Source organism: Lampetra planeri, chromosome 5, assembly GCF_965212315.1.
Source record: "Lampetra planeri chromosome 5, kcLamPlan1.2.h2, whole genome shotgun sequence".
Lineage (NCBI taxonomy): Eukaryota > Metazoa > Chordata > Hyperoartia > Petromyzontiformes > Petromyzontidae > Lampetra > Lampetra planeri.
Window position 1 is genome coordinate 14,109,674 of NC_136111.1, and position 285,247 is coordinate 14,394,920.

A 285,247-nucleotide genomic window follows, 5' to 3' on the forward strand; every position below is an offset into this window, starting at 1 on the left:
CAATTTATTCTCATTCCATTCAATAACTCTAGTTTAGATACAGCATATACGTGCGTGTGTGCCGTGAGTGTAGGTGCATGTGTATGTCTGCTCCTGGGATGTGTTGAAATGACCTTGCCATTGATTGCTGTTATAACGAACACGCCCCAGTGGAATTGTTGTTGTTCGCACATTCTCTCGCTCAAAAACATAAAAGTGTCCACGTTTACTGACACGAGGGGAGGAGCATATACATACTGATACATGCATCGATTGATTCGCACCAACAACTATACGTACAGGCACACCACGCACGCAATCACAAATAGATATATCACTCTATAGCCTTTAACCAATTGTTGGGCAAAGTGCTGTTAGCGAGCACTGATTAAAGCCAAGACGGCACACCCAGGATTGTGTTTGGTCAGCACAACACCCGGCCGCCTTTGTCTCCCCAGTGCTGATGCATACACACCGCACCAAGCACTCTTTTTATGCTGAACCAACATCGGGGGAGGCTCAGTGACCGGTTCAAATATTCGTCACTGGTATTGGTCGTGACCATGCATACAAAGACAAAAATCCCCCGTATAGCCTCAACAGGCTGTTGGGGCAAGTGCTGTTAGTGAGCACCTGTGAAGGCCGGCACAACACACGAGGGGGGTGGCTGGCCAACATCACGCCCGGCCGCCTTTGTCTCCCCAGTGGCGACGTTTACACATCGCGCCAGGTACTCATTTGAGGCTGAGTCGACCTAGGGGAGTCCCAGGACCGGTTCAGATAATCGTCACCGGTGGCGGCCGTGAGCGGGAATGGAACTCGGGTCGCTGGGTTATTTGCGCAGCGCGCTAATCGCTACACGATCGCTTTACACTACTGCACACATATATACACGGTGACATCCTCATATTAACGTCCCAACACATTAACTTCACTTTTCCTAAGGAAGGAAAATTGTGCTGCAGAGTACGAGAATGAGCAATGCTGAAGGGTTGCGCTGGGCGCGGCACAGGAATCGGGTCCATCGGCCACGGTGAGCCAACGACCGGCGGATTGGAGAGCCGCTCTGGCCGGTAGAAGCGACTCTGCCTCGGCCAGCAGGGCTGGTGTTAGTGAAGAGGTGACTCATGATTATTTGGTTCCTTCGGTAAAGTCACGTCGTCACGTGGATATAAAAACAATTATAATAAATTAAGTGAATAAAAACCAGGCTACATTCTATATTATAGACTGCCAGTACACTTACTCCGATTAATAACCATGCTAGTTTACATGAGTGGTTTTTAAAAATACAATGTATTACGTTTATTACTCATAGCGTGAACCGACCGCCACTGCATCTGGCTATACACATGCACTCTACTGGTACACACATACAAAGACACACATTCCTCCGGTTGCTGTTAGCGAGCACCGATTAAGGTCAGCACGGGACACGAGGGGTGGGTTACCAGCACCACGCCTTTGTCCTCTAGTGGCGGTGTTTACACTTCGCACCAGGTACTAATTTTAGACTGAGTCGGCATACACACAAACATACAAAGATCCCCCGTATAGCCTAATATACCGTTGGGGCAAGTGCTGTGTGAGAGGACCTATGAAGGCCGGCACGGCATTCACGTGCGCACGAAAAGTCGCATCTATTTGTGTTCGGTTTCCGTGACAACATTTTAAATATAGACAATTTCCTTTCCTTCTTCTATATATAACACAAACACCATCCGTGTTTATATATAAGCTCGTGCTTTTTTATGTAGCAGACGCTGCCAATTATATACACGTGGAACAAGCTATAACAGCCAAGCCCAAGGTTTTGGGCAACACGTCTTTCATTGCTACCACTTAAAACTGGTCCAAATTTAGTTTCTATTGCAATTATAGTTTAAAAAAATAATCAAATTTTGCAACCAGTGTAATGTAACGAGACAAAAAAATCAACTATTCGGAACTCTCACATCAAGTCAATGTATTCAGAGAATGGTCGCAAAATCTGCCACCAAGAAACTGAGTGAAGTCACTTCAATAGGCCCTACAGAGAGTCGTGATAGGGCCCTACAGAGAGTGTGATTGGTGCCCCTTTGCTTTATTTATTTTTTATTTTACATGGCCATTGATGCTATATGTGCTTTGTTGTTCCACACCTTCCCTTTCCAAAATACATATTTTTTTACACATCTCCAATTACCACGGTTGGCTATGTACAAAAGAAGCTCAACACACATAACATTTCATTTACACAAACACGGTTCATAATTATAGTTTGTACGTGGCCCAGTATGGCTGGCATGCGAACGGGGTTCAGGCGAGAACAGAGTGGTTGGAGGATTCGTGTGTTCTCTCCACAGTCCCCTGCCCGATCCCATCACCCCAGCCCCTTGGTGATCAGCGAAACAGTGGTCGCCCCGACAAATTCTTACACTGCCTTGCTACGAAATCACCAGGTGTAACTTTAGATCTGCACCCAGTTGAAGCTTGTATAACTAACATGCTCTATATATATTTGGCTCAGCTATTGTTGTTGTCTTTATAATGACATTGTGCATTACTGTAATAGGAGTAGACTAAACATCCCAATATAGGATGACAGAGCTTGGGCAATTATTTACAGCGCTAATTTTGGCTGCTGTGGCGCTTCCCTGTGGTTTCCTGAATCTCTGAATAAGTTTCTCTCTCTCATGGGGTAAACAAAATCCGTACACGTTACACATTCTACAAAATTATTGTTACATAAGTATAGTGGGCTCAAACGGAGACTCAGACGTACTCTTGGAGGCAACACATTTATTAACACCAACACACTAACACAAAGGGGTAACTGCTCCTTTACCAGATAACAACCTATGGTGGTGGTCCACCAGGCTAACTACACTAAATACACCGGGAGTAGCTACAATCGACAGGACCCCAGCTTGGGTCCAGGTCCACATGTTGGTGACTGTTCTCCGATGTCGAAAGTAGAACGTAGACTCTTCAGGTTAACAACAGTACCCGGTCCCACTGGGGGCCCGGCTTATATCCTGTGTGGCGGGGCTCGCTCCGCCCCGAGCCACGACCACCTTCTCGAATCCTCGAGGAGGATCTCCAACTCGACACGTGACCACCCCAGCCCCCCTTTGGGGTCCCCTGTTAGACACCTCCGGTCACGTGTCCTCCGGGGTCAACCAGAGTGCCATGGCCCCTTGCAACCCCTTTCCGTGGCCGGCATCCTCGCACCTATCCTGTAGGGGCTGACACTGCACGCAGCGCGTGGTGCCATCCATTGCTCTCCGTCAGTGCTCCCTGAGCCCCGCTCGGGCCGGTGCTGCATCCACCTTCAGTGGTGTCTGCGGTGTCACTACTCTTAGGTTTTTTCGGTAAATGTCACGTAGGTAAAAATAAAAAAATAATAAACATTAATAATAAACCTAATAGAAATAATAGAAATAAAATAATAAATCACGACGTTTCGGAGGCAACACAAGTCTCCATCATCAGGTGGGACCGTCACAGCTGAATGTACTGTATTAAGTGAGGAAAAAAATCCAAGAGACAAGCCCTTAAATACAAGTTAAGGGGGGGGAGGAGAGGCTTGTCTGAATGTGGTAGCCAGGGGTATGGCCTTGATGGTCCTCGGGAGCGGGGCTAAAATAGAACAATGGTGCACATCGGCTCATGGTTGTGGCCGGTGTTAGCTGATAATAAGCATAAAAGCAGTACTGTTAAACGCTGGGGATGTCAACACTCGGTAAAGTAGAATAGTACCTGTCAGATAAGATGGTACAAATATGTGTAGTTAAATCGTTTTTACATGGTCGCTACTTCGCGCGCCGTGCCTCTCCCAGGCCGGCTTCACACAGTGACATCCAACGATATCACTACATAAGTAATAATAGTAATTAATTGTTACTGTTTGAAAAAACCTACTGGATCTGACGATAACAAAGAAGCGGGACAGATTGTTGGCTCAAAATGAACAAACTACTGTAGATCACTAAATGTTTACACACAATGATGAACACAACCATCATGGTTCTGTTCTAAAATGGCGACTAGAAGAACTGCAAACTCATTAAGTCTCTTAGCGCACATATCCAAATTGTTTACGAAGTTATGGGGAATAGGATAACGAACAGATCAGAAGCGAAAGCAACCACGGAAACAAATAAGGGTTTAGGAAACGGTTCTTCACCATCTAACCACATACAGTGAGTGACTACTGTTAATTCTGGAAGAAAATTATGAATTTCAATTCTCATTGTGCCTAGTCTTTGTAGACTATAACAAAGCATTATAATCAGTCGTGTTTTGTAAACGCATGTTCTGTTGACAAAAACATAATCGCCACACAAAGATTACATGATGAAAGTACCAAGATGGAGTAATGCCACGATGTACGTCTCCCCCTCTCATGCCGTTTCGCAAATACGTCGTCACTTTATTAACACCACTACCTGATTTACGTCGCTTTAACCCACACTTACGTCGATGACAGCATCCGTTCTTTCTCGTTTCTGTCGCATCCGCCTTCACCTCCACTTACCCTGTACATTGGTTTGATTTACTTTGATTTGAAGCGTTCGTGACTACAGGAATCCATACTCTTTGGTTCTTTCGGTAAAGTCACGTGGGTATTTTATTTTATACCTACGTGACTTTACCGAAAGAACCAAAGAGTATTGATTTACTTTGTTTCGATTTTAGTCGCACATTTCCGGAATGCATCCCCAACGTAAACCGGGGCATTACTGCATGTAGTAAAAGGGGAGTGGGGCAATGTGAGACGCTTTGTCCAGTCTTATTCACAGCGACATTAAACAACAATTTGTGAAAATATATAATTTGGAAACTAAGGTATAATACGATTGGAGATAAATAATAACCATCTCAGATTGTCTGATGGCGGTCATTTGGGGCACCATGATGGCAAGATGTTAACTACCTCGCCTGGTATACAGGAGGTCATGGGTTCGATCCCGACCCTGACGCCTGCTGCTGTATATTTGGAGTTTGCATGTCTCTCCCCCGTGGTCCTGTGGATTTTGCTCTGGGTCCTCAGGTTTTTCCCTCCACATTTAGAAACACGCTTTTAGAGTATTTGGCTGCTATACATTTCCACGTGATAAGCCACTTCGTTAAACTATCATTTGTTGCCAGGCCGCTTCTAAAAAAGAGCTGCATAGCTCAGTGGGCCTTACCTGGTCAAATACAAATAGTTATAACATCCATTGCAAATGTACTGCAGGACAAGTTTAGAAATACAGTGTTTCCAAATCTATAAGTTTCAGCAACAGGTGTCCAAATACATCGATAAAGCTGGAATAACAACGACCTGCGGCTGGTTATTGCTAGTAGGTATTGTATATGGATACTTTGACTATAATGTGCTGGTTCATATATGACATACAGGACCCCTACTGCTGTTTTCTATAAATACAAACACGGCAACAAAAACACGCGCCTGTCTTCACACAGCTTTGTTTTGAGAAGAGCGATGTGAACGGATGTGAAATGCAACTCCCAAAAGAAGGGGGCTAGATATAGGCTGTGCGTGTGTCAATGCGTGCGTGTGTCAATGTGTGCGCGTGTCAATGCGTGCGTGTGTCAATGCGTGCGTGTGTCAATGCGTGCGCGTGTCAATGCGTGCGCGTGTTAATGCGTGCGCGTGTCAATGCGTGCGTGTGTCAATGCGTGCGCGTGTTAATGTGTGGGCAGCGGTGAGACGCTCCGCTACGAACCCGGCGATTCGGGTTCGATTCCCGCTCACAACCAACACCAGTGACGATGATCTGAACCGGTCCTGCGCCTCCCCTAGGTCGACTCAGTCTCAAACGAGTAACTGGTGTGGTGTATAAACATCGCCACTGGGGGGACAAAGGCGGTCGGGCGTGGGGCTGGCCACCCACTCCTTCGTGTGCCGTGCTGGCCTTCGCTAACAGCACTTGCCCCAACAGTCAATGAAGGCTATAAGGGGGATCTTTGTCTTTGTTGTGTCAATGTGTGTGGGCAGTGATTGTGCAACGTTTAGCGCGCTGCTCTGCGAATCAGGCCACACCGTCCACCCAAGTTTGATTCCCGCTCACGGCCAACATCAGTGACGAATATCTGAACCTCTTCTGGGACTTTCCTAGGTCAACGGAGCCTCAAATGTCTACCTGGTGTGGTGTGTAAACATCGCCACTATGTACTCCAAGTACACACATTGGAGAAAGGCAGTGAGGAGAGACGCTCCAATGCTTTCTCCAGTTGGGGCCAGTGAAATAAATGGGCATATTTTGCCAATAAGATAATCAATGGTCACGAATGAGAGCTATGTTGCTGGTAGCGTGTATGCATATACATTCGAGTACAGTAAAACCTTGGATTGCGAGTAGCTTAGTCTGCGAGTGTTTTGCAAGACGAGCAATTTTTTTTAAAATAAATATTAATTTGATAAACGAGCGAGGTCTTGCAATACGAGTAGTACGTATACGCTTTGTCTGCCGAGCGTCACGTGATCACCACTGATATACGAGTGCTTTGATATACGAGTGCTTTGGATTACAAGCACGTTTCCGGAACGAATTATGCTCGCAATCCAAGGTTCTACTGTATAGCTTTGAAAAGACTGTTGGGGCAAGTGCTGTTAAACAACACCGAATAAGACCTGCGCTGAGTACGAGGGGGTGGGTCGCCAACACCACGCCCGGCAGCTTATGTTTACGCACCGCACAAAGGTTATCGTTTAAGGCTGAGTCGACCTAGGAGAGGCCAATGACTGGTTCATATATTCCCCACTGTTATTGGTCGTGAGAAATTAAGTAAATTTGCTGGGTTCGCAGCTAACCACTGCGCCACCGCTCCGCCAAACATGCCTTTTGAGTGTGTGTGTGTATGTATAAGGTAGTATGCGGTAGCACACAAAATAAGGAAACGGCTGATCGTAAACAATAGTTGCTAATTTGAATGCAATCACAAGGTTATACACAATGAAACATGTGCGTTTATTTCACACAATACCACCATTCCAGCACGCGCTCTATCATTCGTAGCCCAATTGTACAGCACGCATGCAACTCGATGGGTTCCCACAGTTATGCCACCCTTCAGTGAACCTCAATAATCCTGAAGGTGCTATTATAGTGCGTCAGGATTGAGAAATAACACTGCACCATAATAATCTCCTTATCAGTGCCCTACCGTATTACAGACCAATTCAGACCTCATTGGTCACCCCCGTGCCCTTATAAACCTCAACGTTCATCCTACAAAGTCCCATCACAAAGGAAAAACACAAATAGACAAAAAAAACACTTTTTTTGCCCGCATTGAAACGGCTGTACGCCGTGTGGACCTGAAAACTCAATTTCCCTGTACAAGAATACGGAGTAAACCGTATGGGGTGACAGGTATGGAACCATGAGATTGTTAACGGCCCCTTTCAATAATTAATTAACTTAAAAAAGTGCAATGTCACAATTAAATAAGTAAAACTTGGTTCATTATCCCCATGGGTCATTGTTGTGTCTGGCAGCACCTGTAAAAGCAGATCATCTCTATAAGTGTGGCCTGTTGTTAAACGCACACACTACTACGGTTACAGGCAGGAGCCGTCCACAAGCACAATCATTAATTGTTGTGTTTATAATTTGCATTTGCAGTCGAATCGTACAAAAGCGCATGCGCCATCACGCAGGATTATGGGCAATAAAATCATATCGAGTAGGAACCCGCGGATATGTACGCTTTATCAATTGGTATTCATGTTTTATACATCGGAATATTTTAGCATCTTAATGAATGTAACATTTTAGCAGTAAATGTATTGTTTAATATTGTATTTATTTTAGACATTTCTTTTTGCAATTCGAGTTTTCCACTCCCACGTCTCCTGACTCCCCGCTCACATGAACCCCGACGTTGCGTGACGTAATCACTCCACCTCGCCGGTGTAGCATTACGTCATTTACCCGCCTCCCCAGCGTCTTTCGACGTCATCACACCGCTCCCTCACCTCCCCGTGTGTCGCGTGACGTCATCGCCCTCTCCTCTACCTCGCGTCTACAAAACCCCATTCGCTCCCCTCCGCGTCTCGAGTCATGTCATCTCCCGACCCTCCTCACAGCCTCACCCCCAAACGAGCGTCACGTCGATCTCCCCAACAGCCCAATTTCTATCTGAGGTCAAATCCGCCACTCCCCGTTACATCAGCCCAATCATCCCCTCTCCTCCACTTCCACGTAACCCAGCCTCCCCCCCCCCCCCCCCGAACATTTCCCACTTGGCCAATTTTATTTTTCCCGGTGCGGTTACAGAAATACAAACGAGAGTATTTACGAGAATAGTTTTTTTACCCTTTTATCTGGCAACAAAACTGACACCCTTTTTTACAAGGAGTCATGTTTGCATAGACCACAATACCTGCAGTCATAATGCAAACAAAAAACACAACTCTGATAATGTATGCACTGTCCTTGAAGTTGATTGGTCCACACCCGAGGCAGCTTTCCTTAGAGCCTAGTCTCACATGGTGTTGGACCAGATGACGCCATTATGACTGCAGGTATTGTGGTCAATGCAAACATGACTCCTTGTAAAAAAAAGGTGTCAGTTTTGTTGCCAGATAAAAGGGTAAAAAACCAATTATCATATTTTTTACTGGCAAATGAGGTTCCAATGGTGAGAGTATTTACTATATGGAGATAACTGAGACCGATTGAAGAGCATGAAACGTGGTTGTCCACCAGACATAGATTCAGAGTCTTCCCGACGTGCACCGATCCACGTGACGGGACCTTTCTCCACCCGGGCCTTTGTCAGCGTGCGAAATTGTCCCACATACTCAGCATCTGCTCCACACTACGCCGCTGGATTTATGTACCGCCATTCACCCAGGGGACACACACGACACCAGGATTTCCGTCTCCCAGAAGATATTTTTAAAATGAGAATTAATGGCCAATGCGATCCACAGCACAACTCCCGCTGCTCAACAGGGCGTCTTATGCAATGCGACCCTCAATGCTGCACACAGCCCACACTCGGCGCATTACATAATGCGACTACACATAGGGCAAGCTGCAACTCAAGACCAAGCACATTTTACCCTTCTACTACTCGATGCACAACCTGCGAAACAATTGCCATTGTGTGACGCACCACTATACACCAAAGTAAATGCATTTGCCATTATTCCACTGGTGGTGGTGGCTGTCCATCTCGATCCCCAGTGAAACACACGACAACTTGGTCTCTATTGGCTTGTGAAAGACCCAACGCCGAAGATCCCTGGTTTTGATCTTCCACGAAGCTCATGGGCGCACCCTAAACGGCATCTGCACAAACCATGGCAGATACACATAGCCGATGCACAAATGTATAAAATAAAACTCTCCAGTGTGTAACTGTGGTCATTCAGAACAGGCCATACAACACTTAACGATGCAATGCCAGATCCACAAATGCGAAGGAAACATCACAGAGATATACTTCGCTGCTCCTGACGTGGTTGTCTGGCTTTACCACCTGGAGTTGTTGCTCTGTATGTACATCAGCCAAACGAAAGAAGAAGATTGACTGTTGAAAACTACCAGGAAGAATTCGCTAATTGGTTGCAGCTGGGTGTTGGTAGCGTTGTTCCCTTCTGACACCAAGGGGACATAGTTGAAGTTCATGGTTGTGGCTCAGGCAGCTGCTGTGGTTAAACGAGGTACACAGTCCAGACCTTCCCAGAAACCTAGCCTGACGGAGGAGACTTTGCCAGCTATCTGATAGAATATCCGGTATCCTATTCTCACTGACGACAATATCCCATGGCCAAGAATGAGGAGATTATCACCACAGCGTCGACTTGGAGGTTTTCAGACCAGTTCAATCCCGCAAGGGTGAGTGGTGGGTGGAGGTTGCTGACTAAATGGAAACTTTTCACTATACTTAATTGTACTTCAAATCCATAAACACACAAAAAAGTTGACTGTGACAATCGTCTGATAGTGTGTTAATCTTGATTTGAAGCTTTCACGACTGCAGGAATCCATACTCTTTGGTTCTTTCGGTAAAGTCACGTAGGTAGAAATAAAATAAATCACGACGTTTCGGGCGCAACACAAGCGTCCGTCATCAGGTGGGAAAGGATGGTCTGCTGCTGAGGCAGACTGTTTAAAAAAAGTGTGTTAATCACAATGACTGTCATATCGTGAAACGTAATATCATATCGTGTCGTGAATAATATCACTGCAACCCTAACCAGTAAACGAATTATTGGGTGTTATCAGTGATACTTGCGTTGGCACTGCTGCTCAAGCACAAATAAAACAAAATGAAACACGTCGGTGAATAACGCTGCCTTAAGAGGAAAACATAATTAGTTGACTTCGTTTTGGGCAATGACCCTTCTTCACAAATGTGCTATGAAGAAGGACCATTGACCGAAACGTCACCTATAATATATTTTCAATAACTGTATTATGGTGGCACGTTTCCATTATGCAAATAATAAAAATTGTCATGCAGTTAGGATACAAAACACCAGGACATCTCTTTGTTAACTTGCTCTGCCCATCTTCGGAGGTTGACCTGAAATTAGCACCTTGTGTGACCTGGTCAACATCATCACCAGAAAGACAAAGGTGGCTATGAATGCATGGGGTAACTACCTCCTAATGTGCTGAACAGGGGCTGGAAAACAGCAGTGTTTTAAACAATGCACTTGTTTACATAACACACGCGTGCACACACCAATTCTTGCTGAAACACAAATGAAGGAAACCAGCATTTCTAACACAATAGACGTTTTAAAGCCTTCGTCTATATAACAATAACAGCAACCACAGCTAATAGAGCAACCTCAGTAACGCTTAACCTGGGAATCCGCTTTACCATTACAATAAAAACACACAAAGGCACTGAGTCTCTCACTCTCGTGGGGCTCTTAACGTTCGAATCAAAGCACCAATAGCCTCAGAGGCGCTGGGTTCAAGCCCCGTGTCTGCGTATTTCTCTTAAAGTGATGATCATAATAGTGGGAACACCAAGACTGAGCGAGCTCCTCTGAGATCAAGTTCTCGTTTCGGTCCTTGGGATTTTGGGTGTTTCTCTCCGTGTATATCTATCAGGATGATCATAATAAATGGATATAATCGGGCACTGAATCAGCATATGTTAATCAAGAAACAAAAAAAATGTAAATTTAACAGGCCCCAAGGTGTAAAGTGCAGTCTTCAGCTTGTATCCATTCCATAATGCCTCTCTATTTGTGTGCTATGAAGAAGGGCAATTTCCCAAAACACTGCGTATGTTTTCATTTTTAAAAATGTCTTTTCTTGTGCACAATTGACAACGCACAATCATCAAATAATTTGTTTCATAATGGCTTTATTGGGACACTGAGCCAGCACATACAAATATTTTTTTTCAAGCCTTGAAGTCGGGTGAAATCCTCTGTCATGCAACTCATGTGACCAAATCGCCTTGAATACACCAGACCTTGTTGGGTATCAGAAGTCTGGGTGAGCCCAATTCATACTTCGGAGGCTGCCTGGGAAAACCAGGCGATGGTCCTTTGAATTGTATCTACTTGTATGCATGGAGTTTCTCCAAATAGTCCAGTTTCCTGTCAGATGATACACACTTACGAATAAAATTTACTTAATATCTCAATGCAGGTCTCTCCTGAAAAAGTATTGGGCTTTCTTGGATAAAGGGCATTACGTTATGTATTATCAAAATGGCTGTAAAGTAGCACAAATAAAATGCCTTCCGCAGCGTCAGCCAACATAACTGTAAGACTCTGAGTGCGAAATAAAAGATACATTTTCTTTTTGGGGTGGGAAAAAACCGTGAAGTTGGCCACAGGTTGTGTGGCAGGAGGGGTCCTCATTCCTGGGTAGCGGCGCCGTTTTCCGCCCATTTTTGTGAGGGGGCCCTGCTGATTGTGTTGGAATTCTCCCGAGATGGACCCAGTCTTACCGGCAATTGTGTGTCCCTTGATTGTGTGCCGGCAACACGTGTATACACACACACGTACATATTCTCTCACGTACAGTAGTAAGTAGGTGTAGGCCTGTAGGATTGGTGCAGAACATCATGAAGCACATGCCCTATCACATATACAAACACATATATCGTATGCAACATTTGATTTCCGTCACCACATGCTCAGTAAACGTGGAACTTTTGGCCAACGTTGTTCAACGGTTCCAACTACCTTCCAACGTTAACCCAACGTTTATTTGTTTACTGGGTGCACACTCGGCTTGTCTAATAGCATACACACTGTATTTAAAGTACGGTACTGTATACACAAATCGTATCTGATGCAAATACGAATGGTGTTCTAGAAGGGCTAGAAAGCTAAAATATCATGCAAATATAATTTAGTATATGTTTTATCATTATCGTCATCGTCAACAGCCATGGTTTATCTACTGCTGAATGAAGGCTTCTCCACATTGCCTTCATCATAGACTTGCAAGGCCACAGTCCATCTTGCACCATGGCACCGGAGGGGCCGCTGTGGTTCCCTCTTAGCACGGGACCAACAATTATCATAATAACAACAATAATTAGTACCATTGCTATGAGTAAAATAATGACATAGCTATAATAGTCATAAATAATATCCGTTACACGATTACCCATGACTCCTATACATTGAGGGAACCTTCAGGTCCGTAAAAAACTCCTATTATATATCAGTGGCCCCATTATTTATATTACAGTATTCTCAATTATTCACTATTTCCCCCATAGTGGAGGGCTTCCAATTATGTGCAAACGTTTTGCGGTTAAGAGAAGGTGTGTGACTTATTTGTGATTTGCATGGTGCATAAAAAATAACCCCATCCATCTGTGTACAGAGACACTGATACACTGACACTTGATGCTCAAAGCATGCAAAGCAGCTCTACTCGTGCACACTTGTGACACACAGCCAACACACACACGGAGACACACAGAGACACACACACGGATACTTCCCCCCCCCCCCCCCTCTGATCACTTTTTCTTATTGCTCACCATATCTCTTCCCTCCCCCATCTCCCACCCCTATCCCTGGGAACATAATGAACACACGTAACATTGATGTCATAATGCTCCAGAAAAACTATGTCTTAGATGCCCTACATGCAAGTCGCTACCACATATTTGGATACAACCTGATGGCGAGCCACTACCACCCAAAATAAAGCTTGGCCATGTACATTAAGAACACTATCACAGAGGTATACACCTTCCCATCAATTGAAAGATTCCACCTACACTACCAGCATCTAGATAGCAGAGCTGCACATCACTAACGTGTACAAAGCTCCTAATTCAAAATGGCCAAGGCCAGCAACTACCAAATGCATCAATCCCAGGCCTATACGTTGGAGACTTTAACAGCCACCATAGTATGCGGGGCTATGCAGTAGATCAGGTCAATGGCAAAGACCTCACTGGATGTTTACTGAACATCTGCACCTAGTTTTCGATCCCAAGCAGAAATCAACTTTCCACTCTGCTCACTGGCAATGCGATTACAACCCAGACCTCACCATCGTTTCAAAAGATCCAAGTGGGAGCACACTTTACGTATCCCGGAAACTACTCCCAAGCTTCCCCAAAAGTCATAGTAGGCCCATTATCATTCACATTGACATCGAAATCCCTGTGATTGTGTCAAAATGATTACCAAGGTGGAACCTGGTCAAAGCTGACTGGTACCATTATAAGGATGCTGCAGAGAGGGTGGTAAGTCAAATTCCTGCGAGACCGGAATGCTATCACCGTTTTGTTGGCCTCTGTACTGCAGCCGCCAAGAAAAGCATTCCCCGAGCTTTCCAGAAAGAATACACTCCCCGCTGGACAAAAGAGACCCAAGATCTGCTCATACAGTACAACCAGTCGGGCAACCCACGGGTTGGAAAGGCCTTGTGAGAGTTTATAGACTCAGCCAAACGCCAACGGGGGATTGAGTGCGTTGAAGACCTGAACTTCACACTCCATCCACCGTACCTGGGACCAACTACGACAACAGGGTGCTGCTAACACAACAATACCAGACCGCAAGAGTCCTGCCTAACTCAATAGCCTCCAAACTAGTGTAGAACACAAAAGGACTGCTCGACAAAAAACATCAAGAGATCGATATATTGGCAATTACACCAGTCAATGACCTCAAATCCCCACCGCCATCAGCACAGAGGAAGTGAGAGAGGGTCTGACTCCAATGAAGAAAGCCAAGGCTACCAGCAGCGATGATATCCCCCGAGAATTCCTCCATAATTAAGGCCCTAAGGGACTTCAATGGTTGGCAAAACTCAATGCATCCCAAAAGCATGGCGGGAGGTGATGGTCATTGCCATACCCAAACTAGGCAAGCCTACCAATGACCCAGGAAGCTATATGCCGATATCACTCCTGTGCACGACCTATAAACCCCTGGAATGCATCATGCTGCGGAGAAGCAGACCCCTTGTCGAGTCAGTGATCCCTGAATAACAATCGGGATTCTGGCCTAGACGCAGTTGCTGTGAACAAGTTTTGGTCCTTGTGACACACATCGAGGCCGGATTCCGGAATAAATCCAAGGCTACCAGCAGCGATGATGTCCCCCGAGAATTCCTCCGCCTTTGTGGAATTGTCATCAGCCTACGACACGGTCTTGATTAAGGGTTTCATGCTGAAGCTCGCAAAAAACATTCCCTGCCTCGAAACAATATGCCTGATATGGATGATGCTGAACAATAGGCGACTGCTTGCCTGTATGGGCAACAAATTCAACTCACCCCATTTCCTTAACAATGGATTGCCACAAGGTTCAGTACTTGCGAAAATGCTTTTCAATGTCTATACAAGTGACATGCCATCAACCGGGTCACACAAATTTGTATGTGCGGATGACCTTGCCCTGGCAACGCAAGAAGCCACTTTTAACAACATCGAATCCACTCTGAACCAAGACTTAAACACCACGAGGGAATATTTCAGGAAATAGAGGTTCAAGAAAAATCTCCACAAAACAAGAGTCATTGCATTTCATCTTGATAATAGCAGCACCAAGCACACTCTAAAAGTGACCTTGTGTGGCAGCACTGTGACAGGACCCCACTACAATCTATCTCTGAGTGACGCTGGACCATACACTAACCTTCCACGACCACCTGAAAAAGGTAGCTGTCAAGACCAATGTAAGGGTCAACCTGGTCCAGAAGCTGGCAAGCACAAGCTGTGGAGCATCAGCACAAGTACTACGGACATCAGCGATAGTCCTTGTGTACTCTGTAGCTGAGTACTGTGCACCAGTGTGCACACTCGACTTGTTGATGTCCAACCGAACACTGCAATCTGGTGTATCACTGGAACCCTCAAGTCGACCCCATCACCCTGGCTGCCTGTGCTGTCACACATTTCTCCCCCACCCATCCGCTGCGACCCTTGTGATCACTTTCAGTCACGCAAGCCTTTTTGGACCCATACGCTTAACCTTAAATAATGCGAGTTCAACCCCGATGAAGCTTGGAGAGCTTAATGTAGTTCCAAGAAACTCACAAACATATTTATTGTGAAAGACCCAACACAGAAAATCCCTGGGTTGTATTTTCCACGAGGCTCATGGGCCACCCTAAAACCACATCCGCACAAACCATGGCATATGCCGATACCTGATGGACAAATATACAATTTTAAAATCTCGAGTGTACGACTGAGGTCATTCAGAACAGACAATACAACTTATAATGACGCTTTACCCGATCCACAAATAGGAAGGAGACATCACAGCGTTACACTTCGCTACTACTGACTCGGTTATCTGGCTTGACCACCTGAATATTAAATTGTAGTTGTTACTCTACATCAACCATATGAAAGAATAAGAAGAAGTTCATTAAATGTAGTTTGTAAATAGCTTTCATTGCTATTAACTTTTCTGTTATTTCGTAAACATTTTTGAAGTTAAATATTTAAGAAAACAAAAGAGCAACGATAGTCACGATACAACGATATTGTGTTACCCTGTACCTTATGCTGCACATCTCCTTATCGCGATAACCCCAAGGTGCAATTATGTCGAATAGTGGATCCGTCAAAATCGACGATTTACGATCTATGCAACTTATATGCTAATTCAAAGCTAATCTGGGCACAAATAGACAAATACACAAGGAGACGGGATGTACGAGTTAAACAATACCAAAAAGCGAGCATAAACGAGACATGCCATAGAAAGACGCTATAGACATAAACCCCCTTTATTAACAAAATAAATAAGCAGACAATACACCTCCGTCACATATATTTGTATCTCGCCCAAAAAACATGTAAGTATTTTTTGACACATCTCCACCGGCCACAGCACCTTGTGGGAGTGATTACTTTGTCAGCTGCATTTGCTTTACTGTGACGAAACTCTCCAGGTGTAGGGTCTGTTTCGACGTGAAATGTTTCATCAGTAGAGTCGGTGATTGCTTCAACCAACTGATGGGAATCGTGACTCGGTCGGCGTTGTTTGACGGGTCGCCTCTCTGCGTGGGATTGGGAGTCGTGGTGTGCCGGGTGGGTGAGGTGCCCGGGCGTGTGCACGGGAACACAGGAACACGGGGAAACGCGTCACGTTTCCGCGGCGCATTTATACGGGGATAGCGGGCGTGCGTGTGCGTGCGTGCGGATTCCCACACATCTCTCACACACAAACAGCCACGAGGCGAGGTGCCGTGGATATCAAACACACACACACACATACAGCAGAGGGGGTTGGGGAAGATTTGGAGAAGGAGGTAGAGGGACACACGAGCGAACGACCAGAACGTAGATCGAAGAATATAGAAGACAGAGAAAGGGAGCGTTTGCATAGGGAGATGCAGAGATACACGCGCATATACGACAGCAAAACATACTTAGAGAGACACGGACAAGCGTGAACGTGCTGGTGAAAGATTGATAATGGATTAGTATGGCTAACTTTAATGGGACTTGGTCACAATAATCCGATATTCACACAGAGACACGTACACACGCATGCAGTGTTTACTTAACTATTATATACCTTAACAGACTTACTCAGGAATACGTCTTGTTCATAGTTCTGTTGTACGGTTACACGTGTACACACTACGACACGTACGCGTATACAAACTAATATAACTATCAAGGAAAGAACATCGCTTGCCATCATAGAACCATATATGCGCAATTTACAGATCTGACGGCACATAACTACACACACACACCTATACAATTTAACACAACATTTTGCAAATATAAAGTGCACATTATAAGTTATTGTACGGTATTCGCATATTTTTCCAACACCTGCACGTCCGACACCTGTGTATTAGCTGTCTATAGTTCCACTGCTCCATTGGCTATGTAGGGCAAGGCTGTGTGTATAATTGCAATCAGTGTATGTTAATAAAGAGTGTATCCGCATTCGTATTAAGAGGCGGTATAACACTGGGGCCTGCGGCTCTCGGCCTGCGGTCACTGGAGAGATGACCGCTATGTTCCTCGCGGTCGCACTCCTCGCCTGCGTCTGCACACGTGAGTAGATCGATCGCTGTGTACGCGGGGCATCATTCATTCATGAGCACAACGGCGCAGTAATTGATACGTAAACGCTCATTAATTGGCTGAAAACATCTTAATATATCGGGACCGCAGAGCTTCAGCAATTGTTGTAAGCCTGCTCACCGCCTGGCTGCTGCCTTCCCACTGATCTGTAGTTCCTCGCGCCTCCGAGTAATTATCTCTCCTTGAGAGCGAGCAAATTCCGTGTGGCGCGTTACAAGTTGACATGATGATAATTATAATGATGAGGATAATCCAATAAATGGTTAATGTTGTCGCTTTCAAATGCGTGGGGGCGGCGTTCATGTTTCACAGTTATGGACATTTCGCATATAAAACGTCACTTTTGACTCCAAACAAAGCAGTATTAATTTGATCGACCACACGTAGGCATGATGGCTAAGTCAGCGGCCCCTGACCGGGATGAAAACTCACATTTGTGATCACACTGGACAGTATGGCAATGGATTGTTGCATCTGTCTATAACAGCCACCTGGAGTCGTGCCTTGCGCATTCTTCGAGTGCCAATGGGCTCTTTCCTGGTCACACATGAATACATCAATAAATATATAATATTATTACTCATGTATATGTCCAAGTATCTAAAGGCAGGACCCTCTCTCCGAAAGAATCTCGAGACTCGACAAGACTTTTTTTCTGGCTAAGCTAAGTCAGCATAAAATAAAATACGCGTCGGCCCTTTGTTAAGCCATTGCGGGGTGAACGTGTTTCTATACCGTGTCGGTCATGGGGGGTTGTGAGCAAACGTTTCAGTTGAACGTTGACTGTTGACCGACCACGCCATGAGAATGTGGAATTTCCATAACTTGGTCAGGACCACTAATTGAGATAAACGCTGCGTCACACAGACTCATTGGAGCAGGGAGACACTGGATATTCAGTTAATAGATAATTCTATGTCACGGGAATGGTACCAATTAAAGTATGCTTTGCTTTATTTGCTGATCCATGTATTACTCCCCAGGTAACCACCCGTGTAAATGTGAAAGATGTGTCTTGATGGCTTCTGCACGATCTAAAATATAACTGAGAATATTGTATATAATATGGGTACATTTTTACTAATAGTAACATTCTGGAAGCATGTATTCCCTTCAGGTTTATGAGTAATATTGTTACACTGAACCTAAATGAACGAGCGCAATTGACCCAAGGTTTGAATAGTAGCGTTTTCTATCTATACGTACTGCTGTCGGATCAATAATAACAAGTTCTGTATTGGATAACGCAAGGGTTCTGTCGGATCAATACTAACAAGTTCTGTATTGGATGACACAAGGCTTCTGGATCAGCTTTTTTTTTTATTCTATATTGGATTGGACGAAACGAGTGTTCTGTATCGATAAAAAGTCATCGTATGAATATATATATTTTTCCATTTCAAAGTTAATACAGCCTTGATTACTGGAGCTGAGAGTCCATGGAGGGGAGTAGAGTGAGGTTAGAGGGCAGAGGTAGGTAGGGGTGAGTTCATGTAAGAATATTACGGTGAGTTTGATCTTGAAATGGATTCTGGATTGGGAAACAGTTGGGGGACTGGATTAAACTAGAAACTATTTATAAAAAAATGTTTAATTTTATTTTAGCAGGTAAGGCCCACTGAGCTAAGTAGTTATTTTCAAAAGCGACCTGGCCACAAATGATAGCTCAACGAAGTGGCTTATCATTAGAAATATATAGCAGCCAAATACCCGAAACCCATGTTTCTAAATGTGGAGGGAGAAACCGGAGGATCTGGAGAAAAATCCACGTGACCACGGAGAGAACATGCAAACTCCAAATATACAGGCGTCAGGGTCGAGATCGAACCAAAGCCCTTCTCTATACCAGGCGAGGGAGTAAACACATCGCAACCAAGGAAGATGATCGGGGTCATGTGGCTATCTCGTTTATGGGACAAGGTTAAAAGTTTAGCCGCAGATTTTTTGTAAGGCAATGTAATTGTTTACAATTCTGATCCTTTTTGCTGTTGTTTGACCACATGATTAATTATACATTGCTCAGTTTTTAATAACCAGGTCTACCTTTAAAAATAGACTTTTAGTCTCAACAGGTTCTCATCTTGTTTAAATAACGTATCTGATTTTATAGACATTTTTTAAACAACAGGCATATCTGCAAAGACGGATTTTTGGGTCTGCATTCATATGCGCACAGTTAATTCAAAATCTATGCCACACCCTAAAATGATTCAGTGCATCAAAACTTTAGTTGTACTGTTAATGACCCATCATCACCATGTTGGGACTAAACTCAAGGGCACAGGGTCTCTGGACCATATTTTTGAATCTCAAAGAGACCGGACTTCTGGATTGGTGTCTTTGAACTGACTATTAAGAAACTATTCTTAGTTTTTTTCGGTAAAGTCACGTAGGTAAAAAATTTAAATTAATAAAAGTTAAATAAAAATTAAATAAAAATCACGACGTTTCGGAGGCAACACAAGCTTCCGTCTTCAGGTGGAACCGTCACAGCACGATTGCTGTAGACGGAAGCTTGTGTTGCCTCCGAAACGTCGTGATTTTTATTTTATTTTTTATTTTACTTTTATTAATTTTAATTTTTTACCTACGTGACTTTACCGAAAAAACCTAAGAATATGAATCCTTGCAGTCACGAAAGCTTCAAATCTAGTATTAAGAAACTGTGGAGCTTTCAGGGCATTGGCTCAAGACTCAACTTCTGGTTCCGTTCGAGCCCCAAATCAAAGTGGTCTAATGTCCCCCAAGTCCCTCGGGATTGTTTGGGCGGTGCCAGTAGAATGTAAATGTTTTTTTAGACAGGAGCCTGCGTCTCCTAACCTTGCATTGATGTTCCCCGATGTTTTGAAGCCTCATCTAAATCTGGGGTTATGGTGCAAGACTATACATCCTTCCGCATTCTAATTGGGCGTGTTATTGGTCTAGGGAGGATAAACGCTTCTTTTGCCAGCCATTGTGTAACCTTCATCTGCTCATTAAGTGTTAATCGTGCAAGGACACAAACAGGCGTACCCAAGGAGTAGGGTGCTCGTTTATTCATCCTATAAAATGTTGCAAGCGACTGTCAACCACTGTCTCTGACTGGCACCGTTCTAGGCTTTTACAAAAACAGGGGAAAATGGCAGACATGCTCATAGACTGTGTTTGGCATAATTCATATAGGCCAGAGCAAAAATTGGTTCCACCTAAGATAGCAAAACTTTAGTCTTACCGATTTATTTATATGGCCAATAAGAGTGGATTATTTGATAACCAACTCATTTCAAATGGTTTTACATAATTCACCGTTATTGGCCACATAAAGGAATTGTAACCACTAAAGTTATGTTACCCTCAGATGGTACCAACAAGTGAAATATCTGATCTGGGCTCATGGAATAATACTTTTCCCTACAAGCCATCGCCGCCGATTTGATCACTTTATCGATTCAGGGACGTGATAATTTTCTTTCTACATTGTGATAAGTGATCATTTGTGGCTTCAGGGGTCATGTGAAACAATTAGTGTACATAGAAAAAAATAGACCCTTAAAGCGATTAGGTATGTGTGTCATGAGCGTAAGAATATATATGAATCTATTGATCAATGCATTGTTACACCCCTACTTGTGAATAATACTGGTAGGAACCTCCTGGTTACACCAGCCCACAGGGGATTATTGTGTCCGTCCGTCGTGCAGGGAGGGGCTGGGTGGGGAGTGAGGGGCTGGGTGGGGAGGATGGGGAGGGGCTGGGTGGGGAGGGTGGGGAGGGGCTGGGTGGGGGGTGGGAGGGGTGGGGCTGGGTGGGGAAGGGCTGGTCACCCCGTGGTGCCCTTATAAAACTCAACGTTTAACCTACTCACGTCGGCTTGTGCCCGCCCTCACAGTCGGGCATATTTGCGGAATACACCACGCCGCCGTTGACCCTGGCCATTGAAGGAGCAACCCAACGTTCCTACTCCCTCCGCAGGAATGTGTTAAATTAATTACAGTTTAACCTCGGAGCCAAGAGAACCAAACTCTATCCATTGATAGATGAAGGCCTCCCTCAGCTGCTGCCTAACACTGATAGACCCTACACGTGGTCTTATTTAATCGCTCATCCTCTGCAGTGGATGTGCTCTTGGGTTCCTGCCTTTGGCTGTCATTCAGTCGTCAGTCTCAAACTTTGGCCGCCATTTCTTCTAGCAGCATGACGTGCCCAACCCCATTTACTTTTATCAACAGAGAATAAAATGTTTCATAGGTTCTCTAATCCATGCGTTCGTCTCTATGTCGCTCAGTGTAATTACAAGCATGCTCATCTCCACGCTCATCTGCGCACTTTGCTGCTGTTGTTCCATTTTCTTTGTCAATTTCCGTGCTTCTGATTCATGCACCTTGGCAGGTTCACAAAGGTTTTAGAGCAGCATAGGAGTGGAAATCCTCGCAGTATATACAAAGAAATCTGAGCGATTAAAAATATACGGAGGTATGGCCTTAATTTGATGGGTTATGCTTGCTGAATCTATAGAGCTCTGACCAATGTAGTAGGTACCTCTCTCCCAATTCCCGTATTTCATGATTTGAGTAGTATGTATCTATGTATGTTCCAAACATACAAAAATTACCAGGGGTCTTTTAACAGAAGAAAATAATTTAGGATACACATTTCTTCAAGCAACTGCTCGGCATGTATGTGCCATTGTCTGAAATGTTGTCTATAATAATTTATTTTATTTTCAGGCCACAGTGTTCATGACAAATGTGTTTTCTAGGCATGTATTTATTCACCCCCCTCCCCTCTTCCCCTACCCTCCCCCACTAACCTTAACCCTTCCTTCCAGAGATTCCATGAATTGTTAAGAGTTGTAGTCATTATTAAATTGGAGAATTAACATTTTGCAAAGGTCATCTCATTTCCATTGGCATTTTGTTCTCTTATTTGTGCAAGTATTATTTACATACATCTTTAAACTAATACACGCTCGTAGGAATACATTTCAGTCAATGAATCATCACGTGACTGTAAAACTACGTTTTAAAACAAGACAAGAACAGAGGGGGGACACATTAAATCCCTGGAATAAATGCCTCCCCCCCCCCACCTTGCTCTAGACAAATTGAACAATGAAACCCCTGCGGTGAGTGATAACTGTGGTCACCCGGCAGAACAGAACCATGGAACATAACGACTCAATGCCCAATTCACAAATATGAAGGCGTCATCACAGCGATACACCACTCCAGTACTCTTGACCCAATTGTCTGGCTCAGCCACTTCAACGTAAACTTAGTTGGTGCCCTACGTCAACATCAGCCACACGAAGAAGACAGATCAATAGATTCCCAATGAGACCCATGGACTCACAACTACTCTTAGACTCAGCGATATCTATAAATGCATACTGAGACCCATGGACTCAGAGAGAGAGAGATATGGAGGCATCATCACAGCCATACACAACATGTAGAGGATTACCACTGTAGTCTGCGCTCCCTCAACAAAGGAACAGCAAAACTACACCAACTCTCTCCTTGTAGTTGCTAGCATACATCGACATTGGCATTTAGTTCCCGAACATATAGCCGCCATACGCAATAATAGAAACCTGCCGCAATAATTTGGCTCAATCACTTCAACGTAAAATTCTTGTTTTATATCAACATCAGCCACTTCAATGTAAAATTATTGTTCTATATCAACATCAGCCACTTCAATGTAAAATTATTGTTCTATATCAACATCAGCCACTTCAACGTAAAATTATTGTTCTATATCAACATCAGCCACTTCAACGTAAAATTATTGTTCTATATCAACATCAGCCAAACGAAGAAGACTCTGGAATGCCAGGTCATTGAAAAGAGCTCGTGGATGTCCGTGGGCTCTTGGTCACCTTGGTTATGTAAAGGACAGTGAACGGCACAGCGGGGGGGGGGGGGGGGTTGTGGGTCAAGATAGGGGGTTAGAGCCTCCTCTCTGACTCTCTTTACATTTCAAGTTCCGCGCACACAATGGCTGCGAGGAGAACGCTGGGGGGGGGGGGTGGTCTGCATGGGAAGGAAGGGAGCCCCAATGAGGAGGATATCCTGTCTCGGGCCGCTCACACGCGCGCTCGCGTGAGCACGCGCACGTACAACAAAGACAAAGGTCCCCCGTATCGCCTTGAACAGACTCTTGAGGGGGCAAGTGCTGTTGTTAGCAAGCACCGATATGAACACTGATACGGCACACGAGGGGATGGGTAGGTGGTCAGCACCAATGATCGACTGCCTTTGGCCCTCCCCCCGCCCTCCACCCCCCGTGCTGATATTTACACCACACCGAAAAAGTGGTACTCGATTAAGGCTGAGTCAACCTAGGGGAGACCCAGGACAGGTTTAGATATTTGTAACCGATGTTGGCTGTGAGCGGAAATCGAACTCGGGTCGCCGGGGTTCCTAGCGTCGTGCGCCAAGAGCCACTGCGCTACCGCTCCTCACTTGGGTGAGAGTACAAACGTAGCAAACACGTGTGTGCATGTGCACGTCCACGTGTCAACATGCACACACACACACATGCACGTATGGTTGTACACACGAGACACAACTGGAAAACGTAGCAGAATATGTGCACAACTTGGCCAGATATTGAATGTAGGCCGAAATAAAAAAAAAAGGTTAAATAAAGGGGTGGATTACAAGCAAATTGTTGTTGTTGATGATGATGATGAAGTAACATACCATTGTTCTTATAGAAGAGAGAGTAATATTGCAGTGTACTACCTGCGATTCTGACACGCGGTTCAGAAACACGGCAATTCATGAAAAATATGGAACACAAAGTGAAAAGTGCACAAAGCAGCATGGAGAGACACGTACTTGGAATTACATTGAGGCATAGAAAGCGGAACACATGGTTTCGAGAACATAATGCAGGTTAATGACATCTTCATGACTTTTTACAAATTGTGTGCAGAACACGTGGCTCAAAATGATAATGGCCGACGGTAAAAGAATAATAACTGGTTGACAAGGAATTGTATGCATCAAAAAGTACGTACACCATGGAGATGGAGTGATAATTAGGTGCTGGTGGTTTATTACATCCCAGGATCATGAGAGCTGGTGTTGGGTTGGGGAAGGCCTTCATCCAGTAGTGGATTGACCATGGCTAATGATGATGAAATTGTTATTATTTAGTTTGTTCATTAAATGTAAATGTAAACACAATTTAGTGATTCTCTTCTTGTGTATGGCGGCAATATGTTCAGGTGCTAAATGTCACTCAACGTCTTCAGGCTACAGCGAGAAGGCTTTATCAGTGCGTTCGTGTAGTTTTGCTGTTCCTCATCAATTTAAGGAGCGCTGTAAACATTGGTTTACTATATGGTGCATAGTTTGGGTTGCACGGCCACAATTGCAATGTTGCTTAAATAAATGACTACTTAATGTTTTTTTTCAGTTGGCCGGACTTTCCCCGAAACTGGAAAGCCGTCCCTCCAATGAGTTGAGCTTCCACAGGTTTGACTGTACTGCAAAAATGGCTGAAGTGGAAATGTCATTCTAGCAGGAAATTTAAGGAATGTCCCAGTAAACGTGCAGCATTGGGCCACCAACTTGTTGGTCCAACATTTCTAACCACATACCAACGTTGGCCCAACGATACATGCTTATTGGGATATGCGCGTACCGAATTTGTAAATGTATTCCTTGTGTGTGTGTGTTTTTCACAGTCGGTGCCCATTCCCGTCCACAAAAGAGCCCAGTGATTGATTTACCCTCAGATGTGTACGTTACGGAGGTCGGCAAGAAGATTGAAATCATGTGCAGGTGTGAACAAGTGCGCACATGTGCTACACACACACATGCATCTGAAGAGTATTTTGCCACTGACGTTTGAGTTTATTTTGTTTAACCAGATGAGAACTTAACAGCCCAGGGTGAGTCTTATTTGCAAGAGTGACCTGGGACATTAGTCTGCCAGTAGAGGGGGCGATGATTTGCTATAATCCCAATTGAGTTATTTTATTATTATTTGAAAGGCCATGATATGATAGGGCAAACTACTTGCCTATTAAAAACAAGGCCAACAATGTCAGCTCATCAAAAGCAATGCAGTCATAGAGGGACACAATTCCAGGCAGGGATCGAACTTAGTAACTAGAGAAGTTTCAGTTTCATTTATTAGGTACTAGCTTTCCTACCCGGTTTCGCCCGGGACTTGGATTCACCACGCCCGGCCGCCTTTGTCTCCCCAGTGGCGATGTTCACACACCATACCAGTTACTTGTTTGAGGCTGAGTCGAACTAGGGGAGGCCCAGGATCGGGTAAAATAATCGTCACCGGTGGTGGCCGTGAGCGGGAATCGAACTCAGGTCGCCGGGTTCGTAGCGCAGCGCGCTAACCACTACACTACAATGCGTTACGCTGCCACATGCGCGGGTCACGTGACAGATGTGACGTCACAGCTCACTTGCCGTGCAAAAAATGTATGCATTATTGAGCTCCCCCCCCCCCCCCCCAAAAAAAAAAAGTGTATTTTTATAATGTTTGCATGGTGTACAGTCTGGAAAGTACCCACATGGCAAATTTCCAGTTTGTTGCATGTCGGGAAGTACGCTAAACATTTTGAACAGACACACATAATCACAACTTTGCCTTTTATATATACTGTATGGAGATAACCCTGTGAGCCATGCGGCTCTTGACTCGGGTGCAACCGCAACAAAAAAGACATGAAGTGGGGCGGGGGGCGCCGTGTTTCTCGTGCAGTGGCCGTGGTTCCCTTGCGTGGTCGGGCCCTCTTGGCTCGGGTGAAAATGCGAGTTCGGATGTGGCCGGGTCGAGATCGCCGTCAGGGTCGTGCCCGCGTGGGTTCACACGCTGCGTGGCGCTGCTCGTCCCATCCGCAAGAGTCGAGGACACGGGCGCTTACACCTGCACGCAGCATGGGAGAGGAACTCGTAAACACAGGGCGGCGAAAGTGCATGTGTACGTAGCAGGTACGTTACCGACATTCCCGTGGACAGTGCTCCTGATGATGATGGTGATGGTGAATTGTAAACGGATTATGTTCATGTTGCTTGTGAGTGTGTAATTTGGGATTTTTTTTACAAGGCAAAATGGTTCGCTTTTACGCAGGTCAGCAGTGCCCAAGAAAGTGATTGGAGTGGATTGGTGAGTTCTGGATCACTGCTTTATTTTCAATTCTATCAGGCGCAGAGAGATAAGAACGACGTGGTTCACCCCAGATATCACAGCACCATCACAAATTCGACCTAATTTGTGCTTTGTATAGGCATAGTCATAATTGTGCAGAGTTACAGAGACTCTAGAACGGAAAATAAAGCCAACCGTCTTCAATGCCTCCTTAGGTAGAGTATTAAACTAATCTATTCATGACTTGATAGTTTTACAGTTTAGTTTAAAATAGCCAATCCACGACAGGTCAGGTGAGATTGTTTTGGGAAGCAAATTCATGGTTTTACTTGGCTGAAAATAATATTATTGAACACAATGGGAGGAAATGCAGTGGTATTGCGTGACATATATGGCTGGGATTTTTTTTAGTTGAATGTGACCAGGTTTTTGAAAACTAAAACTATTTTTATTTTACCAGGTAAGGCTCACTGAACTATACAGCTATTTTCAGAAGCGATCTTGCCACAGATGATAGCTCAACGAAGTGGCTTATCATGTGGAAATTTATAGCAGCCAAATACTCTAAACGCATGTTTCTTCATGTCGAGGGGAAAACCGGAAAAAAATCACGTGACTACGGGGCGAACATGCAAACTCCAAAATACAGACGTCCGGATCAGGATTGAACCCACGACCTCCTGTATATCAGGCGATGTAGTTCACATCTGGCCACCTTGGCGCGCCAAGCAGGAATAGTTTTCAATGGAGAGGGGAGGGGCGGAGAGCTCATGTTCTTGTACGTAGTGGCGGTCACGTTATTTGTCAAGAAGCAAATTAATAGGCATTTAACGATGGATTGATACACAGATTAAATTCGATTCTTAACTTGATGATGAACGCATTAAATTGTGTGTATGAGAATCGATTCCACTTGATCCAGTTGAAATGTTAATTAAATTCTGTTACACTTAGCCTCATGGAGTGAACACAACTTGCACAACTGAGACAAAACAAAGAGAGAAGCAATACAAATGAGATGGTAAAAACGAGACGAAATCATGAATTTTCTTACAGAATTGCAACCCTGAATTATGATCATTAATCCCATAACTTTCCAGTTATGCTGATGGAATTGATATTGCAATGGTGTTATTTGTGTTGTTAATGTTGAAACTAGCTTCATTAGCGATAGTGGTAATATGTTTTATTGTGTTGATAGTGGTGTTGTGATAGTGGTGTTATTGATAATAATATAATTGGCGATGTTTGTGATGATAATGATCTTGATGGTGGTGATGTTGGTGAATGGTGCTGATGTTGATGGTGTCGATGTAGATAACGTTGGTGGCTGGGGGAAGATTGATGTCGAGTGTCGTTGACGGTGGTCATGTTAACTTCGTCAATAGTGAGGGTTCTTGGGTCTTTAGTGAGGGTGCTGACATTGGCGTTGACGTGGCTGTTTGAGAGTATGAATCCTGATCATGTTGATGGTGATGTTGAATGTTGTTATTATGAATGGTTTTTCATGTTCATATTAAGGTTGTTGATGGTTTTGTCGATGTTGATGTAGATCCAATTCGACAAGTGCTCCCTGATAATGACATCACAGTCGTATATGCGCGCAAGGACCAATCGGCGCTCATCCCGTGCCGTGCAACTCACCCCGACTCAGAGCTTACGCTAATGCAGGTGACGTGACGCGTATTTACGCACGCATACATACACATGTGTTAGAGCCAAAAAGCAGAGTAGTACAAGTATGCATGCAGGCATACGCGTTTCAAACAAAAGGCAATGTCTCCCTGCACCAATAAACATGGGATGCGCACACGTCTGTTTTGGAAATGAGTTCATGTGGGAAATTCCACATTCCTATGGCAGAGGATAGTATATGACACAATGGTCGTATTTGTTAAAATCGTTTTCCATTATATTTCCAAACTTATTCCATAGGTGCTGTCGACGTCACGTCTTGAGACAAATCCGTTTGGAATGCTCACAGAGCAGTGCATCGCCCTTTGTTTTGGAGAATGGTTCCGCAGAAGGAATATCTGAGATATCCCTTTATGATCCCTTCAATAACCCTTTGTTATGCACACAATAAGGAAGCCATTTCCCACATTCACTGTTATAGAGAAATGCTGCCTGCAAAGCAGTCAAACCTACTTTAAAAAAACATAAGATTTTGTACATAGCCAAAATAAGTCAAAACCCTAAATTGAATAGAAAGGGTTTTTTTTAATCATGGGTTTACTGGTGGCTGTTTTGAGACCATCGACTTACTCCACTTGAGAGCTTTGTTTTTTAGTCACAGGTGGCTGAAATTTGGATTCGAACCCGTGATCTGAATGCTGCTGGCTTAATGTTCTGACCACTGAGTTACCCTGCCACCTCTGAATTGGTCCCATTGTGTATTCGGAGTTTATTTTCTTGGTTCTTTCGGTAAAGTCACGTAGAAGGGAAATAATAAAATAATAAAGATAAAACATAATAAAATAATTCTCACGACTACAACGCAAGCAGCCGTCCTCAGGTGAAGAATGAAACACCACCAAGCTTGGAGCGTATATTTAAGCTGGGTTGGAGGGGGAAGAAGAGCGCCTTGACAAAAGAATTTGCATATCAAGAGGAATTTAGCATATTTATGGAAAATGGTGTAGGAGGTGGGCGGGGGGTTTCAAAGTCATATTATGCCCGTGCATTATGCAGGATTAGCAGCATCAAAGGGAGGGGATAGGGGGTAGCATTAACAAAGGGAAGGAATGTTAATAGTATGTAGCTGCAGTTACTAAACCACCACGTAAAAAACTAAAGTATAAACTACATAGTATCATCAGTATACTAAATATACTCTCCAATAAGCTGAGCTACTAACATTAAGTAATACACTACAATTCTATGTCGCAAAAAATATAATATGCTTCCAACTAAACTTTTTTCTCTTACATCACACGGGTCTACCCGTACTATATACTACCATAGACAAACTCAACATTTAATTATATACTGTATTACTATACACACTCTATACCTTCGACTATAATATTACCCTAAGTATTATTCTACCCACCCTACTGTATACCACACTGCTGTATATTCACTATACAATTACGATACTGTATATTACCTTACACATTGTATTACACATTACAGTTTTATACTGTTTATACAATCTGCTATACACTATACCATTGACCGTCGCGTGAAAGATACCAAGAGGAAGCAACGAAATATGTCAATGGGAGAGTGGTGATAGGAGACCTGCAGCGGAGCAAAGAATCCATTCCCTGTGGAGAATACAAGATATATAGTCAATGCCAGTGAGTGGACTGCGGTCTGAAAGTCACCGTAAACGTGAACACAATCAGTTAAGATCCGAAATGGTTTATTACGTCCTTCCAATGATACCGAAAGAACCAAGAAGATGAATCCCTGCAGTCACGAAAGCTTTAAATCGAAATATTCGGAGTTTGCTTGCCAATAACATCTGGCAACCCAGCAGTATTTATTTCACAACTGTGACTGCTGATGAGATCCAGAGTGTTGAAACCTATCCAGCGTTTGGTGCTTAACAAATTATGTTGTATCATGTTGTACTTCCTACATGCCAATGTTGAGGGCTGATAGCCACGAGAAGGCTTAAGGAGAGAGAGAGAGTTGGTGTAGTTGTGCTATTCCTTCATTGACGGGGCACAGGCTACAGTGGTTTACTATATTGTCCATAGTTTCAGTTGCATGACCACAATCGCACTGTGACTTGCATATGCAATGCCCATAGCCTGATGAACTAAAACATATGCATTTTTACGTTTATTTATGAACAGCACTCTTTACAAAAAATACATATTTTATTTACCATAATGTTCCACAACAGTGCATCTTTTTTTTTACAAATACGTCCAAGACACCCACTCATGCGTATAACTCCTCGCCTCACTCGGGTTTCCAAATCTCACAGCTCTTCCCAGAGAGAGTACTCCCTGTCGACGGGACTAATGTGCGTCTGGACCGGGGTCGTGGGTTCGAGATCCGGAACTACTCAGGTCTCTCCCTCAACTTCAAGTGTGCGGCAACGCGTGGAGGGCAAACCCATCCGTCGGGGATGGTGTTCCTACAGTTCGTGGGTGCGTGCCAACATGCGCCTCTGAGTGTGTGTGTGTGTCCGTACGAATTCTCTACAACACTTATCTCAAATGGTCTCAATAGTCATGTAACCACAGTCATGATCGTGCTACCATTATGATTCAAGAACCCAAAATAACGTAAAGATGAGGCAATGCAGCAAATATAAACAACAAAAATCTCTTCACAAATTGCTAATTTTGTTTTTTGTTAAAGGACGTGATCTGACCTTGTCTGACTTCCCTATTTATATATATGCGTATGTTGGTCCTCTCTTCACGTGACCTTCGTGTGCATGTTGCGTGTTTGTAAATTGATTGGATTAATTCTAAATATATTTTTAGGTTTTAGTTTATGAGACCGTGGGTGACTGGATTGATTTTTACTGAGTTGAATGTTTTTTCATAGTTTACAGAGGTCAGGTGCAATGGTACTGTAACTGAAATTCGTTGGTCTATTACAGAATATGATGAGGAGCATGTGTTTGGTCCACGGTAGTGAAACAATTCCTAAACCCTGCGTGTTCGCCTAATAACTCATACACGTGTAGCCTATGCAAATGTTGTTCAGCCGCATAAGTGTAGCATGGGCTGGCGGAGTGAATTTATTCGGATTGGCAGGACCTGGATCAGTAATGTCAGAGTTAGACCCTGTGACGGAGACCCTTGAATGGTGCAACTGGGAAGATTTCGGCAACTGGCCTCCAGCAACAAGAAGCAGGGAAGCTGCTAGCGGTGTAAGATGCATTGATTAGTCAATTATCTCATAACATCAAATTAATCTCATAACATCAAATTTTCAGCTCATGTACTCAGCTCATGTGTCTAGAGATCAACATTTTCGCATCCGTATGTTGTTCATGTCACCCCTTCAGCCTCTAGTGGTGTTGTGCAATAATGGATGATTTAATCGCATCGTGAGCCATGGTCACTGGAGATCGCTAAATCAGTCTGCTTTGTGACCTTCCCCTGAGCGAGCCTTCACTGCTGCACTACCCCTTGAAGCAAAGCACACCTGACACAGATTTCTAGAGATGTTGCCACCACTCGTTAATAAATGACCGCCGTTGACGATGTTTTGTGCGGTGCAGGGAAGATGTTGTCCATACGCGTGTCGGTGGAGGGTGGTGGTGAGCGGGCTGTCGGTGAGAATCTGACCGTCACTTGTGAGGTCAGGACGGAGCCCAACGTGAGAGTGAAATTCAGCTGGGACTACCCGCGCCGCTCGGTAGGAATATATGCACACACGACCGGAAAACTAATTATTGCGAATTTTCACAAAGGATCACGAATTTTCACACTTTCTTAAACTTTTAACGAACAACATTTCTCGCAAATTATTTAATTGCGTAAAACCACAGCATGATCATGCCGAACTATACCCATTTGTGAAATATAGCACTTTCGTGATGGCTTCGTTGTATTGGAATGGCACAAATATCACTATTAGTAGATGGCGAGTAAGGGCAAATCAGAAGAGGCCTTACCCCCGACTAACATAATCTAAACCTCAAAAACATTTTGAAGACTTTGATTTTCCCGGGTAATTATTCCATACTATTCTTGCATATGATAGCAATACGTTCAGGAGCGTCGATGGCTGCTAACTGGGAAAAGGCTTCAGGAGAGACAGTCTGCGTAGTTTTACTATTCCACATTCGTTGAAGGAGCACCGACTACAGTGCTTTCCTATGTAGTCCACAGTTTGGGTTGCATGGCCACAGTAGATATGTGTCACTACGACTACCACTACACCGGCTGAGTAGCTCATTTTAAGGGGCGTGAATGGGTGGCGCGACCGGAGAGTGCGATTGAGGAGTGTGTTGGTCGCGCGAGGCAGGTGAGCCGTGAGGTGGTCACGCATCAGATGATGAAGAAGGTGTACGAGGATTTCTACTTCGTGGCGACACTCACCCTGCAGAACGTGCAGATGGAGGATGCAGGGGAGTATGCGTGCAGGGCGGACGGTGACGACAATTACATGAAGAGCAAGAATGTGGTTGTGTATGGTACGTGTGTGCGTGAAGGTGACAGCACTTGTCCTAACAGTCTGTTAAAGGCTATATGGGGGGTCTTTGTTAGTGTGTTGGGAGCGGTAGTGTAGTGGTTAGTGCACTGCGCTATGAACCCGGCCACCCGAGTTTGATTCCTGCTCACGGCCACCAATACCAGCGACGATTAAATTATCTGAACCGGTTCTGGGCCTCCTGGAGATTGACTCTTGCCACAACATCGCTAACTTCGAGTTGCCCGGCGCGAGTTACAGAGCCTTTGGCATGGAGAAAAAAAACCGAGCTTCTCCAATGCCTTTTTTATCCAGATTAGTAACACAGCCATTTCATAACAGATCGGATGAGAATGTTGTGCCAAGCAGATGAATGTTTTTTTTACGATGCCTTAGAATATTATTGTTAAAGACGATTGGAGGCATTAAAGTTGTGGGCTGGCTGCGATGACAGGTGTATGTTGGTCTAATTTTGGCCATTGCTATCCATCCACTCAACTGGTCAAGGCCTGATTCATGACCTCTCATCAACACACCTGTGTTATTTTCCCTACAGTGCCTACATTTGTCTGTAACTCCCCCCCCCCCCCCCATCATGATTGTCTGCATCGCTCTAAAAAGGATGCGTGCGCTCTCGCTGTCCGTAATTGCAGAAGCGCCGTTCTTGAACGTGTCATACAAGGGAAGTCCACACTTGGAAACTCGGCTGGGCAGGAACAGTCCCCGCATGTCCATTCACGTCCGAGCCTACCCCCCTCCTGTGCGCATCACCTGGTGCGGGACCGCGCGGACGCATTGATGCACACACACACACGCACACACGCACGCACACACACACACGTACGCACGCACACACGCACACACACACACACGCACACACACGCACACGCACACACACACGCACACACACACACGCACACACACGCACACACACACGTACGCACACACACACACACGCACACACACACACGCACGCACGCACACACACACGCACGCACACACACACACGTACGCGCGCATGCACAAACCATTTGAGATAGTTTCGAACCATTTGAACCGTAACCGTTTCAATCGGTATTTGGTTATCCCGAACCGGACCATACCATAATTTGATTCAACACCTAAGTCACTGCATCGCGTGCTTTCAGATGTCCTTCTGCAGCCATTTGGAACGCTTTTTCTTCCCATATTAGGAAGCCACTGGAGCGATGCACTTTTAAATATAGATTGAAAACGAATTTCTTTAGAAATGCTCTTTGTGTTTAGTTTGTTGTCCTGTCCCCCACGCCTCCAATTAGCACGGTTGGCTACATATAGTGCGAAAAAAGTTAAACATACATACCTCGTATGGATGGTAGTACAGGAAGTGTGGGTTTTGTGCCTGCGGATATTTTAGTGTTATCCCCGTATAAGCATGGCGTTTTTTTACCTCCTCACCGCATGCAAAAATCTCCTTAAAACAAACTGGCCGAACATCCCAGGGTAGGACCATCCCGAGAAATAGTTTTGGGACTTAGAATACGTCTACATTATAGACTGCCAATACGCTCACCAGCTTAAAACCAGGCGACAGTCTACATTATAGACTGTCATTACTCTCACCAAGGTTAAGAATCAGGCTACAGTCTACATTAGTGATTTCTTTGTTTTTATTCTTTTTATTAAATTTGGTATAATTTTTATTCACTTTCTTCTTATTATTATTATTATTATTATTTTTCTATCCACGTGATTTTATCGAAAGAACCAAAGAATAGGTGACAAAGCCTTTGCCATTGCAGCACCAAAGTTTTGGAACAACCTTGTTTCCTCCCTGAACATCGTAAATCTTCTGAAGCAGAAGATTAGTGCTGGATATAATCACATTTGCAAATGTGATTTGTAACTCTGAAGGACTGTGTGTTGTCTTGGTGTGGCCTGAGACTGGTTTTCTTGTTGTTATGTTTCATTGCCCAAGCTTGCATTATGTGTTGAAAAATCGGCAGGAATGTATTCTCTTATGCAATTTGCACTTATATGCTTTATATTTATTTATTTTAAGTGACTTGCTTATCCTTTCTCTTCTTTGCACTCCTGCCGTTTTTTTATTGTTTGTTGTAACTTGCTGACTTGTCTCTACTGGAAATTTGTGCAAAAAGAGCTGTGTCGCTCATCGGATTTCTCCAGGATAAAGATTCTGATTATTCATTGTCATTGGCTAAGGCAATCATTTTGGACCACCATGGATCTTCCCAGTCTCACACTGTCGGATTACCCGGACGAAATTGGTGGTGCAGGAGCAATATTATCTCGTGCTGCTACTGTGCAGCGTTATGGATCATGGTGGGAATAAAATAATTAAACGGACGTATATCTGTCTGTGCACTTGGAAATAGCATAACAAGGCTATTTCTTGAATCCTAAATCTCGACAAGAGCCTGCGTGACAAGTGTAAATGTACACACGGTAATTGGGACATCGTGGCGCGACTGTCGCGCTCCCACAGGCAGCGAGAAGGCTGGGCCCTCTGGCGAACAATCCTGGGTCGTGGCAATCTCTCGCTCACGATTGCCGAGGTCACGGAGGCCGATACTGGCAAGTACACGGTGACAGTGGAGATGGCAAGAGGTGCCCTGAGAGAGACGCTCCCCTTCAGCCTCTTCGTCAATGGTGAGAGAGCGTGCGAGTGTCTGCCGCGCCTGCGTGCTTCACATTGGCTCAAGGGGGCAGATCAAGTAAACCTCTTTCATCGTCATCATCATCAGCAGCGATATTTTATTTAAACAAAGTAAATACCTGTTGAGATTAAAATTTCAAATTTCTGGGCCGTAAAGTAACACAGCACACATCTAGATCCCAGTTGTGTTTCGATGCTATATTAAAACATCATACATGGAAACAATCCCAAATCACAGAAAAAACGTGTGTATTAAACATGAAGTAACTGAAAACAATGCTACAATTAAAAAAACCTACATACCTCAGGTTTTCAAGCGGTGCAGAGGTTAGTTCACTGCAGTGATAAATGCAAATGATCGTACTTGGTGCTGGTCAAATCGCCACTTTGTGCGCGTCGTGCCGGCCACTTTAAGTGCTCTCGAACGGCGATTGCCCTAACAACATTAGTGTGATTCTAGATTTGAAGTTTTCGTAACTGCAAGGGCCCATACTCTTTGTTTTTTTCGGTAAAGTCACGTAGGTAAAAAATAAAATAAAAATTAAATCACGACGTTTCGGAGGCAACACAAGCTTCCGTCTTCAGGTGGCACCGTCACAGCAAAATGACATTATTGTGGCTGCACGGGAGGGATCTTTGTCTTGTGTGTGGGGAGTGGTGGCGCAGTGGCTAACGCACTGCACTATGGACCCAGCAACCCGAGTTTGATTCTCGCTAACGACTTAAATGAGCACATTGCGCGGTGTGTAAACCTCAGCACTGGGGAGACAAAGGTGATCAGATGTGTCGCTGCCCCCCCCACCACCACCCCGTCGTGTGCCGTCTCAGTGTGCTCGCTCACAGCACTTGCTCTAACAGCAGTCTGATGAAGTCTATTCTTTGTCTTCGCAGTGCCCCCCAGTATACAGGAGGCCCTGTCCCCGAAAGCGCACCACGTGCACGCGATGGGCCACATGCAGTCGCTCGGGTGCACTGTGTATGCGACCCCGGCTCCGGACATCACGTGGTCGTGGCAGCCCTGCCTGCAATCGGAGCAGTGCGTACACACACACACACGTACACATCAACAACTGCCGTTCGGTGACGTCACCACCGTACCTGTGCCAGGCTAAGTGCACCTTGAGGTCTCGTGATGTGAGTAAGGCTCGCTGCTGGCAGGAAGTCACGGGACGTGGCCAGGTGTTATGGGTTGACTGACTGAAATTACTGGCAAATAGGCCACCTGTGCTTCCGACACGCACACGCTCGGAAACAAAGAGAGAGTAGCCACAAGGCGAGGTGCATATTGAGGGCGTGCATTGGGTGAGAGATTAAGGTGGCCAGACATCGCACTGCAGCCACACCACCACCACCACCTTATATGCCATGCCAGCCTTGATAGATCCCCCTGCAGTTACCCAAATATACACTCACACATCACACACATACGGAGGGCTACGTATAGTCACCCGTGCTTATGAACACTCGTTTACATCGTCGTCATCCTCAACACGAGTGCCTTTCATTACACACAACGTCAAAATGCGCATTGGCAGTCATGAGAAACGCACCCACTCACAAATACACGAAGACAAACATCCCTCAATTGAAGGCCGGTATGGCATGCGAGGGAGGGGGGGAAACCACGTCCAACCACTTTTTCCACCCCAACTGCTGAAGTTTACACAGTAATTTGAAGGCAGAATCGACCTAGGTGAGGCCCAGTACAGGTTCAGGTATCACACGCTGTTGACGTTGATCATGCACGGTGCACTAATCAATGTGCCGCCGCTCCCTGGCTCACAAACATACGCATGCTCAATCGTATTTGTACACGCGAATGCGTGCGTGCTTGCGTTTGTTATACGCATTTGCCGCATCAAACGGAAGCTGAATGTCATGGTAATGAGCCGGAGGGCGCGTAGCCCTTCCACTCGCATCCCCTCCGTGTCTCGTTAACCGGACACATCTCATTCCCTCGCTCACCTCCGTGCACTCCACTCCTACACGACGCGATTTTCTCCGTCGCGGACGTAATCTCCAGGAGGGGTCGATGCCCATAGCGTGACGCCTGCAGCCACACATGCAGTCAATCAATGTCCTTTATTTAACTGGATGAGGACCCCGTACAAATTGCAGTTTCGTACAAAACCGGTGGCAAAATGAGACGTGGTTTTGTTTTGGTTTATAAATACGCAGGTTATGACTTTTCTCGCAAAAAAAATTCAATCGACATACATTTCACAGATTGAGTACAGTATCTGTCTATGCAGTCACATTGTGGGCCGTGGACGGATGTGAGAAGAAACTGGCCTGGAGTGAGACATTTTGGGGTTTCTCACAATGTCGCTCGCAATTTGTATTTCTGTGTTTCCCTATGGAGGTTCTATGACGGTAAAAACGTGACAGACGGGAGTTGATAGTAGTTTATCTGCATGTTTACATCACTTTTCTAAACTTCATCCGACTTGCCCTCAGTCACTTGGCACGCAATTTTGTGGTGATAATGCATAAAACGAGAGGCAGAATTTATGCAGGTGGACAGTGCCCATGCTTGATTAATGGGAGGGCTTCCTGTTGATATATAAACAGCGGTGGCGGTCGCAGTATTGTCAAATAGGCATGCAACAATTGATCGATTATAATTAATTTGAACGAGTATGATACAGGATCGAATCATATGTGTTAAGAATATATTAAGTATTGCTTATGGAAACTATATGCACATTGTATGCTAAGTTTAACATTTATACTGATGAAGCAAATGAGCCAGTGAAGAAATACAAAACTTCTTAAATCATATTGTGACCCCGTACAGTGGCAAGCCATCGATTCTCTGTGGAGGTAAATTGGAATATGCCTCCAGTGTAATTTGGGACGAGCACTGGATTAGAGCAAAGGTGGTTAGGATTATGATTATGGTCGTAATGTCGACAGCAGATGGGCTATAGGTGTCTGAGGTCGGCTTCATAAACCAAATCAAGGTTGCAATGGAGTCCATGTCTCCCTGGGTATTAGTCCTTGGGCTTTGTCCCAGTTTTGGACTTTGTGACTGTGGGTTACAATGAAAGTAGTGATGTACTTTACAGTATTTACCCAGAAAAAGACTAACTGAGCTTATTTATTCCACGAATTAGTGTTTTTGTATGTGGAAAGCAACCAGAGTACCTGGAGAAAACCCGTGCAAAAGAGTGTATACCACTTAAAGCTTCACACAGATTCCAAAATATATTACTGTACGGTCAGGTACTGCCATCTCCTAGCCACCTCGCAGCCCAAACCTACACACATCTGGTATTCCCAGTCAGTCTCACATACTAGCCAAGGTCAATCTGCTTCGATTCCAGGATCTGAAATTATGGGGCACATTCAGACATATTACGTCGCGGTTTTGTTTAAATGTTGGAATGGTGCCTTACGATATTTTTGCCTCTCTGAGATATTAACACGTCCGTGTCTCCAAGAGTGACTTTGTCTCCTCGAATGTTCATGCCTCTGTTACAGTTCAAGTGCCTCCATTATGGATTTAATGGCGTATGTGTGTGTTTGTCTCTGGTTTATATTGGACATATGGTATATGTGAAGGTTTATTTCCCTTTGGGTGGTCCAAGGATGTCTCTCTTGTTGCAGGCAGCACGTGTGCCACACCAGTCCGATGGCGTGGCAGAATGTGAAAGTGTCCAAGGAGGTGTCCCCGTCCCATAATCCCATCGCCAGCATCACGACAAGCAGCATCATCCTGCAGGGAAAGAACAAGGCATGATGGGAAACCGTTTTGTGAGACGGATGGGAAGGGAGGGGGGAGTGAGAGAGAAGTGAAAGTCAGGGCAGGGAGGGCTATAGAGAGGGGCAAAAAAGAGTAAATTAATAAGAGAGGAAGAAACAGGAGGGGTAGTGAGGACAGAAAATCTGATCATAGAAAAATAGAAGGGAGACAGGAGGAGTATCGAGAGGAAGTATTGGCAGACATTTTAAATCGAGGACACAGCCACCAACCTGTTTCTCCGGTTAACAGAGCCATTGTGAGATGCTCATTTCATTGATATGCATTTAATATTCCCATTTGAGCCATGTATTCTATAGCACAATAACGGTACTTACGTACAATAGTTAATCTAAGGAAGACATTTATCAAGTGGGAGATACAGAAAATGCTAATTAGAGCTTAAGGAAACAACAGCGAAGAACATACATGGAGGCAAAGAGGGAGGGGAGAATGATACAAATAAAACAATGATTAACATAATGCAAATATATTATTTACTATTTGTACACATATATCCTCTAGTGTTGAATTTGGGCTAATGGCGTGAATAATAACTGTCGAAAACAAGACAGAAAATATAAAAACAGTCCAAGCGAGGTGGTAAAAATTAGACGAAAATAAGGAATTATTTAAACTCGTGAGTCTGAATCATCACAATTCATTGAATCGCTTGGTGGTAGAATTGTTATTGGCCTACTTTGCGGTCCTTGAGACAGAGTACGTGGTCTTTTTTTGTCCAAGAAAATCTGTGTGAGAAAAAAAAATGCCTTTAATGTTGTTCACACACTGCATTTGCACAAACAGTTTCTTAGGTTATTCTTCGGTCATTGCCAGTGTGCACGCGTGTGTGAGCGGTAGTGCAACGGTTAGCGCGCTGCACTATGAACCGGGTAATCCGCTTTCGATTCCCGCTCATGGCCAACACCAGTGATGATTATCTGATCTGATTCTGGGCCTCCCCTTAAATGAGTACCTGGTGCGATGTGTAAACATCACCACTGAGGAGACAAAGGCGGCCAGGCATGGTGTTGGCCACCCACCCCCTTGTGTGCCGTGCCAGCCTTCATAGGTGATCGTTAACAGCACTTGCCCCAACAGTGTGTTAAGGCTAAATGGGAGATCTTTACCTTTATCTTTGTGTGTTTCAAACAACACGCAAAAAGGCGTGAAATGTGAGTGTTGCATGTGAACGTGTGTAATTGTAGGTAACTCATGTGTATGAGTTAAAGCTGTGGACATGCTAACGAAAATGTTGCCAGGCGTCATCACCAGCATTGCCAATGAAAACAGAGTTATTTTAGTGTGTTTTAGGGAACAATGATTCGTCTACAAAGCATACAGACTTGCGGAGTAGTGTTTATCCTGTCTGTCATCTCATTGCAAGTTGCCATCCCATTGACCTGCACCTCTGATTAGCACGGTTGGCCATGTAGGGTGCGAAATAAATTCCAACATACATACATACATACCCACTCAGGGGAGCAGCGATCATATTTTTCCAAATTTGGGATACGAATTTTTTTTACCAATAAAAAATTATGCAGCAACTATTACCAGTAATGATTATTGGAAATGATTGCCCCCAAAATTGTCTTCGTGTATTGTGGTCTTTATGACACAATGGCATTTTCCTATTCATATGATCAGCCTGGTCTGCGGGTTCGATTTGGGTACAGACGGTGAGCGAGCTTCTCATCTCCCGAGCCTTGGTGTCTGGGCGGTACCGCTGTGAGGCTCGTAACAAGGTCGGCAGAGTTGCTCACGTTAACGACTTCTTCGTTACAGGTGAGCGATTGTGTCTCTCTCACCTCTCTCTCTTCCTCCCGTTTTCCTCCGGTCTCCATCGCTCCGTCAACTTCCCACTGCGCACAATTATACTTTTCCGTTAGGGTATATGTAAAGTGGGTGTGTTAAAACATTTAGAACTGAAACCATTTTTTTTTTCATTACAAAAAAAGGCAACAATTGACATATCGTGTAAAGCAAGAGATGGCATCTTAGAATCGCTCGGCCTGGGCGCTGGGACAACATCGCCGAGATCCTAGGTTTAGATGCGGGCAGTGACACCAGTTTAAGGCATGCGATCGAGAGGTGATCACATGTTCTTACAGATCAACCTCAGCCAACAGAACATTGCATCATGTCAGGGAATGTTGTCACGAGCTGATGCTGCACAACTCCTTGAGAGTAATTTCAGTGGGCCTCTCATTCCCAATACTTGAAGGGTCTCTTTCACGCTCCGCAAAGATTATCTGCTGCAAGGGGATCATCCAACATAGGCCTCAGATCTGGGCAAGGCTGTACCAAGCAAAAACTAAACTTCAAGACGTTTTTCGGCTGCCATTGATGAGTAGGCTAAGGCTTCCAAGCTCCCCACAAGCAGAAACCTACTTTAATGGAAGATGAAACTTAAATAATGAAATGTGTATTATTCCTGTACATCTTGGCTTATAATTGTGATTATCATCTGGGCTGTCTGACACAGGAGTCAAACGTCCTCAACGAGAAAATGCATTTACAGCTGTGGAAAAGTACTCCAACGTCGCTCTGGATTGATGCAACCACAGTGCCATGTTGAACATATGGGAGTAAAGTAATGGTGACTTGAATAGATTGTCATAATGATGTCCTTGACCGTCACTTTAAAGTATTTGTTCTCATAAATAAAGCTTAAAATTCAGTTTTAAAAAACCGGGGACGCTCTTAGTGTCGACAAGGTGAGAATTATGTTTTGTTTTTCAAGTTGTGGCTTGGTTTAATCATGGGCAGTCATCTTATTTTAGATCCAGGAACATACTGTAGCAGGGCTGGTTGGATTTTCTGACATGGAAATTATGACTGATGCAGCCACCTCTGACCGAGTGAAGTAAAGAATATTGATGATGATGCCTGTACGCGTGCCTGCTTCTCATCCTCCTCAGACATCCCTGACGGCTTCTCAGTCGGGCCACGTGAGCGCACGGTGGAGGAGGGAGACACCATAACTTTGCGCTGCTCCGTCAATCGATTCGTCTTTCTGACTCCGTCATGGAAGAAAAAAGTCCTCCACGCCCATCACAATAGCACTGCCTCCCCTAAATCTTCCAAGTCCTCTTCATCATCACAACCACGACCATCGGCAGCATTGAAACGTTCAAAATCTAAATCATCTAAATCGCCCTCATCAGCAAAACCGTCAAAATCTTCAAAATCAAAGTCTTCACGACGGGCATCATCGATATCAAAACCATCATCATCATCACTACCCTCGCCCTCACCATCATCACCATTGCTGTCTGCTCTGCATGGAAAACAGAAGAATGTAGACTCTGGACCGGCAAAGACCGCGGTCAAAGGCAAAAGTTCCCGCACGAGCCTTACAGAGGCCTCACCTGCTACAACGGAGAGGCTGGCAGCAGTAGGTGGAGGCGCACGTAGGGGCTCTAAGCTGCTTTTTTTACGCGAGGCCGAGACCGCGGCGGCTGTCATCGATGACCACGCACCCTCAGTTCGGCGGCGGCGGCGCAGTAGCAGAGTCGTAGGTCCGACGGGAGGATTGGTAGCCGGTGGAGGCTCCAACCGAACCGAAGCCAACAGTCGTCGACCGCCAGAAGGTGGTGCCATCTCTTCGACCGACGTTGGCTGTAGAAGCAAGAAGAGAAGCAGCAGAAGCATTGCCAGAGGCAGTGCTCGTAGCAGCAGCAGGAGCAGTCAAAGAAGCAACGGAAGTAATGATGGCACTACTCGGAGCAGCAGTAGGAGCAGAAGCAGCAAAAAAGAGAGTTCTCATAGTAGGAAAAGCAGCAGAGACAGACACAAGAGAAGCACAAGCAACGTTCGTGGCAGGAGCGCAGTGAAATACGAAGTTGATGATCATTACGATGGTGGTGGTGGTGGAGATTATGGTGTTGAAGAGGTAGATCACAGCGATGAGGAGTTTATTGGGGGAATGGATACAAAGATCGAACGTGGAGGGTTCCCACAGGGAAAGTTTCTCCTACCGAGGCTGAAAGGAAGACAGAATGTGAGTCATGATAGATGTGGTCCCAATTCCAAAAAAATCCAAAAATTTCGTCCGATTGGAGTTGCAAAGACTGGAAGAATGGATGTTGAGCGAAGAGGTGCAAAACATTTAAGTAGCGTTTCTGTCATTGCCAGCGAAGATTCGGCACGGCTAGGAAAGCGACTGAGACGGGAGGCTGCAGACAGTAGCATTAGCAATTCTTCAGAGTCCGATGTCTCTGGCACTCAAGCTGACATGACCATTGATGGCACTGATGTTGATGCTGCAAGCAGCGAGGATGACGATAGAGATGAGAACAAAGGTGATGGTGACAATATTGGCAACAATCACTGGCAACAGGAGGGGAATGCAGACTCAGGACAACACCTTCGAGAAAATAATGGACTTGCCAGTGATCTTAGACAAAAGCCTTTACATTACCATGATCTAGAAACGGGCGCGTCAAGACAACTTTTTTTAGGCGATTTGCAAGACAACAGAGATAATGGTGGAGGTGATGTTGACAATGATGATGATGGTGGTGGTGGTGATAATGGTGATGGAGTTGATGACAGTGATTACGATGAGGATGAAGATTATGAAGATGATGATCATCATCATGATGGTGATGTAGTAGAAGAAGAAGAGGGAGAAGAGGGAGAAGGAAACAAGGATGAAGGACTGCCTAAAGACATCGGGGTCCAGCTGGACCCCGAGATCTGGAACGCGACGGCGATTCGCCGCCTGGTCTTGGTGAACGTTACACGCGTGCACGCGGGCGTGTACGTGTGCGCGGCGCGCACGCAGGGAGGTGCCATGCGGCACACGCGCGCCCACGTGGTGCTGAGCGTCACGGGTGAGTGGTGCACGTGAGGAGGGAACTCGTCGATTAGATCAGTTCTCGCGCTCGCGACGCGCGTGTGGAATCAATGAATTGTGAAACCGTTTTGCTCGATTTAAGCGAATTCTGCGTAGACGACGTGACATTTAGGATAATAGAAAGGGCAAATATGTACAGGAGAGATTTAAAGAAAAGAAATAGTGTAATATAATAATCAGATGTAAATAATGAGACAAAATAATAATAATATATGCTTGAATCAAATTGCAATCCCAAGTCATATGCTCCATTTATTGAACCTATTAGTTTCCACTATTCTTAGCTCGCAGGCTTGCTCTTACCATGGTCCATGTGTATACACACACACACACCAATAAACCCATACTTTATTGCTGTCAGTTAATGTAAGCTGTAGGCAATTAAAACAATGTTTTAAAACATAATCCATTCTTGAATTAAGTTGTGACATTTTAACGAATCGTGAGAGGTGGGTGGGGGGGAGGCACAATTGTCACACGCTCAATAATGATTATAATGCTGCTGCAATGTCCGGTGTGCTTCGTGACGTCCCAACATCCCACGTGCAGTTTGAATTTCTGGGGAAAATACAGGTGTCTACCACCACACACACACACACCTGTGGTATAAAACACGAACAAATATTTGCATTTTTTTACACCTCTATTTTCTATCACTCAACATCTTGATTCTGGCGAAAGGGGCCCGTCGCTATCCGACGTGCCGTTGACTTTGTAGAAACGAACATGCACTTGATACAGCTGTCGTGGCTGTGACGGTCCCACCTGAAGACGGAAGCTTGTGTTGCCTCCGAAACGTCGTGATTTTTATTTTATTTTTTATTTTACTTTTATTAATATTCTTTTTTTACCTACGTGACTTTACCGAAAAAAACCTAAGAATATGAACATGCAGAGAGCTAAAGGCGGATCTGTGCTGATAAACGCCTCTCTCCCCTCGACACGGACAGCGGCATCGGCGCCCATGGTGCTGTCGAACCTGTCGGACGTGCTGGTGAGCGCCACCAACGGGACCCTGCGTCTCCACTGCCAAGTGTACGGGGTCCCTGCCCCCCGCATCACTTGGTATCAAAACAGACGTTCGCTCCTGCACAACTCAGGTAAACGCTACCCTCCCGTCGCTGCCGCTGCTGCTGCTGCAGCTGCTGTTGCTCGGTCTAATTGCAAATCTCACCATGTTGTCTTTATCTCAATTGCTCAGGATGGTATGTCTATGGCTTGGCTCAGGTTTGGCTCTGGCTCAAGAGAATCGGCTCAAAGCTGCACTTAACTTGAGTCGGTTTACTTTGGCAAGTCCCTGGCGTTCTCAGGATTTTCAAGAGCTGAGCCAAGCCATGACTGAGCCGTTGAGTCATGCGTCTTTGGAAGCAACTGAACGGCTTAAGCCTGAGCTGAGCCTGAGTGTTAGACAGAGGCCGAGCCAGAGACTAAGAACACGACCCAAAGGAGATGCTCAGCGTGTCTGCGGAGTTGAGACGCAACAGCTCTGCCACGTCTAATTTACAGGAGTGCTGCTATCGGACCTAAACCGGACGCTGGAGGTGCAGAGGGTGACGAGCGAGGATGAGGGGGAGTACACGTGCGTGGCAGAGAACGCGCACGGGCGAGCGCTCACGAGCGCCTACGTGCGTGTCCAAGGTGGGTGGTGGGGGGGCATTGGGGTGGGCGCGTGCGTGTTTATGGCATTTCTGATTAGCGCTAGATTGTGGTAAATTACGTGAAAAAACTAATTTAAATTATATAGATTGTTGTCTAGTTAATAGTGACTGGGCTAAAAACCATCAGCTTGCTACACTCGAGAATTTGTTGAATCATGAGTTGCTGGAATGCTCTGAATTGCTGATCCCCCCTGGCCCTTCACCTACCGGTGCTTGGATTGAATAACGGTTTTATATCACAGAGTCGCTTACTGCGTGTGCACAGGGGGGGTGGAACGCTCATCTCTGCAGCTCGTGGTGCTGGTTTGCGCTGGAGTGGTGGCCACGGTCTTCTGGGTGCTGCTCACAGTCTTCATCCGAAGGATGAGAAGGGTGCGCCACACATGATGCATTCATAGGGAGGAAACAATCCCCCCCCACTCCGCCCCCACCCCCACCCTCCCCCACCCCCTGTTACCGTGTAGCCATATAGACCATAGGGGTAAGTACTGCTAGGGAGCATGGAGAAGACGCATACATGGATTCAAAAAAAATATAGAGGAACACTTGGAATAGAGAGCATGCAGCAGGTTAAAGATGTAATTCGAACTGTAAAAAAAGTGAGTGGGTTTGGGCAGGATGAGGGCATAATGGTATTTATGATGTGGCCGTGGGCGATGATACTGATGCTGATGTCGTGGGTAATGGTACTAATGATGTGTCCTGATGTCGGCGGTGACGTGGCGCAGGCCCGTGGTACAGACATGAAGGCTGGGTATCTGTCCATCATCATGGACCCTGGGGAGATGTCCCCGGGGAAGCAGAGTGCGCGTCTCAGTTACGATGGCAGCAAGTGGGAGTTCCCGAGGGACCGACTCAAGATGGGTACGTGGCACACACCACAGGCCTCTCTCTGTCATGACGATCGTCATAGTCCTGTAAACACCTCCAAGATACTTGATTTGAATTCAAGATGCACATCCATTATTAAGTCAAGTTCGCAATTGTAGCAAGTTAAAGATATCAGCTTCATCACTATGCCTGCACATTGTGTATTTTTATACATTTTCATGTCTACGTTAGGAATTGAACGGACATATTGGAATACATTCTAATCTGAATTTCAACTGAATTCAAGTTGAAATTGTATTGTTATTTTGTTTAAAATAAAAATAAAAACATTACAACGTGCAATAATGTATGTCCTGAGAATACTTCCAACGGAAAGTGACATTAATTAGGCACTCGACTGCGTCTGTATCCGTCTAGGGGTGACCCTGGTATGGCTGAAATGCAATGTGCCACCTATGATCATGGGTGGGAATGGAACCCAGGATTCAGGGATTCTAGAGTGCCGTGCTAACAGCTCTCACTCCATGATAACTGTTTGAACTCACATCATCATCAGCTATGATGAATCCACTGCCGGATGAAGCCCTTCTCAAGCCATCACAATTTCACGGTCTTTTGTTGTAACGATCTATCGAGCATCGGCACATCAACTGATTTAATTGCTACCGATCTCTGCAGTGGACGTCCTCCTGGGTGTGTTCCTCTCACCATCCTGCATGGTGAAGTATGGTCAAATAAGCCCCAGGGACCGGCATGGCATGGGGAGGCCATCATCTAGCAGTGGATTGATAAATGCCTGTAAATTATAATTTATGTTTAAATATGTACTGTATTACTTAATGTATTATAGTGCATTTACTTTAAATCCACTGGTCTGCAAATTTACCACCAGATCTAGAATACTCATACCGAATCATATCAGTCAGCTCTGGCAATGCCAGAAAAACTTTTTATTAGCTCCATATATACACATTTTTATAGTTATTTTCCCAAAATAATACATGTTGGTGTGGCCCATATTCCAAAATGTAGATATTTCAGAGTTTTGCTAATTGTAAGCATACTCGATAACATTTGTGTAACAATTTCAGCTCTCTCGCAATCATCTATATTAGCCCGTGAACCAGAGAAGAACCAGGTACCCCCTAAGATATCTGAACTTTAGTTGCACCGATGTATCTATTTGACTAATCAGACTGGAGTGTTTGATAATCCCACTCATTTAAAATCGGTGATTACATTATTCGCTGTTGTTGGCCTCATCAAGAAATTTGAACTACGAAAATCATGCCACCTTCAGTTTGTACCGACAAGTTCAATATCTGGTCTGGGTTCGTGGACTACGTGCATATCTAAGTATTGTGGGTTTTTCATGGACATGCGTGCATTGAATGGCAGGGAAGACACTGGGACACGGAGCTTTTGGCCGAGTGGTGGAAGCCTCAGCGTTCGGGATTGACAAGTCCTCCACCTGCACGACTGTGGCTGTCAAGATGCTAAAAGGTCTGTGAGGTTACGATTATAGAAACCAACATGTTGTGGATTTGCTCTCCAACACACCGGTGTGCTGTACTAGTAACAAATTGGCATGTTCTGTTTACGTGACAAACCTTACTAATTGGCCGTGTCGGGTGGTGGCGGGTTTAACGACACTTTTATATTTACGCGATCTCACCCAAAAAACATGTATTATGAATATTGGTCTCGAAAGCCTACGTGTTAAACAGACACCAATATCCTAGTGTAAAATAGAAATCTGCATGTTAATTAAATAAAATCAATCCAAAACACCATCAGCTGCTGATGTAAAAAAAAACAGAACAAAAATATGTGATCTTTTCTGCCAATTTAATTCAAAATCTCTTCTGTGGCCTTACACAAGTAATAGTATCATGGCATGCAGCGATGTATCCTTCCAATATAATTTGGTCAATGCACTTATAATACATGTGTCTAATGAGGAGCATACATTTTTTAAATGATTGATTTAAATCATATGCAAACGATATAATCTTACATATAGGGTGATACAGCAAACTGAACTGTCGAGATGGGACGAACAAACATGGAATGGTAAAACGAGATGAACAATAATCCACTCTTGAATAAAATCATGACTTCAATTCGTGAAACTTCACAGACATTTTTTAGGATGGAAGTGGTGAGGCGCAAGTGACTAATTTTATACACCTCAATAATAATTATAATTAGTAGAGCCTCTGACTAAAACAGATTTTGATTTGAAGCTTTCGTGACTGCAGGAATCCATACTCTTTGGTTCTTTCGGTAAAGTCACGTAGGTATAAATAAAATAAATCACGACGTTTTGATCGCAACACAAGCGACCATCATCAAGCGGAACTGATACAGCAGGACAACTGCTGATCGAAACGTCGTGATTTATTTTATTTTATTTCTACCTACGTGACTTTACTGAAAGAACCAAAGAGTCTCAAACAGATTTCTAAAGTTACTGGGTGTGTCGCCCATGGTGTGTGCAGGTGGAGCAACTGCAAGTGAACACAAAGCCCTGATGACTGAACTCAAGATACTCATCCACATCGGAAACCATCTCAATGTGGTCAACCTCTTAGGAGCGTGCACTCGTCCAGGAGGTGACTCCAACACAGCTCCGTGCAAACGCGACGGGTGGTCTGGGAACCATAATTATGTAGCGGCAGTTATTTGATGGGGGCCTGCCTGGAAATACCAGGTGTTGTATCTTCGGATGGCAAAGTGGTTGGGAGATTGCAGTGGATCCTTATATCCATCTGCACAGAGATTTTAGTTGTTACCCATTCGTATGTGTGGATTATATCCACGCATATTTGATTAACATCCCAATGAATAACCCGCTTGAAAGAAGTCTTGAACTCAGGTTTCAGGTTTAGCTGGAAGCTGCTTGCGAACGCAACTTTGATTATTTCTGTGTTGTGTTCTCTGATGTCTCATTCCATTCTTTTCCAAGTAGTTTTACATAGTCGTGTGTATGCTCTCTCTTGTTTGGCATTATCATCCGTTTTTATATCGTTTAACGTATCTCCTTTTATTAAATTATTCCTGTTTTATATATTTGACAATTACAGGTAGTTCTCGCAATCTCACGAATGCCATCACCAGGTTTTTACTGTCTACTTTACAATGAACACAGTGCACATGTTGAATATGCTTATGGATTTAATCGTGTATTGTCATCATGGTTACGTTTTGGTATGTACATAATTAATTTTCACATTCCCTCCACCCTCAAACGGCCTTACCCGTTGAAATATATTCTGAATTGTAAGATATATTGAAACAAATATTGTGATACAATTCATTTACGCAGTATAGTTATGATATTTTTGTAGGAGATATTTGAAAGATAATAATGATAAAATCGGCTGTGGTTAGTGAAATGATCGCTGATGTTGTTGATTGTGTCTATGGTTATAAATGTGAGATGACAATGATATTGGTGGTTACAGGCCCTCTTATGGTTATAGTCGAGTACTGCCGCCACGGAAACCTGTCCGAATACTTGCGTGGCAGAAGGGACTCGTTTCAGGTGATGAACACACTCACGACTGTCGCCGTCACCATCGTTACCACGTGTCCGTCATCATCACCATCACCATCATCAACATAACCCTCGTGAAGCTCATCAGTTTAATCGCTAACATCGCATCACATATCTTTACGACAATCAAGCGATAAAATAAGGAACATTAATCATAATCATCATCCATGTAAAGTTTTTAATATATACTTTTTATATAATCAATGGCAACTTTGATTCATCGACCTTGAATCACAGCCTTAAATGCACTTCTAATCAGAAATGTTCATGTGCAACATGAACGTGAATATAAATGCCGCCGGAAACACGATCTGAAGCACAGCGTTGAACAAATCACTGCACCTAAACACAAACCCGAAAGATAAACGTAGCACACATTTGAATTAGACACGAACACAAAGCACGGGCGGATCCCTGAACACAAACTTAAAAATCACGAGACATTTAAACATCACGAAGTACAAACCTTACCACAAGCTAAAGAACGACAAACAAAAACAACCTTGCAGCTTCAGGGGAACTCTTCATATGAATGCAAGCAATGGCAACACACCTCAATGTAACTCTAACATTAGACCAAAATACAGGTATAGTAATTACAAATTCTACAATAAACATAACTTCAACACAAATGTAAGCATGAACACATTAAACCTGTGTTGAATAAAACCCATTCAAAAACCAATTGAAGCTTTGACACAAACATAAATATATAACTCATCACAAGCACATATTTAAATACGCAAAAATCAACACAAGTACAAATGCAAACACACAAACCAATGACAACTTGAATTACAAATAAGACATAAAAATGATAAGCCATGTAAATGAGATGTTAAAATGACCAACAATTTTTTTTATTCTTAAAATATATTTTGACTGTGAATCGTCACAATTCATAGAATTTCAGTTGATTAATATGTATGTGCCTATGCTGCATGTGGTTTAATCCAAGTATACACAATTACTAAATTAATATGATATCAGTGATGGACTGCACTGGCTATGTGGTACGAACACACAAGTCAAATTGGGGAGGTTGCATTAAAACAGCACGTGGTTTAGGTTTGTATTCTTTACTAAATCAGCTTAAATGTAAAATTAGCATACCGTATTCATACAAATGTTTACATATTCTAAATTAGCGATTTTCACATGCATGATTCGATACAATCATTGTAAGCGTCCAGAATCGACGAATCGTTATATTTTCGCTGACTCAAAATGATGACCTCTGAACTCTTCTGGCGCAGAGTGACACTGGCCCCAAGCGCGCAAAACATGGGAAGCGGAACGGCAGTGAGAAGTCCGACTGGGAATCCCGCGCTCAGCTCCACGATTCTGGCAAAGCGGCACGACCTGAAGCAGCACACGATCGTCGCCACGACAAGAACGCCTGCTCCATCATTTGTGAGGAGACGGGAGGCTATGTGGATTTGCCCCCGGCTGCCATCGCTGCAGACTCCGACGACGGGATGCGCTCGTCTCCTCCCCAGCCGCGCAGTGTGGAGGCCTGGTCGCGACTCCAGGGTCGGTGCGGCTCCTCATCGGAGGAATCGGAGCAGGCAGAGTGGAGAGGAGAGGGAACTTCCCGTGGCCGCGTCACCTTGACGGGTGCTGCGCCCGACGCGATGCGTGGCACGGGGAAGCGCGAGCGGGGCCCTGATCCGCGGAACTTGCCGTCGCTCGTCGGCCGCCCCACGGGCGACGCGGAGAAGAAGCGGCTTCACAGTGTGGCCAGCTCGGCAAGCTCAGCCAGTTCCGGTTTCGTGGAAGAGAAGAGCCTGTGCGATGTGGACGAGGAGGCTGAAGGTGATAGTGTGTGTGTGTGTGGTGGGAGATGTGGGATGCGAAAAGGGTTTGGGATAGAAGCGGTCAACAAATCTATTTTGGCTCCACGCTCTAATGAGCCTGGCTGAGCGCTCATCTCCGTTGACGATCCTGAGGAAGTGGTGGAATTTTCACATTCTTATGGCAGGTGCAAGTCTCTGTGCAGAACGACTTGCATTGGCTTCCCAGAAGTTGGTGTTCATTACCCTGACTTTGCACAGATGGCGTTTAGACTATTTCCACACAATATCCCAAATGGTCTCTAATGTCCGTGTTACAGTGGCCGGCCCAATCGGATTAATGACATCCATGTGGAAATTAACAGATGGCTGTAATGGCGATTTGAACCCTTGACTTCACGACAAGTGGCTATGTGGTGAGCAATCTTAACGGTCAGAACTGCCGGGCTAATTTTCACAAGAGCCATATGTGTGTGCTTCCAGACTCAGACGATGAGCAGGTGAGGCCACTGACGATGGAAGACCTCCTGGCGTACACATTCCAGGTGGCTCGAGGGATGGAGTTCCTGACATCACGGAAGGTAAATAGAAATCCTGGATGTTATTACCATTTATTGTGGAGTTATTGACCAGAGATTAGAAGGTCTTCTTTTGTCCTGAAATTTCATCTCCCTGAGCAGCATTTACTTTTTAGGCACTGACCTTGAAACCTAATCCAGTTAAATCAGGTCTTGAAGCACTGATTCGTAAACTTGGTCTCCCAGATCCAGGTTTCAAGAGATAGATATTTAGACACTGATAATTAATTGTGGTCTGGTGGAGTCAGTTATTCAAATAATTATAATGAAAATAGTCATCTGGGGCTGAATCTTGAAACCTAAACTCAAGATGCTGAACCTAAATGCACGTATTAGAAATTACTGAGAGATAGCCAGATGGATGAGGGGTCAGAGCTCTGAACTGGCAGCGCTGAGGTCCAGGTTTCAGCTGCCCGTGATGAAACCGTGTTATCAAGTGTCAAGAGTTGATAGTCTCCAGTAAATATAAATGTTACATTTAGATTTTCATTTAATTAGGATTATTTCAGTTCTTATAATTAAAAATATCAGTTTTACTAGGGTGTGATAAACATTTATTTCCGTATCAGTGGGAATGTGTGCCCTATAGAGTGTTGATACGAAGAGATAACTTGAAGGAATTTAAGTAGTCGGCTTGTGATATCACTTTCCATGGGCTGTTATTTCTAACACCGTGTGATGCACTACCCAGCAAGTGTTGCAAGTGGACATGTTTGCATCTCGTCTCACGACGGTGAATAAGCTTGAAAGAGAGAATAAAACATACATTGAACAAAGTCCCGTACCACGTGCTCAGTGCATCCACAGGGACCTGGCAGCACGTAACGTTCTGCTGGCCGACAACGGTGTGGTGAAGATCTGCGACTTCGGGCTCGCCAGGGACGTGTGCAAGGACCCTGACTACGTCCGCAAGGGAGACGTACGTCTATTTTTGCGCTGGACAATCAGAGTTACAGCTCAGTCGTATTATAATAATGTTAGACTTTGTAACCTGCACAGTTTTTTCGTTCACCCTCTAAACTAAAAATGTTTTTTTTTTACCAGATGAAACCCACTAAGGTATTAGTTCTTTTTCAGAGGCGACCTGGCCGCACATGGCAGCTCATCATTGTGGCTTATCATGTGGCAGCTAAAACATCTAAATGCATGTTTCTAAATGTGGAGTGGTAAAACAGGAGGAATGGGAGAAACATCTATATGACCACAGGGAGAACATGCAAACTCCAAATAAACAGGCATCAGGGTCGGGATTGAACCAACAACCTCTTGCATACCAGGCGAGGGAGACATCTTGCCGTGACAGTGTCCCAGAAAGTGAATAATCACAGAAGCGGTTAACCGACATACGATTCATCTTCTTGGTTCTTTCGGTAAAGTCACGTAGAATGGAAATAATAAATTCTACGTGACTTTACCGAAAGAACCAAGAAGATGAATCCCTGCAGTCACGAAAGCTTTAAAGCGACATACGATTGTTTTGCATTACATTTTCATGCGATGAACACTCTTTGCAGAGAATATACGAGCTACGCACCTAGTGTGGACAAAGAGGCCCAGTGAAGTGACTTCAGAAGTAGTTCCGTGATGTCTGCTTTCTGGAATTTCCTCTGACGCAAGGTGGTGCACCGCTAGCTGCGAGAGTTTTCAATGAAAATGTATTCGTCTTGTGATATCACGCTGCTAATGCAATCGGAAGGAATATCCCACAGGAGGACCATTCTGAAAAATATAAATGCATATCTCTGGGAATAATTACATAACAAAAAAAAATACAATTCAACTTGATATATATGTACAAATGAAGCCATATCTATAGACGCAGTGCAGGAGTTAGACACTGAAGATGTGTGCACGTGTGTGTGTGTGAAGGCCCGACTTCCATTGAAGTGGATGTCCCCAGAAGCTATCTTCGACAAGATCTACTCGGTGCAGAGCGACGTCTGGTCCTTTGGGATTCTCAGCTGGGAGATTTTCTCACTTGGTGAGGAGTCTCGTGTTATCCTCACCGCCATTAGCACCACCATTAGTATCGTTGTCCACATCATCACCAGCTGTTTCCTTCCACTGCTGGATGAAAGATTTGCTTTGCTGTAGCCAATTATGTGTTCTATGGAGCTGTCATCCATTTCCATGCCCTATCTTATCTCGTGGGACTTGTACTATGCCTTATCAGGGATGCAGAGCCAGCCAGCACTCTTGAGTCTCTATTGACCTGAGTTGTCAGAGCCAGCACCCCTGCTTACCTACGTTTAAGTCATAGGACTCATGGGGCTCATAATGGCCATGAGTGAATAAGTGAGACTAAAAGTATGATGAGCAATTTAATATGTAGACCGAGCAGTTCAACTGATTAAATGAGCTTGTGAACGAGTGCTAAATCTGTGTTTGGGTTATTTAAATGAATAAACGTGGGAATACTGGATATCAGCAAAGTTAAAAATAGTGAAGATATAAATGAGCAGGAAACATTGATTGGGTTAGCCTAACAGAGTTAAACGAAGATGAAGCCCAACAAACACACCACTTATCTTGTAGTTGCTCACATAGCATCTGTGTCCCAGTCCACAAGAGTAAAAAGCTTTGTTAATGATACTAAAGATTATAAATAACTACACAAAATAGTTTTCATTCACCAAGCTTAACACTGACATTAGACAGTCCAGGATACATTTCAATGAATGAATGAATGTGACTTGAATATTTCACGTATAAGCTAATAAGTGGGTGAATGTGTCACTATGAGTGAACAAGTGAATGAATGAGCATATGCACTACTTCTCGTCCACAGGAGCATCTCCATACCCCGGTGTTCAGATTGATGAGGAGTTCTGCCGTCGACTCAAGGAAGGGTCGAGGATGAGGGCTCCGGAGCATGCGGATGAGGACATGTATGATGCAGGAGCACACACACACACGAACACGCTCACAGACACACGCACATTAACGCACACAACACAGCAAGCACGCGTGCGCACCAACACAATTCGAATCGGCCACAATCATACCATGCATATAATGATTGGTGTTTCAGTCAACAGACTATTTTTTCATGAAGAGGGCCAACGACATCATGACCATATCACCCTGAATGCACCAGAGCTAAGCAGGATTTTGAGTCTGCTTGTGACTCCCGGTGTTATGGACACGGGCTGCGAGGTGACCAGCAGATGGCAGTGTAGCAGTGGATTTTTTAAAATCCAATTTCCAATGTAAATAAACTTTCATCACTACACTTGAAAATGTGCCCGGCACTATTGTTAGAAAACACATGGCATGCAAACACATATGTGGAATATGCACACCAATATATACGTGCACACATGAACAGCCAACAACTCTGCAAGTGACACGTGAACAGAGGTGATGATAGGTGTTAGTTGGAGTGATGTTGATGCTGGTGTTATTTTTAATGGTGATAGTGGCCGTGGGTTGTGATGGTGTATATGGAGATGTATTGTAGCCATGACATAATGTGTGCCTACATGGCATAAAATGGAACGAGTGGAATAACCAATGGTAGGCGATGTTGAATTTTATTGATGTTGATGGGTTGGTTGTGATGGATTATAATGTAGTCTTGTTGATGTTATGGTGGTGATGAAGATATAATAACGTGCTTGACGGGGTACATGCTCTAAATTCGAACAAAGGAACAGCCCACGTTGGGTGATGTTTGTGTGGATGTTGACCTATGTTGATGGGATCGTTATGTTGGTGTTCATGTTGTGGTGGTGGTGGTGGTGGTGATGCAGCTATAACATCATGCGAGCTTGCTGGCGCGCGGACCCACGGGAACGGCCGGGCTTCTCCGACCTCGTGACAGCGCTGGGTGACCTCCTGCAGACGCGGGTGCAGCGAGTGAGCAGCGCATCACAATTGAACCCCTTCACATCTAAACAAAGCAAATACACGCACAGACCACTCCGATATATGGTAACGCACTGGCAGTCTAATGTCAGTGTCTCATTGCTCAAATGAACAATAGGGTGACACTAATCTCGATTGTTAGCATTATGGCAATTGTGAAAATTGCACATTAACTGAACCATCCATAAATTGACAATTGTTGGCTTATTTTTGAAGTTTTTTTAATCAACTTAAGGCTAGGATTAGGTTTGACAGAACGAATTGACACTAGCTGAGGTATGAACTTGTAACATGAGCAATGGGGAGCCTAAGGTAGGTGTTTAGCTGGCCACATTATGAAATTGTGTGCCATGCTCGCCTAAATAAGTAGTTGCTTGCACACGTGTTGTTGTAAAGAGCAGTGATGCAGCAGTTCGCACATTGTGTGACAAAACCACGGAGTTTGATTCCTGGCCACGGCTAACACTCGTGGCGAGTGATATCTAGAATTGATTATTTTCATCCCCTTGATCGACTTGGCCTTAAAAATTGTATCTGGTGCGGTGTAAACATCAGTACTGGGGACACAAATGCGGCTGGCCATGGTACTATCCACACCACCTCAACGTGTGCCGTGTCGACCTTGATAGGTGCTTTCTGATAGCACTTGCACCAACAGTCTATGAAGGTCTTCTTGGTTCTTTCGGTAAAGTCACGTAGAATGGAAATAATAAAATAATAAAAATAAAACATATTAAAATATTATTTCAATTCTACGTGACTTTACCGAAAGAATCAAGAAGATTAATCCCTGCAGTCACGAAAGCTTTAAATCGAAGTCTATGAAGGCTACAAGAGAATATTTGTGTCTGCGTGTATGTGCGTGTGTGTGTGTGCAGATGGGCAAAGACTACATCCCACTCTGCGTGCAGCCCAGTCTGGGCGGGGATTCTGTCCTCTCCCTGCCAATTTCTCCCAACTCTAATCTAGGGGACACATCCTTTGAGTTCAACTATGACAACCTCCCTGCCTCTTGGTGAGATGACTCCTCGCCTCGAACGCTAAACCCACGGTTTCCCAGACAACAATCTTAGGAACACACCATGTTTGCAAGGCCTTCTCTGTTCAACTTCAGATTGAGCTGTTTCATGATGCACACACCTGATGACTGGTCAACACACCCAATGTCATGGAGAGAAAACCGATTCACAATTTAGAGGGCGCCAATTGTGTGTGTGAGGACATTTTATGTGCTTATCAACTATCAATCACGTGCAGCTTGTAATGACTTTGTATATAAATGGAGAAGATTAGTGAACATGGAAAGGTTTATTATGGTTGATTGCCAGGACAAGAGTTTGGGAAAATGTCCTGACCTCTCCTGTCACCCCAGAACTGTAAACTACCCGTATTATTACACCTTTAATGGCCTTTCAACTAAGCCACATTACTCTACAGTATGGTCAGATGTGCATCATGACAGAACAACTAAAACCCGTTGCCTTGGTAATTCGCTGGACTATGGGTCACAGCCGCAGGCCTTAACCACGAAATTATATAAAAATACTACAGAGTACACCCCTACGTACACAACTATTCTCATTGATTGAATAATACAGGTTAGTTGAACCCTGGGCATGGATGTCATTCGAAACAGCCGATACATCTCTCTCAAGGAACCTGAGAGATTCCCATACCGAAATATTTGCTTTCTTGACTCCGAGTTTATATCTTGGATCTTCACCTGTTTAATTGTGCGTTACTTAGCCTTCAGTATTGTCCGTATTTGGTGGCTTTCACCCATGGAAAGTGAATACTGGACACCCAACACTTTGAAGAGGATGTGACACTTGTCAAGGGATTGGGGGGAGGACCTTAAGGACTTCATCTTCAAATGCGGACCCTCCCCTGCCCCCTCCCCGATTGCTCTGGGATACAAGAAAGGCTTTTCATCTCGGCAGAATTATACCTTTTGGAAAAGGAAGGCTGGCTAAAGTCATGAAACTGGAACTTCAAATAAAAAATGCATCAAGAAATTAAGATATGCTTGGCAAAGATCAACTGTAAAGAAATCGTCCTACTGCTAGACCACAAAACTGCCCATGTGATCCACAGGGCCAAAGTTAGGGTTAGCATTCCGACAGAATATCAATTATAAGTTTAGTGACTTTAACAAGTCGGACTCCCTCATTGGTAACTTTGTGTGTGGATGTTTGCGTGTTTTTATATTGAGTAGCTTTGAAGGTGGGGAGGTGGGTGGGTGCATGACATCCCAGGATTTCGATGACCTTACCATGACCTTTGACTTCCCTCCTTGCACGGTGAGTGCAATGCATGCACTCTCTCTTACATTTACATACAATACATTTTAAGATGGTCGTGACTGATTGGCTGACGTAAATCCTCACGATTTTATAGAGTGCTAGAAAGCAGATATATAGTTGACTTTTATGGAAATACATTATTTCCATAATTTCTGGAAATAATGTATGAGAAAGTGGCTAAAAAGGCCACTTCAAATATTTTTTTGGGAGAAGTCATCGTGAGAATTCCTCAATGGATTCTTTGCCTCGTGACACTGATGGCACAATTTTGGATAACACCAAAAATTACGATTCTAAAAAACCTGCCAGTGATTACGTGGGTTGAATGTATTTGAACATTATTGGTGCTACACCGGTGTGTGGTATAAAAAAAAGAAACATATTCGCAATATTTATTTATTTCATTTATTTTGTCACGATTCACAAACCCGTTGAGAAAATATTGCAGGGTGCGTCAAAATCAGCTCTCATGATGCCGAAGCAGTCCGAAAACGAATGTTATGAGCAGCTGAACACAAAGTTGCACAGTTTGTTAACGTATAGCACCCAGCCTGCTGTCGATTGGCTCCGTGTTTTGACTCGTGCCCTAGAGAGATTTGACTCTTGCTCTAGACTTGGTCGGACGGTTTGGGTTAGGTTAGGGTTCGAGAAATACGAGCACTGACCTTTCATGAACAATTCTGCCTATAATGGAAAACCTGGTCCTTAAATAGCATTTGGTTGTTCACAAGAGATGTATATTTTTAATGATGATGGTGGTGGTCCTGGTGATGATGTGTGTCTCAGGGTGGTTCCACTCCCCCCCACGGCATGGGGTGGAGCTCGGGGGAAGCGGGGTCCCAGTGCGCACGGTGAGAGCCTGGTCCCCTGCACCCACTGCTGGGAGGTCACTTGGAAAGGGTGCCTGGCATTTGATTTCATGAGTATTCTAAATTTGGCAATAAACTCAACACATTCGTCAATGACACTATGGCGTTAAAAGAAAAACTATAATACTGAAGTTTCAGGCTACGGCCCTTTATGGCACATAGAGAGTCCAGAGAGATAGAGTGGATAACCAGGGTTGGGGACTGCATTTTACACCACGGGGCCTGATGAGAATTCTATTTGTTTTAAATACTTGTTATCATTCTTGATGATGTTGATGCTCATGACACTGTACGGTTGAAGTTGAAATTATGTTATTCATGAGATTACATTCAAATTACGTATGTGAATGTCATGATGATTCTGCTATTTAATTATTATGATTTGTTGATGATTCTGATTGTGTGGTTCAGGCCAGGGCTGTGCGAGTCCGCTCAAGGCCTGCATGTGTCATCCTCATCCGCACCATCGGGAGCTGGGGACCCCGTTGGAACAGCTGGGAGTCCATCCGCTCCACTCTACGTGGCCGTCATGTGACCTACGTCTCGTGACTAATGTCATTTGCCTGGCATCACGTGACTCACATCACTCGAACACTGTAATCTGAAAAGCATCCTGATCATGGCATGTGACTGGTGCCTGTCACATAACGGCTTCTTGTGTTGGTGCAATTCGTCACTTTGTTCCTTAACATTGCTACAGGCTATATGCAATCAGCATCACCACCACTGTTATTCAATATCAGAAATGAGAATTGTCAACTGTTCCATTACGTGTCATGATCATGTTTGCCATATTCCATGATCATTGGCATATCATCATCATCATTGTAACATCAATGCAGTAAAATCATATACATTCTTGTCATCATCCCTGTTGAGATATCATCATCATTGTAATTACATCATAGCCTATGATTTCTTCATCTAGAAAATAATATCAGTTGTTAAATAAATACTATCACAACCACCATCATCATATTGACGATCATTTAAATGGTTATCATGTTATTTAATGCAACATATTCTCTTGATTTCCACCATAGTTATCATAATTAATGTTACATCTGTTAGGCGCATTTAAACCTTAGATCCCAATGTCCCATTATGGAAAGGAGGGCATAAACAAAATTAGCGTAAATGGCCAGAGCTCGGGCTAAAGGCCAGTTAAAAGAGGTGGGTTTTCAAGACAGACTTAAATAACTCTAACGACTCTGTCTTTTCACCAAAGTCCAAGCATAGTCTGAGAGCTGCACTGGTAGAAGGCGATGACCCCAGGAAATGAGCCTTGACCTAGGAGCATTTAGAATAAGGCAATTCGAAAATCTCAGGGACCTCGTTGAAGTGTAAAAATAGATTAGTTCCTGCAAATATTGTGGGGCTAAGCCATTGAGAGCCTTGTATGTCAGCAGCAGGATTTTATAATCCACTTGATAGTTGCATGGTAGGCAATACAAAGACAAGAGAGCAGGTGAGATGTGCCCATGACATGGTGTGCGCGTAAGGACTCTCTGAACAAGGTGGGGTCTGCCTTACTTGGAATCTCGAATAGTAATGCGTTGCAGTAATCAAGTCGGGCGAACACAAACGCATGAACCAGTCTCTCTTAAAGTCATAGGGTCAGGAAATGACGTGGCTGGGTAGTATTTCTAAGGTGGAATAACGAAGTTCTAATCACCCTAGATACATGTGCATCAAAGGACAGAGACTGGTCAAACTGAAAAACAAGATTTCTGACCTGTGATGGGCAGACATCGTGACCACCTATTTACAAACGTGGCAAACCAATTTTTATGTATTTGCAGAAGGGATCCAATATGTCCATAGTTTTGTTGGAATTTATTCAAATAAAATGTGGCTGCAACCAAGATTTCACTAATTCTAATGTTGTAGACAATTCAGAAACTGGCATTGCAGAGTTAAAGCCTAACCGGATGTAAATTTGGGTGTCATCAGCATAACAATTCGATAAGCCTAAATGTTGTAGCAGAGTGCCCAAAGGTGCCTTGTAGGCATAGACTAGTGAGGAACCAAGTAATAAACCAATCTAATTAGAGATGTAAAGCAATCCATCGTGATATAGTGCATACGTTTCTATAAATAAGAGCAAACCCACCTTAAAATCACCATTAAGTGTTACAATCACTCGAGAAGGACCCCAGAGTTAACATCATCACCACCATTACCATCCTCTAGTACTCCAGTGTTTACAAAGATATCCTCATCATAAAAAGAATCTCAATAATGGCTGTACCGTGGCGATTAGTGAGCACCTCTAAGAGGCTTGGGGTAAAGCGTGGAGCCGATGAGCCAGCTACAATGAGGTCAACACTGAGCGTCTATGTCAAAGCATGGCTGTGATTTTGAGTTCAAATCTTGGGGCCATGGTAGGTTAATGTGCTGCCATCTCCAAAATCATCATGAGCTCAAGTCTGCAAGTCATAACACCATTGGCATCACCACTAACATTTACAAGCTTTGTATGACCATCGTCAATTGGAGAAGTAAATTCTGACCTTTAACAGAAAACATAGAAACTGCATATATGGTATATCATGAAACAGATTATCTAGATATATGTATTTCCATCAGTGGCAAACATGGATTTAATATTTTAATTTCGCATAGCAATTGTATTTTTATATAGGGAAAACGATGATTTTGTGTCAAAAACTATCAATGACTGTAACAGCTGACTTCAGTTGGTATCCACCAAACCAATTATGGATAAGGATCCTCTCTCAGGAGGCTCGCAATGGCCATGTTGGGGCACTGCATCAGCACTCCTTCATGAACCTGAATTCAAATTCTGGGGTGGGTGTCTTTCTCAGAGGGCTCACAATGCCCATGATAAGGGACAAATTAAACACATCTGAAGACCTGGGGTTCAGGCCTTTGGAATTGGGTTTCACTGTTAGGACCATAAAGGCCATGTTGAGATACTAAGCCACCAGGACTGTGACTGCATTTTCATATTTAAAAATTACATTTATAGTAACTTGCGTAATAACTGTACCTAGGGAACTAGTGAAACCCTGGTTAGCGGAGGGCGAGTCCGAATCAGGCTTGCTGAAAAATCCGACTAGCTGCAAATACAATGAACATCAAAATAATATATACATATAATACCTAAACAATTGTATAACCTATACACTATATCTAAACATGAATGCTTAATACAATTGTGTTTTTAATGCTAGATATAAAAAATAAAAAACAAAAAAATAAGTCAGCACTGTAGCTATAGTGTATTGTGCTGCAGAGTACTTACATTTGAGTTGTGCCAATATCCTCCGAGAATTTGAAACAATCAATACAAAAATGGAGTGAGAGAAAGAAAGAGATAGACGGAGTGAAAGAAAGCAAGAGACGAGAGTTATAGAGAGACTGGCCAATGGGGAGATATGTACAGCAACAAAATCCACGACCACCTATTTGTACTGCAGGTGGCGTCGGAGGCTGATTTATATTAAAACCTCGGCATTGGTCTGGCGAAGTGCAAAATTTTGCGAGCCAAACTCCGACTCGCTGGGGTTCTCCTGAACTGTTTTCCAATTCTCACTTACAATCTCTTTGGACTCTCATCTGGTTACATAAATGACCAACAAATGATTACCAAATTCAGTTTTGTATGCAAACTATTTACTTATGTTACATGTTGTTCATCAGTAGTTGATATATTTTTATATATAATACAGAGATATTTGTTTTATCTGAGTGTAGGCCTTTGACACACTGTGAAACACTTAAAAAAATATATTAAAGTTGTAAAGAAAAACACGTTTGGAAGTGGATGATTTGCAAACTAATTCTTCGACTTGACAAGAGGGTTCGTGAAACAATGTGTCTTCTGAGAGGCGGATCTAGGGAAACACTGACAAACAATACCGTTGAAATTTCGATTTAAAGCTTTCGTGACTGCATGGATTCATCTTCTTGGTTCTTTCGGTAAAGTCATGTGACTTTACCGAAAGAACCAAGAATATGAATACCGTTGAAAGGTTAAAAAAGATAAATTGCAAAAAAAAAAACCGAAATACAATCATGACCAAAATATTCTCTTTCAAAATAAAATTGCTATTTTAAACAACATTCCACTCTCAATTATTCCGTTAGTTATTAAAATTGCACCACTTGTTACAACTTGTATTTGAACCCTGGTGACATTCACGAGCGTAGGCCACATACATTCGAAATAATTTACTGACGATTTATAACTATTCATAGTTCTTTACAGAAAATCCTCAACTCATTCTCAAGCGCCCTGCTCAAAATGTTTTGCCATTTCCTCTATTGTATGGAATTATTTATAAAAGTATCACTGCGTGTTCCGCAAACCTCAGTTCCTGAGTGCCAATTACAGGCATGTGTCACCACAATACTGGCTCAACAATAACAATATCCTGACAAACCAACAATGGCACTGGTTCACCTTGAAAAAGTGGATAATACATCTCAATGGCTCTTGCATTGTAAAGAAATGCATCAGCAGTGCATGAGCTCTCTCTACCTCTCGGTAGGATGTGCTTATGCCTCGGCAAGGTAAGGTAATTTACCCTTTTTACCGGGTAAAAGGGTAAAGATGTCGACATGCCAAGGGGTAAGGTAAAGGGTAGGGTAAAGGTAGCTCGGAAGAATTACCCGGTAGGGTAAAGGTAGCGCGAAGTATTACCCGGTAAATACGGTACCTTGTTTACCGCTAGAAGCTCCGTGGCGCAGTCCGTGGCCTACATTTAATAACTAATATTAAAACAAACTTTATTAAAAACACGCTTTTATGAAATGTACTAGTAATTAAAGAAATCCACGACTCCAGGAAGTGACCCTGAAGCTCGCCATAACGTAAGGGGCCGTGGCCAATTACAGTCAACGTCAGTTGAGCGTGGACAATTAGACCTAAGCCGAAACATAACATAAAAAAGAATGTTTAAAAACATATAAATGTTTAATGATAGAATATAGTATTGTCATCAGTATGACCTAAGTATACCAAGTGTGCAGTCGGTACCACATTAAAAAGTGGGTAAAAGTTGAGTTTCAAGATTAGAGGATACAACAACAACAATAACGACAACAACAACAACAGACAGAGTGAGTTAAAAGAAAGCGCGTAAAATTGGAATAATCGAGAGTATTTTATATGAATAAAGCGCTCTACCTTATAGCATTTACCGTTATAAACCTTGTTCATGTGTAGTAGTTCCCTAGTAATTACCCTGTAATCGGGTAATTTGTATGGGGTAAGGGGTAAAAGGTAGGGTAAAGGTAGGCTCGTTGTTTTTACCTTTTAACTTTTACATTACCTTGCCGAGGCCTAGGTGTGCTTACATTGACTGCGCAGTTTCACCATCACTTTCCGTTTTCTTCCTGCCTGTCAGTGGCAGTATTTCTCCCTCTATGAGCAGTAGCATCCCCAACTCTGTCACTTTATCTGTTTCTCCCTTCACTTGCCTATGATTTATCTCTGTCCCACTCACCGTCTCTCGCCTTTCTCCTTCATTCTTGCAAATCGAATGCCTTCTGTTTCTAAGGCTCTCCCCATGATTTCTCCCCTGTTATTTCTCACACTCTGATTCTCTTCCTCTCTGTCAATAGCAACAGAGTATATCCCTTCTCTCATACCAACCCAACAGTCAGTAGAGAGCTAGGTTAATACTGGTAAGAACCTCCTGGTTCCACCAGCCCACAGGGGATCATTGTGTCCGTCCGTCCGTCGTGCATCCAAATATGGGAGGGGTGGGGCTGGGTGGAGAGGGGAGGGTGGGGAGGGGCTGGGTGGGGAGGGAGGGGCTGGGTGGGAAGAATGGGGAGGGGCTGGGTGGGGAGGGTGGGGCTGGGTTGGAGGGGTGGGGCTGGGTGGGGAGGGGAGGGGCTGGTCACCCCGTGGTGCCCTTATAAAACTCAACGTTTAACCTACTCACGCCGGCTTGTGCCCGCCCTCACAGTCGGCCATATTTGCGGAATACACCACGCCGCCGTTGGCCCTGGCCATTGACCGAGCAACCCAACGTTCCTACCAGCTCCCTCCGCAGGAATGTGTTAGTGTCCACCACTTGTCTCAATCTCCGAGGTCAATTCTCTTGGACCTGACTCGTGTGCTGTTGTTTTTACCCTTAGAATACATACCTTTAAATACTAGGAGAGAACCCGTTGCTCTGTAATGGAAAATAAAAGACAGCTGTCATGTCCATACTCTTCTCACAATCCTATACTTGGAGCATTATAAGTAATCTGCTTTTTAGGTATTGTGGAGTTTTTTTTTTATTCTCCAGGATTTAAAGAATAAACTGGCAAAATAATTGCATAATAGGAGCACACATGTAAAGGTTTAGGCAATTTTTATCAACCGAGCCAGTCTTCACTGTTCATTACTCCCACCTTTTCAGTTTCGCTGTTATTAAATGTCTTCCGAACTTCTTCCGCCATTTCAATTAAATGTTTAGCCAGTTAACTCAACTCGTCATGATAGGGTAGAGAGGAGCCCAGCCAGCAGCCAGCCGGAAAATTCAAGTCATAGATTATTATTAATTATATATTTTAGTCCATTAGCCGACTGGTCTTCCAGCCAATTGTCATAAAGCAGCATTTGTTTAAGCAAGGACTTCTTGCTTAGAAATGCCTTGAACCACAATTCTGCACATTAATGCCAAATGACAATTGGATACAATCTTGCTTTTTGTGTTGAATATTGTCCCGTTATTTAGTAGGAGTAATGTTTCCACTCATATATGCTTTTCTGTTTCTCTCTTTGTCTCTGTCTATCTCATTCTGTTTTCCAGGGTCTCTCTGTCTGCCATTCCATCTTGTCTTTCTAAACCAAGAGCAATTAAATATTTAAAAGATTCCATCACACCACCTGCTTATAAAAGCAGAAGTTGTGGCCTTAAGCAATACATTAATTATTAACAACAGACTCCCAGTGTCACAACAAAGTTCTCTAATTTAACCCAGGCATATATATACACACATACTCGTGTTTTTTTTTACATTTATTCATAGTAGCTGGCAAATACATCACAAAAGTAGATAAACAGTGCAGTTAAAAACAACGGTTCAGGCGAGTGCAGATGTGATATCAAAACATTCGTAAAATTAAAAGTGACACAATTTGAGTTGGAACTCAACAAACAACCTGGTAACCTGGCCTGACCTCAGTTAGAGTTTACACTGACAAAAGCCTCATTAAGTGTATGGATGTCACTGTTGTGTTCAGCATGTCCTTTCTAAAAACAACTGGTCGTGAGGGAGAAGTGCAATTTTTGCCACTAGCTAAAGGTTGCAAAAGGTGAATTTCAAGCTGACTGGTGCCATTGTGAATTCACAGCCGTCAAAGATGTCAGATTGTGAACACATCTAGCCACCAGATATTTAACTTCTTGATACCACCTGAAGTGGCATAACATAAGTAATTCCAACTTCTTTATGTGGCCAATAACAATGAATTATGTGATAACCATTTGAAATGCGTGGGTTATAAAAAATAGTTCACTCTTATTAGCCGTAAAATAAATGGGTTAATAAAGATCTACCTTAAGTGGTACCTATGTCTGCTCTAGCACACGGACTATATGGATTGACTTGTTATCGACGTCGAAATGTAGAAGTTCCAATACATTTTCTTGGTTCTTTCGGTAAAGTCACGTAGAAGGGAAGTAATAAAATAATAAAAATCAAACATAATAAAATAATTCTCACGACGTTTCGGCCACAACGCAAGCAGCCGTCCTCAGGTGAAGAACAGGGCTGTCGGAAAGACAGCGTCTGAAACAGACGCTGTCTTTCCGACTGAGGACGGCTGCTTGTATTGTGGCCGAAACGTCGTGAGAATTATTTTATTATGTTTTATTTTTATTATTTTGTTATTTCCCTTCTACGTGACTTTACCGAAAGAACCAAGAAGATGAATCCCTGCAGTCACGAAAGAAGCTTTAAATCGAAAATTCCAATACATTGTTCGGTGCTGTTAACGGGAGCAAAGCACCACCTGTTTGAGGGTTGGGAACTCGCGTAGATTTTGTTTTTATTTCGTTTATGTTCCGTACATACAAAAGCCGACATTATGGTCAGCGTGCACACGTATACAGATCATGCATACTTCCCAATACTGTTATTGTGACCTTGGCCAAGTTATCTGTTCAGCCCAAACGCTGCCTGGACGTTGGGTCCAACACCTGGGAGCTGAGGGCAAGGGGAACTTCGCCCAGAACTGTTTGGTTAAACACATTTGCATTGGACTAATTTAGCAGAAGAATGACAGCCGATAAGTGCAATTCACTACATATTGAGCTCGTTATACTAATCATACCAAATTACAGACTATATTCATTATACACTATTTGTGAACGTGCTTACAATCCTTTGTAATATGCGCATTGACAAGTGCGTATATAGATATGCTCCGGAGTACATACATTGAACCGATAACATGATAATGTATGAACACATTATACAAATGATTTGCAATGCTACTTTGTAGGCTAATGGAACGAGCAAAACTGTACAAATGAGACAAAAAACAACATCCAATCGAGGTGGCAAAAATGGGACAAAAAGTAAACGATTAGATTTTCCTCTCACTTTGATGCTTGAATCAAATCGCAACCCCAAATTGACTTGAGGGTTGAAAATGGAGTCATTTTTATCTTATGTTTATTTATAGAGCGCCTTTGAGTTATAAATTACATCAAAGAATCAGACGTGGGTGGTAATACTCGGGCCTATAAAATTAAAGCCTGCTATGTAATGCATTTATTAAGCCACAACTTTGCAGATGAGACTCGGTGACGTCAAGAAGAGTACAAGATTGCTTTGTTTCGTTAGAAATGTCACTCTGTAACATAACCTGAGAATAATACAATACCCTCCTCTCAGTAATTAAGCAAACCCTCTTACTTACTATTATTCTAGTGAATCTAATTTATTGGACATAAAAAGTACAATGCAGTATACTAAGACAACCGACTCCAAACAGATTGGCATCTTTAGCTTTGATTGTTCATCCACTATTCAGCCAGATCCATTTAATAGTATTCATATCGTGACCTCGATCCTAAAATGTCTCGAAACGGTTGCTTGTTTGGGAATTTTAATATGTTTATAAACGCAGCACACCGCGGATTTTCCAACAAGGCTTAGTCACCATTTTGGAAAATAATCTTCTCTCGTTACGGCAGGGGGTGTTTTTTTTTGTAAACTGGGAATTTCCATCCCAAATGTACTTAAAAAATTTCCGTAGAAAGTACATGTTTCCAAACTATTTTTGTACAATATAAGTCACCATACGAGCATGCTGAAACTACACTAAAGAACCGCAAATGTTGTTTCTGATTGTTGACTATCCATACTAAGTCTATAGTTACTATCTATTTAAATCCAGGTAAGCAGCCGTTGAGACTCAAAGTCTCTATTTCCAAGGAGACCTGGATCACAAACGCAACATAATTCTGTACAGAAAAAGGACACAAAGCAACATCATGCATGGTCAATGGATGAACAACATCACAAGTTTACATATTGTCATCGCATTTCAAGCAACATACTCCTACAGTATTAGGCATAGAGTATGGTTCATAAACAATTGCATCCTTATTGTCCAAGCAAGGAGTCCAATGTCCTTTCCAATGTTCTTTCGGTGTGCCTCAATTTTTAAATGCAAGAAAGATGCCATATTGTTCCATGTGCAAGGTGTGTCGTTGCATTGGGAACACTCTCCATATGTTGTATGTATTCTTGGGATAAACCGTGAGAAATGTTGAGGCAATCATTATATTTTATGAGTTTAAATGTGAAAAGAATAAACCACAATTATTTATAATTTCTTAGTAATCGTTTATAAAAAAAAATAACTACTTCGACCAGTTGTTATATTCCCATATTGAGTGGAAGTTGGCTAGTTTTTCAATACAAATAGTAGTTTAGTGGTTCTCATTTTTAGTCGAGAATCAAATCAAGATTCAAATCTCGACTAAAAACATATCTGTTTAAAATGGCGTTCTCTCTTTAGTTCTTTTCAAACATCTTTCTCACTTCTTCTTTCCTTCGTTGACGTTAAATATTTCCGCCTTTTGATGCCTTTACACAATCGTGAGAACGATTGTTTAAGGGCACTTCATAAATTTCAATTGTTATTATTTACAACAGAACAACGTGAAATGGAGAACAGTCTACAGCCTCGACAATCTCATGTTGTCCTTGGAGCAGATCTGTATACCACGTCACTGCAGTCGACGATAGAAGCGATGCCAGCACAGCCAAACAGCCGACTGAAAAGTGTGTTCCCTGAACATACCAATTACATGCATATTGAGGATGAATCAGTTTCCGAAAACAAGTAGATACACTGCATATTATTTTCTATACTCTATATACCTACGAAACGAGTGACTAAATTCAATCCGTGATGTTAGTTGATCAGCCGTTATCTCTACCCAAGAAGGTTTGGAGACAAAATTTTCTAAAAAAATTATCACGTAGCCTAAAGGCCATTGCACTAATCTCAAACATATTCTTGGTTCTTTCGGTAAAGTCACGTAGAAGGGAAATAATAAAATAATATTAATATAAAAACGTTATATATTATTATTTCCCTTCTACGTGACTTTACCGAAAGAACCAAGAATATGAATCCCTGCAGTCACGAAAGCTTTAAATCAAAATTTAATCTCAAACAGTTGAACTATTTCCGGTATGGGCTCTACATTGCCATGTCGTGCCAAGTGTTGAGTTTGTCAAAATTAATTATAGCAATCTCATAAAAAAAACACACAGTTAGGTGGCTAGGCCAACTCACAAGCAGGCCACTGGTTGTACGCTCATGTCAGCGGGTGAGGTTCGCGTGAACCGAGTGGGAGAGGAATCCGAATGGGACTCGGAATTACTGATGGGACATGAGAAAAAAACATCGATAAATCGAACTTTCAATGTTTGTAATGAAAACATCGAAGTAGACTGAAAGATTGGAGTGAACACGTCGACGTTTTTTATTAATGTACTTTTTACAGAAGATAAAAATTCAAAGGCAATGTTTATTCTAAAAGAAAATAATGAATTCAAAATAAAATCACAAAAAATCAAAAGGCTGTTGTTGCAGGGTCAACACTAAACCAACAGCAAACTTACGTCTACTTTCCAGAATATTACCATGAGCCTATCTACAGCTTCGACACCTGTCAACAAAGTTTGAAGATGGACTAGTTATTATTTTAATCGATGAGCTTAAAATGAGGGTGGCCGACAGTTGGTGGGATATTTCGTACATTTTGGCCAAATTTTTTGCATGAAAAACACATCGTACAAATATCTCCGTATTCATTTTCAACATACTGAACCAGCGAGGCAGAAATTAAAAGGAGAATCTCAATTACACGCGAATGTATGAAACAGCTCGACAAACACATATAGTGCTTCAGCATTACAACAGCCAACAGAGAGCCGACAACAATGTTGTTATACTGGTAGGAACCTCCTGGTTACACCAGCCCACAGGGGATTATTGTGTCCGTCCGTCCGTCGTGCAGGGAGGGGCTGGGTGGGGAGGGAGGGGCTGGGTGGGGAGGGGAGGGTGGGGAGGGGCTGGGTGGGGAGGGTGGGGCTGGTTGGGGGGTGGGAGGGGTGGAGCTGGGTGGGGAGGGGCTGGTCACCCCGTGGTGCCCTCATAAAACTCAACGTTTAACCTACTCCCGCCGGCTTGTGCCCGCCCTCACAGTCGGCCATATTTGCGGAATACACCACGCCGCCGTTGACCCTGGCCATTGACCGAGCAACCCAACGTTCCTACCAGCTCCCTCCGCAGGAATGTGTTATCCTTCCCGTACTACTGTATTTTTCAGAGACGTGGTCAATAAGTGTCACTGAGCCCAAAGCTGGACGCCTGCAACCAGTGGTGCCTGTGATAAATTCTCCGCATTCACTTCGTCACTAACGCCGAGGTCTGCCTTCGCACAGGGTGCCCATCAGTGTCTGACATTGCCAGAAGATTTAGGTTCTTCGGACACATTGCCCGGGCGAACGCTTCAGCTGATCACACCAGAGCCCTCCACACGATTATCGACGGCCCACCGCAGGATTGGAGACGACTCCGGGGTATGCTCCGGTTGATAGGAACACACGCAATTGAGGATGATCTTCACCACAATGACCTTGGCCTGCATTTAGCACGGCGGTGAACCATCGTGGGGACCACTACGACCCCGAGGGGTTTGCACCAGATGATGTTGATGATGTTGTTCCGTTCTGATAGTAGGGCCCTGCTGTGTTTCAAACCTGCCCATAGGTTGTCCTCTTCTACATCCATCAAGACGAGGTGATAATGCGAGTCATGTGGCCCCTCACAATCCTAAACCGAGACAATATGGTGCTCTAGTTAACAGGATTGTAGTCTCTACACTACCGGTCAGTGAATTGTGGATAGCCGACCAACCTCAACTGTGCTTCTGATATCTTTCCACACGTTGCCTGCTCTCTTTACTCTGGGAGTCTGTGCTGAGTTTTTGGCACGCTGCATGTAAGATGCCACTGGCTCGATAGATGACCCCAAAAACAAAATATGACTGCCCGTGGGGCCATACTGGATAAGGAAACAATGCGGCACGAGCCGGGGTGAGGCAGTTTAATGAATTGTCATGATTTGATTCAAGAATGTATCACTTTTAACACTGTGGCTGCAGGGGTCACACAAATCCGTTACTCGCAACGTATAGAAAAAACCCGCTAATGCTTACACATTTGATTGAAATAACATTAGCTGACAGGATGGATATTAATTGGTGAATTGATACGTCTTACACGCCTACACGTTTAGCAAGAAGAACATGTCCATATGTACATCATCATCTTGATGTCAAGGCGCACATGGAAGGATGTTTTAAGGGTATGGTAAGCAACTTTGAAGTTTATGAGGACATTTTTGCATAGTGTTGTAGATGTCACCAGAAAAACAAGGTTGTGATAGGTTAGGCGAGTATATAAGATGGAGGAGGGCAGGTTATCAGGCGAATACCTAAATATAGATTGTGGACGACTGTAAAAGCAGATTTTAAAATTTGGGCATCGACTTTACAACTACGGGATCTCGTGGAAGGAAACCAAGTGTGGTGGGCATCAATAGTCCTGACCTTGGGATAGTAAATGTACGCAATTCTTGGAAAACGCATTCTCCAATAAACAGTGCCTGTACTTCATAAGCTGTGTGTGCTGCAGGGGTTTCATGCAAGAAGATCTTCTGCTAAATTAATTTGGACTCGGATATACTGCTTTTATATTGCTCCTAGGTGGAGACATTTTAATTTTGGTTGAGTTTTTTTTTTAAGATTTACAAACTATGAAAAATACAACTGTTATTACCTCAGGTTAATAGTTAATGTATTTCGTTCCGTTTACCTTCCAGGTCCAAATATACCCAAAGTAGGATTTTACGGACCTGATGGATTTCTCAGTGGTAGCCTATCAAACTCACCAGGAGATTCCCTGCTCGGGAAAAGTTGTATATATTCATTGCCGTGGAGCACTCCATTGAACGGCGGAATTTCTGTGGTTCAAGTACATTTCTATGTAACATGTAAGCTTTCGCGACCAATATTATCCATCCGAGGTTTTTGGGTGAGATGGCGTAAATATAAATGTGTCTTTAAACCCGCCACCACCTGGCACAGCCAATTAGTAAGGTTTGTCAATTAAATATAGCATGCTCATTTGTTACTGGATCAGCACACCGGTGTGTTGGACAGTCAACCCATAACATTTACAATTCAAGTATAACAATTTGCCGGCAATTACGATATGTTTATTATGTTACCAGGTAAGGCCCACTGAGCTATGTAGCTCTTTTTCAGAAGCGACCTGACCACAAACAATGAATAGCTCAACGAAGTGGCTTATCATGTGGAAATTTATATCAGCCAAATACTCTAAACGCATGTTGATTCTACATGTGGATGGTAAATCCGAAGGACCCGAGGAAAAATACATGCAACCACGGGGAGAGAGACACACAAACTCCAAATATACAGCAGGCGTCAGATTTGGGATCGAACCCACGAACCTCCTTCATACCAGGCATACCACCGCGGCACCCAAATAGGAATCTTCCACGATACCACTACACACTTTTACAACCAGCCTCATCAGACGACAGCCAGATAAATAAATGTGAAATATGCCGTAACATGCGTGCCAACAAGGGCACTCAATCGATTTTGATAATGTTGAAGTTTGTGCAAAACTATTTACTACTGCCCAAAACTAATTAGATAATTTAATGAAATTGAGAGATATAAAAGTTATTTTAACCGCTCTGATAGCTACAGGCTTAGTGCTGCTTGGTAGCGTATTATTAAGGTATACACTGTTTAACTGCATGCCTATAAAGGTCACCATACGTCGATGGTGTTTAACTGCGAGCAGCCAATAACAGGTAGTGCGATTTTTGCACACAAAAATGGCAGAACGTACATACATCATGTGTATCCATAATGTGCATGCGTGATGTACATACATTATGTTGATTAACTGTAAATAACCCAACCAATAATAGAGATCCTTTATAATGTATGTAAATACATTAACCCACCCTCTACTGGTCTTCCCACCTGCTTGGCTCAGAAGTGACAACATCACATTTATCCTGAAATGTAAGACCAAACGTCATTTTTATTTTATTTTACTTTGATTAATTTTAATGTTTTGCCTACGTGACTTTACCGAAAAAAACCTAAGAATATGAATACAAAGCAGGAGGATTTCTCCACAACCCTGGTTGTCGCCGAATGAGGCTGGTTTTAATTCCCGACGAAACGTCGTACTCGAATTGTAAATGTTGTGGGTTTAGGGGCCGTCCATAAATGACGTCACGCGATTTTAGATGATTTTTGACCCCCCCCCCCTCGTCACACGGCGTCACAAAAAGTCAGACCCCCCCTCAAATATGACGTCACAAAGCTCTGCCCCCCCCCCACCAAATAAAACATGCTTTAAATCGCTTTAAACTATTGTCATTGTAGTGCGTAGTTAATGTGGCGCTGCACTCTGATGTTGTAGGAGAAAACATTTATCAAAAAGTATATTTAATTAAGTAGAACGTGTTGTCTATATTTATTTAAAGTTGCGCATTTTTACGTGACGTCACATTTCTCACCCCCCCCCCCTCGTCACACATCGTCACAAATGTCTGACCGCCCCCCTCCCCTAGGTGCGTGACGTCATTTATGGACGGCCCCTTACTCCACAACACACCGGTGTGCTGAACTAATAGCGAATTGGCATGTTTTGTTGACGTGACAACCCTTAATGATTGACTGTATCGGGTGGTGGTGGGTTTAACGACACCTTCATATTTACGCGATATAACCCCGAAAAAACTCTATTATGGATCAATTTTATTTATCTAGCCAATCAGAGCTTAGTGGTGGGGCAAGGTGAATCTTGCCACAGCATCCACAACACCCGCCCATGATTAGTCGATCAGACTCCAATCTTTAATTCAAGAGAAAAAACGCACACACCGACACATATGTGCGCGCGTGTTTGCGGCAGTGTCGCGGTGAGCGCGCAGCGCTACGAATCCGGCGACCCGAGTTCGATTCCAGCTCGCGGCGCACACCAACACCAGTGGCGATTATCTGAACCGGTCCTGGTTCTCCCCTAAGTCAACGCAGCCTCAAATGAGTTACCTGGTGCGATGTGTAAAAACTTCGCCACGAGGGAGATAAAGGCGGTCGGGCGTGGTGCTGGCCACCGACCCCCTCGTGTGCTGTGCTGGCCTTCATAGGTGGTCGCTCAGAGCACTTGCCCCAACAGTCTGTTAAGGCTATATGGGGGATCTTTGTCTTTGCAGCGGTTAGCACAGTGTGCTCCGAACCCAGGGACCCAAGTTCAATTCTCGCCCATAAACAGTGGCGAATGTTTGAACTGGTTATGGGTCTTTCCTAGGTCGACTCAGCCCTAAATGAGTGGCTGGTGCGGTGTGTAAACATCAGCACTGAGGAGACAGAAGAAGCTGGGCGTGAGGTTGATCACCGACTCCATTGTGCACCATGCCGGCCTTTCATTGGCACTCACAACACTTGCCCTGACAGTCTGCATGTAATAGGCGAAACGGGGGGATCTTTGTGTTTGAGCTTCTTCGGACGGGCTGTTCCACCGAGGAAGCGTTTAGCCCCTTACACTCAACTCAACTGACAGATCTGAATGGAAGAATGATGCCTTCCTATGACGATGGCAGGGACACATCTCCCCACTACACGATGAGCTGCACATTTATGTCAACTCCAGATGGATAATGAAGCTGTTGACTAAGAGGGTGATAATGATGATACCGCTGCTTCTTTCTGATAGTTATGATGACGCATGCATATCATGAAACAGACAAAATCCCCTCCATGGCCTTATGGGCTTTTCGGGTGAGAGTGCTGTTAGCGAGCATCTATTAAGTCCTGCGCAGCGAATTGAGGTGTAAGGTGGTGAGCACCACGCATATTTTCTGATGTTTACACACCACACCAGGCTATGTCGACTTAAGGGAGATGTGAGAATGATTCAATTATCACATTCTATATATATACATACAGTAGTTAAAATGCAGAGATCCCAATGGAATCAGAGTCTATTCCACACCTGGTGGATGTAATTCATGTAGTCAACACTCACACACGGACATGGACACAGACGACAAATGCAGATCCACATATGCGTGTGATATTCTGCCAGATCCCATCTCTTTCAGGCTCTCCTTATACATGACATACGTAGACTACGTCCATGTGTAATGTGTGTCTTGTCTTATACTTCGATGTGTGTGTTATGATTACGCTTGTTCACCCTTGAAAGCCTCAAGACCTTATTCAGGAGGGTCCTGCCAGGTGTTTACAGTAGTGGGGTACGATTCATGGTCTGTGTTTACCAATAACTAAATTACGAGTCGTTCCTGAGAATTCGGCAAATTTTGATCACGACACATTCTATTCTTCGCATTATCTCGAATAGTTCACGCCCACTAATGGTTAATGCACCCGCAGTTGTGTGAGGGTGAACATTTAGTTCAATCAATGAACCACTTAATGTTTCGTTTACCTGCTCACAAAGCACCGAAACCCTGAGTGAGGAATGATCCTGCTGAAGATCCCAAGTAAGTATGCCGTCTGACGGAGAAACTCACTTGTTTTACTAGCTTGACTGATATTAATTTAGTTTTTTGAGAGGGAAGATGAGGGTTCGGGTGGAGGGGTGAGATGGCATGGTGGACGGAGGGTTTTGGGGGATAGATGGGGTACGGATAATTGTGTTGGGGGAGGTAAAGGAGAAATTAGGGACTGAGGGGAGGGGACATGGGCACAGAAGGTCAAAGGCAGTTAGGGTGATTGGGTGGAAGAGGGATATGCGGGGAGGGGCTGAAAGGCAGGATATGTTTAGGACGACAAAGGGGGAAGCATACCACTTATGGTCCATTCCAGTGAAGCAAGAATTTCAGATGAATGCTGCATTTTGGCCATTATGAATCCTGTGCTGGTGATCTGGCTCGTTCTGGCCGTGGCACTGGCTGCTATGGGTGAGTAGCTCTAAAGGCTGTCTGTTTTGTGTTGTTGTTGTTGTTTACTGATGTGTGGGTTTAGTCAAGGTAACTGAATTGTGAAGACTACAGCATTACACAATATATGCTTTTGTAGATATACACATGTATACGCAATGCACAGTAGCGTGCATAGCTATTCAAACTCAGATTTCGCTGTTTGTTGCTGGCTACTTTGTGTATTGGGCATTGGTTCCTGAGCTCAGCAACTGTTAATAAAAACACCCAAGATACCGTTGCATATACTTTACGTAAATGGGTGAAAGATTATCCCATCATGTCCTTGGTATCAATAAAATATAGACTAAACCATAGAAACGTGGAATTCCTACCATTGGCTTGGGAATGTAAACATGAGATGAACATTTATGAAGCACCCCTGTATATTGATTATATCATTGCTTTGCAGTGTACTTTACTGCCTAGCGCTGTATTCTGTTTTCATAATTGCCCAAGAAAGCTTCACTGAGTTTCATGACGTTTAAAGGAGGTTCCGAATATCTTGTTTGCCGCAGGGACTCATTATAATTGCTATAATCAGACTAAAGGGACCACAGTGCAGTTCTCCAGGAACCGATGCACGTTTTTGCGTAATGCATAAGGGCACAGTCATTGCTTTTGTACGCATTTTTGCGTTTGATTTGCAGCTACATAATTGCTATGTAGATTCCAACTTAAAATATTTAGCTTAAACGGGTTGTTGATCTTGTTGTTAACGAGTGCATCCTTCCCCAACGCACCACAGAGGGCAGAATTACTGCGAATTCTCAACGACTGCTGAAACCAGAAGCAACCGACGTCAAATTACCGTGTCTCATCGTCGGTGGCTCCACTGGTCTGAGATTGGAGAAGCGTGACGAATTGGTGAGACAGTAAGCGTGCCTGCGTGTCTGTCGAGGCTCATGAATGATGCCAGTGGGTATATCGTAACTCCCACCACCAGAATCAGTGCAAAGCATGCAGGATGAATCAACGTTCATTTGTCTAGTTACACGGGGGGTCGGCTATCTACGGCCAGAGGTCGCAAACGGGTTTTGATTCCTTACCCGTACCCGGCCGCACCAGGGTCGCAAATGAGTACCCGTACCCGGCCGGGTACGGGTACTCGTTTGCAGTTTTGGGGCTATGTTTTCATTGGAGGTCACTTAGTTGGGCATCATCTTTAGTAACCACCCCTCCTCTTTGGGCCCAAACCCCTCCTCCTTAGGCTCCACCGCCTCTTATTTACGCCACATACTCTTACTTTTCACGTCCCACTCCTTACTCTAGACAGGGGCTTGAACGTGTTCTGGGTGTATTTCTACAGGCAGTGCTGCTTTTTTTCCCCCACGAGACATGGCAACTCGAAATTAAACGATGTTTTATTTTAGCAGGTAAGGCCCACTGAGCTATACAGCTCTTTGTCAGAAGCGACCTGGTCACAAATGATAGCTCAACGAAGGAGCTTATCACGTGGAAAGATATAACATCCAAATACTCTAAACTTATGTTTCTAAACGTGTAGGGGAAAAAACCAGAGGAATTGGAGAAAAGCCTACGCGACTACGGGGAGAACATGTAAACTCCAAATATGCAGGCGTCAGGGGTTGAGCTAAAGACAAGTTGATTTGAGTGAGGCAGCTTGAGTGTGTAACGGTGGGGGTTGTGGATGTGGGTGAGAGTGCGCAGAAATGGTAGTGGTGGGTAGGGTGGCTTTACGACGGCCAAAACCCCTCTTGGAGCAATATACCAGAGAGACGATAATGTTACATTGTATTATTGCGAGGTCAAAAAAAACCATGAGAGGCAAGACAATCCATGCATCATACGGAGCAGTGGTACAATTTCGTGAACTGCACTACAACCTAGACATCTGGTTACCCTTATATCTTAACTATACCCGTCGCCCAGGTTAACTCAGTCATGAGTTGCTGCTGTGTGTAGACATCATCACTGGGGATGAATACACAGGCAGCCAGCCATGGGTCTGGCGAGAACATGGACCCCTTCATTCACTAGACTTGCTCGCAACTCACTGCATAGAGGATTTTTGTTTCTGTGCGTGTATGCAGCAGAGCTACATTCCAACGGACAGCGATGGTTTTACGCTCCGTAATGTAACGCCAAACGACAGTGGCTGGTATGTCTGCAAGGCAGAATTTGGTGGGAGAACAAACACCTCTAAGCCAATTCGACTGGACATCTACAGAGGTGAGATGCGATCAACAATAAGATGAAGTGTCTCTCAGCCTCTGTGGCCTCCCAATGGCAGTGTTAGAGCTCTGAACCAGAACTGTAAAGATGCTGGGTTCGTGTCTGACCATTGAGAGCATCTCTCTCAGGGCCTCACAACGGCCCAATCGGGGAACTGAGCAAAAACTACGACAATATCATCAGCCATGAGCAGTCCACTGCTGAATGTAGATCTCACTAAGCCATGACTATATTTCATTATCCTGAAAGTAACAATCCACGTGGCACCTGCGCTTATATAGTTTCTCCCTCTCCCTGGTTGGGCACATTTCCTCCCTTGGCTGTCACTCCATCATTATGCCATCAGCCCTTCTAGCGACATGTTTTGCCCAGGCCCACATTTTAACATTAAAAAGCATGTCCTCACCATGCGTATATTTTTTAATCCATGTACTTCCCTTTGTCTGATTTCATAGCCCCCTCCATCCTTTCAGCGTCTCCTTAACTATGTAGGTATCGCTGGTGCACTTCTCTTGGTTCTGCTCGTACCCTCTAAATTCCCCTTCTACATTTCCATACAAAGACTATCTTCTCCTCTGTGCTATGGTGTCCATCATCAGCCTCCGGACGTTATAGCTCCTCTTTCTAGGTAATAGCATTTCCAGTTTAAATGTAAACCATCACTTCAAGGCCAACACCAAGTTCTATATCACCATTGCATCTACACAACTTCATTGTCTACTCTCCCACCTTAACTTGACACGGTCTCATCTTGGATTGGTTTTAACTTCCTCTCTATTAATGTTGCCAAAACTGTAATATTTGTAATCAGCAAAGAGTCTAAACTGGGTAACGACTACAGATTACACCGAAGTTAAAGTTTTTAATATTGGTGATCCTTCATGGGACCTCCTTTGCCAGTACCAAAATATGAGAAAAGGTTTTCCCCTTTTTTCTGGCAACAAAACAGGTGTTAAGATGTTAAAACACCAAACTGAAACCTTTTACAAGGAATCATGTCTGCATTAACCACAATACTTGTGGTCGGAATGAAAAAAATACTCTGATAATATATGCATTGCCTTTGAAACGAATTGGTCCACACCTGAGACAGCTTTCAAATACAATTTACATACTGTCAGAGCATGTTTTTTCGTTTGCATTTTCAGTATATGTGGTTAATGCAGACATGATTCCTTGCAAAGGTTTCAGTTTGGTGTTTTAACATCTTAACACTACTGTTTTATTGCCAGAAAGGGGAAACCCCTATTATATCATAATTTAATACTGTCAAAGAAGGTCAATGCATTGCCAGGGGCATCGTCACGCAAGTTCATCTTAACACCTGTTTTGTTGCCAGAAATAAAAGGGGAAAACCTATTCTCATTGGTAATCCTGTGGTTGGTGATGTTGATGGTGGTGTTTGTTGTATGTCCAGTGCCTCGCCATGCTCCAAAGGTCTTCGTGAAACTCAACTCTCCTTTCCGCTTGGTTGGGGAGCCCTTCTGGGCTGAGTGCATTGGCCGCAATGTAGACATGAAATTTAATGTCGAATGGAACATTTCAAACTCTGCGGTAAGAGTTTTTTTCATATATATTGTTTAAAAAATGTTAAGTTTGGAATTTCGCAAAATATTTAACATTTGTTCTGCGGACATCATGTCATAATTAGGAAGCTCCATCACGATGCTTAGGAAGCTGCTTTAATCACAGACGGCTGAAAACCTGAATTCAAACACAGGCTCTCAGTGATTCATTGCTGTGACCCTAAACTACCCAGCCACTTTTATTTTGGATTTTTTTAAATAGCCAAAGATACGAGTCCCACAATAGTATCAGGATTATAGCACCAAGGCAAAGAGATGAAACTACATGTGGCAACATTTCACGTTGTCGTGTCAGAGAATGGCCTCAAGTGGTTGGCCTGAAGAATTACATAGAACTTAATTAATCTACTATCCATTATACAAGTTTATCACGATATACAATTAAACTAAATTATACATACCTAATGCATTTTTTAAAGTAAATTGTAATGAATTTCAAAAAGTTTCAGAAGGTGGCTTTGTGGCTCAGGGGTAAGTTCAATGAGTCGTCAATGCTAACTGGGTATGAATCTGGGTTTGTGGGTTTAGCTTGCCCAATAAAATCGGCACAAATAGACAAAGCAAAATTGTCTATGACTTAATATTACTAAATTTCAGTCCGGAGAATTTAACGAATATTGGTTTGACTGTTTCCATAGAAGGGCATGTTGGAAGTGTGCCCTCATGTGGGAAGTGTATATAAATAAAAAATATTTTTTTATTGGAAGGCATTTCAGTAGTATTTCTGCAATATCTGCTTCCGCAGGCCATTCTAAAATACACATTTTGATGCACTGCTTTGCAAGAGTTCTGAATGAATACATTTCATGACGTTACCCCAAAAACACAATTGTAATTTGAGAAAATGTGTTTTGTGTGTGTGTGCAGCTCTTTGTCCACACCTATTCTTCCGATGTCGATACAACGGACGCCATCAAGACGCTGCGTGTCTCGGCTGAGCAAACTGAGCTGAGACAGGCTGGCAATTTCACCTGCATCGCATCAAGCCACTTGGGCAAGGCCCAGTTTGGAGCAACGCTCACAGTCCTGGGTAATGCCCAGTGCCAGTCATGGCCAATGCACCAAATGGCAATCCCAAGGGAACGGTTGCTCGACGAGCTTGTGATGGTCACATCTGAGCACTGAGCTCAGCACCACCGTTTTTCTAATTGGGGCAACAATGTAAGATTGAAGCAGGTTCCTATGTGCATCCAGAGTAGTGGTATCCAATTGATGATCCAGCACTCACTGATTCCTTCCATTCATAAACTCACTAATCGTCAAACGCCCCCTCCTCATTGTTCTATCGCTACCACGAAGACCAGTGGGGGGGTAATGTATCAACATACACAATGTATGTGCACCACGTATGCGCATTATGCCTGTACATGATGTATGTACGTTCTGACGTTTTTGGGTGAGAAAAATCGGCTGCTCACAGTTAATCGCCGTCGACGTATGAATAGGCATGCAGTTAAACAGAATATTCTTTGATAATACGCTTTCAAGCAATTATAATACGCTTATGGAAGCGTATTATAATGTACACGTGCATGCATAATGTGCATCCGTTATGTACATACATTGCCTATGTTGCGTAACTGTTAATAACCCAATGCATTAACCCCCCCCCCACCCCCCCGGTCTTCGCACCTGATTGGCTTACAAGTGACGACACCCTCGATTTAAGACCGAATCAGGAGAATTTCTCCACAACTCTGGCTGTCGCCTGATGAGGCTGGTTGTAATTATTCTAATTGTAAATGTTCGTGGGTTTACTCTCCAACACACCGGTGTGCTGAACTAGTAACAAATTGGTATGTTTTGTTTACGTGACAAACCTTACTAACTGGCTGTGTCTTGTGGTGGTGGTGGGTTTAACGACACATTTATATTTACGAGATCTAACCGAAAAAAACCCCTCTTATGGATATGGGTCGCGAAAGCCGACGTGTTAAACATACTTTTCCTTTATTGTCCCGTCTTAATGATCTAATGACGTAGTATGCTGCAGGATCAGTGTCGCAGGGATTGCTTTCATGAGGTCCCTCGTTGTCTTCGAGATGGCCCCCGAGGAGGACTCAGAGGACAGAGGTCCCCCTCGTTCGGCCTCGCTCCCGATCCTTTGTCTTGGCCCGTACTCAGACCATTCTGATCCTGGGAGTCTCGGTCAATGTCATGCTGTTTGGCCACATAGTCGCTGACTTAGCTCACGCACTTGCAGTGGAGTAGCTAGGCTTGGCCTCGCCGGCAATTTCTTCTTCTTGGAGTGACTGACTCCTTGAACGTGAGTGCAGTCCTTCAGCAACTGTAGCAGCATTTCCCGTGTTTGCTCGGTTTAACGGCTCAGCTGGCGAGTGGTTGCAGCCATTGGCTGGAGAACTCGTTTTCAGAACGACCACCACGCGGTTCTGCTCCAGCGTGGTGGTTGTTTCTCCTCTCTCCCTCTCACGCGCCTCATCCTCTAATGTCTCTTCTCCCGCTCACGTGCCTGACCCTCACCTTTCACCAAATGTCCCATTTGTAGTTCCAGCATTGGCGTGGTTAACCCACGCCCCCTGCAGGATTTATATTATGTATCCAGACAGTCATCGACTTACGATCATCGACTTACGAACACCCTGGCATACAAACCAGCTTCCATGAAATAAATATGTATTTAACAGATTGACATAAAACGCGAACTCGCACTTCCACAGCGATCCTCTGCGAGATTGTAATGAGTCAGCGGGTCAGCCTCGCGCTGGGAGTGAGTGTCTGTGTGTGTGTGGGGAGCGGTGGTGGAGCGGTTAGCGTGCTGCGCTACGAACCTGGTGACCCAAGTTCGATTTCCGCTGACGGCCAACACCCAGTAACGATTATCTGAACTGGACCTAGGAATCACCCTAGGTCGACTGAGCCTCAAATGAGTACCTGGTGTGGTGCGTCAATTTCACCAATGGGGAGACAAAGGCGGCCGGGCGTGGTGCTTCCCACCCACCCCTTCATGTGCCGTGCCGGCCTTCATTGGTGCTCGCAAACAGCACTTGCCCCTACAGTTTGTTAAGGCTATATGGGGGATCTTTGTCTTGTGTGTGTGAAAGTGTGTGTGCGTATGTGTGTGTGGGGGAGCGGTAGTACAATAGTTAGCACACTCTGCTACGAACTTGGCGACCCGAGTTTGATTCAAGACCAACACCATTTACCATTATCTGAATGGATCCTGGGCCTCCCCTTGGTCGACTCAGCCTCAAATGAGTATTTTATGCGGTGTGTAAACATCGCCACTGGGGAGACAAAGGCGGCCGGGCTTGTTGCTGCCCACCCACCCCTTCGTGTTCCGTGCCGGCCTTCATAGGTGCTCGCTAACAGCACTTGCCCCAACAGTCTGTTAAGGCTACGCGGGGGATCTTTGTCGTCAGTGTGTGCCCCGTGTGTGTCTGTCTTCATGTCTTTTATATAATACTGTATACAGTTATTATAGTGTTACATGCAAATCTACAATGTTTCTTCTTATTTATTAGTTTTAAAATGCTTCCCTTTTTTGTTGATCCGTAACATATTTCATAACACTGACCGCATGGGAATTTAAATTCAATAAATTGTTCTTACGACCCGTTTGACTTAAGAACGGGTCTCTTGAAGATAATTGTGTTCGTAAGTCGAGGACGGTGGTTATAGGCTCGCTCCGTCACCACACTGACACGCTTGTCTCATCTGTACTGTGTTCAACCACCACATTGCCAGTCAAAACACCTATTTTACATTGTAATCAATGCACATTTGTTTTGTTACGAAATACCACGTTAATGTGTTACTGTCAGTCATATTATAAGTGTACCAATTCAAACCAAAGCCCCTCCCCAGGCAATTTTATTATTACTCTTTGGTTCTTTCGGTAAAGTCACGGGGGTAGAGAAAATAAAATGAAACAAAACACGACGTTTCCGGCGCAACACAAGCGACCGTCATCAGGCTGGGACAACAACAGCGAAAACAATTGCTGAAGTATTTTCTCTACCTACGTGACTTTACCGAAATAACCAAAGAGTATGGATCCTTGCAGTCACGAAAACTTCAAGTCTAGAATATTTTTTTTATTAGTTAATAAATGACAATTTTGGTGACCCAGGTTCCTCTCACAAATGAACCAATCCTTGTCTCTTGAATTCTCACCTGGTTCAACAAACTTAACTTAACACTTGAAACGTATTAAACTTACTGCACACGTGAGCGGGATGCTGCTGCTGTGGCCTCTGGTGGCGTTTTCAGAGAAAGGCTTTCTGAGACTGTCGCAATTGGGTCAAGACCACAAGACGGAGGTGGCGCCTGGAGAGGACGTCTCTCTGGCGGTGCAGATGGACGCGTACCCCACTCCCACGTCCTGTGCTTGGAGGCACATGAATCGGACACTGAGCGAGGATTGCGGGGACGGGTAACCTAACCACGACTGCCACACCTGTCTGCGTCGCCCCCATGTGACTTGCATTAGAATCACCTACATCAGCGCTACAACCTTTGCATTAATCTTCATCAACATGTTGGCGATGACAATGATGGTGGTAGTGATGATTATAGCACTGGTGATGATGGTGATAACGATGATTGTGAAAATGGTGGTAATGGTGGTGACTGGCAGAGCCAGACTGAACCCCCCTCTCGGGGTTCCTCCAGGAACAGGAGACTACTGCGATTAACCACGTGGAATGTTCGGATTCTCATTGCGGATTAGAGGCTGCCACTCCTCTGTTGGGAGATGGATTGGTACCGCCTGGATTTCTGTATAATACAGGAGGTCCTTTTGACCGGTTCTGGCTCCAGCCCAAGCAGCTTCTGTTTGGCTGGATAGAGGGGGCTAAACGGGTACGACACGAGCTGGAGAAAAGATGGACTAATGCGGTATGGAAGGATGTGGAGCTGAGTGGACTTGCCGAAGACTGGTACTAGCGGTATCAATATCAGTCTCATGGAGGAGGCTCGTAAAGGATGCTACTGGTCAGTTTGAGGCAGTCGCCCTCCAACAACAACGAAGGGCAAAGGAGCGATGCTCAAAATTAGAAGAACGCCAGATGGATAAAATGCAGCAAGTTGGCACAGTAGGGGGCACAGGGGGTTCATCTGCCAGTCATCTCAGTCAGTCAACCCATGGCACCTGGGTCTGTCCCGTGACCTGTCAACGAGCCATTACACTTCACGTGGCCTCAGTGCACCTGGTCTGACCTGGTCTGGCACAGGCGCCCTGCCCTGGTGATGTCACCGCCACTTAGTGGCGAATGGCGGGTGTTTTTGTTGATGGTGGTGATTGTGATCATGGTAGTAATGATGATTGTGAAAGCAATGTTTATCGTGGTAATGGTAATGGTTTGGGTTGTGATGGTGATATTTAAGGCTGTTCCCGGTGAATATGGTAATGTGATTTTAATGGCAGTGTAATTACGGTGTATGGTAGTGAATAGGAAAGGAGCGAATCCGAATCTGGATTCCGATCCATTTGCTTTCGTCCAATGCTTTTTCACAGTCTATGAAGGCTTGGCACAATGTTATTTGAAAATCTTTGGTAATTTCCAGAATCTGATTAATAGTTTCCGGTTGATGGGAGAGAAACATTTCCTAAACCCTGCTTGCCAACGGAGTGTATTTTCAACGACATTTTTGTTATTATCTGCCAATGATCTTCGTGAACAATGTGTACATGTGCAATAAGAGCCTAATAGGCCTGCAGTTCTAGTCAGGTGTATCACTCTTGTTGAATAGAATAATAATTGATGCATGATTTAATTATTGTGATCTTTCATTAATGTTTAAACATTTAATAAATGTCTGCTAATTTAGTCCAGGTCCACAGTTTTGCTATTTAGTTCAGGAGCTGTTCGCTTTACAACTGTGTTTCCAAACAATTTCGAACAATTGAACAGCTGTACTAATATTGCATGAAGGATGTATCAAAATACATATTACATGGGGAGTCAGATAAGATATTTTCCTAAAATTGTATTGGAAAAATAAAGGCATAAATGTGAATGGAGAAAACATTCCCATGATTATAGCACATGATGTTAGCGATGATGATGATGATGGTAGTCATCTTCTTGGTTCTTTCGGTAAAGTCACGTAGAAGGGAAGTAATAAAATAATAAAAAATAAAACATTAAAATCATTCTCACGACGTTTCGGCCACAACGCAAGCAGCCGTCCTCAGGTGAAGACCAGGTCTGTCGGGGAGACAGCGTCTGAATGTCACCTGAGGACGGCTGCTTGCGTTGTGGCCGAAACGTCGTGAGAATTATTTTATTATGTTTTATTTTTATTATTTTATTACTTCCCTTCTACGTGACTTTACCGAAAGAACCAAGAAGATGAATCCCTGCAGTCACAAAAGCTTTAAATCGATGATGGTAGTGTCGATGAGGATGCTGATGTTCATCATGATTCTTATGATTACACACAGGCGCTTGGTGTCTCTGCTGGTGCGGGACGTCAGAGGGGCCCAGTCTGGAATCTACTCGTTCTATGCCAGTCACCGCTACGAGCACGCCAACATCTCCTTCCCAATACTTGTCACCGGTAATACCAGTGGCCATTACCACCACCATGAACATCAACACAAATATTGTCAGGAGAACAGACATCATCGTGACTACCTACACTATTCTCTTTGCTATCATTATCACCACCATCATGGTCATCGTAACCATCATTTTCATCGTAATTTTAATCTCATAGCAACACCATTAGAAAAAAAAACTAATTTCAATTACCACAGTTGTCACATCATCAGAATTATCATTGACATCTACTGTACCGTGCAACATCATCATCACTAGCACCACCATCACAATCAATGTCAGCAAGTCCAGGTTTAATGCCCATGCTTGACTTTATCTCTTCTGTTAAGTGTCTGCATATCATTTTTTTTTATTTACACTGGCTTACCCAGAAAAGTCTCACCGAATCTCGTGACAAATTTTCAGGAAGACCCTGCCAATTGTTCCCAGTAGGGGGGGCGCAATGATTGTTATGTCGATTCCAGTTGCGTAATCTGAAAATATTCTTTGAAAAGTTCCTACACCGAAGCCTCCTCAATGTGCATGCCCTCCTATTTGTCTAGCATCTTGAAATGTAGTTGCATTCAGATACATTATCTAATTTTCGTCCATCTGAGTGAGACACTCAGAGATAACTTTAGGGATCAAAACACAGCCGTCACTGCTGTGAGATGCTGGGTTTAAGTTTGGGTCTCAGCTGCCTGTGATTAAGCCAGGTTCTCAAGTGTAATTAGTGTTTGTTCCAACCCTGGTCACCAAAAAGTTAACCAAAACCCCTATGATGAAAAAAAAAATTCGGCTTTGCCCTTTCCAGCTGGAATACAGATATTAAGATGCTCAAACACCAAATAGACAATCTTAATTTAGGAGCTTTCGTGACTGCAGGAATTATTCTTTGGTTTTTTTTCGGTTAAGTCACGTCTAAAAATAAAATAATAAATTAAAATAACATATTACGACGTTTCGATTGCAACACAAGCAATCATCATCAGGTATAAAAGAAATAGCAACAAAAATCTAACTAGAAAACTATTTAAGGGACCGTCACAGAAACGACCCCTCTCTTTGTGCCGATTTGTGTCCTCTCTCTGTGTGCCGTTGTGATGTCTGTCTGCTTGTATGTCTGTCTATAGTTTTCTAGTTAGATTTTTGTTGCTATTTCTTTTATACCTGATGATGATTGCTTGTGTTGCAATCGAAACGTCGTAATATGTTATTTTAATTTATTATTTTATTTTTAGACGTGACTTAACCGAAAAGAACCAAATAGACACCCATCACAAGGCAAGTCTGCATTAAGCACACATGCTCGTGGTAAAACATGCCAACATGGTTTGATAATGTACGCGTTGTTCTTGACACTGAAACAACACCATCATATTTTGTTTCTCACTTTGGCCAAAGTTGTGGGAATATTTTGTTTACTTAACTGCGATGAATATGTCTCTATAGCAGAGTATGGAAAAACAACCCCCGCAGTGTGTGCAGAGAAAAATGTCGCTTGACTGGATCTTTCAAATAGTTGTGGGATATCTGTTTGTGTGTGCCATTCTCTAAATACAGAATAATGCATTGTTCTGCATGAGTTGTGGATGGAAAATTCATCTCATGGTAATAGGAAACAATATTTAACTTAGGAATTCAGTTGATGCGGGCTGAGTGCTCAGACCCAATTTCTCAAGGCAGCAATGTTGCTGTTTATGTGGCTGTCTGCGTTGTGTTTGTGTCATGAATTTTAAAAGCAGTGAGCAGCAGTGCAGTGGAATGTATACTGCCTCACGGTCTCAGAGAACCAAGTTCACGTCCTCGCCCTGATACACAAAGCCGGTAGAAACCGGTACTTGAACCTTGCCTGAGCATCCCTTAGGTCAGCTCAGCCTCAAATGAGTACTCTGTATGATGTGTGCCATATAAGCACCAAGCAAAAGGCACCTGGATATGGTGGTTTATTTCACTAAAGGAGAGTGTTTTTTGGTGTCTGTGACAGAGCGTCCTCGTGATGTGAGTCTCAAGGTGGTCGGGGAGAACACTGCCGAGTGTACGGCATGGGGTCATCCACTCCCCAACATCTCCTGGGTCATCTGTGAGGGCCTGCATAATAATGGGTGGGTCCATAAACAACACCATGATTAATAACAATGTCATCATCACCTCCACAACATCAACTGGATCATATATGATAGGGGTCGCCAACCTGTAACAGACCAAGGGCCAAAAAGTACCGATGAGTTCTGCAAAGAGCCAAGTGTTTTCGGTACAACACGGGAGACATTCATTATTGTTTGCTACTGTGATAGTATGGCCCCTTCAATAGAGCCGTATGTGGTGGATTAAAGAGCCGCACGCAGCTCGGGATACACCAGTTGGCCACCGGTAATCTATGATGATTGCCCTAAAATTGTCCTATGTGTATTATGGTTTTCGTGCGAAACAGGGGGGAAGTTGAGTTGTTTATTCAGTGTGTGTGTGTGCGTGAATGCACACGTGGTGTGCAGGTGTTCAGGCAGAACCGGTCCCTCTCCACTGGAAGCAGATGTGAGGCACGAGCGTGCAGGCCTCACCGTGGCTCGTTCGCAAGTGACTCTACCTTCTTTGTCGGGCAACCTTACACTTATGTGCCACGCGCACAACCAGCTGGGCGAGGCCAACGCGTCGCTACCCGTGGCTCTGCATGGTACGGAGTCGTGACACTGGTGATGATTATAGGCGCTCAACAATACAGTTTAAGAGCGTGAGGCGTGCGTCAAGTTACGCGAATATGAATTGCACAAATGGAAAGTAAAAACTCTGGTCACCCAGAACAGACCATGGGACATTTAACAACTCGATGCCTAACTCACAAATGTTAAGGAGGCATCATTATAGCGATGCACTCCGCTGATGCAATCATCTGGCTCAACCATTTGAATGTAAAATTCTAGTTGTTGCTTTACATCAATATCAGCCGTACAAAATTTGATTCATATAATTGGTTCAGATAACCCCTCTACAAGCCAATGGCACTGCTTCATTCACCACAGTGCCTCAGTGGTGTAAGTTGTTTTGTTTTGCTTATTGTCATTTTGGTGACTCTTGCAAATGAGACTGTGGTGGGCTGTTGAGTTCACACTTGGTTAAACAAAATCTAATTCTGAGTAGGAGTGACTCACAATCAGAAGGTTGCGAGTTCTAATCCCGGTTGGGGTTGTTGAAATGAGTATCACTTTGTGGCAATCCCCCTTGTCCTTCTGTTTCATCTGAACCCACACACTCTTACCATATGGACTCCATCCCCTTGTCCTCGATATTTTCCGTTACCACCACTGTCTGGGCCCGTGTGTTCCCCTGGAGTTTCCCTTCTCTATGGTTCTCTAGTCCCATCCTTTTTGAACCCTCCCTGTGCCCCACCCTCTATGCCATGGATTACCCTGTCGGTGCCCTTCTCTCGATCAGTGGGGAGATTTCAGGGAGTTGTGGCACCAGCTGCGGCAGGAATGCGCTCAGTGCTGGAGTTGTCGATCGCCTCGGGCCTAGCTGTGGTGCTGCTGGTCGCGTCTGCTCTGATCGCCTTCAAATACAGACAGGTGGGCATGTATATGTGTGCATACATATATGAGCACGCATGGCTATACATCGTCATAATTAATAGCCATAATAAATTAATCCCTCATGTTCTTGTGAGGCCATGATCCATTTTTTTCCTGCACATCAGCTAAGCTCATCAATCCATCACTGTGGTGGTTGTCTCCCAAGTGTGTTCGCTGTGTTAGTTGATATTCCACTGCCGCTATTTATATGCCCTGTTCAAGGCCCATGAATTTAAGTCAATGTCTCGAATTTGCTGTTGATTTCCGAACCACGTGATCCTTTGTATATCTCTCTAGATAATTCCCAGGATGTATCTCTCCACACTTTGCACACTTTTCAGTTGTGCAAAGAAGCATGGATATGGTCCTTAATGTTAGAAAATATTTTACAAAGCCAATTAGCCTAATATACAGGTGCATCCACACACACACTTACATATACTCACATAAACACACATACCCCATATGCACTCTTAAGTGTGCACGTAAATATTTTCAAAACCAATATCTCCAATTGCTTTCAGAGATCAGGTTTTGGGATCAAAGTTTGAACTGAAACCAGACTTTGGTGCTGAGTGCAAATATCTATCTTATAACTCAGCCTAAACATATTTCAGTTTTGTTGCTTCAACAAACATCCTCGTTGCTTTGCGAGCTAGTTGAGCATGACCTTTCTCTTGTTCCTCTTTACCCTGAGCCCAATGTGCAGTATTTTGTCCAGTTCTTCTAACATTTGCTGTCGGTCCTTTCCCTTTATGATGATTCCATCGATAGCAAAAGTTAGATGGTGAATGTTTTCCCCATTAAAATGCATCTTTTGTTTCTTCAATTTCGACTTTTGGAAGAAGCATTGTCTAATGTCACTGTGAATCAATTGACGAAGAGAATGTTACCTTGCATGTCTCCCTGTTTCACAGTTTGTCATAACTGGCTGTTAGCAGTTATTTTCGACTCTCTGATTTAACATTAACAGGTTCACACTAACAAAGCCGCCGTTTACATTGCCATGCTAATCTCTTACGTTGACACACTTTAACATCACTAGCCCCGCCCACTGCGTTTATGACCCTTGGGCTACACCCATTTAAAACCTTTAAAATAGCCTGCCTCAGCAGCTTTCCCCCCTCTAGTTTCACCTGATGACGATTGCTTGTGTTGCGATCAAAACGTCGTGATATTTTTATTATTTTTTTATTCACTTTATTTCCATTTTTATTATTGTATTATTTTATTGTTCCATCTACGTGACTTTACCGAAAGACCCAAAGAATATAAATGCAGGAAAAGTGATCTTGTCTTCTACCGCCTGAGAAATGCTGGTTGTGAAAATTGCGCGATATTTTCCAGCGGCCGAGATACGAGATCCGCTGGAAGATTGTGGATGGGAGTACGGAAGGAAACCCTTACACCTTTCTGGACCCAGCCCAGCTGTCGTACGACCCCCGCTGGGAGCTTCCCAGAGATGCGCTCCAGTTTGGTGTGTGCCAGCGTACCACGTGACATACCCACGATGGCTAAGAAGTTCTTTTTCAGGGGGGGTGGGGGGTAAAAGGATATAGAAATATGAAATATTTAAATCCGAAAATGTAAGTGAACAAGTCGAAAAAGAAAATCCACCACAACAGCAGCAGCATCTTACAACTGTAGTGACGCAGATTGGAGACAGTAATACTTGGAGGCACTTCTTTATTAACCAAGCACCATCGGGATATATACACACCCTACATGGGTGCACACTATTATAATTAAGACCGTCTATTGTCGGCGGCACTACTTAGTAAGAACAGTTGGTAGCCTGTCTGAATAACAGCACCGCGGGATGGTGAAGACGGAGACGACAACGAGATGGTGACGACAATGATCTTGAACAGCACGACGGGGATTTCACTTCCCGCAACAGCCCCGTTCTCCCGCTCAGGGCCCCCTCTTATACTCCCAGCGTGGCCTTGCTCCGCCCCGGCCACGCCCCCCTTCTGGAACCTACTAGCGGGTTCCCAGGGATTCCCGATGGGCCCCTTCTGTGACCTTTCCCCTAGATGTTCCCCTCTCGTATATATCGTGGCCTGCTGACGTGTACTGCTGTACACCACAGTTACCCTTTTCCGCCAGCAGCCAGCACTATACCACTACACAACTTTGAGGCGGCCGTTGAGAGAATATTGAACGGTGAATAAATATGCTCGATGGGCAACATGCGAGCAGCTATGAAACCTGTAGCACCTTAAAGCTTAATACGGCTGTGAGAAAAAAATTAAGGTGGTTGAGTAGACTGTTAAAACATTTGTCTTGAACTGACTGGGTTATTGGCTGCAATGGAGCACGTCAAGGTCAGCATATATACAGTCACAAAAATGGTCATCAGCTTTTTGTGGGAAACGTGTGTTGTAATGTTGTTACTTCTGCAATGTTTTTCTTGGACAAATTAATAAGTTAATTGGACAGTTCATTTTTCATTACGGTGAGTGGATGGGTGGGTTGCCAGGGAAAAAAAACTGTTTATATAGGGGGGTAGTTCAGTGACCATACCAGGGCCACCCCTAGGTTGATGATGATGTACTTGAGTACCGAGTTATTGCTATTTACTGTTGGTTGTATTATGCGTTCTTGGTAAATGGAGCGTGATACGAATCAGCGCTCTAGGAGATCATTATAACATGGTTCCAATGGAAATGCGTACCAACAGCGCTATCTACCTATGGCCGATATGAGAGCTTCACTGGGGTAGTTATGTACTCACCAGTGCATTCGGTGAGAGCCTGTGTAAGATGACCCACCATCTGCCGTAAAACAAACGTTTCGTGGGAAGCTATATATACCAACGGGCTTAATCGACCCATGGTTCTGCAATTAATCTATCTAGTGATTAACTCTCGATGAATAAATACTCGAACTTAGCTGTCGGATCGATTATGAGCAGAGTCAATACAAAAGACACCTCGATTCAGGTTCCACAAGACCATATATGGGCAAAGACACACCCACTACAGGGAACACCACGCCTACTTCCTGCCATATATGCTGGAGCCACACAGGACAAAGGGAGTTATTAGGAAGCCGCGTTATAAGAGACAATCCTATAAGAGTAATGTCTGTATAAATTAGTATTGCACATTATAATATATTTTATTGATGAGCATTTATAAGTTGAGCAATAACGATTAGGAGTAGGAAGCTTTCATGCCATTCCTAATACAAATTATATTCTAATTATAATTTAGCACCTCATGTTAACTTATATACAAATGTTAAATTCAGGCTAAAGGAGAGACCACACCTGTAAAAACAAGGGTAGAAAAAAAACAAGTTGTATACTCACATACCTGATGATTAAGATGAGATGAAAGCAAATCTTGTGGAATCGGCTTGTGAACCTGAATGATTGACCATTCACGGAATGACAAAGGAGGAGGGGATAATCTTTACATTCCTCTTCTTGGTTCTTTCGGTAAAGTCACGTAGAAGGGAAGTAATAAAATAATAAAAATAAAACATAATAAAACAATTCTCACGACGTTTCGGCCACAACGCAAGCAGCCATCCTCTTCGCCTGAGGATGGCTGCTTGCGTTGTGGCCGAAACGTCGTGAGAATTGTTTTATTATGTTTTATTTTTATTATTTTATTACTTCCCTTCTACGTGACTTTACCGAAAGAACCAAGAAGATGAATCCCTGCAGTCACGAAAGCTTTAAATCGAAACTTTACATTCCTATTGATATTAGTGACACGTTACTTCCTAATGCTGTCTGGTGATGTCTGTCATGAGTAGGTGTGACCCTGGGCTCGGGAGCATTTGGCCAGGTCGTAGAGGCCCACATTCACTGCCTGGAAGCGTCGGACGAGCAGCCCGTGAAGGTGGCCGTCAAGATGCTGAAAGGTGCCCTTGACAACTCCGACTAGCACGGTTGGCTACGTGCGGTGCGAAGGAAGTTCAACATGCATGCATACATACGACATTGGCCTTCCTGTCACAGCGGCTGGACGGATGTTTGTCCTCTCAATGTGGAAGATGTTCAGCATTCATTATAATTGGCTCTATACGCTCATGATAATTATTATAATTAGTATTATCGTGTATGTAAGAATCAATTATTTTCAATTTGTATGTATGTCCTGTATGCGATGGGTTCACGTGACCCCTAATGCGACTAGAGGCCACTGCGTTCATCACAATGGGGGGGGGGGGGGGGACAGTAAATTATTTAATCCAATCTCAACTACGAATTATTGTAGTTCATGATCTGTTGAAGGGGAGGAGAGAATTATTCAAGCCCCAGTCAGCAACTAACGACGCATACATATGTAATGCGGGCATAAGCGACCTTCCGGATGTGACGTCACGGGGGGTGGAGTCATGTGACGTGGGGGGAAGGTTCGGGGCCTTAAGCGGGTAAACCGGAAGGGGAAGGCAGTCGGGGTGTGAGCGGAAAAGAGTGAGGCCACGCGGGCGAGTGTGGAGAGGGGGGGCGCCGACGGCCATCGGGAGCCAACCCCGAAGATAAGAGGAAGCTGCGGAGTGGTGTGCAGCTGCAGAGGAGACAGCCAGGAGGGCTGCGTGTTAGAGGCAGCGGTGTGGCTGCCAGGAGGAGCTGCGGGGAGAGAGAGAGAGGGGGCTGCTTGTTAGAGGCAGCGGTGTGGCTGCCAGGAGGAGCTGCGGAGAGAGAGAGAGAGAGCAAGAAGCTGTCAGAGCTGCGGAGGGAGAAGAGCAGCAGCGAGTACAGCCAAGGGGGGCTGTGTGAGAGAAACAGCAGCGGAGCTGCTGTTGTGGATCGGGCCGACATTGGAGTCAGCACCGTGGAGAAGCTACAGAGTAAAGACAGCCGTGTGGGTGTACAGCACGAACCGAATAATAAAGGACACTGAGCCAGACATCGTGGTCCAGTCGGCTATTACACTGGTGTCGGAAGTGCAACGGCATGTCGAAACAAGTGAGGAAGAAAGTTAATCCGGCGCCTGCATCGGCTTCTTCGTCCGACGACGACGAACTCCCTCCAACCACGGATCCTGTTGGGGTGGTGGAGGAGAGCCCGGCTGAGGCGACCACGGGAACGGGAGTGGAGGATGTTGGCGCGGTGGCGGGTCCGTCGACATCATCAGACGCGGATCAACGATGGCAAGCGATGGCGGTACAACTGGAGGCACTTAAGGACGTCCTGGCGCATCTATGCCATCTCGTTGCGCCAGGGACGATGGATGATGCAAGTGGTGCTCCGCGGGCCGCCACGTTGCCTGTCCTGCCGCCGCCATTGCCCACGCGGCAAGAGGCCGCCATTTTGCGCGCTCCGTGGCGCCAAACCGCCATCTTGGCCACGCCGCGGGCCGACGCCATTTTGAATTTGCCATCACAACCACCACCATTGGAAGACGGCGGGAAGAGGAGTCGGAGTCGCCACCTTACAACGGTTAAAGAATTTTCCGTCGGTGGGGACTGGAGCGCGTTCGCCTGCCGCTTCTTGGCGGCGGTACGCACAGCAAGATGGACCGATGCGGAGGCTTTGGAGGTGTTGCCGACTCTCCTGGACGACGAATCTGTCCGATTCTTCCGTTCCATAACGACCGATAAGAAGGCAACTTTATGTGGTGTTTTTCAAGAAATGGCCGATGCTTATGAGCCACCAGATGATGCGCATCGGCGATTCGCTCAACGACAACGAGCACCAGAGGAGTCGCCCGTGGCGTTCAGGGGTGCGGTGCTGGAGCTGGCCATGGCAGCTTATCCTGAGACGCCACAGGACCTGCTCGAGCCGCTCATATTAGGGAAAATGTTGGAGCTGTCTCGGGATCTAGGGATCCCCATGCCTGTGTGTGGGCATGAGAAGCTAACTTCCCGGACGGCTGCTAAGTGTCTCGATGCGCAATTCAACCTCCGTCGCTGGAAACAAGTGACGGCGTGGACGGGGGGGCCCGTCAAAGAAGGGGATGCGCTGGGGTGGAACCCTGCGCAGGCCGTCTATGTTCCGGATGACCGGGGCCCTCAACAACTGACGGCCGCCTCCGCTCCATGGACGGGACGCGGCGGGCCGAGACCGCGCGCGGTGCTACCAGAACGGGGCCGTCAGGAGGCGAGGCCTGCGCTTCGGCGCAACGAGGCCGAATGTTTCCGCTGCGGGCGTACGGGCCACTACGCCAGAGACTGCTGGGCCCGCTTCCCGGCTCCGCCGCAGCAGGAGGCCTCGGCACCGGTCAAGTCGGCTAAAGATCCTCCGAAACAGGCATGTCGGCACGCACCAGACACTCGGCAAGGCTTTCCACCTCACCCACCACCTGTGTTGCGCGATCCTATTGTTGTTGTTAAAGAAAGGCCATCGACGGGGCCTTGTCATTCAGTTACGCAGTGGCGCAAATTGGCACGGAGAGTTGTCGCGGCCGCTACGGGTTCGTCCACTGTACCGGGGTCCATACAAGGGGTGGACGTGCGCATTTTGGTCGACTCGGGGGCGTCTGCGACTATTATATCGGATGTCATTTTCCATCTGTTGGGCATTCCGTCGGGGGCTGTGCGTCCGGTTTATGGGTCGTGCGTCGCTGCGAACGGGGGTAGCATGGGTATCGTGGGTCAGGTGGATGCTAAGATATCTATTGGGGATGTGTCGGCCTCGGGTGTTGTGTTGATATCGAGATCTTTGGCGGTTCCTTGTTTGTTAGGCACCGATTTTTTGGCTAAGATGCCCATTTTGATCAAAGTCAATGAGAATTGTATTGAACTGCCGGGGGGCCGTCAAATCTCGTTTCTGCCGTCGCCCTGGGGGCGACCTGCTTCGGCCGTACAAGTGCAGGCGCTGTCCGTCGCATCTGTGGACGTCCCACCTGGTACACAGATGCTTATACCCTTGCGGTATCGGAAGCCCCTGCCTGATCGGCTAGGAGCAGTAGGGGTCTTGTTGTCACCGTCCGCCACGATAACAACCGGGTTGGCGTTAGTGGGGGCACAGACCATCGTCCGGCCGGATCAATTACCGTTTTTACAGGTGCTTAATGCGGGGGGAGAAAACGTCCGTGTCCCGGCCGGTACGGTTGTGGCACATGCCACTACGGCGTTTGCGACCCATGATTGTCCACATAGCCGGGGAGTTGTTGCTGGGGTTTCCGAGCCAAGGAGTTCGGATGATCGTTGGGTTGCTCATTTATGTGACGAAAATTCTTCCCTGTCCATGGAGCAACGTGGTGCGCTGCGTAAATTGTTGTTGACATATTCCGATGTGTTCAGCTCCGATGATTTGGATTTGGGCCGCACTTCCTTGCTTTACCATCACATTGAGACGGGCGATGCTGCCCCTATTCGATTAAATTCGCATCGGATGAGTCCTGCGGAGCGAGAACACGTATGGGGGGCAGTGGAAGACATGTTGGCTGCGGACATTATATCGCCATCTAACAGCCCATGGGGCGCTCCAGTCGTCTTGGTTAAGAAGAAGGATGGCAAATTGCGATTTTGTGTTGATTTCCGCAAATTGAATAAGATATCGGTGGCAGATGCGTACCCCCTGCCGCGTATGGATGACTCCCTCGACGCATTGTCGGGGGCTAAGTTCTTTTCCACACTGGACCTCTCTTCGGGATTTTGGCAGCTTCCCCTTGACGAGTCCTCACGGGAGAAAACCGCATTCCGTACGCCGCAGGGGTTATTTCAATTCAACTGTCTCCCGATGGGATTGAATGCGGCCCCTGCTACATTTCAAAGATTGATGGAGCTCGTTTTGACGGGGTTGCAGTGGGAGACATGTCTTATATATTTGGACGATATCATTGTCTTCAGCCGCACATTCGATGAACATTTGACGCGGCTGGAGACAGTGTTCACGAGGATGCGTTCTGCCAAATTGAAATTCAAACCAAAGAAATGTCACCTACTGCAACGGTCCGTCCGCTATTTGGGGCACATTGTGAGCGCTGAGGGAGTGTCCACGGATCCGGAAAAGACGGCGTGCGTCCGGGATTGGCCGACTCCGGCCACCGTGGGGGATGTTCGGCGGTTTTTGGGATTTGCCTCGTATTACCGAAGATTCGTGCCGGGTTTTGCGACGATTGCGAGGCCTTTGCATCTCCTTACGGGTAAAGGACGGAAGTTTGTTTGGGGACAGCCGGAGGAGGCGGCCTTTCGGAGTCTGCGTGATCTATTGGCCACGGCCCCAACATTGGATTATCCCGATTTCGATCACCCATTCATTCTTGATACGGACGCGAGTGACACAGGTATTGGGGCGGTGTTATCACAGTCTAAAGGGGGTGTAGAGCGTGTCGTGGCGTATGGTAGCCGAGTCTTGTCTCCTGCGGAAACCCGCTACTGTGTCACTCGCAGAGAACTATTGGCGGTTGTTTTTTTCCTACGGCAATTTCGACCATACCTCTACGGTCGTTCTTTTATTGTGCGTACGGATCATGCGGCCTTGCAATATGCCCTTAAAATTGACCAGCCATCCGGACAGTTGGCACGTTGGTTGGACACGCTACAGGAATTTTCCTTCCAAATTCAACATCGGAAGGGAGTGCGCCATGCGAACGCTGACGCGCTTTCCAGATTACCGCGGCGCGCCCCTTGTAAATGTGAGTCGGGGACGCATAGGTGTTCGCCGATTCCAAACCCCCCTCAGCCGCTCACGTTGGCCGTCGAGAAGTCGGACACTCCGATGGAACCGGGACCGGCTGACGGGGTTTTGAATCTGCCGCGGTCTGTCTGGATCCGGGAACAGATGATGGATGAGTCATTGGTGTCCTTGCGGAAGCGGTCTGCTAAGGACAATGGGAGTCCGAGTACGGCTGTGGGGCCGCAAACCGCTCTCCGAGATGGTCTGCTTATGTGGCGGGAGGGGTTCCAGGAACGTTGGCGCCTGGTGGTACCAACGTCCTTGCGGTTCGAGTTGATTAGAACCCTCCATTGTGACACTCTCTTACATTTAGGGGTGCAGAAGACCTTGTTGACGTTGCAACGTCATTATTTTTGGCACGGCATGGCGACAGATGTCGTAGGGCACGTGCGCGCGTGCCCTGCGTGTGCACAACGTAAGCCGCCGAAACATCCTTACGTGCCGCCTCTCCAGTCGATTCAGGTGTCTCGAGTCAATGAATTGGTGGCACTGGACATATTGGGACCCTTTCCACCATCGGCGAGGGGTAATAAATATTTGCTGGTAGGGGTTGAGTACCTCTCCCGTTGGCCGATGGCCTGGCCGTTGCCCGATCAGTCGGCCGCGGCCATTACCGACGCTTTTTTGTTTGGGTATATTATGGATAAGGGGGCGCCTGAGAGACTCCTCACGGACCAGGGCAGGAATTTCTCTTCTAAATTATTGGCGGAAGTGTGCGCGGGCCTTGGGACTAAGAAAGTACGGACATCCCCATACCATCCGCAGACGGATGGTATGGTTGAACGGCTGAACAGGACATTGTCTGCCATGCTTTGCCATACCGTGAGTGAACAACAATCAGATTGGGATCTGCACATCCCCGGGGTGCTTTCGGCGTACAGGATGACGCCTCATGCGGCTACAGGATATTCGCCGTTTTACCTTATGTATGGTCGGGAAAACGTGCCGCCGGTGGATGTGCAATTGGGAACTGGGGTGAAGGGACCTCGGAAACCACTTCCTGAATACATTCAGGACACGGTTCGCCGAGTCACGGAGGCGCGGGAGAATGCCCGCGTGGCTACGGCCAAAGCCCAGGCCCGGAACGAGCGATATGCGCGACGATCTGAGGGGGAGTGCCCTTGGAAGGTTGGGGACCTAGCCTGGCTTCATTGTCCACAGGTACGTCCGGGGACCTCGCCGAAATTGCACAAACCCTGGCATGGTCCCGTACGCCTCATTGCGGTTCCCAACCCACAGTCAGCACGCGTCCAGATTGGGTCTCGTCGCTGGGTTGTGCATACGTCGCGCTTGAAACCATATGTTGCTCCCTTACATGATGCGTCATCCCCCAATATTGCCTTGCCGGGGTCTGTTGCTGCTGACTCTCCCCTGCCTGCGTCCATTGATCTTGCTAGAGCGCCTGTCGTACCTGTTCCAGACAGGCCGGCCGTGACATTGCGGGGGACGAGGGGCCCTGCTCGGAGGACGCCTGCCAGGTCTGCGGGACCTTCGAGCCCTGCAGCCCTTCCAACCCAGCTGCGGGCACGGTCACAGGACAAGCCCAAGACTAACTCTTTAGAGACACGGGACGGCGGTGGACTTCCAGCTGCGACAGGGGGATTACCCCCTGTCGTTCCTCGACTTTCATCGCGTTCCCGTTCTGCGAGTGGGCCGCCGACCGTCCGGGACGGGCCGGCGACCCGCACACGTTCCAAATCGCTTACGTTTCGTTGATTGTTGTTGTCTTGTTATTTTTTTCTTACAGTTGTATTTATTGCATGCTTTTTGTACGTTCGTTGATGTTAATTGCGTTGTTGTTGTTGTTCTTGCTGTTACATTGTATGCTTAGTGTCCTTTAGGGGGGGAAGCTCGGTTCGCCGCATTACGATTTGCTATTGGTCAGCCGAGGTCGGCTGGGATTTTTCTACGGGGGAGGGTGGTGTAATGCGGGCATAAGCGACCTTCCGGATGTGACGTCACGGGGGGTGGAGTCATGTGACGTGGGGGGAAGGTTCGGGGCCTTAAGCGGGTAAACCGGAAGGGGAAGGCAGTCGGGGTGTGAGCGGAAAAGAGTGAGGCCACGCGGGCGAGTGTGGAGAGGGGGGGCGCCGACGGCCATCGGGAGCCAACCCCGAAGATAAGAGGAAGCTGCGGAGTGGTGTGCAGCTGCAGAGGAGACAGCCAGGAGGGCTGCGTGTTAGAGGCAGCGGTGTGGCTGCCAGGAGGAGCTGCGGGGAGAGAGAGAGAGGGGGCTGCTTGTTAGAGGCAGCGGTGTGGCTGCCAGGAGGAGCTGCGGAGAGAGAGAGAGAGAGCAAGAAGCTGTCAGAGCTGCGGAGGGAGAAGAGCAGCAGCGAGTACAGCCAAGGGGGGCTGTGTGAGAGAAACAGCAGCGGAGCTGCTGTTGTGGATCGGGCCGACATTGGAGTCAGCACCGTGGAGAAGCTACAGAGTAAAGACAGCCGTGTGGGTGTACAGCACGAACCGAATAATAAAGGACACTGAGCCAGACATCGTGGTCCAGTCGGCTATTACACATACATGTATTGCTAATTATAAGCAAAGTAAATGTTAGTGTGAGATTTAGGCTAATGGAGTGAACACAATGGTACAAATTAATACAGAAAATATCAGAAACAATAAAATAAGAATATATTCTTGAATCTTATAGTGATTTGTTAGTCGTGACGATGTATTACATTTCTGGGGAGTGAATTGTTCAATGCGAACAAGATGGGTTGTGCGTTGGTTTGAGCAGTGGGTGGTGTGAGATTGATCATCAATGGTGGGGGGGGACAAAGGAGGCGATTGATCGGAGTGGAAGGGAGTAGCCCTGCTGTGACGATGTTCCCTGGTGGTAGGAGACCAGCAAATCTCCACCAAACCTTGCTTTGACTGACACATTTGCAAGCGCCATGTGCACACCAGACGAGATACTCATATCCACCATTTCGTTTCCCAAACTGCCACTGAGACTCTCATCTATGCCTTCATCGCAACCCGACTCAACAATTGCAACTCTCTCCCCCGTCGCCTAAACAAATCCCCCCCCCCTACAAACTGGATGATCCAAGATGCCACGACCGGACCTCTCACTCACACCTATAAACAAGACAACTTCATCCCAATACCTAAATCTCTCCACTGTCTTCCAATCAAATCCCAGTTCAATTTCACCATTTTTAATATCCTCCATGGACCTTTTCCTGCCTGCCTCTCCCCATCATCTCACAATGTCTCAAGCAGGTTACACAATCATTAAAGGTTTATTTGCTTATTGAAACATCCTCTTACAATGAACATTCTATTGGCATATATCACAAAAGTACAAGCGTACAAAATATGTCACATACTACCTGTGTGCTGGCAGCCACAGCACATTCCTCAGAGACGGAGGCCCTGGTGTGCGAACTGAAGATCATGAGCCACCTGGGATATCACCTCAACGTCGTCAACCTCATCGGCGCGTGTACCATCGGAGGTGAGAACATGTGATTTTAAAATGTGCCTCTCTCCTGCATGCCATTGAGAATAATCGCCAAATGTTTCACAGCTATCTGCATGAAATCATTACAATGTGTGTAAACTATATTCCTCTATTGCAATATAGCTGGGCATCATTTTCCAGTAAATAACATTGTCTAATATATCACATTTCGTATTTTAAGCCATTGACAGAGTGGAGGCTAAGCAAAACATTTGTGACAGATCACCGAGAATCTCCAGCCCTCGGGAGCTCAATCACACTGCAGGAAATTGACAATTTAAAGTCAGAGTGTCTCCCTAAGTGCTACACCACCGATGGGGTGGCACTAATCTCGATTGCCATCTTAATCGAGTGGTGCAATAATAGCAGCGTATTTTATTTTGATACTCAGCAAAACCTCACTGAGGCACAAGACATTTTAAAGATTGATTTGGATGTGGGTGTGGAGGAATGTTGCAGTGGGTAAATGCATTGTACCATGAAACCAGTGACCTGAGTTAGATTCCCAGCCATCACTAACATTGGTGAGTGATATCTGTGAACCGATCCTGGGCGCCACCTTCATCAACCCCCACTGACCAGCATGGTGAATTATGGATAAAATCACCTCTATGACTGACACAGCAGAGGGGAAGTCTTCATCCAGAACTGGATCAACAAAGGACCTGTAAATTGCATTGCAGTAAAACGTCTTCAAGCAGAACACCAAATAAGCCAGGATTCAGGGACCTATGGACAGGTTACCTTGAAAAAAAGAAATGTGCATCTTCTAAAAAATTCTCAACACGAACAAGAATAACGCTCGTGTGCCAACTAAGCTGGTGCATGTGGTCTCGGATGCAGCGTTTTGCATCAATCAGTTTGCATGCATCCGCATATCACGCGACGTCACAGTGGCTCTTTTGGACAGTAAATAAGTCAAATAATGTAAATGTTCTTTAAAAAAAATACGTACAACTAAAATCAAATGTGTTTAATTCAGTTAGAAAAGTGATGTTAAAAAATAAGAGCGTAAGGTCGCATCACCAGACCATGTGGTCGACTGGCAAATCGTTGGACCTGTGCCTTTGGATACCTTGGCTATCCACATGCTCTGGTTGTGCTCATACTTATTTAAATAAGTTTTACGTTTACCTCCTGGCAGACAATGGCTACATTAACACATTCCAATGTATTAGATCCAGGTACAACCTCCCAAATTATCAGTTCTATAAGTATCTCCAGATTCAAGACGTGATCACCAGAGCCAGAGAAAGAGATCTGCTAGCACCCCCACGTGCAATTATAAAATGGCTCCGGTCAGATAAAGCGAGATACAAACTATCTGAGGCATACCAGTTTCTGCTGTTAGGGACGATTAGTGGACGACTTCAGACCCTTGATTTTCAAAAAGTCCGAAGTAATCGTATTAGTCGTGCGGTGAGGCACTTAACAGGTGGGCCAGAGAAATCTACCATCTCCCAACCAATATGAAAAAAATACTGCAGTCGACTTTCATTGCATGTATGTATGTTGAACTTCTCCCGCACTGTACGTAGCCAACCGTGCTAATTGGAGGTGCTAATCATTGACCATTTAAAGAAAACGGTGCCGGATAAAGTTTTGTCGACTTATGTGATATACTCATTAAGGAACGAATAATAATATTGCCCTTCGTCCAGAAAATCTTCGACGAGTCTTGAGAATTTTCAGGCACATGCTACATTGGCCATTTCCTCTAATGGTAGCAGACTCTTTCCAGAATTGCTGTGACCTTATCTCCTACAGGGCCAGTTTTCATCGTCACAGAATACTGCCCCCATGGGGACCTCCTGAACTTTCTTCGCCGCAAGCGGGCAAGTTTTTCTATCCACAACGGCGAAGACACTGACAAGGACGAGCCCTACAAGAACATCAAGTCTATCACCAATGGGTAAAACAAAATAAAATAAAAACATGTTACATATGAGAACACATTTTTAGAGATATGTTGCAGTTTGGTGTTTTGTGTTTATGAATATCCCCTGTAAATATATCTGGAACACAGGCCAGTTTGTAAGGCAACGGTGCTCTATGTCTTTAGAACCCGATTTCAAATCCCCACCGCCAGGACCAATACATTATTGTTATCGTCACTATCTCTATGATCTGCATGATAAATAAGCATAGTTTGGAGAGGTTGCACCATGTGAGGAGACTGATAGTGGTGAAGAATTGCACAAATTCCATGCATGGTGTCTCGTATAACTTCAACTATTTATTTCGCTTAAATTACGATGTTAGTTGTGTTTAAGATAATATGTAAATGCATAATAGGCGGGCTGCGAGAAGGCCTCCGTCTTCACCATGATTTGCAAAAATTATAAATAACCGACTCTAATATGAAATGCCCGTTACGTAAGAATAATTTTAAATCGAGTTATGCATTGTTCCATGCCCAGCTTGACAGGAGAAACCCTTGCACGACATAATCAATCTCAAGGGACACTCACCTGGTTGAAGAAACAGACTAGTGTCTACACATCCCAGGCTTCTCTTTTTGAAGAAACAGTCACTAATATCGAGCATTAGTGTGGTTAAATAAACGTTTCGATTGCTGTTTGGATTTTCTGCAGAAGCACAAAAGAGAGTGAATATTTGTCGGCTCGTGATCTGCCCAGGGCATTGGCTCAAGGTGAGTGCAACGCAAAAAGCTTCCCAGCCAATCACAGCCCAGGTGGCACATTTAAAAACAACTTTAGAAATTTTGCTAAATTGAGAAACGAGCACAATACTGGTGGTAAGCGAGCTCTGGGAGCATTGATGGCCTGCAGAGAATGATGAGTGATCAACATCATGAACGGTGGAGATTGGCCATTGTTTGTCAATGCAAATCGAGATAATGTACAGGAGGTTAAGGACTGCAGACTGAGTAACAAGTGGAGCTGTTAATAAAGGGAATGGGTGAGGTGGCTGGATGGGAAAGGTATCAAAGTGTTAAACCGGCACCACTGAGATGCTCCGTTTATATCTGAATTTCTCAAGTTCAGTGAGAAAATGGTCTTGGCCTGGTTACCAATGACTGCACACCAAAAAAACATGACACTACATTTTGTTTATTACAGCTCTGAGACTTCAAATAATTGGTATAATTAATGTGAAATGGGCATTGTTTTTGATGCCATGTAAAGATGTGCCTCCAGTGTGAATGCAGAGGTCTTTTGAATTGATTTCAGAAGTAGTTACGTAACAAAATCTCCTTGGTGTGTTCTCTAACAGGGTGATGCACTGCTAACTGTAGAGCCTCAAATGTAACTTTGTCCGTGTCATGTCAATTTTAATATAACTGGGAAAGAAATATTTAAAAATGAAAATGGATGCGTGACCTTTTAAGCAATGAAAGTTGTGAAAGAAGGCAACATGACGTTTGGTGAATCTAATCTCTATCAGCAACACAGGCCCGAACATTGTAACTGATCAATTGTATAATTGAACAACTGTGGGTTATAACCAGGTGTTAATACAAAAGTAGGTGATCAGTTCCCGAGAGCTGAGTCACCTGGAGGTGTAAAGCTGTGGCAGGTCGTCAAGGAAACTCAGTTTTGAAAGGCGATGTGAAGACGTGCAAGTAATAAGGGTAGGTCGACAGACGAGGAAGAATATAACAGGTTTCAGAAAACTGTACTGAACCATGGAATTATCCTTTGTGAGAGTTACGTGTGAGTTGCGTGCTGCGGGTGTTTCAACAGATAGCCTTATTGGTGGCGATGGCGGTGATGGTGATGACATTGAAGAGGATCGTTCCCTTGAGCTCAGAGATCTCAAGAGCTTTGCTCACCAAGTTGCACTGGGAATGGCCTTCCTCGCCTCAAGACACGTACGTTAATGCGTCGTTGTCTGCCCATCTTACTGTCAGTCCATAATAGAGGTTTTTGGGTTAGATCGTGTAAATATGTAAATGTGTCGTTAAAACCGGCCACCACCCGACACAGCCAACTAGTAAGGGTTGTCACGTAACAGAACATGCCAATTCGTCACTAGTACAGCACGTCGGTGTGTTGGAGAGCCAAGCCACAACAATCCACAAATGTTCCTTCAGTAAATAATACTGTCATTGGTTTTTTGGCTGATAATTATAAATACATAATCAAATTACAACAAATGGCCACAATGGTTAGCACAGTGAGGCCTTCCTGAAAACACTATCTCTTCTCCATCATCTTCATCATCAGCAGTAGTCACGATGGTATCTGCAACATCGTCAATGTTCTAATCTTCAACAAATGCCATTATCATTGTACACCTCATCACTATTTTCATTAGCACAATTAGCATCACAAACGTCAAAGCAATATTCATTCTTTATCACTGTAATCATCATTTATCCTTACTATTATCGTCTTCTTCAATAATTGTAATTTTCCTCCTTTGTCTGCATATTCACTTTCATCTTCTCTTCATGTACATGAACCAGTATGTCTCTAATAATGCGTTTTATAAAAAAAAAAATATCTTTCTAATAATGTTTTACTTCTCTGGTAATGTTCTCCAGTAATTCGCCCTCATAACGATCCCTCTAACAATGCCTTAAAATGAACTATATAATAGATGTCATTTCGAGATAATGACCCTTCTTCATAGCACATAGAGAGTGATCATGTTGCTGTTCGGTTTCATGTATCTCCAGTGTGTGCACAGGGACCTGGCTGCCCGTAATGTCCTGGTGTCAACAGCTCACGTCGTCAAAATCTGCGACTTTGGTCTTGCACGTGACATCACTTGCGACGACAACTACATCACCCGGGGAAATGTGCGCTCACGCAACCAGTGATCAAAACCATCTGTGTGGTTCTGCCTCTCCACATTCTGTTTGCGTCTCTCCCGTTGTCTCCTTGTGCCCCCGTGTTCCTTGCCCACTTCATACTGATGCTAGTTATATACTCATCATAAAAAAACCCGATGCATTAAGTTATGATTTTCTGTATCTGATTTTATATTCTGAGTCATGAAATGTCATAAACAGTGCAAACATTTTATCCACAAATTTAGGCGAGCCAAATATTTGTATTAGCATATTTCTAAATCAGATGTTAAAATGTAATACATTACAATGAAAAACCGTCGATTAAAACTACTTTTTAGGCAGTTTAAAAATCAACATAAGTTCTAACATTTTATGGGCCAACATTTTAGTTGAGCCAAATTAAAAAAATATTGGTTTTAAGATTTGTATAGTTCTAAGCATAGACTCGCCTATATTTTAAGATGCTTCGCTCTTCTAAATTACCATTACAATTGACATCACTCACAATTGGCACTCTATGTACTAGATATGTATGCATGTGTATTTGTTCCCGTGTGTCCCTGTGTCTCAGACCCGCTTACCTGTGAAGTGGATGGCCCCAGAGAGCATCTTCCACAGTCTCTACACCTTCCAGAGTGATGTGTGGTCATATGGCGTTCTGCTGTGGGAGATCTTCTCTCTTGGTGAGCTACAGGGCAGGGGGGAGGCAATAAGCAAGACTAAATGCATTGATAATTTGTTTTTTACCCTTCTATCTGCCAACAAAAATGACACCTTTTTTACAAGGAGTCATGTTTACATAGACCACAATAACTGCAGTCATAATGCAAACAAAAAACATAACTCTGATAATGTGCACTGTCCTTGAAGTTTTTTTTTGCATTATGACTGCAGGTATTGTGGTCTATGTAAACATGACTCCTTGTAAAAAAAGGTGTCATTTTTGTTGCCAGATAGAAGGGTAAAAAACCAATTATCATATTTTTTACTGGCAAATGAGGTTCCAATGGACTAAATACATTGTTTCAGATGTTAAGACTCATTGAGTTAAACAGTTCTTTTACAAAGACGGCCAGCCAAAGACCCATCAGCAGTGGCGGCAGTTATAGGACTATGCAGGGTGGGAAGTTCAAGGACATTGCACTGTTGGAATATGCAAATTAACATGAGCAAAGACATATTTACACAAGTGAAAGACAGGTGCGTAAAGTTAGCTTTTCATAAATGTTGCGACTGTATGCCCTCTTCTTGGTTCTTTCGGTAAAGTCACGTAGAAGGGAAGTAATAAAATAATAAAAATAAAACATAATAAAACAATTATTTTATTACTTCCCTTCTACGTGACTTTACCGAAAGAACCAAGAAGATGAATCCCTGCAGTCACGAAAGCTTTAAACTGTATGCCCTATTCCCTGTAAAAAAATATTAGTTTTGTAGTGGTTAAGAGGGAGGATCCCACTTCCAATAATCAAAGTTCTTAACAGAATTAATTTATGCAACATTCAGTGTATTGACAGTAATATCACATCCATTCATCACCTTAAAAAGTAAAATCCATCTCATGTTGCGACAGATACTCAGATCTCACCATCATCTGAACTCACACACTGCATGTTCCCAGCCTACAGCCTTAATCACTGTATTCAGCTCAAAGGTTGAGTTTTTGTATTCATAATATCGCGTTTCTGTGTCACGTACCCCTGATCTTGAGATCTCTGGCACTGGTTTATGATCTTCTGTCAGTCTCTCTCCCTTCGTCCACTAACTTGTGATTACTGCTTACCAAATATATATAATCACCAACTGTACAAAATCACCCAATGCTCTTCCCCAACCTCATTACTGCTACTGCCATTGGTATACGTGTTTTTGTTGTTGTGCAGGTGAAAATCCTTACCCAGACATAGCTGTGGATTGGAAATTCTACAGGATGATTCGTGATGGATACCGCATGGATGCTCCCGAGTTCGCCCCATGCAATGTGTGAGTTAATCCCACATCTTTCACTCTGAAAATCAAGTAAACTGTGGTACTTTCCCGAGTATAACGTTATTGCATTCTACATATGTTGCATAACATCCTGTGTTAAGTCAAACAAATTCTCCAACACGATTTCGACTTAATTCAACATCAATTGTCGTCATTGAAATTGCTCCTAAATCCCCAAAAACCGAAGATCTTGCTACTTTCTTTAAACAAATTTTAAGTTTAATTCCATTCACCTATTATGGATATCAGAAACAACATAATTTGAACAAAAGGAGTGCTTCAAATACTTGGGTTTACTGATTGCTTAAAAACTTGCATTCAAACCCCATTTTGATCACATCTAAAAGTAATAAAATAAAAACTAAGTTTTTTTTTTATACAGAAACAAACATTGCTGATTGTGCCTGCAAATTTTCGAACCCATTGTTCTACCACTTTTTGACAACTGTGCCACTTCTTACAGATCAGCTACTAATGAAACACGAAACAGACAAAAACTGCTTTATCATTTTACTCGTCGATTTGCAGTGGATGTACAATACAGGACCCACCATTGTGACCTATACTTGAAATCCAATCTCATTACTTACTGCAAGAAGAAATCTACATTGGGCCCTGTTCATCGATAAAATCCTTATTCACAAATCTGCGCTTTACCTAGCTAATTCATTCACCCCATTGTCAAACCCAAGAAACTACAATATTGTTTTTTTGTCCGAGTCAACTTTTGTTTTGAGATGTTTTATTCATTGAATTTTTATTTATTTTAATGCATTTGTCTTCTATTCCTCCTGTAATGCAGTTGTTTTTGCTGTGATTTATATTTGCTTAATTTTTTTTGCAAAAGTGACCTGGGTCAACAAAATTACAAAAGCAATAATGTCAAAACAAAGTACAACAAAGCATGACTGTGACTAAATGAGGGATCTTTAATTTTGTTTTATGTTCTGGCAGCTACCAAGTGATGCTGGACTGCTGGAGTGGTGACCATGAAAATAGACCCATGTTTAATCAGCTCGCACAGCTCATGAGCGAGCTGTAGTCAAGTCCAAGATGCTTCAGGCATGAAGTCACACTGTGTCTATCGCCTCTCTGTGAAGTGTATTCATGAGCACTTAACCATAGCCCTTTCGCTCCCGGCCTTGTAAACGTCTACCCCTTATGCCCCCCCAACCCCCCCACCCCCCCGTTAACACGCACGTGCTTACGCTTTTAAGGCATTGTAGGGCTTATATTCCCAAAATGTAGTGGTTCTTGAATATTGTTTACTTCAGTATGTAATGATTGGATTTTATTTTAGTGTTTGATGTTCAAGACCAGTCCCTGGTCTCCAAGCTGGCGCCAGGACATTTTCTCAGGTCTTGTCCCTTTAATGCTTTTTTTAACCAGGAAAACCTCACTGAGTCTCATGCTTATTTTTCAGTAGGCTCCTGCAACATTCTCGCACTAGTGTGGTGGTTATTGGTTTGTAGATTCCAATTGAGTAATTGTTAATCTTTGGGAAATTTGGATCGTCGTACCTGCACAAAATGAATTTTTGTGTGCAAATTATGTCAGAGGATCTTACAAATCCATTGTGAAGCAGATAGTGTGTTTGTTCATGGTTAATACACCTCAGGGACGTGCGGTCAGGGGAGGCAGGGGAGGCAGAGCCTCACCTGTCATACTCCAAATAGCTGTTACGAAAAGTAACAAAAAAGAATAATCAAATAAAATAAATATTAAGATTTTCCCATTGATCTGCGTTATAAGTATAATTTATGTACGAATCCAATCATTTTTATAGTAAAAATCGCCAAATTTGCGCAGCTCCGCTACAAATACAGGAAGAGACGAGACGTGAGGCAGCGACGAGCTCAGCCTCCCCTCTGATTGCGCAACCCCTCAGTAACTGGATGGAGCGCGGGCAATAAGCGCGTGCCTGTTACTATCTCAGTATGTCACCAATGTAATGTTTGTAGACCCCTTCATTTCATGTCCTCGTCTTCCATACTCCAGGTAACTTATTTCACGTATGTGTATAAAGATATTTAGGCTCGCTGGTCTCGTCATGAAACTGCAATGAAAAAGCACCAGGGGAGGCAGCTATCACATCTGCCTCACTGAGGGGGACGTGTCTAACACGCCCCCTTCAGTGAGGACACGCCCCCCTCAGTGAGGACACGCCCTCTCAGTGAGGACACGCCCCCTTCAGTGAGGCCACGCCCCCCTCAGTGTGTGAATTTGGCTCTGACACTAGCCAGTGCCTCCCCAGCCATTAACCTCACCGCACGTCACTGATATACCTGCACTATTCATAAGGGCGGTCGCTGTGCCACGTCACCGTCCTTGATCTTAGCCTCAGAAGGTGTGGCCTTGACTGTCCTTGAAGGCTCTGACTACGTGGGTATTTCAAACTGGTCACATGTAACCAAGGTTGAGATCATTAGCATATTAGTACTAGGTAGTATATCAATGTATAGTGTTTCAATATGTATATCCCTCAAATGTACGGTGTTTTGGAGATGCATTCACCTTTAAATATTTTTCTATCCAAATTGTTTGGAAACTTTTTTTACTTCAGTATATCAAATCTGACATTGGACGATAACATTCGTTAGACATTGAAGCTGAATAATGAGAGCTGAAGCTTAACTGAAAATAATCAACCTCGAAAGCTGCAATAAACGCGCGTATCTGAAATATGAAACTGATATGAAAACCTGGTCGAAAAAATTGAATCTCAAAAAACATAGGGAAAAAACACAAATCGGTTGCAAAAACAAATGATAGTCATTGTCAACTGAAACTTTAGATGCATCCACATATGGATAGGTTTCTGCTAAGGCTTGATCCACTTCAGGAAGGGATTTTGTGTGTACTGTCTGATTGCAGCAGTAAATTAAGATTGATGAATTACAGTAACTTAGTATTTCAATTTAAACCTTTCGTGACTGCAGGGATTCATATTCCTTTGTACGTGACTTTACCGTAAGAACCAAGAATATAGTAACTTAATAATTAATCATTGATAATACAATAGTCGAGGTGCACGGCATCCAACGTATTACTGCAGAAATTGCAGCTACCATGCTCAGTGTGTCATGATTCTTATACACGACCTGTTCAGGCCTTCAGTGTCTTGCAAAGCTTTATTTCCCCAAAATAAATTGTGCCTTAAACATGTGTTAAAATTAGCTGGTATGTAATGTTTTAGAAAACGTGTAATATTGGTGAAACTGAAAATACTAAAAAAGAAATGCTGTTTTTCAGTTGCTTTTTTTTCTATTTGTCTAGATGTGAGATTACGTGTTTGGGAAAACAGCGCTGGCAAGGCATATCGTGGACTAGGTGTGGTCTGAGTACAATGTTATTCTTGCGTATATATCAATATTTTCAGGAGCTAAATGCCAATGTCGAGGTCTTTCCTGGAAGGTTCTGAAGGAGGGCAATTCATGATTTGGTCTTTTCACAGATCTGTATCATGTGGGGCTTGAAGGCCAGGCTGCTTTCAATGATAACCCCGAGATATGTCGAAATAGGGTCATAGCACACTGAACTACTACAGAAGGACACACCAATAGTGGCATCTGCTGCATGATTGTTTAAGTGGAAAGTGCTTATGGTGACAGAAATATGCTTGCAATAACATTAGATCAGTTAGAGTATTTGCAATGTTATTGAAGGCGATGACATCTTCATATATGATGAACATGTGAGATGATGTGCAGTGACACACCCTGAGACACTGCGAGGATGATCTCCCTGCTTTTCCCCTAACCTTGGGCCTACCCCTCTAACCCCGAGCTCCAATTAGCACGGTTGTCTACGTACAGTGCTAAAGAAGAATGTAGTGAGTCCAACTGAGTCACAGACGTTGTCTTAGGAGTAACACGTTTTATTCAACTCTTAGCACAACATACTCCAGGCTATTAACACAGCACACTCTCGGGTGGTGACCACCCAACTAACCACGCTACGGTGGAACTAGACACGGTTCCACTATCCCGGTCCGGACCACAAGCTGGGTCCCAGACCGCGTGGCTGGAGGCTTCTTCAAGCTTGACGTGGATCTCCTGCCTCTCCAACAGTAAGAACCCCCGAGCCCCTCACAGGGCCCCCCTTATATCGGGCCGGGCTGGGGATGGCTCCACCGCTCGCCCCGCCCACCTCGATCTCTCTTCGCCTTGCCCGAAGGCTCTCGAGAGTTCTTCCTGGACCACGTGACCACCCATTAGCCCCCTCCACCGGTGGCCCTTCTCCATTATAATCTGGTCACATGTCCCCAGGTCAGCCAGAGTATCATGCCCCCAACGTAACCCTAGCTGGCTCACACTCTTTCGCTCTCTCAACGGGAGCCCGCACTGCACGCTGTGCATGGCCATCGCGCTTAACCAGCGCTCACCCAAGCCCCCACTAGGGCTGGTACTACACCCCGTGTCCAGGGTGTATACGCAACAGTATACATCCGTGGCCTCACAAGCCAGGCACCACACAGTGACATTCCCAGTCACTACATATACATAACATTGCTGTTACTTGATACACTGCTGTTATTAATTCGCGTCACTGCCCATCCTCTCTAACCTGGCCGCTCACACATTACATGCACACTCGCCTACCCCAGCCCACCGTGCACCTGCCTGACTTACAAAAACACGGGCCAGGTAAGAAACATTGAATTAAACATTTTACAAATTCCACCAATAACTCCCCTCACCACTAATCTAATGCTAATTAACACTAACACGCTGAACATCAAATGAACCGACACTAACCAGCAAACCCAAACCTAGCCCCACCCAGCTCCCACAAAGCTTACACTAACAAACTCCTACTAATCTACTAACTAGACTAACACCGGCTAACCCAGGACATCAGCCTCCAGCCTCATCTTTCCCTTTCCCGTCCCAGCACTCACTAAAAACTCATTCCCCCCCCCATACTAATTTCTCGCCCCCCTTCCCCTACCCTCATCCCGCAGTGCCGCCCAGTCCCTCGTCTACATGTCTAGTGGGGGCGGGGAGTGGGCGTTGCCTGGAATCTTTCGAGCAAACAGCCCAAACACGTTGGTGGGGGGGCGATGACGGTGGGGGCCATCCATGGCCGTGGCACCAAAGATATTAATGACAGGTCACTTAAACATGTAGTCCTCGTTTAACGCGGTAGATGCGTTCTAGAAAAGTGCCGCGTTAAGTCAAAAACGCATTAACCGAAAACTATTTCCCCATAAATATAACGATAAGGTTTGGCGAGATTCGATATATGCACACACAGTAAGATGGCTGGACAATAATTGAGGCTATGCCGCTGTCATACTCTATCATTCCACGTATATATCATACCGCTCAGCCGCACGGCTCAAGAAAGTAGTTTGTCGTCAACTGCTCAGAAACGACGTTATAACGGGCGCATTTCACGTAATAACGGGCGCATTCCACGTAATAACGGGCGCTTTCTGGGTTGTGCAAAAAGTGTTCCCCAATGGAAAAACTGTAATAGCGAAAATGCGTTGTGTGAACACGTGTTAAGCGAGGACTTACCGTATATGTAAAATATTAACGGTGGTAGTACCAAGCCTTGAGGGAGGCCATTGTTCATAATTCTGCTGCGACTGTTTACTTGCGATGTGTACCCTGAACGTGCGGTTGCTGAGCATCATGTCGATTAGGTTTACAGTTTTATAAAATGGCATCTTATGATTTTCAGCAGCAGGCCATGATGCCAAATGGTGTCATAGGCAACAGAGAGGTCAATCCTTACTGTGCAGTTTTGTTATTGTTGCTGCTGGAAACCAGCTTCTATGAGAGTAGTGAAGGCAATAATCTGCTCTTAGCAGCTACGACCAATTCAATATCCAGCTTGTTCAGGAGGCAGTTGCAGGCCAATAATGGGGAAAAGTCTGCCGAGCACATTCCATCAGCTTGGAAGTGGAGGACAAGTGGGATATTAGTTTTGCGGCTTTCCAGGTTTCAGGAAGGTGATGACTTTGACTTTCTTCCATGCTCTCGAGAGTTTGCTTGTCCTGTGTATAGCATCGAATGGGTTTTTAAGCCATCGTTGTCCAAATAGTCCCAGGTTCTTGAGAAACTCAGGACACCAGACAGCTTGTTTGTGAGCTTGTCCATTGTTGTCTTTGAACAGGACAGCATGTGGTAAACCACATCGTTCACTGTGGTTTTGGCAGTCTGTGCTCTGTTGGTTTTGAGGCATGTAGGTTCTGGAGGTGCTGCCAGGTTTTAAGGCTGGAGTGAGTGAAGTCCAAGTTTGCAGTGACATCTCCCAATGTTTTATAGATTCCAGCAGTGTGGTGCCTTTATCTTGGTCAAAAGTTCTGATGAACTGCTTTCCGTTAAGCTAATTTTTCGACCCACTCCTGGTTATTCGACTGGGGGACATGGACACTGTTCTCCGAGCCGATAGCCTTCTTCTCTGGCCGTCATGCCCGACCCTCCTTTTTATCCAGGCTTGGACCTGGCTCAGTTATCCACCAGATTGTGGACCCCCGACGCGGAGTTCTTCCAATGCAGGTTCGACATCACGTAAGGAACCCTTGACACGTATACTGTATTATGTGTTATTCGGTATATTATTATTAGCGTTTGCACTGTGTGCCGAGCCAACGAACAGTATCATCTTCAGCACGGTGAAGCGCCGATAGTCCACCGTCAAAACATGTCAATGGACAGTCGTTACAATGTGTGAAAACGTCTGTGGTGCTCCACAGCTGCAGGTTGGGTCAATAGCCTGACCCCATTGGACAAGGTAGATCGCGCAGCGACCTTGTCCCGTCCGGAATGTTATTCAGTACAAATAACCCTTCTTTAAAAGTTATTAAAGTCTGATCTTCGTTGGATATGTTGAAATATATACATTATGAATGCCTTGTGGCATTCGTATAGGCAACATTGAAAATGATGGAGTTATGGAAATTATTCTTGTCTTGCCAGCCAGCCAGGCAAGTCAGGCTACAGAGAAGATCCTGATTGCTGGGCAGCAAAATCTGTCATCCTGAAATCAGAACGATGACCATTTGGGCCCCCCAAAATGAGGGTGGTGAGGCAGATGCGGTGAGCTAACCTGCGTTTATTTCTTTGAGCACTAAAAAAAAATATTTAGCACCAATATAGTCGAGTAAATGCTTATAACTAAAAAAATATATGATAATTGAAATGTTCTGCCCCCTCTCCCTCATTGGGGCCCCAAAGGCATATTTGAATATAAGTTTGAGAGAAAACGATTATTGTAACGAAATTCACAAATTAAATGAATTCCAATAATTATAATACGCTTGTTTAGCCAGGAAAGCCTTGCAAAGTATCAAGACTCCGCAAGGTTTGCAGTCGGGGGGGCTATGTTGCTGCTCTGTAAAATCTCAGTTGAGTAATGTTCCGGTAACTTTTCAGTATAGGAATATTTCGCCAATAAGAGTTACATTGTATGTGGGGGGTTTGTTTTTGCTACAGGAGTAAAGCATGAGCGTTTTACACAGCCATACCTTCAATGGGAATCTTCCAACTATTCTTGATTGATGGTTACAACCTTGATCCTATAGCACTGTCAATAACACTGTCTGTGATTGTAAAATGCAACGCATTGAAAGTCCTGTACAAGTTATTTTAAAAAGTGTAAGTGAAATATTGCACTTGAAGCCAGATAAAAAAAAAACTCAATAAAGAATGCTTTCTTTAATTCTCAGCGTGTTTATTAGTTCGTTGTCCTTCCCCCGCACCTCTGATTAGCACAATTGGCTACTTACGGTGCTAAAGAAGTTCCACATACATATACACGTAAGTCTTCATTTTTTCGAACCATTATATAAGACTGATGTAAAATATTTAGCCTAAGTGTTTCAATTATAGTCAATTTGGGATAAAAGCATCATATGGTCTGTGTCTCGGCCTCGCTGTGCGCTACGTTGCACCACTATCCAAGTAGTTAACTTCGCATTCAATAAACCCTTAGAACCAGGGTGAACATCTGACTCCAAACGTATTTAATGAATAGAACGAGGTAAAACTGATGGAAAAGCACAGCACAAAATACAGCATCTGTTAATACTTGGAATATCAATACAATTGTAACGCGATCAACGGGGTACTTACCTGCACTAGCAGACATCCACCAGTAGGGTGTGATGTGTGGACCACCAAGGTTCCCCAGACCCCAAGACGGGGGCTGGGGGAAGATTCCAGGTCCCTCTGAAACTCTCTGGAAGGGAGGCGTGGCCAGGGGCGTGGGGACCCTGGCAGTGTTCCTCAAGCCGAAGACTGAAGACCGGGCTTAGAGTAGGACCCTGGGACCCCCAGACCCGCTGTCCTTCTAAAGGCCGGGACTGAGGTGGGACAGTGGTCGGACCTTGGGTATCCCCAGACCCGACATCCTTGTAAGGACCGGGACTGAGTGGGCCAGTGGCCGGGACCCGAGGGCCTTGGCTGGGTCGGGTCAGGATAGCCTCCCCTAGGGCCCCTAGCCGGAGGACTGAGTGCAGAGTGGTCCCCAGTGTGAGGAGGCACGATAGCCCGGAGGCCATACCTCCCCAGGTAGCGGGTGTAAGGGGCCGTTACCCCTTTGTGTTAGAGACCCTGTACTGAGTAATTTGTTGAATAAAAGTGTTGCCTCAAGTACCGGCTCTCCCTCATCTTTGGGCTCACTACACAATGAACACTGCAGCATCATAACATTGTCTTAGATAACATGAAACTCAACAATAGGTCCTCGATGGACCAGGCACCTACATTAGCACTCAATAACTACACAAGAGAATAAGCTACGGTGTTAAATAAGGTTACATCGTGTAATCACCATACTGCAGCCTAAATGTACAGCGCTGCACGTAACACTGAACTGTGGATGATATTTCTTCATCCTTGCTCTCAAGATCGCATTAAAGTTACATGGGTACAAGTCTAACTCGACTTATTCAATTACAAGTAACATTCACAATATTGCAAGTGGCAGGCTTCGTTGTTAACTAGGCCTCATATTTATCATAACAATTTAACAGCATTATGCAAGGCATTTACAGCATTATAACGGCAATCCTAACATTATAACAGCATTCCCAGTATTATAAGAACATAAACGAACTTACAGACAATGCTTCTTAAAGTTCCACGATGAACAGATGCATCTGTCTTCACTGAGACGCTATTTGTGCCTCCATTTTGTACTCTGAGTAATGGCTGACACCCTGCCTCATGGCTTAGAGAATGTTAAATCGTAACTTCCTGGTCACGTGACCAAACTCAACACCATATCAGGAAATTCCTGTGTAATCAACACCCCCATATTTGCCATGGGGCAGAACAGCCTGCTATTGTGAACGATGTGTTAATTGAGTAAGGCAATGCACGAAATACACCACACATAAATCACTGGGTAACTGTTAAGGGAATACAAGCATCCGGCAGACGCATTTTGCTATGTCTGCGGCCAATTTGTCAAGACAAGAGCGAAAAAGTACTTTGTGGAAGCATATGCTAAGATGTGTGAGGCCTAGAAGGCATATTTCGGCATGCCTGTCGGGGATCAAGACGAACCCTGGGAACCTCATTTCACCTCCGAGCAATGCAAAAATACTCTGGAAGGTAAGATGGACAATTGTTGCTCGGAATTTAATGTTATAAAATTTGTATAAAATGTTTAAATTGTAAAGTTTAGAATGTTTTTATGTTTTACAATTTTCAATGTTATTGAAAAAATATATCATATATGAAAAATGTTGCGAGAATCTCTTACACATTAGTCATGGGTCAAATAAATGTATTTTTGTAGGATGGTACAGAGGGGAAAAGAGAGCCATGGTATAATCGTAAATTTCGAAAAACTACTCACTTCAAAATCTTTTGTAGTAAATTTTGCATTACTTTAGGATAAATACATGTTAATTTTGATTCATATGTTGTTTTTTTTCTGACTTTATGTGACCGAAAAGACACAAATTCGCCCGTTTTCTCATTGTAAATAGGTAAATTTCAAAATATCACTGTCCTGGTCACAAAAGCAAAGTTTGTGGGGAATAATAGCAATTTTCTATACTTTTTAGGCATAAGCAATTACGAAATAACACTTACTACCCAGGAACAGGAATTGTGTTACATAGCATATATTGCTGTCCATCTAACAATGCTCTATCTAATAATACTGACCAAATAATGCCCTCGCTCGGAATTCTCTCATGCATTTTCTCCAAAAGTAATCCTCCTAATGTTTTCCTTCTCTCATAATGTTCTGTTCTCAAATAATATGAATAATGATCTCTCAAACAATGCGCTACAATTAAAATATATAATAGGTGATGCTTCAGGCAATGGCCCTCCTCACAGTATACATAATTCATGATAACATACATAATTTACGGCCTATGAGGGGCCATCTGTGCTAGTGCACCACTGCAAATTCAGGATCAACAAATAATGGCACTAACAATACATTGTCACCATGGTCTGAGCTTCATAGAAAACTCTAATCTCGCTTCTAAAGTTCCCGGTCCCAAGCTCCCAATGTAACCCCACAATTGAAATATGGTTTATTATGAGCGTGGTAAAGGGCATGGAGAGGTGTGTTTTCGCACATGCATGTGGTATGAGTGTGACTCTGTGTAGGGTACACTTGTATATGTAGGGTACACTGTTGGGATATAGATGGAACATGCCAACAACCCTTCGCCTTCACCGACACTCCCACATTTTCAGCATACGCACAGACACAATGTTTAGACCAAGGATAATAATTGTCCACAAGCTGTTCCGTGGTGCTCCATGCTGAGTTTTTCCGGAGCATTGCTATTGGGATGACCGTTTTCAGTACATGGGGGAATTGGCTCCTTTGTTGCACTGGAGTCGGATGTAAGGAGGACTAAGATTGTGAGACTAGATCACAATACTTAACCCTAAAACTTCAATGAGAAGGAAATTATCGTTCTTGCATTATGTTAGAGTATATGTTGACCTTCTTTCGCACCATACGTAGCCAACCGTGCTAATCAGAGGTGCGGGTGAAGGACAAGCAACTAAACACAAAAAGCAGTTCTAAAGAAATTAGTTTTCAATATAGATTTTAAAATGCATAGCTTCAATGGCTTCCTAATAACGGAAGAGTGTTCCAGGCGTCCGCAGAAGTACATCTGAAAGGTCACGATGGTCTTTGTTCGATGGCCAGCCAAAAGCCGCTGCGAGGATGACCGGAGCTCGCGTGATAGTTTATGCTCCTTGATGAAATCAGCAAGGTATTGTATTTCATGTGACAAGAACTTTGTGTCATGACTGCCACCTTAAAATGCATTCGTTCGGTAACTGGAAGTCAATGCAGCTTGGCAAGCACTAGATAGAGATGGTCGGATTTTGCAGTACCCATAACGACACGTGCCAGAGAATGTTGTACACGCTGCAGCTTGGTAATGTTTTTGCCAGACATCCCGTCGAGTAGTGGCTATGTCACGACTCAATAGTGGCCGAATGTGATGTAGAGCTAAGATATGAAAATTGCAGGACTTGACTATATTTTCCATGTGGTGATCAAACGACATTCTGGTCGAGTATGATGCCGAGGCTCTTTAGATGAGTAGAAAACTGAGTCCTGGGGTCCGTAACCACCACACCTGATTCTCCCACAAAAGTAGTAGTATATCTAAGTAGCATAATATTTAAGAAGATAACCATTCATATGAGCAAGCCAGCTTAAGGAAAAGTGTATCTACCATCAACCACATACATACTGTAAATCATATTATGAAAAAAGACTAATGAATTTCCTATCTCAATATATGCCTAGTCCTTTTCTTTTTAAAAGATATTGACTACGGTACATGTACATGTATCGTGTATGGTTATTTAAGAACTCACAAAAGGCCGAAATATAACGGATTCAAATTTCACACTTAACTTTTAATTTAGCAATCTTTGGAGAACGTAATCAATCAGGTTATGCGTTAATTGTGTTAGCCGACTCTCTGTGTTGCATTGCATTACATTTCCAAAAAATTGCTACGTTTGTTTTCTCAAACTGCCTATTTCTCTCTAGAAAATGTACCAGGCTCTCATAGGTCCATTCGCTCTTTTTCTCTCCCGGCCGCTTCGGGGTGGATTTCCACACAACTCTCTCTAAAATTTTCCAGGCTTGTTGGGTCTTTCTCTCCGGCCGCCGCGGGGTGGATTTCCACACAGCTCTCTCATTGACACGCTAATTTCTCTGCTCCAGCAGACCCACCTCTCTCTCTACCCCCCCCTCTCTCTCTATTTAAGGCCTCGACATAGAGGCATTTGGTCTCTGTGTGTCTATGCTGTGTGTCTATGTTGTGTGTCTCTGTGTTCTCTCTCTGCTTGTGTCTGTCTGTGTGTCTCCGTGTCTGTGTTTTGTCTCTATCTCAAATGTAGTTTGTACCTGATGACGATTGCTTGCGTTGCAATGGAAACGTCGTATTATATTATTTAATTTATTTCCTTTCTACGTGACTTTACCAAAAGAACCAAAGAGTGATTCAGAAATACTCATACCCATTTGTTTTAATGAGATTAGATAAGTTGACATTACTGATCATTTAAAATTATGCATTCGTTTGAAAAGACTGCCAGCTTTTACATGTTAACCATGTGTGAGTGCCATGCTGATTTCTTGAAAGGTTTAGATGAGTACACTCCAATATGAAAATAATTGCACAGTGAAATCCAATCCCCATTAACTTTTATTTTGGGTGCCACACATCAACTGTTAGAGAATACAAAAATACAAATTCTCATCGCCACCCGAACTCCAATGACTTTCCAAACACCAACCAGGCACTGCTTAATTTATTCGATTCTGCTGATGTAAACATGGGCTTCTGGGATGTGAGCACCACACTCACATGTTATTCATTATTTCATCAAAACATGGTTGGTAAAAAAAAAAATCACAAAAGTTATCTTTTAGGGCCGATTTATTTTTAAGATTTAAATTTTATTGTTAAAATGTGTAACACGTGGGCCTACTTTTGCTAACGCAGCATTGTGGTATTTAACATCTGGCACTCTGCAAAAGACAACATGTTATCTGATATTGCGGAGGACAATGCATAAATTCAGGCAGAAACATTGTTGGTAAGTTTTAGGTGAACGCTGGAGTAAACTGGTGATGGCCGGCAGGAGATGTTGGTTTATCACTTGGACTTGAACACCTGCAGGAATTCTGTAAGAAGAAGGGAGATGAGTGTAAGCCAATGAAGCACAACACTGTCGAATTAGGCCTACTTCCATTCTTTCTATCTACACGTGGAATTAGTTTTCAGTTAACTCTTTATATTTACTCAAAAGTTGTTATAAGTTAATTATTTTACAGTTGTGGAAATGTCTCAATAGCCAATATCATGATGCAATCCATCCAACAATTATGTTGTACAGCTGTTTATCTATCCACTCCTGGATGAAAGACTTCCCCATGCCTTGTCAGTCATGGGTGTTTTGACCATGCTGGTCAGTGCACGTTGATGATGGGGGGGGGGCAGGACACTACACATCCCACCATGTATCCTATACACCACACTGTGCACCCTTCACATCCCACTAAGCTCAGTCACGACATGTTCACCCAGCCAGTTACTGAATGAATATAGTTCTCAGAGTGGCACTTAGCAATTACATGACATCATTACATCAAGGTGTGTAGGTTGAGTGTGCCAAAAAACAAACAGTAAAAAGGAAATATCTCAGCCCTTTATAGCCTGAGAAAGGGTTACTGTCCAAAACATTGGCCATTGACTTGTGTTATAAGGTTAGTGTTGATGACCAACGTAAAATGAAAACATTTACTGACAGAATGTATTGTTGTGATTGGTAGGCACTCGAGGTATGCAGTATATGGAGAAGCTGTCTGTCTCACAACCGGGAAAAAAGAGTGTGTTAGAATCCAGTTGGTTTCACCTTTGAAGTCCACTTTGCCGTCACCGGACGAATCTATCGCCCCGACCAAGTCCTCCACCTCTTTCAGAGTGTGCTTCTTAGGTGACTTCAATTTTGGGTCATTTAGGACGGCTAGAATCTCCTTTGCGCTGAGGGTTCCTGAATTATCCTGGAGTATAGAGCACAAGCAGGCAGCAACACATGCAACATCACCACACGTACATCAACAAGGATAATTATCAGTGTAACCATTTAGACTCATGGGGACAATTGCCTTAGGCCAGAACTCTTGATTTACCTCACCACTGCCCCGAAACTGCAGGTGATTAAAGTGTCGAGACTGTATAATAACATCTATGAAAATAGAAAGTAGGGTGATATATGCGATAATGAAACTATAGGATATTTCGTCCTGCTTAGATATCAATTGCAAAACCAGGCTTTATCTGGATGGACTTAACATGAGTAGCTTACCCAAGTGTACAGGCACTGCCCTGACTTACAATTTAATTTGTGCCCTGCTTTGGGGGTATTTTGGCTGTAAGGTGATTGTGTTGTTTTTCCAGAATAAAGGCAGCTCACAATGCACTGGGCCAAATAATGAAGAGTGTCAAATGGGCAGTTAATCGCCTTCATTCGCCACTGCTGCATTACCGTAGGTGTTTCCAAAAGTGCGTCACATGTAGTCCCTGCAGGAAACGCCTGTTGTGCAGTTGATATGTGGGGTAAAGACATTTTTTCTCTCTAAAATATATACTTTTTATTTTTTTAAATATGCCATTATTTTAGTCTCAGAAATGATGGGGCTCTAAATATCAAAAGCTCAATACATGAGAACAAAGAATATCATGTTATTATGAATATACAGTATACATTTCAGCTTAAGCAACTAGATGGTTATTTAATCAAGTGAATTATACTGTGTCCTAATGTAACGCAGTGTGATTCAGGAATAACTGTACCGTATCGATAGCTTTGAACAGCTTCAGAAGCATGTCTTCATTGACTTGTGCCTGTATGCATGACAACAGAAGAACATGTTCATCATTATATACAGTAACTTGGAATGAATCGTGATCAATATTCAAAGTAAAATGTGTGAATGTAGATTAATACAACTGATGAAAAGATACACTAAATAAATGTATCTTCTATATATTCGCTTTCAAGACTTAAGTTAACGTACAGCATTGATTTAAACAAAAAATTCTGACCATTATTTGCCTTCCCGGGGCAATTAGCAAAGTCAGCAATGATCAATACATTATCTTGGTTTACCAGATGTTATTGGAAAGTGTCCTCTCTGTACAGCATGGGCCCTCATTACACATGCACAATATCGCATTTCAAAACAAATCTCACAGAGCACTGTAATGAAGAATTCCGGATAAGTAAAACAGATGACAAAGCCGGTAAACTGCGAATATTATAAGTTGATGTGCTTAAATGGAACTGAATGCGATTTATTGCCCAGAATGCTCAACTAAAGCGTTAGCAGAGCTATGGATCACAATTGCGCACCTCTGTTGCCTTCCTCCCGTTTCGCCCACATCACAAACCCGATCTCATGCCCCCCACTCTCTGCAGATCTCTCTCCACGTCCCTCTCCAGCTTTGCCTTTTCTGTGAATCTCTGTTTCTCCCGCTTTGTAATTCGCTTACATAGTTCGTCTCCGTCTCACTCACTCTGTCTCTTAAAACTATACAGTATTTCGCGTACTCTTTCCCCTCGCGTTCACTCTCAACATTATTTCCTCTTGATTCCCTTTGTTGACCATTTTATACCACATTAAGTGGTAATACTCTCCCGGTTATTTCTCTCTCTGCCTTACCCTCTCTCAAGTTTCCTATCATTTTCTCTGCAGATTTTTTTTTATCATTACCATTGTCTAAAGGTTTTTTTACGAGCCTGTATATCTTCCGAACGGAGCAGTTACGCATACAACACGCCTCCCTCTTATCTCTATACAATGTTAATACATCAAAACGCTTTCTACGCAAGCCTGGCGAGGTTTTGACCTTGTCTCATCAGCAGCCAGGCCTGATTTAATCGATGCTGGTGAACTACCAGGTGCTTTAGTCAAGGATTACTCCCATTAGGATTCCTGGTCAAAACAAATAACCTGTTATGATCGCTTTTCTCGTCATTTACAGAAATATCTACAATGCGAGTTCGATGCAAAACCCTACCGCACGCAATCATCGTCTCTCATCGCTACCACTGTCTGCGCGCATCATCTGCCTCCTGCGCGTGACAGCGACTCACCATGGTGAGTTGATGGATGAGATGCTGCAGGCTTCTTGAGAGTGGACTGTGGGGTGCGCAATGCCGAGACGGCCGCTTATATAGACGCAAAAAGGGCCCTCCTCCCCGTGCCACACCCTGGTGCGCGGGGCTTTGGCAAGGGAGTTGCGCGTGGTTTAAACTCGTGGCCCCGCTGTCTGGGGCGATGCCCGTGAAGGTGATGTGGGTGGATGACGTGTCCCGTGTTTTGTGCCCCAGTAAATGAGGTGGGGGAGTGGTGGCGCGGTGGTGAAGCAATCCTTGCGCTACGAAGCCGCCGAATGTTCGAGTTCTATTCCGGTCAACGGCAAACATCGGAGACGAATGTCTGAGCCAGGTCCGGGACTCCGCTAGGTCGACTCAGCCTTACGTGCGTACCTGGTGCGGTGTGTAAACAGCAGCACAGGGGAGACAAAGAGGTGGTGTTGATCACACACACGCAAAACCCAACGAATCACTTTAAACGACGATTGGGCCACCTGTGCTTAGCGAACACAACTATGCAGGGGCGGCACTACGCCTGGTCGCCTTTGTCTCTACAGTGGCGATGTTTGCACACGTTGGCATAATCAACAGACGCACATTTGCACACATTCGAGGCTGTGTCGCCCGAGGAGGGAGTCCAGTACCGGTTCCAATCATCGTTACAGGTGTTGGCCACGGAGTGGTATACAAATAGCCACACCTACATCGCCTGTTCTTGTACACACACACACAAACACACGCGGACACGTGCACTGACACTGACATGTCCGGGTACAAATGCAACTATCCCCCAAACAGACCACGCTGCACACGCAGACACACAAAGACAAAGATCCCCCTCGTAGCCTGAACATACTTTTGGGGCAAGGGCTGTTTTATCCAGAACCTATGAAAGCCTGCACGGCGGCCTTATTCTATCGAGTGGGGATATTCATACACCGCACCAGCTACAATACTCATGTTAGACTGCTTTGACCTGTATATATATGTATGTTGAACTTCTTTCGCACCATACTTAAGTCTAGCGCTTGTTGGAAGTGCGGGGGGGGGGAGGACAACAAACTAACCACACGAAGCATTTCTAAAAAAATGAGTTTTCAATCTGGATGTTAAACTACAGTACACAGCTCCGGTGACTTTCTAATATCGGAAGAGCGTTCCAGACGGCCGCGGAAGCGCATCTGAAAGCGCGCGTTGTTCGATGGTTCGCCAAAAGCGCTGCTGCTGTAATGACCGGGGCTCGCGTGGTGGTTTGTGAACCTTGACGAGATCAGAGCCGAGGCTCCAGGACTGGTGTCAGATATCCGTCGCTGATTTTGGCCGTGAGCGGACATCGAAATCGGGTCGCCTGGTTCGTAGCGCAGCGCGGTAACCGCTACACTACCGCTCCCCGCACAGACACGCGTCCCTATAACAACATGCTAAGTGCTGGATACACGAAGCGTCAAAGGCGTATTGTCAGGTCTCAGGACGAACCACCGGTGTAATGGGTTGACCGATTTAGACAATTGGCAGATGTTACTATCTGCGATCCCCGTGGTACCAACTTGCAGTGTTTTTTTTCCACCAAGTGATCTACTTGTTCTTGTATCGCTCCTCTGCTCTCCTTTGTTGATAAATGAATGGCCTCTACCTGCCCAGTAACGTGTTTTAACCGCCCTCCTGCAACGGAGACAGGTCTGAACACAGCTGTGTGACCAGTCGTCGGCAGGTCCACTCATCTCCAGATATTTCCGCACAACATCAGCCCATCTCTTCCCTAGCTCGCGATGTGCCAATTTAGCACCCTATCACAGCGGTAAGAGTGGCTTCGAGTTCATATCCTGATGGCAGGTTAACTCAGCCCATCGTTCCCCCGGTGTCGATCAAATGTGCGTGTTTGCCTCTTAAACTCACTGCATGTGCCTTGCCCTCCCACCTCACACCCCTGGTGGCCAAAGCTACGAGTTGGGGCCACCTTTGACAACCACCATGAGATTTACATCATGAGGCCTCCTTTGCCAGTAACAAAATATAATAATAGGTTTTTACTTTTTAACCTTTTTTCTGGCAACCAAACTGACACCTTTTTACAAAGAATCATATTTGCATTAACCACAATACCTGCGGTCAAAATGCAAAAAAAAATTCCAATCAATTTCAAGGACAATGCATACATTATCAGAGTTTTTTTTTGCATTTTGACCGCAGGTATTGTGGTTAATGCAAACATGATTCCTTGTAAAAAGGTGTCAGTTTTGTTGCCAGAAAAAGGGTAAAAACCCTTATTATTATACCATGAGATTTGTTTTCAACCGGCGCGGTTCATCCACTAGGGGCGTTGGGTCGCCGCCACACCAAGCAGCTGCAGATCAGAAATGATTTTTCTAATACAAATACTTTCCTTAAAATAGTTTCGTTGTGTTTATTTTTTTAACGTGATGATTCTTTTAACGTGAATTGCCTAATGAAGATAACATTTTAAGTTGTTCATGTTAGAAACCAGAGGTGGGACAAAGTCATTGTTATGCTAGTCACAAGTAAGTCTCAAGTCTTTGCTCTCGAGTCCCGAGTCAAGTCGAGTCAAAGATGAGGCAAGTCCAAGTCGAGTCTGAAGTCATCAAAATCATGACTCGAGTCTGACTCGAGTCCAAGTCGCATGACTCGAGTCCACACCTCTGTTAGAAACCGCTGTAACACCACAGTCGGATGTGTGCATCGGGGAGGTCTCGGGGCAGCTCTGTAGGTGTCCGAGTGAGAGATGTCCCCCTTCATTCGTCGCGATGAGCTTCTAGAATTTTAGCCACGCCGTTTGAGACCCATTCAGGGCGGTGAAAAAGACGCCCATGTCTGTGAAAAAGACGCCCATGTCTGTGATGACGATGTCACGACGCTAGGTTGCACTGTGCAAATACAGCAGCTCACGACCTACACGCTTTGTTACATTGCACTCAGTGACGGCTCGTGACATCTCCACTAGGTGGGGCTGTTGTGAGTGACCTCTGAAAAGATGGTGTTCTAATTTAAAAAAACCCTTCCCGTGAAAGTGATAGCACTGTCTTATCTGCCAATGGTAGGTATTTATAAACAATACGAAACAAAACAACAAAACAACAAAGCACTCAAACGTTGTCCCCATGACCCTCAAGTCTACACTACACAACCCCTTTGACACTGCCAAAAGCCTAAAGCAACCTAGCGTCGTGACATCGTCTCATCACAGACACGGGCGCCCTTTTCACCGCCCTGAATGGGTCCTCAAACGGCGTGGCTAAAATGCTAGAAGCTCATCGCGACGAATTAAGGGGGGGGGACATCTCTCACTCGGACGCCTTCATAGCTGCCCCGAGACCACACCGAGGCACAAATCAGACTGTGGTGTTACAACGGTTTCTAATATGAACAACTGAAACTGTTATCTTCATTAGGAAATTCAGGTTGAAAGAATCATTAAATATTCAACACAAAAAAACAATGAATAGAAAAGTAGTTTTTTATTCCCAAAAATAATGTATCATCTCCAGCTGCTTGGTGGGGAGGCACCCCAACGCTCCTAGTGGACGAACCACGTCTGATTGCACTTAATTGTGGCTTCAACCCAAAATCAAATGTGTAGGCGAATGTCAGTACAGTATAGGCATAGCTTTCCATTCGACAATGTAGTCATGGTAAAGTGATGTTACAGTTACCACAGATAACAGTGAAACAAACAGTGACCACACAGCGAAACAAGCTCTAATGAAAAGTGAATTAAATAGTAGGCCTGTGTACATTGTATTAATGTTGCCAGTGAATACTGATCAAAGCATTTTGTCTAGGTGGGTGTACGACGGTATGTGGCTGTTATTGTACAGTATGCGGTGTCTCGGTTGCCTTGGATAATTTCTTTGTTGTGTCGTGTCAGCTGACCTTGAATTGTTCTTTCGGCTTTTGGCAGAGTCAAAGGGATTGTGTAGTGTGGATTTGAGGGTCATGCGGATAGCATTTTAGTGCTTTGTTGTTTTGTTTCGTATTGTTTATGCCTACGGTTGGTAGATAAGACAGTTATATCACTTTCAAGGGGAAGGCCAATAACATGATGAGGTTTTTCTTATTTAGAACACCATATTTTCAGAGGTCACTCACAACAGCCCTACCTAGTGGAGATGTCGCGAGCCGCCACTGGTTTTCAACAGTGTAAACAAATCTAAAATGAATGTAATGATATGCGACCTTGGGAGGTAAATATTATATTGGAACCCCACTTGATGCTGCACCCTCTGAGCTGATAATGTGTATGCCACTGTGTCGCATCCATGTGTGTAGATTTGAATGTTATGCTAAAATTCCATGAGTTTTCTCTGTGAACTCTGATGTCCTCCAACACGCTAAACAATAATCGTAATGGAAACCTCCTGCAAATATCTTGAAATTCAGAAGGCTATATATTCATGTATTTGTATTATTGTTATTATTATTATTACCATGACGTACCCCTGGGGGGAAAAAAACAGACTGACGTTCTAAGACAGCCAATGTTATCCTACACATGAACAATTTTACACACGCATTTGTATGCAGTTACACACACCCACCCCTGCAGGTGACAGGTGTGGTCGTGGGTAGAGGCTGTGATGAATGTTTGTACAATCATGGCGTGTCTAGCGTTTCAGCCAATAGCCTGTGGGGTTCGGGTGTGGTTCCAATGTGCATGTTCGCACGACTATATTATTAAATAACATACACACGTGTGTGTGTGCGTGTGTGTGAGAGCGCTTAGCGCGCTGCGCTACGAACCTGGTGACCCGAGCTCGATTCTCGCTCACGGCCAACACCAGTGTGATTATTTAAACAGGTCCTGGACCTCCCCTAGGTCGACTCAGCCTCAAATGAGTACCTGGTGCGGTGTGTAAAAACATCGCCACTGGGGAGACAAAGGCGGTCGGGCGTGTTGCTGGCCACTCATCCCTCGTGTACCGTTCCGGCACTTTCCCCAACAGTTTGTAAAGGCTATAGGGGGATCTTTGTCTTTATCTCGAGAACAGTAGTGTAGTGGTTTGAATACGAAGCTACAATCCCACCAACCTAAGTTTGATTTCCAGCCAGGGATACCATCAGGAATAGTGGTATATACACTTGTCCTGGGCTTCCTGTAGATCCACTCAGCCTCTAAATGACTACCTGGTACGGTATGATAAGGTCTGTCATTTATTTTACAGATCGTCAGTGAAAGTGATGTTTACTTAAACGTAGGCGTTCATAAACTAGAGTACAATTATGTTAGTGGGTAGTTTGCTAATAAATCTGGTATGTCACATTAGAGGGGTGAGTGATGTGGCCAGCACTATTCCCAGCCGCATTTGTCTCCCCAGTGTTGATGTTGATCACATCACTGAGATGACCATGGCAAACATGACAAAAAAGAAAAACACCAACAATCACATAGGTCTGTCAAATTCCAAACTTCCTCCCATCATATTTAACAACGTTATTCTGAGTCGTAGTAAAACCATTACTAATGAAAGTATAGATGGGGTTGTTTTGCCAACCATACGGTCAGCACAACAATCTCAGCTGATCTGTCATGCAATAGCTGGGTTCGTAATTTGGCTGAGGAATTGGAAAATCTGGTTTGCATTTATGTGCCAAAGCCTACATCTTAGAATATACAGTATATTAGTAGTTGCTAAGTCATCCTCCAAGTGTCGCAATCCATCGACCCTATCCATACTGCCGAGGTAGATTAATGTGTCTATCCCCTCCATGGCCTGCCCTTTGTTCTGGAATTTGGTCGTTGTCGGACCCCACTGACAGGGTCTGCACCTATGTCTTGGCTGGTGACGCATGGAGCATGAGGACCTCCGCCTCCACGTGGGGGTGATGAGTAGTCCGATGTCGGCGTAGTCGCAGTTAGTAAATCATAAGCGACCAACAAGACAGTCCATGGTGTTAGCCAGTCGATAGCCAGGCAAATTAATGATGGTGCTAACAAGCTTCCCTGTCAGGCTCCAGACCTGGTGCGAAACTGTTTGGGCAGCTCTTGTTTGACCATCACCTTGGTGAATATATTGCCGCACAGGTCGGCTATCAAGTGCGCTAGTGGTTCCTGTGCACCGCTTGCTCCGAGTGCCTTCCAGATTGCTGCCCTGTCCACCGAGTCAAACGCCACATTGAAATGTTTAATGCTCGGTGTGGTTCAGAAAGCATACTGTGTGCAAGAACAGCAGCAGCCGTGGAGCGAACCACTGAAGCCCGATTTGGTGGGGGGCGCGCCGGTTCTGGGGCAAAAGTGGGGAGCCAGTAGCATGTTGGCAAATCATTTCCCCGGGGCCCATAGAAGGGTGATTGGACGGTAGCTGCTATATAGTCGGCTGGTAAACCTTACAAAATGTAAGGCTAATTTTTTTATGAAACATTATTTAGTGATGCTGCATTGGCAGTGGTGTACGAGCCCTTCTTTATAGCGCATTGGTGTACTGTCATAAAAGTCCATTGCCCAGTACGTCGCATTTTTTTACTTTAAAGCAGTGTTTTGACAAATCAGTTTAGTTTGTTTTGTTACTTGTACCTCTGCTTCAAGTGTATTTTACGTGAGTTTCGTGAGTACGTGCGTTGAAATAGTATATACACTTATGATGGTGTATAAGGTTAATGTAAAATGGAATGAGTGATGCTTTACAAAACAAGGTTATTTATGGAAATATACGCTCTAAGGAGAAGGGGAAATTCCGGTTGGGTAATACTCATTCCATGTAACATAAGTTTGGTGATAAAGGAGTCCTCCATTCCGAGTTATAAGTTGGGTTTCTTGCTGGCATCTTTATCAGCAATATTTCCAAATTATTTACCTTAGTTCTTTTTAATGGATAGTCACAAAGTGTCATGAATACTGTACATTTTGATTGGGAAGTGGAATGAAAGGGAGGATTCCACGTGTAAAATACAGTGTTACTAAATAACACTGCAGTTTGCAGTGTGCACACCCAGCTATTTGTATAAAGGCACATTAATGAATTACATATGATGGACATCACATACATGCTTTAAGAGTTTAAAGCAATTTTTTGCACCATGTATGCATTACTTTAATAGTATGCTTAAAGATCCACTTTGGTATGTTAAAAGCGATGCCTGGTTGTTTACCCAAATTATGCGTTTCACGTTTCCCTCGCTCTATGCGGTAAATGCGTTCCAAGAAAATGGTGCAACAAAGCGAAACTGCACAAGACAGATGCCTGCCGAGTAGAGCATACAGTATGCACAATGTTGCCCCACGTACGACCGTATAGCCACAAACGAGTGAATTCAAACCACATACTGGATATCGAATTTTGGGTAAAAATAGGTTCAGCGCATATACGCGAAACCCGCACAAACCTACCCCGCATAAAGCGAGGGAAACCCTGTACGATATTAGATTTCTGCAGAGGATTGGCTATCTTAGCTAATGCTACCTTCCGTTTTGATTTGGCTATGTATAGTTTTCTGACATCGCGTCCCAAAAGTAGATAACCGCCGAATGACGTTTGAAGATCGCTTGTGTTGCAGTCGAAACGTCGTGAGAATTTCCCTTCTACGTGACTTTACCGAAAGAACCAAGAATATAGAACTGCACTCAACAAGTTCTATAGTCTGCTCTGGCGGTGTCACCTTGAATACGTGCGAATGGGACAGAAAATCATCGTCCGAGACATCCGAGACCAACACGAGTCGTCCACTCGTCCGCGTGTCGGAGTCTTTGTGCCACACCTTGGAGTCTTTGTGCCACACCTTGGCAACACAGGTATGCATTGTTGAGAGGGGTGGGGGAGAAAAGTATGCAGTGTGCAGTGTGGCTGCCTAACCTGTTCCTCTAACAATCTTAATTTTAGAATAATAATTGTTCCTCTAACAGTTGAGAAGAATAAGTGAGCAACCTGCTCTGATGATTTTGTGTCAACAATAGCAGCTCACGTTACCCCCAGGAGATTGAAGCCAGGGCTTTTAAGAGTGGAATAAAGGACACATTGAGCCACACTCGCTACCAGGCTATATAAAGCCACTCTTTATTCGAGGCTTATGTGTTGTATTCTTTGCATTTGGACGGTCGGGTTTCACTTAACTATTGCAATGATCCGGTACTCGCTGGTAAACTCCAGTCACCGACTCAACCAGCGGTAAGTCATCTCCTTGTAACTCTTCCATCGCTACTACCATGGTCACTGTTCCCATTAACTCCATCATTGATTCCATCACACATGTAAGGAACTATGTCTACCATACTTTTATTTGAATCTCATCTACACTCTAATAACCAACACTGCAGGTCAAAACACGTCTCTTACTGCTGCTGCTGCTGGAATTTCCTTCCATCGTCTCTTTTCCAAATTAACATTTGCCTTGCTAAATTCAAGAAGCTTATAAAGCTTAGCGTGACGTTTGTTGCTGGTTGCTTAGCATTATGGGTTTGTGCCTGTGCTCGGTTACTATGATAACAAAAATATATATTACACGCCTAATATACAGTACTTGTTTTTTTAAGCGTCGCTCCTCATCCTCTCGTTGTTATTGCACTGTCACAAGCCCTCTGCTCGGCAAATCCAACTCCCCACACTTTTGTACACGGCAGCTGTACACATACAAGGATCAAGTGTTGGTGGATCGCGTAAAATCTTTATGAACCTATTAAACTTACTGCAGGGTTGTGACGTGTCGCAATGAGTTGCATTTTCGTGTAAAGTTTTTTTTTCTGGGTATTGGTTTCCTCCCGCATGCTCAACAATGGTCGTATTGGCCAAAATACCAATGCGGCACAAGCTTCAGTTTTTTGGGGGGGCATAAATGATAATTTATGAACAAAGACATAGCCTGGAAATATACACACTTAAACATCGTCACACATAGACACAAATACCCTCCCCGTATAGCCTTTAACAGCCTGTCGGGGCAAGTGTTGTTAGCGTGCACCGCACACGAGGGGGTGTAATTGATCAAGCACCACGTTATATACGTGTGGTCGACCTAGGACGGGTTCAGCTATTCGTCACCGCCATTCGATGTTGGCTGTGGGAAGAAATTTAACTCGAATTGCCACATTTTTAGGACAGTGGGCTAACCAAGACTGCCTACCCCCGCGCGCATTTGCGGCAAAGTGTCCCAGGCGTGGTTGCTGGCAGAGGCTGTGATGAATGTTCCTGCCAAGCTTTTACGAGCCGAGACTTGCGGTCCAAATAAGCCGTTGAGGTAGGGCGTGGTTCCTGTGTGCATATTTGCACAACTATATTATGAAATAACAACCACGTGCTTGGGTGTTTTTAAGTAGGGTAAATGGGGAGCGGTGGCGCAGCGGTTGGCGACGCTGCGCTACGAACCAGAATTCGATTCTCGCTCACGGCCAACACCGGTGACAATTATCTGAACCGGTCCCGGGCCCCCCCCTCTAGATCGACTCAGCCTCAAATGGGTACCTTGTGCGATATGTAAACATCGCCACTGGGAAGACAAAAGTGCCCGGGCGGAGGGTACTGGCCACCCACCGACCTTCATAAGTGCTCGTCGCTAGCAGCATTTGCCCCAAAAGTTGTGTTGATGCTTTACGGGGGATCTTTGTCGCATAAGTAGGCAGCCTTGAGGCGTTCAGGTGTGGTTCTTCTGTGCATATTTGCGCATCTATTATTAAATCACGGACACGTGCGTGAGTGTGAGTGGTGTGTCAACAATGAGAATTGATCCCACCAACCTCGCTTCGGTTCACACCTGCCTGATGTTGAAATCTCCGTTAATGTTTCTAAACTTTGACCCCGTTTTTGTTCAGATCTCCCCTTTTTCACACTGCGAAGGCAAGTGACTTCTATAAGCGAGACATCCAGAAACTTCTTCCTCCGCAACCGAGAGATGGTCTAATTCCTGCAGGATGTATTGCCTTTTCATGAGACGTGCTTACATTAATGTCCTCCACTATGTTCATATTCTATCTTTATCACGAGTTATGGCCAATTTTGTCTGCCTAAGGGCGACCACTTGTGAATTGCCAATCAACTCCTTTGTGCCGCTTTCATGCTCTCACTCTTCGCTAAGACATCTTTAACCACGCTTGTGTTGTGTTCTCCAAATCCTCATTCTTTTAATATTTTTAGTACATTTTCTTTATTCGCATTTCCGACGCATGGATACATTTCAACCATAAACATTTTGCTTGAAATATGCACCGTACGATTTCATGATAATTTAACAGAATTCAGTGTATTAAGTATTCCTTGGATCTCCCTCTTGTTTCCTTTTCCTTGAGAAGTGTTTTGTTGCTTCTCAATTGTAAAGTTATATCTATTTTCCATTAAAAAGTTTGTATTTATTTAAGTTAACACAAGTGCCTAGCATCGATTAAAAAGATCGAAACATGGATCACCCGGTTTATGTGCTCCAATGAGATGCATTTTCGACATCTCATTGGCTGATTCAAACCACTGACACATGTGACAACAATTTAAGATAAAAGGGTGAAAATAATTCTCTCCTATGCCAATAACAAGTGCCGTTTCAAGGTCACTTGAATACGGACAGCCGACACTGCGCTATCAAAAACATTTTATTTTTAACGTGATTCTTAAAGAATTACATTCACTGGGAGAATCTGTAGTCGGGGAGAGCAGCTTATTTGTGTACTGTGACAGATTGAACACTGAAAGAGATGGCAGAATCTCAGTTCGACATTTACTTAACATCAAAGCAACACACACTAAAGCACATCTCTCAACAACGTCCTGGGAAATACTGTACAAATGTGGGTTACTTTTCGCACCGGCGTGGTTACTTGTACGCCAAGACTCCAAGTTTGCGTCTCTCCATGTAGACAACACCCTGAACCTTTTTCCTTGATCTCATGCTCCAACAACAACAACCGCCATGACCTCACCACGGCGTTGTGCCAGGCTAGGTGCACCACGTTAAGGCCACGTGAGAAGTGTCGAACGCCCGCCAGCAGGTGACACCACGGGTTACCTGACGCCCCACCTGTGTGCCCCCCCCACCACCTACTGCACGTGTTCGAAACCCACGTGATCAAGAACAATGAACGCTTCGGGTCGTCGCGATGCCGTCACCAGTCATGGGTTTTGATCTTTCCCCACCTCGTTATGGACCAGGCGATCGTTGTCACCACCGCGGAACAAGTCGACGAAAAATATCAATTCGTTCTCTAAACGTCCCTTCTCGGTGTGAATATCAATTTAGGCCATTAGCACTGCGATAAATAACCATGTCCGTTTGCAATTTAATGATAACTTTACATGCGCGTGTCTTCGCATCTACATTAATCTTCTTACAGAATAACGTTTACGATAGCACAGAATCACTTATGCTTTCTGCCCTGTTCAAATGTTGAGATCTCAACCGCGCTGATGTCTCTTCTTCTGGCAATGCTGTCTCTTACGATCTGAATCGCTGTTAAAAGTGAGGTCATTATATATACGTGAGGTAATTATATAGAAGTAAGGTAATTACATCAAATGTTCCCCCGCCCGCGGCGGACCCTACATGGCGCGCCAGCATGTTTGAATATTGTAGACATCAAAACGAGTACAGTATCACGCATACAACCATCCCATAGGAATACGTCAAACCAGCTGGCAAACATTAAAGCAACGCCTGTATATCTCAAACATGAAAGTGCATTGATCCCATGGTAGCAGTGAGTGTTAGATCACCACATCGTTACGCCGTGTTGTCGGCTCTCTTTGTCTTCACTGCAAAGCACCTCATCACAAAGGTAGCCGAAGTTGTGTTAATGGGGTATTATTGTGTACACGAGGAGGGGCTAATACTGGTAGGAACCTCCTGGTTACACCAGCCCACAGGGGATTATTGTGTCCGTCCGTCCGTCGTGAACGGAGGGGCTGGGTGGGGAGGGAGGGAGGGGCTGGGTGGGGAGGGGAGGGTGGGGAGGGGCTGGGTGGGGAGGGGTGGGGAGGGTCTGGGTAGGGAGGGTGGGGAGGGGCTGGGTGGGGGGTGTGAGTGGTGGGGCTGGGTGGGGATGGGAGGGTGGGGAGGGGCTGGGTGGGGGGTGTGAGTGGTGGGGCTGGGTGGGGAGGGTGGGGAGGGGCTGGGGAGGGGCTGGGTGAGGGGTGGGGCTGGGTGGGGAGGGGCTGGTCACCCCGTGGTGCCCTTATAAAACTCAACGTTCAACCTACTCACGCCGGCTTGTGCCCGCCCTCACAGTCGGGCATATTTGCGGAATACACCACGCCGCCGTTGACCCTGGCCATTGACCGAGCAACCCAACGTTCCTACCAGCTCCCTCCGCAGCAGGAATGTGTTTCTGTATTTGAGTTGACAACCGTCGGGCGTGGCGCGGATTCTTCGCGTCCTGCCTGCACTGCGGGGGGATGATGGAGATGCCACTGGCGCCTTCAACTTCTCCTGCCACGCCTCGAGTTTTCCTGCAACTCTACAAAGACGACGAGCCTTTTGCCCGTCCAAGGACGGGTGTATTGCAGTACATCTGAAACTTGCAAGCGAAAACCAGACCGCGACGTGATATTCATTGCATCAATTCGTGTGCAATTTGTAAGGGCGCGGTGACACAGACTTATAGTATTTCATTTTTATTATTACACGCTTTCATTTGACTGTTTCGATTTAAAGCTTTCGTGACTGCAGGGAGTCATATTCTTCGTTATTTCCAGAGGTGGGACAAAGTCATTGTTATGCAAGTCCAAGTCGAGTCGCAAGTCATCAAATTCATGACTCGAGTCTGACTCGAGTCCAAGTCACATGACTCGAGTCCACATCTCATAGGTGGGACAAAGTCATTGTTATGCAAGTCCAAGTCGAGTCGCAAGTCATCAAATTCATGACTCGAGTCTGACTCGAGTCCAAGTCACATGACTCGAGTCCACACCTCTGGTTATTTCGGTAAAGTCCCTTCTACGTGACTTTACCGAAAAAAACAAGATTATGAATAACTTTCTGTTATTGTCGTATCCTCAAACCTTGTTACTCAATTTTAACCCACTTCCCAATGTGGTATCGACTTCAAACTTGGTATACTTATGTCATACTGATGACAATACTATATTCTATCATACAAAAAAAATATTTTGTAGATTCTAGATTTGAAGCTTTCGTGACTGCAATGATTCATATTCTCAGGTTTTTTCGGTAAAGTCACGTAGGTAAAAACATTAAAATTAATGAAAGTAAAATAAAACAAAACAAAATAAAATTCACGACGTTTCGGAGGCAACACAAGTCTCCGTCATCAGGTGGGAGCTAATTCGGCTGTGACGGTCCCACCTGATGACGGAGACTTGTGTTGCCTCCGAAACGTCGTGAATTTTATTTTGTTTTGTTTTATTTTACTTTCATTAATTTTAATGTTTTTACCTACGTGACTTTACCGAAAAAACCTGAGAATATATTTTGTAGATGTTATGATTCGACTTGGGTCTAATTGTCCACGCTCAACTGACGTTCGCTGTAATTGCCCACGTCCCTTACGTTATGGCAAGCTTCGGGGCCACTTCCTGGAATCGTGGAGTTCTTCCATTACTAGTACATTTCATAAAAGCGTGTTTTAAAAAAAAAGTTGTTTTAAAATATTACTTATTACGGTTATAATCAGAGGTGTGGACTCGAGTCATGTGACTTGGACTCGAGTCAGACTCGAGTCATGAATTTGATGACTTGCGACTCGACTTGGACTTGCATAACAATGACTTTGTCCCACCTATGAGATGTGGACTCGAGTCATGTGACTTGGACTCGAGTCAGACTCGAGTCATGAATTTGATGACTTGCGACTCGACTTGGACTTGCATAACAATGACTTTGTCCCACCTCTGGTTATAATCCCTTGTTGATCATGACGTCCTTTTTACTTCGATGTCTCAACAGCGTGACGGAGATCTCGTGATGACGTGAGGGTTCTGCCTTTGTGGTGAGGGTTGTGAGTTGACGCCGAGGAGGGGGGAGGAGGCGCCTCGCCCCGCCCCCCATGTGGAGTGACGTCAGCCGCTAATTATTATTAATGAGGGGCGGGGGTCCATTTGGAGGACGTCACCTGTTCATGATTATTAATGAGTGGGGCTGGTCGACGTGGACTGACATGACAAGCGTTGCACACAGACATTCTTGGCTTATAGTAGGTAATAATAATGGGGGGGGGGGTCCATTTGGAGGACGTCACTTGCTCATGAATATTAATGAGGGGGGGGGGCGCTGGTCGATGTGGAGTGACGTCACGAGCGTTAAGGACATTCCTGGTTGATTATAGTCGGTATCAATAATATATTATCAGAGCATGTTTTTCGTTTGCATGTTCACCACAAGTACGTGTGGTCCATGCAGACAGGATACCTTGAATAAGGATTCTATTTGGTGTTTTAACATATTGACACCTGTTTTATTGCCAGAAAGGGTAAAACCTATTGTTCTAAACTCGACAGAAGCCTTCCTCCATCGGGCGTGGTCTTTCCCCCTCTCCGGGCATGTGCTCAACCCTCACAACGTGTCGCCTTCCCCCCATTGGGGTCGTCCCGTAGGCGGAATTTGACTTCTATATTTGGGGGGGGGGGCAGGGATTCGCTTAGTCACTCACATTAGTAATCGCGGGTGCGTGTAATTAATGCATTTTTAAAAATCTTAATTGCCTTAACAATTCTACGGTCGGACCCACAGGTCGCCGGAAAGCAGGGTCTCCGTCTTTTAGGTGTTTCTCAGGCTTATTCGGTGCCTACTCTGCCTCTCCGACGTTCCCGTCAGTTATTTGTTCTTTACGGCAACAGGAGACGGGGCCAGCCTCTCACAAAGGCCAGTTTGGTGGCCTGGCTGCGCGCATGCAATTGCGCATTGCCATTCAACGCAAGGGGGTCTCACCGCCCCCATCATTTAAAATCCATTCCACTCGGGTGATTGTAACGCGTGGGCTTATTCAGTCAACGGGCCCATAATAGACAATTGCAAGCGGTACATTGCACTTTGCCAAGTATTTTTCCGTTAGATAATACCAGCAAGATAAATTGGCAGCTGATGAAACACGCTTTGGCCACGGTTGTCCTGACAACAGCAGCGGCATGTGCTGCACATTACTTGTGTACAGTGCAGGCGCATTTACCCTTCGTGATAGACCATCATGGGAGTGTTTTCTCGCCACTGACATGAAATAAAGTTTACACCATAACATGTATGTGTGTTTATTTACACACCATGCATAGCCCATAGGGTCTTGGTAGTTTTCTGCATGGATTTGTCTGGGGGATTTTTCATGCTTACGGATTTTTTTAACATTACATTCATGCCTCAAGGGGTTTTCCCCCATAAGGTTTTTTTTAGCTCGAGTATCATTAAATACTGTGCTCCCAGCCGGATACTGCTGGAATTGAGTCCCATACATCAACCGTTCCATCTCCTGTATAAGTCCTGGTATAACAGCACACAGTTGCGAAATTTAACGCACGCTAATCTATCTCCGAGCAGTTTGTTCACCAATTCCTTGTTGACTCTTGAGTTTTACAAAAAGTGTAAAGTAGCAGCTTGTGTATATTAATTCTGAGTCTGCTTCTAGATAATATATTAATTCAGATATTTATGTATACAGTTTAGATAGCCATAGAGATCGAAATAAATAAATAAACGACAAGCTTTGCCTACATTGCAGTCGAGATTCAGAAAATGACTCATAGACAAAAGAACGTTTATTATATCCATTTTGTATTAATCAGTTCCAGATTGGCTCTTGCTAAAGGAATGTGCTTTTTTCACTACGAGTTTGTTGCAGATGGGAATTACTCCACACTCAACATTGAACCCCTTTGACTTTGGACAATAATACCTCGAGCAGTGGCAACATAGGTGCATTGTGCACTGGTAAGCTACCAACTTGTCGCTCTTATAATTACAGTACGGTGCGAAAGAAGTTCAACTTACATACAGTATAACCATATCCATTTACCCAGGAAAGCATGAGGGGGTGCTGCATTGGGATGTTTGACCAATTTCATTCATGAAAATTCTATGAGCTGGTGACATGTGTTCATTGCAAGGCCATGCACATCTCAACGGGCAGTTAACTGAACTTAGGTGTCCCCTAGATTGACATCTGGTGCAGTAGAAGTGTGGCCAAAATCAGGACTGCAGAGACAATATCTAATACTGACCCTAGCAATGGCATTCATGTCATTGGTAACGTAACGTTAAACAGAATGGAATCGATTGAACAAAGAATAGGCACTTTATTTATATAACCTGGAGGTGGACTTAAATGGCAAAGGTCATGGTCAATTTGTGTTTTAAAGTCTTTAGTTTTAAAAAATGACACTTTTTATTTTACTATTCTAATTTTACATGTAAGTAATGTCAGGAGCGGTAAACAGTTCAAAGTGGTTATTTACCTAAAGTATGATTTAATTGCATGGGTGTATTCAATTATCTTTGGGTGTTTAAGTTCAGTGTGTTTGTGTCTAAAGAAGAGTGGATTTGTTATTTAGGTTACTGTCAACTCTCATGAAGCATTCTTGTATATAAAGACAGCCACTGCCTCCTGGTGGGCGGGAGGTTGCATAGCCGTCTCCTGCAAATTCTGCAAAAAAAGTCCTGGTCAAATCTCGCTGCATTCTCACAAGCCTGTCCCCCAAATATATCCCTTCTTCCCTCAATAGCTTATACTTTTTCAATCTGGCAGAGACTGAGAATGACCGCCTCTCTCTGACCCCTCAATGAGAATCGGTAAGTGACCCCAGTGAAATGACTGGTGCACTCGAGGAATTGAAGTTGGGAATCCCATGTCAGAAGCAGGGATTCTGGTTCGCTTTGAGAACCTCTAGGAGAAATTTCAGATACCAAACTCGCATGTTTTTAGGTACCTACAAATCAGAATTGCAATCTCAACTCGTAAAAAACTGGATGCACTATTCTGTGGTTTTTAATCCTCTGCTCCCCCTTTTACAATTTCTGATGAATACTCCAAGAGTGTGCAGACAGCTCAACTGTGTAAAAACTTGATGGGTTCAGCTTTGGAACAATGATCCGAGATCTGACATTCCACGTTTTAGGCCATCAAGCATGCGCGTTCTCCAATTGTCTCGGTTTCGTTTCATTCATGGTTATTACCATGTAAATGCAGTGAGAAAGATTCAGCAACACGGCCTATTGCTGGTTTTCCCTCACACCGATTCATTTCAGCTTCACACTGCACACTTTTGAGAATTGCAGACTTTTATAATTGAGGGAATGAAACACATACATACATACCCACTTTCAAGCACTGGCTGAATCTGATGCAGACATTCACCTGAACATGTTGGTACTGTCGCAGGAATCACAAATGATTTCTGGCGAGAAGTAATCTCCTTTGGTGGACTCGTTTCTGATTTGACCACTTTCCATCCTTTGCTCTTTTGTGGTAATTTTGTAATTAGGGGCTAATTGATGGTTTTAAGTCACTCAGTCGTGTAACCTGGTTCTGTACTTTACCTGTTGTTGAATATACAAAAAATAACCTCAGACATAGGAAATGATGAAACTTTTATTGATAGTCAAGTTTTTTTCACAAACTAAAACACAAAAGCCACCGCTCTAGATTCATGTAGATACCGTTGTCGCGTCCTGAAGAGCAGAGACGATCCACCGTCATCTTCGCATCAACCGCCTGTTAAAGCCATGCCACTTCGAGGATCCAATCGTGGGGTGATATTGCCGTCGTGCGATGAGTGCATGTATAATATGTATTTGACACACTCGTAACATGTGCGCAAGTGTACTAGGTGCTCGCTGTGCATGTATCACATGCTCAAGGTACGTTAAATTTGTACACATCGAGGAGGCAGGTGAATATTCTCAGCAGGTGGGTAAGGAGAAAGGGCATGCTGGAACTGAAAGGCCCCTTCACAACCGTTCTGCAAGTTGGAGTGTTTTGCGTACGCTGCAATGTGTACACGCTGCGTATATAAACACTATCGAGAATACCTTGCAAATCATGTGTATTGTGCAAATTCTTATACCTTTCATGATGTTTGCACTATAATCCGTGTATGCAACGTTCTAATGTACAAATACTGGTACATTTGTAAACAGGAAAACCTTTACACCATTAGAACCTCCTTTGCCAATAGCAAAATATGATAATTGATAAAAAATAATTGCCAGATAAAAGAGTAAAAAAACAATTATCAGGAAAACCTTTCTCAACGTGGCTTTATCGAACGCATGTTTCAGCTAAATACGCTTTACGTAATGAGGTCTATTTTCCAAAATACGGGGATCATGCTTTGGCTATACGCAGTGTGACGCTGCTAAGATTCTCATTTCCGTGTAGAAAAGTTGTGCAGTGATTGTACTACATCCATTTGAAGGTGTGAATAAAGACTGAGAACGATTTATTTACCATGTTTTGCGTGTATGTTTTTTGTGTTATGTAACACACAGCATGCTCACGCACAATGACAACGCATATGTTCACACATTACCGCATGGAACTCGCCTTCCAGTTATTGAGAATGTCAGTCATATGGACACCTAGATGGCGAATCATTAACCTTCAGGTGACTTATACGGGAGCGTTCGGTTGGCAATTAAGTGCCAGGGGCAACCGTCAGGCTGGGAAGTCAGTGTTAGGGGCAAGCATTGGGTGTCAGTGCCACAATGCAAGAGTAATGAAGATGAGGGTTTTGTGTTGAAGTTAAATATAAAGAGCATACACACACAAGAAATGGAGATCGACTCCGCATCCTTGAGCACAATAACAAGGGCGGAAAAAAAGAATATTTAAACAAAAAGGGGGGTGATCATTTTGGAACCAGGAACGCTACATTTTTCAGGGACGTAACACCCTCACATTCGGCGAGGTATGCCTTCACGCCATACACTGTGCCATAGCTAAATGGAGGTTAACATGTACATTATTCACACTGTATGCAGTAATCCTTTGCCAACCACAAATTTACCGACCGCGAAATTTGGCTATACGCGGATTTACGTGGGTATACCCGTTAACCAACCGCGAGCATCTCGGTTTGAGTATACGCCAATCGTGCCGAGTCGTCAAATCTGAATTTGGCACCGCGCCACGTAGCATCCGCCATGTCGTTTCGCGGACTCCTGCGAGACACGAGGCACCTCTGGGTCTGGAGCTACCGAATCCTCTTCTCCATGTTGCTACCTCCGCGATCGGTCAGATTCACGCTCCGTCTCACAAAATTATTGAAAATGTTACGTTTGTGATTTGTGTATTAAGGTGTTGTGCTTAAATATAACGTACTAATATTGCGTGCCACTCAGTGATAAAAAATGTTCCCAAAAAAATTACATTTTAATACCCCCAAAAATTGTAATTTTTATACATTAGCATACATTTCAAGTATGATCCCTGAGTGTATGAGCAAGAGTGTTGGTGATAGAAGTGCTTCGAGTGTTGCCGAAGGGAAAGTAATGTGATGCCTTTAGATAGCAAAATAAAAGTTCTTGATAAGCTTACTATAGGTAAAAGTAACAGTGCTGTTGGGTGTGTGTTTGGTGTTAACGAATCTACGATTCGTACTATGATTAAAAACTAGTAAGCCATCAGGGCCAGTGTTGCGAGTGGCAATCGAAAATTGTTGAGTGTCATACATGCCTCATGACCCGAACATTGAAAAAAAAATAGAAAAGGCAATAAACATTTGGATCGAGGACAAGACACAGAAATGAATGCCTTAGTACACATGTTATTTGCAACAATGCGAAACAACTTCACAAGCATCTCATTGAAAGTGTGGGGGAGGGAGATCCTAAAAAGTTTCAAGCCAGCAATGGCTGGTTTGATAAATTTAAGAAGCGCTTTGGCCTACAAAATGTGAAGTTGGTGGAGGCAGCATCAGCAGATCAGGACGCAGCTTCATAGTATCCTGAAGATCTGCAGAAACTGATTAAGGATGATTTGCCTAAACAGGTTTTCAGCGCTTACGAGATTCGCCTGTTTTGGAAAGGCATGCCTGATCGCACGTTCATTGCAAAGGACAAAAAAACTGCACAAGCCTTCAATGCAGCAAAAGACCGGCTGACGCTTCTATTTTATGAAAATGTTTCAGGTGACTTCATGGTGAAACCCATGTTACTCTACCGAGCCCTTAACCCTCATGCTCCTTAAGGGGAAAACAAAGAAACATCTTTGTGTTTTCTGGCGGTCAAACAGAAATGCATGGGTGACTGCTGCTGTCTTCATGGACTGGTTTAATAACTGCTTCGTTCATGAAGTTGAACGTTACCTGAAATAAATTTCAAAGTGTTGCAGATTCTCGACAATGCACCCGGTCACCCGGAGTCATTGGTGTTTGCTCATCCTAACTTGAAGTCTTCCTCCCCCCCCAATGCGACTTCACTCCTTCAACCCATGGATCTGGGTGTAATCGAAATATTCAAGAGCTGTTACACCCACCGCACATTCGACCACATTGCAGATCTCATTGAAAAGAGCCCTCGCCTCATGTTGAAAGAAGCATGGAAAGGCTACACCATCGCTCATGCATTAACAATCATAAAAACATCATGGGATGAAATCAAACAATCCACTCTTAATGCAGCATGGTGGAAACGTTGGCCTCAGGTCGTAAATTATTTTGCAGGTTTCCCTACGGTGGAAGAAAAATTTAAAAAGTGTAGCATCTGCAAAACGTTTGGGGGGAGGATTCGACATTGAGTCAAGTAAAGTTGCTAACCTTCTGGACTCGCACTCTCAGGAGTTGACCGAACAAGACCTCGAGGAGCTGATTGCATCAGTGATGATTGTTGTATATGTTGGGTGTGAAAATTTTGATGTGTTGTATGCGTGCGTGGGTGAAATTATTATGTTGTATATGTGGGTTATGAATATTCAGTGAAAATAATAGTAATCAAATGAAATTTGGCCAAATGTGTAATTATCCGGAAATATGTTAATTTATGTAATTATGCACATTTAATTATGCCAATTCGAGAGGTAATTGTAGTAATTATGCGAGTGGGTGTAATTTTGATGATGCAAGTCGTTATGATAACCAGACCCCGCCTCGGTGACGAGGGTGGGTTATCGATCGGAATAAGGCAATTAATCGTATGCAGTTATGCAGGTGTGGTGTAAGTATGTAAGATTAACTTAGATTAACTCGGCATCGTTGTCTAGGTTCGTCTCATTCTCGCTTATCTTTAGGTCCCCGGTTCGCCCCGTTATCGCTTTAACATTTACTGAAGAGGAATTCTCAACAAAAACGAAGCAGACATTAAAATGAACAACTTCCTACTCTAGGCTTAAAACATCGCTGATGACGGAATGGAAATCGATCCCTTCATTGAGCACATATTGACCTTCAGACAAGCTCTACGGCCCTATAAAGGTGCACAGAGACATTTTAAAGAGACCACTCAGCCTACACTGCACGCTTTCTTAAAAAGGGTGAAGAAAGCACCTTCAGAAGAGCCTCAATCATCGTGCATTGGCATTCAAAGACGCCCTATAGCTGATAAGCCTGCTCAAGCCTGAAGCCACAAGCCACATTTGGATTCGGAGCCAGACGACCCTGAGAATGTGGAGATGGAGGAGGAGGAAGAGGGTCCAGAGAACTCCTCTTCCCGATAACAATCCACCTCTCTCTCCCATCACCCCATCATGACCATCATCATCATCAAAAGTAAATGCAATTTTATTTACTGTACTTGTATTAATTAAACAGGTCTAAAATATCACTGTAATTCTCTCCATTAAGTGTGCTGTGTTAATTGGTTCATTTTAGTGAACATAAAAATATTTTTACGGGATTTCATAGGTTCACTTGCGACTTCAGTCCTCCCTAACCCTAATTTCCCCATTAGGTCTTAAGTTTACCAACCGCGTGCCTTTTCAGGAACTTAACCCTAGCGGTTAGCTAGGGATTACCATAGGTGGGACAAAGTCATTGTTATGCAAGTCCAAGTCGAGTCGCAAGTCATCAAATTCATGACTCGAGTCTGACTCGAGTCCAAGTCACATGACTCGAGTCCACATCTCATAGGTGGGACAAAGTCATTGTTATGCAAGTCCAAGTCGAGTCGCAAGTCATCAAATTCATGACTCGAGTCTGACTCGAGTCCAAGTCACATGACTCGAGTCCACACCTCTGGGGATTACTGTATCACCATTAACATGCACAGTGTACACTGTGATTTACTCTCTGCACACTATGTGGATCGTAATATACGTGCAGATATGAACGATCAAAGACAATTGGGTATTGATGGGGCTGGGGGTAGTATGCACCGGCATACATAATAGCAACAGGTGTACAGGCAGTTGATGGGTGAATTGTGTAATTGGGAATTAACAGAGGGTGGTGAAACTGGTTGGGGATAAACAAGGACAGAGAAGGGTAAGGCCAGGGGGTCGTCTGGAGAAGGTGCTCGACTTGGTCACGTCCTTTCATATGTACCAAATGCATTGCATGTCCTGTGTATACTACAGATGTATCATACAGATTTGCACTGCGGGTACTTTGAGCAATACGAATGTTTTGGATTTTGTACACTTTTGTATGGTGTTTAATGCATGTTCCAATCATTGCAGGTATGTACAGACTAATCCATTGATCAATTAGAATGAATTATTAGGCTCTCAATAGATTGTACGTATAAAAATGGTTAATTTGTATAAGCGGTATGCAAACCCTGCAGCCATTAGAGGTGCTACAATCACCAGTTACAAAACAAAATGCAATGGAAACGTATCATCACCATTTATTGAATTGTGAGCGCAAATTGTTTCATGCCTAACACACACCATGTGAACCGTACACATTGTGTGTACTTTGTGCAGTGTCTACAGCATGTCATGTGCACGCTTAGTGTAGCATGCAAATGTATTTTGTGTACAATGCATGTACAATGTGTCCCCTGTGTAATGTTTACTGCATGGTCTCTGCGTTATGTAGGTGCTCTGCTTATACTGCATGAGTAATGTATTCATGTATTGCGCGTGTATGCGCCGTGTGTGTCCTGTGTACCACATCATTCCCGTTTCTTGCGCCTCCGTTTCTTGGCTGGTGGGTCCTCATCCTTTCCCCCCTCATCGGATGAGCTGTCCGACGATGAGGATGATGAGGATGACGAATCGGAGGATGACGAGTCCGAATCTGATGACGAGTCCTCGCTATCCGAGTCCAAGGAAGAAGATGATGACGAGGATGACGATGATGAAGATGAGGTGTCGTCATCGTCACTCGACGAGCTGCTGTCACTGTCGCTGCTGCTGCTGTCGCTGCTGCTGCTGTCACTGCTGCTGCTGACACTGTGAGCCCTGAAAAGACGAGGTCCAACATTAAGATCAAAGGCACCAAATTCATAATTAGCATTGTTACAACAAAATAACCATATCAGAACCTGAAGTTCGTAGCACAATTCACGTCTTGAGTGTCTGCCTTCTACCTAAGCTTCTACCTAAATTCAATCAAAATTCAACTGGATATTAAAACAGGAGATTTTGCGCACCTTGCCACAAAAAAAGAAATCAACTCTCTTTTCTCATGCGGGAACATATATATTTTATTAGTGTGATATAAATTGATTAGCTCAATAATGTTATCAAAGAACAGCTGTTCTCCATTATGAACGTGAACAAATCAAAACTGTGTTCGCATCTTACCGACGCACACCTAAACCCTCTAATAAAGGTTGCAACAGCCTAGTCACTTGTTCTGAACTTCCAGACAGTGGTCCAAACGAAGAGGTGTCAGGCATCACAAAGAAAGCAGCCACAGCACTAAGCGAGTAGCTATACATTTCATTGTATTCATTAATGTGTTTAGACATGACGTGGGTTGTTGATGTGAATTTGGATATCGTTTTTATCCAGCCAATGTTCGGTACATTAATACTATATTATGCTTTTAATTTTCATTGGCCCAACTGTGGCCCGCGGGGAGGTGCATATGAATCCAAACCGGCCCACTGTCTGATTGAGTTTGACACCCCTGCTCTAAATGATAGCTAATTACAAGCAAATCTCATATATTCTCACATCAACTGTGTACATATTGAACCGTTAACAATTATCTTTCAATGTTAATTGCAAAAATCCAATCATTAGCCATGATGAATTTACTGCTGGATGAAGGTCTCCCCTCATTATCACCATCATCATGGTCTTGCAATGCCACAATTAGTTTCGCTCCTGCAAATGATCCGGTCTCATTAGTCCCATTTTTCACGATGGTTGCCCTCCGGGCACATTCCCTCCGTTGAGTGTCATTCCGCAGTCTCTTCCATCTCAAGGGATTTTCGAAGTTAAATATTTTAAGAAAAAAAATATGAACAAGTTATCGCAGCCTAATTTGCTGTAATTCTAAAATTAAATTGTGTACCCTTTTTGAAAATATGCCCATCAACTTGAATGCCCAAATCCAATCCACTGATTATCAGCATTAATTGTTCACGTTAAGTGCATCATTATCATATCACAGGCAGTGCCAATAGCATCATCCGCATCATGTCACAATCATGAGCACCATTTGCAATATTGTTACACAGGAAAACTCACACATTCACAACATACTTAAAAGGCATGAACAAATCCAGCAGCCTCTAAGACATCATCTTTAAAGAGGCTAAAATGGTATGCATGCACGCCATCTAAATTATTCTGGCTCAATGCTTCAGCACAAAGGAATCATTGTCAAGGCCCAGAGACTGAACCCAGACACTAAGGATGACATTTCAGTGCTCCAATTCATCCATTATGAGCCCCAAGGACAGACACCTAGCCTCAGGGCACAAACCCATGCGCTCAAGAGTTGCTGGCTTGGTACTGTAAATTTATGAGCAAAAAGACATTAATTTCTATAATTCCAACCCCACACATAAGAACCTGGGTTAGTGCCACTGCATAGCTTTTATGAATCCCCTGTACCGTTTCTTTGACTTTGTCTTCGACTTTGCCTTTTTAATCTTTTCCTCCACGACACTGTAATTCACAAAGCAGGTAAAGTAAAAACAAGAGATTATGACGAATAGCATCACTGCACATAAATGAAATGACAATTTTTATTAAACAACCAGGGAATACTATTGAACAAATTAGTTGAGTATAATAATGCATTCGTTGCTGTGATTGCATAACGTTTTTTTCTGTATAAGCCTTTTCCATTGAGAGGGCTTGAGGCCATAAACTGGAGTCAAAATGACATGAGTCACAACACAGCATTTAGAGTTGACTTGGGCTCATAAGTGATAAGTACTCCCCCTTTGGTGATCATGAAATGAATGGTTCGCAGCTGTGTCAAGATAAACAAACACCATCTACCTCTGAAAGTTTTCATGAGTTGGAAAGAGGCAGCTCTTTCTCATGGGGAAGATTTAATGAAAAATAAAATAAACAATATGTATACATTGGTCAATTCATGATTTTAGTATATCCACGCATGCCACCACTGAACTGTGGGCAGACTAACAGTGACTACGGCACTGTGTGATCCACGTCAACTGAGCATAATAGCTCGTGCCATTTATAAGGCTGCCCCATCACGAGGCATGACTGTACGCTGTCAAGACAAAGAAACGTCAGTTAATTCATAGTAGAAGGCAGTGCAGAAGCAGAAAAGGAGAAATAGTGGAGAAGAGTGAACGTGTCAAGAGTTGTTGAATAAGTGGAGGTAAGTAGGACTCAAGAAGATCCACAGAGGCAAGAACATCTACTGTAGCGGTGGCCAACTGGTGTCTCCCGAGCTACATGTGTTTTTTTAATTCACCACATGCAGCTCTATCGAAGGGGCATAACGTTGAACAGAAAATCACAGTAACAAATAATAGTGAATGTCTCCCGTGCGGTGCTGAAAACTGTCAATATATATGCACTTATATATACACTTGGCTCTTTGCAGATCTCACAGGTACTTTTTGGCTCTTGGGGTTAAAAGTTGGCCACCCCTGACCTATTGCATTGAACTGTGCAAATCAAGTCACAAGCCATATTCAACACGAGCTAAATAGTGACTTTATAACTACAAGTCTGTCGACTATCATCACGGTGAAGATATATCTCCAGCTGTCACCTGATGGGGAGAGGGTACTCTGCTGTCATCAATGGCCCACTCCTCATCATGAGAGTATTGTGCTGGCTACGTCCAAGAGAAGACTGTGCCTACACTGTCAGAATTCAGCGCTGATAGCACCGCTGCTGTGCAGTCATCAACGATCGTGAGTGTCATCTCTGTGGCAGAGCCATCGTTCCTCAGCTGCCAGTTTATCACTGTCATCGCTGTGTAGTGCTGCCATCCGCCACTGTTAGCATATGGCTGTTTCGCTGCAGCATCATGCTGTTAACATCTATCGACCTTGCATCGAAGGAGGCATTGTATGCAACGATTCCTACAGGCAAGAGCAGACACTTGCTCATCGCCTGTGACTAAGGATAACAGACTGTGCTTAAAAATCCATCCACCAATAAGTATAATCTACTTTGGGTTTGTGGTATTAAGTCCTTATACATTTTTAGTCGTGCATATATATTTACTACTTTCGATTGTGTTATTTTATGTTGATTGATTTTGTATACAAAGCATTGCCTAGCTTGGTTTCTGATTAATACCATTTCTTCATAACAGTATAAGTTGCACAGAATACCGGTTGCATATTAATGACTGGTATTTTGGCTTTTTATAAAAAAAAGACTTGCTTGAATTAAAGTCCTATTCCCATGTGCGGTTTACCGGTGTGTTCAACCATTCCGTTGCATGCGACAATATTATAAGAATCTTGTTTCAATGGGTTACTGTGATTATTCAATTATACTCTAGACAATGTTATTTATTTCACTTGATAGGTGTATGTATTTGAATGTACGCGTTCGTGTACATATGTTTCATTAGATGTGAATGAGCATATGTGCTTACGTGTATGCAAGTATGCATGTGGAAGTGCACATGTTTTTTTATTTAAACCACGTGTCACCTCAATAACTTCCAGATTTAGTCTGTTTCTTTTCCAGTTGTTTCTCCAATAATCATTTTCTAACAGCTTGTTGTACCTCATTTGTTTGTTCATATTTATCTTTAGCTCAACCTGGCAGCGTTTTTTAGTTAGTCAATTACTTCTGTAGTTAATGTCAATTATTATGACTATCATAATAAAATCTAACATGGTTAATCCAGTAGAACTCCAAGAATAATCCAGAAGAACCTGGAAATGTGTAGACTTGGTGATGACTGGAACTACCAGTGTCACTACTGGGCAGTTGGGTGGTAGCGGCTCTCGAGGAACAGGAAATGGTGGAGGAACAACCTTCGCAACAATGAGTAGCGCGCCGGGTGGCTAAATCAGAGCAAGGTGGCACGGTAGCAAGTGCATGTGGCGGGTCTGTCAGTAACCTACAACACTTAATAAAAAACACAAAGGCCTTTCTCATAATTTCCTGCCAGAAAGCTTTCGACATTTGCATGTGGCCTCAAAGTGCACCTCACCTGGCACAAACAACATGGCGATGTCACCGTCACTTCGTGGCGAATAGCAGTGATTGTACCATGCGTGTTTGAATGTGTGCGTGTGTAAGAATGTCCTTACGTGCTGGGTGGAGGTGGCACTGGCAGAGCTGGCCTTTGTGTAAGCTCCTTCAGCTGCTTTTGGAGCAGAGCGGTGCGTGTGGGTCGCTGCTTGTAGGCACGTGTACTCGAACACTCATATGTCCAGTGGCCCAGCTCTAGGCACTTCTGACACCGCACAGTTTCTTTGTCTGCATCCCTGGGCACACACATACATACAGGCACATTAACGTGTAACTCCTGACATTATGTCTGCATGTTAATGTGGTTTTAACTCAGCTGATGTAGCCTAAAATACAAGATTAGTTCCTAACTATTCAAAGAACAAAAATTGGAATACATGACAAAGCCTTTGACGTTGCAGCACCAACGTTTTGGAACACTCTTGTTTCCCCACTTAACATCGTAAATAATCCCTCTGAAAATATTCTGAAACAGAAGATTAGTGCTGCATAACCACATTTGCAAATGCGATTTGTAACTTTGATCCCTACCCATGTATCGATATTTACATTTTAATGTGCAATTGTATGGAGGGAGTGTGTTGTCTAGGAATGGTCTGGGACAGTTGTTGTTTTGCTGCTTTGCCCTAGCTTGCATTTGGTGTTGAAAAAACGGCAGGAATGTATGCTCTTATTCATGTGTAGTGACTTGAATGGAGTCACTATGGTGTTAGCACCAGCTACTGTCACAAGAGTGGAACTGTACGTCCTGAGTCTCTCTCTGGCACCAGTGGATATGGCATGGAAGCGGGCCCTCGGGGGCATAGTTCTGATGAGGGTCGGAGAGAGAGCAAGTGAGGACGTGATACTCTGTGTGAACCCGAGAGGGCACGTGACCAGGGCAGGGTAGCAAGGGGGCCCGAAAGGGGGGGCTCGAGGGACACTTGAGATGGGACAGAGCCTTCTAGTGGGATCTAGAAGGGGGCGTGGCCAAGGGCGGAGCCAGGCCACACTAAAGAGCATAAAGGGGCAGTCCCGAGAGGGTTCTTGGCTCTCTGTTGGAATGGAACCCGTCCGTGCTCCGTCTCTTTGATCCTCGGTCTTCGATGTTACGCACGGCATCGTGGGTCAGGCAGTGTGTTACTGACTGACCCGGTTATGTAGTTACTCCGTTGTGGTCTAGTTAACCGTGTAGTTATCACCTAGATGTAGAACCAGTGTACGTTCATGTAGTTAGTCCTGTTGGGTCGTTAAATAAACGTGTTGCCTCCAACTCCAGTGTGTGCCTCCGTATAACACACGACACATGTACTTGTATATTAATTCTTTTTAGTGACTTTCACTCATATCGGTTTTTGTATTGTTTCCTGTTGTAACTGTCTGACCCTCCATATCTAACTTTGACTTCACTGGGTTGTGCACAATTGTGTATCAGCATATTAATGGCACATGATGTTATGCGATGAGATGACATCGGCAATCGGAGAAAAGTATGATTAAAATAGGAAGGTCCCGAGGGTGGGCCCCAGTGATACGCCAACTACACACGGCATAGGCCATGACTGTTCGTCACCCAACTTGACGAACTGTGATCGACCATGCAGGTATGACTCAATCCACAGTGCCATACCCGATACACCAAACCATGACTCATTGAATGTAGAGTTGTCCTAGGAGAAACCTAATATACGATTCATATTTGCTACATGTGTATGGCCAGGAATACTCTTCGTGAAAATGTCTTTGCATGCGAAAAATTTACCCGACCTCCCCTTTGCCATAAACAAAAGTTAGTGAAATCCAAGAGCACACCTGCTGCAGACGAGACAATTGTCTGCACATACAGCCAACACAACCATAATACAGGCTGTAACTACAGCTGACCAGACTACAAGCTTTAAGCAGAAGTAGATACCGAGCAATACATTTAGCATAGTTGTGTTAAATGTATTGTGCTATAGTGGTGAACTTTGGGTAATAAGACAAAATACATTTTGCTTTGGACCAAAGTTTGCAGCAGAAATTAAGCAGGCCAACATCTGATCTACTTAAAACAAATGTTATTGGACATTATACTAGAGCAGTGACGTCCGTACAGCGGCCACGAGAGTCCATCGTAAGTGTTTTCATAAATTCGGAAGCGCTTAAGCGACGTACGTTCAAAACATGGCACTTTTACGCGCATGCGAATGTAAAGTAAGGGAAGTCTGAACCTCACGCTGGACGGACATCCTAGGACTCGCATTCAATCCACTGATCAAGAGATGCGTGTATTTGAGTTGCGATTTTTTTTACTTCAATAAAATGTTTTAAAATCAAAATCTGGCCTCTTCCCACTGTTGACAATACTGGCGTGGCGATGAACCAAAATCACGCACTACGCCACTCGGACGCACCTTGAACGAACACTGAAAGATCGTGCAGCTCTACGACGCGTTACAGTCGCCGGTAAAGCGTCGACGTGCGCACACCGCTGCGGTTTTAGTTTATAAAGTTAAAGTCGCGACTTACGCTTTCCTGCGAGCAAGAAGCCTGTGCATAGGGGTCGCCATCTTGTTGTAGTGCGTGCTCCCGGAAGTGGTCCTGACAACTCTCTTGTTATTCCGGGTGCTCACGTTTACATCAATCCGATTTATAAAAAAAATTACGCGGTAATAAAAAAAAAATTATTGCCAAGAAATATTCACGATCGAATGTTTAGATACCGTAGTGTAGAGGATAATTATATTAACTGTTTTCATTTTCTGCCTTCCTTCACGAGGCCCGGAACATATTTTGCACATGGGTGGAGTGAAATGTTCCGGACTTCCGGGGGGCGGGGCAGGGGGGGGTGGAGTCACGATCACGTGACGCGCGGCTGCCACCACGTGCCTGCAACGAGAAGCCACTGGGCCATGTGCAGTCAGTGGGCCATTCTGCTTTCTGGTCTTGTCTGGAATAGCAGCGATAATGTTCAGGAGCTTAGATGCTTCGTGTAGTTGTTCTACTCTGCTGAAGGAACATAGACTTGCAGTGCCCATTGACGTAACAATGTACACGAACTTAACATTTCCCAAACACAACCCCTTATCAGCGCCTAGCTTATTACAGACCAATTCAGACCTTATTGGTCACCCCGTGCCCCTTATAAATCTCAACGTTCATCCTAAAAAGTCCCATCACAAGGGGAGAAACACAAACAAATATACAAAATGTTGCCCGTATTGAAACGACCTGACAATCTATTTCCTTGTACAAGAATACAGGTAAACAGTATGGGATTGACATGTATGTACAGTCAGGGAACATGTATGTACAGTGAGGGAAAAAAAGTATTTGATCCCCTGCTGATTTTGTAGGTTTGCCCACTGACAAAGAAATGATCAGTCTATAATTTTAATGGTAGGTTTATTTGAGCAGTGAGAGACAGAATAACAAAAAAAACTCCAGAAAAACGCATGTCAAAAATGTAATAAATAGATTGCATTTTAATGAGGAGGGGTGGGTGGATGGAGGAGTGGGTGGGGGTCGCACGGTGGTGGCCGATCCTGTGGGGTCGGAGGTCACTCGGGTAGCGATGTCTGGCGGTGGTGGTGGCGACGAGAGCCCGCTCCTCGGAGCCAACTGGTGAGTGCCGAGTCTCTCCGAGAGAGAGAGGCACGCGTGTCTGTGTGCGTGTCTGTGTGTGTGAGAGAGAGAAAAACAACACCACCTGTGTATTATGGATATTGGTCGCGAAAGCCTCCGCGTTAAGCAGAGAGTTGGCGGTTGTCTGTACGTGCTGCCGTGAGAGGGCAGTGGCGTCAGTGCATGCGTTCAGAGAGGCAGAGCCAAATGTCCGTGTGTGAGGTGCACCTAGCCTGGCACCCTTCACTAAGTGGCGAATGGCCGGTTATTGTTGTGAGAGAGGTTAGAAGTGTTGGGTAAGGCACAGCCAGTGGTTGTGAGTTTGTGTGCGAGGGGCAGTGGTTGTTGCTCCAGAGACCCGTGATTCGCCATAGACATGAGAGCACAGATTACAGAGGATAAGCGAGTTCCAGACGAAGCGGGGGCAGGCACAGGATAACGAGAGACCTCTTACAGTTCCGTACATCGCAATCTTCTCTCTTGGTGTCCATAAAGTGGTGTCGGTACATCGAGAGCCGCGTGCGCTCAGTGCGGAGCGGCTCTGGCACAGCGCTTCACGCACCGGGCAATAGACGTCGACATTCTTTCGCACCGTACGTAGGGGCCGTGCATAAATGACGTCACGCACCTGGGGGGGGCGGGCTCAGACATTTGTGACAAGGGGGGGTTTGAGAAATGTGACGTCACATCATAAATGACGTCACGCACCTAGGGGAGGGGCGGGGTCAGACATTTGTAACGATGCGTGACGAGGGGGGGGGGTTGAGAAATGTGACGTCACAAATGACGTCACGCACCTAGGGGAGGGGCGGGCTCAAACATTTGTGACGATGTGTGACGAGGGGGAGGGGGGGTTTGAGAAATGTGACGTCACATAAAAATGAGCAACTTTAAATAAATATAGACAACACGTTCTACTTAATGAAATAGACTTTTTGATAAATGTTTTCTCCTACAACATCAGAGTGCAGCGCCACATTAAATACGCACTACAATGACAATAGTTTAAAGCGATTTGAAGCATTTTTTATTTGGGGGGGGGGCAGAGCTTTGTGACGTCATATTTGAGGGGGTCTGACTTTTTGTGATGCCGTGTCACGAGGGGGGGGTCAAAAATCGTCCAAAATCGCGTGACGTCATTTATGGACGGCCCCGTAGCCCACCGTTGCTATGAACCAAGTGAATTAATTTTGATTCCCGGACCATGGACAATATCAGCAGCAGGTGGTGTCCAAACGTATCCGAGGCCTCCCCGAAGTTAACTCAACCTTAAATGAGCAACCTGGTCTATGGGAGCTGTGAATAAGTAATATTTAAAAATACTTTTTTAAAAACACGCTTTAATTAAATGTACCCTACTTGTAATGAAAGAACTCCACGACTCCAGGAAGTGGCCCCGAGGCTTGCCATAACGTAGGAGGCTGTGGTGATTTACAGCCAACGTGAGTTGAGCGTGGACAATTAGACCCAAGCCGAAACATAACATATAAAAATGAATGTTTAAAAAACTTTTTATGATAGAATATAGTATTGTCATCAGTATCACATAAGTATACCAAGTTTGCAGTCGATACCACATTGGGAGGTGGGTTAAAATTGAGTTACGAGATTTGAGGATACGACAACAACAACAGAGTGAGTTCATAGAAAGCGTGTAAAAAGATGGTTTTAAAAAAATGTGTTTATTTTTTATGATAGAATATGGTATTGTCATCAGTATGACATAAGTATACCAAGTTTGCAGTCGATACCACTTTGGGAAGTGGGTTAAAATTTAGTTACAAGATTTGAGGATACGACAACAACAACAACAGACAGATTGAGTTCAATAAAAGCGTGTAATAATAAAAAACACAGGCACTGGGGAGAAATGGGTTGTTGGATATGGTGGAGGCCACATGGCCTCCTCGTGTGCCGTAATGCTTGCTTACAGCACTTTCCCCTATCTCTTTTAGGCGAATTGAGAGGTATCTGCCTTTACCTGTGTGAATGCGTGCGTTACCAGCGACGTCAATGATGTCCAGGCCTTGTTGGAGGAGACGGAGAGGAGGCGATGGCGCTCAATCCGGGTCATGTATCTCACCATGTTCCTGAGCAGTGTGGGTGAGACTCGATTTCACAGCAATGTCAAAGTGTTTCCATGCACAAATGTTTTGTGGCGCTTATTTCAATCGGTGGTACCGAACACATGTGGAAAATCCACATTCATATGGCAGTTGAATGAATAACTCAGATTCAACCAGATCTCACATTTTCAATTTGAAATGCCACTTCCTAATTACAGGCGATTACATTAACACCTTCAGTTATTCTAAATTGATCTTACTGGATTTCTAGTGTACACTGAACAGCCTAGAGCGTTTCGAGTTATGTTTTAACATATTAAGGGAACCACTGTTGACATATAACAGGCACATACTGATATATACATATGTAAAAATAATCTATTGTCACGTGTAAAAATCCACTGTATACATATACGTATGTAGGCACATAAAGAAAAAAAAATAAAGGGACTGCATTGGCAGTGGCGTACAACATAAGCTCAGGACCTCGCCACATGTGTTACTAACGATGCCTTTTACCTAAATAATAACCAATGGCCCTTCAGAGCAGAAACATGACAGACATTTATATTGCAGTTATAGGTGGAGTTCAAATATTACTCTGTGGTGTCCTTGACCATTTTAAGCTCACGAACAGTTGATATTGGAACAGTTATTTACATACCTGTGGATACATATGTAGGCATGGGAGTGGGATCAGGATGATCACTGTCATGGTCAATCTGAATTATGAAAAATTATCTGTGAATGTTGCGTGTGTTTCAGGTTTTTCTATAGTCATGTCCTCAATATGGCCATTCCTTCAGAAGGTGAGATGTGTGTTGTAGTTGTGTATGTAAGGTCTGCGTTAATACATCTTTACAACTAGTTAAATTATTTGTATGGTTTACAGTGGTATTTTCATATGAAACTGCCTATCCATAGTGACCCATATAATAAAGACATGTTCTATAATTTCATGTATGTAGAACTCATCTGATATAGAAGAACCCTTTTGCACTGGCTCCATGCTTTGACATTGTAGATAGAGAAACATTTCCTTGAGTCTTAATCCTGGGTTCCCAGAGGTGCTGCCCCAGTGTGGTCACATGGCCAGTATGAACTTTGATAGAAAGACAACCAGTCCCATGTCTTAAATCCAAGTCATGTGAAGAAACAATTCACAAACCTTACATGGTCAATATGAACCCTGTAAAAGATACCAAGCAGCAGGCTTCGTAATCTGACATGACAATTGCATATCTCCTGACAAAGACAGCCCCAACAGTTGAACGCACACCATGAAGGGTACCAATTCAGCACCTTGACATGACCACAATGAGCCTGCTGGGTGAGACCAGCACCCGGGTTCTTAACCAATGGCCTCAGTTGCCAACTCACTTCACCAACATGCCAGGACTTCAAAGATGCCAGCTTGGTTCTCCAACATGGCATTGTGCCGCCTACAGGTGGACCCCTCCAGCAGCCCCACATTCCTGGGTTGGGTGTTGGCATCATACAGCCTTGCCCAGCTGTTTGCCTGCCCTGCCCTGGGGGCATGGGCCAATGCCAAGGGCAGCTCCATGCCCCTTCTCACCTCCATGCTGCTGGGCACTGCTGGTCATGTCATGTACATGTATGCCCACGCCGTGCACTCGAGGGGACGCTTCCTTGTGCTGGCGGCACGCATTTTTCTCGGTCTGGGAGCTGGTACGACACAAACGCACACAACGCACATAGGACACAACGTGTACACTTTCTTTACAAGACACCACATGCATGCCACACACTCAATCAGTATCCGGTGTTGTGTGTATGCTGAAAAAAGCACCCTTTTATACACTGTTCCATTTTTAATAGGTGCTCCCCTAAGAGCATTTGCCCAACCTTTGCGACTTTATGGGGATCTGTTTTTTTGCATGCATATATGTATGTATGTGTTTGCATGTATACTTATGTGTGTGTTTGTAGGTAATGTGGCTGTGGTGCGTGCATTTGCGTCGGCGGCCACCAATATGGAGGAGCGCACACCTGTTATGGCCAACCTTAGCGCCTGCCAGGCACTGGGGTTCATTCTCGGCCCAGGTGAGTAAGTATGCAGATCATATAATGCATTGCAAGCAACTATTACACTGCATGCGATTCTATTGATTTACATTGCATTTTTTATTGCAACGGGATTAACTTTCATCTACTAAATTCAGCTTACTTAAACTGCACTTGAATTTTTGGAATTAAATACAAATTCAGTTTTTTTATTTAATCCTTCGCTTGCTCTTTGCTGTGTTCTGCGAAAACATTGCAACCATTCTCAGGATGTTTGACAAATTTTCAAGATAATTACAAACTTGTATTTTGTAGTTATAAGCTAGTAGTTTATAATCTTCAAAACAAGGCATGCAAGAATACCACATACCACACTCGTGAAGCTGTGACCCCTGCCTGTGTGCACCATGTGAGCACAGTGCTGCAGACGGTGCTGACGTGGGTGGGCGAGGAGGGGGTATCGTGGCCCCCACTTGCCCTGCAGCTCAACATGTATACGGCGCCTGCGCTGCTTGGAGCCGCACTCACCCTCGCCAACGCCATCCTCGTCACCTGCGCTTTCTGGTTAGCGGGGTGGCGAGCCCGATGAGAGGGGGAGGAAGTGGTAGGCGAGCAGAGAGAGAGAAATGAGGGTAAAAGATATGGGAAGGGAGACACAAGGAGAGTGAGAGAGGAAAGAGAGGGAGGGGAGGAAGAGTGGGAAGAGAGAGGGGGGAGATAATTGGAAAGAGAGGGAGGGTGAAATGAGAGGGAGCAACAGGAGATGGAGGAAAAGTGAGACAAAGGGGACGCTCAGGGGAGGCAGAGAGAAAGTAAGATAGAGAAGGGAAGAGAGGGAAAGTCGAAATTGGAGGTGAGAAGTTGAAGCACACCTTGTGTGCTTTGCTGATTTAATACCGTAAAATATTTGGAAGCTAGAATCAGGGATAGGGTAAGAGGATATCTGTAATCAATAAATAACAAACCAAACAACCCTGACTAGAACATTGTTCACACACGAACTACGCTGTGCATGACAGGAGATGGCATGTGAATATGCACTAGCAATTCTAAAGCTATGTGTGGTACACATGCACTTGTCTGTTGTATGCAATTCAGTGCACTTGTTCACTAGGGCGGCTTGTGTTCTGATTAATCTTTGTTGTTGTTTTATATATTTATATTATTTTACATTATTTTACAAATAAATAATAAATTCTTCCAATCCTTCAGAAAATTTTCAGCCTTATGAATCTTCAACTTTACACTTCACACATTAGTCTTCCATGTTGGGTGATGGTAAGCGATTAGCAATAAACAGTCATAACAGCAATTATTTTTTGTTGCATCATGAAATAAAAATATTACGTGATACATATGTCATTTATTATTATTGTTATGCTGTTATTTAAATGCTCGAAGTGTTACTTGTGTGTAAATATATAAAAAAATATTTATGTATTACAGCATTTGATTATTTACAGTATTCAGTACATGCATTGTAACCGGAGAGGCTCTTTCTCAAATTTCTTCGGCTTTGAGAGGTTTTGCTGTGATGTGCTCGCCAGTTCAGTAGCCTGAAGGAATGATCTTTGATATTGGTATGTGCACGTGTTTCTCTTGCCCAGGGAACAAAAATTGAAAACAGACAACAGCTCCGCTGATTCGGGTGAGAGTCACAATTATTCATTGTAGAGATTGCTAGTTGGTACATAGGGTTTGAAATTGACATGTAAGGATCACTGGCCCCATAACCACTGAGATCCTGGACTTGAATCTGGACTCAAACCTCAGATTAAACAGAGTTATTATGTTGAGTGAGTGCACCTGTGATGTGATGTCACTTTGTTTTCTGTGGAGACCTCCACAAAGAGCTTTCATGTATCCGTGTGTGATTGTCTTTGTGTGTTGGTGTCATTGTGGGAATGTGAGTACGTGTGTGAGGGAATGGTGGTTAGTTTGCTGCACTATGAACCTGGCCACCAAGGTTCGATTCCTGGCAATGGCTAATTTTAGTGGTTGTGATATCTGAACTGGTCCTTGGCAGTCCCTGTGTAGCTCAGCGTTATATGAGCGAGCATATCCAGTGCAATCTATAAATATCAGAACTTCGGAGACAAAGGTGCCAAGCTGAGGTTTGGCCATACCACCCCCATGGTGCCCACTAAATGGAACCCACTAACAGCATTTTTTCAATATAGGCGATACAGGGAATTTTTGTACTTTGTATGTGTGTCCATCAGGCTAAAAATGGATCTTTAAGTCTGATGTTAGTGTAAATATCAGGCAGGGTTAATCCACTTTTGGATGAAGGCCTTCCCAATTGTGTCTCATTAAAATTATCAACTCGTGCCACAACAACACGGGTGAATTACATATTGATAAAGAAAACTGAACGTATCCTGAGAAAAATAGGAGGTGATCCTTTATATTCTAAGTGAAGAAAGAGAGTGCTCGTAAGAAAAACGTATCGTCGGAGACCAGTAATGCACATGAGAGACAGTGTATATATGTGAGGAGTAAATTTGCATGTTCACATTGCGTATGCATATGAGATATCTGTATGTGTGTTTGTATTACAGATACGCCGATGAGCTTAAACCTGTTAGCCGTGATCACTTCCAACATTCTATTTTTTGTCACCCTCTTCATCTTCACGGTATTTGAGACGTACGTATCCACACCCGCACACACTTACGTGTCTCGTATGTGTATTTGATATATTTGCGTGTTGCATGTGAGTGTGTTTTGTGTGTGAGTGTCTTTGATATGTGTATGTCTGTGTTTCATGTGTATTTGATGTGTGGGTGATGTCACGTGTGTTTTGTGTGTGTGTATGTGCAGAATTGCTACACCCCTCAGCATGCACATGTTCGCATGGTCCCGTGGTCAGGCCGTGCTTTACGATGGTCTCCTCCTGGCTGGCCTGGGCCTGCAGGCCATCGGGGTCTTCATGGCTGCTAAGCCCCTCACCCCACGGTGATTGGCAATGATGGTGATGTCAGGCTGTTGCTTTGATGGTTATGGTGGTTCAAAGATGTCGGTAATAGTCTGATGGTGATGATGAATATGGTGGTGTTGGTACAGCGACGATGTGACAATATTGGTGACAATAGTGATGTGATGATAATGGTTTATTGGTTATGCGAAGATAAAAGTTGTTTGGGGTGATGGATTTATGGTGGAGATGGTGGTGCATTAAGGATGGTGTAGTTTGATATGATTTATAAGAATTTACAATACTGATGTTAGTGTTGTAATTATTTATGTTGGTGCTAATATGATTTATTTCATGGGACCTTCTTTGCCAGTACCAAATATGGTTTATTGTGTGATTATGTTACCACAGTTGATGGTCATAGGTATTGAAATTATGTATCTTAATATGTTGTTGGTGGGTTATTCGCAACTGAGTGAGCGGTTGTTTCTATTTTTTAACCACAACTGCTAAATTAAGGCACTTTAAAAATATGAACTACTGGAGAGTAAACTAGAAAGTGTCATGTGGTGAGCTTTTTTGAATTGAGTTGGGCGATGTGAGGTTTGAAAGATATCTGAAAGGAGTTCCAAAGCGGAGCTGTGCAATAAGATAAATTATTGTTCCAATCCACATTGAACACAAGTGTGTACAACACGTCCCAGAAATCAGAGATGGAATCAAGAGAGAGAGCAACAATCAAGATGCTAATGCCAGCAGACACATCGAGGTGATAGATACATTATAAGAGATTGTCTTTCGTCATTACTGTGACAGTAAGTGGTAGCCAAAGAGATGCATAGGTGGCATAAAGATGATTAGTGACGAGTGAATTTGTGTGTGTTGTTCATCAGTCAGGTGGACAGTTTTATGCTGGATTTTGTTCCAACTAGCCAGATATAAAATAAGAGTTCCATATCAAATATGACAATAGTAGTCTACGTTTTTGCTTAACATCGTGTCAGAAGGTGTTCTCGAGTGAAACGTTGTGTTATTGTCGCAGGCTGGGAGGATGGTTGTTAATGTTTTTGACTGGGATAGTGGTTGTTGCAGGCTGGGAGAGTGATTGCTGTTGTTGCAGGCTGGAATAGTTGTTGCTGTTTTTGTTGCAGGCTAGGCGAGCGGTTGCTGTTGGTGGTTGGGTTGGTGCTCGTTCTCGCCGGATATTTTGTGCTGCTTCCCTGGGGTCATCAACTTCCTCCCCTCGCCTGGCAGAGTGAGAGGACCTCAGAGTCATCACCATCACCACTGAACCCTCAATTATAAACAGTCGTCACCATCTATATCTTCATGGCCATTGGCAACCTTTCTTCCGTCATTGATAATATCACACACACTTCAACTTAATTCCCACACTCAGATAAGCCGCGTACTTTGGTATTTTACGAATTTTAAGTATGAATTACACCTGATGTTTAAATTTAATGCGTAATAAAATGCATAGCAAATTTTCTGCACAGCATTGAGTTCGCAGGAGAGAAAAAAAACTGACACCAAAGCGGTAAAGGAGGACTTCTTGATTTATTTTATTTTGTTTTGGAAATTTAACATTAAAAAAAAATACCTTTTGAGAATATTCTCGTTTTTTTTTTGTTCTACCCTTGTAACATTGCAGTTAAACTCCACTTCTCTAGTTAATGCATATCTCATAAGTTAGCATTAAATATTGTACAATATCAACATTGCAAATGATTGCAAGGTAATGTTGCATTTTACCTCCTGAAAATATGCTTGCTTCGTGGCAAAATTGGAGGGAAAATTACTCAGAAGACTCAAAAACGTATCTGGAGTTTTATACACTATACTAGCTCAAGTCTTATTCACACTCTTACCCAGTCCCACACATTCACACTCTCGTACACACATCCCCTTACACACTTTACCTCTCTCACACTTTTTCACACACATTCACTCCCTCAAACTTATATGCCCACCTCAATCAAACACGCTCACTCTCTTGGCTCAAATCTTACTGTTCTTCTCTCACATCCTCAGTCTTCTTCAATCAATCTATATCCCCTCCATCCCCTCTCAGTGTCCGTGTTCTGCCGAGTTCGGTTTTGTGTCCCTTACTATTCTACCTCTATATTTCGCCTCTTGAATCTATTATCTCTTTCTATTTTCCTCATTTATTTTCTGACGATACCCAAATCTTCTTATATCCCTCATTATTGCTGACCTTTCTTCTCATATCTCCTCCTGTCTGGCTGCCATCCAATCCTGGAAGGTGCTTCACTCGCTCTCAATCCTTCGAAAGCATCAATAATTTTCAATCTGGTCTCTCACTCTTCACCTCCCATCCCAGCCATCTTCCCTCCTCTCTTTCTCACTCCTGTTTCCTCTGCCGTCAACCTTGACTCTTCCCTTACTTTTTCCACCCACATATCCGCTACTACTCGCATCTGCTGCTTTCATCTATTCAACATCAGGAAAATCCATCCTCTTATTTAAATTTCTACCGCCAAAATAATTTTTCATTTGCTGATCTTAAACCACGTGGACTAATGTAATTATTTTATTTTTGTTATTTCTGCCTCTGCTCTCACTCCCCTCTAACAGATGAAAAATGCTTTTGCACCAGTTATTTTCAATCTTCCCTTCAACACTCACACTGCGCCTCTCCTCCACTTTACTGGCTTGTCGTTTACTGCCGCTGTATTTTCAAATACCTAACACCTTGTCCCACCTCATGGCCTTGCCCCACCTTATCTTGCCTCTCTCATCTCCTTTCATGTCTCTACTCATCTTCTTCATTCACAATATTCCATCTCTTCAATCTGCCTGTGCACAATTCTGTGTTCAGTCCTTCTCCCTCCTTGCACCCCTCCACTGGAATAAACTTCCCTGTACATTAAGCAGAACCAAATAATAATTCCTGCAGTCACGAAAGTTCTAAAATTAAGATTAAGCAGTCCCCCTACATAACCTCCTACCATTTCTTTCTTAAAGCTTACCTCTTCTCTATTGCCCTGTCTCTTCTTCGCCACTCCATTCCTTCCCATCCATTCCCTACATGTTCATGAACCGTAAGTACCCTCTATTGCTGTCTCTCATTCCATGATTAGATAATTTTACACACACACACCCATGACAGCATTTTTTCAGCTTAATATAACAAATGTTTTCTCTTCAGTGCATTAAACCATACATCTCTCCTTGTTGTCTTTCCATCAGCCATTGATAACATCACAGAGTCACCTTCCTCAACAACAGCCTCCCTGACTGGTCTATCCACTATCGCCCCAAGCGAAGGCGGCCCTGCTCTTGGGCAGTTCGTTCAGATGTTGAAATCAGATGATGGAAGTGGTCAGGGCTGTCCCTTCATCTCCCAGCCCTGGTGCCTGCACGTCCCCGTCATCAGGTGACGGCCAATCGGGCCAGGTGTTACGATTTTTGTTGGCAGTCCTACAGGCAGCTGAGGCTAGTGTCCTGACATTGGGGAACTACCCTGGAATCGATGTTGTGGGCTTTTGTTTAACATCCTTTAAGGGCCTATCTTAACACAAGTTACATCTAGACAGACTTAAAACTGTTGAATATGGTCACTTTGTTCTTTTCGTCGTTTGTTTCACGGATCCTGTGTTCCTCATATATTCCCTTTCCTGTGTACTCCAGAACAGAACGTTAAAATGTCCTAGGTTTACAATCGGTAGCAGGTAAAATAATACATTCGGACATGTAAAAATATATTATCATTCAATGTGTTGTATATGTATTTCTTTAAACATTAGGATGTATATATCTCATAGTCTAGAGTCAGATATCTTTTGAAGGTATACATTTTTAAAGAAACAGCACATTTAGAAAAAGAAAACGCTAAGTGAAAACCCATGGACAGTGTATTGTGTCCTGTGTATTCACGATATTTGTTCCATGTGCATATTGTGTCTCCCATCCTTTGCGTGTGTCCTTATTGTTCAATATGTCTAGCCCAATGTCACTGTTCCCCATGTATCCTATTCAGATTGGCTCAGTTCATCTGCGGCCTTGTGCTGATTGGGGCCGGGTACCCATTGTGCTCCCTCACCACCTACTCGCTCTACTCTAAGATTCTAGGAGACAGACCACAGGTGCGGGAGTGTGTGTGCATTTGTGTGAATGTACATGCGGTTGAGCATAGTGCTGGCCACCAACCCCCTCGTGTGCCGTGCCGGCCTTCAGAGGCGCTTGCTAACAGCACTTGCCCCAACAGTTTGTTAAGGCTATACGAGTGTACACATGTATGTGTGTCTTTATGTATGAGTAATGGGGCAGTTGTGGAGTGGAAAAATGTCCATCCCTGGGTAGTGTGGTTATGACCAACTCCAGTTTGATAGCAGAGGTCTCACTTGGAATCATCCGAGCAGCATATTTTCGTCACAAACTATCTGGTTTCTTGCTCCACACAAAGATTTGGGTTTTCCCGGCCACAGTCATGCCATCCCTACTCTCTATGCTTGTGAAACGTGGGCCACGAATGGAACATCTGCGCTGGTTTGAAATATTCATCCTGTCCTGCTTATGATCTATCCTGGGTTTAACCAGGCTGGATTGTGTGAGGAGCTCACATATCCTTGAAAGATCCTGAAACATTCCGAATAGTTAGTTCCTCTGGCAGGCACGGCTACGTTACCTGGGTCATGTAGCTCACATGCCCAGCCACCACATGCCCAAGCAGCTTGTTTGGCCGGATAGAGGGGGCTAAACGGGCACAGCACAGGCTGGAGAAGAGATGGAATGATGCAGTACAGGAAGATGTGGACTTGTCTAAGATTGGTACCAGGGGTGTCACGATCGGCCTCTGTGGAGGAGGCTCGTGAAGGACGCTACTGGGCAGTTGGAGGCAGTCGCCCTCCACCAAGGGCAGAGGATTGATGCTCACAACGAGCGGATAATCTGGCAGCTAAGATGCAGCATATTGACACAGGGGTGCAAGTAGTGCATCTGCCTATCATCTAAGTCAACCCATGGCACCTGGGTCTGGCCCACGACCTCCTGGCAAGCCTTCCACACTCCACGTGGCCTCAACATGCACCTAGCCTGGCACAACCGCCGTGTCAACATCAATGCCACTTAGCGGAGAAAAGCAGCTTTTGCTCTGAGTGTACAACAGCAGTAGTAAATGGCATTTGGACCTTGATAAATTCTCTCCTCGGTAAACCCAGCTTACAATGAGTTATTTAAACATTGAGAGCATGCATATATAATTGATGTGTACATATCCGATATCATGTCTGTGCTTCCATACATATCTGCTTGCATAAGGAATGCAAATGTTTTGTGAGTTATAACATCGGTGAGCTGTCACTTCTTTTTTTGTCCTGAGGATTTCGATGCAAGTGATATTTATTGAAGAATGAAACTGAAATATTGTATCTGTGGTGGTGGACTTTGCTTGAGAAAATGTTAAATGTGTGGCAAACTGATAATAGATGTTTACATCGTTTTCTACACTGGTGACACTAAACCAAAATTAACAACCATAATTCCACCACCTCCAATTCTATACATTTGTGTGTGCATGTGTACTTGGTGAGCATGCAGGGTGTATTCATGGGCTGGCTGACCGCAAGCGGGAGTTTGGCACGTGTGCTCGGCCCCATGTTCGTGGCCCAAGCCTACGTGAGAGCTGGGCCCCGCATTGCCTTCGGCTCTGTGGCGGCTGTTGTGGCAGCGGCGCTGGGCCTCCTCCTCGCCACGTACCCCCACCTCCGGCCGTTGACGCCAGCGGTCATGAGCCCGGAGCACAACGAGCCACTCAGCCACTCTCCAGAATCCTCAATAATGGCTGACCCTTCTGACTGTGATCAAAGGCTGCCTCTTTTAGATTAAACATCAGCTGCCTCAGCCCTAGTATAAGATGCAACCCAGTCCCAGAGAAGTAGGCATTTTCTCACACTGAGATCAGTTTTAAACTTTGCCAATGAGTTAACAGATTTGAAAAAAATATGTCAGGAACATCACTATTGCACTCTGTTGATGTCACTGTAACATATCACCGAAATGTCTTTTTCGTTCTCATTAAGGTTCAAACATGTTGGGCAGCAGGAAACAGCTTACGTGCATATCTACAAGAGTGAGTGTGTAGCATCCTTATTTACAAACCTATCTATTCTGATTACAGCCAGAAATCCTCTGGCTGAACAAAAACGTCAACCCTTAGACTGTAAACAATAGCCATCCATTATGAGGTCTTCTGACCAATCACTCTTTTAACACAAAACCGCTTCCCTCTCAAAGACTGGCACAGACGATGAAGAAATAGACACTGCAGTTTATTTGACCATTTCAATCAAAATATTGCGAATTAATTTGGTACGTGTACATATTAATTTCATTTGTGATATTTACATTTATATTTAAATAATATATATTTTTCAATTGTTTATAAAGGTGAGTAAAAATGCAATGTACAAATTTGTGATGATAAATATAAAATAAACGGTTCTGTAAATGTTGCAATTGTGTAGTGCAAAAACGGTAGGTTTGTGTACAGTTTTGCATTTTTTGTCCATGGGACAAAATGAGTTGTTCAATTAAAAGCAAATTTCAACATGACTCCGTTCTGTCTGTCAATAAAATATTTCTTAGTCTATTGGTTCTCCAGACCAGCATCACCCGACAACTTTGTTTAAGCAAGAATACTGGATTGCTTTTGACCTGGGTCTCAAGCAGTCAGGCATGTTAAACATGCTGCTGGATTACCAGATATTAATGGAGAGAGGATCTCGTATAAAATGTGATTCTGCCGACACCCAGATCTAAACCGGTCCAGTTTGCATGCTTCAACAAATGCCGGTTGAAACATGTTGCTCTGCAATGCCAAGAAGCTGATCAACTGAAACATTGTGTTATATGTGGTGGAAGAATGGAGTTGTGCTTATGTCTGCTGCTAACCATGTTCCACAACACCACTATAAACCAGTGTAAAGCCATAACCTATGGCTCTTAGCCATGATGTCTACCATTTCAAAACAGGTCGCAATCTACATTACAGCACCTTGGCTACACCAATACTAGAATGGTAACTAATATATACATTTCGATTTAAAGCTTTCGTGACTGCAGGGATTCCTCTTCTTGGTTCTTTCGGTAAAGTCACGTGACTTTACCGAAAGAACCAAGAAAATAATATGTACTGTATGTACATGGTTTTTCTAGCATATTCGCACAATGCACTTGAAACCATCTGCATTGGTCCTTCCTGAAATTAGTACTGAGAGCAGTGGCTTTCAACATTGTTGGTATGGTCGCCCCCCAATCAAGACCACTGCTACCTGCTTTGGGGGGCGCAGAACGGGTTGAAAAATGCTGAACCAGTGTGGAAAAATGGAGACCAAGCCGGCTGGGCATCCATGATAGACACCAGAATGTGCTGTGCAGGCCTTTATAGGTGCTAACAGCACTTGCCTTGTCTTTATTACTCTGTTTATCTGCCTAGGGTGGGGCACCTTGTCCTTATTGGGGGCTGATTAAGCTATTAAAACTACCTCGCCTGGTGTACAGGTGTAGAGACAATTCCAGGTCACTGCGTTGTTGTGCCAGCCACGGTTTCTGGAGTGCCGGGAGCCTCCATTGGTGGTTTGAGGGACACGTGACCGGGGAGGTCCGGACTTGACACAGCAGGGGGCGTGGCCAAGGGCGGAGCGAGGCCGCGGCCAGGGAAATAAAAGGGGGAGTGCAGAGATGATTCGGGGCTTGTTTTGTGGGAATCAACTGGAAGTTCTTCCTTCTTCGCTCCTTGTTCGTCGTGCAGTCTTGACTGGGATTCGTGGGTCAGGCAGCATGTGTGCTGCTGACCCCATTTGTTTAGTTAACGCACATAGCGACAGATAACCACACCGCTAGCGGACTCAGAGTGTTCATAGTTTGTTTATTAAACTTGTTGCCTCCAACTTAAAGTGTGTGCGCCTTCCGTGTATGTTACACACCACACAGGTCATGGGTTTAATCCAAACCCTGACATCTGTATATTTGGAGTTTGCACGTTCTCCCCGTGGTCGTATAGATTTTTCTCCGGGTCCTTTGGTGACCCGTATTTAAAAACATGCATTTAGAGTAGTTGGCTTTTATACATTTGCACATCAGCCACTTCGTCGAGCTATCATTTGTGGCCAGGTTGCTTCTGAAAAAGCTATAGCTCAGTGGGTCTTACCCGTTAAATAAAATGCATGCAAAAATTAGGGCTCGCCTTTACAGGTGACTGGGAGTGCTCCATTTAGAGTTACTAGGGCTGAACGATTCATCGATTTCAAATCGAAATTTTATACAATGCAATTAGTAAATCGCAAAGGCTGCGATTTTTTGTGATTTTAAAAGTCCTATTACTTTCTTATTGGAATTGCTTTATTTTTGTTATAACTTTATTTATTTAACTTAACAATTGTTATATGTTTTATTGTTCTATTTCAATTCAAACATTTTAATAAATACATGTTGGAAGCAATTCATATATTTTATTTCACATCCTTGCATTAGAATATATAGAGCAGTTCATATTTTGATGGTATCATGTGGTAATGCTCCATCACGTGTTGTGTTGTAGAACCACGTGGAGACAGAACTTCTTGTAAGGGCTTTCGCCGTTTATTAACACGGGTTAAACACTCGGCTCACACCAGGGGTAGGTGTTCTCTCGTCCTAACCTCGACTATCCCCTGGGCTCTCTCACTCGGGCCGGGACGGAGGTTCATCCAACACCGCCCGGCCGAGGAGAGATGAGCCCCACTCACTCTCAGCCGATTCTCAGACTTCTTCGAGCCCTACTCTCGGCTATCTCTTCGGCTCTCCCACTCGTCGACCCCGGACGGGGGTTCAGCCAACACCGTCCGGTCACGAGCGGGAGAGACCTCCTGCAGCCAATCCACACTCCGGGCTCCCACAACGACCACGCCTTCGTCACGGGGGTCCCCCATAAGTACCCCTTGGGCAGCTCCTCCCCTTCACTCGGACCCACCCCTGTTCTCGGTGTCTCTTTACAGCGCTCATGACATGACATCATCACACCTTACAGCGCCCATGGCATAACGTCATCACACTAGTCCTCTACACATGTTTTAAATCTATTACACAGTGAATATTGAACTGAAGCTTGACTTAAAAAAAATCGCAAATCAAATCACAATCTGTCAGAAAAATCGCAATTAGATATTTTCCCCAAAGTCCTAGTATATACAAATATTCCCTTTTGGACTTATTCTTATATTCTGAGAATAAAAGTGAGCACCCTATGACAGCAGACTGCATAAGCGAATGGTGTGGCCAGTATACCCGGCAGCCACCTTCATTCCAGTGATTTTAACAAACAATATCACAAACATTTAAGGCCAAGTTGACCAAATGCAGAATACCATTCCAAGTGTCAATTTTTTTACATCTCTGAACTTACATTGAGATAACAAATCTCAAAGGTAAAATGTCAGGTTGAAAGACTTGTCCTTAAGCTTGTACCATTTATGAATTAAACACTCATACTGTTAAAATTGTTTATTTCCATGTCTATTAAACACAATTCACATCATTTCTCTGGTCAACAAATATTTTCCATGTTTTGATGCCTATATTGTATGTGTTGCACATGAGTGTGTGAATGTGGTTGCTTGTATTAGAAGTGATTGATGGTACAGTTAAGCCTTATATAGTACACAGTACACAAAAAAACATTATTTAAACATCATTTCAGATGTTCGCGATTCCCTGCAGAAATAACTTTTCTTCTAGCCCTTTCAGGTTCATCCACAGATCCCTCACCTCATAAACACTTTCCAAACAGCCTCGTTCCATTTGAGAAACATGCGAGTCACTGGTTACTTGATCAGAAGGAAAGGCAGGATGTGGAAGCTCCTCAATGTAATGAGAATTGCATTTTCCTCAATGGAAAATGCAATTCTCATCACCATGAAAAAGTGCCTGTTAAAAGTTGCTTCCTTTTACGAGGTCAACATTGTCATTAGACGTTATCAGACACTCCCTTTTGGTGTCGCATGCCAGCATTGAGGACCCACATCTTGTTCATTCCCCATATAATCATGCAATGTTTCTCCCGATCCCACACTCGTGCCTCAGCTGCAAGCTAAATGTACAACACTAACACAGTTGTTATCTTCAAGAAATCTGACTGCCATAAATACATTCTGTAACCCAGCACCAAACTTCTGCACATAATGATGCATTGTCACCATACACTTTCAAGACGAGTTCGTACTGTCATTAAACACATTTGCTCTACGCTCTCACGCACTCTCATTTACACAATTAGTGTTCTTCAGTGTCAATATTTTTACGACAGTACGATTCTTGATTTTTGAGCATCCAAGCATAGAAACAAAGCAATCTAGAATATGGTCCCCCTAGCTGTCTGAATACACCCAAAGGTAGCTGTAACATAAATGGTCTCTGATATTTTCTTCTGTACTCGACTCAGAACTGTTTGTACCGCCTCGCATATACTATAGGGGTGCAATTATATGATTGTACATGTGCGCATGTGTGGATGTATGCATGCACATGTCATATGTAAAAGCAATAGTACACATAGGTGTGCTGTATTCACTTACGTGGATATACTGTATGGCACTGCCTAACAAGTGTTTGCATATATACAGCATAAAAATGTATGTGTTACTACGTGTGTGTGTACGTGTAGTTGTGTATATGTGTGGTCGTATTCATGTGTGCGATGTATATATTCCAGCCATACAATGGTTCACGCCCTGCAATCTGATGAATTGTCACTTAATCCCATCCATCACTCCTCCCATTCATCTCCATACTGATTCTTCTTCACTGCAAAGAGAAAGGAATGGCACAACAGAATTCATGCACCTGTCTTAGCACAAGGTTTAACCACAGTTCTTGATACAAATATGTTAAACATCTGTATAAGTGTATGCAACTAATAATTGGTTGTGTCCATTATGTCATTGTATGTGTGGTTATATTAATACATGTTGAACTATATATGTAAATGTTATATTTGCATGTTTCTATGCGTGTTGTGATATGTGTACATATATTTGTAGTAGATTGCATGTGTGCTCATGGATTTGGTGGAGCAGTAGTTTAGACCAATACCTCGGCCGTGGCTGATCATTGTTTTAACGCTGTGGGCTCACACGATATTGATTTTTCCAAGACGAAGGTACTCTGCAAACCTACTGGCTATCATCTAAGATTTGTTCATGAAGCCATCCGAGTATATATAAACAGACACAACTTCAACCGAGAAGATGGGTACAAATTGAGCAATCATTGGAAGGACGTGATTAACCAGGTAAAGTCTTAACTTGCTATGATGTTTCCATCCTTTTTACCGATGTTAACTGACTCTCTGAGTTTCATTACAAGGTTGGATGTCTTTGTATTGACAGGCTGGGTGTCCACTGCCTGAGCCTCTGTGGTTGGACCATCTCTAGCTCCACCCACCTACCTTGATGCACCCATCTCAGGCCTATATAAGACCTTGTCTCAGCAGCTTTCTCTCTCTCGCTCACCTGAAGACGATTGCTTATGTTGCGATCAAAACATTGTGCTCTATTATTTCTATTTATGTGACTTGACCGAAAGACCCAAAGAGTACAGTAGTTTAGTGGTTACGTGCACTGTGCTATACACCCGGCAACCTGAGTTCAATCCTAGCCCACAGCTAACATCCGTGGTGGTTATTTGAATCAGTCCTGTGCCTCCCTTAGATTGACTAATCCTGACCTGGTGCAGTGTGTAAACATCAGCAATGGGGGAGACAAGGGCAATCGAGTGTGATGTTGGCTACTCAGTCGCTTGTATGCCGTGCCGGCCTTCATAGGTTCTCGCTAAAAATAGTCCTTTAAAGGAAGTACGGGGGATCTTTTTCTTTGTGTACATGTAGGTGAGGTGCGAGGTTGTGATGATATAATAGTACCTGCGCTGGTGTCAGGTTGACGAGGGGGTGGCCTGGTTGTGGGCGGCATGTTCTGTCTCCGTGACTGCTCGAAGTTATCACGGTTCTGGCTCCTCAGCTGATCATAAGACAGGTAGGCACGCGTTTGCTGATCTACTCACACACAAAAACAAATATCACACAGCGTATATATCACATACATAAACAAACACACCATATGTCACATACACGTCCTACATACACGTACCCCATACAGAGTGCATATCACATACAGTGCATACCCCGTCCACACATCACAACCGCCATTCTCCACTAAGTGGCAGTGATGTCACCATAGTGCTTTTGCCACTTTGAGGCCACGTGAAATGTCGAAGGCCCGCTGGCAGGTCACGGGACAGACGCAGGTTCCATGGGGTGACTGAGATGACTGGCAGATGCACCACCTGTGACCTCGACTGTGCCAACATGCTGTGCTTTAGCTGCCCGCACATACCACTTACACGCATACCCCATACAGTGCATACCACATCCACATACAATACACAGGTCAAATTGTCTCGCAAAAATTCCACATTAAGTCTGAGAGCCTGTTTTCTCTTAGGGCAATCATTCTTGTCTTCTGACAAAACAGTACAAATTATATCGACGCAGAACAAATGCACTGTTAGCTAAGCAGATCACATAAACATTAAAATATTCCCCTTTTATCCAGAGCAGAATCTGATGTGCTGTTAGCAACGTCTAAGGACAGCAATGCAAATGGTGGCGTTGGTTTCAGTACCACTTATGGCCAGCTATCTTTGTGTTCAGATTGAAAAACTATTCAGAGATGGTAAACATGTGACAAAAAGAATCTACGTTTAAAAAAAATAAAATCTCACCTCTGAATTGCAAAAATTGATCAAATCACATGGATAAATTATTACACCTCTATGTCAACTATGCACTAGTTTCGATGCACTAGTTTCACCCTCATTGTGGGTCATGAGAGAGATGGCATCCAGGATGGGAAGTCTCACCACTGTCAAGAGAATTGAGTTGCGGGAAGGCTTCGGTCACCTTTTGGTCAGCAATTACAACCTCTTCTGCAAACAACAACACAATCAACATCATTGGCAGCAGCAACAATTGGGACAACAGTATTGCCATCAACCAGTATTCAAATTAACATAATATTCATCACTTTCGCTAATGATGGAATGTTCTCATATTACTAGATTTAGCATTAAACATGACTAACATAAAAATGATCACCACCAACAATAATTACCACCATCACTACGATAAACATCATAAATCCAATCTGAATGATCACCATCAGTGTCTGCATCTTTACGAACAATAGTATTAACTGCTTGTTTAACGTTGTCATCAGTATCATCAGAAATGTCAGCATTATGTGTAGGATGAGCATTTACAAAACCACCACCACTATCACCATTGCCAGCCATGGTGTGAGCAGGGATGACATCACCTGCGTCATACGGGACGTACGCGTCCAGCACAGGTATGTCCACATCCTCGGACACAGAAGACTCTGAGCCCACACTGCACATTCACAACACACACACATACAGACATAAATGCAAAGAAATGTGCCGCCACACACAGGCAATTACAAATGTAAGAAAATTTGGCAGGGACATACTGACTCAGATATGTAGGCTGGAAACAAAGAAGTGTAATTTTATGTACAGAAATCACCTTTGTGTGTATTTTTACTCTTAAACTAAATTATATAATGCAGATTCAAATGCAACATGTCTCCCAGTTGTAGAGCAACATGGAAATAATAATTGTTTTAGACAATACGATTGCCAGAAAATTGCACCATATTTCATCTTCAGCCATGCACTGTATCTACACGTTGGCTGTATAAGTGCAATTCTTCAGTATGTCTTAACCGTTAGTGTTTTGGGTCTCAGCTGTCTCTTACTTGGCCATGCCTGTGTTAGCCATGTCGATGTCCCATGCTTTTGTCTTTAAATGTGCATAGTTTACGCATCCACCTTAAAACTGCCTCTGTGTGTGTGAATTGAGAATGTGTCAACTTAGATGCCTCGTATGGGGTGCTGCTTTAAGTTTGATCGAGTGAGTGTCGCACCCACTGGACTTTTCCTGGAACATGGCAGGTCCCAGTTTAACCCCTTTCCTCATGGCGTTGGCCAGAGGGGAGTTTTCCAGACGCAAGATGCGGTCACGGCACACGCCAATGTAAGAGATGCGCCCAATGAAGTAGCCAAACATTCCAGCAACTACACACACAAAAAAGACAAAGATCCAGATATGACCATATAGGCTGTTGAGGTAAGGGCTGTTAGTGAAGATCTATTAAGACTGGAATGATCAATGAGGGAGTGATCTAACCATAACCATAAATGGGCATCTGTCTCCAGTGCTCAAGTTTAACACACTGCAACAGGTCAATCATTTAAGGCCGAGTCAATCTAGGGGGAAGCCCGACACAGGTTTAGCTATCATTTGACACTGATGTGACCCATGGATGGAATTGAATGTACGTCACAGAATCATAGTTCAGTGTAATAACCACTGCAACACTACTCCCAAACCACACCCATGTCTCCATTAAGCTTTAATATGCTAAGCTAACTAATCTGTTATGTTACAGACATTTACCTATGCTGTGTGTCCTGGGCTTCTAACACAAGCTTGAAGTTCAATAACGGAAATATACATTTAAAGTTACAGTCAGGCATCCCACTATGGTACCCGCTCGGGCATCCCTAGATTGATGCTGAATAAAAAAAATATAGGAGTGATATGAAAGATGTCAACAGGGTGGTAAAATGATACATTTGACGTAAAATGTTTCTTATGAATTAAGCGAGAATTGTCCCACAACCTACTAAAAGGTAAACAATAATTGGCACGTTATATAACGCTTGTACTTCTGGCAATTTGAGTTGTTTGGTTATGTTGGGGGGGCAGAGGGTCTTATCCCATACATTTGGCCAGGTCACTGTGGTATAACCCAAAAGTCTATTATGAATCGTAATATTGTCAGGATAAACCTACGTGTTAACTTAAAATTGGTGTCAAAGAACACAAACTTTAACCATGGGAGACACTGCTGAGGAAGAATTCCACGGGTGGAAGCTGAGAAAGATTCAAGCATATTTTGTTTAACATGGCGAGAACTCAAGCAACCAGGATAAGTCTCAATTGTACAAGTGACCTGGGGTCACCAAAATGACAAAAGCTAAACCAAATCAAGTACGATAATGAAAAAAAAAATAAAGAAAAATATTTTCACTTCAGAAATCAAAAACATTATACAAACATAAATTAATGTTAAATTATAAATCCCCTCTAGTCTAAGTCAGCTCGAAATGGTTGGGGTACTGAAGCACATACAAAATACTTTGGGGATGCTGCCAAAACGAGGGGAGGGTGACAGCCGCCCGATGGAGACCAGGTAGTGAGTCCCAGCCATGGCTGCCAACGACAATGGGACCGCTGCACACACACACACACGTAGACTTGTTAAATATGCACCCAAATATACATACATATATAATACACATATACCCAGATACATATGTATGCACACACATTAAATACACACCCCAATAAGCATACATATGCATAATATACCCAGATACAAATGCACATAGATTACAACACTAACAGCAGCCTCCATTCGCCACTAATCGGAGGTGAAGTCACCATAGTGTTTGTGCCAGGCCAGGTGTACTCCGAGGCCACGTGAAGTGTTGAAGGTTCTTTGACAGGTCACGGGACAGACCCAGGTGCCATGGATCGATTGACTGAGATCATTGGCAGATGCACCACCTGTGCCCCCTTGTTACATTTTAGCTGCCCAGCACTTCGCTCGTTGTTGCGAGCGTCACTCCTCTGCCCTGCCCTCCATTGTTGTTGCAGGGCGCCTGCCTCCAGCTGCCCAGTAGAGTCCTTGTATCGAGCCTCCTCCATCGAGGTTGATCTTGTCACTGCTTGTACAAGTCTTCGGGCAAGTCCACTCAGATCCACATCCTCCTGTACCGCATCAGTCCATCTCTTCCCCAGCCCATGCCTCACCTGTTTAGTCCTCTCTATCCAGCCAAACAGAAGCTGCTTGGGCATGCGGGCTATAGGACCCAGCCAAGGCATCCTTGCCTTCCAGGAGCTAATTCATGGGAATATGTCCAGATCTATTAAGAATCTGTGAGCTCTTCACACAATCCAGCCTGGTTAAAACCAAGATGGATCATAGGTAGGTCAGCCTAAAAGTTTCAAACTGGTGCAGATGTTCCGATGGAGGGGTCCACGTTTCGCAAGCAAAGAGAAGTGAAGGCATGACTGGAGGCAGAAGAGCCGGAGCTTTGTGTGGAGTAACAGACCACACAGCTTCCACACAGATTTATGGAGCTGACAAAAGATAATGCCACTAGGTTGATTCGGAGTGAGACCTTTGCTGCCAAACTGAAGTTGGCCATAAGCACACTACCCAGGTACGAAAATCTCTCCACTCGCTCCAAAATTGGTCCATCACTTATGGGGAGTTGAGGGGGTGGAGTATTGGATGATACAAAATACCCAGGCAGGTGCTTCGATTTGGTGGGGCTGGTGGTAAGCTCCACCTATTAGTAGCATGTTCCAGGTTCAGCAGCAGAATCTCCAACTCCTTCTCAGTGAGCAGCAACTACCAGATCATCAGCGTAATGCCTTACACCTCTGCTGTAGCAGACGGACAGAGAATATATCATCTGTGCAAAACTGCCCTGGCCTGAAACCACAAGGAGACTCCGAAAGCCTCTCCTTAGCATGCTTGGCAAGGCAATGTTGAATAATCCCAGCCAGGACATTTCCTGGCACACTGAGGAGGGAAATGCCCCAGTAGTTGTTACAATCTGTGTGACCCCCCTTCTAAAAGAGGGGGGCCAACAAGGCATCCTTCTAATCCTGTGGAAACCATCATATGGCCCAGACAGTTGTAATGATGTCATGTAGGGCAGTTTGCACACTGACACCACCCTCCCTCAGCAGTTCACTAAGGAGATCATCTCTGCCCGGCCACTTTTCCTCATCCAAGAATCTGGATCGCCCCTCGTGTTTTCTCAACAGATGGCACCTCAGCCAGCCACTCACAAGGGGTGGCTATTTCTGCCAATATTTGAGGCATGGTAGCCCCAGAAGGATTGTCCCCACTTTGCCCCATGGAATTCCCCTCCCCAATACCTCAAAGAAATGTTCTGCAAACTTGCAGACCTATCCTTAGGATTTGGAAATCTGATCATCATTCTTGCCCTTAAGGATGGTGATAGGTGAGGGGCTGCAAGTGACTATTTGATGGAACTAAAGAGTGATTTGTGATCACGGGCTACCGAGACAGATTCCATCTCCTTAAGCGATAAGCCTCCTCTTTCTCTGATGTGGATTGTTGTGGATGATGGGAGTGGGCCTGTCGCTTTCTCTCGGCCAGCTAGAACATCTCCTCTTTCCGCCTGGATCTCTAGGGAGGTCTGGACTGCATACCCAATGCAGTCATTGCAGTTGTATGAGCCACAGTCATGAACCTCAACCATTTTCCCTCAGATGCAAGCAATGATGAAATTCTTGATTTCAACTATTATCAGCTAGCTGAGACCAGGCTACCATAGGTTAGAATGGGGTCCTAGGTGGGAATATGGCCAGATTGACAAATGGCCAGCTACCTTTATGTCTCTCCACAGCTGATGTTGATCACACTAATCCAGGTACACAATATGGGCTGAGCTGAATTAGTGGGTGGGGGCCTTGAATTGGGCTCAAATTGAACTTGCCAAACGTAAATATTTATAGGAAAATAAACCTCATATGGATTCATAATTATAGACAACTGAATACATCCTGAGTGTGATCACCTTTGACTCTACAAGTTAGGTGCTGATTAAGGAATTACACTACAGAACTGTAGCATAGTGAACCACTTTGACACTGCTATACACCTTAAACACACAAACAAACACAGTATATATTCATATTCTTATATTCACACGTACCACGGTAAATGCTGTCCTTTTTACATTCCTTCAAGACTTTCCTTTCTTCTTCTGTTGGAATATATCCTATATTTGCTTGAAAAGCCTACACAAAATAGAACGGAAAATACACTCACCAGCTCATACTTATAAGTATCATTACACACAAGTAATTGACTCACAAAGATCCCCCATATAGCCTTCAACAGGCTATTGGGGCAAGTGTGGCCAGTACCATGCCCAGTACCATGTCCAGCCGCCTTTGTCTGCCTAATTGTTTACTAGATATTGCACCAGCTACTCATTTAAGGCTGAGTCAACTGAGACGTGTGTCACCCCGCCCGACTCCTTTTAGCTTACACGGGAGTTGCTCATGATTATTATCAGCAAGTATTTCAGGCATCCACACTGCATGTGTACCATCTGACAGAATATTCAATGACATGGGTCAATCAAAATGGACACATCCGCTTGAAGGCTACAACAGCACACATTACACAGGTTAGGCAAAGTGGTAGATTTATGGCTAAATTGTGATTAAGTTTGTCATAAAACTACAAAAAGTTTGGCATGGAAGTACCACGTGACGAATCCAAAAACAAATATGAATCAACAGCAAGTATACCAATGTATTGAAGAGGAAAATCTCTATACCAAGTTAATAACTTAAACAGCAATTGCTGCCAAGACACTTGGATTAATACAAAAGCCATAATCTTCCACGATAATCATTGCAATTCTGTCAAGGTTCTGATTTGTTTGGGTATTTTCAGTTAGGGACATTTTGAATGTTCTGGAAAATTTCCATCAACATATACAAATTGAGGTTTAAATGCTTCATATAATAGAAACAAGATTAAATTGTTTTGTTAAACAGCATTGTTGATTCACCACATTATAGAGATGGATAAAGGTGCATTGAAACATATTAGTTTTCACATTGCCGTAATGGCATTAGAAGTTTGTTACGCTGCACAAGAGCTGCTGTTAAGAGCCTTCGCTAAAATATCATTGTTAAAGGGTTACGATGAGCATGAATCTGACGTGATTATTGCTGAACAAGTATTACATCTGATAGTATACACCAGGTTTAGAATGCAAGCTAAACATGCAGGCTCTGTCTCTATCACCAAAGTCTATGTAACCACTACCTCTCTAACCAGTCTCTGTAACAAAACCCTGTTGCCAGTCTTTGAAACCAGTCCGTTCCTATCACCGTTTTTAGCACCAGTCTCTTGGCCAACACCACGTGCATATGTTGAACTTCTTTCGCACCGTACGTAGCCAACCACAGTCTCAGTAACCAGTCTCAGCAACCAGTGTCTCAGTAACCAGTCTCAGCAACCACAGTATATCAGTAACCAGTGTCAGTAACCACAGTATCAGTAACCACAGTCTCAGTAACCACAGTATGTCAGTAACCACAGTGTATCAGTAACCAGTCTCAGCAACCACAGTCTCAGTAACCACAGTGTATCAGTAACCACAGTGTATCAGTAACCACAGTGTATCAGTAACCACAGTGTATCAGTAACCACAGTGTCAGTAACCACAGTGTATCAGTAACCACAGTCTCAGTAACCACAGTCTCAGCAACCACAGACTCAGCAACTACAGACTCAGTAACCACAGTCTCAGTAATAACAGACTCAGTAACCACAGTATGTCAGTAACCACAGTATGTCAGTAACCACAGTGTCAGTAACCACAGTCTCAGTAACCACAGTGTAAGTAACCAGTCTCAGTAACCAGTCTCAGTAACCAGTCTCAGTAACCACAGTGTCAGTAACCAGACTCAGTAACCACAGTCTCAGTAACCACAGTCTCAGTAACCACAGTGTATCAGTAACCACAGTGTATCAGTAGCCACAGTGTATCAGTAACCACATTATATCAGTAACCACATTATATCAGTAACCACAGACTCAGTAACCACAGTGTATCAGTAGCCACAGACTTAGTAACCACATTATCTCAGTAACCACAGACTCAGTAACCACAGTGTATCAGTAACCACAGTGTATCAGTAGCCACAGTGTATCAGTAACCACAGTATATCAGTAACCACAGACTCAGTAATCACAGTGTATCAGTAGCCACAGACTTAGTAACCACATTATCTCAGTAACCACAGACTCAGTAACCACAGTGTATCAGTAACCACAGTGTATCAGTAGCCACAGTGTATCAGTAACCACAGTGTATCAGTAACCACAGTATATCAGTAACCACAGTATATCAGTAACCACAGTGTATCAGTAACCACAGTGTATCAGTAACCACAGTGTATCAGTAACCACAGTGTATCAGTAGCCACAGTGTATCAGTAACCACAGTATATCAGTAACCACAGACTCAGTAACCACAGTGTATCAGTAGCCACAGACTTAGTAACCACATTATCTCAGTGGCCACAGCGTGTCAGTGGCCACAGCGTGTCAGTGGCCACAGCGTGTCAGTGGCCACAGCGTGTCAGTGGCCACAGCGTGTCAGTGGCCACAGCGTGTCAGTGGCCACAGCGTGTCAGTGGCCACAGCGTGTCAGTGGCCACAGCGTGTCAGTGGCCACAGCGTGTCAGTGGCCACAGCGTGTCAGTGGCCACAGCGTGTCAGTGGCCACAGCGTGTCAGTGGCCACAGCGTGTCAGTGGCCACAGCGTGTCAGTGGCCACAGCGTGTCAGTGGCCACAGCGTGTCAGTGGCCACAGCGTGTCAGTGGCCACAGCGTGTCAGTGGCCACAGCGTGTCAGTGGCCACAGCGTGTCAGTGGCCACAGCGTGTCAGTGGCCACAGCGTGTCAGTGGCCACAGCGTGTCAGTGGCCACAGCGTGTCAGTGGCCACAGCGTGTCAGTGGCCACAGCGTGTCAGTGGCCACAGCGTGTCAGTGGCCACAGCGTGTCAGTGGCCACAGCGTGTCAGTGGCCACAGCGTGTCAGTGGCCACAGCGTGTCAGTGGCCACAGCGTGTCAGTGGCCACAGCGTGTCAGTGGCCACAGCGTGTCAGTGGCCACAGCGTGTCAGTGGCCACAGCGTGTCAGTGGCCACAGCGTGTCAGTGGCCACAGCGTGTCAGTGGCCACAGCGTGTCAGTGGCCACAGCGTGTCAGTGGCCACAGCGTGTCAGTGGCCACAGCGTGTCAGTGGCCACAGCGTGTCAGTGGCCACAGCGTGTCAGTGGCCACAGCGTGTCAGTGGCCACAGCGTGTCAGTGGCCACAGCGTGTCAGTGGCCACAGCGTGTCAGTGGCCACAGCGTGTCAGTGGCCACAGCGTGTCAGTGGCCACAGCGTGTCAGTGGCCACAGCGTGTCAGTGGCCACAGCGTGTCAGTGGCCACAGCGTGTCAGTGGCCACAGCGTGTCAGTGGCCACAGCGTGTCAGTGGCCACAGCGTGTCAGTGGCCACAGCGTGTCAGTGGCCACAGCGTGTCAGTGGCCACAGCGTGTCAGTGGCCACAGCGTGTCAGTGGCCACAGCGTGTCAGTGGCCACAGCGTGTCAGTGGCCACAGCGTGTCAGTGGCCACAGCGTGTCAGTGGCCACAGCGTGTCAGTGGCCACAGCGTGTCAGTGGCCACAGCGTGTCAGTGGCCACAGCGTGTCAGTGGCCACAGCGTGTCAGTGGCCACAGCGTGTCAGTGGCCACAGCGTGTCAGTGGCCACAGCGTGTCAGTGGCCACAGCGTGTCAGTGGCCACAGCGTGTCAGTGGCCACAGCGTGTCAGTGGCCACAGCGTGTCAGTGGCCACAGCGTGTCAGTGGCCACAGCGTGTCAGTGGCCACAGCGTGTCAGTGGCCACAGCGTGTCAGTGGCCACAGCGTGTCAGTGGCCACAGCGTGTCAGTGGCCACAGCGTGTCAGTGGCAAGTCTCCGTCACGGGGAGCGAAATGAACCAGGCCTGGGCCCCACGAGACCCCCGCAAGTCCCACGCTCTTCATCAACGCGAACCTGTGCGCCTCCGTGCGCGCTTTGCCTGGGATCATCCGCCGCCTCGCCGTCGCCGCCCGCAGACATCGCAGTCGATTGTCGTGGTAATTGATTGTAAAGTATTGTTTGTATTGTATTTAATCTAAACAAATCCGTCTCCGTTTAAAAAAGAAAACTTCACCCAACTCCCAGCGAGGCCTCAAAGTGACCTCCGCCTGCACGCTCGTCCCTCGCCGTCATTGGCCCAGCCGGGTCACGTGTGATCGCCGCCGACCAATCGGAGCGGCCCCGGTGACCCGCGGGGGGGGGGGGTCGCCCGTGCCACCTGCGATTTGTATCACGTGGTGATGTGCGGTGACGCCACGCCTCTGTTATGCTAATCATCAAATTAGTGTTCCAATCGTGTTACGCAAACCAAAATTTCTCAATGAAATCGCCCTGCAACCACCAGCCCCCACCTCCACACCGGCCTGTCCTACCGTTGTGTGTAACTGGATAACACGGCAGTCAGTCGTGTGGCTGAGTAAAATGTGGGTACTACCGCCTCTTTCGACACACGGAAACAGTGGTGAACGTGGAAGAATAGACCAAATATCCCCTTAAAGAGTTGGCTCGAGCAGGGGCCCTTCTGCCAGCAGTGGAATCACTGAGGACCTTCAGGGGCTGCGCTTTTTCCTCCCCACTTTGGAGTGTGACAGGGAGGTGCTCTTTATCTTCTTTAACAATGTAATTCAAAATATTATTTGCCATCTGACATGATACGATGAGGTTGACTGATGCAGCCGAGGGACAGGTACAGCCAAGGGATGGCTGCCGACTTGTCAACCATGTTCTATATTCAAATGGACTGATAGTTGCCTTACCATCACTCCACTAAAACTAAGCACCTGACTTGGAATTTTATGTCATCAAATACCACAACCTCAACTTCATGGGTACAAAGGGGCAGTTAAGCAGTGGACATTTCCACACCAGAGCAGTATGCTCTTGACCAGCTCGATTTTGGCAGTTGCAGGTCTCGCTTCGCACCTGTCGATCAGCATTCTTTCATTCAACTGGGTAGAAGTTGCCTGGTCCGTCATTCCACACGGACCTCTTTGAAAGTATACTTGTGCCGGCTTGAAACAGGCTGGATTTCATCAGGCTGGATAGTGCAATCTCACAGATCCTTGAAGAAAACTCCACATTTTCCTTACGCTGTCCAGATTCAGTCCCCATTTGCCTACTTCATGCAACCTGGCAAAGGTGCAGTTGCTTGTAGTGCACCAGTTTCCATTTTCCAAGTCACTAAACCCAACTTAAGTCGCTGAATTTGAGATGCAGACCACCAAAACAAGTGTATTATTATTAAACACTTTAGAAAATTTTACAATGAAAGCATTTATTATACTTCAAAACAATTGTACAATCAATATTAGAGATGCCACCATTCCTCATAACAATTGGTTGATGTTATTTAAACCATATAAGCATTAAGATCAGGGAAAGGGTAAGACCACTACTCATGCAAGGATGAGATCATGGCAAAGATGAATTACACTGTGGAACAAATGTTCTCCTTGAATGTCCACAGTTTTGGTTATGGCTGGGCTAAGGTGTTGCGAGTGGTACTTGGGTGTTTTTTTTATCCTTTATATTAAGTTCACTTGCTTGCTTGCTTGCGTGCTTACGACCGTGCAAATCTTTCGGTCGTTTTTTAACCCACTTCCCGTGATCCAATCGAGCTGACATTTTGCACAGACTCGTTGTGTGTGAGAATTTATTTTCATGAAAATTTGTTTTCCAAAATTTTACACTTTATAGGAAAAAAATATTATATTTAATTACCAATTGCTTAATGGTGGCAGGCAATCATCTGACCCATAGGTGGCAACCATCTTAAGCCAGAGGACGAGAGGACTCTAGCTGCCACGCATATAAAGGATTTATAGTGAAAAACTTTGTTTTTACGGGTTAATTTTTTACTGGTGCTCAGTGATCAGAGTGTTGAAAAAAGGATGTGTTGTGAGGGTATTATTTTAACTGGCTATCTCTGAAGATGATGGTTAGTATTAACAGTATATGTATTACAAGGGTACTATTTGAACTGGTTGTCTATCAGGGTTCCTTTCAACTTTGCTTTCTTGGCTTCAGATTCCATCTGGGGGAGAGAAACAGGGACATACATAAACATGGGGACAACGGTAGACAGACATGGGAACAAAAGCAGGGGATGAAGAAACATAAACAGAAGTCATTTTACTCCCATACCCCCCCCCCCGATTAGTATGGTTGGCTACGTACAGTGCGAAAGAAGTTCAACATACACACTAACATAATTCAAGCTGTATGTACAGGCAGGCAGCTTAGTGCGTCCCCGTAGAACGCATAGTGACATGTATGCTTGTAGAGTCTGTGCCAGTCTATTAATAGAGATCATGTTATCACGTGATATAGTATTCTACGATATTGGAACAAAACATGGAATATAAAAAGCCCATAATATATTCGTATATATTTCCATCAAAGAATCCTCCTGCACAACAGACTTCCAAACAACCCCCTACCAGCATCATGCCAACATGTTTGTACTCGTGTTCATTTGGCAAGTAATGCTTTATCCCCTCCGACCCTTCTCTGTTATTACATGAATTATCATGATTCAGAATCACTATCCAATAATATTACAATAGAAAACCAATACATTTTCATGTAAATTATTCAGAGCATGTACTGTACATAAAATTATTTATTTTTCTCGATAGCTCACTCAACATGTAATATGCCTAGCATGTATTTTTTTTTATAGCCACCATGTTACATCAGGTCATCATATCACGTGACATATATTTTTTATTGCAACAAAAACGTGGGCCTGGTACAATGCGTCACCATTCGATAGACGAGGGGCAAAGAAATAGGCAAGAGTTTCCGAGTGGGACAGAGGGAAGTAAAGGAACATTCTACAAATCAACTCATGTACATGCAGCTTATGTTCATTGGTATCGGCCTCCCTTTGTTCCCAAGTCCGCCTGCTCTTGTCTGCCGAGGGATCTGCCACTCTTTTAGCACTATCCCCGTCTCCCACACCACAGCACCCTCATCCATCCCGCTTATTTTAGAATTCGTAAAGGGGGACCCCCACCTGGTCTTAAATTCCCATTCCTTTCCTTCAAGCTCGTGGCTTAAATGTTTGGTTCCCGCCTGGACAAACAGGGCGTTCTGCCACTGTTTCCAATACGGGGGTTCGTGATATATCCGGTTGGCCAAAATGGTCTTCCTGACTAATATATTAAAGGTTTAGAAAAGTGCATGTTGACGTCTCGATAAAGTGTCCAGCTTTAGGCCCCACAGAGTAGCTTCGATTGATGGGGAGAGTGTTGCCACAAATGTCGTTCAAAAATGGAGCAACCTCCTGGTAGAGTTTTGCAACATCTGTGTATGACCAGAAGGCATGTAGATAGGATTGTACTGTACCAGGGGGGCATCTGGGGAAATCTGGGGAGACCTTCATAAATTTAGCTCTCCTTTAATTGTCATGTAGGTGCCATGTATACATTTATACTGGATAAGCTTTAGTAGCATCGACCTTGGGCCAAATAATATTGCTTGCCAGATTTGAGTCTACTTTTCCAGTGGAACCTCATGGGACAAACTCCTCTTCTAGAGGTTCCAGGTCGCTGATCTGATACAGACCCTTTTCCGCCTAACAGGCAATATACCTCTTAAAGTTTATATTTGGTCCTTGGCACCTTCAACCAGTCTATGATTGGGTACAGAGTTTCGCTTATATTCTTATCAGGGGCTTTTATAAGAGCATCTCTAATTTGGAGGCATCTCAAAAAGTGGTAGGCGAGGAAAAATTCGACCTAAACCTGACAGTACTCCACCATCCCTAGACAGGAGATCCCCAACCCTTTCCAGGCCTGACTTCTTCCAGCTGGGCCACATCATTTCCTTCCCCCCACTTTCAGGGACGGGTTGCTCCAAAGCATGAATCTTCTGTGCAGAGGGGCTGGGAGGGAAATTCTTCTGTCTCTGCAAACCCCCAATGTCAATGAGATCGTACATGGAGCTTTAATCCCTCGAGGTCTATTCCTAGTCAAAGCGAAGGCAAACCCCTCCAGCCAGCAATCACAATACATCTTTTTGCATCATGTTATTGTTTTTCTGTTGTGTTGCTGCCCTTACCATGTCTCCACGTCTCTTATTCATGCCTTTGCGTTCGAGTTGTTTCTCTATGACCTTTGCGTTGCTGGCATAGGAATCGGCAATCTCCCTCTGCGACACACAATATGCACAGCATGCACACAGCACATACAATACAAAAAGCACAAATGTCAAGCTACTGTCATCTTCTTTGTGTCAAACTATTATGTAATTTGTTACCTGAACAAGTTGTTGCATTACAAAATATAATTGTGCAATGTTATGTCATTGTGTTTTTCTATCATGTAATGTGATGAAAATGTTGTCATGTCATCAGGTTATGAATTGTTGTCATGATAGATTATCTTGGTGTAATCCTGTTACCACGTTGCACGTGTCATGTTACTGTTTGAAGCATAAGTGTTTTCAGGTTATCGTATCATTTGGCCAAGTTGCATCACAAGTCTATCGTGTCACTTAATTGTTCAATTGTGCCATTGTGCTGCAGTACACCACTTGCGATGGATTGCTGACATGTATTCTCGACAAGCATGGGGAGGCTGCCTTTGTCCAGCAGTGGATTAATAAAGCTATCAATGAATAAAAGTTGCTGTAGTGTTATGTCATGGTGTCATCCCATTGTGTCACGTGTTGAGGTGTTGTTACTTTGGGTAGTGGTTACATAACTTGCCATCATGCCATACTGAAATGTCACATTATGTTGATAAGTGATGCGCTCTCATGTTACTTTGTTCTGCCGTGTTTAGTTGCATCTCATTGTGTTGTTTGTGATCTTACAGCTTCAATCTCTTCTTCCTCTTCATCTATAGTAGAAACGGTGACTGAACCAAACTTCCCCATGTCCTTCGTGCGACGCGTCATTATGACCTGTAAAACATGACCATGTTACATTGCATGCATATGTCGGCTGCAGATTAAATACAAAACACGACATGACAACTCATCATACACAACAAGTCCTACACATGTAGAACACAAGTGTCATAACCATACATTTCATGCCAGTAGAAATCAAAACCACAAAGGCAAACGAAAAGAGCAGATGATGACATAACCACAAAAGACTACGTTACATACACCGAATAAACACCACAACTTCAGACTGTACACAACAGGCATATGACATAATTGTGCATTACAACCAAATTGTACACTACATGACACAATGTGACCCGACCATGTCAGGTATTGTTCCCACATCATCCAAGTTTTTCTGCATCTCCCTGTGTTTCCATGTATCCCAATATGCTGTGCCTTCTTTGCTGGGAGCAGTGGGACAGTGATCACCCTGTCCTTAGTTTCTCCTAGGATGGCTCGGCCTTAATTAAGTACCTGCTGCAATGGGTAACACCAGTGGTGCTGACCATACAACCCCCTTGAGTGCTCTGCCAGCCTAAATAGCTATTCACTAACAACACTTGCACCAACAGTCTGTATGGCTATAAGCAGAATCTTAGTCTTTTTGTTTATCTGTGTGTGTCTCTGTGTGACCCTATGTGTGTGTGTTGATGGGAGCGGTAGTGTCGCGGTGAGCACGCTGCGTTACAAACCCAGCAACCAAAGTTTGATTCCCGCTCACGGCCAACACCAGTGACGATTATCTGAACCGGTCCTAGGCCTCCCCTAGGTTGACTCAGCCTCAAATGAGTACCTGGTGTGGTGTGTAAACATCGCCGTCGGGGAGACAAAGGCGGCCGAGCGTCGTGTTGGCCACCTACCCTCTTGTGTGCAGTGCCGGCTTTCATAGGTGCTCGCTAACAGCACTTGACCCAACAGTTTGGTAAGGCTATACTGGGGATGTCTTCTTGGACCTAATTGTGTCATTGCATGGGGAGCGGTGTTGCAGTGGTAAGCGCACTATGATACGAACTTCGCGAACTAAGCTTGATTCTTGGCCACTGCAAACATTAGTGGCAAGTCACATATGTACCTATCCTGTCGAATCAGCCTCATACAATTTTCTGTTGAGTGTGTAACCGTTAGTGGGGAGACAAAGGTGGCTAGGAGTAGTGCTGGCTAAATCAGCCCCTATGTATCATGCAGCCCTTAATAGGTACTTGCTAATAGCACTTGGATACACAGGAGATCCTTGTCTTATTATTATTTACGTTTTTATTCGGCGCAGCAGATCCAATAAAGGGCTTCAGAGCATCATCCAGATAAAAAAAAAATCTCTAGTTTATCCAACATATTATAAGTAATTAGTAAGTTTTTAGTTTATTTCTGAATAGAAGAACCTCAGCGGTCACGCACAGTTCTTCAGGAAGATCATTCCAAATCTATGGGCTAAATACCGAAAAATCCCGAGCTCCAAAACTTTGTCAAAAGCATGGCTGACAAGAGGAGCATGGTGTGTGAGGACCTCAAACTCAGACACCACTCACGATGTGTCTCTGTGCCTTCTTGAGCTTGATGCGTGTGTTACACTTTCTCCGTGTATATCCCCATGCACATTTGAGCTTTATGTAAGTGTTCCTGTGAGCCACTGTACCTTCTTTGGCTTGTCAGGGGTCTGCTGCCTGTAGATGTTGATGTCGGTTACACCCTGCCCGGCCTTCGCCACGGCCCCATGCACCATGAACGTTACCGTGGCATCACGTGCCACGTGCTGGTAGCACAAAAGTAGCCCACATCTAGGACACGCATACATACATAGATTGATACAAAACGCTTTAAAAACACAAGATACCCCACAAAGCTTCGCAGACTTTGGAGCAAAAAAACATATACTTTCTGTGCATTACGAAATGAACTGATCCCACATTTATCCGTACAGGCTCTGATGTTTAATCCCTATTCATGTGTGATACAATTAACCTCTCAATATAAGCAAGATTGGCTGCTCACATCGAAAGTGCAGCTGTTCTAACCCATATGTAACGTTGCCATAATTTATATATTTTTGTCACCATATTCTAGCTTTATTGTTTATAAAAGTTGACTTCTTTTTACAACCCGATAAAAAAACTTGTTGCTCTTTAAATGTGCAGTTGGGCAAGGGTGTTTGCCATCTTTTGCCAAGAGCAAAATATATAAATACACTTTGTGAGGATGATGGTCATTGCCTCATTTCACTATGTAACTTTACTTCAAATCACAGCTTACAGAATAATCAAGTCTTTCCTCACTAAAACACCTCACACAATCACTGACATTGATAAAAACAAAACTTACTTTTTGCATTTTTTGCGGAACTGTTTTTCTATTCCCTCCTCCCTGTAACACAAGTTGAAAACAGATATTTAAACAATGCACATTGGGGCTGGCCTCTGCGCCCACTGAGTCCCTTTACCAGCCTATCTCATTGTTTGATGAGGTCAACCCTCTGCTGGGCCGCTCCATCACCTTGCCATGGCTGTTTCATCGGCCCGTGGGCTGCGTTCATGCCCTGCAATGGTCGACCTACTCTTGGCTCCATATGGCCGCCTGGCTACTCAACCTCCTTGGCCTGGCAGCTTTATCGCTACGCCACACCGCCATAGAACTGTACTTCTGCTCTACAGGTGGTCAATCCACCCCTCAGTCTGTGTGGCTGCCTGGCTACTACATCACTCGTCTGCAGAAATTGACTACCACCGTGCTCCAAGCATTTATTTGGGAGTCCACCTGAATGCAAACCGTTTCCCTTCTGGAGACGGTCCTTTCCAGTCTCAGGGGTCTGGCCAACACCCGTCATTGTCCACCAGTGGCCGCTTTCATGAATCCTGCCTCTTGAGAGGTCAACGCCCAAGACACCGTCGCCATGGCCGTGCACGTGGCTGCCGCAGTAGGGGCCGCTCACCTCGCGCTTCCACCTCCTTCGCTCACTCCCCTCCCTCTCCCTCACTTCAAACGCAGTCTCGAATTCTCACTCTGTCTGCAATAAAACTACTGCCACTCTGGATGCCTTCTTTCACCTTGATGCTCTGGTTCTCCATGAAACTTGAATTTCTTATTTGGGATGTTAATTTCAGTTGAGCATTACTGATAATAGAATGCAAAAAGGGGTTACAACATGAAGCGTTTTGACAACTTTCATAAACCCACATACGGACCAGCGTGAAGGATGGTTAAACTCCCACGATCAACGTTGCATGGTAGATTCACACGATTTCACCTTACATGAAGATTTTCAAGAATGCTTCGATCGTTTTAAATGGGGTCTACCTGTACTCTACACTTAAAATGTATCAGTGGGCCATGTTTTCAGGTGCGCACACATGCTTCAGAAACAAGAGATCACTGACAAACGCCAAGCCACTACCAAGGTCCCCATCATCCACACCTCACCTGCGGATGTATGCTGTCTGTTCAGGCTCGATGTTGGAGAATTTGTGTGCATGCTTTGACGAGTCTATGACTCTTGCTCCGTCCCTGCGACGCATCGGGAGCTTTTCCATCTGGCAATCTGAACACGAAGACACAAATACATATATCAAGCTCCTCCATACAACCACTTGTATCAATATTAACCACTAATTGTCACTTTCATTATCGTATATTTCACGCATCATCATAATCACTAACTACCATCCTTCTCATCAACTCATCTCATCATACTTTTGCTCTACAAATAGCTAATTCTTTCTTCAGCGCCTTCGCCCAGGCGCTATATTAATTAACATAAGCTATATTATTATATGTTATCTCTGTTTAAACACACGTGGGGCTCATTCATCGGCAGCCATGAGTGGAAATGTTAAATGTCCACGACAGAGAGCAGTATTTCCAAAGTTCACCCACTGCTGTATAGTCTGACAAATTTGTACAGTATTCATTTTGACAACTATGGAGTCATGAAGGTTTGAGTGGACTCCCAACCTGTATATGAAGTTGAAACCATACAACGCAGTAAAGCACTCTCAATATAGTCGCCCGGCGCTCTGCTCGTCGTTGAGCGTCGCTGATCTGCCCTCCGCTGTTGTTGGTGAGCGACCGCCTCTAACAGCCCAGGTGCAGCGTCCTTCACGAGCCTCCTCGACAGAGGGAGATCTTGACACCACTGGTGTCAGTCATCGGCAAGTCCACTCAGCTCCATATCATCTTGTTCCACATCAGCCCTACTCTTCTCTCGCCCGTGCCGCGCCCGTTTAGCCTCATCTATCCGGCCAAACAGAAGCTGCTTGGGCATGCGGTGGATGAGCATACAAGTTACACCAAAGACAAAGATCCCCCGTATAGCCTTAACAGACTGTTAAGCCAATGCTGTTAGCGAGCACCTATTAAGGCAGCCACGGTACACGAGGGAGTAGGTGGTCAACACCACGACCGACCGCCTTTGTATCCCCAGTGGCGATGTTTACACACCTCACCAGGTACTCATTTGAGGTCAAGTCGACCTAGGAGAGGCCCAAAACGGCTTCCGATAATCGTCACCGGTGTTGGCCTTTAGGAGGGAATCGAATTCGCTACACTACCGCTCCCCACATCTTACATCACCACAGGTGATAACTCTATCGACAAGTAAAGTGTTTTTTTTGTGATAGCATGAAAAAAACAGACGGAGATTTATGGAATTCATCGTGTTGTCGTGAAAGCCAAGACACCTAATGCGCGAGTCCCACGCCGACACCGTACGACACGGAGAGCCCCCCTCCCCCCTAACACCGCACCGATCGCCCCGGGCACAACTCAGGCAACACCGTAGGCTTCGCGCGCGCGGACCAAGGCCCTCAGCCACGTCGTACCGATAATGAGTACCATCTGTCCGCAGAGACAGTAGTAGACCTGCAGTGGCTTCTCGCCCTCGTACTCCTCGCGGTCACGAGTGTCCGAGCAGACAACGCTCCTCGACACGACCTTCGGCATCGCTTGCAGTCGCCGCGTACACCCCCGATGCTGCTTGGAAAGAAATGGCGATTGAAGCCTAAGAATCAAACGCCTTTTGGAGTGACGTCATCGAGATTTTTGGTCTGCGTCACTTGCGTGATGACGTCACTTGCGTGATGACGACACAGCCGCGAGCTCCGACACTTCGGAAATGACGTCACGGAGACGCGTAGCGAGTGTTCGGGCCGCCATCATCAGAAGCCACGTGCTGCTAAACTGATGGGCGTCGATATCATACCGTGTCAACCCATACGGTTTAACCCCGTATTCTTGTACAAGGGAATTGAGTTTTCAGGTCCATGCAGCGTACAGCCGTTTCAATTAGTTTGTGTTTCTTCCTTGTGATCAGGGCCGGAGTAAGGCACGGGCTTTCGGGGCCTCCGCCACCTGGAGGGCCTCCAGGGATTAAGTGAAAAGTTATTTCATTTTTGAATGCTGAATTTTATTTGTTGTTAGCCTTGTAAAAATAAATGTAATTTTTCTTTAACTTTATTCTTTGGTTCTTTCAGTAAAGTCACGTAGAAACGAAATAGAATACGACGTTTCGGTTGCAACACAAGCAACCATCAGGTAAGAATGAATGCTATAACACAGACACGGAAACACAGGTAGACACATGCAGAGAGAGACACAAAAACACACACCAAGACAAACAGAAGGACAACGACTCTGTGCCGAGGCCTTAAATATCATTTAACTTTGTTTTCCTTTTGTAAATATTACTGGGGGCCTCACAGTACCTGTAGCCCCGGCCCTGCTTGTGATGGGTCTTTGTAGGATGGACGTTGAGATTCATAAGGGCACGGGGTGACCAATATGGTCTAAATTGGTCTGTAATAAGGCACTAATAAGGGGTAGACAGGTATGACTGCTGGACATCGATATTCCCCACAGTCCAGTGATAACAATGATGGGACATTTCACACATTTCTGGTGTTCGCGCCATTGTTAAAATCGCGAGGCGATGAAACGCGAAAGACGCTGCTGTGATTCACAGAGTAGGCAGTCGTTTCACTGGAGGGGGCCCCGATGTTGTTCGAATCCAAATTGGGTCATTTTTCAAATCTGCAACTTGATGCGGGCACGCAATGGCCTACTCTTTCTAATAATGCCACGGAATTTTTCACATCCGTCATAAACAATGTTTAAGAAAACCTGTACGCTACTCTCGTTTGGTACATATGTATTATATTAACTCTGGCTGATTAATAGTACTCTATCAATTTATGTTAATTACTTAACTACTTTGCCTGGTATACAGTAAGTCGTGGGTTCGATCCCAACCCTGACGCCTGCTATATATTTTGAGTTTGTGATGTCTCTCTCCCCGTTGTCGCGTGGATTTTTCACTGAGTCCTCCGGTTTTTCCGTTCTACATTTAGAAACGCCTTTAGAGTATTTGGCTTATTTACATTTCCACATGATAAGGCAATTTGTTTAGTTTTTGGCCAGGTCGCTTCTGAAAAAGAGCTATATAACTCAATGGGCCTCACCTGGGATAATAAAAGTTTAGTTTTGTATTATTCTGTATCTGCTCATGCCTATAAATAGCGTGGTGGGAAAAGTCATTAACATTGATAAAACATTTTACCCTTTTATCTGGCAACAAAACTGACACTTTTTTTTATAAGGAGTCATGTTTGCATTGACCACAATACCTGCGGTCGGAATGCAAACAAAAAACACAACTCTGATAGTGTTTGCACTGTCCTTGAAATTGATTGGTCCACACCCGAGACAGCTTTTCTTAGAGCCTAGTCTCACATGGTGTTGGACCAGATGACGCCAAAAGGCGCACAACTCAAAGACAATGCATTTACATTGGTTTTAATAACAAGAATGGGATGTTTATTGGCTAACCATCGAAAAAAGACGGTCACTGCATAGCGTGGTTTAAGATACTCTTCTGTAGCTGGCTGGAACCCTCTTCCGATATTCAAAAGACACTCGCTATGAAGTTTGACATCTAAATTGAAGACATTTCTTTAGAACTGCTTTTTGTGTTTAGTTTATCCTTCCCCCGCACCTCCAATTAGCATGGTTGGTTACATACAGTGCGAAAGAAGTTCAACATACACACCATGTTTAACACGTAGGCTTTCGCGACCAATATCCATAAGAGGATTTTGGGTTAGATCTCATAAATATATAAATGTGTCGTTAAAACCCGCCACCACCCGACACAGCCAACTAGTAAGGGTTGTCATGTAAACAGAACATGCCAATTCGTCACTAGTACAGCACACCGGTGTGTTGGAGAGCCAAGCCACAACATTTACAAACTGAGTACGACGTTTCGCCAGTAATTACAACTAGCTTCATCAGGCGACAGCCAGATTTGTGGAAAAGTCTTACTTATAAACAAAAAGGAGCAGCAATGGGCTCTCCTTTGTCTCCTGTGATAGCAAATTTGTACATGGAAGATTTTGAAACAAAAGCAATAGCTTAGACCACACTAAAACCATCTGCTCTGTTTAGATATGCAAAGATGCACTGAACGCATTTCTAAAGTAGCTGCATTATGATGGCAGGTGATGAGCAGCTGATTTATGGCGTACCATACGGTATTATGGGCAAGTTTATTCTCTCATCCGAAAGTTTGCCCTTTTGTCTGAAATCTCCTCTCATCCGCAGTTAAACCCTCCCATCTGCAATATCACCCTCTTTTCCACAATTTCACCCTCTTATGTAGGCCTCGGCAAGGTAAGGTAATTTACCATTTTTACCGGGTAAAAGAGTAAAGGTAAAGGTGTTGTCATGCCAAGGGGTAAGGTAAAGGGTAGGGTAAAGGTAGCGCGGAAGAATTACCCGGTTGGGTAAAGGTAGCGCTAAGTATTACCCGGTAAATACCTTGTTTGCCGCTCGCTAAAAGCTCCGTGGTGCAGTCCATGGCCTCCATTTAAAATTGGAATAATCGAGAGTATTCTACACTAGCTTTACTACCCGGCTTCGCCCGAGACTTGGATTCTTGTCTTGGATTAATACATGGCCAACGCGGAGGGTGCAGGCACACTGCGTAACCCTATTGTCTGACATTTCACATTCTCATCTGCAATATCACCATTTCCTCCGCGATATCACTCTCATTCGCAATTTTACCCTCTCATCTACATTTACAACCTCTAATCCGCAATATCACCCTCTTATTCAATATTACTATCTGCAATATCACGTTAGAAACTGCCATGTTGATCGTCATTGTCGCAAGTACTTTGCACAGAGCGGTTTGAGTTGATTGGTGGTCAGAATGCATCAGACCTTCACGGCGCGCCACAAAGCACGGGGGTGATGAGCTGACTCATTGATGCACAGAGCGTAGAACGATATGCGAGACTCAATAATGAGTCTGTTGACAGGTGTGCAGGCGGCTCTGTAAGCGAGTCGGACAGTCTCTCAACCAGTTTTCTTCCAAAGACGCTCCAGCCTCCTCCGCGGCCACTTTGCAGTGATTGCCTCCTGTGACAGCCAATTAGTGCGCACTTTCCGCGTTCTCTTTGTGCTTGTTTGGATGGGCACGAGTGCATCAAAAACAGCGGTGATGTAATTTCCTAATTAAGCTGCAAATTAATCTCCCGTCTTTGCAGGAATTAGACACGCCGAGGATGACCGGATCTTCTGAGGGAAAGTATCATGGGCCAGTTGTTCCCAGTCTCCGTTTATTGGTGTGACGGGTGGGTGAATAATCGTTAATGCCACTTTTTTCACATCACGAAACTGTGATGTGAAATACCCACGTCTTCAATTACAATTACTCACGTCGTCGGTCACAGTTACGGCATCGGTAGATGTGAAGATACTTTTCCGAGTGACATGTTGTGCCGCTGACATGCTGGGTTAAAGTATTGATAATCTTGGTGAGATCAATGTTGATTTAACTACAAGAACCAATAGGTCCGGGACAATTGAGATCACCACAGGTGATGCACCCAGAGCCAAGTGACCCACAGTCTTGCAGACCGTAAAGCTCTGAAAAGCATTCCGAGAGTGGTTGAAGACTTTGGTCGATAGATGGCAGTGATCATAAGCCCCCACATGCTGTTTGTTATTTTCACGAGCAGCAGCTCGAATTATGTGATTTTTTTATGAATCGCTTGGGACTTTCACGCAGATGTCTTCATGGTGAATCAGGGGCCGTCCATAAATGACGTCACGCACCTAGGGGGGGGGGGGTCAGACATTTGTGACGATGTGTGACGAAGGGGGGGGGGGGGTTTGAGAAATGTAACGTCACATAAAAATGCGCAACTTTAAATAAATGTAGTGTTGTAATTATGACGAATACACTTCTTTATTAGGCATACGTTTATTGTCTTTCACTACAGGGTCCCTAGCATGAAAGGTATATCGGTCCCTTCACCCGATACCTAGGCGCTATGACCTCCGAACTATACGGGACCTAACTCTGGTCACCCGTTCCCTATCGTCCTCCGGCTGGGACCTAGGGGAGGCTAACTGACCCCGACCTCCTGGTCCGTGGGTCCTGACCACTGGCCTCTCTGAGCTCCAGCCCTTAGAAGGGCTGTAGAGCTTGGGTCCAGGGTCCTATTCTCCAGCCCGGTCTTCTGTCTTCGGCGTGTAGATAACTGAACCAGAGCTTCCTGAGAATAGTGGATGGGTGAGTTGGTGGGTGGGTGAAGGAGTGGTTGAGTAAGTGAATGAGTATGTTGTGACCTGCAGTGTAGGAGTTAAATGAGTGGGTGAGTGATTAGGTTTGTCGGTTGGTATGTGAGTTTCTTGTTGTGAACTACAGTTTGGTGAGTGGGTGCGTGGTTGAGTGAGTGGGTGAGTGTGTTGTGACCTGCATAATGACATTTGGGTGAGTGGGTGGGTGTGTGATTAAGTAAGTGGATGGGTGGGTGAGTAATTGGGTAAGTGGGTGGGTGAGTGAGTGAATGGGTGAGTGGGTTTGTGGGTGGGTGGGTGTGTTTCCTGTTGTGAACTGCAGTTTGGTGAGTGGGTGGGTGAGTGATTAATTTAGTGAGTGGGTGGGTGAGTGATTAATTTAGTGAGTGGGTGACTGGATGAGTTGGTTTGGCGAGTGAGTTTACTGTTTTAACATAAAATTTGGTGAGTGGGTGAGTGTGGGTTAGTAAGTCAGTGATTGAGTCAGGTGGTTGCTTGTAAGGGAGTATAATACAGCGATGCTGTTCTTTGGGGTTTCTCACTTGCAACCGCTTCCCATTGTTGAGCAGTTGTTGTGCAACCTGCTTAGCAGTAACATTTGACACGGCTGGAGGTGTGATGTCACCTCCTAGTTTTCTGACGGTCGCCCAGACATTCTTACTGTTATGTGTCAGATTGGTGTTCAGCGTTGCGGTGAGGTGTGGGAAGCTGTAAGCCCCAGGCTACTGTGCGCTCGCCTCCCATGAACGGGAGGTGAGAAATGGTGGTGGTTACTTATGCCCCCACCCAAGATGAACATAAGTGGAGGAATGCAGGCGACGCCAATGAGTCAGGTGCCATCAATGGCCTCCTGTCGCAAGTGCTAGCTAAAGTGGCCCCTCGGGATATAAAGTCATCCTGTTGGGCGACTTTAATGCCCGAGTAGGTATTGGTGCTGGCACCTGGGCTGGAGTGATTGGAAGGCATAGGCTAGATCAGCTCGGTAACAATGGGAGGAGGCTGCTAGTCTTCTGTGCAGCCCATGGGCATGCAATTACCAACATGCTGTTCCAGCATCGGTACATCCAAACAACATCATGGATGCACACTGGGTCAAAGAAAGAATATCTGATGGACTATTTAGTGACCCATGGTACCTAGGTCTGTCCCGTGACCTGCCAGCGGGCGTTCGACACTTCACATGGCCTTAAAAGTGCATATTGTCTTGCACAAGCGCCGTGGTGACATCACCGCCACTTAGTGAATGGCGTTTTTGTTGTTTGTCCATGAGTGATAGTGCAACGATTAGCGCGCTGGACTACGAACTCAGCAACCCAAGTTCGATTCCTGCTCATGCTCAACAACAGTGACAATTATCTATACCGGTCATGGGCCTCCCGTACCTCGACTCAGTAATAAATGAGTACCTCGTGTGATGTGTAAATGTCGCCACTAGGGAGACAAAAGCGACTAGGCGTGGTGCTGGCCACCCACCCCATCGTATGCTGAACCAGCTTTCATAGGTGCTCAATAACAGCACTTTCCCCAACAGTCTGTTAATAGGCTAAACGGGTGTCTTTTGTCTTTGTTTGTCCACAAGATGCTTGAAGGGCAATGGTTGAGGTGCGACTCCCTCCCCTAACCAGCCCCGCACCACCGTATCAGCCAATGATACTGTACTTCCATATACAGTATACCCGCGAAAGGCCAACAACCCCCGCAATAGCTAAATTGGTATACAAAGAGGTTGCCCGCAATAGGTCGAAACCGCACTCGATAAACCCGCAATATTCAAGGGTCTCCCGTATTGCTATTCTATCAATGTTCCATGTAAAAACTGTCAGAAATGGGGAGCAATTTTGTAGATTTTATGTCAACATATCGGATATACCCATTAACTCTGTTGCAAGAGACATTGGTGATCAATAGTTAATGGGGACTGTTATCAATTTTATACAGCTTTGTTTCTAGTCATATATCAAATGATAATTGTAGATGACAGCTGTCAAATATGATGGCCACTCTTACAGCAATTCATGACACCAGGAGTTTTAACAATGAATGAAAACGCTGTTGTGCTTTGGCTCTATGACCCTTGGGCATAAATATTGATCCTTGAGAAGGAAACCAGACCTGTGGTGTTGTTGTCTTGCAAGGCATTTTTACATCTCACAAGCAGAGGGAAGCCGATGCCATTCATGGCCATCACCAAAACGGCCTGAAGCTCTGTATCAAAGGGAAAACCAGTCAACATCAATGATGTTGATGCTCATGCAATATGAAGAGACAGCCATGAGCATAATACACAAGTATGTTATTCTCAGATAACCACTTCATCATAAAATGAAGAACGGCAGAGGGGCTCGATGGGGTCACACATATAGGGGGAGATTCATGGGTTAAGTGGGGCTGATGGGCAGGCCCGACATCCTCATGGATAATCTTGATGCCTACAACGAAGAATAACTCTTCCTCAGGAAGGTCTTCTATCATCAATCATTGGCTACGTATTTTTGCTCTGTAAACCGGAATCATCTCGAGGTGCATCCAGACTTGATGAGCATTTTACAGATCCTTTATCAGATGGAGTCTACTTGTGTATATGGCTGGAAGGACTGTCCCACTACAAGATAAATGAGATTAAGAAGCAGCAGATAAATGTACTCAATGCACTCCTTGATGGCCATGGAATAGCTTTGACAATGTAGCTATGTGGGTTATGTCTTACTAACAAAGGGCATCAACTTAAGGTCAAAATAATAACATGAGAGAGTGGTGTGGCTAACACCACTGCCATCTCCCCTTTATAAATGTTTGGATGCTAAACCAGGTAATACTTATTTAAGGCTGAAAATACAGGAGGTTCAGGACAGATTCTAAACCCGCTTGCTACTGTTGTGCTTTATGGCCAGTAACTGAACCCTCCACTCAGCAGAGAGTAACTTCAAATACCCTGGGGAGATACTCATGGTTTTATATATAACAAGTGCCATTTTCAGACGGCATAAAGGGATTGGACAATAAGCAAACATAATTAAACGTTGTTGCCCTACAGTCACCAGTCAGGTTTTCAAACATATTGGGATTGCAGGTTGCAATCCGAAAGTTCAGATGAATCCGCTGTTGTAATATTCACGTTATTCAATTAAGCCACCGGCACATGGTAACTAATAGAGGAAACCTGACCACTGCACACACACACACATGTGATCATGACTCACAGGCTCGTGTTCCGCTATTCAATATATTTTCTAAAAAGTTTTCGAAATCAATTTTCACGTCGCTTACATCTGCACGTCTCCAAGTGTAATAACATCGGTTGCTAAACACGCACACATTCAAAACACATTCAATATAAATGTATTGAGGCTACTGCCATTAGCGATATTAAAGTCATACTTTTTTTGCTTCTTGAAAGGTATATTTTTTTGTTTCAGTAAAAAGCAGTAAAATATTAGTTTGGCCACCATCCGCCACTTATGGGGCATCACAAGTACTCCAGCCAAACACGCGAGAGTGAATACCCAACCACATCCTTTAGATCCACGTGCAGCACATATCGCAGTCGGGAGTGAGACAGTAAGGCAGTGCTAACACCAACACCAAAAAGCGAACAAAAACTTACAAGGATATACATTGCCTTTGATGGTGTGGCAAACAGCTTGGGAGTGGGGAGTGGAGAGTGCAAAAGCCAACAAAATATTAGCCCTACCCCTGTCCTTTAAAAAACACTATCTCTTCAACTGGCCAAACATCCACCAGCAATAGCACTCCTGATCATAACCCTAACTAAATAGTCTACTGTTAGGACTATCCCTCCAACTGACACAAATCATAAAACTAGCCCCACCTCTAGTGCTTCATTAGGCTCCATTTTACTTTTTGTTGACTTTTCAGTCTTGGTGCTTACATCAGGCATTGCGAGATGCGTTCAAATATTTAAACCATTAATTATTGAATGAAACCTCACCACCCTTGCAATCTACACATTCCATCCAGAGAAGAAATGTAATACTGCACTGGCAAGTTTACAGAGGGCAGTCTGATGGGCATTCTCTTATCAGGGGTTTCTACTCAGCGAAAAGTTGCAAGGATGCCTTGGAACCATTTTTCATATTTTACTGAACCTGGAAGGTATTGTGTCAGCATGTACCAACTCACCACCCAGCGATTCGAGGAACTCTTGCAATTATGGGGTCACGATACAGAGTCATGATTCAAATCAAGCCATAATTTCTATGTCCCATGTTTACCAACTTACTTGTTTTTTCACTCCATTTCCTTGCAGTTTTCTCGAAATGTAACATTCGCATATCATGTACATATCATTGTCATCAATCATAATTGATCAATTGGAACATGCATTATTTGATGCATGTATCGTGACCGTCAGGCTAGCTTTTAGTTGATAAATCGATGCGTCATTACATGCCCGGTTTTATCCTGCAATCTGATCCAGGGGCTATTAACATCCAAGTGTGCACACAATGCAGCAAGGCTCCAGAGCACATGCTATTCAAAGGCAGCTACTTTTTTCTCCACAATTTGCGTTCCATGATAGACTTGGTAAAGCCCTGAGCCAGGCCAAGAAGGAATAGGCCGCGTTTGCAAAGTCTGGCATGACATAAACTACCAGGGTTGTCCATACGGGAGAGATGGGTGACCAAAATAGGAATGTGGAATTTTCACTATAAGCATCCAGCACAGATGAGTCCTGCCCAAAGCTTGGCTGAGAAATGAGACACGTTTTATTTATTTAAATAGAGCAGTTCCATGTAACGTATTTTAAAATAATTTAAATTGAAGTTGTGGATTTCGGCATGGTCTTCAATCACAAACCATTGGTTACATAATTTGACTGGGTGACCCGGAATCATCTCTAGGTGTACCCGAGCCTGATTAGCAGATCCTATATCAGAAGGATATTTATTACCTGTGTATAGGCCTGGAAGGACTCTCCCCCCTCCCCAAATAATGAAGAGATTGAGAAGCATCGGAGAAAGTGGACAACATTAATGCACTTCTTGAAGGACATGAAATGGCTCAGATCTCTGACCATTTATCTTTGACATTGTAGCTGTGTGGGCCTTACATCTTACTGACGAAGGGCATCCACGTAGCATGTTAAATCTGTACAAGTACGGTTAGTGAGAACTAAATGACAAAACCTCACACCAGCACACACAAAACAATACGTTGAAAACTAATGGTGTAATACCCCCCCCCCCCCACGCATTTAAATGAATTGTCACTATTCAGGGTAATGAAATAATCTACTCTTGTTTAACATTGTTGTAAATGTAATGGTCTCTTGTGGCTGGAAGTGTCAAGTGACCCCCACTACATACAATACAAAATATATTGATCCTCACCCATGCGACTGGGTGTATGCATCTTGAGCTTAATAATTAATATTAACTACTGAAATAATGCATCTGCAGTCAACTTGCTTGTCTCCTGAGTTTATTTGTGGTGTTTATCATGGCAAACCATGCAAAACTGTGTAACGTGACTGAGGAGTTTAAGAAGTAGCATTGTCTATGAATCCTTGTTGATTCTCGGTGAGGAGGAAGAATTGTGGATGAAGGGTGGTGGATAACAAGAAGTCAACTGAAAAATAATTTGTGTCTGGAAAAAGAAATTGGTTTGCTTGGAACATTAGGCCATACTGAAAAAGTATTGAAGACTCCGTGAGGGTATTCTGAGAAAGAGTATCTAACTTGTTAAAGGGAAAATGCTAAATATATATAACAAAAGCATCCATGTAGCTTTTCCCACAAACTATCGCCTTAAATGGTCTCAATAGGTTATCTTAGTTTGACTATTCTAAGTTTAGAGGTATTATTTTGACGTGCCTTATGTTGTGCTGATCCAGCAAAAAGATTGACGTACAGTGAGCACAGCGCAACTACATTGCAAGTTAGAAATAATGTGTAAAGTTGGAATGCTTTATGAGAATAATAATTTTGAATGGCACAACACTTATATTTACCATCACTGAATATCCATGACTCTCAGCACGATGCTCTCATAATGTTTTGTCAATATTTTCATTTTTGTGAGGAACCCAGAATGCTCAGAGAAAAGCACACATAAGGGATGTCAGACATCTGTTTGTTATATCGGTTGGTTAGAATTTTACCTCTAAATTCACTAACCTGCTGGGTTAGGAACCTGATGGTATAAATTTTTTGTCCAGAAGGTAGGCATCTCTCATTATCATGGCTCTTACCAGGATTGGCCATTTAAGACTCTTTTCCATGTGACGTATGAGTTACTGGGCACATAAATGTCCCCCGTTGGCAACACCACAACCAGTCAAACATTAGCATTGCAATTTTTAGAAAATCTAGATTACTAGTCTTTCTATTGACTGGTTTCCTTTGCTAATTGGAAGCATTATTATATGGGCAGAAACGCTTTAACATCCATTTTCTAACAAATGTGCCTTGCTGGACCACATGACAAAGCGGACTTGTCAAGGTTCCGTTACACATGAAACGATATGAGAATCAATCTTGATTATGAGGTTGTTTAAACAGTTGGGTGGATGTAGAGGTTTTGTCACTCATCACTGAACCACTTTGCATGTGGTCGAAGGTTTGATTTCCATTACAGCCGGCCAATGGGGTAATGTTATTGTTACTATTATTATGAAGGATGCTATTAGATATTAAGTTGATATTAAACACAACAGATGTGACTCATAAGAACGGAACCTTTTTAGTGCCACATCTTAGAAACATCCACGATTTAAAAATGACTCAAGTAAATTATAATGCAGTATTTTAACAACAGTAATGTATACTCTCCCTATATAACTGCAGTACCCAGGTATACCTTGCAAGGTATTACCCTAAGTGGGCTGTCATTGGTTTGTATGATGCTGGAGGATTTCCATTTAATTTGATCATAAAATAAAATTATATTTAATTTACCGGGTCCTTCACATGAAGATGAATACTAAAGGGTGTTTGGGCTTTGCGAGACCTCGATACACAATTCACAATCTCAGCCCCACACATGATCGTTTTTACCAAAACGTTTGGAAAATTGTGTGGACATCATTGAGCGTTCCACCATGGCGAAATGTTTACTACCTCGCGTGGTATACAGGGGCGCGTGGGTTCGATCCCGACCCTGACGCCTGTATGTTTGGAGTTTGCATGTTCTGCCCTTGGAAACGTGGATTTTTTTCTGGGTCCTCTGGTTATCCCCTCCACATTTAGAAACCTGCGTTTATAGTATTTGGCTGCTATATATTTCCACATAAGCCACTTCGTTGAGCTATCGTTTGTGGTCAGGTCGCTTCTGAAAAATATCTATATAACTCAGTGGGCCTTACCTGGTAAAATAAAAAAAATAGTTTAGATCCATTTTCATTTGCCTTTTACTGAGATAAACCGACCAACTTTACCAATTGTCTCACTTCCATTACGATTTAACTGTCAACCTGGAAGGAGTAGTGACGATGTGATGGCTTAACTCGGCAACTTGAAGGTCAAGTTGGTCGATCACGCAGGGACAGATCTTATTTTACACAATTTATTTAATGATTTTAAATGAAGCTAAATGTGCTGACACCAAAGGAACACAATGGCACAATTATTCATTCCGCGTGGTATTGTCCAATTTACAGAAGAGAACAGAACTTAATAATTGTCTCGAACTGGGCAGCTGTGGCAGGAATCGAACTATTGACCGCGTGTGAATTGGCTCAGTGGTAAGCAGGCAACCCACTCGGTCCACCCAGCCACACAAAACACCAAAGTGCCAATCACGTGAACATATTTCACTCGGAATAAAGAGTCACCACGATAGATGATTCCAGAATCCACATCGTAAATCAAGTTTGAAATCTCACACTACTGTAACAGTGTTGATCATTTGTCTCAGACGTGATGGCTGCAGCCACCAAGCCATAACAAACTGAGAGCTAACGATACACGTTACACCTGACAAATGGTAACACTAAATCTAGTAAAGTCAAAGTGTTAAAACATATCATTAGCAATCCTAAATTATATTCTCACAATCTGCACAAATAGGTCTGACAACAATGTGTAATCAATATCACCAATGTATTGGACAAGCTATTCAAATAACTTGGTTGATAATGACGGCTCAGCGAACAGGCTGAATGAAAGGAAGGCACAACCCAAAGCACGGTTGATTATTGCAGACACCACTTAAGGCGGTGTGTATCCTGGCTCATCCAACGCACATTTGTATCATTTATTTATAAAGTACATCCTTTTTGAGTAAATTTTTAAGGTTGAAGCCTGAATCTTAAAATGTTATGCCATGTCAGCATGATTTATGCATTACAGAGTGATGGGGCGTCTGTGCAGAAATCAAGGAAATCAATACACGTCTCCGATACATTTACACATTCTTTCTGAAATTTAAACCCACTCATTTTGCACATTGAGGCATCAGACTTTATCAATTCATGGCAACAATAAATCTTCCAGTATACATTTGCCTCCATTAATTATGTCAAAGCCTCCGAGTGGTTACATCGGGATGCACGTGCTAAGTGGGGATGCTCTGGAAAACTGGACATTCAAAAATCCAGAATTTTAGGTGGAGCTGAATTAGAATTCGTAAATCTTCAGTTGTGTATTCAGATAAACAAATGTTCATGTTACTGTAAATGGCTATTGTCACTGGATCTTAAACAAAATGTAGCAGTTGTTTTTTGGGTTGTGCTTTCCTTTTTAAGACAGTAAAAAAAAACTAGTGATTCTGCTTGTTCTTAAAACCGGTCAAAAAAATTAACTTAAGACAATGAAACCGAGTCTCCTGGAGATATCTCAAGACTGTGATCCACAAACCCAGTCTCCTGGAGCCAATCTCCAAGATATTCAACCGAAATCCAGTCTTGGAACCAAATCTAAAAACTCCAATTCATAAATACAGTTTCCTGGAGCTGAGTGTCAAAATTCCAAAGCTGATAGCCAGGACTCTTTCGACAATCCCCCGATCCTGAAAAATGGACTTGTGGTCTCAGAGCTAAAGAGCATCGCACAACAGTGGGTAATGTAGCGCACTTTGAGCTGGATGTTTAGCTTGAAGGACTCATGGAGGATCCATCCATATGCTGGTCATATGCCATACTCTTGTTGCTTATGATACATTGTGTCCACTTCCACTGCAGCTCCAGCTCCAAATGGCACAGGTTTTGCGCTTAGCGCGGTAAGTGGCCCACGCCATGTATGGCTCCAAATATTTCATTTTTTGCAATAACATTTTTTTCCCAGCGTCTCTTCAGAAAACATCAGCAACAATTCCCTCGCAGGCATTCGCTGGAGCTTCTTAGTTCAGTGTGCTGTTTTTAAACATTTATTTTACTTAACTATTGGCCCTTATTGGTAAACAAATTACCAAAAATGATAACCATTGTGCAGTGATTACCAATCAATAAGCTGAGCCAAGTATGCATTGGTTGACAGGTGATCAAATCCAGTTGAGTTGACCAAGGGAAGGTTTTTCACTTTGTGGTAATTTCAGGCGGAGCTGATGTTGAGTTGACCAAGAGCAGGTAAACATTTCAGATTCTGCCAATTTTGGTGACATTTCAAGCTGAGTAGACCTATAGGAGTTCAGGATCTTCATTTTTGGTCCAATTCATGAAACACAAAGTATCACATTATATTTAATTATCATAAGCCTTAAAAATTCACAATCTCCAAAAAAAGAAAAATAGACACTTTGCTTGCCATTGTCATTTTCCTTCGTCATTTCAATCTTACATTGACAAGACGTAGATGCAGCAAACAAAAAAGACATTCGAGCGAGTTAAACAATATCATGACTACATCAACCAAGGCCCACACGCCTTCATAACTCTGGGGTCTGAAGAAAACGATTTAGGACGAGTTAAACTAGAAAAGAACGAGAACTTGGTGTCACGCTTGGTCCAGTTGAGCCCATATCCGAGGGCTGATTTGGCAGATAGGCACAGAGTGAATCGCTCACGAATCAACATGGCCAAAGAGGATACTGAAGTCGTGTAACAATGTAACTGCAACATTAAAAATGCTTTTGATATCACGCCCTCTGATATAGCCGCCTATGATAAAGCGCCCTATGTGCCAAGGCATCTCAGCATTGTAAAATCAGATCTCATGAAGAACATTTTGAAACGGAACCACCATTGGCAGCTGTGCCTGGGGGCATATGGTGAACTAAGCATCTGGCTTGCAAAACATGCCTTAGTGTGACAGTAGGGGAGTGATGCAACCCCAATTGGGTAACACTGTAATTGATGGAGGTTTTACTTAATGCCTAAAGTGGCATTTGAAGGATCAGCGGATGTTTACAGCCCACCTACAGCCAACTAGTGTTAGCCACGGTGAGTTCGAGTGGTCCGTAATGAGTGCAGGCAACGGATCAAATATTGCCTACACTTAGCACTGGAGATTCTGATAGAGCTGTTAACGCATTGAAAGTTCTCCATATTGAAAACCATTTCTAGTAGTAGTGTATACATTTAAAAAAAAATAAAAAAAAAATTTCAGGAATGATAAATTATAGAATTTGGTGGAACTTTTAAATAGTGAGACAAGCAAAGACACCCTAAGAAAATATTAGCTCTGTTTTAGAGACAGGGCTTTGTATCAGATAAAAAAAGCAGGATAGCAGTTAAGTCTCAAGACATAACTTGTGGTAAACTCCACAATACAATACATGCATGTTTTATTGGACGAATCCGCAATGAATCAAAGAGCTTAACTCTGTGTCTATTAGCCAGTGGCAAATTTGTAATTTATTCAACTAATCCTATGACAATAAAGCCGAAAGATGAAAATGGTTGATACTTTTGTTTTTAACTCATACAAATGTGGTAAACAAATTTTCACACAGGACAGTGTCATAACAAATGGTAGTGTGGTTGCGTGGCAGTCTCAATGTGACACAGCAGTCAGAGGGCCGGCCTCTCCAATGCATGGCGCATCCTGTAGAAGAAAGTCTACCAACATTCTACATTCACACACACAATCGAATCACGGCAGTGTTCATGATCCATTAGAATCTGCAAGGATGAACTTCCCAGATCCAATAATTTAAGTCAATACATTGTTCAGAAACAATGCTCCATCCACTCGACATCTGTTGAACACGTGGCCAATTAAAAACAAAATTACTCGTGCGGCACCTGGGTAACCAATTTTAGTCTCGGCGATGCCTTTCGTAAAAAAAAATAAACCCTTCCCACCCGTGGCTTTTACAACACAAGGTGCGGGATGAGACATACCAGGGTATGCCAACATTTGGATGAGCAACCACCTGGACAAAATCGAATCCAAGGGGATGGCATCAAATGATGAGAACAGGATGGTTCATCTCGCCCTTGTTTTCCCTCCGGATTGAACAGCAAGTGCTCCACTCTCATGCCCTCTGACTTACTCACTAATTTTAGGTCGCCTGGTGGTGCAGGAATGTGCTCTTTCTCTGCAAATCGTGCATTCCCTAAGCCTCAGTCTGCACTCTAGGTTCTTCAGATGGCTTAGAGTCCTTTTTTTCCCTGTGTTTCTCTCTTATGTACCATCTCAGTTCGATCAGGAGTTCTGCTCCCATCACTTGTTCCCTTTCTGAAGCCCCTCTCGTTCGTTTGTGTTAAACAGGGATCCCTCTCTCATCTTCTACTCCTTGAAGTCCATGTTGGGTTTGGGACCCTCTGTCTATCGCTCCTGACTCTGCTGCTGTTATTCCATTTATTGCAGTGGCTGCAACAGCCACCAATGCAAATAATTGTATTTCGGCCAACAGTTGCTGTTGTTGCTATTAACCTGTTGCTGAGAATACCTGCTGCAACCCCTCCTCATCCATCTGCTGCTATTGCCACCCGAGAATGCATCCAATGTTGCTGTCAAAGCTTTTACTGTTATCCTCTTACACATGCCGCTACTACTGCAGATTTACCCGCACTCGCAATTCCGCCACGTATTCAGACGCCACTGCTCCTTTTAAATCCCACTGTTGTCAGTATACCTCCCGTTGCAATATCCCCACTACTTCCTGCTTGTTTTCTGTATACTCGTCCAACATTTCCTCCTTCTCCTGTTCCTCCACTTCTCAGTGAATCAGCTGATATGAGTACAACTTCTCTCTCTCCCTTTGGTCCTGCAGCTGCTGCTGCTTGCTGATATGCCTGCTGTAGTTGTTGGTGTAATTAGAACTCCTGCAAGTTTTGCTACTCTGCCAATGTTTATACTGTTCCAGATACTGCTATTGCTTTGATCGTATTCTTTTCCAACTGCTCCTGCTACACCAATGCTTCCAATTCTTCTGCTATTCCTGCTGTTGTAACCACTGATTCGACATCTCCTCCACCACCTTGTGTCCCAACTTATGCTACCGATGCCACCGCTACTACTTCCAACCACTGTCAGTCCTGCTGCTGCTGCTGATGGAGCTGATACACATATTGCAACCTCTCCTGTACCTGCTGTAGCAGCCAATTCCACAGGTACTCTTTCAACACTAGCTGGTCCTGCCACTTCTGATGCTGCCATAATGCCTCCTCCCCCCCCCCAACCCCCGGCTCCAGCTGCTGTCACTGCAGCTCCTCTGCCTCCTATTTAGTCCATCTGCTGCTGTGACTGATGCTGCTGCTGAGCACTGATGGACGTATGTAGGGAGCCGGGGGACGTGAAGGGTGGCGGGGAGGCAGGGGGCGGCAGGGGCTGGGGGTGCACGAGCGCCAGTTTTGGGGGCAGCTCAGGGGGGCACATCCCCCCCCCTGGCATGAAGCGCGCGGCCTCCCCGCCACCAACACTGCCGGTGATGGAGTGGCGCGCCTTGTTCCGCAAGGCCTCCGCAAAGCTGACCTGCAGCACAACCGCGACAAATACCACCACCACCACGTCACACGCTGCGGGTCAAGAGAACATGGCACACACAGCATGCAGCCCCCCCTCACGTTATGTGGAATGAGTGCATGAATTAATTAATGGGTGTTTTAATGAGTTAATGGCTAAATAAGTGGATGATTAGGTTAATTAAATAGTGTTATTTGTACAATTCAGTATGGGGTTAAAGTGAACGAGTCGAGCAAAACCTCTCGGAAGTCGGATTTGAGTTAGGTAACAAATCAGAGTAACCCAGGAAGGCTCCTCGAAATTTTTTAAGAAACCAAAAACACAACTCAGAGCAGAATGCGGTTTGCGTGCTAATAAAGCCGTGCATATCGGTTCCGCGGTCTGTCTGCATGCATAAGTCGACAGCCAAGAGCTTTGCCGGTAACAGTAATTTTGTTGATAAATTATTCTTGTTTTTTACAGTAATACCTCTATTAACGAAGTAGATGCATTCCACGGTGTCTCTTCGTTGTCAGAAACTTCTTTGCCAGAGGAAAAGGGATGCGTTCCAGGAGTTCAGAGAAGGGGGGTACAATAGGAAAACATTGGTGCACAGAAGCCTTCACTTTGTCCGCTTGGTTGACAATGGTCTTTAAGGTGGACTGCTCGAGCAATGGAGGGCAGCAGAGGGAAGTCTGGCGAAGAATGCCGTTAAGTGGCTGCTGATAATATAACCAAACCTCACTGGATTGTGCCTACAGGGTGCGCACAGCATTTCGATTTTTACTCTTTTGAAATGCTTCGCATAAGTTCTAAAATTTGTTTTCGATTTTTTATGTTCATGTTTTCGATTTTTTTTGCAAATATAGAGGGTCAAAGGGTCCAACCATGGCCAAATTCGTTTTAAATGAGCTTCGTTCCCTGAGGAGTCGTTAACAGAGGTATGACTGTAATTATTTACATTGTTATTTGTTTTGAAAAGCATACTTTAATGAAAAAAGAAATAGTCAAGAAAATAAAAGTAAGAAAAAAACCAGAGAGAGTGACAGTGTAGTACCCTTGGATGCCTCTTCAGCCATCCACATGCTCTGGGAGTGCTCTCACTTTTTAACGAGCTTTTATTTAAAGACAAAATATATTCCACACACCAACTACCCTTTTGCAAAGAATGAACCTAGGCGTTCAATCTTTCATTCATGGTGATAGCAAGTGACTTATATTAAACAATATAGTTGTGAGTCTTACATGTCATTACATTGTAAATAATCAGTTGTTAAAATGTAATCAACTGTTATCAAGTGCTTTTTTTAATGTTGGGTTTTAATTGTGTAAAAGTTATTTAAATCACGTCATTTTGCAAGTATTAAATCATTTTCAGTAAGCTGGACATCCCCTATAACCAGAGAGGCTTCCCCAATTAGTCCGGCGCCAAGAGGTTTCACTGTAAATTAACAAGGTAAAGGAATGTGCAGAAAATGAATGACTTGATAGGCCTGCGACCTGCAGGCCCCGACGTGGGTTTCAATTGAGTGAATGAGCAACAGAATGATTAGATCGATGTGTGAATGAATGAGTGAGGGAGGGGGACCTGGTATCTGCGGGCCTCGGCGCGGGATTTGCAGCAGAACTCCACGAGCGCCACGAGCATGGCAAGGCCAAGGCCCCCGACGAGGATGTAGAAGACGCCGGCCACGTTACTCAGGCTCAGAGCGCTGGTCTTGTCCTGCTCGCGACATGCATGGTGTGGCATGCCGATGGGCGCACGAGCGGGAACGATAATATGGGACGACACACGGGGCCAACCAAGTGATGCAAGGTGGGAGTGGACACGATAAGGCGATACATGAGTGGTGGACACGAGATGACACAGAATTGAAAATGGTGGAAAAGTGGAGCCATGCAGAGAACCATGGAGGTACACAGATAGGGTGGACACAAGGCGCGACAGAATGTGTGTGCCCAAAGGTGGGCACACACGGACATGACACAGACATCACATAATGCGGATTCCATTGGTGGCCAAATAGGGATGACACACGAGACACCACATGGACAAGTGGACAAGGATGGGATAGAACAAATAATGGGTCACACAATGAGTAGATGACCAGGTGGACACCAGAAGAAGAGACACGGGCCAGATGATGTGTGTAAATATAACAGCACATGCAGGAGACACTTAGACAGATGGACAAATAAAAGGGTGGAAACATGAGAAACAGTTGTGAATTCAATGTTTTAAAACCCCATTTCCTCTCTAACTCAGCATGCAATTCAAGCTCGCTTAAATGTGGTGACACAAGGAGTCTCCGTAGAATTCTCGAAATGAATTTACAGTGCACCTGTCACAAGCAATGCAGTTGACTCTACAAATGTTGCACAAACACGCCTGCTTCACATATGCATCTGTAAACATTGTTGCTTGTTGCCAACAGTACAGTTGCATGTTACATTATCTGTGACATACACACGCCCCGTTATAGCCTGACTCTGGCCAGCTGACAGTTAATCTTATCATGCTATTCACGAAGCAGAGAATAAGGAGTTGATTGCCCAATGCATCCCACCATTCATGGTTTCCATTGGGCAGTCATTGTCGATGTGATCCAAGATGAACTGCCCTTCATAGGTCACTAAACATTGACCGCTTTTTGTGTGATTATTTACAATGTTTGTACAAGTCATAAACTTCTTGCCAAATGCAGACCAGATAAAATTCATGAGGGCTTCCCCATATCGTGTTGTTTGACTATACTTTATCACGATGCTCAGTGTATGTTGATGGTGGTAAAGTATACACGTGGGAGTATAGAAAGTAGATTTATAACAATGGATTTAGCTGGACCTTGCTGTACACACAGAGCCCTGCTGCCAACTAAGACAACCTGTCACAGGCTCGGGTCTGTTTACTTTCCGTTGTTGGTTGTCTTCAGACTCATTTGGTCAAAGGGCATAGCATAAGCAGGAAGATATTCCTGGCGTCTGTTATCACAAAATATGAATAGCAGCGCAATCATCAAGTAATCCGCAATTTTAATGGATTATGGGAATCTGAGGGTGGCATTTGGACAAAGTAATTGGCCAGAATAGTGTGTGTTATGTAATACAAGCAACAGAGTGTACACCGAGGCACAATGCTTCCTGTGGAGAATTGAACAATATTGTAAAATGCAACTGGATTACACAAGACGAGGTTACACTTTTTCATTCCAGCTTAAGGGACTCATCAAAAAGATGAGTTTAAAACTATGCCTAAGTTGTGGAAAAACTACATGTACAGTTCAATAAATATGCTTTAAATTCTGTTGTGGCTGAATCACTGTTGAGCCAGATTTCCATTTTCCTGCCTTGTGTCACAACACAAGCTATACACAGACAGAAATACAAACCGACGTCACTCAATCATGTGGTTCTTTGACTGGGTGAGAGCCCACACTGTCTATTTTGCAAAGCCGGGATTCATGACCTGCGCTCATCTGTGTCATTACTCAAATTGCATCATATGATTTACAAATTCATCCCAATTGTGCAATTTAGGATCACAGTCATGTGGTGGCAAAACACCTGATCCATCGACTCTTTGGGCAGCATGGTATGCGTCACCAAATGGTAAAACCCCGAAAAAGACCACTGAACCAATCTGCCGTGCCCTCAACTCTCAACCAACGTGTGCCTCCTCAACAAACTGCCTCATTAATCGCAACTGTGAGACAGTGCTCTTGCACACTGTTGTTGATAGCGACTCACGCACCTCATCACCAAAAAGCCATTGTCAATCCACTACCGAATCATTATCATCCTTCATTATTCTTGAGCATGGTCCATCATTCCTGCCAGCCATGACGTGTTCTGCCCAAGCCCATATAATTTTCCTAACAGTTTAAATCATGTGATCAACCTGCAATTGTTTTGTTTTAGAAGGTTCTCTGTATCATTATTTTATAATGTATGTTCTATAACCCACCCATTACTCTTTCCATATCTCAATGTAAATTAAAGCAGGCTTGTCCCCATGGTTATTTTTGAACTATTCTTTTTTTGCAATGAATGAACATAATTCTGAATAGTACATAAATTCATCCCAATTGTGCAACGCACGGATAAAAAACACAATTCCTGAGGTATATTGGGACGTTATTTTTCAAGGTTAGATTTAATTCTGCCTATTAATTTAATAATTTGGATACCAATTCACCTAAAATTACTGTCCTAGGTACACAAACATTTTCTCTTTTCAGGTTGTGTCCCCATGACAGATCTCCACTTATTTAGTGGACTTGTTGTCACATGACTTTATTTTGCAGCCTAATTTATTACATTATTATAACATTTCCTGTAGTTTATTTTCATCGAATATAACAATGGCTGTCGTCAACAACTATGATGGTTAATGTTTTCTCTATTCATACCGATGCATCGATTTTTCAATAGAGTTTTCAGCAAATACATTCTGTCACGGTGAATAACTTTTTTTAAAGCATGTAGCCTTGTCCAACTCTTAGTAAGTTATTCATGTACTCATAGTTTTTATTTCTAAATATATTTTATTCAGACCTCGGTGATTGACTTAAGCTTTTGACTCTCATCAATTTAGAATGCCCTTTCCTAGCCTAAAAATGCAAGGCTCGAAGAAAATTGAATTTTCATTTGTCTTTTCACTTATCTGATTCACAGTATGTGTATTTGCTCGATGGTGGGAAACTTTTCCCACTGCTTGCTCCAGTGTATGGTCGATCTCTAATTGTTTTCATTACTCTTTCCCCAATGATCTTTGTGAACTATTTATATACTGTATGTAGGATAGGCTACCATTCCACGTTTGCAATTTCAGCCCTCTATGCTGCACAAAGTCAAATAAAATGTAAAATCCAATTAGTAAAATTAGGTGATTTTGCAGGCTGACCATCAATCTTGATAGACAAAGATAACTAGGTTTAAACTCTGGTGGCTGCCCGTATTTGAACCAAGGCTACTGGTACAGTAGACTGGCAAATACTATAATCAGCTTAAGACACAGATCCAGCACGTCATGAATCCACAAAACTGCGTTTTCCAAGTCATTATTTCAAGAATTGGCTCCAGGAGCCCAACTTTCAAGATCAGTGTCTCTAGACTCATCTCAGGAAACAAGTTCAAGATCAGTGTCTTGGAGAATGGTTCCAAGACACCTGGTCTGAAGATCAGCATCTTCATCTTCAGACTTGCATCCAGGAGACCAGCTTTCAGGAGTAATGTCTTAAGACTCAGCTCCAAAATACCTAGCTTTAAAATCAACATTGAGACTTGACTGGAGACTGTCTGGGTTTGGATCACCTACTTATTTCAATGAGATAGAGTGACCTGGTATCTAATTGGATGGAAAAAGAGTGATCTGCATCAGATTAGCTGGGATATTGACCTGGTTCTCTGATTTGCAGAAGTAAAAAGATTGATTGGCTAGATTGGAGCAACGAGTCTCTAATGTTAATCACACCGTTACATGAAAACCCACTCTACCATGGCCTCAACGTTTCTGGAGGCAGAATGCCCCCTTTTCCCCCTATGATCCTGTCACTATCAGAGCTCTCCCCCGCCAAAGCCACCTGGCCACCCCTTGAGATGCGCCTCAAGCCCAGTGGTGCCGTGGGGTCACAACACTCACCTTGCTCTGGGCGTCCTTGGCACCGCACTCTCCCTTATCGTACCACCACTTGTTTTTGAGTTTGTCTAGCGTCCCTAGCTCGCTCAGTTTGAGCACCGCTAGGTTTACCCGGGTTCTGGGGGTCGAGTGGCGCACAGGACGAGTGTGGGAGGAGGGCAGATCGAGCCCGATGTTGTTGAGCCCCAGTCACCAGGATTTAGGTGGGCAGGTGGTGTCAGGAAAGCAGAGACAGAGAGAACAACCAAGAGGACGGGACGTGACGCAGACAAAGAGAGAGGGAGAGAAGTGGAACAAGAGAATGGCGAGAGAGTAAAGGAAAGGGAGGGTGAGATGAGAATAGAATGTATGGAGGAAAAGATTGGGAGGAATGACATCAGAGTGGGAGATGTAGGAGAGTGAAAAAGAGTGGAATATGGAGGGAGAGTAATAGAGAAGTGACATAATATATATAGGGTAAGAAAGGAAAAGAAAAGAGGGAGAGATTTTGGAGAGCGAACATACAAGAGTGGAAAAGATGGAAAAAGACAGAGAAATAAGTGGAGAAATGAAGAGAGGCATAAGACGGAGTGGACATTAATGGGTGAGGGGAAAGTGATTGCGAAGGGAGGAGAAAGAGGATATAATAGAGGGAGGAAAGTTAGTGCCGAAATGAGAGGGGAGATAGAGAAGAAAATGCAAAAAGGTAATAAGAGTGTTTCAGAGATAGGAAGACTTAATGGGATTGGGAGAAAAGGGTTTAAAAAGAAAATAAAAATAGGGCCAAGAGAAAAGATAACAGGGGGACATGTGTGTAGGGGAAAATAAATGACAGCATGTGGAAACAGGGTACAGAATAAATAAAATCAAATAAACCGGGAGTTGAAGTGATGAACGGAGAGGCATGCAGAAATATTGAGGAAGAGAAGGGGTGATAGGCATAGTGAAAATGAAAACAGTGAAAAGTGAGGGAAAATAGTGTATATACAAAGAAGAAAAGAGTGATAAGCCAAGGTGAGAGAGTTTGCACGGGAGACAAAGTGGTAGTCAGACAAATAAAACATGATAAGAGAAAGAAGAGTACTGAGTTTTAAAAAAATGTGATAATGGAGGCAGAGAGAAAAGTGGAAGTTTGAAGAGAGGAGAAAGAGAGACAGAGGCAGACACAATAGGACGCACGGGAGGGCGGGGCAACATAACAAACATAACAGCAGTTATGTTGTGTTACTACGAATGATGTCCATTCCCATCAGGTCCGCACGTGTCAATGACGTCACAGACCCACCACGAAATCCTCTCTGAAATGGCCACCCAGACCGCACTACGGCAGGGATGGGCGACCATTGAGATTCATAACCACCTACCAATTGGAAAAAAAACATTCACTGTTATTACGATACCCAGCACGTGTCACTTAAAAATCTACGATTCATCAGCCTAATTTTTGGTAATCCTATTTTGTAAATGTGGATTTGGCTATGTATTCTCAATGTGATGCTTCGTTAATGGGAAAAAATACTTTAAAGTGACTTTAAAGTTGATTCGGTGACGTCACTACGGTAATGTACCAGAATGGAAATCATGCAACCGACATCACTCGTGCCGCAGCTTCGGTGACGTCAGACTTTAAAGTATTTTTTCTCATTCATGAAGCGTAAATGTCATATGGGACGAGGCCAGGACACACAGGTGTGGGTTGCATCTTTACGCAAGTTCGAGAACAAACCAGACTCAGGTGAGCCACATTGGCGAACGCTCTTTATGATAAATGATAGGCGAGTTAGGGGCGTGGTGGGACGACGTCATCACGAGTCGAGCACGTGGCCCCCGCGGAACCTGAAGAATAATCGACGGTCACGTGATCACGCCCGTTCGTCAGTGCTGGATCACGTGACAAGTTCGCATTCGAGGTACGACCGAGTGGCTGGCATTGTAATCATAATGCTAATACTGCAATGATAATAATATGGATAATAAATGCATACCAGTCAACCCCTTATCAGTGCCTACCTTATTACAGACCAATTCAGACCTTATTGGTCACCCCATGTCCTTATACATCTCAACGTTCATCCTACAATGGCCCATCACAAGGGAGAAACACAAACAAATAGACAAAAAATGTTTTCCCATATTGAAACGGCTATACGCCGTATGGACCTGAAAACTCAATTTCCTTGTGCAAGAATACGGGTAAACCATATGGGTTTACAGGTATGTAAATGTGTAAAATATATACCGTAGGTCTTCTTATTCAAATAAATTCTAACTTTTTTTTATCAGGTTACATCATGAGATGAATAATTATATACGAAATTTTCATTGAGCGGTGGGTGGACCCATCTTGTTTTGACATCAGACACTACCATAAAATGCCTCTTGAAACCAAACTCAATTGAATTGGAATTTAGGGGTAAAGTCAGAAAGGCTGTACAAATAAATATTATCTTCTTGGTTCTTTCGGTAAAGTCACGTAGAAGGGAAGTAATAAAATAATAAAAATAAAACATAATAAAATAAAACAATTCTCACGACGTTTCGGCCACAACGCAAGCAGCCGTCCTCAGGCGAAGAATGAAGCACCTCCAAGCTTGGAGCGTATATTTAAGCTGGGTTAGAGGGGGGGAGGTGGGAAGAAGAGCGCCTAAACAAAATAATTTGCATATCAAGAGGAATTCAGCATATGGAAAATGCGTAGGAGGTGGGCGGGGGGGGGTTCCAAATCAATACTATGCCCGTGCATTATGCAGGATTAGCAGCCTGAGGACGGCTGCTTGCGTTGTGGCCGAAACGTCGTGAGAATTGTTTTATTTTATTATGTTTTATTTTTATTATTTTATTACTTCCCTTCTACGTGACTTTACCGAAAGAACCAAGAAGATGAATCCCTGCAGTCACGAAAGCTTTAAATCGAAATAAATATTAGTTTTAAAAATTCGAAGGGAGTACTCTGTTCGCGCACTATTTATGCTGCGCGCGGTGGTGAACACAGCACTCTGCAGTCACTCCGCTTGCATTGATGTACCACATCATTATGCGGTGATGATGGTACACTGTCTTCTCCTTGGACATCACTATTCACTCAAAAATATGATAAAAGTAAAAGCTGTTGAATAATTACGTTTATAGAATTGAAGAAATAAAAGTTTAATTTATATTGCACATACGTGAATTAAATTCAATCCTGTTTGAAAAACTTTGTCCGGGCTTCCACATTCAGTGAATCTCAGCCTTCCACCTTTGCTTTATGGTGACGGTTACTTGGCTTAATCAATACAGCAGCGAGTTTTATGTGATATTAAATTACAAATATTAAACTGTAAATATTTATTTGTTATTACATTATAAAGTGAGAGTGAATGTTCGTGTTATTTACGTGTAAATGTAATATAAACGTGATAATTTAGCATTACCTAATTACTGTATTTTGTCAATATTACAGACTTCCCCTATAACTAGAAAGGCTCCCCCCTCCCAATTTATCCGGCTTCAAGATGTTTTACTGCGTTTCTAAGGTCCCTTCATATGCTAGGTAGTGCACCTTCTCACATGGCTTGCCTTTGGATTTGTAATCCCCCGAGGGCACCATTACATGGCAATCATTTGTTATTGTCCACACAGATGGAATTTAGTTCAGTAGTTGTGAACCTGTGAGTGCCCCCCCCCACTTCCATGGCAGTGTGAAAGTGGGGGCTGGGCTATTTTTTTGGGAGGGGGGCATACCAAAAAGGTTGAGAACCACTCATGCAGCTAAATAAAGTTACTGCACTTGAGAAGCCATTTAAGCACAGGTGGCAGAGTGTCCTGTGCCACCCAGGCACCGAGACAAAGTACCCCAAATTATTGTTTTAAACATAAGTGATAAATGATTAATTCAAATAATGTATAGCCCTGTGCCAATCCACTGCTGGATGAAAGCGTCCCCATGCCATGTTGGTCATATGGGCTGTTTGCCCATACTTCACCATGCCGGTCAGTGCGGGATGGTGAAGGGGGCAGGGTTCAGGACCTATTCACAGTTGGTGAACCAATGCACCACTATCCCAACATAAGTGATATTGTAACGCAAAATAGAGAGGTAAAAACAGAGGTAGGGTTCAGGCCTACGACTGCCTGCTCATGCCACTGCTCGCAGAAGGACCTCCACTATGGCGACTTCCAGGGAGCCCCACGAGAGGGGACTTGGGTTTCCTCTTCTATGCTTGCCATACGTTGTTGTAGAGTAGGGGTGGGGAACCTTTTTGCCAAGGGCCATTTGGATATTTATAACATAATTCGCCGGCCATACAAAATAATCAACTTAAAGATTAGCCCGTTATATTTGGTCAAACATTTAATTAACTAACCCCTAATGTGATGGCTGAAACTGCTTCTCTTTGGCGAGGCGTGGTGATGTTAGCCGGTATTGATGATGTTGCTGCTACTCGCAACTGCTTTTCCAGGTTTGCTTCTAGATTTATTGAATTTCGAGTCCCGCCTGCGGTTGCCTTGGCAGGGTCACACCAAATGATTTCGTGGGCCTCATACGGCCCGCGGGCCGGACGTTCCCCACCCCTGCTGTAGAGGATTCTGTATCCACACTTTACCTCATCACACGTGTCCTGCCAATTGACTGTGGTGGTGTACCCATTGATTACAGCAGCCATCCAGCAGTGTTATATATGTTAACGCCGTTTTAGCAGAACCGAGTATAACATTAAACTCACTACTGGTGTCTCAAACGAGCGTTAGTGACTGCGAGTCAGTGCTCGAAATTCTATATTGCGATGGCGAGGGCTAAACCCGTTTATCAAAATGGGGAATATTTTATCACTCAACAGAAAATTGTAAAATATCATTGCAGTATTATCACATTGTTTTGTGTATCAAGATATAACTAAATTGTGTTCGATGCAAACCTTGATTGAAATGTATTCGATGGTAGTGGACTATAAATCAACTGAGTGATTAATTCGAGATGCCAATTAAGCGGACGTCCGTGTCACCGCCGATTATTGCGGCAAATTTACATTGCCAGGCCGATTAATCGAGCGTTCGAGCACTCCGCGCGATTAATCGACTGCTGAGCCCTCACGCTCAGGGTGATCCATCGAGCAACTTGGCTTGCCCAGAGAGATTAATCGACCGTCAGCCGAGTTCATGAAACTGCAGAGCCCAGCACATTCAGGTCAATTAATCAAGTTATTGAGTCAAAGTAACTCAGGTCCAATAAATAAAAAGCCGAGTTTCTTTAATACCCAACCAGATTAAATCGAGCCACCGAGCTGGTCAGAGTAACCACCAATTGTGCATCTAAAGCCGCCCATGGTGGCTGCTGATCAACTCCAAGTGGAACAGCCGTCCCCGTGTGTGGCTTGTAACGCCGTACAAGGGAGGGTGGGGGATAAGAAATTACGCGAGTCGTGTTGTGCAAACCGGCCTTAACGTTTCTGACATCGGCCAGTCGTTAAGCCCATTCATGACGCACTTGTCCGAATGTTACCAATCTTCTCCGTTCACAATTTTCATGCTGCCAATGACTCGGAAACACAAAATGTGTGCCTCGTAGTGGCTTGTTCGCGATTACTGAAGAAAATTTGAGTAGTCCTTCTTCAACCTCATTCAGACCAGGATACAGTTTCATAAAAATAAACCTGAAGTGTTAACATTCCCCTTTGCATTGACTCAGAGGAAACTAAAGGCTACGTGGATCCACAAGGGCAATGTTCTAGGAAATCGTCAGCAAACCTTCGCCAGTAATGATCCATTAACCACGAGCAACTTGGTGGGCAACGGAATGAAGTGAAAGAGTTCTCAGCCAATCAACGTAGACTTTGTTGAAGAGTGCGTTTTGCTCAATGATACGTCTACATACTATAAATTAATCCGCAGACATTAATCTGCTGAAATCGCTCAAGGCCCCATCATGGTCCATAACAGTATTACTACATGATAACATCAAACTGTCACACATTCACTTCCAGATCCCACTCATATACTCAACTGAAGCCTCTTGTTTGTGATCTGATTGGAAGCTGCTGTCCCAATTGCCCAAGATGGGGGCAAGCTGCAGTCAGCTTTGTTTAGATTTTCCAGCAACTACGTTTTTACAAAAAGAAATGCCGGGGTAACCATTGCCGCCTCTGATTGCTTGTAATTATTTCTCTAAACTACCACCGATGGATTATTGCCTGAAAGGGAAATGTTAAAGCACTTAAAGCCATTTTATGCAACCAATGATGGATTAACTGACCAATTGGCTTCCATAAGTTATTCGATGCTCCCTTTGCAGCTCCAGTCGATTAATCGATTGTCAGAGTGGGGCCGGGGCGAGGAAGCGATGGCCGGGCGAGGCCGCACCTTTGAGTCCCCGCCCCCGCTCCCGCACTCGCCCTTATCAAACCACCACTTGTTCTTTAGTTTGTCCAGGAGGCCCTGCTCGTTGAGCTTTAGCACAGCCAGGTTCACGGCACTCCTTGAGCCACCGCGCGGCAGGGAGACAATAATAATCATCATCACCATCATCATTACTCATGGCCGAACGATGTGGCCATCATCATGAGCATCATCAATCATCAGACTGAACACGGTAATTGTCATACACATCGTCTTCATCACCACATTTCATTGGCTACATTAACATGATTGCAAATCCAAATGTGGTTTTCCAGGTTGGGCTGTGGCCTGTTGAACCACGCACTATTATGGGCATCTAATTCAGCTCGTGGTAAATTCCTGCAGTGAATGATGAAAGCTTTCGTGAATACATTCTTACCGTGCAATCCAACCCTGAAAACCACACTTGAATTATGATTGGCTACGAAAACTTACTTTTGTTGAAATGACCGTAAATATAATCGTCACTGCCAGTAAGTAATATAATTAACATGTCCTGTACGACCATCAGTCATCATCCCTTTCAGTGATCAGTGATGCGTGCTGCCCAAGCCCACTTACTTTTTTGAACAGACACCTTGTTCTCCATGTTGTTTGTCAGTCCACGTGTTTCAGATACATTTCATGACCAGCAACATCCACTAATTGAAAACATTATTTCGTCAAATGTATGTCTGTAGAACTTCTTTCCTACTGTACATAGCCAACCGTGCTAATCGAAGGTTGTACATAGAACAGGACACCTGATGCAGCAAGTGATGAAAAGGAAACAGGCACTATTTGGACACATCTGTAGGATGGGCAACAACAGGAAAATGAAAAGTGTGTTGTTCGGAAAAATTGAAGGAACCGGAAAGAGAGGAAGACCTAACAGAGAATAACTTGACGACATAAGAGGTTGGTGCCAGAAAGATGCGCACTACTTGAGCATATTGGCACAAGACAGCGGAAAGTGGAATCAAATGATGACATTTGCAATGGACACCTATGGGCTATTTGCCCATGGATCGTGATGATAATAATGCTGTTTCTTATAGCACTTCGTTTACCAAGAATGTATCCTGAGCACTATAAGAGATATGCCTGTAGTCCATTGCCATTCCTTGTTTTAAAGACTCATTTGGCCAGCGAATAGGAGATGGGTTCATGCTTTAACCATTTATCATTTAATACCTTTTCTTTCCGCCATACAGTATCAAAATATGTGATAATTTCAATGAATTCTGCAGCTGTTTTAATTGTTTATGTTGGAATCCTGCTTTTACGTAGCTTGTCAGCGTCAACACCTGGTCACAGCAGTTATGGCCGTTTGTAAATCCCTGCTTGCTGCTTTAGGATCACAGGATCGAGGATTGGCCTGATTCTCTCCTGACGGAGCTGCTCCATGAGCTGTAACCGGATGCTAAAAAAAATGGTTACAGATCAAGTTCTCCAAGTAAATTTTTTTAACCTGTTGAATCACGCACTCAAGAGACCAGGATAAATATAATTTGTAAGTGTGACTTGGGGAATATTTTCCAGTTGGGGGCAATGTTTTTTAAGTAGATCAACCAAGTATTTAAAACAAATGCAATATACAAACGTTTAATTTTAACCTAACCGTGCTGTTGGAGTCATACCAATGTGACTCGGCCAAGATAAACTCCTACAATCAGCATTGCACCATCGCATTAGAGAATACTCCCATGAGAACTACTTACGCTCTCTTCACTCGGTCTTGTATGTAACACTGGAGAGTGAGATTGCCACGATGTTTAATGATACGTTACAATATTACATTCCACAATGTTATCCGTTTTGCCTCTTTTGTAATTTAGTTTTATATTTTCCGTGTATTGTGTTTGTTTACCTCAAAGTTATTCAACTTCAGTTCACTGAACATAAGCTGGCACAAACCTTTTAATAATTTGCAACTTTATATGTTTATAACATACATGCTATCAGAAAATGATGCAGTCATATAATCAATACACCATTAATTACTCCAACTTTTTTTTTACGAAACGCTAATTTAATAGTCAAATGCTATTTATTTAGCTTGAATTACTCCTTTGAACTTTGATCATTGTAATTGAATAAAAAATTGTACAAAATGAAATAAACATTGCATGAGCTACGATAATTACAACATGACAGCAGTTAGCCACATGGATATCATTATCGTGGATTGCATATTGTATGATGTATCTTAGTATCGTGGTAACTGATAATTGGTTTTTTACCCTTCTATCTGGCAACAAAACTGGCACCTTTTTACAAGGAGTCATGTTTGCATAGACCGCAATACCTGACAGTGCACATTATCAGAGTTATGTTCTTTTGTTTGTATTATGACTGCAGGTATTGTGGGTCTATGCAAACATGACTCCTTGTAAAAAGGTGTCGGTTTTGTTGCCAGATAGAAGGGTAAAAAAACAATTATCATATTTTTACTGGCAAATGAGGTTCCCATAGTATCGTGGTAACTCTACAGGATTGATGTTTCTTCAAACTGATATTTTCTTTTGTAATCAAGAACTGCACAAAGGTCCATTGCATACACTTTCTTTTAAGCTACACTTCATCTTTGCCAGCATTGTGGAATTGTAAATGAACACACTATCCGATGACTGACATTCAGTAAACCACTCTTGACCTGCCGTGGACTTCTATCTAATGTTGGGTGACAGTACGCGATTGAAGTGCCATGTATTTAAGCAGTGTGGATATGTCACCTTCCGAGGCCATTCTCTGACACGACAACGTGAATCCCTGCCACCTGTGAAGTTCTTCAAGGAAGTTTATTCATCCCCTTATTTCACTGACAGAACTATGAGGATAATATAGACTCTTTGTTAATTGCACCAAGTGTGCAAGTAAATTAAACTGACTGTGGGAAATAAATTGGTTCAAATGGTGACACTGGGAGGGTGGGGGGGAGGTGGGCCAAACACATAGTGTAGGGAAGGATTGATCTGCTAAATTATGAAGAGGGTGAGGAATGGGCCAAGTTCATTCAGGGAGACAGAGCTGGCTGCTGAAGGAGACAATGGTTTCACAGAAACGCAAGTACATGTGTGCTGTTAATTAAAGCAAGATTAACTGAAGCATAGTTAATGATTTGTCTGCTCTGCTGTTTACGTTAAAATCCAAAACCCTTAAACAATATAATTGCTAAACAATCCAATGGGAGTTGGGGGGGGGGTTATTGTAGGACACAGGAGTGCAGGTCTCACCGGAGGAACGATCGCTTCGGGGTGCCGATTCCATAGCCCTTGGAGTCGAGGTTGCCGCCAACCTTCATGGTGTCGCACGGCTTGCGCTGCTCGATGTACTCATTGGTCGTGGACTCGAGCAGGTACGCGTACTTGCCCTTAGATCTGCGCACACGCGCCACCCCCTCCCCGGTCTTCTTCACAAAAACGGACGGCTCCGCAGCGCGCATGTAGTGCCACATTGTCTCGTACACAGAAATCTTGGAGCGCTGGTGAGAGGGAGCGTAGGTAGAGTGGGAGGGGAATGAGAAGAAAGGTGGTGGATCTCTTTTTTTATTTGTTTGCATGTTTTATTTTAATCTCTAATTAGAGTCCAACTGCACCATCATTGTCCCATTACAGAGACGAAGATATTTCCACGCAGAACTGTGACAGCGAGCAGCGCACGTTTCACCTTGTGTGTCAAAAAATTGTCCCACAGCAGATGACATCTTAGCACGACTCTTGGTCTCCAATCTCACCCCGAAGAACTCCTTAGTGGAGCCAGAGTCGAGGGTTCCGTACGAGATCTCCGACTGCTTGGCCAGGTCATCGGCGCTCTCGATGGGCGACACCATGCGCTCAACAGTCAGGAAGGCAGCCAGGTTGGCCGTGTACGACGAGATGATGATGAGTGTGAAGAACCACCAGACGCCACCCACGATGCGGCCAGACAGGGACCTGCACGCACACGTGGACAAACATCTATACACACGTGGCTCTACAACACCTAGATGCAGAAACATGGACACATTCGGGCGGTGGTGGCACACACCTGTAATTCAGCACTGTGGAGGTGAGGGTTGGTGGATTGCACAAATGTTGTCAAACTCACTTTCCCGTGGGCGTCGAGGTGCTATACCCTGGCTCGCCAGAAGGCAGCAGTGGAAATATGTTCTGTCTGTATAGGATAGTGCATTTGCCCCCCCCCCTCACGCACGAGTTTTTTTTTTACTCTGGGTGCACAAGTTTCCTCCCACATGGAAACAACTCATTGATTGGCCGAAAACACCTTAATATTGAGGATTCCAGAGCTTGGGGAATTGGCACTATCTCACCGCAGTGGCTGCCTTCCCACTTGTCTGTGGTTACTCGTGCCTCCAAATCGTCCGCTATGTTAAAGAGGAAATACTGTGCGTGTTATAAGTAATATATTATGAGAGTAATACATTACTGTTATTTGGGTTGTTAAAATGCATTTAAATTTTTGATAATCTCACGTAAAAATAAATTATGACTTGGTTTGAATAATCCCAAAATGACGAGGGGGGTATTCTTCATAGTTGTTACTGCAACGTCTCCCGTCATATAAAATGGGGACCACCGGACAGGGCAAGCAGCAGCCAACACGTTCAAAGCTGGAGGCGTCTTATTCGCGAATGGAACCTGGTGGTCAATTATTGAAATCACAGTCAGGATGCACAAACTTTGTCATAGATCAGAGGGTAGCGACTGCACAATAACTGTGTTAAAACTACACAACTACTGGCTAATGACTCGGCACTAAGCCTACTGGTGTACATGTGCCAATGTGCACGTTCCATCATGATAATCAGTATTTACATTACCTTGCTGAAGAGGGTGAAAACATAGACACAACAAATACTCCGAATTCCGCCAAAAAAAAGTTTTGGGCGTTTTTTGTCACATCTAAGAGTTTTAGGAACTTCTGGACACCTAGTGGCTGACCCCTTCGAAACCCGTGGGACCTCTCCTGTGATCACATGTACTGCAGCCTGCACACAATGACCGCACTTTCTTCAACAGTTCCTTGGGGCGGTCATTCCTGGCCTACACGTTCCTCAGTGCTCAGGCTCCATCCAGATCGTTACTTAAACCTCCTCAGCAGCTGACGCATGAGCCAGCCACTTTCTCTAACCTGAGGCTCTGCAACTGTCACTGGGTCAGGCCTGCCTTGGTTACCATGCTGCTATTTCAGCTGAGGAATTCCCCCAACTTAAAAATACTCATCTGCACACAAAGCCAAAGATCACCTGTAAAGACTTTACAAAGGCTGTTGAAGCAAGTTCTGTTAACGAGCAAATTAAATCAACTTAAACTTATAAAGGCCAGTATGGCACACAAGGCATCAATGGCCAACACCACACCTTGCCACCTTTGTCTCCCTTGTGGCAATATGTAAACACTGCACCAGGTACTCATTTCAGGCCAAGTCGACCTAGGAGAGGCCCAGAACGGTTTCCGATATTCGTCACTGGTAGTCATGAGCAGGATTAGGATTCAGGTCACTGGGTAATAGCGCAATGCGCTAACCATCACACCACTGCTTCTAACCACTACGCAGACACATGCACTCAGTCATCTCACCGGGGCGAAATGTCACAGCCCTGCTGCATGAAGGCCCCCAGGGAGAACCACAAGCTGTTGAGGATGCTGAAGTCGTTAGGCTCGGGGGGACCTTCGGGCCCAAGTGGCGGAGGAGGTGGGAGCTCCCCGGGCCCCGCGGCTGCCTTCTGCCACTCGTAGGGGCTGAAACGACTGACGAGGAAGAGCACAACGCTCACGCCGATGTAGGCGAACACGATGCACATCCAGATCTCGTAGGCGAGTGGGTCGAGGAACGAAAACACCCCAGGCTTAGACTTCTGCGGCTTCTTGATCATGATGGAGATCCCCAGGCTCATGAACGGCTTGGAGAAGTCGATGACCTCCTCGCGCACCAGCGAGATGGTCAGCGGGGCAATGGCGATGTCTGCCTTCTGTCGGAGTGTGTGGCGGCGGTGATGTGGTTTGATGGTGTGGATGGTGAGATGTGAAGGTGATCATAATGATGGATGATGAGATGGTTTGTGAGGTTGTGGGATGATGAGGTAATAGGCATGATGAGTGGCAGAGTGTTGGGGTAGAGTGGTGATATAAATGGCAATGAGGTGTAAAAGTGAAGGGTTGAGGTTAATATGAGATGAATGGGATGGTGAGATGGTGTGGCAAGGTGGTAGGATAATGGATTTAGTGATAGGTTACAAAGGTGATTGGTAGATAGAGTGGTCAGGTGAACGATGATGGAGTGATGTTGACAGAGTAGCAGGTGAATCGTGATAGATGTTTACGTGATGGAATGAGAAAGTGGGGTAGTGAGATGATCGTGAGGTTCATGAGGTGAGGGATTAAAGAAGTGGTGAAGGAGATGAGTGCTGCAATTGTCGTGAGATGGCCGGGTAACAGAGTGGTGATATATAGGTTCGATAATGGGATGTTTTTATGAAGATGTGCATGGGGTGGTTTATGAGTTCGGTGACATGATGGGTTTGGAGGCGATCAATGATTAAATTAGAGTGGGGTAGACACAGTGAGCAAACGAGCAGGAAGGCATGGCCAAATGTGTGGACATGACAATGTAATCAGTGGTTGAATGATCAATGACGTAAAGGGGAAGTCATAAGGTTAGATTTATCTATTGCACACAACACATGTTCAACAATACACACCTAGATAAAACATTTAGGGGACAGTCTTATGGGAACAACCCCACAATGCATCACAAACCCATACTGCTGTGGACACACTTAAATCTACTGTTTTCTGCATGCTGTGCATTATCCTGTGCCGTGAATGTGTGTCACTATTGTTTGAAATAACAAATGGCGCTATAATCATAAGTGATCCTTGCGCTATAAATGACACGTTCTGCTTTTGTGAATGAGTGCCATCCATGAATAAAGTGTTCTCTCATTGTAAACGAACATTTCGTTCATTGACAATGAACAACACATTCTCTTATTCACACATTCTCTCTTTGTGAATGAGCATCGCGTGTGATCGAGGATCTCCCTCGTCGTGGCAAGAGCAATATTCTTTTTGTGAATGGTGTGTCCCCATGTCTGGAAGGGGTCGAGCGATGACATATCTGCGTACCCCGTACACCAGCTCGCCAACCATGCCATTCCAGATCTTGGTTTCCGTGTCGCGGGACCCATAGGCGCCATCCGGCACGAGTTTCCAGCGGTAGTTGAAGCCGACGTGACGCGCGATCTCCTCTCCCAGGTCCGCGCAGTATCCCTCGAAGCGATCGTTACCCGTCAGCTGCTCGTAGTTCTTGCGGTACATGAAGTACGGGGCGTCCTGTGTGCATTAGTGTATGTGATTGTGTGGTGGGTGTGTAAACATAGCATCAGCACTGGGGAGAAAAAGGCGGCCGAGCGTGATGCTAGCCACCCACCCCCTCGTGTGCCCTGCTGGTCTTCATTAGGTACAAGCAAATAGCACTTGCCCCAACAGGCTGTTCAAGGCTATGTGGGGGTCATTTGCATTTGAGAATGTGTACGCGAATAAGCGTAGAGTTGGCATGTTTAAATGCGAGTGTGATAATTATGTACGCATTTGGATGTAATGTAAACAATATACATGTAATTTATAAACAGACTGTTTAGAGAAGATGCTTTAGAAATACGACTTTATTTGTTTTCGAACTTATATTTCTGACCCAACAGCATTTCCTTGATTTCTTTAACAAATGTTTTAACGTTTCCAACCCAGTCTCCAATAAGCTTTAGTGTAAATGTGTTTTCTTTAAGTTATGTTGGATGCCTATAATTTGGGAGCTCACCCATCATCTGCTCCAATTCCTAAATATTTGAATGCAGCTGCTAAAATATATTAAACTGTACTTAATGTTTACATATTAAAGTATAACTCATTTCGAGACATCACCAAAGCCCTGGCCCTCAGACTAGACTCCATACTACAGGACATCATCGACCACGACCAAGCGGGGTTTATAAAAAGGTAAACACTCGTCCAATTGCCCGAAATAGATGGACCCAAAACTCAAAACACCCGGGCTTCGCCCTCTCCATTAACAGCGAAAAAATCCTTTGACAGTAGAATGGAGCTTTCTATTCCGTGTCATGATTCTCATTAATTTACCCCAATCTTTTATATATCTTTGCTCGCTCCTATATAAATCCCCTCTGGAAACTGCTCGTACAAGAGATCTAATCTCCCTCCCCTTTCCTACTGGAAAGGGGCTCCCGTTAGGGATGCCCACTTTCCACTTCCTAATATTCATTAGCTATAAAACAATTAGCAATTGTGATTCGCTCCTCCACTGACCTGACAGATATCATGCACCCTACTGGTTGGGAATCTCGGACTTTGCTCTAAGCAGACGATGTCTGCATTTTCTCAAAGACCCAGCCTGTTTCTTCCTGCAGCTCTTGCATGACGTCATTACTCCTCTCATCTCCCCATTGTCGCTTGACGTCATCACTTCCTCTCCTCCCCTCAACACTCCCACGTTTCTTGACTGAATTACTCCGTTACCTCCACCTCAACCGAGTAGCGTAAGATCATCACCCCACTCATCACAACCTCACCCCATTCTGGCGTGACGTCAATACTCCTTCCAACACCCCAGGATCTCTGACGTCAGGAACCTATCAGCCCAATCTCACCTGACACCATGCCAGTGCGTTACAGAGATACACACGCAAGCTCGCACGAACAAGTGTATTCTTATATAAATTGAGTAACAGACAAACCCGATCAATGTAAATGATTTACTAAAATAAACGAATTTATGTTTGGTTCATCTAAACCAACAACAAAAACTTGGACCACCATAATTATCATTCTATTCTGTTAACTTTTAGAGAAATGCAGAATACTATTGTTTGAAACAAATATCAAAATATTACCGTGAGTAGGCCTGCATCAACAAAGATTAATGCATTATGCATCAAACAATTAATTTTTTTGTCCATTAGTAAGTTAGATGATAGTTATCTAAAAAATGTTTACGTGAGGCTGATGATCGGGATAAACAATAGGAGACGGCAAAATGACACAAAAGGATAAAAATTATGGAATCGATCTGCAACCCCGGTGACAATTTCTCAAATCATTGGTGACCGGGTGAATCATATATAGGCCCAAAAATAAGTCTGCAACAAGGCTCACTTTGCGGAGCGAGAGGCGATAAATCCTGGCAGAGCGTGACGATCCCAACATCCCAACTCTGTCCTATCATCCTGCCGAAGGAATGTGCAATGTGCCTCGATGAGTCAGGATTGAAAACTTCAGTGGCATCATAGTTGAAGACGGTGGCCCAATTAAATTGATCTTTCACTCGTGCACGTTAGTGATGATTCTTGAAGCACACGATGGTGAACGACCCCAGGTATGTAGCATTGGAAAGTCCCTTCTTACACAATGACACAAAAGGGCATTTGCTCTGTGGGGTTTTGCCTTTCTTAAAGTCCGACATGAAATATTGATGTGATGACCATGGTCCCAAACAACAACAGACAGCGCACAAGTCCCCAATGTAAACCAGGGTGAGCAACTTAAAAAGCAGATGCATTCATGACAATAATAATGACAACAATAAACTCGTAAATAAACATAAAATATAAATGAATGTGTACTTACGACAAGGCGTGGATGAAAAAACTCAAATAAAGGCAGATGCTGTGGTAAACGTAACTAAAGCTTGTGGGATGGCTGCACAATCGGTGATGCTGTCTGCAGTCAGGGGACAATGAGCAAAGGGACAGAGGGGGGAAGAGACATAGGTGAGAGGGAGAGAGAGAGTCATTGTAGAGATGGAGCGAGAGCAAGAGAGAGGGAGGGGGTGAGAGGGAACGGGAGAGAGAAGAGCAAGACTGAATAGAGAAATGAAGCAAGAGAGATCATGAATACACAGGAAGATATCTGAAGAGAGAGAGAAACAGTGAGAGTGAGCGAGAGAGTAAGCGAGAGAGTGAGCAAGAGGTGGGGGTTTACATAAAGCAAAGTTATTATTTAAAACAAAAAAATACGAAATGATGAACGAAGCAAAGCGCCGAATACACCGAGCATCTTCTTGTTTCCACTGATCGTAAAAAGTAAAAATAAAAGAGAGACTAGAGAGAGAGAGAGATCAATGAGCAAGGATTGTAGAGAAAGTGAGTGACAGAGAAACAGAAGAGAGGGAGGATAAGAATGGATGAGAGCAACGAATGCAGAAAGGGGGAGACGCATTTAAGTAGAGAACAGAAGAGAGAGTGTCAGTAAGGGACATTTACAGAAGGACAGGGACATAATGGAAGAGCTGAAGATAGAATGAGGGAGAGAAGGGGAGGGGGAGTGCAGGGGAGACAGTGCAAGAGAGAGGGATATTTGTAGATTAGAGGATACAGTGATATAATTGTGTACAGAGCTGAACCAGATAGACATAGCAAGATGGAGGGACATTCAGAGAAGCAGAGGGCGAAGGAATTTACCAATGGATGCAAATATTGAACGCAAGAAAAGGAGACGAAAGAAAAGTAGAGACAGAATATATAGAGAGATACGGTGAGAAGGGAGATAGAGATACATGCGCGCACAGGGAGAGAGAAGTGAGGGGCAGATTCATCAACATCTCAAACATCACTTCAACATCACATCCATCTGTCACATCAAGAGCAACTCTAAGCCATTGCAGAGATTTGTTCCACATCTACAATAATAACCACCATAATTAAAATCTGTACCCAGAAAAAGCTTTACTGAGTCTCAAGACTCGGTTTCCAATGCCAAGGTTCTACTAGGGATACTCTGCAATTTCCTTTTGAAGTAAAATTAAAAACTCTGCATGGGCTGTAACCTACACGTCTAAAGAAAACCAACAAACATGTCCTCAGGGAGCAATCTCTCACGAGCTGGTGCACATAGAAGCTGCCAGAAACCTCACATCTGCACTGCACCGTGAAGACAATGCATCACAGCCAAGAATCCAACCATGTCATCATCGTTATTCTTACTTGCTTCCAGGGGATTCACGACCCCCATCACTTTCTGATCCACCGACCCAAACCTTGCATCGCAAGGTTATATAAAAATGCAAACATGTGAATGTGTGTAGTGATAAATAATGTCGTGGCCAGAGGACATCCATGTCACACACCCAAATTAAACAGGAATTGGCTATATCTCCCAACCACACAGCTTTAGTGGGACCTGCCCACCATGATGAAAAGCCTTAACGATCTTGAGAAGAGGGTCAGGGACCCTGAAAGCACAACGAATAACCCAATGCCCTTGCATTGTAGAACTTTACCAAGGCAATGAGGCAGAAATTGGGCTCGATTGAAATTCCCTACACCTCAACTTGAATTCAAATCTATCACTTTAACAGCCATCTTGAGCAATCACGCTTATGTACGAAGGGCTAGCTTGATTTGTTTCAGCTAGGAGCAGCCGCCTCTGTAAAATAGTACTTTAAGTGTACAATGTTAAATAATATGCATTTTACGAACTTTAAAATGTGGGTCTGATGCCGCTGGTCATGGACCAATTTCAGACCAAACCCGTGAAATATTTTTGGGATATAACTCATAATTTGGCCAAATTGGGCTCAAGGTGGCTCAAAATTATTTTAAAATATCGAAACATTTTTTAAATGATGAGTGAAAGCACAATGCATATTACACATGCTACATGGTGGAATATGTTTTAAAATGCATACAAAACTAATCATACTCATTAGAAAAAAAACGAATCATGTTTTATCTTTGGATTATGCATGGCAGCATTGATGAGAGCCCAGAATTACTGTCTGTCTAGTGCGTATTATACAACAGCATTACCATCACTAATCATCGAACCAGATACTGTGAAATAAACAGTCGTCTCTATTTGAGTAAACTTACCCCAACGCCCTGATTTTTCCATCACCGGTAAAACTCACCAATCATTGTGGAGCTATAAATGACATTTTAACCCATGCAAAGTACAGCAATCCCTCGCCAACCGCAAAATTCATGTACACACTGTTTATTATCTGCATACCAATTTGCCAAAAGCGACCTGGAAATTTTGAGTATCCACGTTGTAGGCACGGGTCCGCAAAACGCATTTACAAAATTTGCAGGGCAGCGATTCTCCTGCGTGCCACCGCGCCACCAGTTGCGCTGTGTAGCTTATCAGCTGTCCCTCAAAGTGAAATAAAAGTGATGGGTTTGCAAAGTAGAGTATTAGATAGGCTTGTACGTGGTGAGAGTGTTGTGTCTGTGGGGCGAGTCTTTGGGGTTAATGAGTCTACCATTAGAACCATAAAAAAGTGATGTTGTGATTAGTCCTCCTCTTTCCAACCAGCCCTTCCCCCATCATGTCATTGTCGTCATCAGTCATAATAATAGACTTCTACCCTCAATGTATGTAAAGTTAATGCAATGTTTATTTATGGTTTATTATATTATTGTGTAATGTACTGTGTTTTATTCGTGTTTAGTGAAGAAACAAGGAACTTAGTTATCCTATGACGAGTCTGACCATGGACGTGGTTCCTATAACTCCCTATTTCACATAGGCCCTGTACTTTACCAACCGCGGTTCTGCCTACCACGGACTTTTCCATGAACCTAACCCCCGTGGTTGGCAAGGGATTGCTGTATATTTTAAAATCGTTTTACCAAAATAAAATGATAAATGCATGCTATTTTTAATTAATGTTGTCCTAAATATTCATTGCAAGAAGCCTTAGAGAAGCAGTGAGTAGATTCGTATTCACATTCCTAATGCCTAAGAGGTGGACACTATTTTTTTTAGTTGTGCCACCCCTTTAAAACTGGTCATAGACAAGTAGGTTTAGTCTGACGATGGTTTCAGGGCAAGGATTTGAGGCATGCAGTGAGGTGAACAGATAGGGTAGGGAAGCAGCCTTGCTGCTGGGGGGCCGGGTTCATACCAAGATCGTAGTTACGATGACCGTTTTGTTTTGATGTAGAGAACTATTTATTCCATCCTCCCCGAGTCCTGTCATCACCAGGTGCTTGGTGTCTGACCAGTATCCCACCTGAGTGCACACACATACACAGATTAAAATGCACAGATGTAAAAAGAAACAAGAGTTTCCCGTGGAGCCTTTTGTGGCAAGTGCTGTTACAGCGAGCACTGATGAAGGCTGACACGGCACACTAACGGAGGGGTTGCCATCACCATGCCCGGCCACCTTTGTCTCCCAAATGCTGATCTTTACACACCACACAAGGTAATCATATACGGATGAGTTAACCTAGGGGAGGCCCAGCACCAGTTTAAATATGTTCCAGTTATTGGTCGTGAACGAGAATTATTCTTCTTTCAAATGGCTGAAATAGATACATCAGCCGTTCAAGTGGTCAAGCCAGACAACCACATCAGGAGCAGCTGAGTGTATCGCTGTAATGTGTCCTTTATATTTGTGGTTCAGGCATTGCATCGTTATTTGTCGTATGGTCTGTTCTGGATGACCACTGTCACACACTGGAGAATTCTAAATGTTCCATGTATGCAGAAGATCTAAACCAAGGATCTTATACTTTGGGTCTTTCACAAGGTGCTTGTTTGTGAGTTCTGTTGAATTTTCTGTCGTTTTCCGAACTTCATCGGGGTTGAACTCGCATTGTTAAAGGTTAAGCACATGGGTCCAAAAGGGCTTGGGTGACTTCAAGCGATGACGAGGGACATTATTGAAGTCCAAGACGTTGGTATTTTAAAGCGTCAGGACATCAATGTTATGGGTTTTCATTATGTTTGAGAGATACTTGCACTTTACCTGGGAGAATCCCTCAATGTTAAGTTGGATGATTCTTCTCCCAGGGCATTTCTTGCATATTGTTTGGCCCTGAAGAGGGCCATTGACATGGCTTGTGTTGTTGCTCTGGAGATTGGATGATCGATGACCGATGTTCAGTTGCCGCATTGATAGCATGCGTCATGATTTATCCCTTAACTGTCATCTTCCACTTCAACGAGAATTGAACTCGGGTCACCGGCTTTGTGACATGGTGTGCTAGCCACTACATTACCACTTGTCACGCACGTATAGACACATGCTTTCAACACAAATATGCAGAAATGTAAGCAAATGCCCAAAGATGCACATGATTAGACACAATCTCACAAGTGCGATTAATGTTAGTTGTGGCCAGGTATCAAACTCTGGACTGCTGTTTTTTTTAGTGGAGCATATTAATCACTGTCTACCACTCCTCACAAGCAATATATATATTTATGGCCCCACGTTTAATTGGTGAACTCCTTGTGAGATGACAGAAGAGATATAGACATGAGATGGAGATAGTGAGATGAGAGAATGTATTCAAGAATAGAAATTTGGTGCATAAGTTTCTATATGCATATATGTGCATTCGATTTTGTGGGAAGCATTAATTCATTTTCGTGCATGCAGACAAGTAGGCAATTAATCACAAGCAACCACAATGATCAAGAACAAGTTAGTGAGACGCCTAACCTCCGCGTATGAACCAAGATCATTGGAGTTGATGGCTAAGTGTCCCAACATTGCCATCGTGAGTCACTGGAGAGAGGCAGCCCTGAGTGGCCATACCTTTGTGGGTCCGGTGGGCCTCAGCTCCATGACTCCAAGAGTGTAGTTCGACCTCTGACCCAGCTCATTAAACTGGATATTGTTCGTGAGGCCATTGATATGAACCTGCACTGACATGAGGGCACATGCACACATGTAACACAACCGTTGTAGGAGCCAGACAGACCATGAGAGCATTGTGATGTTTGTGCACCGTGGAAAAACGGTCGATGCGGCCAACACTATGCCCAGCCACCTGGGATTTCCTAGTGCTGATGTTTACGTACCCTCAGTAAGGAAGAGGTTCCACCACTTAAAAACTATGACTAGTACTCTTAAATAAGCGCACAACTGTATCTATCCGTGACGAATGCTGCACTTTTTGTCGTTTTCATACAGGGGGCGCTGCAAACCTACGCGCCCCCTGCATGAACGACGGAAGAGCAGGGACAGACGTTCGATTACGTTGGAATCGATCTGCAGATGGTGGTCTTCTCGCACGGCCAGCTCTATGTCGCCTTATCTCGATCCCGCAATCCCAAACAGATGAAAGTCCGCATCGAACCGAACCCCCAGCAAGGCCATCTACTTAACGACGAGAGACAATTCACACGAAATGCCCTTTTCAATGAAGTCTTCCAGATCTAAAATAATATAAGCTTTTAATGAAGAAATAAAATGATCTAATTCAAAACACAATACAGTTCAAAGATGTTTAATTTTTAAACTTCAAAACGGAGCATCGGGTGCTTGCGTGAATGCGTCGTTCGTGTGCAACTTTTTTTGTGACTTTCCTGGCCGAAGGCCGTAAATGCCTGAGCCAACTTATGCCCCTACAGGGAAATTATTAGTTATAATTGATTTGTGATTGTGCAATACTTTCAACTGCTCATGTGAAACAATTGTTTTTGTTGTGAATAATATTTCTTCATTGCATTTGCAATTTCAGTGACCCATGTCCCTTCGTAAACGAGACTCGTATGGGTCCCTTAAAGGTCTCACCTGGTTAAACAAAAATAAACTTGACTTAAACATTACTTAACTAGACCCAAAGGCAAATATCCTACTTATAGCATGTCCCTTGGTACACCTGTACAGGGGAAGGGGGTTGTGGAAAAGCAGGTTCTGGGAGGCAGGGAGGAGAGATGGAGCCACGTGCACGAAATCATTGAAAACGATCAACATGTGCAGCAAGCTAGGCTATTGTGTTTGGAACAGGTGGAATACACGATTCCATCAAGGTGTCAATCACAATTGAGCGAGCCCAGCTTCCTATAAATAGGGACCACCCCGCCACACAACAGAGGTGCTGAGTCAATGCAGGAAGACCCCAGCCACAAGCATCTCTACTCTTAAGCTCCAGCCAGCAGTGCCGAGAGTAACGGTCCAAGGAAACAGGCAAACTTCAAGCTTGGATGCCCGGTGGGGAGCCAAGACGGGCAAGGACGTTCAGCAAAAGGGGAGAGGAGCACAAGGAAGCTGCCGCTAGCGCCACCCTATGGTGGGAAAGAGCCAGCAGGCACCTGGTTCACTTCCTCTGTTCTGGCGATGGTGTCAGGCCGGTGGTGGTTCGCGATGCGCTGGGTTGAGCTTCAACTAGGGGACGACGGGTTGCTTGTGAATCCATCCCAAAGCGAATGGTAAATTCCATCGAAGGCTTAAAGTGCCTTAAGGGTTTGTGAGTGTCGTGTCAGGATACGGGAGTCCTCCTGGAGCGTATTGTGAGTGCACGGTGGTGTTCTCGAGATGCGCTACTGTGTGTGAACTGGCAGGGTGGCTTGTCCTAAAAATTAATGACGGACCAACCCGATTGAATCGCCTCAGGTGAATGATCTCTTGCTCTCGCTAGACTCGATCCACAATATACATGGGAGTGACCTGGCTGACCAAACATATAATAGTAACGCCGATGAAGGTGAGCCTGGGAAAGTCGGCAAGAGACGGAAACGCCACATAGCCTTAACAGACTTTTGGGGCAAGTGCCATTAGAAAACACCTACAAATTCCTGTACGATAGAGGGGGGTTGGTGACCAACACCATGCTCGACCACCTTTGTTTCCCTGGTGGTCATGTTTACACATTACACCAGTGCCTCATTTGAGATATTCGCCACTGTTATTAGTTGCGAACGGGAATCGAATGCCAGTCGCCGGGTTTGTAGTGCAGTGCGCTAATCACTGCACTACTGCCTCCACACAAAACACACATAGGAGCCAGGTCCTCGCTCCGACCACTTGCCCCACACTGAGGCTACAGGGAATCCGCCTTCCTTGCTGCGTGCACGTGTCCTTGCGTTGTGTGTGTGCGCACGCACATTCTTGAGCGCGCGCTGGATGTCGACGCCCTTCCCCCAAGGCACGGCAGGGTTGGCGAGGCAGTCGCCGGTGTTGCCCTCACGGTGGAGATCGAAGCGCTGCTTGTAGAGTGCTCGGAACGCCTGCGAGATGACGAACACGCCGTCGTACGCCAGCGCCGACGTGGACTGCACACGTGTGTACATGTAAGAGCACGTGCAGGCTGTTTATTACACTCCCACAACACTGAGGACACGTGTATGTACACGTACAAAGACAAAGGTAGACTTGAACAGACTGTTGGCAAACACCTAGGAAGGCCGAGATGGCACATGAGGGGGTGGATGGCCAAGCCCGGCCGTATTTGTCTACCCAGTGCTGATATTTACATACCGTACCAGGTACTGACTTAAGGCTGAGTCAACCTACCTACAGTATATAGGTACACAAGCATATACACCTGCATGTATGAAACATGTTATGCACACCTAAGCATATATATGTTGTGGTATAAAAAAAGAAAAGATCCCACTGTGTAGCCTTTATCAACCTGTTGGGGCAATTGTGCTGTTAGAGAGCACCTTTGAAGGTTTGCGTGGTGCACGAGAGAGTGGTGTGGCCAGCACCACACCCACCCAGCCCCACGTCCCCTCAGTGCTGATGTTTATCCAGCACCCGCACATGGCCACCTTGAAATGGAGACTGTCGGAGCCCGGGTACACGTGTGGGCTCTGCTTGTGCCACTTGTCCAGAAATGCAATGACTTGCGGCGCCATACGGTCCACCATCTGGAACCCTGACACGTTGGCCCCTCCATAGCGGAACACGTCCAGGTCCACGTCCAGGAAGCCCTACGCCATGAGGATGAAACAACATGCGTAAGTACAGGTATGCACGTGTGCGCGCGTTTGTGTACGGGGAAACAGCAGTGTAGATAATAGCGCCTTTGCTGCTAATGGCCAACACCTCTGACAATTATCTGAACCAGTCCTGGTCCTCCCCTAGGTCGACTCAGCCTCAAATTAGTACAGGCAGACCTCGCTTAGCGCTCAATATGCGTTCCTGGAGAAGTGACCGTGAATCGAATTGGTGCTAATGGGGGTCATTATACTATTATTTAGATGGGGATGCATTCCCGACAGCGTGATTTCTTTCCTATGAGCAATATATGAGTGCTTCATCGGGATCTCGGTAACAGCGCTAATAATACAAGTGGTAGACATTATTTCAGAAGTAAAAATAATCAATGATTATAACATCAGTAATTATTATGGACTGTACTCCTACAAGGCAGCGGTCGGAGACGAGCTTGGAGCTGCTGCTCTAATCCAGGTCACTCAGAGAAGAGCTCCAGGAACTCCACATTTGAGTGATGCCCTCAGTCTAAATTTCTGTTGTGAGGTTTCTTTTACGTGGAGCCCGAGACTCTCTCCCGGGGTCTCGTCAGTTCTCACCTGGCCAGACAAATCGATTTCTTTTTAATGTAATCGAGACCACGAATCGTGATAATGGAATCACGGTGGGTGGGGTCTGGTTGGCTCGGCGTACGCCACTCTCATTGGCTGAGCGAATGATGGGGGCGGGTACGTTTCCCCGGCAAACGCTTGCTGTGTGGTCTTTCACTCATGCGAGAACTTTGTAGATTATTTGATTTTCTTCATTTTTGTTTAGGATTAAATTTCCCCAGGACAAAGAGCACGAAAACGAATCAACTTTCTGTGGGGGGGTCACTGACCGAGGTCTGCCTGTACCTGACACAATGTGTTAAACATCGCCACTAGGGAGACAAAGTTGGCTGTACGCGGTGCTATGTTTGTGGTCATGGATAAAGTCATTGACGAACAAGTGAACCAGTCCTTTCTCTATCCAACGTTCATTCCGCCAAATATAAGTCCCTCTCGTAACGTGCCCCCAAATACTTCACACTTTGGCGACACGTTTCACCGTTACGCACTAAAAAAAAACGATTTTCTAAAGACCAAAACGTCTATGATAAACAGTAAGTAAAAAAAATATACATTTTGCAGGTTAACCAACTAAAATCTCAATCCGATGGCGTCACCACGCCACGGCAGTGCCCAGTGTCACGGGCTGGGTGTCGCGATCTTAGATATGCCTTTGTTTGCATGCTGCTGCAAGCAGCCCACGGAAGCGTTCAAGAACACATTAAATTACTCCTTATTAAGTCATCTTGGCAAGTCATAATTTTTCAATATTGTTATTTGTTATTAAACTCTTAAATCATTTTTTGTAATGTCACCAATATTAAGTATGTCATTGATATGTATTTTGTAATTCCAGGGCTAAAATAATGAAATGAGATGACATTTAATTCTTATTCGGTAACACCCCCCTTCCCCTATTAAAATATACAATGTCTAAGGGAAAATAGGCTTCATACAGTGCGATTTGATTTGCGCGCTGTTTTTCAGGAATGCATGTTGCTCGATATGCGAGGGACGCCTGCACCTGGTGTGATGTGTAACCATCAGTACTAGGGAAACAACGGCAGTCAAGTATGTTGCGAGCTACACTATTCCCCTAATGCCAGGATGGCCTCATAGGTGTTCACTAAAAGTACTTGGCTCTACAGTCTGTAGGCTATATGGTGGATTTTGTATTTGTTTACAGGAGTGTCGTGATTAGTGCGCAGCGCTACGAACCCGGCGAACCAAGTTCGATTCCCGCTCAAGGCTAACACCAGTTACAATTATCTGAACCGGTCTTAGGAACTCCTCTCCTAGATCGACTCAGCCTCAAATGAGTACCTGGTGCATTGGATAAACCATTTCCAGTGGGGAAACAAAGGCAGTCGGGCGTGGTGCTGGCCATCCACCCCCTCATGTACCGTGTCAGCCTACATAGGTGCTCACTAACAGCACTTGACCCAACAATCTGTTAAAGCTATATGGGGGATTATTGTATGTTTTTGTATAGCCAGTGTGCTTATGACCAGCTCCGGATTGACAGCAGAGGTCTGACTGAATCATTCAGGCGGCAATATCCTTTCATCGGCTGCATAACACTGTATGAAAGCTATCTGGTCTGTCGCTCAACAAAACGATTCAGGTTTTCTCGGCCAGAGTCATGCCCTCCCTTCTTTACATTTGCGAAACGTGGACCCCTCTAATGGAACATCTGCGCCAGTTAGAAACATTCAGACTGGCCTGCCTACGATCCATCCTGGGTTTAACCAGGCTGGATTGTGTGCGCTCACAAATCCTTAAAAGATCTAGACACATTCCTATCAGTAAGTTCCTCTGGCGAGCAAGGCTGTATTGGTTGGGTCATGTAGCCTGCATGACGAGCTACTGCATGCCCAAGCAGCTTCTGTTTGGCCAGATAGAGGGGGATAAATGGATGTGGCGCAGGCTGGAGAAGAGATGGACTGATGCGGTATGGGAGGATATGGAACTGAGTAGACTTGCCGAAGACTGGTACTAGTGGTGCCAATATAAGCGTCTATGGAGGAGGTTCATGAAGGACACTGCTCCAGTTGGAGGCAGTCGCCCTCCAACAACAACGGAGGGTAGAGGAGCGAAATTCATAACAACGAGTGGAGTGCAGGGGGGCTAAAATGCAGCATTTTAGCACAGGACAGGGCACAGGTGGTGCATTTGCCAGTCATCGCAGTCAGTCAATCCATAGCACCTGGGTCTGTCCCGTGACCTCCTGTCAGCGAGCCTTCAATACTTCACGTGGCCTCGGAGTGCACCTGGCCTGGTACAAGTGCTGCGGTGACGTCACCGCCACTTAGTGGCGAATGTTGTTGTACACCCCTTAGATAATGTGTGTGTGTGCGTGCCTCACCAAATTGGCGATGATGTAGTGAAATCCCTTTACGTGGTTTCCCACATTCACCACCTGCACCCACACAAACACCCATCATCCATAATACAGGTTTTTTGGGTTAGATCGCGTAATTATATAAATGTGTCGTTAAACCTGCCACCACCCGACACAGCCAATTAGTAAGGTTTGCCACGTAAACAGAACATTCCAATTTGTTACTCGTACAGCATACCAGTGAGTTAGAGAGCCAAGTCACAACATTTACAATCGGAGTACGACGTTTCGCCAGTAATTACAACTAACTTCATCAGGTGACAGACAGATTTGTGGAGAAGTCCACCTGTTTCGTTCCTTAAAAACACCCATCAGCCAGACTCCATCCACTGCTACACAGCAGCCTCACCACCATTCCTTTCAAAGAATTCTCACCTGGTGTAACCAACATCTCTATAGAGCCATCAAACTGCAAGGGAGACCTTGGAACCAAACAGTAGATGCAGAATTTTAAATGTTAATTCTTAGAGCTGGAAGGTAGGGAATACAAAGGTCGACCATGCCATGGTTCAAAGACCACTCTTAATGAACTGCATTCCATCAAATCTTGGAAGCTAAGCAGGTCAGAACCTGGTTAGTACTTTGGTAGGAAACTGCTTCGAAATTTCAGACATTGCAGAGTTGGGCTGCGAAGCAGCCAGGAGATGAATCCAATACAGGAATGGATTCTTGAATCCATTTATATGGAACGCTTGATGTTACATCTTGAATGTTTGAATTTAACCAGACAATTTGGCCTCCTCCCAGATATAAACAACACACTAAAAACATTGGCCAAACATTCCAATGCAGAACCCTCCTGAAACAAATATTGAGACCCACTGAGGCTTTCCTGGATATACAAAGCGCATTATTGTGATTACTGCACCGCTACGTCCGGAACAAAATCGCAGCAGCCTGAAAGTTTCACGACCGTTGTCTCCAATCGCTGAATCACAAGCATGCGCTTCACCCATCAACGGGACTGCTCATGGAGGGGGAGGCTGGGGGACCTGCGATAGTGTCGACACCACCCTGTGGGCCTCGCAGTCCAGCACGATGTTACGTTCCCCGCGCACGGCCAGATCACGCAGGAGCTGCCGCAGAGCCTCGTCACCCAGGCCCTCAATGGACAGAGCCATCATAGCCCAGCCCCGGCGCGTTGCCTCCTGCACCACAGACTGCAGCAGCCACAGGCCTGTACACAAGCACATACACAAACATCGTACACACACACACACACTGGTAATGCGTATGACCACATCACCTTGAATGCGCCTGGTATACCACATTTCTGGGAGGCTCAACCAGGACATATAGTGTATTTACCGCTTCTCCGAGTCCACTCAATCACTAGCCACATCCATACACAGAGAGTGATTTGACCCTTGCTGATGTTGAGCTCACCATCCTTTCCCTGTATCATTGTGAGTTATCCATGATGCCGGAAAATGTGTAAATCGAGACAAAATCATGATTTTCACACAAAACACTGGGACACCAGGACAGTGTTTCTGTGTGAGTGTGTACACTCACCAAGACCTGTGTTGTACAGGTACACGTGTGAGTGTCTACGTGCGTGAGTGTGTACGGGCGTGAGTATGCGAGTGTGTAGGGCAGTGGAAGAGTAGCGGGTTAGCGCGATGCACTAAGAACTCGGCGACCCAAGTTAGATTCCCGTGGTGAACATCTGAACAAGTCGACTCGGCCTCAAAGGAGTACCTGGTTATACACCGCCTCGTGTGCCATGCTGGCCTTCATGGGTCCTCACTAACAGAACTTGCCCCAACAGTCTGTTAAGGCAATACGGGGGATCTTTGTCCTTGTTTTGAGTGTACGCTCACCCCGGTCCGTGTCGTACAAGTACACGAACTTGCCCCACGCGTATCTGTCGATAAGGTGCAGGAGTGGCCACCCAAGCGGCGGCTGCAGCTCAATCAGGAACGGGGATGGAGGCTCCTGCAGACAACATAACTCATTCACTACTCAAGCAGTCAATACTCAAGCAGTCAATACTCATTCCTAACCCCTTTATAACCTACTCACTACTCAAATTATTCACTCACTACTCAGCCACTACTCAACCATTATTCATACGCTATTCCTTTACCATTCTTATTAATTTTTGTATATTAATTTACTACATTTACGACTTATTCATTACTCATTCACAACACGTACATTTAATTCTCATTCACTACTCATCCACTCGAGTATTCACTCATGGTTCGCTCACTCATTCACTACCCGTGAACTCGTGCACTCGAAATGTATTACTCATTCATTCAATTCCCATCCGCTATGTTTACCACTCATGCGCTCACTGATTCAATACGCATGAATTCACTATTCATTCTCTCAATAACTCATTCTTCACGTGTTCATTAATTACTCTTTCACAAATCACTCGCATATTACTCATTTCTGACCCATTCACAAGTTACTAATTTTGCACTCATTCAGCAGTCATTTAACATCCACTCATTAATTATTAAATTATCATCTACTCATTGAGCCACCAACCGTCGGTCTCATTCATTTCTCATCCACTCACCAATCAACCTCTAAATTCACTCAGAATCGTTTTCTCATTCAGCATCCACTCGTGACTTATTCATTCTAAACTAATTCAACATTAATCTTTCATCATTACTCACTCACCAATCACTCCTTACTCTGGCATTAATCATTCATCAGTTAAATTCAGCATTCATTATTTAGCGTTTTCTATTTGAACTGTTCGGTGTGGAACGATGCAGGGATTCACTCATTAATATTTATATTTAAGCATGGAATTGCATGTGCAAGAATGAAAATAATCAGCGTCTTTGTGGGAAATATAACAAAATAAATAAACAGGCATACACCTCCTGCATATATTTCAGATAAAATATAAAAGTTTTTATTTTAGTTTTTTACATAACCCATCAGCGGCACAGCATTCTGGGAGTGCATAATTTCAGCAGCATTGATTCAACACAAGCAAATTCTGGACCGGAGTCAGCATACAGGTGTCTCATCAGCAGTCCGGCTTGCTTGATCCAATGTTGGTGAACTGCTGAATGTTACAAGCCTCAAAGCTAATGGGTTGTGTAAAATACACTTGGTTTTTTATGCGGAGAGGTGGCTACATAAAAGACATTGCTTATTTTGTGTATTATTAGTGTGCATTTTATTTGTATCTCTTATGCACCGAGTATAATCCCTGCAGCCACTAGACACAATACTTTAACGTTGTTAAAAATATAAATTCTTGAATCACGACGATGGATTATGAGAATGCATTTCATCTCTATAGTTGGAGGGGATCATTTCACTCCCGCTCATCATCCACTCCGTCTAATCATTCATTAATCAACATTATTCATGAATCATTCATCTGCTCATTTATTCAAGATCATGTTTAAATATGAATTATTATTATTTGATCCAATTACGTTTACTAACTGCTTATCATTAATAAATTCAAACGTCATTAATTATTCCACATCAACCTTTAACTCCATATAATTTCACTCGTCATTCTCTCAATCATTCTTCGTGCAATCAACAGCCATCCAGGGGGGAGACATCGTGACGGGGGAGACGGACAGCAGGACGGGGGAGACAGATAAAGGGACAGGGAGACAGGCACAGACCTGTGGAGCACTGGGCGTCACCATGGAGACGTGCAGGGCGGCGCAAAACGACGTGAGGGAGCTGGCGGAACGGCGGTCGAGCACAGAAAACATGGCGAAGACACCGCGAGAAAACTGCGAACAAACTACACACACACCATCACCACCGTCACCACCGTCACCACGTATGTGTAATTACGCGGGCGTGCGTGCGTATCCCAGGAGTGCATGCCGTACAGGCTTTGGTGAAGGTGAAGCTGTTGGGCAAGTCGATGGTATCCGTGTACACCGTGAGTCCGAAAGGAACATCGGACTCATTCAAGTTCGAGTTGTGCTGAAGAATCCCGAACCGGAACGCGCTGTGCTCCTGGTCCGATTGCCGCGTGAACAGCCCACCTAAGGGTACAAAGACAAATGATTGCAAACGTCGCTCCCCAGCCGTCCACTGTTTCTACAGGACAGCTGCCCAGCATAATGTTATAGGAGCCTCCTCCAAGAGGCCCATCTAACACCTCTGGGACCAATCACTGGCAAGCCCACTCAGCTTCAGGTTCTTTTGTACCACATTAGCCCATCAATTATTTTTATCCCCCTCCCCTTATCCAGCCAAACATAAGCAGGCAAGTTGCTTGACCACTACATGGCTGGGCTTGTGGATTATATGATCCAGCTAATGCATCCTTGATGGGATCATGTCCAGATCATTCAAGGATTTATGAACTCTTCATACAGTCTTGTCTGGTTAAACTTGTTGTCGATCATTTTACGCTCGCCAGCTGGAATTTTTAAGCCAGTTCAAGAATTCCACATCTCATAGGTATGAAGAGAGCACATTTTTCTGGCTGAGAACACCTGGAGCTTCATGTTGAGCTACAGGCCACGCAATTTCCACAGTAATACGCAACGATTGAAAAGATAACACCCCTTGACTGATTGGAAACAAAACCTCTGCTACCAAACCAGAACTGGCCATGAAAATATTGTTCGAGTATAAGAGCTCTTACACCCTGTCTATCATCACCACATTATTATTAATGGAGTACTGTACTGACGTTGAATTCCTTTCTCACCGTACGAAGTCAACTATGTTAATTGGAGGTACGGCGGGAGGACAACATACTAAACACAAGAAGCAGTTCTAAAGAAATTAGTTTTCAATCTAGCTTTAAAAGGACATACCTCCAGTGTTCAGTGGGGTAAAGTGGTTGATGACACAAAGTAACCATGCAGTTGTTTTGGTTTGGTGGGACTGATAATAATGCCCCAGCTCTTCGTGGAAAACTTCAGATTCAACAGTGTCATATACCGGGAAATTAAATTCACTGTGAGAATCTGTAGTAAGGCAGAGAAGCTTATTTTTGTATTGGTGACAAATTTACTACTATAATGAGCCAAGAATGTCTGTCCCGCACGTGACGTCACTCCACGTCGACCAGCCCCCCTCATTAATAATAATTAGCGGGTGACGTCAATCCACATGGACCCGCCCCTCATTAATAATCATGAGCAGGTGACGTCCTCCACATGGACCCGCCCCTCTCAGTTGGTATGCCAAAACGTGAGAAAATGTACACTAATGCCCCTGCAACTTCTGTTTTAATGGTTGTGAGTGGCGCTGCCTTGGGATACCATGTGGCATAATCCACCAGAGTTAATATGTATCCGTATTCCCTTGTAGATACTCGTAATGAACCAATTAAATCTACTGCAACACTTTGAAGAGTTGCGTCTACAAAAGACATTTGTCCCAATGGGATATTCAGTTCCCACCCCTTTGCAATTGTCTATTGACATGTTGCAGGATTGATAAAATATGCACACATTCCAATTCACACCTGGCCAATAAAACTGAGATGACACTTTTCTAAGCGTCCGCTTAATTCCCAAATGTCCTCCCATCAATGAACCATGTGCAAGCTGCAACACTTTATTTTGCATGGTCCGAGGCAGAATTAACTGCTTGAATTTTCTACCTTTATCAATCTTTGGAAATTGAATTGAAATTCCCGATAAATTAATCTTCTCCACAATCATTTTTCCCTCGTGTACTTTTTAATCAGTGGCATATTTTTCTGCACAGATCTTTCAAACTTGGGTCCTATTGTTGTGCCTCTTTCAGTTCAGCACCACTTATTCCTTGAATTGGTACGCATTTATTTTAATTGGATTAATTGCTTCTTTACCACAGATTTCTGCTGCTCGTGGTCACCGCATTGGCTACCTCATATCTTTGTCACCCATTTTCCTCTGCGGGTATATAAACTTTTTTTGCTCTGGTGCTTTATTGCAAGACTCCACTGTACATTCCCATCCAAGCAACAGTTCAATTTCGATTTAAAGCTTTCGTGACTGCAGGGATTCATCTTCTTGGTTCTTTCGGTAAAGTTACGTAGAAGGGAAATAATAAAATAACAAAAATTAAACATAATAAAATAATTCTCACGACGTTTCGGCCACAACGCAACGGCTGCTTGCGTTGTGGCCGAAACGTCGTGAGAATTGTGTTTTATTATGTTTTATTTTGATTATTTTATTATTTCCCTTCTACGTGACTTTACCGAAAGAACCAAGAAGAGCAACAGTTCAGTTTGCATTCTGGGTACACATTCTCTCTGAAATCATGTAATTATAATCCTTGATTACGATATTATAGTGTTTAATGTCTTCTAGCTTGATGGCTCTTGTTATGTCGCCTACCACTATGTAGTAAAGCGAAGTGTCAATGCACATCGCATGTACCGTTCCGGTGAAGGATGGACATTATTGTTCAATTTTGACAATGGGACATTTCCGCATAGTTCCATCTATTAAGACAAACGTGCATCAATTGTGAATCACAAAGCAGTCCTCTTTTGATCACAATGTCAGTGCAGCCTGTATCTCTCATGACTCTAACACACTGTTTTCCCTTGGAACTAGTAACAAATCTTGACTTTGTGGGTACGTTTGTTACAACAGCACATATTCCAACACCTGATACTGTCGTCACCGCATCCAATTCCACTGCTGGATGTATTGCCTCTGCTGGCATTACAGGCTGACTGGCATCCTGCCTTCGCATGAGTCTCCTTTTTTAATCTAACACATTCACTCTTTTAATGTGGAGTTTCTTTGTTTAGAGTTTATTCCCAATTTTTTCTCCCCCAACAGTCTCTTCCCAGATGTCCATATCTACCACAAGCGTAACACACTACTGGTGTCTGCCTTTCTAAGGATTCCGTTGTCAATCTGTGCTTCTGGTTTAGCAATGTGCTGAGCTCTTCGTTAACTTACTGAATCAAATTGCGTCAGTCCTCTTTCTCAAATCCCTATGTGATACGTACGACCATGAGGTTCCAAGTATCGTTCAGCACAACACACCATCGCTTGCACACTTAGGGTTTTGCAAACTAAAATATATCCATACATCTAATCGGACATGCTTACAGTGCTTGCTTACGCACAAGAACATCTATTAATGTCATAATCATCTGCACATTTACAAAGTCTGATCCAGTTTGTCAGATAATTTCCCATACGCACAATGAACTGTTAAAAGTTATCTCAATTGTCAGGTCTAGCAGATCTAAATTTCTGTCTATAACCCTCTTCATTTGGCTTGACGATTTTCAACAGGGCTCTCCTGACTCTGATTGTCATCTGCCTCTGTTCCACTCATTCTGTAATACACAAGAGTGCTTTTCCTTTCAGCAAAGTGCAAAAATTTAGACCATTCCTCCAGGCCAGCAATGTACTTTTGCAGATCTTTCAAATGTGTAAAAAACAAGCCAGGTCATCTTTAACCTCATTAAAATGTGGTAATTTTCACGTGCTTGCTTTGGACCGGACTTGTGTTGTCATACCAGCCACATAATTTAATTTTCTAACATGTGTTATCTCTCCTCTCTCTTTCTGCTCACTTTCCCATTCTCTCTCTTTATCCATGCGGACTTTCTCATCCGTCTCAACGTGCAGCACGCTCCTCTCTTAAGAATGTGTTTAGCTCTGCACCCTCATAGCCCAATAGCTCACCCTCTGAGTTCCTCAATGCATGCCATGCTTCAACTGTGATCTCTATTGGCATACAATCGCCACCATGTACAGTACAGAGACCCTTGATATCGCGGGGTTATCGTTCACTGTTTTGAGACTAATCGCGGGCAACCTGTTTGTATACCAATGTAGCTCTCGCAGGGAATAGTTTTGGCCTTTCGTGGGTTAAATGTACCCGGATGTACAAACAGTCCTCAAATTACGGTACTATCACCTGACTTATGAACACCTGCACTTACGACACCAGCTTGCATGAAAAAAATATTACTTAAAACTCAAACTGGCACTTGAAAACTAAACCGCGGAACTATATTATTCAGCAGAGCGATCCTCTGCGAGATGTAATGAGTCAGCCTCACACTGGGAGTGTTTGTGTGTGAACTTTATGGCGAGACCCCGGGGTCCCATAAGCCCCCGGCTCTCGCATAAACTGCGTTGCGACGTCATTTTATGTCTGTTGAAGGCGAACGACACGGCAATCTGTTCCTCTCGACGAGCTCTACACGATGCGCTAATCAAAGTTGTGTTTATTCTGCGCATTCGTCCTCGCTGCTACGCTTGGACATGACATAACAGAATGATCCGCGCCAGGTGAGTCGCGGCGTGAATGTGCGCGGTGGGACGGAGTCGCCAAAAATAAATACATTTATTACGATCTTGACTTCCGTTTATTCTGGACCCCGGGGTCCCGCCATAAGGTTCATATGGGGGATCGTTGGAGTATGTCTGTGTATGCGCACATGCCCTGTGTGTATGTGTGTCTGTGTGTGTGTCTGTCTATGTGTTTCTCTCTGTGTGTATGACCAATTGTGGTGACTCATTACGCCCCTTCCAAACATCAAGCCAGCATCAGGACTCAAGGTAAGTGAAAATAAGTGATTTATTTTCTATATGCTACTTCATTGTTTTATTTACTATACAGTCTTTCTTACGGTGTTAGATAAAAATATACAATATTTCTTCTTATTTACGAGTTTAACAATTCTTCCTTTTTGTTGACCCGTTACACATTTCATAACTCTGACCTAAGGGACATTTAAACACAGTACATTGTTGTGTTCTGACTTACAAACCGGTTCACTTACGAACGGGTTTTAGGAACGAATTGTGTTCGTAAGTCAAAGACTACCGGCACCATCATTGGCTGACACGTGGGTGGGGCATGACGGGCAAGGGGCGCGAGGCAGTCAGTTGCGCCTCTAGCTTTGGTGTGCAAGCATCTCGTAGACAAAAACAAAGCTCCCCCATATAGCCTTCACAGAGACTGTTGGGGCAAGTGTTGTTAGTGAGCACCTATGAAGGCCGGCACGGCACACGAGGGGGTGGGTGGCTAGCACCACGTCTGGCCGCCTTTGTCTCCCCAGTGGCGATGATTACACATCGCACCAGGTACTTATTTAAGGGTGAGTCGACTTAGGGGAGGTCCCATGACCGGTTTAGATCATCGTTACTGTTGGCCATGATTGGGAATCGAACTTGGGTCGCTGGGTTCGTAGCGCGGTGCGCTAATCACTAGACCACCGCTCCCTCCAAGGATCTCCCAGACAAAGACCCACCCATATAACCTTAACAGACTGTTGGGGGGGGTAGGTGGCAAGCACCACGCCTGACCGCCTTTGTCTCCCCAGTAGCCATGATTACACATCGCACCAGGTACTCATTTGAGGCTTAGTTAACCTAGGGGAGCCCCAGGACCGATTCAGATAATAGTCACTGGTATTGAGCATGAGCGGGAATCGAATTCTGGTTGCCGGGTTCCTAAGACAGCGTGCTAACCTTATAATGGGTAAGGACGGTATTCAGTATTTATACTATTTGTCTAGGAATGTTTTTTTTCATAGAGTTTTTCCATGTTTATTTCAATAATTATTTGTTAGATTATTTTACATACAGTACAGTACTTATTTCAATTATAATGTCAAATTTTTGGTTGACGTGTACCTAACCCCATTATTTAGGTAAGGCTTAGGTATTGAATATTGCGGTTTTGGTTTTCGCAGCACTCTCCAAAAACGCAACTCCCGCGATGCAGGCATGTCTCGCTTAACGAGAGAGATACATTCCACGAAAAGTGTGCAGCGTCCTGGGGTTAGTGAACACTGTCCCGCAGCTGCAGCAGACAACATATTGACGTATTGGCGGTAGAAAAGTGCAGCATAACACACCGGTCCTCATACAAACAATCGAAAGTATAAATTTTAATCGGTCAAATCTGTGTATCAATCTTTAATTGACCCTGTCGCCAAGTTTGACATGATTCGAAGGTCTATTCAGTCTACTCAGACTTGCTAAAAAGGTCGATATTGACCATTGATTTGAGTCCGTTAAATCGAGGAACCGTCTGACCAAGTCTCGGGCACGAGTCAAATATGCCTTAGGAAGACGGAGCCAATCGTCATCAGGCTGGGTGCTATCTGGCAACAGACTGCGTAGCTTCGTGTTCAGCTGCTCGCAACATTTGTCATCCGACTGTCTCGACATCGCGAGAATTGATTTTTACGCAACCAGTAAGATTTTCTGACCAGAGTTGCGAATTGCGGTAAAATAAAAATTTTCGCTAAAATGTGTTTTTATACTGCACCGCCAATACGTTCACATGCGCGTGTGAACGTATTGGCGAATGGTAGCAGAGTGGCTTTGCACAAGAAAATTGGGGGGAAAAAACCGTTTTGATACAAAGGGTAATGACTGACAACCTGTGTACCAACTGGCCGAGCATGAGTTTGTGATTGTATTTGTGTGCAATCGCGTCGGGGTGTTTAGGTGGAGCAGGGTGTTCCTTTCTATCTGTAATATCCCGGGGGGAGCTCTATTAAAGGTTAACTCAGACCCCCAACCCGTCTCAGCGCCTAATCTCGAAAGGCAGTTCTCACCCATGGTGCATACATACCCTAAGACGTCCTGTTTTAAAAATGTTCATACATGAACGGAGGGCAAGAGTCTGGAGGACCCCACATGGGCAATGAGTTCTCATAGATGAGCCTCCCATGACACTCAGTAAGTGAAAATTCGTTAAATGACCATGGTTTCCCCATTGATTTCCATGTAAAGAGCGGAGCTGTGTTTCAGTCCCAAAAGTTTCACTCTTGAAAATATTTTTTAACATAAGAAATTAAAAAAATTAAAAAATCTATGTTGAACGTCTTTCTCACCATACGTAGCCAACCGTGCTAACCGCAGTGTGCGAATAAACATCAAATGTAACACTTACCACACGTGAAGAACCAGTGTTTGCAGGTTCCTGACCTCAGCGTCTGCAATTAATTAGCGCCACCACCATTGTTTAACACGTTGGATCCCCCTCAAGAGCCCTCACTCGTGTCACATGTGGGGAAATTAAGTTCACTGAGAGCCTCTGTAGTAAGGAAGAGTAGATAGTAATAGGTTTTTACCCTTTCAACTGGTACAAAAACTGACACCTTTATACAAGGCATCATGTTTGCAATAACCACAACACAAGCAGTCAAAATGCAAACAAAAAGAAACAACTCTGATGATGATAATGATATGCACTGTCCTGGAAGTTGATTGGTCCACACCCGAGACAGCTTTTCTTAGAGCCTAGTCTCCATTGGTGTTGGACCAGATGACGCCAAAAGGCTCTAAGAAAAGCTGTCTCGGGTGTGTCTCTCGCTGTAGACAACAGCCTAACCCTTCTTCTTGGTTCTTTCGGTAAAGTCACGTAGAAGGGAAGTAATAAAATAATAAAAATAAAACATAATAAAATAATTCTCACGACGTTTCGGCCACAACGCAAGCAGCCATCCTCAGGTGAAGACCAGGTCTGTCGGGGAGACGATGAATCCCTGCAGTCATGAAAGCTTTAAATCGAAGCCTAACCCTTGCTTGATATTGTGTTTAACAACCACGCGATTACAATGCCTTGGTAGTTGCAACACTGTCACCAGGCAGGTTGTTCCACCTCGTTCCGCACCGGACGATCAGTTGCCACCGCCACAGAACAGGCTGATGAAAATATCAACTCTTTCACTAAACGTCCCTGATATGTCAGTGTTAATATTTTAATTGATTTAGGCTATTAACACTGAGGTAAATAACAATGTCTGTTTCCAATAGAACAATAACTTTACATCTCTGTTTCTAGGAATTTATAATCTTTTTACAGCAGAAAGTTAACAAAAAATTGAGTCACATTCTGCCCTGTTCAAATGTTGAGGTCCCAGCCACGAAGATGTCTCCTCTGGCAATGCTGCTGTTCTGCTGGGAAGCATCAGCACCAGTGCTACGGATATCAACGATGGTCCCTGTATATTCGGTACGGTGCACCAGTATGGGGCAGAAGTAGTCACTCGACTTGATGTACAATTGAACACTGCATTGTGGTGTATTATTTGAACCCTGAAGTTGACCCCGACATCCTGGCTGTCTGTGCCGTCACAAATCTCTCCCCCACCCATCGCCGCAACCTATCGGAAAGCCCTGTGAATCAAAGAAAAGTCGCCTTCCAATTCATCAGGACCTCAAGCTCATGATCCACCTGAAACCACATCCATACAAACCATGACAGATGCGGATAACTGATGGACAAATGGAAGATTAAAAACTATCCAGTGTGCGACTGTGGTCATCCAGAACAGACCATACAACAGATAACGATGCAATGCCCACAAATATAAAGGACACATAACAGCGATACACTCCGCTGCTCCCGATGCAGTTGTTTAGCTTGACCACCCGAATGTGATATTTTAGTTGTTGCTCTGCATCTACATCAGCCGTAGAAAAAATACTGTTTGTTCCTATCTCAACCTCTGTTTATATAGGTGAAGTACAGTATCTTCTTGCTTAACGTCGGGGTTGCGTTCCTGGAAAATGCGACTTTAAGTGAAGCAACGTTACGCAAAACCGCTTTTCCCATAATAAACAATGTAAATAGGGGAGGTTATGTTCCTGGCAAGTTTCCTACTACACTTAAGAACATAATAACATTTCTTGATTTATATATTTAATAGAAAAACGAATAACACTGGTGATTAACTTTTGCTATATGTAGAGAAAAGTTTAGTTTAACACTCACCAGAGTGCTATGAAGGACCATTTCCCGAAAAGTCGCTGATTATATAGTTTTCTTTTCAGACCACACACAGTGTGTATCATAATCATTGGGTTTTTACCCTTTTATCTGGCAACAAAACTGACACTTTTTTTTACAAGGAGTCATGTTTGCATAGACCACAATACCTGCAGTCATAATGCAAACAAAAAACATAACTCTGATAATGTATGCACTGTCCTTGAAGTTGATTGGTCCACACCCGAGACAGCTTTCCTTAGGCGTCATCTGTTCCAACACCATGTGAGACTAGGCTCTAAGGAAAGCTGTCTCGGGTGTGGACCAATCAACTTCAAGGACAGTGCATACATCATCAGAGTTATGCTTTTTGTTTGCATTATGACTGCAGGTATTGTGGTCTGTGCAAACATGACTCCTTGTAAAAAAGGTGTCAGTTTTGTTGCCAGATAAAAGGGTAAAAAAACAATTATAATATTTTCTCCTGGCAAAGGAGGTTCCAATGGTGTAAATGCTTACCCGAGCTCTCATACTCTGATGGTGGATTGTCTTTGAGTTGTGCGCCTTTTGGCGTCATCTGGTCCAACACCATATGAGACTAGGCTCTAAGAAAAGCTGTCTCGGGTGTGGACCAATCAATTTCAAGGACAGTGCATACATTATCAGAGTTGTGTTTTTTGTTTGCATTCTGACCGCAGGTATTGTGGTCAATGCAAACATTACTCCTTGTAAAAAAAGGTGTCAGTTTTGTTGCCAGAGAAAAGGGTAAAAAAAACAATGATCATATTTTGCTACTGGCAAAGGAGGTTCCAATGGTGTTTTTGGTGTCTTTATTTCTTCAGCACTTAAAACAAAATATAAGTCTGCAATCACACGAGAAAATATAAATGTACATCTTTATTATTACATCTTCCGTCCTCGGATGGGCAAAAGGCTCTTTACAGAATAACCACTCATAACGTGATCCACTCCTTTGCCGATGATGGCACACTTCGTGCATTATCCTTCTTTAAATTACAAGCTGAGAGTAAGACTTCGGAGCTGCCCAACATAGATTCTCCACTATCAATCACCACTTGAAGACAGTTCTTGATTGGGGTGACAAAAACCTGGTCACGTTCAACTAAAAAACCCCAGTCAACGATAATATTACATAAGATTGTCATTTACACAATTACTCTCATCATGTTTAACAATGTTTTCTTGAGCCATAATAAAACTGCTAAATATGCTTGGCACAACATTCTCATCTGAACTGTCATGGAATGGCTGTGTTACTATTGTGGCTAAGGAGACATCAAAGAAGCTTGGTTTTATTTTGCATGCCAAAGCCTGGTTAATTCCAAATAATTACTACTATACAAAGCACAAATTCGGACGAAGTTTGAATCTTGCTATCATATCCGGGGTTAAACACCCAGTCACTATGTCACTCACTGGACTTGAAAGAATTGAGAGTCAAGCAGTCAGGTTGATTGATGATCTAACTCTCACTAAGTTACTCTTGTCACTCGCTAACCGGTTGTCGGTTGCCTCCGTATCACTCTTCCATCTCTACGACCATGGTTACTGTTCCCATTAAATGTCGATTTAAAGCTTTCGTGACTGCAGGGATTCATATTCTTGGTTCTTTCGGTAAAGTCACGTTGAAGGGAAACAATAAAATATATTTTTAAATTATTTTATTGTTTTATTATTTTATAAAAAAATATATTTTTATTATTTTATTGTTTCCCTTCTACGTGACTTTACTGAAAGAACCAAGAATATGTTCCCATTAACTTCATTCATTGATAACTCCACCCACTGACTATTTTGTCTCATCCACCACACTTCTCCCTCTGCTTCTTCTCTTGCACTGACCACTTCACGTTTTGGGCTTTTTGGCCTGTGCTCAGAAATTGTGTTCAAAAAGTGTCAGGAGGTAGCCGATTTTAACCCAATTAAGCAATATATGCAAATGCCTCGAGCATCAAAGTTATGAAACGAGTTTCACCAATTTACATAACCTAATAACTAGCGGAGTAGTGGAAACAATATCTAAAGCCACAAATGGGATACACAGAACTATGTGAGTGAATTAGGGAAGGAATGACAATAATCAGAGAACCCAACACAACATGATTACAGTCATTATTGTTACATCAAGTGATGAGAGCATGAAAACAGCAAAAAGGAGTTTGGCGATTTCTAATTTATAAATTATAACCAAGCACCTGGCAAAAATCCACGTGTGCGAGGGGACAACACTCCATACAGATGGAACAGACGGAGTCCACATTTGATCTACCACCTTCTCCTGACGGGCCATGGTATGACACCTCGATGCTCATGGGAAGGGAGTTTTACGATGTGTTATTCACCAAACGTTGCTTTCAGAGTGCTGCATTACAGCCATGTGCCACGGCAACCTGGCTGTTGTTAATTATGAATTAAAGAGGTGGATGAAAGCAGGTTGGAGTGATTTAGGAAAATTGAACTCGATAATGAAAAGAAAAAAAACTTGCCTAAAGAAGGTGTCTACATCAGTGCGTATCACCTGCCAAGATTGATGAAGTTGAAACATGGTCATTGATAAAGAAAATGGCACAAAGGCTATAAATGTTCAGATATTATTGCAATTACACTGAGACAGGGAAATGTATGCATTGGAGAATATACACAGATTAGAGACATCATGTTGGATAGAACACAATGGCCGGTGGTCAACACTAACGAAGTAGTGACAGCCAAAGGTAGAAACACGTAAAAATATGTCCACTGTGTAGATGGAGCTATAAAATAAGATTGTGTGCAACTTCTGGATGGATTATTGCATTGCAGGAACTTGAGGCATATGAAAAAAAACTCACGTACATTGGTCAATAACACGGCCACAAATGGAACATATATTATAGGCTATATTTCATGCAATGACCTGTCATCATAGCACGTAACAGAGTTCACCTGAGAAATGATAGCTTAGATTAGGCCTGCCTTCATCCAGCAGTGGATAGATCATGGCTAATGATATAATTTAGGGAGGCGATAGGGAGGTGTGAAAGCGTCAATTGCATTGGACAAGATAACCTCTTGATTTTGACTTTGAGGTAGGGTTCATTATACATTGGTTGCTGGTTCCATTTGAGGTGCGTTAGGCACAGAGGTTGCGCTAAGATGAGGCAGCGGTTTTGACAGGAGCCGGATTTTGCATTGCAGCAAAAGACGTTGCGACAGAGCGATGCCAGATCTGATTCCCATCAAACACATTGCAAGGCCTCAGTGTGACTGGGGTATCGGTGACCACCACGAGGTTTTGATATAGCATACACATCACATCCATCTCATAATCGACACAAATTCCATGCATCTCATAATCCACGCCACGCACACCTCATGCATTTCATAAACCACACACATTGCATAATCCACACACATTTTATGTATCGCACAATCGACACACATCTAGTGCAGCTCATAAAAGCTTGTAATCCATAAATCACACATTATGCATCTCATAAACCAGAAACATTAATTAATACATTTCCCAAGTGACATCAATCCAATGAGAAACATTTAAAAACATACACAAACACCATGACAAACACTTTCACCATATAAACAAATATGCCAAATATACCACATTATAAAAACACATTCCACATGTCCAATACATGCACGAATAATACCACACACTGCAAGTACAACAGATGTACCATTTACAGTACAAGCACCAATATTACGACACGGCACATTCATCCATGTAAAATGATCATCAACATGATTACCATGAGCTATGGTCTATACACTCCTGGATAAACGTTTCGCCACACCTCACAATCCTGCGATGTAAAATTCCTCCTGGCACCTGCACACAAACTGTTTCATTGCTCCATCTCCTCTCGAATGCGTTTCATTCCACGGCCATGATTCCCAATCATTATTCTTCACCATCGGCCATCGTTCCTTCCAGTAACATGTCCGGCCCAGGCGCATTTCGTTTGCTTGACAGTTTAATTATGTCATTCACTGGCATGTGTTTTTTTTCTCTCTGTTTTCAATCTTCAGTTCTACGTCTCTGTCTTTTTATATTAAATTTCTTTGTCGACAAGTCGCGTGTGGTTTCAAACAACTTGCTCTGTTTGCTTTCTAACCTGATCCACTTTCAATGAAATAATAAATTACAACACTAGCTACTTCGTTATGTAACTTGGCACCATGCATTTAATACATTCGATAATGTAGCTATTTGTAGGATACATATACCAATAATAATACCACTTATTCCATTACAGCACATACTCCAATAATGGTACAAGCCATGCATACTACATATCCCATGAATACGTACAAATACAACTGGCATTCATCACTGGTTGACGGTGCCATCATCACAGGTGGGCCAGTGGGGGGTGGGGTGGCACGTGCCCCCCCCAATGATCCAATCGAAATCCCTAATTTCGATCGGATCATTGGGGTTTATGAGTAATAATTCGGCATTTGGCGACCCCCATTGCCACTGTGTAGCATATTATTACGTGCCAGGGACTCTGAGATGATAGGACAATAGTCTGAGTCCATAATTGGCAATAAGTAACGGCAAAGCAGTTATAAGTGACTTAGAATTGTGTGCAGTTGCGTATACAGTACACGACTTCCCTGAAGGCATTCACCTTCAGCGAGCGCGATGCCGATCACACGCGGTTCGAATTCGACCCTCGGTCGAATGCTGCGCCATCGCCGCACACGCGTCGAGTAAAAAGCAAGGGACAAGTCCTTACTTACTAACAACTCCTATAATTTTCATTGCTGGAGGGGTTGCCCCCCCCCCCTACCTGAAAATCCTGGCTCCGCCATTGGCCATCATCCTAATGATTGTGCCAGGCTCTGTGCCCTTTAAGGAGACGTGAAGGGTTGAAGGCTTTCTAGCAGGAGGTCATTGTTAAAGAGATGGGTGAACTGAGATTTGTATTATTGTTATGTTTTTTTACTCAGGAAAGCCTCACTGAGTATCAGGACTCCTTTTGAGGAGGGTCCTGCCAAGTTTTCGCAGTTGGGATCAATGATTGCACTGCTTTACTTGCTGTGTTTTCACTACCCGGCACTAAACTCAAAATTAACGTCGGTTCTCAACCTTGTCTTGTTGCAGGAGAAAATGTTGCCTCTAATTGCCCAGTAGCACTCTTCACAAGCCTCTTCCGGAGGACAATCTTGACACCACTGGCCCTAGTTATCAACAAGTTCACTCAGTTCTAAGTCCTCCCATACAATATCGGCTAATTTCTTCTCTAGCATGTACCGTATAGCTCCACACACCCACACTGCTGACGGTGGAGGTTGACAAGAAAACACAAATCAAGTCATGACCCAAAGTGGTTTATGACATCTTTCCAATGATTGCTGAGTTTATAGCCATCTTCTCGGTTGAAATTGTGTCTGTATATATGGATGGCTTCATGAACTAATCTTTTTTGATAGCCAGTAGGCTTGCAAAGTACCATCGTCTTAGAGAAATCAATTTTGTGTGAGCCAGCCGCATTAAAATAATGATCAGCCACGGCAGAAGTATTGGTCCTACCTTGTTTCAAATCTGCCTAATGCTGACGAACACCGTCCGAGACATGTCGCTTAGTTCCCCCAATGTAACTGCTGCCACAAATACAGCTTAGTTTGTAGACACCGGGATATTGCATGTCAGGAATCTTGTCCTTCACAGATGGGATCAGATCACGGATTTTATGTACTGTGTGAAATCGGACCTGGATCTTGTGTTTGTTCATGATTTTGGAAATCTATGCCCATCTTTAAACCTTCATAAACAGCTTGCCTTTAGAGGCTAACCCCCCCCCTCCTTTTCCTGATGACGGACGCTTGTGTTGCGATCGAAACGTCGTGGTTAAAGCTTTTATTATTTATTTATTTTATTCACTTTTTTATATAATATTTCTATCTATGTGACTTTACCGACAGAACCAAAGAATATGAATTCCTGCAGTCACGAAAGTTCTAAGTCAAAATAGGTGCAGTTAATCAAATATGCCAGTTATTTGAGTTATATTTTCGATAACAAACTAAGCTGGATTTTTTATCCCTAAAGGCCCCCGGAAAGCGAGAAGAGCTTCAAGCACAACTCCATACCGTGTTGGAAAACCTTCCAACACCAGAGGCCACCACCATCTACCTACAACGGGACCAGCTCAAAACCGATGTACCAGACTCGTGTGCCCAGACCATCGGCTACAAACCCCAAAGACACGAGGACTGGTTTGATGCAATGACACCTAGATCCACGACCTGGAATGAAAGCATACTACATTCCTTGCTTGCCAAAACCACCTGAGGACACAGCGCAGGACCGCAGCGTACCACCAACTGAAGGCCGAAACTCAACGGCAGATCCACGCCATGAAAATCAGCTGGTGGGTGAAAAGCCACGCGAGATAGAGGGTTATGCCGACCAGCACATCATGAAGAACTTCTTCCAGACAACAAGGAGAATCTTTGGACCTCAGTCTACAGGTCAAAAGCCCATCAGAACACTTGATGGATCCCAGCTCCTGAAGCACAACAATGCCATATGTCAATGCTGGAAAGAGCATTTCGAACAGCTCCTGAACAGGGAATCCATCATGATGGATGATACCCTCCAAGCCATACCGCAACACCCCAAAGAGCTACAACTCGTCCAGCCACCAACCATCGGTGAGCCGAGGCATGCCATCAAGTAGATGAAGTCCAACAAAGTCTGCGGTCTGGATGGCATCCCAGCTGAAATCTTCCAATCTGGCAGCCACCCGCTCACTTCAAGGCTCCACAAGCTGATCCTCTGGATCTGGTACAAAGAAGACCTCCCCGGCGACCTCAGGAATGCGACCATAGTAACATGTCTTACTGTGGAAACTACAGGGGGATCTCCCTCTTGTCCATAGCAGGAAAGATCCTGGCCCACCTCCTGCTCAATCGTCTGAGTAACGTTGCTGAAAAGGTCCTCTGAGAGACACAGTGTGAATTCCAACAATCCAGGGGCACTGCAGATATGGTTTTTGCTGCCCAACAGATTCAAGAAAAGTGTCGTGGGGGGGGGACATCAAGAACTGTTTTTGGCATTCATCGACCTAACCAAAGCATTTGACTCCCCCCAACCAGGAAGCCCTTTGGAGTATCCTCCAACGTCTTGGCTGTCTGGAGAATGATTGTTTAATGGCGCTTTATAAATTAAAATTATAATGATTGTTTGTCACCATCCTGCGGCTCCTGCACGACTACATGACCGCCACTGTGCTGAGTGGGGGATCTAAAATAGATGCCTTTCAGATTCGAATGGGTGTCAGACAGAGTTCCATGATCGCCTCCGCCTTATTCACCATCTATTTGGTCATAGTCAACCTCGTCCACGGTCGCCTCCCATCAGGCGTTAGTATCCAGTAGTCTTGATGGGAAGCTCTTCAACATAAAACATTTTCAGGAAAAGAAGAAGCTGACCACAAAGAACATCCACGACCTACAGTTTGCGGACAAATAATGCGTGATTGCTAACTCTCTACAGGAAATCCAGATGACCCTCGATGTATTCAACTCTGCATATAAGAGACTTGGCTTAACCTTGAACATCACCAAAACCAAGGTCCTCCACCAACTGCCATCTGACCAGCCAAACATCTCCCCCGACTCTTCCCAACGGCCACCATCAATGAAGAGATCCAACACAAGAGTCCAGTGCGCCAGGTGCTGCCTTCTATAAACTGAGCACGTCTTCAACAACAAACATTTCCACAGGACAACAAAGTTCCTAGTTTACCGGGCTGTTGTCATCTCAACATTCCTCTACTGCAGCAAAACATGGACAATCTACCAGCGCTACGTCACTGCACTCGACCGCTTCCATCAGCGCTGCCTCCGCCAAATCCATGGGATCAAGTGAGAAGATCGCTGCACCAATGTAAGTATTCTCCTCCAAGTTCACACCACTAGGATTGAAGCAGTGCATCTAAAAAACAACTCCGATGGACCGGCCACTGCATCCACATGCCTGAGAACCGCCTTCCCTGCCAGATCCTTTTCTCCCAGCTCTCCAATGAGCAGTGGGGGAGGCAGGACAAAGAAGGAGGTTCAAGGATACCCTCAAGTCCTCCCTCAAGCACGGAAAAATCAGCCTTCAAGACGAAGAGGAGTAGACTACCAGCTGCCTCGGGTGGCACCGCTGCATCCACCAGGCTGTGGCCCACTTCGAGACCCAATGTCTCAATGCCGAAGTGGATCGCTGCCAAAAAAATAAAGGAAAAGGAAGCCAGCCCGATTCCACTTCCATATGGGACCACGTGGCCCCAATGCTCCCAATGCCCAAAGATCTGTGGATCCAGAATTGGACTACTCAGCCACCTCAAGATCCACCACCAAACCTGATAAACCCCGAGGGACTGCCGATGACAACGGTTTTCTAAACTATTTTCATTTTACCAGGTAAAACCCACTGAGTTATATAGCTCTTTTTCAGAAGCGACCTGGCTATAAATGGTAGATGAACTAAGTGGCTTATCGTGCAGAAATGTACAGCTGCCAAATACGCTAAAACACGGTTCACTAAATTTTCCAAGTAATGTGCATACAACTTTTCAAGAAAGAAGCTAAGCCTACATTTTAACTATGATATTTTAAAAAGTTATTTTACAGAGGTATTCACCAAGTCAGTTGTAGAGCATTCTTAGTTGATTGTAGAGAAGCAGTGGGGCCGTTTAGAGTACAGTATACGGTAGTACTGGATGTACAGGCTGACGCTAACGCAACCACTTGGCATTGTCCTGAAGCACACGGCAAGATCCCAGATGGTTGTCGGAATTTTTCCGGATACGTGAAAAATATTTGTACAGGAGACCCTTGAATATTGCGGCTGTTACGTTCTTAGAAAATGCTGTGGAAGCCAAAACGGAAATATTCAAGACTTATTAAGCCTTTCCTAAATTATGGGGTTAAGGTATACCGCAACAAAAAAATAGACATCACAATTTAAATAAGTAGTATATGTTAATACACTAAAAACAAACTTAAATACCTTATACAAATTACATTCCCAGATTATAAAGAGTATAAATACTGAATAAATACTTACCGAGTGTGTTTGTCCACGAGTAGAGTGGAGCAAGTAGTGCTACGGTTAGCACGCTGTGCTACGAACCCAGGCACAACCAAGTTCGATTCCCTCTAACGCTCAAAACCAGTGACGATTATCTGATTATGTCCTGGACCTCCCCTAGTTCGACTCATCCTTAAACGAGTACGTGGTGCCATGTGTAAATGTCGCCACTTGGGAGACAAAGGCAGCCGGGCGTGGTGTGAGACACCCACCCCCCTCGTGTGCCGTGGCAATTTCATAGGTGCTACTCTCTAACATCACTTGCCCCAATAGGAGGCTATACTGGGCGGCTTTGTATTTGTGCGTGCGCGCGTGCCCCCCCGGTGTGTGTGTGTCTGTCTGTGTTGTGGAGAGAGTGGAGAGTTTCCCATACCTGGGCAGTGTGCTTATGACCGGCTCCAGTTTATCAGCAGAGGTCTCACTCCGAATCAGTCGAGCGGCAATATCTTTTCATCGGTTGCGTAACGCTGTGTGGAAGCTACCTGGTCTGTCGCTCCGCACGAAGCTTCAGGTCTTCTCGGCCACGGTCATTCCCTCCCTTCTCTACGCTTGCGAAACGTGGACCCCCCTAGTGGAGCATCTTCGCCGGTTGGAAACATTTAGGCTGGCCTGCCTACGATCCATCCTGGGTTTAACCAGGCTGGATTGTGAGGAGCTCACAAGTCCTTGAAAGATCTGGGCAAAGTCCCATCAGTGAGCTCCTCCGGCAGGCAAGGCTGCGTTGGCTGGGTCATGTAGCCCGCATGCCCAGCCACCGCATGCCTAAACAGCTTTTGTTCGGCCGGATCGAGGGGGCTAAACGGGCGCGGCACGGGCTAGAGAAGAGATGGAGTGATGTGGTACAGGAGGACGTGGAGCTGAGTGGACTTGCCGATGACTGGTACTAGCGGTGTCAAGATCGGCCTCAGTGGAGGAGGCTCGTGAAGGACGCTACTGGGCAGTTGGAGGCAGTCGCCCTCCAACAACAACGGAGGGCGGAGGAGCGACGCTCACAACAACGAGCGGAGCGCCGGGTGGCTAAAGCACAGCAAGTTGGCACAGTAGGGGGCACAGGTGGTGCATCAGTCAGTCATCTCGGTCATCTCGGTCAGTCGACCCGTGGCACCTGGGTCTGCCCCGTGACCTCCTGCCAGCGGGCGTTCGACACTTCACGTGGCCTCAAGGTGCACATGGCCTGGCACAAGCGTCGTGGTGACGTCACCGCCACTTAGTGGCGAATGGCGGTTGTTGTTGTTGTACGTTTGTGCGTGTGAGTGCCCCCCACCCCTCTGTATAATCGTGGTGTCTAATTGCCCCCCTTCTGACAAGCAAGCCAGCATCAGGACTAAAGGTAAGTGAGATACAAATATGTATTTTTTACTAATTGTTACTTTATTTTACGTGTTATTTACCATACAGTATTTTTAAAGTGTTACACGCAAATGTACAATGTTTATTTATTTATTTATGAGTTTAACAACGTTTCCCTTTTTTGTTGAACCGTAAACACATTTCAAATAACTTTAAAATACAATACATTGCTGTGTTACGAACTTAAACTCATAAATACATTGAAATTGTGGAAAAAGTGATACAGTTATCCATCTACATATCTAAAAAAATTATATAATTTTAATAAGTTTAATTGAGCGTTGTTGTGCATCGCGGTGGGCGATAGAATGTTGGTTTACATTTGTCTCGGACAATCAGCGCGCAGCAACGCGCTATGGGACCGTCCATAAATGACGTCACGCAACTATGGGGGGGGTCAGATAATTTGTGACGATGTGTGACGAGGGGGGGGGGGGTGAGAAATGTGACGTCGCATCAAAATGTGCAACTTTAAATAAATATAGACAACACGTTCTACTTAATGAAATCGACTTTTTAATAAATGTTTTATCCTACAACATCAGTGTGCAGCGCCACATTAAATACGCACTACAATGACAATAGTTTAAAGCGATTTGAAGCATGTTTTATATATTTTTGGGGGGGGGGGGGGGGGCAGAGCTTTGTGACGTCATATTTGAGGGGGGGGTCTGACTTTTTGTGACGGGGGGGGGGGGGGATCAAAAATCGTGTGACGTGATTTATGGACGGCCCCTATGGTGTTCAGTGGGCAATGCAAAATTATGACTACACCGGTGAGTGAATGTGGTACGTGCTATGCGCGTACGGGCACAGTATTGCATCACAAAATAGCTTGACTCAATAATGTCGAGTCGGACATGGTGGAGATGCTTGAGTCCCATGGTGAGGACCTGTAAACGGAGGATCTGATGCAGCTGGAACAACAATGAGCTGAAAATGAAGCCGATTAAACTATCCACCACAACCACGAATATTAACTTGCATTCACTGCTCCAAGGAGCTTTCCCAGCAGAAGAAGAAACATGCTTGATTTGAAGCTTTCGTGACTGCAGGAATCCATACTCTTTGGTTCTTTCGGTAAAGTCACGTAGGTAGAAAATAAAATTAATCGTGATTTATTTTATACCTATGTGACTTTACCGAAAGAACCAAAGAGTAAAGAAACATGCTGTTCAGCTGTCTTTGGACACATTTTGTTTCAATATACTGCAATCAATCCAGCAGAAGATCAGTAGAAGAGCTCAGAAGAGAACCAGCTTCCTCTGGTGAACATTTCTGTGGTTCCAGCTTCATTGTCAGATGAAGAGGCAGGTGATCCGACCCCTTTGTCTGCATAACTTCACCAACTGCTCACCCCAAGAGGCCTTGATCGGCAAGCTTGTAATTCATCTCTGGTAATTAAAACAAATTATTTGACTATATCATGAGTGAAAATGTACGTTAACTTATAATCGTATGCATTTTTGTACACTTCACGACATTTAGTCGCGCATTTTCTTCGGACAAACGTCAGCTAGGAATGCTTGGCACGTCAATGGGAAAATTTGAGTTCGTTTGAAGTAGTTTCGAGTTAAGTAGCATATCCCAGGAATGCATCTCTCACGTATAACGGGGGATTCCTGTATTTGATCAACTTTGTGTGGTCCACCAACCCCTGCTTGCCAAGCACTGCATTAAAGACATGCAACCACCCTGCTCTCGATAGGCACTGTCACTTGCAGTGCAAAATGGTGGCAATGAGGTTATAAAAATTATTCCGTGGTCAAACTGACCTGAGTGAAATTTCTGGTTATGATACACTGCAAATTCCATTACCAATTAGTATGAGCCTGATTTGGGCCTTCCTTAGGTCAACTCAGCTTTAAACGTGCACCTGGTAGGTTGTGTGAATATCATCACAGACACTGCTGGGCATGCTTTTGGTCTCACAATTTCATGTGCCATGGCAGCTATAATACCCACATGCTCATGGCAATAACTCAGACTCTCACTGATGCTTCTATCAACCCATAGCCAGTCTCTTTGTATTTTATTATGGTTTATCTATCTTGGTTACCATGTTTAATACTAAATCTGCCTGCTACATTTTTAAAGGCACTTGGAATTGTGCTATTGCAGCCCTGGGAAACGTATGTGCACCCGTAGTGGAGAAGGGCCCAAGAGAAAGAGATGGACACAGGAGACAGAGAGACAACACAGCAAAATGTAGAGGCACACAGAAAGAAACTCCGAGATAGTCGGAGTGAGACAAAGAGATGAAGAGAGACACAAACACGGAGAGAGATGCACATGCGCACAAACACGTGGAGAGGGACCAGAGATACTGTGACACAAAGACCCAGACGAAGAAATACAAACCCACATTGACAAATTCATCAGTTCTATTATATATAAAAAAGGGAAATTTGTGAATGTGTCTTTTCAGAATGTTTAGCGTACCTCCCGACATGCAACAAACTTGAAATTTGCCATGTAGGTAGTTTCCAGACTGTACACCATGCAAAAACTATTAAAAAAATAGACTTTTGTATTGTGGGGGGGGGGGGGCGCAATAATGGATATATTTTGCACGGAAAGTGAGCTGTGATATCACCCGCATGCGGAAGCGTTACGCAGTGTGCCTGCCAGAGGTGTGGACTCCTCGAGTCATGTGACTTGGACTCGAGTCAGACTCGAGTCATGAATTTGATGACTTGCGACTCGACTTGGACTTGCATAACAATGACTTTGTCCCACCTCTGGTGCCTGCTGATGTCATGCCCCCCCCCCAACCCTCCACGAGTAAAGTGAAATACAAATGTCTTCTTGGTTCTTTCGGTAAAGTCACGTAGAAGGGAAGTAATAAAATAAAAATAAAACATAATAAAATAATTCTCACGACGTTTCGGCTACAACGCAAGCAGCCGTCTTCAGGTGAAGAATGAGACACTGCCAAGCTAGGAGCTTATAGGAGCTTATATAATTGCTAGAGTAGATGTAGCTCTCAAGGGCCTGAGTCACATCGCTGCAGACGTAGCAAGATCTGAAATCTCTGCAACCCTCAAAAACGCTAAGATGCCAGCTAGCAACATCAGCAAAGATGAGCGTTTTGAATTAGCCCAATTAAAAAAGAGGGATGACATTGTCATCCTCTCAGCTGACAAAGGCAATGCCACTGTCATCATGGACAAAACAGAATACAACACCAAAATCCAAGAACTACTCAACGATGGCAGCTATACAAAAATAAAAAGAGACCCCACCAACAGCCTCGTCTCAAAAACCAAGCAAATCATTTCTGATTCAACCGCATTAATTGATCAGACCAAACAGTTCTCGTTGAAACCTTCTGCAGCCAGGCCACCAAGATTATACGGCTTGCCAAAAATACATAAAGAAGATACACCTCTTCGTCCCATTGTCTCTACTATCAACTCCCCCACCTATAAATTGGCTCGTTTTTTGTCTGAAATCCTACGGCCTTTCACTGGAAAAACCACCTCTGCGGTACTAAACTCTACTGACCTGGTATCGACAATCAAGGGGATTGCCCTGTCCCCAGACGACCTGCTTGTAAGTTTTGATGTGGTTTCCTTATTCACCAAAGTTCCTGTACCTGACACCATCGCAATCATTGAAGACTTGGTTCATCAAGGACTGAATGCTGGGGTACCCCCCCTCCTGGTGAGACACTGCTTAACCAATACAGACTTCACCTGGAATGGAACTTTCTACAAGCAAACTGAGGGCACCCCAATGGGCTCCCCCTATCTCCGGTTGTAGCCAACATCTTCATGGAGAAATTTGAGACTGACGCCATCCAGACTGCCACTCTACGCCCGACCTTATGGAAGAGGTACGTAGACGACACTTTTGTCATCTGGCCACATGGCCGGCCTGCTCTAGACCAATTTCTCGACCACATCAATTCCATACACCCAGCCATCAGATTCACCATGGAAGTCGAAAAAGATGGCAAGCTACCCCTTTTTGGATGTCCTAATTAAAAGGAGAACTGATGGTTCAATGAGCCACTCTGTCTACAGGAAAGTCACCCATACAGATGCTTACCTAAAACCGGATTCCCACCACCATCCATCCCAGAAGAATTCCCTCATCAAGACTCTATATCATAGAGCCCAATGCATCTCCGACCAGGAACACATTGCCAGTGAACTCAAACACGTACGCCAAGCTCTTAAGGCTAATGGTTACTCCAACTACACAATCCGCAAAGCCATCACTCCAACCATCAAGAAGGATCCTGTTGAGGAGCCTTTCAAGACCATCACCTTACCCTACATTGCTGGGGTCACAAAAAAGATCTCCAAAATCCTGATTAAACACAAGATCCAGGTCCGATTCAACACAATACATAAATCCGTGATCTGGTCCCGTCTGTAAAAGATGTGGTTCCAGACATACAGTACCCTGGCGTCTACAAACTAAGTTGCCTCTGTGGTAGCAGTTACATTGGGGAAACCAAACGACATGTCTCGGACCGCATCCGTGAACATAAAGCAGACCTGAAACACGGTAGGACAAACACCTCAGACGTGGCAGATCACTGTTACAACTCAGTGGGCTCACATGACATTGACTTCTCCAAGACAGAGGTTCTCTGCAAGCCATCTGGCTATCATGAGAGATTCGTTCATGAGGCGATCCACATATACAAACACAGAGACAATTTCAACCGAGAAGATGGATTCTGGCTTAGCAATCATTGGAAGGACGTAATAAACCATTTCGGATCTTAACTGATTGTGTTCACGTTTACGGCGACTTTCAGACCGCGTTCCACTCACTGGCATAGTATTCTCCGCAGGAAATGGATTATTTGCTCCGCTGCAAGTTTCCCCCCACGACTCACCCATTGACACGACGGTCAATGGTACAGTGTATAATAACAAGTAGTATAACATTTATATGCTTAATACAATGTAAAAAGTAATATATAGTATCGTAATTGTATAGTAAACATATAGCAGTGTGATACACATTAGGGTGGGTAGAATAATACATAGTGTTATATTAAAATGTATAAGGTATAGGGTGGTTTATAGCAATACAGTATATAATTTAATGTTGGGTTTGTCTATGGCAGTATATAGTACGGTGTATACTCGTGTGATGTAAGAGAATAAAGTTTAGATGGAAGCATATTATATTATTTTTACGATGTAGAATTGTAATGTATTACTTACTGTTAGTAATTCAGCTTATTTTAGAGTATAGTAAGTATACTGATGATGCTATGCAGTTTATACTTTAGTTTTTTTTATGTAGTTTATACTTTAGTTTGCTTTGTGGTTGTTTAGTAACTGCAGCTACATACTATTAACATTCCTTTCCTTTGTTAATGCTACTCCCTGAACCCCCCCCCTATGGTGCTGCTGATCCTGCATAATGCATGGGCATAATATGACTTTGAAACCCCCCCGCCCACCTCCTACGCATTTCCCATGAATATGCTAAATTCCTCTTGATATGCACATTATTTTTGTTAAGGCTCTCTCCTTCCACCTCCAATCCAGCTTATATATAAGCTCCTAGCTTGGCAGTGTCTCATTCTTCACCTGAAGACGGCTGCTTGCGTTGTAGCCGAAACGTCGTGAGAATTATTTTATTATGTTTTATTTTTATTATTTTATTACTTCCCTTCTACGTGACTTTACCGAAAGAACCAAGAAGATGAATCCCTGCAGTCACGAAAGCTTTAAATAGAAATACAAATGTGCTGCAGGTCTAAGGTGTTCTTCGCGCAGCATTGGTTTATTATTTGAGTCGTTTACTGCCGTACGCACCCTGAAAGTTGTGTGTCTGCAGCAAGCGCGTGTACGTGTACCTATGGACGCGCGCATGTGGGGGGAGCAGTAGTGTAGTGGTTAGCGCGCTGCGCTACGAACCCGGCGACCCGAGTTAGATTCCCGCTCACGGCCACCACCGGTGACGATTATTTGAACCGGTCCTGAGCCTCCCCTAGGTCGACTCAGCCTCAAACGAGTAACTGGTGTGGTGTGTGAACATCGCCACTGGGGAGACAAAGGCGGCCGGGCGTGGTGAATCCAAGTCCTGGGCGAAGCCGGGTAGGTAAGCTAGTAGAGTATACAGAGATAGCGAGAGACACTGATCCATTCTCCCTATCATCCCATACCACTCCGCTCCCGTCTGGCAGCCCCTCACCACACCACTGGCCCTCCACATTTTAAGCTAAAGCCACCATCGTCGAGCTGAATTGACCGTCATTGAAGGTTATTTTGCTGGAATCATTGAAATAAAGTGGGTGTTTGTGTTGTGTGGGAAGAATTTGAGTCGTTTCCTAGATGGCTCTGAGTGACTTTAGTACTTTCCGGCTTTGGATTTCACATCGAAAACTCCATAAGAGGTTTATTTTTTTGGGTGAGATCGCGTAAATGTGTCGTTAAAACCCGCCACCACCCGACAGTCAACAAGTAAGGGTTGTCGCGAAAGCCGACGTGTTAAACTGACATAAAAAAAACTGCAGCTCAGCAACGATCACCCCACGTGTACGTGTTTTTATTGTCCCCAAACAGTCATTGGAGGCTGGCGGGGCATAGCTCCGCTGAAGAAAATTTAAAATATAAAAAAAACATCTCAACAACTTGTGCACGTTTTCAAATGCACGAACTGCTTATCTATTTAATATTTTCATCAAAAATGTAAGCACGGTTCCACAAAAGTGTCTGCAGCTCGTGGCTGGGATTAAACAAGTTACTGCATGTAATCCACTGGTAAACACATGCGAGTATTGCTGGTCTGCCCACTCCACCCCCCTGTTGTGAAGTAATTGGGTCGCGCTTTAAATGAAGACATCCGATAGTAGTGACGCTTGTGCACGCGCTTTATTGTTTTTTTAGGCCAAAAAAGTGGCACATCGACCTCGTGTGCCATGCTGCGCATGCGCTTGTCAAATGCGCCTGTCAGTTCCTAAACTTAAATAAGATCCACACCCCCCAACACCCGCCACTTCTAAATGAGAGCAAAACACACGATACCATAGTAATGGGAGTCTTCAGTGGCATTGGATTAGAGTAACGAGAGAGCAGAACGTTCACTACCCTGCAGTAAACATGCATCGTTGGGCCAACGTTAAGCTACGTTGTTAAGCTACGTTGTTGGACAAACGGTGTGTGTTTTGGGTAGAGTTCACAGACAGGAGACACGTGAAGATAATGCCTTTTTCAAATAGGAGTCTTCGAAAGCGGATTTGGAGGAGCCCAAATTGTAGGAATTTTGCTGAATTTTTAGTTTATTCTCATCGATAAACAAACTCAAGAATGTCAGCCATGACTGCCCTTCAGTAAATGTAACACAGGAAGAGGCCACAGGTTGGTAAGATGGTAGTTATGCTTCATCCGTTGCCAAAGATAGGACGTAACTAAATTTAGGGGAACAAAACAAGATAACGAAGATTAAACACAAGTTCAGGAAGGAGGAGCATATAAACCGATTCTAAGCAACAGATCCACACTCCTAGAGAGGCAAACTGATGAACGGGGTACCATCACTTTTAATCATTACATAGCCAGCACTGTTCGGACCGTTCACTGCAAGTTAGGGGGAAAGTAAAAATGTGAGCACAAATAAATCTTATATATTGCCACGAACGGAGAAAATAAAAGAGGGAGGTCATGAAAGATGAAAGTTCCAAACTACAGAAAGAACATACGGATCTGTAAAATCATCAGGAAAATAAGAGCTGAACTCAACAGAGTGGTTGAAGGTGTCATTAGAATCAATTGGGACATGAACGCTGCAGAAAATTTGAAAATCACAAGTGGTAGCACTAAGAGAGCCAGATGGAACCTTAACAGAGTATAGACAGCTGTATTTAAGAAATACTTTTCCACTAGACCCCAACCTGCAACATCAACAAAATTTTCGAAGAGACGTAAAATTACACTTTTGCCGGGCTGATATTGGTTATGAAAGGTATTCCATTCAGTGGAGACTGCGGCAGTCATCCAAGCTTTCGCATGCCAACGCTTTAACAATAAAAATATGTAGACATTTAAAACATGTATAAATGGCTGCTGCAAAATGGAGATTCAATGAAAATAATAAACTACAAATGAGCAGAGCAGCCGGGCAATGATACACACTCTCGCCAATTATTTACAGCAACGTTACAGAAGATGTGAACCTCTTGCAGCTATAAAAACTTAAACGTGAATGGAGGAAGGTTTAAGCTGTCTAATATTTGCAGATAATGGTCATTTTCCAGGAGTGAACACAAATTACATTAAGCAATGGAAAAACTTCGCAAAGATGTTTGAGCAATTGGACTCGAGATACATTGAGCGAAATTAAAGCAATGCGCGACAAGTTTGTGCCAAACAAATACATTGTTAAAGGACCCAATTTGAAAACACAGTGGAATATGTATTTTCCTAGGGCAATTATTGAAGGTGGAGTGGAATAAAAACTATGAAATGATGGAGTGCCCTTTCGTAAATTGAACATGATTATGAAAAGGAGTGTACCAAATGTGTGTGAAGAAAATTTTCAATCAGTGCACACTGCCAGATGTAACGATGGATCAGAAACACATATACACTGGCAAACATAATGGGGCAAAAGCTGAAAAGTGTGCAAACAAGCGCGCAGAGATGCATGCTTGGAATTTTGCCGAGATAAAAAAGGGAACATATGGATCAAGAAACAAACACAATTCAGAGACATTTTTACAATGAAGAAACGTAAATAAGTTGGAGCAGGACACAACACAATATGGGATGATGATCGACGGACAACATTTGGTGACAATGGCGGCCAAAATGATAGAAAACATCTAGGAGGACAAGGAATGTGGAGATGGAGTGATGGTATCAGTTCATGTGCAGGAGTGAGATGGATGGTAGCACGCGCTAGGAGCATGAGGGATGGCAATGGTGTGGGGAGGCCTTCATCCAGGAGTGGAAAGACCAGAGTTGCTGATGATGAGATGACTTTGAAGTGCAACACTTTGGTGCATGACCTTTGTCCACATTTCATTGAAACCAAAGGTGGCAATCTTCGATTTAGATTTGCCACATTTATACTTTCTGTTTGCATACTTATTTGTTTGATTCTACAAATATATGTGCCTGGGTTGTAAAATGTTTTACTTTCATTTATTAACAAAAAGTACATCTTTTTTTATAAGAATATATAATTTCCCAGTAAACGTGCGGAAAGTTTATATTTTTCTGAGAGATTTTTTTAAAATTCTCAAACAAATACAGATGAAGGCCTTTCCCAAGCCACCGCCATCTCTCACAATCCTGCGATGTACAATTCCACCTGGCTCCTGCACGTAAACCGATTGCATCGCTCCATCTCTCTGGTGGACGGCCTCTCGGACGCATTTCATTCCTCGGCTACTACTCCATCATTATTCTTGATCATCGGCCACCGTCCCGTCCCTGGACGTATATCGTTTAATCTTAAAGGTGCATTTACAATCCCAGACAGCCACACATCTCCCACGTGACTCGGTGTTGCATATACTGTGCAAACACCAGATTGTAAGAACACAATTCACACTCCAGTTACCTTCATACCGTATTCCCCGGTGACGACATTTGTTAAGCACGAACAATAAGTGTGCGGTTATATCTAAGCGAATTTGTAAATACAACTGCAGAAAGTGACATGGTTGAAACAATTAAGGTATTCGAATTCAATCACCATAGACACCACACACACAATGTATACCACGTATTCACCATAAACACTAGACACACCATAGACATCTGACATACACGATAGATACAACACACAAACACCACGTAAACACCACACACATCCAATGGCTACCACATGCACCTTCGATTAGCACGGTTGGCCTACGTACGGTGCGATAGAAGTTCAACACATCTGACACCACACACAAACACCTCACATACACAATGGACATAAGACAAATATCTCCCGCATAGCCTTAACATACTGTTGAGGCAAGTGCTGTTAGCGAGCATCTACGAAACACCACAGCCACCTCAAATCCCAAAGACATGCATACACATCACATACACCACATACGCCCCATAGGCACCACAAACACACCAATAGTGACCACAAACACAACGCAAATACAACACGCACACACACCACACGTATACCAGACCCCACACGTACACCAGACACCACACAGGTCATAGACACCAGATATACACACCACACAGACTATTGTCACCACGCACACCAGGCACCACATGTGCACCATAGATACCACACATACCACACGTACACACACCATAAATACCACACCCACGCCATAGAGATCACACACGTGCCATCGTAACTACACACACACCATAGCCACCGCATACACACCACATGCACACCATATAAACTACACGAAGACACCACACACATAAATGACACATACCACACATATACCACACACCATACACACTACACAAATCGCATGTCTCGTCTCTAGATCGTGCCGTGTCTGTTTAGCCCCCCTCTGTCCGGACAAACAGAAGCTGTTGGGCATGCGGGCTACAGCCAACGCAGCTCGCCTCGTCCTGGAATAACTCCTGATACCATGGACAGATCTTTAAGTGAATCTTGCCTGGTTCTAACCCAGGATGGTTCTTTTAAGCAGGCCAGCCTGAATGTTTCAATGTCGCACAGATGTTTCTGATAAGGCGTCCTGCAGCTTTCACAAGCACAGCGAGGAGAGGACACGAATTGCAACTGAGAAGTCCCGGAGCTTCTTCGTGTGGAGCACAGCAGGACACACAGCGTCCACAAAAGGATCCTGATCAGCATCATCGTCGTCGTCACCACCACTAATATTATTGTCATCGTCACCACCCATCACTACCTTATACACCAACAAACACATCACCATCATGATTGACACTGGCAGTATCACTACCATTGTGAGCCATCCACATCAACACCTGAACACTGTCTTCTTCATCATCATCATCATCACCACCACCTCTATCACCATTACCATGACCATTACTGTATGAACAATACCGATCATCACCACCACCATAAACACCCACCATTGTCATTACCATGGACATTAACATAATGATCACCTTCACGGAAATCGCCATCAATTTCACCAGCATCACTGTTAACATCCCCGCGGGGTCCCTCGCTACTCGCGGTATGGATTTTATTGCGATTTTCACAGGGATTTTATCAGCAGCAGCAGCAGCACCATGACGGTCGTGCTGCTGCCGATGGTGGTGGTGGTGACGGCATGTTGTAATTAAGATCGTGCTCATTAGCCAATGTATTGAAGCTGCTGATGATGTGGCTACAGGTGATGATAAGCATGTGATGTTGATGGCGACGCTTTAATATTGCAAAAACGACGAGCGCTGATCAATATTCTATTGTATTCTGATCGCGACGATGACCAAGACAATTCTGCTGATAACGATGATGCTGTTGATGATTGATGGAAATTGGGACCTGGAGTTGTTGGCAATGCTGTAGATTCTGTTAAAGTAATGACACGATGATTGCTGATGATGGTGACGATAAATATACTACTGATGCCGATGGCATTGGCGATGACAACGATGATGTGGACTTGTTGATAACTAAGTGACAATGATGTAATGCTACTATAACTGATAATGGTAACGATGCTATTGACAATGCTATTGCTACTGCTGACGATGCTCGTACTGCTCCTGATGATGCTATTGACGATGCTGCTATTGTTAACGACGACGGCGACGCTGCTTGCACTCCCAATGATGATGCCGATGGTGTTGCTTCTATCGATGATGGTTACAATGCTGGCAACTGCAGCTACTGTTGCTGCTGATGCTGCCGCTGCTAATGGTCTTACTGCAGCTACTATGGTGATGCTGCTGATGCGATGCAATTGCTTACCGATCTGCACGCTGACCGGAGAAGCCCCAGCGGCGAAACAGAGGCCAGCAAAACACGACATGAATCTGAAGATCCAGGCCATCGTCTCCAACCTCTCTCTATTTCTCTCCGCTCTGACGTGTCCGTCTCGTCCTCACGCCAGCGCGTCAATGCTGCCGATATTACAGCAGCAGCAGTCCGTCCGACATCGAGACCGCATCTCTCTCCACCCCCTCCATGCACAGCCGTCTCTCCCCTGTAAGCTCCTCTCTGTGTGCGTCTGTGCACCTCTCTCCCTCTCCGCTTCCTCCCTCTCTCTATAGCCGCCTCCCTCTCCCTGGGTTTTGCTCTCGTACCTCTCCTTTCTCTCACCACCCCCCCACCCCCACCTATACTCTGTGTATCTCCGACTCTGTCTCCACGTGTGTATATCTCTACCTTTCTGTGTCCCTATCTCGCCCCCGTGTATTTCTCTAACCTCTATTCTGTGTTTGTCGATGTCTCTGTGCCTCTCTCCATCTCTCTCGCTGTGTACAATCTCGATAGCTCGCTCTCTCCCCCCTCCCCTCTCTCTCCCCCCTCTCTCTCCCCCCTCCCCTCTCGCCCTCCCAATAGCTGCAGGCTTATGTCAACGGGACGTATATCTTCACATTAAATACCGTTTCCCTCCATCTCATCCCCCTCCGTCTCTCTCCATCGCTCGTTTATCTCTTCTCCCCGTTGCTCTCTCCCGCTCGTTATCTCCTTCGCACCACTCGATCAATGGCAGTGAGAGATTGATCTCCCAACAATAGCTATTGTTCTCGCTGATGGTCCGCGCCTCGCTCCACACTGCCCCCACGGGGCCCTGCGCCCCCCTACATGCTCTGCCTCTGCGCGCCTTTCTCCGTGTTTCTCTACGATTGTGCGTCTCCGTGCCTCCACGTTCATCAAGGCAACATGTTCTCTCCGTTCCAACCTCGCGTGAAGCTGCGTGAGCTTCCGCTCCCACTCACTCCCATTGTCTCTGCCCATTGTTTCTCCTGTCACCCCCACCCCTCTGTCGCTCCCCTTTCCCACCGTTCTCTTCCCTCGCGCCCTCTCCTGAATGCCGCTTTCTCGGTCCGTCTTTCCTTTCGTGTCTCTCTCCGTCTACGCCTTCTTCTCACATGTCTCTCGCCTCCCTCTGTCTCTTTGATCTCTTTTAATTTTCGCCTTATTTCCGCTAATTAGTGAAATGTGAGCGCTGTGTTTGTGAGCTTAATTTGGATAATTTCAGTGGCGGGTTTTATAGAATCACCATCAGCGAGGCAGACGGCTTGTGCAGTTCCCACTTTTTTCGTTAATCAACATCTCCCCCCACTTGTAAATATGAACTCACATCTTCTTGGTTCTTTCGGTAAAGTCACGTATTATTTTATTACTTCCCTTCTACGTGACTTTACCGAAAGAACCAAGAAGATGAATCCCTGCAGTCAAGAAAGCTTTAAATCAAAATATGAACTCACATCAACGAGAATACTGGCAGTATGGAATCCCTTGAATATCGCGGATTTATAGTTCGCTATTTCGACATATGGGGCCGTCCATAAATGACGTCACGCACCTAGTGGGGGGGGGTCAGACATTTGTGACGATGTGACGAGGGGAGGTGAGAAATGTGACGTCACATTAAAATGCGCAACTTTAAATATAGAATTGTTATAACACTAATTGTTATAACACTCCTACAACATCAGAGTGCAGCGCCACATTAAATACGCACTACAATGACAATAGTTTAAAGCGAGTTTAAGCATGTTTTGGGGGGGGGGGGGCACAGCTTTGTGACGTCATATTTGAGGGGGGGGTCTAGCTTTTCGTGACGCCGTGTGACGAGGGGGGGGGGGTAAAAAATCGTCCAAAATCGCGTGACGTCATTTATGGACGGCCTCTATCGTGGACAACCTCTCTTGTATACCAATTTAGCTATGGGGGGGGGGGGGGGGCTAGTTTCGCGGGTATACTATACATGGAGGTGCTGTATCATGGTGTTGTTTGGCTGATGCGGTGGTGCGGGGCGGGCGAGGGACGCGAGGCAGTCAGTCGCACCTCAACCTCTGCCGTTCAAGCATCTCGCGGACAATCAAAGACGATGAACAGACTATTGGGGCAAGTGCTATAAGGAGGTGGGGTGGCCACAGCACCACGCCCGGCACCCTTTTCTCCCCAGTGGCGACACTTACACATCGCACCAGCTACCAATTTAAGGCTGAGTCGACCTAGGGGAGGCCCAGGACCGATTAAGATCATCGTCACTTGTGTTGGTCGTGAGCGGGAATTGTATTGGAAGGCAGGTTCGTAGCGCAGCGCGCTACCGCTCCCAAATCACGGACAAAGACACATTCCCACACTTTGGATCATCATCATCGGTGAGTACGCGACTCGGTATTTATACTGTTCATTGTATATGTTTTTACATGTTATTTCAATTATTTGTTATTCGTTTATTTGGCATATAGTACAGTACTTATTTGTGATGTCTATTCTGTATATCTAAGGGGCCGTCCATAAATGACGTTACGCAATTTTGGACGATTTTTGCCCCCCCCCCCCTCATCACTCGGCGTCACGAAAAGTCAGAACCCCACCCCTCAAATATGACGTCACAAAGCTCTGCCCCCCCCCCCCAAAACCATATCTCCATTTTGAAAATAAAACATGCTTCAAATCGCTTTAAACTATTGTCATTGTAGTGCGTATTTAATGTGGCGCTGCACTCGGATGTTGTAGGAGAAAACATGTATTAAATAGTCTATTTATTTAAGTAGAACGTGTTGTCTATATTTATTTTAAGTTGCGCATTTTGATGTGACGTCACATTTATCCCCCCCCTCGTCACACATCGTCAGAAATGTCTAACCCCCCCCCTAGGTGCGTGACGTCATTTATGGACGGCCCTAATAACTATAAAAAATACTTGAAACTTTGTAACAGAACGAAGCAAAATGGAGAGTACAATTATAAAAATCATATATTCATTCCACAGAATGAAAAGCCCTAGTAGAATCATTAGAATAAATGTTTTAATAACAATAATTAAAAAATAATTAAAAATGTAAGCTTCTCCATTCTCCCATGGAGAAGCAAAATGCTCCTTCATGGAATAAATAAAAGGTGACCGTAGTAAATTCAAATAATCAAATAGTTAATAATGTAAATTAATAAAAATTAGTGTTATTACAATTCTATATTTATTTAAAGTTGCGCATTTTGATGTGACGTCATATTTCTCACCCCCCCCCCCGTCACACATCGTCACAAATGTCTGACCCCCCCCCCCCAGGTGCGTGACGTCATTTATGGACGGCCCCTAACCCTTATTTAAGTATTGAATATCGCGGTTTTGGCTTTCACGGCACTTTCTCAGAACGTAACCCCCGCGCGATATTCAAGGGTGCCATGTATATGTAACGTCTGTATCCACCCGCACACTAACAGTAAGGGTTCAGTGGTGAAAGATACCCGGTTTGAAGTGGGGTTTAGGTTCAGGGTCTGAGCTAGGGTCAAGGTCTGAGTTGGGTCAGCTCTGGGATGAGCGAATCATCAAGTCCCGTGCACAGCTCTTCAATCTTCCACCACTTCGGTGGGCGGCTCTCGTTTGCTTATGGAATGGCGGCACCATGCCCAACAATAACCGTTCACCACTGTGACGGGAACCACTACGCTCGTGCCAAACTCGGTGCACTGAGGCCACGTGAAGTGTCAAAGAACCACTGGTAGCTCATGGAACAGATCCAGTGCCATGGGTCGACTAAGATGACTGACAAATGCACTGTGCTCCCCCACTGCCAACTTTCTGTTTAGCCGCTCGCCGCTCTGCTCGTTTTAAACGTCACTCCTCTTGTGAGCATCACTTCTATACCACATCAGTCCATCTCTTCTCTAACCCATGCCTGGGCATGTGGGCTATCTGAACCAGCCTTACTTGGCGGAGCTCACTGATGGCACTGTGTCCAGATCTTTCAAGGATCTGAGCTCCTCACACTATCCAGTCTGGTTAAACCCAGGATGGATTGTAAAGGATAGCCTGAATGTTTCAAATTGGCACATTGCTTTAGAGCAATGGTTCTTAACCTGGGGTGCACGCACCCTTTGGGGGTGCGAGATGCCATTTCTGGGGGTGCAAGACATGCCAGATTTTTTTCGAAGGTAAATCATCGAAGATACAAAGCACGGGCACGTAAGTACAACTAATTTGTTAACCAAACCTGTGTATTAACATACATGTGTTAAAGATTGAGAACCAAAGAGGTGCAGACTGCAGTAAAAAGTTAAGAACCACTGCTTTAGAGGACTCTCGCAAGCATAGAGAAGGGAGGGCATAACTGTGGTATAGAAGACCCAGAGCTTTGTATGGAGTGACAGGCCAGGTAATATTTACACAGCGCCACGTAGCCGATGAAAATATGCCGTTCGACTGATTTAGAGTGAGACCTCGGCTGCCAAACTGGAGTTGGTCATAAGCACACTGCTCAAGTACAGAAACTCCCTCCACAACTGCCCTATCACTCATGGGGAGTTGAGCATTTGATGGCATAAAATACCCAGGTGGTTTGTTTTTGTGGGCTGATGGTAAGGCCCCCAACTCTTAGTAGTATTTTCTTCTTGGTTCTTTCGGTAGTATGCTCCAGGTTCAGCAGTAGCATCTCCGACTTCTCAGAGTGGCCAGCAATCACCAGATCTGCATACATATGGTTGACCA

At 44.2% G+C, this 285,247-nt stretch overlaps 8 protein-coding genes and 1 long non-coding RNA gene across 16 annotated transcripts; 3 read left to right on the top strand and 6 right to left on the bottom strand.

The window, feature by feature from the left end:
• Positions 1-16,581: 16,581 nt before the first annotated feature.
• LOC144718952 (vascular endothelial growth factor receptor 1-like) lies at positions 16,582-63,198 on the top strand. Its single transcript, XM_078594589.1, has 30 exons — positions 16,582-17,457; positions 25,166-25,262; positions 26,206-26,435; positions 28,145-28,263; positions 30,533-30,698; positions 31,787-31,923; positions 32,536-32,704; positions 33,354-33,474; positions 35,186-35,349; positions 36,248-36,392; positions 38,966-39,092; positions 40,778-40,886; positions 42,023-43,939; positions 44,913-45,062; positions 45,469-45,600; positions 45,886-45,992; positions 46,349-46,484; positions 47,850-47,954; positions 48,953-49,066; positions 49,919-49,998; positions 51,267-51,825; positions 52,287-52,384; positions 53,178-53,300; positions 54,251-54,362; positions 55,170-55,269; positions 56,134-56,239; positions 57,127-57,263; positions 58,464-58,548; positions 59,338-59,402; positions 59,832-63,198. Exons 1-30 carry the CDS (start codon positions 17,409-17,411, stop codon positions 59,953-59,955), a joined length of 5,883 nt encoding a protein of 1,960 aa, XP_078450715.1. The 5' UTR covers positions 16,582-17,408; the 3' UTR covers positions 59,956-63,198.
• Positions 50,082-62,778, bottom strand: LOC144718953 (uncharacterized). Of its 3 annotated transcripts, none has more exons than XR_013585508.1 (4): positions 62,689-62,778; positions 55,184-56,218; positions 53,916-54,100; positions 50,082-51,819 (listed from the first exon to the last, which is right to left on the bottom strand). It is a non-coding gene; the product is annotated as an uncharacterized LOC144718953 (long non-coding RNA). The 3 variants fall into 3 exon arrangements; XR_013585507.1 differs by having other exon boundaries at positions 55,184-56,273; positions 62,689-62,777; XR_013585509.1 differs by having other exon boundaries at positions 50,082-52,369; positions 55,184-56,273; positions 62,689-62,777.
• A 13,628-nt stretch (positions 63,199-76,826) lies between the features above and the next one.
• Positions 76,827-117,297, top strand: LOC144718954 (mast/stem cell growth factor receptor-related protein Kit-like). 2 transcript variants are annotated; one of them, XM_078594591.1, is made up of 20 exons: positions 76,827-76,956; positions 77,723-77,841; positions 79,032-79,167; positions 80,588-80,724; positions 81,624-81,786; positions 84,987-85,149; positions 87,163-87,278; positions 89,247-89,364; positions 89,755-89,933; positions 90,692-90,822; positions 92,173-92,302; positions 94,594-94,701; positions 102,759-102,869; positions 104,643-104,787; positions 105,470-105,528; positions 106,583-106,710; positions 107,521-107,643; positions 108,209-108,320; positions 109,521-109,620; positions 110,581-117,297. In XM_078594591.1, the coding sequence occupies exons 1-20, from the start codon at positions 76,848-76,850 to the stop codon at positions 110,666-110,668; spliced, it is 2,475 nt and encodes an 824-aa protein (XP_078450717.1). In that variant the 5' UTR covers positions 76,827-76,847; the 3' UTR covers positions 110,669-117,297. The 2 variants fall into 2 exon arrangements, with proteins under 2 accessions (XP_078450717.1, XP_078450718.1); XM_078594592.1 differs by lacking the exons at positions 76,827-76,956; positions 79,032-79,167 and having other exon boundaries at positions 77,781-77,841.
• Positions 117,298-122,277: 4,980 nt separating this feature from the next.
• LOC144718955 (uncharacterized) lies at positions 122,278-126,389 on the bottom strand. Its single transcript, XM_078594593.1, has 4 exons — positions 125,748-126,389; positions 124,445-124,495; positions 123,504-123,651; positions 122,278-122,772 (listed from the first exon to the last, which is right to left on the bottom strand). The coding sequence occupies exons 1-4, from the start codon at positions 126,078-126,080 to the stop codon at positions 122,744-122,746; spliced, it is 561 nt and encodes a 186-aa protein (XP_078450719.1). The 5' UTR covers positions 126,081-126,389; the 3' UTR covers positions 122,278-122,743.
• Positions 126,390-148,381: 21,992 nt separating this feature from the next.
• Positions 148,382-155,778, bottom strand: LOC144718959 (uncharacterized). Its single transcript, XM_078594602.1, has 4 exons — positions 155,644-155,778; positions 153,213-153,389; positions 150,565-150,618; positions 148,382-148,956 (listed from the first exon to the last, which is right to left on the bottom strand). Exons 1-4 carry the CDS (start codon positions 155,682-155,684, stop codon positions 148,668-148,670), a joined length of 561 nt encoding a protein of 186 aa, XP_078450728.1. The 5' UTR covers positions 155,685-155,778; the 3' UTR covers positions 148,382-148,667.
• Positions 155,779-156,628: 850 nt separating this feature from the next.
• MFSD8 (major facilitator superfamily domain containing 8) lies at positions 156,629-170,322 on the top strand. Of its 3 annotated transcripts, none has more exons than XM_078594594.1 (13): positions 156,629-156,738; positions 158,744-158,841; positions 159,570-159,613; positions 160,253-160,493; positions 160,755-160,868; positions 161,249-161,393; positions 162,437-162,477; positions 163,391-163,478; positions 163,653-163,787; positions 164,898-165,001; positions 166,960-167,146; positions 167,750-167,855; positions 169,309-170,322. In XM_078594594.1, the coding sequence occupies exons 1-13, from the start codon at positions 156,689-156,691 to the stop codon at positions 169,594-169,596; spliced, it is 1,641 nt and encodes a 546-aa protein (XP_078450720.1). In that variant the 5' UTR covers positions 156,629-156,688; the 3' UTR covers positions 169,597-170,322. The 3 variants fall into 3 exon arrangements, with proteins under 3 accessions (XP_078450720.1, XP_078450722.1, XP_078450721.1); XM_078594596.1 differs by having other exon boundaries at positions 169,791-170,322; XM_078594595.1 differs by having other exon boundaries at positions 156,637-156,738; positions 158,744-158,837.
• Positions 170,323-173,235: 2,913 nt separating this feature from the next.
• Positions 173,236-185,798, bottom strand: LOC144718957 (OCIA domain-containing protein 1-like). Of its 3 annotated transcripts, none has more exons than XM_078594599.1 (8): positions 185,565-185,798; positions 181,645-181,729; positions 179,018-179,119; positions 177,747-177,897; positions 177,117-177,190; positions 176,662-176,727; positions 175,664-175,795; positions 173,236-174,549 (listed from the first exon to the last, which is right to left on the bottom strand). In XM_078594599.1, the coding sequence occupies exons 1-8, from the start codon at positions 185,628-185,630 to the stop codon at positions 174,512-174,514; spliced, it is 714 nt and encodes a 237-aa protein (XP_078450725.1). In that variant the 5' UTR covers positions 185,631-185,798; the 3' UTR covers positions 173,236-174,511. The 3 variants fall into 3 exon arrangements, with proteins under 3 accessions (XP_078450725.1, XP_078450723.1, XP_078450726.1); XM_078594597.1 differs by having other exon boundaries at positions 177,081-177,190; XM_078594600.1 differs by having other exon boundaries at positions 177,081-177,190; positions 185,590-185,789.
• A 1,109-nt stretch (positions 185,799-186,907) lies between these two features.
• On the bottom strand, positions 186,908-195,557 carry STEEP1 (STING1 ER exit protein 1). The gene is made up of 7 exons (XM_078594601.1): positions 195,359-195,557; positions 193,962-194,079; positions 192,867-192,908; positions 192,184-192,325; positions 190,470-190,559; positions 189,714-189,803; positions 186,908-187,683 (listed from the first exon to the last, which is right to left on the bottom strand). Exons 1-7 carry the CDS (start codon positions 195,477-195,479, stop codon positions 187,621-187,623), a joined length of 666 nt encoding a protein of 221 aa, XP_078450727.1. The 5' UTR covers positions 195,480-195,557; the 3' UTR covers positions 186,908-187,620.
• Positions 195,558-203,334: 7,777 nt separating this feature from the next.
• Positions 203,335-280,815, bottom strand: LOC144718960 (glutamate receptor 4-like). The gene is made up of 17 exons (XM_078594603.1): positions 280,546-280,815; positions 249,401-249,559; positions 249,185-249,309; positions 247,391-247,505; positions 246,560-246,744; positions 245,532-245,585; positions 242,411-242,572; positions 241,742-241,909; positions 239,448-239,552; positions 237,804-237,911; positions 232,010-232,216; positions 230,462-230,853; positions 228,616-228,814; positions 228,116-228,363; positions 218,550-218,664; positions 214,497-214,631; positions 203,335-212,938 (listed from the first exon to the last, which is right to left on the bottom strand). The coding sequence occupies exons 1-17, from the start codon at positions 280,625-280,627 to the stop codon at positions 212,690-212,692; spliced, it is 2,808 nt and encodes a 935-aa protein (XP_078450729.1). The 5' UTR covers positions 280,628-280,815; the 3' UTR covers positions 203,335-212,689.
• Positions 280,816-285,247: the final 4,432 nt, after the last annotated feature.

Excerpts from the sequence above, each read along its gene's own strand:
- LOC144718952 (XM_078594589.1), top strand. The coding sequence starts at position 17,409 with ATGACCGCTATGTTCCTCGCGGTCGCACTCCTCGCCTGCGTCTGCACA. Across the intron at positions 33,475-35,185 it reads CCTCCTGTGCGCATCACCTG|GCAGCGAGAAGGCTGGGCCC; the intron begins GTGCGGGACCGC and ends GCGCTCCCACAG. Across the intron at positions 40,887-42,022 it reads TAACGACTTCTTCGTTACAG|ACATCCCTGACGGCTTCTCA; the intron begins GTGAGCGATTGT and ends CATCCTCCTCAG.
- LOC144718954 (XM_078594591.1), top strand. The coding sequence starts at position 76,848 with ATGGTCCATTCCAGTGAAGCAAGAATTTCAGATGAATGCTGCATTTTG. Across the intron at positions 87,279-89,246 it reads CTTCCCAATACTTGTCACCG|AGCGTCCTCGTGATGTGAGT; the intron begins GTAATACCAGTG and ends TGTCTGTGACAG. Across the intron at positions 104,788-105,469 it reads ATCAAGTCTATCACCAATGG|AAGCACAAAAGAGAGTGAAT; the intron begins GTAAAACAAAAT and ends GATTTTCTGCAG.
- LOC144718955 (XM_078594593.1), bottom strand. The coding sequence starts at position 126,080 with ATGTTTGCCGTTGACCGGAATAGAACTCGAACATTCGGCGGCTTCGTA. Across the intron at positions 124,496-125,747 it reads TCATCCATCAACTCACCATG|GCACAAGTCAATGAAGACAT; the intron begins GTGAGTCGCTGT and ends TCATGCATACAG. Across the intron at positions 123,652-124,444 it reads TGTTCAAAGCTATCGATACG|GATAATTCAGGAACCCTCAG; the intron begins GTACAGTTATTC and ends TCTATACTCCAG.
- LOC144718959 (XM_078594602.1), bottom strand. The coding sequence starts at position 155,684 with ATGGCGACCCCTATGCACAGGCTTCTTGCTCGCAGGAAAGC. Across the intron at positions 153,390-155,643 it reads CTTCTTGCTCGCAGGAAAGC|GGATGCAGACAAAGAAACTG; the intron begins GTAAGTCGCGAC and ends GTGTGTGCCCAG. Across the intron at positions 150,619-153,212 it reads GTGCCACCTCCACCCAGCAC|TGTCGTGGAGGAAAAGATTA; the intron begins GTAAGGACATTC and ends TGTGAATTACAG.
- MFSD8 (XM_078594594.1), top strand. The coding sequence starts at position 156,689 with ATGTCTGGCGGTGGTGGTGGCGACGAGAGCCCGCTCCTCGGAGCCAAC. Across the intron at positions 160,869-161,248 it reads GGGGTTCATTCTCGGCCCAG|TGCTGCAGACGGTGCTGACG; the intron begins GTGAGTAAGTAT and ends ATGTGAGCACAG. Across the intron at positions 162,478-163,390 it reads CAACAGCTCCGCTGATTCGG|ATACGCCGATGAGCTTAAAC; the intron begins GTGAGAGTCACA and ends TTTGTATTACAG.
- LOC144718957 (XM_078594597.1), bottom strand. The coding sequence starts at position 185,630 with ATGTCTGCGGGCGGCGACGGCGAGGCGGCGGATGATCCCAGGCAAAGC. Across the intron at positions 177,898-179,017 it reads CAGCATCCCCAAAGTATTTT|TTGCTGGAATGTTTGGCTAC; the intron begins GTATGTGCTTCA and ends TTGTGTGTGTAG. Across the intron at positions 175,796-176,661 it reads ACTCAATTCTCTTGACAGTG|ATCAGCAAACGCGTGCCTAC; the intron begins GTGAGACTTCCC and ends GTGTGTGAGTAG.
- STEEP1 (XM_078594601.1), bottom strand. The coding sequence starts at position 195,479 with ATGCCGAAGGTCGTGTCGAGGAGCGTTGTCTGCTCGGACACTCGTGAC. Across the intron at positions 192,326-192,866 it reads TTCCGCAAAAAATGCAAAAA|ATGTGGGCTACTTTTGTGCT; the intron begins GTAAGTTTTGTT and ends TGCGTGTCCTAG. Across the intron at positions 190,560-192,183 it reads CCCCTGACAAGCCAAAGAAG|GTCATAATGACGCGTCGCAC; the intron begins GTACAGTGGCTC and ends CATGTTTTACAG.
- LOC144718960 (XM_078594603.1), bottom strand. The coding sequence starts at position 280,627 with ATGGCCTGGATCTTCAGATTCATGTCGTGTTTTGCTGGCCTCTGTTTC. Across the intron at positions 249,560-280,545 it reads TCCGGTCAGCGTGCAGATCG|GTGGGCTGTTCACGCGGCAA; the intron begins GTAAGCAATTGC and ends TTGTACCCTTAG. Across the intron at positions 245,586-246,559 it reads TGGTGTCGACACTATCGCAG|GTGGTGAATGTGGGAAACCA; the intron begins GTCCCCCAGCCT and ends GTGTGGGTGCAG.